This window comes from Schistocerca gregaria, chromosome 1, assembly GCF_023897955.1.
Source record: "Schistocerca gregaria isolate iqSchGreg1 chromosome 1, iqSchGreg1.2, whole genome shotgun sequence".
Lineage (NCBI taxonomy): Eukaryota > Metazoa > Arthropoda > Insecta > Orthoptera > Acrididae > Schistocerca > Schistocerca gregaria.
This window is the reverse complement of record NC_064920.1, coordinates 903,001,235-903,289,592: the sequence shown is the minus strand read 5'-3', so window position 1 is coordinate 903,289,592 and position 288,358 is coordinate 903,001,235. Positions and strand designations below refer to the sequence as shown.

The window sequence follows — 288,358 nt, the reverse complement described above, 5'->3', positions numbered from 1 at the left end:
TATTCGGCAGTGCATTTGAACGGGCAATATTCGCATTTTGAAAAGCAGAAAATGTGTCTTGATTTATTTGAGAAAACGGTGAGGACGCAAAACCTGAATCTACAGTATTTGCAAGATTGTGTCCTGTCATTTCGGAATCCTGAGGCGAGCTGTTGCCGACCGATCGGTCGATAATGTTTCCCTGTTCACTAATTGTTTCACTGCCTACACCATTATTTGCAGCCCGCTCCATTTCCCTATGCACAATTACCAAATTACTACTTTGAACATTAGTTAATTCATTACATGGTGGCGCTAACACACTGCTTTCGTCTTCACTGTCATTCCTCAGTTTACTTTGGAGCCTAGTATTACGTTTTTCACTCGCCATTATTGTCACAATATTTCACACGAGAACACATAAAAGCACAATTTGAAGAGCAAAAATAAGAGAGCACATTAACATAGCACTGAAAATAATATCTAGTTAATTGCAAGCGCAGCTGCGAAATACTTGGTACAAATCTCCATGCATGCCACAACTGTTTTACTGTACAACAATGAAAGACTGCAACTACAAAGGAGATTCTCTCTACAATTACATGCTAGCAATAAAAAATATCTACACTAATTACACAAACTACAAGAAAAAATCAGAAGATTCCAGTGAGGTATCCTCGGCTAAGGGTCGACATATGAAACGTCCCCTTAGAACAATTATACATGACTGTACTTAAACTAACACACAATATTTTTAGCGCAACGCAATCTGACTTTCAAAAATCCCTACAAAAGAATGGCCCTGACTAACATTAACCTATACGTTTCACAAATCACTTACCTCACAAAAATCTTCGTTACTCAAGCTACTGCAATACAGCGAGCGCCACTACTGCCAGCTAAATAAAAGATTCAAACTACGGAAGGCACTAACTACTGATAGGCATAGTTAGCGAAAGAAAGATTTTAATAGAGAACAAACAATGTATTTACCTTAATAGTCATAATATATAAATATCAGTTCATGATATCCATTCTTACAAATTTCAAAACTGCGCCATCTCTCTCCCCACATCCACCACTGCTGGCGGCTCACCTCCGACTGCGCAACGCTACGCGCTGTTTACAGCCGGCTGCCGCTACCCAACACTACAATGGCAGACAACAATGCAAACTAGCCACAGACTGCACACAGCACAGCCAGTGATTTTTATACAGAGCGCTACGTGGCGTTACCAATATAAAAACCTAAACAGCCTACTTACAACGCATACGGACACCAATGGTGACGGCGATGTCCCACTGTCAGACAGCCACTTGCCTGCTAAATGGAGTCACTCTTGTCTGGGACGCTTGTATCCCTTCGGTGCTTCCACTGGATAAGTATTTCGGCTTCTGGAATTGCCATCGATTAACATGCTGGATCAAAGTTCTTGTTGAGCTGTAGATACAACAAGAAGGAGAGTTCTCCTAGGTGAACCATGACACCTCTGCAGTTCCTACAACTCGCAGCCTGTGCGCTAAGTACACAACCTACTGACTACAGAGAACAACAGGTATTATTTAGTTGTCTTCGTTATGTTTCGTACTCCGGATAATCGCTGGCCTGCTCATCTTGTTGTCAACCTACGCACCCACGCATTTCGCCTGCAATATTGTTAGGGCTATTGTTGTGTTTTCTGGTTTCGGACTTTGGATTCCTCCATAGACTCAATGCAGTTCTCTTGAATAGGACCATAGTCCTCTCTCGACAAAAAAAAATGTTCAAATGTGTGTGAATTCCTAAGGGAACGAACTGCTTAGGTCATCGGTCCCTAGACTTACACACTACTTAAACTAACTTGTCCCTAGACTTACACACTACTAAAACTAACTTTAACTTTTGCTAAGAACAACACAAACAGTCTCACATCATATCTCAGATTTGGAGATGTGATGTTAATAACAACAGCACCACTGTCTGTATATTAATAAACGTCTGGGTACCATCGGAGAAATTTCATTGTTTGTCAAAAATCCGGCACCTTCCTCAAGCTTTCATTTGTCTATAACTTGGAATTTTCCATCTATTCTTGGACAGAAGGCGACTGTCTAGAACTTTTAAAAAATTTTTGATAAGTACAAACGTAGTGTGGAGGTTGTTTGTATGGTGGTCACTCTAAGATTGACAAATTTTGAGACTTTCCTGAGCTTTAGCACAGGGTTTAAAGTTCTAAAAGACAGCAGTATAAAATCTTTCAAGTTTATTGTACGAATGTAAAAAATTCCAAGTCTTAACACTTTGAAATAAAATCCATATATTACTCTTAACTATGACTGAGTTGTGTTACGCTAATCAGAAGACTTTTTTCTAGCTCTTGATTTATCTCCAACAATCGTAGTGCATTGGACGTATTTTCCATTTGATAAGCATGAATAAAGTTCTTCGTTCGCAGTGTCTATTTGCAGATATTTTTCTTAATGTATTGTTTTACTTAATTGAATAGCAGACGCTGCCGGCAGAGTTCAGCGGTTTCACTGAAACTGTTATAAATTACCGCAAGTATGACATGTACGAAGTTAATCTAATGCAAATTCCTACACTTTTATTTGTTTGTTTTGTGCTACAGAGCAACGAGCAGTACTTTAATTCAGGGCTCTTTAATCTGTAAATTATTAAAATGATAATATTTTTGCAGAATTTTGAACCATCTTGTTTTTCAGAGGAGTGTCATACTTAATGGACCGATTTTTTTCCGTGGATGTCGAGTTAGCAGCTCGTCGTCTTCACTTGGCATAGAACCAATAATGGGTCTCTGTAGTTTAAGTTTTTTGTCAGGGACAGCTGGCGTAAGATGCATGTACTAAGATATCATCCAAGACCTTGACATAGCCCGAACCGAATGTCAACAGCTGTCAAACAATCGCTTCGGGTAGCAGAACGAATTGTACTGGCCATAATACCTATATATGTCGTTCTAAACAGTTTTTCTCATATTAAATGGTCTTGCTTGAGACTAGATCACTACAGCACCTGCGATGTCACAGTAGTCATTTCTTTCCCTCAGCGTAAAAACTGCCTCAGTGAGCAACAGACCTGCCAACTAAGCTGTAATGAATATAGGCTGCCTATTAGAGAGAAGTCTTGGTCATGATATTATCGGAATGAAATACGTATCTCCAGAGTAATGTAGGAATGAAGTTTTTTCTAGTGTCTCTGAGGAAAGGATCTACTGTCAGTAGGTCGCTTCAGGTAAAAGTCGTAGTCGCCAGGGTCAACTACAATGATGAAAAGAGCGTGAAAGACAGGGGTCATTGTTATATAACGCGAATTGTAAGCTCGGGTATCTAGCACAATATATAATTCACAGTTGAGTCCTGGACCAAGTATGAAAGAATGTATCATCCACAACCATCCTATCACAGATGTTTTCGGCATTGTGTAGTTCCCGAACAAACAGTACTCATGTCCACATGCACTAAACAAAAGTCATCATTCTTATACTTACAAATTTCGGGTTTTTAAATACAGCAAATGGAAAAATAGTCACATCATGCGAAAGACTGATCTTTATGAAAAGTTCCAATTTCACAAAGCCGCCTGCTGTGGCCGAGCGGTTCTTCAGTCCCGAACCGCGCTGCTGCTCCGGTAGCAGGTTCGAATCCTGCCTCGGGCATGGATGTGTGTAATGTCCTTACGTTAGTTAGGTTTACGTGGTTCTAAGTCTAGGGGACTGACGACCTCAATTGTTAAGTCCCATAGTGCTTGGAGACATTTGAACCAAATTCACAAAATCTGAAGCATGACAAGACCTGTTACCTGAAATTTCCAGTGGATATGGCGCCCTGTGTGGGCAGTAATCTCAAGGTTGTCAAGCCTAAAACTTTCCCAGGAACCAATTGTGTGTAGAGCAATATTTAATGTTTGATACCGACTAATAACGCACAGCTCAACGTCTCTTTCTTCTAACTCGCAAACACATGTACATTTTGTTATAGTTTGACATACGGGAGAATTTTCCACACCAGTAGTCAAAGTGCCTGCAAGCCAACTTTCTCTTTCAGCAGAATGGTGCTCATGGGCTGTAACTGCTAACGTGTGCTTGCTCCTCCTGTGATACCGATAGCTACGATGCCACAACGTAGGTCCACTCTGCTAGGTTGGCACTACGAGAGTCACCGACGACAGCGCCCTCTAGCTGGCGCTGTCGAGGTCGACGAGCTCCGCGACTGCTTCAGCCCACTCCATCAGGTGCAGACAGCCAGGACACTTCGCTTCAACTTCGCACCACCTTGCAAGTTATGTAATGTGTTTGCATATGTTATCCACTAGTAAAGGTGTCTTAGCTGTATCTGCAGTTCCGAGAGGTTAGTACCGTTTCCTTACCCACGCGCCGCCTCCCAGGCGGGATACAAAACCTCCGGACAGGACAGTAAAGACGATGAAGTTCGTAAGTTGACAGGCCACATCAGACATCAAATATTTACAGTGACCCTGAGGATATTGGAAAACAGATAGCAATGTATTGAGCACAATACATGAGAAACAGTTAACAAGCATAGGTTTTCTAATAGTCGCAAAATACCGTGTTTGAGTTAACCTTGTACTTTGTATCCTTCCATTGTCATATTTGTTGCACTTCTGTTTCTATGATTGAAATTTAGATGATTTGAAAAGGCATCTTATGTTGACTGAAGATATTGTAAAAATAAATGCACGAAGCTAATTAACGAATCAACCTGTAAGAGGTCCATAATTAAAGAATTTGTTGCTAGCGCACTCGAGATGATGTAATTTCGATGTATTGCTCACGCGCTGCCTGCGATATGTAAGCTGTAAGAGAATCTGAGACCAAAGAGCAGTGTTGACTGCAGTAGGAACTGTGTAGCAGTAGGAGTAAGTTGTTGCTAGCGAGCAGTCGTGTCTGAGGTATCGTGTTGGCTGGGCCGGTTGTGTGCATCGATGGCGGAGCCTGAGCGTTGTAGGATAAGGTAAAAGCAGCCTCGCGCATATGTAGTATTGTTACATCAAGTCCCATGTAAATCTTTTAAAAAATCTGTTAATAATAATCTTTCTCATTAAAAGTAACTTTTGACATTCATCTCAATTTAAAGAATTCACTAATATCTCCAATCCTTGGCCATCCCGGTTATTGCAAAGAAAAATCAGTTCTTTCCTTTTATATAAAACAAATCTATCGGCCAGCATTGCACTTAGCCGCGCCAGGAAAATTTCTTACAGGAGCAGATATATACGCGTTATCCGGCCATCTAATTAAGGTAAGATTTTTCAGTTTATTCAGAATGATGTATCAGGGCCATGACGCAGCATTGCTGACGTCCAAAATTTACCAGGTTAAATTGACTGTCAATTATTGAAAGGTTATAAGTGACCCACATTTTTTATTAAGAGATTAGTCACATTTTATTATTCATATGTTACGCAATTTTCCTGTTGGTAGGTTATACTGAATGTGAACGACATAATCATATTTTTTATTGTTGAGAGGTTTAGCAATTTTTCTGTTTTGAGGTTACACTAAATAAGAATATTATTCATATTATTTTATTTTGTGGGGAGGTTACACTTGGTATCTTGTGGGAAGGTTACAAGCCTCGTATTTATTTATGTCTTTGTTTAGGAGTGACGGAGTACGACGCGACTGGTGAGGAATATTCTTGGTAACTCCTACGATATTAGACACCATCCATGGCGGCGTGTGAGGTAAGACCGCAGGCCTCCTGTAACTTGCTAAATTCTGGCCGCTTTGACAGCGGCGAGCAAACTTGGCCCGTTAACAGCGGGGCCCCGGTTACAACAACGCCACCAGCCTGCAGGGCTAAGCACTCCGGTCCTTCCGCTACCTTTACAGCCTTCTGGTCTATCGTAGTTTGGACGCCGCCCCAGCTCTTGTCTTACGCTTAGGTCAGTTTGCTAACACGCGACTATATGTACCCCAACTTCGGCAGACTTATCTCTACGTCAGATGTTTTCATTGATTTGGTGCTGAAATACGTGTACAATGTTTCGTTGCTTGGGTTTGTTCAAAGACTTTGCCGTCACGTCTCTATCATGTTGCAATGGCGATGTTAAAAGAGTAACTTACTAACCACGGGAACTCACATTGTATTGAAAAATAGGCATATTTCTGAATGCAGTCAAATCAGAGTTGTCTCTGCTGAATTCTTTCTCGGCCATGCCGCTATCCTACACCTGAGTGCATCCACACAGCCTTCATTCCACCAATCACCTTCGTTTCTCCAAAACTATCGTTTGATTTGCAACATCTTTGATTTTGCTTCGAATCTCGTCTTATTTTCCTTGCATGGAATTCTTTAGTTTTTCTTAGTATTTCTCTTGTACTTTCTCACCAAGCCTGTAAAGCGATATCCTGAAGAGTAAATAGAGGAATATGTAACATCTATATCTACACGAGTGCTCTATAATTCACACTTCAGTCTTTGACAGAGGATTCACAAGGGGTGGGGGGAGGGGGGGGCCTTCAATAAGTAATGCAACACTTTTTTTCTGAAAGCAGATTGGTTTATTCAGGATTCCAATACATCATATTCTTCACCGCTGTTTCGGCTACAAAACGCTATTTTTCAAGACAACCTCTCTTCAATGCTGTTATATTGGAGCCAAAGCAACCCCTGAGGGCTGGCAACCCATATTACACCACAGAGGACGAGGTTGTCTATGCCCAAGGCGTACCAGAAGCACAACGGTAAACACCAGCTATTTACATACAAGATAATCGAAACAGGCATTACGAGCACTACTTCCTGCAGAGGGAGCTCGAGCCACGGCGTGCAGGAAGAATCACTACGACAAAACCTAATTGGCTGGAGACAGCTATTTAGGGGCTAGAACCAGCCCCAAAGTTCAGTTCACGCTGGATGCCGACCTCGTGTACTGCGTCCGTTGAAGATTATATCTTCGTCTCGGATTTGGACTGTTACTTGAGTCTGAGTGTGTTACCGCGAACTTTTGTGCAAAATTCGAAGAGAACTTTTGTTTGCCTCAATTAGGAGAGTTTTACTTTCATCGTTATTGTTACCTTTTGTTTGCTCAGTCATCAACCTTGTGAACTTACATCAATAACAGTCTTGTTTTTGAAAACTTGCGAATTTTCAGTCAGAACAAATGCGACGGTCTTACGCCACCTTCCTGGGAGGCCCTCTATGCTCGCATGGTACCCATTTACCGGTCGACATCGGAGTCAACGTCTTGCTGCATCAATAGCCTCCCCATCATCCACGTAATGCTTCCCGTGGAATGCATCCTGCAGTGAGCCCAAAGGGTGTGCAGACTTGTGTGAGGCCTTGCGTTATCATGGAGAAGAAGAAATTTGTTCGCATTTTTGTGTCGACGAACACGCCGCAGTCTTCTCTTCACTTTGCTGAGGGTAGCACAATACGCATCATAGTTGATCATTACACCATGATGGAGGACTTGAAACAGATTATGATCCGTCGGTCACCTCCAGTTAAAATGTCTGCACGTTCCAACATTGCAAGCGTCACAACTGTTTGCGGCCGGTTAGCACGCAGAAGATCGGACAGGTTTGCGCGACCTTGTTGCCGAGCATGACACACATATCGCCCAACGACTCGCCATGTTTTTGTTCACTTCCGGGTCTCCGTACACATTGTGCAAGCGCCTATGAATATCTGCAATGCTTTGGTTTTCCGTCAAGAGGAACTCAGTTACAGCTCTCTGATTCGAATGCACCCCCGTTAAGATGCAATTTTGAATGCTACGTATAGGCACCGCCACCTATCAGAACTTCATGAAACCATAGGGGCTAAAGCGAGAATATTCCAAGTGTCCCACAACAACTTCCTCATTTTTTCAGCCGACATCGGCCTAGGAAAAGAATGTGTAGGATTACTTATTGAACGCCCCTCGCAGAACCACTTTCAGACTAAAGTTAAAGCAACTACAGCCCTCGATCGCAAAAATTAAGTCTTTGACCTGGTTCCGACACTTCTACGAGTGCCTTCATCAGAAAATTAATCATTCAAATCGGCATATTACGCGTAAAATAAAGTAGTGAGACCTGGCTGTCAACACTTTATATGCGAAGTTATTCTTTATGTCTTTGAATTTCAGGTTTCTAAATAGAAAGCTCTGGCTAACTAACTAGCCCAAGAACGCTCATTGCAGTTAACTTGGCTTTAAGTTGGTCTATTTACACGTTGTTGTGAGTACATTTATTTTCACGACTTAGTACGTTAATGGAATCAGTCAGTTCTTGGAATCTTGTTCCCTTCCTTTAAAAACGCTGCAATCAGATAACGTTATTATAAGATTTCATGGGTATGAACTTCCTATACAAGAGGGCATTTTCTTGAGGTCACGTTTCAGGATATACTGGATAAGTCACCAACTATTGCCACCTGGAATAACTCCGAGAGTATGATAGTAGCTGGAAAGTTTGTGGGACAAACGTTGCATGGGACAACGGGAGCCATAATATGACGTTGGTTTTTTGTTGCTACGAGGGATCGCGTCAGAGATATGAAGGCCAACTTTTTTTTTTGTTTTTTTAAATGGGATGCTATACATTGGTAATTATTTTCTGATAGCGGCTGTCAATATGAATCCAGTGATGAGCAACAGTAGATCTTTGAAGGGCAACGAAGATCACGAAAGTGGCATGAACGTCCATTTACTGGTGTTCGAAGTGATGACCATTGGTATCATTGCAGTGCTGCAATCTTAACATGGATTGAGTGGTATTCTTTATCACTTAGGCGCTTATCGAAACACATTATCTGACAATTCTCTCTAATATATCGCGCAAATAGCAAATATTCGAAGGATACGGCGTGCGATTGACATGTAAACACCATTCGACGGTTTCGCAATGCAACAATAATAGGAACGGTAAGACTAGTATCATCGAATCAAGCGAATGGGAATTACGTATCCCTTCGGCGAACAAGTCAATATGCTTCTCATTTACGGAGAATGTCAACGAGGTTCAGTGAGAGCTAGAGACTTGTACGCTGAAAGATATCCTCAACGTACTCACCCTACACGTCGTACATTTAAATATGAGTATGATAAATTGAAAACAACTGGATCTTTAACACTTCGGAAACATATCCGGCAAAGGAAAGTTACTAACGAGGAAACGGCAATTCTTAGTCTTGCCACTCCACATCATTGTACTGGTGCGCGTCAAATCGCAATGAGATCTGGCATTACTATCATCCTTACCATATCACTCTGCACCAAGAATTAAATGGTACCGATTGTATGCGTCCCATTGAATTCTGCCGATGGGCCCAACTTCAGATTCAGAGGGATGACACATTCATTTACTGACGAGGCTACATTCATGAACCATGGAAATGTTAATTAACGAAACATGCGTTATTGGGCAACTGAAAATCCATATTAGCTGCGTCAAGTTTCACACCAAAAACCGTTGTCGGTGAATGTATGGTGTGGGATTCTGGAGGACAGGAAATCTTAATGGTAGGAAGTACACCACATTCCTGCGAGAAACATTAGGTCTGTTATTGGAAGAAATACCTTTAGGAACAAGAAACAGAATGTGGTATCAACACGATGGGAGTTCGGCACATTTTTCGCTGATGGCTAGAAATGAGTTGCAGAGACAATTCCCTAATCGTGGGATTGGACGTGGAGGAGATGTGTCGTGACCGGCTCGTTCGCCAGACTACTCGCCCCTGGATTTTTTCTTGTGGGTGTTCGTAAAAGACATTGTTTATAAAGACGTTTCAACTACACCTGAAGATATGCAAGAGGGAATTGTCAGAGCATGTGTTTCGATAAGTGCCGATGCGACAAGGAATACCACTCAATCCATGATAAGAAGATTGCAGCACTGCAATGATACCAATGGTTATCAATGCGATGTTCATGTTACCTATGCGACCTTCGTTGGCCTTCAGATAGACGCTATCAGAAAATAAGTACCAAAAGTATAGCATCCCATTAAAAAAAATAAAAAAAACAAAAAAAACAAAGTTTACCTTCATATCTCTGAAGCGACCACACCTAACAACAAAAAACCAACGTCATATTATGGCGCCCAGTGTCCCACGCAACGTTTGTCCCGCAAACTTTTCAGCTCCTATCATACTTTCCGAGTTATTCTTGGTAGCAATAGTTAACAACTCACCCTGTATATCTGCATGTAATCCGAAGACGAAAGAAGACAGGAGAGTTACTGGGCCTCTCCGCGAGAAACGCCTTTGTTTTAATGACAGGATATCCAACTACCTTATCACATTCGTTACACTCTCTCCCCAATTCCGCAAATGTAGAAAACGAGCTGCCTTTCCTTGTAGATTTTCCGTCCACCGTCATTTCTATCTAGTAATAATCCCATACTACGCAGAAAAATTCCAGAAGAGAATCCACAAGACTAGTGTAGGCAGTCAAGTTAGTAGAATTACTGCTTCTTTTAAATGATCGCCAGTAAAACGCAGCCATTGTTTCCGTCTCTAATGAGCTCGATGTCTATGGGACTCTCAACCCAAATCTTCCTTCCTTCTCCCAGTCTTTGATTCGTCCTGCCCACAATATTTTCTACGTGATCCTTTCAGTTTAAATTGATCTTAACTGTAATCCTTAGGAATTTACTTGATTCGACAACCTTAAATTCATTTGGTTTATACAGTAACAGAAGTTTAAATGACTTTCTTAGTCTCACAAGGGGAACCTCACACTTTTTATTGTTTAGAGTCAATTGTTATTTTTCTCACCATGCAGATATCTCATCTTCTCATCGTGAAGATATCTCGTTTAAACCATTTTGCAGTCCGTTTTGATCTTATGATGAATTTACTAGACGGTTCATAACAGCATCACTTGCAAACAAACTAAGAGGGCTGCTCAGTTTGTCTCCAAATCCTTTTACATTAAGAACAGCAGATCGCCTATAACACTTTCATGGGAAACCCCAGATATCAGTTAGGTGGCACTAGATCACTTCTTGTCAGTTACTTATAACTGGGACGTTACTGTCAGGAAATGCCAAACCCAGAGGCACAACACAATCGATACTCCATAGGTACGCGATTTGATTAGAAAGCGCTTGTGAGGATTGGTGTAAAATGCGTAACTTTCCTCAATAACAATGTTTACTTATTGTAAGATAATTCTGGACTGATTTCTTACCTTTCACTTCGTGTATCTGTGTTTTGTCCTGATAAATGCAAGTGATGCAATTATGAAAACACTACCTGATAAAATAAGCCACCAGACTATCAAACTGTCTAATTGTAACCTGTACTGCACATAGCTACCACCAAATGAATGAGAATCCCAAAACTGTAAACTAAATGACCTGTTCTGTAAAACTCTGTATTGTGCACAATGCGTGACTTCACAATATGTGACTTGTAGTACTTTGGAATGATCTTACTGTCCAGACTGTAATGTAAGATTGGCCCTACATAATTTTCATGGTTTGCCTGTAATAACGATAACTCAGTACTGCTTAAAAAAGCGATAAACATAAAAATACAGCTCGGTAGTAAATTAACTGAAAGGAATTAAAGCCTTGCATAGTGCAATGTAAAGACTTTCTATTCTAAGTAGAGCATGCTTTGACTTAGGCAGTGTATTCTCCAGATCACAATTCGGCGACAAACATAGCCAGAAAAATGAAATTCTTTAGTGAGGAGATGTAGTGGAATCTGAACTTACTACACTTCTGGAAATGGAAAAAAGAACACATTGACACCGGTGTGTCAGACTCACCATACTTGCTCCGGACACTGCGAGAGGGCTGTACAAGCAATGATCACACGCACGCACAGCGGACACACCAGGAACCGCGGTGTTGGCCATCGAATGGCGCTAGCTGCGCAGCATTTGTGCACCGCCGCCGTCAGTGTCAGCCAGTTTGCCGTGGCATACGGAGCTCCATCGCAGTGTTTAACACTGGTAGCATGCCGCGACAGCGTGGACGTGAACCGTATGTGCAGTTAACGGACTTTGAGCTAGGGCGTATAGTGGGCATGCGGGAGGCCGGGTGGACGTACCGCCGAATTGCTCAACACGTGGGGCGTGAGGTCTCCACAGTACATCGATGTTGTCGCCAGTGGTCGGCGGAAGGTGCACGTGCCCGTCGACCTGGGACCGGACCGCAGCGACGCATGGATGCACGCCAAGACCGTAGGATCCTACGCAGTGCCGTAGGGGACTGCACCGCCACTTCCCAGCAAATTAGGGACACTGTTGCTCCTGGGGTATCGGCGAGGACCATTCGCAACCGTCTCCATGAAGCTGGGCTACGGTCCCGCACACCGTTAGGCCGTCTTCCGCTCACGCCCCAACATCGTGCAGCCCGCCTCCAGTGGTGTCGCGACCGGCGTGAATGGAGGGACGAATGGAGACGTGTCGTCTTCAGCGATGAGAGTCGCTTCTACCTTGGTGCCAATGCTGGTCGTATGCGTGTTTGGCGCCGTGCAGGTGAGCGCCACAATCAGGACTGCATACGACCGAGGCACACAGGGCCAACACCCGGCATCATGGTGTGGGGAGCGATCTCCTACACTGGCCGTACTCCTCTGGTGATCGTCGAGGGGACACTGAATAGTGCACGGTACATCCAAACCGTCATCGAACCCATCGTTCTACCATTCCTAGACCGGCAAGGGAACTTGCTGTTCCAACAGGACAATGCACGTCCGCATGTATCCCGTGCCACCCAACGTGTTCTAGAAGGTGTAAGTCAACTACCCTGGCCAGCAAGATCTCCGGATCTGTCCGCCATTGATCATGTTTGGGACTGGATGAAGCGTCGTCTCACGCGATCTGCACGTCCAGCACGAACGCTGGTCCAACTGAGGCGCCAGGTGGAAATGGCATGGCAAGCCGTTCTACAGGACTACATCCAGCATCTCTACGATCGTCTCCATGGGAGAATAGCAGCCTGCATTGCTGCGAAAGGTGGATATACACTGTATTAGTGCCGACATTGTGCATGCTCTGTTGCCTGTGTCTATGTGCCTGTGGTTCTGTCAGTGTGATCATGTGATGTATCTGACCCCAGGAATGTATCAATAAAGTTTCCCCTTCCCGGGACAATGAATTTACGGTGTTCTTATTTCAATTTCCAGGAGTGTAAATGATTGAAGAGACATTAATTTTTTTAAACTGTGTTGCCAAAACTAATAGTCTTTTGACAATTATAATGATCTTTACAAAAATTGCTTTTCATAACAGATATTACTCTGCCATCAAATTAATTATAGGACTGGTAAAGGAGTGCTAAATCTATAACCTCCGAGTCGAAGTCATGTGAACTGATAACTTTATTTAATCACGCTTCAACAATGAAATTAACTAACCCTAACCAAGAAAAAAAATCCAATAAAGCATTCCGTTATTCAAACACATCATAACTACAGGCAAGCAAGCAGTGCAGTAACAAAGTTACCTCAAATATTCACTTATCACATTAATCTTTATCAAATCATATCCCAAAATTCATCATCCTGTGTATCTTTGTCTCTGCTCTCTGCAAGCTATTTCAAGCCGCTCAGCAGAACACCAATATCCGACTCAGTGACTAGCTTCTCTTAGAATCTACAGCAACGACCATGCTACTAGAAACCAGAGATCACACTGCTTGTACCTCCGTGATGTAATATATCAACTACTGGAAATCTCCGTCTGAGAAATGTCCATTACAAAGATATGAAGTACGACACATTGAATGTAAATGGACCTTACAGCCGGCCGGTGTGGCCAAGCGGTTCTAGGCGCTGCAGTCTGGAACCGCCCGACCGCTACGATCGCAGGTTCGAATCCTGTCTCGGGCATGGATGTATGTGATGTACTTAGGTTAGTTAGGTTTAAATAGTTGTAAGTTAAAGGGGACTGATGACGTCAGATATTAAGTCCCATAGTGCTTAGAGCCATTTGAACCATTTTTTTGGAGCTTAGATCACTTTTCTTGATCACAGAAAATAAGTGATATATCTTACACAAGCCTAGAAAAATGGAATCAATTTGATGCTATCAGTCGGTAGCGCACATTAAAAATTGAAGACAAGAAACAATTACGAAAATGTGTTATTTATTAAATTCAAAATTCTGAATATTAGTTTTATGGATGAAATATTAAATACTAGTTTTATGGATGTTCTGCGGTTACCAGTTGTTCATGATAACGTAATAGTGTTCACCATGAATAGACGTATTGTCGCCAATTTTTAATAATTAATTATAAATTACTAATAAATAATAAATTAATAAAAAATAAAAAATATCCCCTATATATGGTTTTCCATTAAATCAGAATATTCCTTGAAAAGAATCCTACTTCACGCTCAGAAATACATGTTCAACGTGAAACTGGAGGCTAAAACGTCGTCAGCATCTGGCAAGCTTACTAGACATATTCTTTCAGAAATTGTTGCAGCAGACACGGTTCGGTAACTCAGTAAGACACAGAGCCACTCTGTTCATTGGGCTGTTTCTTCATGGACAGTTGCTCTTAAACAGGACCTAGGACGAACAGCTGCCTTAACGTTTTGAGTTGGATTTCGAAAGAACGACAGGCGCCGCGCGGGATTAGATGAGCGGTCTCGGGCGCTGAGTCATGGACTGTGCGACTGGTCCCGGCGGAGGTTCGAGTCCTCCCTCGGGCATGGGTGTGTGTGTTTGTCCTTAGGATAATTTAGGATAAGTAGTGTGTAAGCTTAGAGACTGATGACCTTAGCAGTTAAGTCCCATAAGATTTCACACACAGTTTTTAAACGACAGGCTTCCGCGATCCGTATACCATGCCAGCTGAAACGACATTTCAGCTGCCATATTTATAGAAGTTTACCTGTTCCCCGCAGACTCAAAAGCTTAGAGAATATTGCTGTTTTATAGGACTATCCTTTAAATCATATGATTACTCGTTTAGCGATAGCATGATCGTCACTGAGTCGCGAGACCATCCACACTGATGGCAACGCCGTTGTATCATTATTTAGTGATCTCTCATCTGCCGGATTTTCGGATCAGAAACCCGTGGGAGAAAATGTGTGGAGTGACTTAAATTTATCCGTCCAGCTTCTTTTTTTCTGGACATTCTGAGTACTATTATGATTACCCCGTTACAGGCTACCATCCAGTTACTAGGTGGTTGGGATGCCATCTTCAGGAATCCAGCACACCTGCTTTTCTTTTGCGGTTGTCTCCCTTAGATGGTTGCTTTCACTACAGCAGTGGATCCATATCTCCAGTCGGAGAGATGGGTGTCCTTTCCCGCTTTTCATCGAGGTTGTCTTCTCTAGGACAGTTGGCTTCTCTACGCCTAGGAGACCCACTCGCTTTCCCCTCTACGCTGTGGATGCTCTTTGTCTGACTTCTGACAAAGAAACCTGTCTGGCTTCGGTGGCCCTGCCAGAAGCTTAAGTTCCCGCCAGCATAGCTCTCTGGGTCGAAGCAGACATGAATGTCAGAACTACGGAGATACTAGCCTTCTGAATTCATGTTATAAAATCTATGCTAGAATTTTAACAAAATAACTATAGCCAATCGCTGAAATTGTACTATCCGATACCCAACATGGTTTCCGAAAAGGAAGATCATGCTCGACTACATCTTCACCGAGACGTAATTAATGGAAAAATGTCTGTAGTTCAGTTTTCCAACTTTTCTCCCCTTCATTCACTACGAAAAGGCCTTTTATAAAGTAAGTCGAAACGAATTGTGGGAAATTTTAAGACTCAGATGTGTTCCATTTGATCTTAAGAGATGTACAGGGTTTATCGATGAAAACGAATTACAAATAAAAGTAGCTGGCAGCAGACAAAATATCAGTAGATGAGGAATCCCTCCTCACCCACTCTTTTTAATATACATTTCAACGATGTAACTAGAACTTGGTTGCGGACAGTAAAACATTTTAGAGTGAACGATATGGATATTACTACACAACATTTTTGCTGACGACCAAATAAGCTGACTTACAAGAAGCCCTCTTTAGTTTAAGTAACATAGCCAGAGAATACGATCTGAAGATCTGCATCACAAAGACAAAATAAGTGTCATTTTTAGAACACCAGCCCGTGCGAGTCAAGATTGAAGTTGATAAGCAGATCATAGAGCAAGTTAATACAATTAAATACTTAGGATGTAGTATTACATACAGGGCAAACAATGAATTCAAAATAAGTTATACCTGTTTAACTGTTTCTGTGGAAATTCGCGCATAAAAGGAAGAACACAGAGTTTAGTAAATTTCTATAAAGTAATGGCTACACCAGCACTGCTCTATGGATGCGAAAACTGGACTCTTAAGAAGAGACATGAAAAGAGAATAGAAACATGTAAAATGGATTTCCTTAGATACGCGCTGGATATCCACTGATGGATAAAAAAGAGAAATGACGATATCCGAGTTGAACTGAATACTCATGCGATAATTGGCGTAATAAAACGATATCAGTTAAAATGGGAAGAGCATATAGACCGCATGCCACATACAAGAATCACTGAAGCCATAAAACAATACAAACCAAATGCAAAAGATCTTTGAGAGGACCAATAAAGAGACTGCTTGAGTAATTTTGAAGGAGATGTAATGGACCAAAAGGTCCAATCCTATATGTAGATGTAGAGGTAGATGAATGAAATAACTCTGGACTGTAGTTGTTGACACCAGTGGAGTCACCCTCCTTTTCAAGAGGCCTAACAATGGGATAGTTTAAAAAAATGTTCAGATGTGTGTGAATTCCTAAGGGACCAAACTGCTGGGGTCATCGGTCCCTAGACTTACAAACTACTTGTAAAATAACTTAAATTAACTTATACTAAGAACAACACACACACCCATGCCCGAGGGAGGACTCGTACCTCCGGCGGGAGAGGCTGTGTAACCCGTGGCATGGCGCCTCAAGCCACTCGCCACAGCGGCTAGCATAATTTAATCGGTCTAGGAATACACCCTTAATTAATTATGCTGTAAGTAAGTGACTGAAAGCATCACATACTACTATAATAGGACCAACACGTTTAAGTGTATTATTGGAGATATTATTCATCCCTTACGAACGTTTTACAGTCATGATAATATTCCTTATTTCAGATGGGATCATCATCCGTGTTCTGCCAAGAGGCAGATTTTCACATGGTAGTTCTCCAGGCTGTCCGGTCTTCTGCCATCCTCTTCAGGTCTGCATAATTTCCTCTTCCCTTTATCTCGTGAGATGAGAAAGAGAGATTAATTTCTATTTCAATAAATGGCTACTGTATTGCTTCTTCGATGACCTTTTTTTTTCGCTTTTGTGAGCTACTTGCGTGTTATTCATGTGGCTGTCATCTTCTTCGAAAATTTTAAATCCATACTCAATAACAGAAATCTGTTGCAATCCCACTGGATTAATAGACATTTCGTTCAATTTAAGAAATGTCCACAACCATCTATGCGCCATCTAGAACCACCAGCTGAAGGAAGTCCACGAACACAAGGAAATAAACGATAGAAATGTGGCCAGCTTAGTAGTTACTTATATTACTAAGAGTTAACAAATACAACGAATACAATTTGTGATGAAGGTAGACAATGAATGGGTGAAAAATACAGACTGGTACAAAAAGGTTCATCTGATTTCACCAGACTATATCAACCAGTCTCCGTTGCGGACGTCGTTAACGCACGCTTGTACAGTGCCATTTGAGCCGGTGGTAAACCAGTTGGAATCAGGAAGGCCTTTGCGGCCGAACAGAGAGGACGTGCTGTGTGTTTCTGCTAGCGGCGTGGGCACGTTCTTCTTGCTTACTTCCTTCGGCCGACACTAACATCATGTCATAGCGCCACAAGATCTCGGTAAATCAATATAGAAAATCAACATTGAAATTCGCTTTTAGAAACGACTTTGCTAGACCAAAAGGACTCGATGTCGAGGACTTTTTTAAGGAAGAGGCCAAGGACCCGGCCGAGGACATCCACTTTTCGGTTGTAAGTAATACAGTCTACGTGAAACCTATTAACGACGTTACATGTTCTTCGAGACATGAAATAAGGACCAAGCTTCTGCCACGCAGACAGAAATGTTGGCAACATCGAGGTTGCTCATGCCAGCCTGCGACTGTGAACGGTACGCATATTCGAACTACCTTTCGAACTACCAGCGGCAGGCGCCGTGGCGGCGCTCCGCCCCTACGGTGCAGTAAACGGGCACGTGGCAGAAAAGTGGACAAAGTATAAGACGTATCTAGTCCTCAACGGAGTACGCCAAGTGCACATTGAACTCTGACGGCATGTATCATCATATAATTTATGACGGCCAGCCTAAAGAGTGTTCCGGATGCCACGAGGAAGGTCACTTCATTTCCGAGTGCCTCCAACAACAGACCACACAGCTTCCACTGCAGGACGTGGCACTTACACCGACGCCGACAATCCTTCCGGTGACTTACGTGGTGGCTCTTACGACTTCTCCATCTTTCCAGACGCTATAGATCAACGTTGAACTACCGAAAACATTCTCCTCTGACCAACACCAGGCTGCACAGTCAGACTGGCCACTGGCAGAACTCCTCCCAATGTCATCGATACCACAGGTCACTGCAGGCATAGGCGACGACAGGATGGAAATCGATGCACTTGTCGAACCAACGGGAGCCTCTGTGGCAGTGAGGCGTGAGTCAATGCCATTGTCCGACACGGAAGCCCACACACGAAAACAGCGTTTTCCCACACGTCGAAAGCGAATCCATAGGACTACATCGGAACACTGCAGCTCCCTCTAGTACCATGCAAGCAGTTCCCTTATTCCTTAACAGTCGTCCTATCATCCTGTCCCTTCTCCTTATCAGTGTTTTCCACATATTACTTTCCTCTCCGATTCTGCTCAGAACCTCCCCAATCCTTACCTCTTCAGCCCAACCAGTTTTCAACATTTGTCTGTAGCACCAAGTCTCAAATGCTTCGATTCTTTTCTATTGCGGGTTTCCCACAGTCCATGTTTCATTGCAATAAAATGCTGTACTACAGTCGTACATTCTCAGAAATTTCTTCCTCACATTAAGGCCAATGTTTGATACTAGTAGACTTCTCTTGGCCAGGAAAGCCCTTTTTGCCATTGCTAGTCTGCTCTTGATGTCCTCTTTGCTCCATCTGTCCTTGGTTATTTTACTGCTTAGTTAGCAGAATTCCTTCACGTAATCCAATTCGTATCGATCGTGATGTTAAGTTTCTTGTTGTTCTCTTTTCTCCTACTTCTCATTACTTTCGTTTTTATTCGATTCACTCTCAGTCCATATTCTGTACTCATTAGATGGTTCATTCCTCATGACGTCGCCTTTCAGGCTTTGATTTTTTTAAATGTGACTTGTAAGTACTGCATCTCTTTCCAGTCAGCACACAGTTTAATTTATTAATGTCTTATATACCTATTATCTTTTAGAACAGTTAGTTTAATTCTGAAGACGACGCTCATAGTAGCGTCGAAACCTGGTCAATTTTTATTTAATATTTGTGAGCAACGGCTTATTTGTTCCAATATGAATTGCAACGTTTTTCTCCATAGAGATACTTCATCTAGATCATTCCGCACTTGGTTTTGACCTTACCATGACTTCACTAACTGATAGCCTCATCCGTAAACAATCTAAGACTGGTGCTTAGTTTGTCTCCTAATTGCTTAGACAGAGTCACCTTCCTGACAAGAAACTGTGAGGCCAGTAGCACAACTGAGACGTTACTCCATAGACGCTTGGGAGACATGATGTCAAACGCCTTCTGCATATCTAAAAATACGGAATCAATTTGAGATCCTCGTCTATAGCACTAATTATTTCGAGTGAATAAAGAACTTATCGTTCAAAAGAACGAAGTTCTGAATCCATGATGTTTGAATGCAGTATACAGGGTGATTCTTATTAACGTTTAGCAATCCTCGAAGTTACGTAGACGACGCTGAGGCAAATAATTTAATATAAGAGATATGGGGTGCAAATATCGGGAAATATGCCAAAAGTTTATGACAAATATTGAACACGTAACGCCACCAAATTAGGCACGTGCAGCGGTTAGGCCTATCGATCTGTCGCACCTGATCTTCCCAACCCAAGTCAAGTATTCAAGTCGGTGTGACACTGGGTCCACGTGAGCACCTGTAGTGCGTGGAGCTCTGGGTTCGAGCCTTGTGTCTGGCAGCTAGTATTTTTTTCACTTCATTAGACAATTTTGTTTTCGTATTAAGGTAAGATTTTTTATTTTATTTACCGAACTCGCCGTCTCCGCTGGTTAATTGCAAAGTGTGGTACAACAAAAACCTACCGTATTGCTCACAAGTTACAGAGTGTAAGCTTCCGAATTGCGTCGTTATCTGTAAGTGACCTCCGTTTTCTTTACAAAATAATGTCTGTAAAGAAAGGGGGGAGAACAAAAAGGAAAAAAAACAAAATAAGAACAGTTTCTACTTCGTTACAGCGAGAACAATAATTTTTCACTTCTGCGTTAATAACAGATCACATTTACAAAACATGTTAGAATTTTGCAGAAATTTCTCGAATACAGCTTTTGCATCGCTCAATCAACTGTTCACGCCAAGTCCCAACCGCTGCGCGGGGCCATTTTTCGACATCTGTGACCCCATGTATCTCACATTAAATTATTTATCTCAGTGTCATTTACATCGCCTTGGGGTTTTTAAACGACAATAAGAATCATTTTGTATATTCCAAACTCCTGCTGTAAATCGACGTCGGTGATATGAGTCTGTGTTTAAACGGATTACTCCCATTTCCTTTCTTGGGTATTGATGTGATCTGTGCAAACTTTTCAATTTTCAAGTACGGATATTTCGTCGAGCAAGCGGTTTACTGTAACTGATAACTATGGAGCTTGTATATACGCATACTTTGAAAGGAATTTAATTGGTACACGATCTTGACTGGAAGACTTGCCTTTATTAACTAATTTAAGTTGCTTCGCCACATCGGTAATATCTCCTTCTATGTTAAGTTAGGAATTGTTCTTGGTTATACTTTTGAAATATTTACTTCATCTTCTTTGGTGAAGAAATTTCAGAGAACGGTGAGTAATAACTCCATTTTAGTGACATGGTCATTGGTAACATTACCATTTCTATCGTGCAGTGAGGGTATTGACTGTGTCTCGCCGCTGGTCTACTTTATATACGACTAGAATGTCTTCGGAATTTCTGCTAGATTTCGAGACAGCATCTCACCCTGAAGTCGTGCCAAGTTTTGAGTTTTGCTAAAACATCGCCAACCTTGGAGATTCTGCATTCTTTTAAATTTGGCATGATTTTTTCGTGGCTGTTTTGTGTACCACGGGGATCAAATTCATCTCTTACTAATTTATTTGGTATAAGTTTTTCAAGTGTTCAAAAATGGTTCAAATGGCTCTGAGCACTATGGGACTTAACATCGACGGTCATCAGTCCACCAGAACTTAGAACTACTTAAACGTAGCTAACCTAAGGACATCACACAGCACCCAGCCATCGAGGGGCAGAGAAAATCCCTGACCCCGCCGGGAATCGAACCCGGAAACCCGGGCGTGGGAAGCGAGAACGCTACCGCACGACCACGAGATGCGGGTTTTCAAGTGTCATCGATACTCTTTCTTTGAGTGGAAGCCACATCTGGTGTATGAGTACATATTTACTTTGGGAAGAATGGAGACGGTTTCTTGAGATAGCGTCCAACGAATTTTTACCTGATTTTTTCAAAAAGGTATATTTTATCTTTATTTTTGATGGACTGGATGTTACAGCATTCAGTTTCGTTACACCGACCTTGTGGTGACTGGAGCGGTAGGGAGCTGCTTGGGAAGTGGAAAGGTAAAGGGTCACAAAATAAACTATACGACAACGGGAGTTTATTATCAGAAACAACTGCACATTTCATATTTATGAGACACACAATTTAGTAATGGTGTCATCGATGACTCATGGATAAGGCAGCTAAATTCAAGGCTCACCGCATCAATAAATAGAGTAACTGAAATTCAAGGATGCAAGATGATAATTTAAAAAGATAACAACGACCAGCCCAAGTTGGTGGACCAAAATAAAATTATCCAAATAAGTTAAAGTACTGGTCAGTTGCAGTAAATTTATTAATTGCTCGTTAATACCCAATTTCTGATCAAGCAAATAGCTATAACTGCGAAGCCAACGAAATTTAAGGTACTATGCAGTTGCAGCGAGGTTATAAACAGATAATTAGAGGCCAAGAACAGTGAGTAACGAACCGAATAACTACACTTAGATACTACACAAACTGCTTAAACCGCAATAATAAAAGCATACCATGGTGAAGCCGAAAATAATGCAACATGCTTAATTTTTACATACAGATTTCACTAAGTAACAGGATGCCTCAGCCATAAATACCAGTTTACGTCTACACTGACCAATATTAAGTGAAGAGAATTTCACGGCAATGAGCTTAAATAGTATTTAAGACAGATACAGGATAAGTGAATTAACGGATGGCTGCCATACAAACATGCTTCACAGTTGGTGAAGCTGCTTTAAGATTTACACGAAATTTGGTTAAAAGACAAGAAACACATTAGTATCTATTTGAAGTGATCTTAAGCTTATTTCTTAACACACCTCCGTAGATAGGTTTTCAGGCTTACAAACACCGCAGTGGCCAACCTAAACGAACCATTCGAGCTTACACTAAAGCCCACCTCTAGGCGGTGTTGCGTAGACTTATTTGAGCGGGAATGAGGAGAAATCACATGCATTAAAACGCAAGTGACATTAATTATAAAAACAATGGTTCCCTCAATATGTACAGAACACAAATGAGATATAGGACACCAATGTAAGGCGAACGCTTAATCATAGGGATTACAGTTATGCAGACAGTGACAGAAGCCGACCAGATACACGAAAGAATCAGCTAAACCTTGCGAACAGAAACGGCAAAGAAACAAGTCACAAGATAATTATTAAGTAGGTGAGTAGTTAGAAAAAAGCAGATAACAATTAATGCAGATTTACTATAATCAATTGTCTTAACAAAACAGATAACTTTTCCAGAGGTGTACGACTAATTTACGTTACAAAATGATTCGGCGAACGCGACAAGACCAACCAAAGCATACAGTGAGGCCTATTTCCGGCTTTACTCCTGAATTCAGTACAGAATGCATTAAATAATGGCTAATCAGTCCTGTGCAATACGCACACACACACACACACACACACACACACACACACACACACACACACACACACAAGCCGAATGTAACACAATTCTAGTACAATTCGAAACACCAATGAAGACAAGTTTGTCAAGCATTGAAAATGTTAAACACTATTCTAATAAAATACAAAACATCAATGAATAAAACAAGTTTGGCAAGCACTAAAGCGTTAAATGCTATTCAAATGAAATACAAAACGCCAATGAATAAAACAAGGATGTTAAACGCTGAATAGGTAATGTGCCACACAAGTGCTTTACAGCTAAGTTGGTAGAAAAAATTGGCACAAAGCGCAAACTAGAATGGAAAAAGTGTTCCGTCGTATCGACAAGCTCAGGTGCGAAGACGAAGATCGCAACAGCAAAGAAGGCGGTGAGACGATGTCAGCCAATAACCCACTGACGCGGACAGCACCACAAAAGTTGCGCCCTTTAGCTGAAGTGAACATAAGCGAAGCTCCTGCCAGCCTCGGCCGGACAGTATTAGCAGAGTACTAGGAGAGCAGTACGACAGCAGTGACGTGTGATCCATATCAATTGCTTACATGGACCTTGTATTCAGCAAAGGACTTTGATTGTTTGCATGTCGCCCATCGATTGCGACACCATTGTAAATTCAAAGTTAAGTACTGTCAATGTTCTTCATTGTAATAAAAACTATTAACGTGGTTTGCTTGCATTATTGTATTGCTATTCCAAGAAAACAGCATCCATTGCATCGCTTGCGTCGCAAGAATGTCCCCCTTTGTTTGGACAGATCAGTACCAAGTGTGTGTGAGTGTGATCTTCAATCCAGAGACTGGTTTGATGCAGATCTCCATGCTACTCTATTCTGTGCAAGTTTCTTCATCTCCCAGTACCTACTGAAACCTTCATCCTTCTGAATCTGCTTACTGTATTCATCTCTTGGTCTCCCTCTACGATTTGTACCCTCCACGCTGCCCTCCAATACTAAATTGGTGATCCCTTGATGCCTCAGAACATGTCCTACCAACCGATCCCTTCTTCTAGTCAAGTTGTGCCACAAACTTCTCTTCTCCCCAATCCTATTCACTACCTCCTCATTAGTTACGTGATCTATCCACCTAATCTTCAACATTATTCTGTAGCGCCACATCTCAAAAGCTTCTATTCTCCTCTTGTCCAAACTATTTATCGTCCAATTTTCACTTTCATACATTGCTACACAGAAACGACATCCTAAACTTAAATCTATACTCAATGTTAACAAATTTCTCTTCTTCAGAAACGCTTTCCTTGCCATTGCCAGTCCACATTTTATATCCTCTCTACTTCGACCATCATCAGTTATTTTACTCCCCAAATAGCAAAAATCATTTACTACTTTAAGCGTCCCATTTCCTAATCTAATTCCCGCAGCATCTCCCGACTTAAATCGACTACATTCCATTATCCTCTTTTTGCTTTTTTGATGTTCATCTTATACCCTCCTTTCAAGACACTGTCCACTCCGTTCAGCTGCTCTTCCACGTCCTTTGCTGTCTCTGACAAAATTACAATGTCATCGGCGAACCTCAACGTTTTTATTTCTTCTTCATGGATTTTAATTCCTACTCCAAAATTTTCTTTTGTTTCCTTCACTGCTTGCTCAATATATAGATTGAATACGACGGGGATAGGCTACAACCCTGTCTCACTCCCTTCCAAACCACTGCTTCCCTTTCATGCCCCTTGACTCTTATGACTGCCATGTGGTTTCTGTACAAATTGTAAATAGCCTTCCGCACCCTGTATTTTACCCCTGCCATCTTCAGAATTTGTAGGAGAGTATTCCAGACAACATTGTCAAAAGCTTTCTCTAAGTCTACAAATGCTAGAAACGTAGGTTTGCCTTTCCTTAATCTTTCCTCTAAGATAGGGTCAGTACTGCGTCACGTGTGCCAACATTTCTACGGAATCCAAACCGATCTTCCCCGAGGTCGGCTACTACCAGTTTTTCCATTCGTCTGTAAGGAATTCGTGTTAGTATTTTGCAGTCGTGGCTTATTAAACTGATAGATCAGTAATTTTCACATCTGTCAACATCTGCTTTCTTTGGAATTGGAATTGTTGTATTCTTCCTGAAGTCTGACGGTATTTCCCCTGTCTCATACATCTTGCTCACTAGATGGTAGAGTTTTGTTGGGCCTGGCTCTCCCAAGGCTATCAGTAGTTCTAATGGAATGTTGTCTACTCCCGGGGCCTTGTTTCGGCTTAGGTCTTTCAGTGCTCTGTCAAACTCTTCACCGAGTATCATATCCCCTATTTCATCTTCATCTACATTCTCTTCCATTTCTATAATACTGTCCTCAAGAACATCGCTCTTGTATAGACCCTCTATATGCTCCTTCCACCTTTCTGCTTTCCCTTCTTTGCTTAGAACTGGGATTCCATCTGAGCTCTTGATATTCATGCAAATGATTCTCTTTTCTCCAAAGGTCTCTTTAATTTTCCTGTAGGCAGTATCTATCTGACCCCTAGTGGGATAAGCCTCTACATCCTTACATTTGTCCTCTATCCATCCCTGCTTAGCCATTTTGCACTTCCTGACGATCCCATTTTTGAGAAGTTTGTATTCCTTTTTGTCTGCTTCATTTACTGCATTTGTATATTTTCTTCTTTCCTCAATTAAATTCAATATCTCTTCTGTTACCAAAGGATTTCTATTAGCCCTCGCCTTCTTACCTACTTGATCCTCTGCTACCTTCACTATTTCATCTCTCAAAGCTACCCATTTTTCTTCTACTGTATTTCTTTCCCCCATTCTTGTCAATCGTTCCCTAATGCTCTCCCTGAAGCTGTGTACAACCTCTGGTTCTTTCAATTTGTGCAGCTCCCATCTCCTTAAATTCCCACTTTTTTGCAGTTTCTTTTGTTTTAATCTACAGTACCAAGTCGCTTTTCAAAAACTTAAAATGGATGCTTAGTTCACTTTGACCCTGACAAAGCAGTGGTAATGCAACTTATTGCTTCCTCTTACGGCGTCGGTGCAGTACTTTCGCACAGAACCGGTGATAAACACAGGCCTATTGCTTTCGCAGCAAAAGTGTTATCCAAAGCTCAGTGTAACTTTTCACAAATTGAGAAACAGGCTTCGGCTATTGCGTTTGGTGTCACCAAATTAAACCACTACTCGTATCGCAGAAAATTCTACTTAGCAGCGGATCACAAGCCGTTGCAGCCCTCCTTTCATCCAACGAAACTGATTCCTGTCGAACGGCTCAAAAATTGCAAAGATGTGTTTTGTTGTTGTCTCAACACCATTACGAGGTTGTGTATCATTCGACAGCTCAAAATAGTAATGCGGACGCACTTTCACGTCTTGTGATTCGCCCTGATACAGACTTTGACGCTTGTGCTGCATCTTGTTGTCACATAAATCCACACGATTCTGAACTGCTTCAGCTTTTCAGCTGAACTATACGGAAATTGCACAAGCCACGGTAGCTGACCCAGATTTGAACACTTTGATCAAGTACATTTGCACAGCTTGGCTTCGTTCCTAGCACAGCATAAATAACTCTGTGGCACGCCGACTTTTTGCACGTCGGCATAGCCTCGTTGTACAGGAAGGTGTGATTCTTGTTCAGAACGGCAGTGGACAGTCACGTGTGTTGATCCCTACAGCCTTTTTAAAAAGAAGTGTTGCAGTTACTTCACCAAGGACACTCGGGGATTGTTCGTACGAAACGAAATTGATGACGTCCCAGTGTCACGCGTGTGCACAAAATCAGTCCGCTCCGCCACAAAAATTCTCTGCTTGCCTTAATCAACATAGCAACGTGTGCACATAGACTTTTCGGGCCCTTTTTGAAACTCTCGTTGGTTGATTGTCGTTGACTCGTATAACAAGTTTCCGTTTGCTGTGCCAATGAACTCGACACTGTCACGTAGCACAGTTCAGGTGTTGTCATCGATATCTTGCCTTGAAGGTTTATCTCAAGTCATAGTTTCAGACAATGGACCTCAGTTCACGTCAAATGAATTTGAAACATTCTGTGAACGCAACGGTGTACAGCATCTAACTAGTGCACCGTTCCATCCACAGTCAAACGGCGAAGCGGAACGTTTTGTCAGAACCTTCAAGCAGCAGATGGATGAACTTAGCTCCATATACACCAGGGATCAAGCATTGCAACTGTTCCTCGCCTCATATCGTTCGCAACCAAGAACTGGAACATCGCCGGCGGAATTGCTTCACGACCGCCGCCACCGGACACTGCTCCACCTGCTCCACCCTCCCCAGCATCCGGCACCCAAGGAAGGCCGCAAGCATCTCTTCGCGCCATATGATATTGTCTTTTACACGGTTTTCAGCGGCAGCAGACAGTGGCCGCGAGGCGAGATCGTCCGTCGACTTGGCGCTTGCACGTATCTTGTATCAGGTCCAAATGGCTTGCAGCGCCGCCATCAGAATCAACTTCGCCTCTGTCACGTGCACGATGATCTTGCATTGTCTCTTCCACCAGATTCAAGGGTCGAGAGGGCAGTGCGGCCACAGCACCCGCCAGAGGGTGGCCTCACGACACAGCGGGACGACCCCATGGAGACGGAGTCTTCGCCTCCTCCGCCTCCTCTCGTCCTACCGATGGAGCTGGACCCGCCCACACCGCAGCAGTCGCCGCCTTATTTATCTGGTTCATAGCATCAGAAGGTGGACGAGTACCCTTCTGGTAGCTTTCCGGGGAAGTTTCCGCCAGAGGGCAGGCCGGATGGCGGGGTACGACAGGAAGCGTCACGTCCTCTGCAGCCACAGCTTCCAGCCCGACGTTGCGCCCACACTCCTGCCTCCCCCGCCGTGATCGCACTCCTACAGGACGATGGTCTTTCATTTTGGAGGAGAGGAACGTTCAGGCGTTCGGGCAAGTACTGGCACGAAAACGAAGATCGCAAGAACAAAGAAGGCGTTGAGACGACGTCAGCCAGTAGCCCGCTGACAAGCACAGCACCACGACGGGAGCGCCCTCTAGCCGAAGAGAACATAAGCGCCATTCCTTCCAGCCTCGGCCGGAGAGCCTTAGCACAGTACTAGGAGAGCACTACGACAGAAGTGACATGTGATCCACATCAGTTGCTTACATGGACCTTGTATAGAGCAAAGAACTTTTATTGTTTGCATGTCGCCCATCGCTTGCGACACCGTTGTAAATTCAAAGTTAAGTATTTTCAATGTTCTTTTTGTAATAAAAACTATTAACGTGGTTTGCTTGCAGTATTTTATAGCTATTCCGAGAACGCAGCATCCTTTAGGCACCCTATACGAGACGAGTGGGCGGACCCTACACAAAGAGCCAAGCTATGCTACGTCGTAACTTGGGGAGTAGGCAAAAAAAATCAGATTATGATTCACATTCTCCAGAAATAGCGAGTACGTGTCCAGAAAGTCTGCTAAACACAGCCTGGTAGAAAAATATAAAGGAGCTCCTTCCCTCTCGATACAGAATCGTAGAAACGACCGCAAATGCTACCTAGACCAGAAAGGAACCAGGATGCAATGGCGCACACATCAGTTAAGAACAACAATACTGCCCGTTACAGAAGACTTCACCATAAGGTCTTCAATATGGGCATGCAAAGGTTCCCTGAAAAAGCTTGTTGTGCGCAACAATCGAGTAACTGACAATCAAAAAACTGCAACTGGCGTGAACATCACAACAAGGATTGCTCTTTACCCAAAAAGGACAACAACCTCTTCTGCGTCAACTGCAATGAATCTGGACATTTCCCCAGCTACAAGGGACGCGAAGCATGTAAACTAGTCACCTCCAGACTGAAGAACTGTTCATCGCATACAGCTGCAGAAAGACAAGGAGTCACGTATGCTCGAGATATATCCTTGAGACGAACACACCAGCCAAAACCCAGTTCGAACAACCAGAGCCACAACTGCTTCAGCACTGAAAGTAGGCGTAAATGTAAAAGTCGTCAAATACTACTGTTGCAGAAATGACCATCCCACGGCTGGGCATGGTGTGTCTTGTTACATGCGCCACACTGTACATCATCAGCTGCATCTACTAGCCCTGGCGACTCTTGATGCAACCGCTATCGGTGTTGTCACGTCTCGAGGACGGATTACCTACAGAACGGGTTACAAGCCCACTGAGGGGTACTCAGTGATTTGATATTATTATCACTTTCGGGTATAATTTTTATCGTATAGAATATCAATGCAAAATCGCTGCCTAGAACTGAACGCTCACGAACGCTAATAGCAGGAGATTACTACGTGTCGTCAAATGGTAACAAGCAACTAGTACTGACCTCAGTGAGGCAACACTCTACCTGATTCGTGGACATGTGCTCGTTGTATGCATAGTTAAAGAGCTCCAGCACGTCGTCAAAGCTCAAGTATATAACTCTCTCGAATCGAACAATCTAATGATAATTATTGATCTAGGTACTGAAGCCACCTTCATCCCAAGGAGTGTCATTAACAAAAAGATCACCAAGTGGAAAAAAATTCAAGAAAGTCTATCAACTGCTCTCTAAAAATTTCCTCTCCCATCATAGGAAGGAACTGGTGCTACACAGTAATGTTTTTCAACCAGTACGTTGAACGTGGTCAAGGCAGCTTTGCCACCGGAAGAGGCACATCAGCAACTATGTACTCGTTGCCTGCCACCCCAGTTGCGTACTGCAGTTGCAGACAAGATCATGATTTGTCGAGATTGGCGGTTCAACAGGAATCCGGCAACAAGGCGTCTGTTGAACAAAATGCTCCAAGAAATACACAAGGTGATCGACGACCACAAGAAAAAGTACGGGACAACTGTGTTTCCACCCCAAGACATAGCAACGGCTTTGCCTGTAGGAGGCACAATGCTTTCTGCACAAAACAACAAGATTTCTCCACTTCAAGTGGAAAATACGGTAGTCGCCGAGCCCAAAGCAAAGGCCAGTGCTTTGGCGGATCTATTTGCTAACAGTTTCCAGCCAATAGACAATCCAATGGATCGATCACTTGTCGATGTGGTTTGCGAGAGGCTGCCAGAACCCTTGCAGCCACACGAAGATGAAGACAACTACAGATGAAGAGACCTGCTGTCAGCTTCACTGCCTAGCACCAAGGAAGGCTGGAGGACAGACCTCGTATCCAGCAGCATGCTTCTACACCTGACTCCGAAGCTGTTCACCGCCCGGCGCCCCTAAGTAATGAAGAATGGCAAGTTCCCTACAGTATGAAGCCACGCGAGGTCGTGGCCAACCCCAAGCCAGCGAAAGACGTCCGATCTCCGCAAAGCTACCTATTGATATTCCTTCTCTCCAGAGGACCCAAGGCGTTCGAGTGAATCTTCCTGAAATGACTACTAGACCATATGGAAGCCTAAAACCTGCTATCTGATGTCCCGTTCCGATTCCAGAAAGAGCATTCCACAACCCAGCAAATGCTGTGTTTGATGGAGGAAGCAGTGGTGGCTCACGACTACCATAAGTTCTTTGGAGCCCTGCCGCTAATGTCACTAGAGCTTTCGATTCCCTACGGCATGAGGGACTGCTTATAAATTGCTAATACATGGAGTCCCAATAACCAAAGTCAGACTACTGCACTACTACTTGGATAACATCCCTTTTACGTACGTGCTGCTGGCAGAGATTCATAAAGTCACCCCATCGTCGCTGGTGTACCTCATGGGTTAGTACTTGGTCCGATGCTATATACACCACGGGTGAAGCTGGCCTTGTACTTTGACGCCACTGCCTTGAGCGCAAAGAGCCTCAAACCACAGAGAATGCAACAATGAATTCAGACGGCGGTAAATTAATTCGGCGTGTGGCCGACCCAAACAAGACACAGGCCATCACCAAGCAGAAGAGGATTGTACCAGCAGCACTGCACGCCGTCATCGTCAAGGGAACAGCCGTAAATTTGGCGCCATCTGAAGTTTAATGTGGCATCAGTACATGAAAGAAGCATATGGCAGGGCCCTTAATGATCAGGGAACTATATAACAGTGCTCAATCCACACTCTACGCTGCCCACCCAAGCCGGTCTTGTCGTCTACAAGTGACTAATACAAATCTCCTCGAGTATGCAGCAGTTTCATGGCGCATTGCTGCCGACATCCACAACCGACGGCTGTAAGGAGTCCAGAACAAGGATCTGTGACTGGCCCTAAACTGTCCAAGAGCCATCAATTTACGAGAACTACACCGACTGACTTAAGAAGGGCGATTGAAAGAGAAAGTGCTAGAAAGTTCTACCAACAGCCTGCTAGCTCTGCAATTATAGACATCAGAGACCTGGACGACAATGGAGAGTTATGGCTCGCTCTAAGATTACTAGAGTACTGTTATGAAATTCTAAATAAAACAAAATAAAAATCCGCTACTTTAATAGAAACATTACATTCTATCAAATCCATTAAAAGTAATGACAGCCACACGTAAGGAATAAACTTTATCCACAAACTAAGACGGGAGGTAAAGCACAAAATGTTAAAACTTCTTGTTAAACTAGAACTTATGAGTTTCCAGTATTGAAGATCGCTGCAGAATCTGTAGTAGGGTATCACTCTAGAAACGATATCAGCCTCAAATGGGGACAGCCATTGACATAAGCAGCTTTCATAAAGGACAGACTGTTATGTCACGTCTCTTGTAAACGATTATCACAGAAACGACGAAGTTAGTTCTCGTGAGCATCTTACCGGCAGTGACACCACAATGAGGCTACAAGGTGTTGTCCAGGGTCACCACAGAAGAGGTGTCTGGCATTTATAACGACAGAGTACAAAGCTGGTGCGTATAAGTGCACTGAGTATTCAATGAACTGTGGGTGAAGCCCGATCAACAGGGACTTAGATGCATCGAGAGAAAATAATAGTGCATTGAGAATGGCTAGCATCTAGCCGAAATCTAGATCTGCATAATAAAATTTAAAAAGGACGCCTGATTGCTGCAATCAATAATTTACAAAACACATAAGTCTTCTGAAAATGGAAATGAGCGTTTCGCGCCATTGGCCAGGTGGCCCCTTGCATGGCAGGCCCGGCCGCTTTGGTGCAGGCCTTATTACATTCGACGCCACATTGGGCGACCTGCGCGCCGGATGGGGATGAAGTGATGATGAAGACAGCACACCACCCAGTTCCTCAGCGGAGAAAATCCCCCATCCAACCGGGAATCGAACCCAGGCCCGTAGGACAGCAATCCGTCACACTGACCACTCAGCTATCGGGGCACAACGCTCAGTGCACATTGTTAAACAAAGGGCTCCGCAGCAGACGACTTCAACGTGCTCCCATAATGACTCATTGACGTCAATTACGACTGCAGTGGACTTCGGGTCATAGAGATTGGACAGTGTAGCAAACAATTCATCTCAGAATAGCACTTCCACTCTACGTCCTCAATTGCTTGTTGGATGTGTTCCAGTTTCTGGCTGCCCATAATTTTTATCCTCTACGGCTCCCTCTCGTACCACGGAAGTTATTCTCTGCTGTAGCAACAGATGTCTTGTCATCGCTGTACAGTTCCGTTTAGTAGACGGAAGTTATCTCCTTATGTCTTGACATATATCTTATCATCATGTCCCATACCATTGCTAGCTTTTTGCTTATGTTTCTTACTTTATCGATTCTGCAGAGAATCTCCTCTTTCCCTGTCTTGTCAAACCACACAATCTCCAATATCATTATAGAGCATTACATCTCAAACGGTTCGATTCTCTTCTGTTTTGATTTCCCAAGAGTCTGTGACTGTCTACTGAGCAATGCTGTGTTCCAGATGCACATTCTCGGAAATTTATTCCTCAGTTTAACAACTGCGTTTGACATTACTAAACTCCTTTTTTCTAGAAGTACCTTTTTGTCTGTGTTATTCCGTTTTTTATATCCTTACTTCGTCAACCAATTTTAATTTCTGCTTTCAAGGTAGCAGAATTTCTTTACTTCGTCCCCTTCGTAGTCTCTAATTTTGATGTTAAATTTATCGCTTATCCTGTTTTTGCTACACCTCCTTACTTCGCCTTCCTTCAGTTTACTTTCAACCCATAGTCTGCCTCACTCAACTGATCAACACACTCAGCAGGTTCTATAACTATGTCTCACTTTCAATGAGGACAACAATGCTATCAGCGAATCTTGTCATTGATATTTTATCAGCCCGAATTTTAATCCCACTCTTCAATCTTTCTTTTATGTCTGTCGTTGCTTCTATTTATAGGTCGAACAATAGTGGCCAAAGACCCCTATCTTGATCCTTTGTAACTCGAACACTTCCTCCTCGGTGTTATATTCTTGTTGTTCCCTTTTGGTTCTTGTAAATATTGTATATTAGCCACCTCTCCCTACCGCTTACACTTTTCTCAGAATATCGATCTGGCACCATATAATGTTGCCAAACGCTTTTTCTCGGTTTAAAAATCCCATGAACTGATTTTTCTTCAGTCTTGGTTCTATCATGAAGAGCAAAGTCGAAACTACCTCTCTAGTGTCTTTGCCTTTACCTTTCCCAAAGAGATACTGGTCATCTGACATCCTTTATTTTGCATTCTTCTACATGTTATTCTCTTCAGCAGCTTCGATGCTCAAGCTATTGATTGATTGTGCGATAGTTATCTCAAGTTGATGTCTCTGGGATTGCGTGAACGATAACTTGCCGACAGTCTGATGGTATGTCTCCACTCACCTAGATTCTAAACATCGACTTGAATAGTAGTTTGATTTCCACTTCCAGCACTGATTTACATGAATGCATGTCTTTCAACGCTCTATTGAACTCTGACTCTAATACTGTTACCCCTGAGACTTCCATTTCTTCTCCTATGACGTCATGAGACAAGTTCTCATCCTTGTGAAGGACTTCAATGTACTCTTTCCACCCATCCGCTCTCTCATCTGCGTTTAACAGTGTAATTACCGTTGCACTCTTAATATTGCCGTCCTTGCTTTTAATTTCAGTTATGATTGTTTTGACTTTTCTATACACTGAATCAGTCATCCAACGGCCATTGCTTCATCAATTTCTTCACATTTTTTCGTGCAGCTATTTCGTCTTGGGTTCCTCGCACTTCCAATTTATTTCATTCCTGAGATTTATATTTGCGTATTCTTGAATGTCCCTGAACATATTTTTACTTCGCTCTTCCGTCGATCAATTGAAATATTTCCTTTGTTAACGAAGGTTTCTTCGCAATTACTTTCGTTGTCTGTCCAGTATGTGTAAGGGCTCATTTTAGATATGTCCTTTCCTCTACAACTGAACTTTCTACTGTGGTGTTCATTATCACAGCCTTAGAGTATTTCAAACACATCTCATCATTCTCAAAACTTTAATGTCCTATTTTTTTCCCATATCGATTGTTCTCTTAATCTTAAGTCAACTCTTCATCATTACTAAATTATTATCTGAGTCTATACTTGCTCCTCGGTACGCTATACAATCCAATATCTGATTTCGGAATCTCTGTCTAACCATGCTGCAACCCAGGTGTAATATTCCCGTTCTCTGAGCGTTTTTCCAAATAAATGTCCTCTTTTTGTGTCTTTTTTATCTTATATTCCGTACCATTAACTGAAATTAATTGCAGACATCAGTTAGTCTTTATCCTTTGTCTTCCCTATTACCAAGCCCATTTTCTCATTCCTCTGCTGCTTCTGCTACTGTTGCGTACAACTGCCACACGATTATGAGATTATCATCTCCATTTACGCATTGAAATGCCTTTCCAGTATCATCATATTCTTCCTTTACCTCTCCGTCTCGTGGTGTCGTTATGTATACGTGAATTATAGTTATTGTGGTCTACTTGCTGTCGGTACTTGTGAGAACAACACGGTGACTCAACTTTTCATAGCAACTTAATCTCTGCCCTGCCTTTCCACTCATGACTAATCCTACTCTCGTCACACATTCTCTGCTGCTGTTGTTATTATTTTGTATTTATCTGACCAGAGATCCGTACCTTTTTTTTTCATTTCACTTCACTGACTCACGCTATATCTAGGTTGCGCCTTTTTATTTTTCTACTTTCCTTTTCGGATATTCTATCTTCCTTGTCACGTTCAAACGTCTGATATGCCACCGTCCTACTCGTAGAACGTTATCCTTTAATTTATATTCATTGTCGCTGTTACCTTCCCCTTGCCAATCAACTCGTGGAGATCCGAATGGGGACTAATCAGGAAACTTTTACCTGTGACACTTTTTCAATTACAGATCACATATCCTGCGGAACATATTGTGTGTGTATAATGTAATGGTTTCCATTGCCTTCTGCATCCTGGTGCCATTGATCATTGCTGATTCTTCCATTTTTAGCGTAGTTTCCCACGCGCAACAACTACCAGTGGGAACATTTCACCTGGTCGAATGAACCAGGTTCCTCGTTACATCTGGTCGATGGTCGATTCCAGGTACGCCGTCATCGAGGCGAATAGTTGCTCGAAACTTGCACCGTGCTGAGAACGCAGTTCGATGGTGTCAATGTTCTACTGTCGGGGACATTCGCATGAGCTACCAAGGAACCTATAGTGGTGATCTAAGGCAGTATGGGATCTGTAGTCTACGTGAGACCACTATTGTAGACCACGTGCAGGGCTTCAAGCTTGAAGTCTTCTCCGACGGACGACTCCTTCCATCAAGATAACTGTCCGTATCGCAGAGCCAGAATCTTCCTACAGTACTTTGAGGAGCATGACAGTGAACTACTGTTGATGTCATAGCACCACATTCGCCTGATTTTAAGCTAGTGGAACACATCTGAGACACTATCTGGCGCCAACTCCGCGCCCACAAACCAACGGCCCCTAAACACTGAGAATGGCGTGACAGATATGTAGGCGTCACATGGCTCCGGAAAACTTCCAGAGGACTTCTCGAAACTGAAACACAATGAACCACTTTCAATCCTTCGGAAGCCGCTGCCTCCTCAATGTTCCTTCTGTGATATGCGTCTCAGGAGCTTAAATATCGATACCGGCAAGATATGGTAACCAATATAGCCATCTCTACTACGAGTACTTTCAACGAGTTCATCAGAATGCCCATAGAGGGCAATCTATTAAAAAAAACGGTCGAATGATATCTGTTATTGCATTTCCTTATATATTTAAAGAAAGGATTTGTTGTGAGCCATTATCTATGTAATGTTTGGAGGCTTATCCATTTCTACCCTACCGTGGTACAGTTAATAGAAGGACCGTACTCCTACATATCTTTAAAGTCTTAATCGTACAATTCGAATTCATGTAAGTAATATAGTTGCAAATATACACTTGGTTTCTAATTCTCTGTGTTTATTATCAGTTAAAAGAAGAATCAGTGACCTACGTCACAAGACGCCCATTGCCTACGGAAAACGTCGGTATGTTTCCCGATAAAAGCAAAATGACTTTTTAAAGCAGGAGTTTACGTGACCATTTGCTACAGTGGTCCAAAATGAGCCTAATTTTATATTTGCCTTATTGATATGAATTAATGGAGTCGGTGAAACGTTCTTTTCATAACCTCAATCACGAATTTGTATTCTGTGCTAGAAAATGCTGTATTATATTGCAGGAGACGCGCATTAAAATCTTTAGTTGTCCTGACAAACAGGAATGGTAAGCGAGCTCCTTAGCAGTTCAATTAATTAAGTATTGTCAGAAGTGTGCAATAGGTTCTGGTCGGTGAATAAAAGAACAATGAAGATTTTAATACCGTTTGTCGTATATATAATTAATGTCCCATACGTTGACGTTGTGGTACAGTAAGCCATAAATATGGCTTCAATTATAAGATATACGTTACTAAAAACATACTATCAACAATAAATTGGTGATGTAGAACACATCGTATTGCAAAGAGAACAACACACGTTTCAGTTGTGGGCAGGAAAATTAAGATGTAATAGTCAGTTGCCCTTCTTAATCATGTGGAAATGTTTGGAGAACTATTTTCGTACAACTGGGATAGGGAAACACACGAAACAAAATGAATTGCACACAGGAGAATTACAAACCTTCGCTTTGTCTCATAACGAAGTCCAAAGTTAACTACAACCACGTGGTTCAATGTACAAAGAAATTGGCGTAAATTCTCAAATTAAAATCGGATTTAACGGAGACGCAACAAGCAAATCATTTTCTCGATGTATTAAACAGTGAAGGAGAGAAAAATTTACTAATATAACGACATGACTGTGTTGACTTACGACCACATCGTTCAGTGCACAAATAATGTGGCGTAAATTCCACAGTGAAACCGAAAATGATACTGAATCCACTGACAAAACACTTATGTGATGTTTTCAGCAGTTTATTGGCACCTAGAAATCTATACAGGGTGTCCCTCTTAAGAGTCGTCAAGCGTCTATTGTTGGTGTTTCGGCAGATATCTGCAATTTCTCATTTGGAATATGTGTCTGTAGTCAGACCAAACAAATACTGCTCATCACATGACGCCCATTGGCGACGGAAAGCGTCTGTTTGTTTCTCGATAAAAGCAAAATGACTTTTTAACTAGGAATTTACGTGTTCATTTGATACAGTGGTCCAAAATTAGCCTAATTGGATATTTGCTTTATTGGTATGAATTAAGGGAGTCAGTGAAACACGAAGAGTAACCTGTACTCCAACAGCGATTGAGCAGCGTTGCTGCATAGCGGCAGCAGTCGGCCTAGGCCAGGGCGGTATTGTCGAAGCTCGAGTTCAAATGGTTCAAATGGCTCTGAGCACTATGGGACTCAACTGCTGTGGTCATTAGTCCCCTAGAACTTAGAACTACTTAAACCTAACTAACCTAAGGACATCACACACATCCATGCCCTAGGCAGGATTCGAACCTGCGACCGTAGCAGTCGCACGGTTCCGGACTGCGCGCCTAGAACCGCTAGACCACCGCGGCCGGCGAAGCTCGAGTACCGGTACTGATTACTCTTCATGTTTTATAAAAGGAAATGCGGCTGATGACTCTCAGGAGGAACACTCTGTGTATGGGAGACGTTCCAGTCCCACACACTGCATCAAACTACACCTGGGCAGACCAACTGCATCCGCATCCACCGCCGTGCGCTACCAAAGAACAAGAGTCCCCTGACCGTTGGCGAGTCCGCTTTCTTTCAGATAGCAACTCCCTTCAAGGAAATTTTTTTCTTACCTTGTTACTGCCAACACCGGCAGAAAAGGACTTCTACAGTTTAGGCAACTTCTCTGGTCAGAGTCTGTGGGTTCTAACAATACCACCACTTGCAAAGTAGGTTAGAAATCAGATTAATAATGTTGCTCGCCCAGCATACGTTCGGTTTGTCGGGCAACAACTAAGTTATTGACTGTGGATGGCATCGTCAGAATGGAAATAATAAAGTCACTGTAAAAAACCATTAATTTTGGCACTTACCTTGAATAGATTCCCACGTAGATTTCGTCGAAGTTGTTATGGCTCATCATGTTGATTCTAGGGTTCTCCCCACTTTGACTACTAGAAGGTCCAGATCTGTATTTTAGCAATATTTTAAGACCTAACAAATGAGTTTTTCAGGAAATTCTTAATGATTAAACAATCCCAGATCAGAACAATGGTATGGTAGAAATAATTTTTGACTTGGTGTTCACGACCCACATTTTTATTAAACTTGTTGTAAATTCACATATACTTCTTCTTAATTGTCACATCATCAAGAAAACAGTTTTGTATCAATTTTCATATATTTAATTTCAACTTTAACCAAACACAAGACTTGACTGTTCTTTTACAAAGCGAAATAACAACTTAACTTCTGCAAAGTGAAACAAAGACTGCTCTGTGCGTATCCGCGCCAAAACGTTTACAAGTAAGTCAAAGATTATGACAGTCTCACAGAAATGAATACACACAAGAACCATATCACTGTAATATATTGATACATCGGAGTACCTATACATTAATAAAATCAAATGTGAATATTGTCACAAAAATATGTCTGTTACTTCGCAGAAAAGTAGTACGATGTTACTGGTGTCGAGAACTGGGGTTGGAGTGCCGTAATGGTCACGTAAATAAAGAACCATTACGGAGTCCAACCACAGAAACAAAGAGACGGTGCACATTTCCTTTTGGAAACTGACGTGTCCATTAAAATTCGCCAACAGAGGAAGTCAACAACTATTACCGGACCTACAGAGAAACAAAATGGAGAAACATGCCTGCAAGTATACCAAATGTTAGTCATTTCTCGCACTACATTGATCTTCTTCGTCTTTGAGTCTGGGGAAGCTTGATGTGGCTCGAATTCTGGAATTTGTTGGCCCATCAGTGACCAAAGCACTTCATTATTGCTGTGCAATTTCATTGCCAACTTAATCAGCTTGTTTGTAGCTAATGTTTAGCAGTTCTGTACGATAAATAATAGGTTCCACGAATTAAAAAAAATGTGCTTCTGACTTTCAACAACAATCGTCAACATGTTGTGATTACAACTGTAAATTACCTATTAAAGGTACATTTATTTTCATTGATTCTTTCGTACTTCTACTTTAATCTTTCGACAGTACTTAACTACTGTGTTCTGCTGTATTAAAGAGTTGGTGAAAACGATAGGGTGTACTAATGAGGTATAATGACCTTTTCAATTGGATCACTTCGACGTTTACCTTAACGATTTAGTAAAATCACAGAAAACCTAAACCAGTGAGTTTGGACGGGAATTTGAACGGCGCCTCTCCGTTGTGTTAATCTAAGATCTCAAACACTGCAGTTTCAAACACTGCACCATCTCGCTCACTAGTTACAAGTGATATTGCAGTGTCTGAATATTGTAATTCCTTCAGGCACGTAGTTTCTCAGGGGCATGTATTTGCGCAGTGCTAATCAATTTGTTACCCCTGGAATTGCAACAAATAAATGACGCCGTATATTGAGTCGTACTCACTTTCAGAGTGATCATAGTAGAATCAGAGTTTCGGGAAGTTTGTAAATACGTCGTTGCGCACAGTGTCTGAATGTAGCAAAAAATAAAGTTGTTAATTCAGATCAGCCGTGATGAGTTTTATCATTTTTTCAACTGATGTAAATTCATTCGAATATATAGGCTTCATGAAATTGTATTTTTATAGATCAGCCTTTCGTGGACAATTTTTCTTTCTTCTTTTCTGGGCAATGGCCGAAGACTTAAATCTCAAACCACTCTTGTTATTGCTGTTTCAGAGACACTTTTCGTTTACTATAATCCTATATGCAAGAGCCCCGTTGGTCTAAAACTTCGTTTCTTTTATGTAGAAATTTTTTCCACCCCAAGTTCTGCATTTAAATTAGCGTGGAGCCGCACGCCACTTGGGAATACCGTCTCCATATTATGCATACACGCTTATGTTCGCGGTTATTTAAATGCAAATAGTTGGACGCTGTGGTGAAGCAAGCCAAATGGGGCAGGGCTTCGAGGGTCTAGGATACGCCGTTGTCTTCCAGTAGTAGGCGTTCCTTCTAACATCTCTTTTGTTTTACTGCAAGATAGCATTGCTGTAATTGTGCCCTCACAGTGTACCTTCAAACTTTTCACTATCGTGAAAGATGTACTGCAACGAAAATATATCAGTTTCATTTAATCATGCTGTTTCTAAAGAATTACAAGTGGCCACTTTTGTTACTCAGATTATACTTAAATAAACGAAAAAATGAACATTCGAGTTTAGCGTTGTATCGATGATGAGGTTATTAGGTACTGTGAATCATACTTAAAATCTGAATAACTGAAATGTAAAGCTGTTCTTGTACCTCCTGGTGGTCACTCCATATCGTTCCCATGTGGTGGCACAGTATTTGCGGGCCGTTGTGGCCGAGCGGTTCTAGGCGCTCCAGTCCTGAACCGCGATGCTGCTACGGTCGCAGGTTCGAATCCTGCCTCTGGCATGGATGTGTGTGATGTCCTTAGGTTAGTTAGGTTTAAGTAGTTCTAAGTCTAGGGGACTGATGACCTCAGACGTAAGTCCCATAGTGCTTAGAGCCATTTGAACAAATTGAATCAAGCACCGTGTTTACCGCACTGGAGACGCATTCGGGACGAGTGGGATTCAAACCACGTTGGGTCATCCAGTTTTAGGTATTCCGTGGTTTCTCTAAATCTTTCAAGGCGAAAGCCGGCTCAGTCACTCAAAGAAGACTACGGAAAATTTAATTTCCCCATCCTTGCCAAATCCGAACTTGTGCTCAGTAACGCTTATGTCGCAGACGGAACATTAAACCATAATCTAACTCATTTTTTCCCTTTAATGTCTCATGACACGCTTTGTATTATAGACAGAATTGTGGTACCGTTTTGTTCCCGTGTACAACATAACGTTTCTCAGTATGACACAAGAAAATAACCGTTCTCATATTCCTATGTGCCGGCCAGTGTGGCCGAGCGGTTCTAGGCGCTAGAGTATGGAACTGCGCGACCGCTGTGGTCGCAGGTTCGAATCCTGCCTCGGGCATGGACGTGTGTGTTGTCCTTATGTTAGGTTTAAGTAGTTCTGCGTTCTAGGGGACTGATGACCTCAGAAGTTAAGTCCCATAGTGCTCAGAGGCATTTGAACCATTTGATTCCTATGTACTCATGTCCAAAACAGTTCTCAGAACCTGTGCCAACAGCGGTGGGGCGTGAGTTGATGGTGTGAGCAAAATGTAGGGAGCACCATAACACATGTTAGTTTCACGGTGAATGGCGAAATAGTTTCGATATATCAGTACGCTGCGTGCACTGGCTTCTAATTAATTTCCACTGAAGGTCCCGAGTTCGAGTCTCGGTCCGGCACACAGTTTTAATCTGCCAGGAAGCTTCATATCAGTGCACACTCCGGTGCAGAGTGAAAATCTCATCCTGGATATATTTCTTCTTCTTTAAGTGTGTATAACTCTAGGAAATTGATTATCTATAGCATCATCTGTTGTTCGTCCATAACTTTTCTGAGCCGTGATTTGTGATCAGCCGAAACCACTGGCTTAAGATCTTTAGCCAGGATAATTATCTAAGTTCTCGACCACGTCTACCATCAAACTTTTGTTAAATTATTGGTTATAAAAAGTTATATTTATTGTTGCACTTGTAATGGCCAAAGTTTCGAATTTTCTTTTCTTGATTATATTGATAATTTGTAAATATTTTTTCATACCCTTCTATACTGCAAACATGTGTGACTTCACTTGTACGTGGTATCCTCAATATCTTAATATACTTGGATACCCTCACATTTCAAATGCCTCCAATTTCTTATAACATTCCGGTAAGTGTCCGTGACTCAACTCCGTAAAGTGCTAGAGTACGAACAGCAATACCCCTACCTACTATAACAGCGCACCTTTCATATCCTACCTTCACACTGAAATCGCCCATCACAATGCTATGCTTGTTTGATTTGGTGAAAGAAAGTGTATCTCTTTATTTTCCGGTCCACTGAGGTTGTTAATCACACTAGTAACATTAAAATAAATAAAGCTATCAGCAGTGAGTAGCCGTTCAGTTGGCAGAGGAGTGCTGAGAACCTTGATATGGTTGAAAAAAGTTTCGATATTTTCATCTCTTGCATCATAAGTAGAGCCCGCATCTGCATAATATTTGATAAAATGGGTTTTACATTAAAATTGTAAGAAAATGGTCCTGTCGAACACAGGTATAAATTGCTTAACACATGTGTTAATGATTGGATGTACCATGAACCCTACTCCTTTGAAATGGTGTGTATCATCGTTGTCTCCATAATCTACTTGAGAACCGTAAACGTGGTTGCGAGCGTAGGAAGCGACATCACTTACGAATATAAGCAAGATATGAACAAGAAAGTAAACAAATTTACTTCCATACGTGGAAGGATCGTGAAACGTTCGCAGAGTAAAGCCAGGAAAGAAATGCAGCTAAAGTTGCACAAAGTACCAACCCTTACGTGCGGAAGTGAAGCATGGGGAACAACAAGGCGCCAAGAAAGTAGATTACAAGTTCAAGAAATGAGATTTCTAATAAGAGTGGAAGTATGTGCAGGGGAAGATAGAAAAGGAAAGATTCAGGCATGTATAACCTAAACGAGAGAGGGAAAGAAAGTAAGAGAAAATGGAAAGAACACGTAGACCTTATGGATGGGGATAGTTCCCGGTAAAGGCTCTAAATTATAAATGCACTGGAAGAGCAAATGTAGGAAGACCATGCAGTAGATGGATACCGTAAAAGCAATTTGCCTAATACCTGAAGTGAAGAAAATTAAAAGAAGAAGAAGACTATGAACGTTACATTTTTACGAATTAGGCCAGCTCATCTCACTGATTCCAAGGCTCAAAAATTTGAGTTTTTCCATCTTCCTGGTCGCATTTACACTTTGAAATAAACTGCGGACATCCCACTTCGCTATCCTTTTCATGAACGACGCGGAAATTCTTAGCACTTCCTTCTAACTGAAGGGCTACTCATTGTGAATAGCTTTACTTATTTTAATATTACTGGCGTGGTTCACAACCACGTTGGACCAGCAAATTATGAGATATTGTACTTGATGTTAGTCTTTCTTTGTTCACGATACAATCTACTATTGTTACGATTTCTTCTCTAAGGAATATGAATAGTCAAGGGGAAGCGAAGCGTAGCCTAGGAACTATAAGATGTATTCAACCACTATTTGAAGTGTGGTGTCCTCCTTTCTATGCTATGTTCTTCTTTTTTCCTGGACAACAGCTGAGTGTGAGATCGAAGTGATGCAGTTGTTGAGAGACGCTACTCGCAATCGGAGCGGTCATTCAAATTTAGGTTTTCGTGGATACTCTAAATCACTTAAGGGTAATGTCGTGGTGGTTCCAACCGGAAAAATGGTTCAAATGGCCCTAAGCACTAAGGGACTTAACATCTGAGGTCATCAGTGCCCTAGACTTCGAACTACTTAAACCTAACTAAACTAAGGACATCACACACATCCATGCCCGAGGCAGGATACGAACCTGCGACCGTAGCAGCAGCGCGGTTCCGGACTGAGGCGCCTAGAACCTCTCGGCCACAGCGGCCTGCTCCAACCAAAAGGAAGGGGCCGATTTCATTTCCTCATCCAGGTTGTGTTCCGTCTCCAATGATCTAGTCGTCGACGGAACGTAAAGTCCGGTTATTCATTCAGTATCTGAAGTTCCCTAACTGAAGAACATAAGTGATAAATCTTCTTTTGACCATGGGAAGAGTTGAGCGTTCGTTATTTCAGTGCGCTGTTCGTGTGTGGAACAGTAGAGAAGCAGCTTAGAGGTGTTTCGATGACTCTCTGCTAGGCACTTAATTGTGAATTCATAGTAACCATGTAGATTTAGACGTATATCTAATCTGTTGTCAGAGAGTTAAAGGGTGCCAATAAAATTTAACGAAACAAACAGTAGTACAAATGTTGCTGCAAACTTGAAACCGATGTGAATTTTTTAACACTCATGTCACACGAACAACAGCGAAAAATCCCTTTACCGTTGACAGAAAGTACAATTTATGACCGCCGAAAACATCGTTGTGGGAATTAACTCTGGCAGCCAGTAAATCAATACAGCGACTGTAAATGTTCGCCTACCGAATTCAAAGAGAGTAGACTGCAATTTGTTGGACAGCTGAATGTGACATGTCGTCAGATATTACAATACGGAACGTGGTATATTCGACCTTCGTTCGTACCGTATTTCGATCTGGGCAGAGAAAGAAAAGCCATGAAATTATTTATCATTTATTTCCTATCGGTATTTAATGAAGTATATCAAACATCCACGTCAAATGATATTAGCAAAAATCAATTGAGTAACGGTGTTTCTTGATTGCGGTCGATTTTTGATAAAGTTGTTAGCCCGTCAAGATTACACGACGCGATTTTTGTTAGCTCACTTTGGAAAATAAAACCGCAAAACAATTTTTACATACTTTCTACTCTTTTCTTATTAATGGCTGTAAAAAAAAAATTCTGTTATTCGAAGCTGTCTGACAAGGTGTGTTAAATTTCAGAACTCACACTCTGTGCGTGCTGCACTGCCCTTCCCCGTGAAGAGCGACTTTATCTTCATGCTTTCCGCGTAAATCTGCCTCGAGTTGTGGAGACCCTTAGTTACTTGACTCGCAGAGAAGTTGACTTATTTCGTTGCCAGAACACATTTGACCTTTTCGAGATGCCATGCAAGCAAACAAACGTCCTTACAGCAAAAGACGGAAATTGTGAACACGGGAAGGTGCTTTCTCTTGCACATGTTTCAAGTGGACCCCTGTGCTGCTTTGGTTAAACGGCTGCTTTCTTATTTGGTTTAAATTTTGTTTGTACTTGCAACCAAGATCTAAAGTTTAATAGAATCTGACCGAAAGTGTAGTATAATTGTCCATTGCGTTAATAAAATTTGTAAATAAATTGAACCTGGTAGCCGGCCGGGGTGACCGAACGGTTCGACGCACTACAGTCTGGAGCCGCGCGACCATTACGGTCACAGGTTCGAATCCTGCCTCGGGCATGGATGTGTGTGATGTCCTTAGGTTAGTTAGGTTTAAGTAGTTCTAAGTGCTAGGGGACTTATGACCTCAGACGTTAAGTCCCATAATGCTTAGAGCCATTTGAACCATTTTGAACCTGCTAAAAATGTAATCAGACTGGAAACCATTTTATAATTTGCAGTACTTTTACCCAACGTCTGATACAGTCTGATTCTATGCCGACGTCCATTTCACTAGAGTTGCAAACAAACTTCGGCGTCATAATACAAATACTTCTGTTCCCGTTGCAATGCGTTTCTTTTACTCATAAAAATGAGAAGGTTTTGCCATAAAAGGCCCTGTAAAGATAGAGACCATATTCCTTCATTTACACGAGGGGCAGTCAACCTTCTTTACCTGCCGCCCACTTTTGAATCTCTGTTAGTAGTAAAATTTTCTAACCGTCCACTGTTTCCATAGTAGTGCTGATTTATTAACTTTGGAAGTAACTTCATAAAATTTATAAAGCAGAGTTCCAGTAAGTTAAACATGTAATAATAATTACTTACGTCAAAATTTTGTGAAACAGAGTGAAGATGTTTTTAAAATCTCTACCGTCTGCCATCCAGCATGAAAGTTGGAACACCCACTAGAGGGCGATCGGGACCAGATTGACTACCACTGATTTCGCACTGACATTTACGTGTTTGGTGCGCTCTTATTACGCAGCTTACATAGCTTCATACCATAAAATTCGCGCATAATAAAAATATTAACCGAACATTGATTTCCGTTGCGTGGGTAAAATTATGGCCGAGTAGTAGATAACGCTGTAGGTATTTTCCACAAAGTCAAAATATTTACAGCAGCTTTTAATGAAAATTCCACTTATGCAATGAATTTAACACTTTCCACGATATGAATAAAGTACTCACATAACGTACTGGAGCATTTTGGCTATGATGCTCTCTTAATTTTGCAGTTGTGGCCATGTAATTCTTCCCTTGTTATTATGTGATGGTAGTTAGAAAGAATACTTACATGCGATTGCAGTCTTTCTCGGCGCATTCCACTGATGAACTCTTCTCGAGTTATCAGCCGACTGGTGGCGTCGTCTTGTCGTAACGTTTCAATGAGTTTCGTACCCATCATCTTTTGGCCACTTTGCTTGTGTATTTAAGTGGAGATCAAGAGCATTATGATTATGATCTATACGAATATTATGATTATGATTTTCCATAAGATATGAAACCTACACGGTGTCGAGGCATCCGAAGCTCTTCCTTGGGATGACTAAATAAATTGTACTATCTCGTGTTCCTATTTCCCTATAGCGAGTGTACATTATACAGAAATTTTGCGCCGTACTGCGATTTGGAACTGTCAAGTAGCAGTGCACCATACATTTTTAGTGTCGAGAGTTTTCAGTGTAAGAATTTCCGCGAGTCTCTTTCTGTAGAGAGTACATTGATTTTAGAAAGTACATTTGTTTACAACTCTTTTGTTTTCATAATCTTGCGGTTTGCTGATTGTGAATTACTTCCCCGTATTCCATAGAACGTGTCATCACATGTGTTAACGATTAAAGCGCCGTATCTATTAAGGCAATACGCTATCATGTAAAGGAACAGGATTCAGATCCTGTATTGTACTCTCAATTGCTTCTTAGTTAATTAAAGTGTGTATGAATGATGCAATATTTATTTTAATAAGATAGTCGTCGGTTTCATTTCAAACGTTATTGCCGTTTCGTCCCTTTTGCCCTCGATGCGGAAATTCTCATTAACAACGTTTTAGCCGGCGGGATTAGTCGAGCGGTCTCAGGCGCTGCACTCAGGCATGGGTGTGTGTGTTTGTCCTTAGGATAATTTAGGTTAAGTAGTGTGTAAGCTTCGGGACTGATGACCTTAGCAGTTCAGTCCCATAAGATTTCACACACATTTGAACATTTTCGAACGACGTTTTAAATTTACTTTTCCTTTGAATTTTCTCTGTTACAATTATACAAACAATTAAATAGTTTATTTTCCTAAAGTGCATACCAACTAACCACAGGCGTTCATCTTCAGTCGTGGATAGTTATGCTTCAGTAATTCCCACTAATAATTCTCACTCTTCACCTTGAAGTCTTTAGTTCAGTGAAATAAAAACTCATTTAGATTTATTTTTTTGCTACATTGTAATTATAATATAGCAAAACATTTTCATCTTGATAAAGGTAGACTCTTAATTACTCGGTGATTTTAGTAGTAAATTTTAGAAAATAATTTCAGTTTTGCAAAATATTATTTATCATTAAGTACTTATACATCCGACTTCAATAGCCTCTGAGTTGGATGTAACTGGGTCGAATCCTGGTGGTAAATAGACTTATATCTCCAAAATTTTACTGGTAAACGACAATCAGTATGGCTTTCGGAAAGATAAAGACATCAGAGCGTCAGATCTGAGGTAGCTTAGGACGATGGAAAAATGTCTTGAGAAATGTCAAGACATGTTCATACGACTCTTCGACCTATAAAAGGCGTTAGACAATGCAAAGTAGTGCATGATGTTCGAAATTCTCAAAAAAATGGCTCTGGGCACTATGCGACTTAACTTCTGAGGTCATCAGTCGCCTAGAACTTAGAACTAATTAAATCTAACTAACCTAAGGACATCAGACACATCTATGTCCGAGGCAGGATTTGAACCTGCGACCGCAGCGGTCGCTCGGCTCCAGACTGCAGCGTCTAGAACCGCACGGCCACTACGGCCGGCCTCGAAATTCTCAGAAAAAAATGTGTAAACTACGGGGAAAAATGGAGAATACAATATTACACAAACCAATTGGAAACAATAGAAATAGAAGACTATGTACGAAGGGTCCGAATTAAAAAGGTTTAAGAACGAATGCAGTACTTGGCCCCTGCTATTCAATCTGTATATCGAAGACAGGATAAATGAAATAAAAGGTTCAAGAGTGGGATAGAAATTCGTGGTACAAGGATATAAATAATGAGATTCCATGATAACATTGCTGCCCTCCGTGAGAATGAAAAAGAATTACAGAATGTGTTGAATAGAATGAAGAGTCCAACGAGTACAGAATATGGTCTGAGGGTAATACCAAAATTAGTGAATACGAACTAAATAAAGTGAAGGAATTTTACTAAGTTGGAAGCGAAGAAACACACAACTGCCGAGGTAAAGACCTAAAATTCCGACAAGCACGGGCAAACAGAGTATTCTTGGTCAAAGAAAGTCTACTCCTATCAAACATTGAGCTTAATTTGAGGAAGTAATTTCTGAGAATGTCCCTTGGAACATAACATTGTACAGCAGTAAATGATGGATTGTGGTACAACCGAAGAAGAAGAGACCCGAAGCGTTTGAGATGTAGCGCCTTAGAAGTGTTCTGAAAATTAGGTGAACAGATAAGCAATGATGATTAAAACTGTGTGCCGGACCGAGACCTTTGCCTTTCACAGGCAAGTGCTCTACCAACTGAGCTACCCGAGCATGACACACGCCCCCTCCTCACAGCTTTACCTCCGTCAGTACCTCGTCTTCTACTTTCCAAACTTCGCAGAAGCTCTCTTGCGAACCTTGCAGAACTAGCACTCCTGGAAGAAAGGATATAAGGACAGGTAGAGCACTTGACCGGGAAATGCAAAGGTCCCAAGTTCGAGTCTCGGTTCGACACACAGTTTTAATCTGCAAGGACGTTTCATATCAGCGTACACTCCGCTGCAGAGTGAAAATCTCATTTTGGAAGCAATGAGGAGTTTCTCCGCAGGATCGGCGTGAAGAGCAACACGTGGAAAGCACTGACTAAGGAAAGAGACTGGAGGATAGGAGAACGCCACATAACGCCTCAGTCTCTCTTTCAGTGAAGTCAAGCTATAACAGTAAATCCCTGCAGCTGCTATTCTGTTATTCCTTAGGAGGAAACTGCGTGTTGACATTGCACTTACGGTACAGTAGCAACATCGTTGACAACACAGACTCGGTCTAGTGTAAAGGAAGTTGTATTTGCATCGAGAAATTCACGCCCAACGAAGGGAAGGTGCCAAGCTGAGTACAGAGAGAAATGTAGACGGATAATTTTGCTGTCTACAGCTAACAGTGCCATTCGAGTTCAGTTAAGCGGGGTGTAATGGGTATAAGGGCAGACATTTTTATATGCGGTACCCTTAATATGTACACACAGTATGGTGACTGTTTTTCCCTGTGTCGAACAGTTTCCTCACAAACACGTCAAAAATTTTATGACCTGATGTTTCCTGCGCAGCGGTAACTACACCGAGCTGTGGATTACGCCTGCCAGTATAGATTAACATTTTTGCGCCCAGGCGTCCTCATTTCAATACCTTACCTGCTGCCAAGCGGAAAGCAAGCAGTAATGGCTTTCTCTTGCCACATGCTTTAATGGTTCTTTATTTACGTGACCATTACGGCACTCCAACCCCAGTTCTCGATACCAGTAATATCGTACTACTTTTCTGCGAAGTAACAGACATATTTTTGTGACTATATTCACATTTGGTTTTATTAATGTATAGGTACTCCGATGTATCGATATATTACAGTGATATGGTTCTTGTGTGTATTCATTTCTGTGAGACTGTCATAATCTTCTGCTTACTTGTAACCGTTTTGGCGCGAATGCGCACATGGCAGTCTTTGTATCACTTTGCAGAAGTTAAGTTGTTATTTCGCTTTGTAAAAGAACAGTCAAGTCTTGTGTTTGGTTGAAGTGGAAATTAAATATATGAAGATTGATCCAATTTTTTTCTCTTGATGATGTGACAATTAAGAAGAAGTATATGTGAATTTACAAGAAGTTTAATAAAAATGTGTATCGTGAACACCAAGTCAAAAATTATTTCTACCATACTATTGTTCTGATCTGGGATTGTTTGATCATTAAGAATTTCCTAAAAAATGCATTTGTTAAGTCTTCAAATATTGCTAAAATACACGTCTGGACCTTCTATCAGTCAAAGTGGAATCACCCTAGAATCAACAAGGTGAGCCATAACAATTTAGACAAAATCTACGTGGGAATCCATCCTATATAAGTGCCAAAATTAATGACTTTTTTACAGTGACTTCATTATTTCCATTCTGACGATACCATCCACAGTCAATAACTTAGTTGTTGCCCGATGAAGCGAACATATGCTGCGTGAGTAACATTATTAATCTGATTTCTAACCTACTTTGCAAAGTGGTGGTATTCTTAGAATGTACTAGGCGGTGCTAACGAATCTCATAATACACTTCTCCTAATAGCTATAACTGTTGATTTGCGAATGATGTAAATACTGATGTAAAGTTGTACAGTAGAACGTCCTCATACACCTGGAGAAATACCTGCACTTACAACCATTACAATTTGCTTCAAAATCATTCATCAAAAAATTAATCGTTTCTGAGTGAAAAATGAATACCTCTAAAGACCGTCTCCCTCTATAATTTCCGCCTCTCCATTTTAAAATTTATAATTTCTTGATGCCCAGAATGCGTCCAAGTAACGCAGCTTATCATTTAGTCAAGTTATGTTATAAATTGCTTTTCTCTCCAGCTCAGTTCAGTGTTTTTATTTCTTATCTGATCTATCCAGCTGACCTACAGCAGTCTTCTGTAGCATCACGTTTCAAAGGTTCTATTAAATTACTGTTTTCTTAACCGCAACTGTAGCACTATTCCAAAATACGGCGCTACTTATCTTTTCTCTGTTACTTCACGAATGGCAGTGTCGGCAGTGTTAGTTCTGGAGCGATGAGGTTCGGGAGCGGGTGCGGCGCGTTCTGAACGTCATTAATTTGCTGGTAATTTGGCGGTTGATGGGCGCGACGACAAGCCTCCGGGACGGGCAGCGGAGGCGATAGCGACTAATGCGCGTGAACAATGACCAATAAACTACGGCGCGGCCGGTGAATTACGGCCGCACCTGCCGTCGCTATTGGCCGCAGTTACAGTCGGCTCCGCCGTAATAACGGCCTGCGCCGACCCTGAATACACCAATCGAGCCATAAAGGAAGCCCGCGTGCCTTCATTCCGCCGCGTTAACTCATCTTGCCGCCGCGGTAATTCATTACGTTTCATGCTGTCGCCCACACGACATGTTCAGAACGAGTGACGAGTCAGACAATAGACGCCTGTGAAAACTGTTTGAAGAGGACTATAAGGAATGGGAAAAAAACTACAAGTTGATTTTGTTCATTGTTGTAACCGTGACAGTGGAATTACACTTTCAAAAGTTTATCTTGAGTCATAAAAATTCTGTGGTTTAGACACTGGTGTGCAAAACTTCAGGACGAAAGAAATTTTCGTAATATATGTAATTGTCAAGTAAGGCCGGTATTACACTGGTCATATTTCTTTGTCGAAGTAGATATGTCAAAGAAATTTAATGGTATATGCGAGTGCAGCCTTTCTCGGCGAATTTCGTATATGAAGTCTTCACGGGTTCTCAGCCGAGTAGCATCATCGTCTCGTAGCAACGTTTCGATGGAATGCATCTCCATCATCTTCAGGCGAAGTGTCGGGATATCGTCGGTCGCGGGCTTATATCTCTGCTGGACCCCACGGCCGGCCAATAACGCGCCCGCGGAATCGCCCGATGTGACTGGATCGGCCGGTGGTGGGGGGTGGGGGGTTGGGGGGGGGGGGGACGCGTGCGCGGGGTTCGAGTCCCGACGTCCGTCTCTGTCTGCTTCGTTCGTGACCCTTGGTGGAACAGAATGTTCATCTCTGATTTTCCTGATTGCAGTTTCCCAGGCTGTGCTGAGATGGTAGCCACTGTCGCAGTTGATTGGATTGTCGTGTAACCGTATTTCTAAGGACTCTTTGGTTACTGAGTCCCAAAATTCGTTTGTACTGCATATTTTCTTTGTGTCCTCGAAATCGAAGGTGCGTTTCTCTTCAATACTATGTTCCGCCACAGCAGATTTTATGGTGTAATGGGAACTTCATCAAATCTCGCCTGTCGTCAAATAAATATGGTGAAATCTAGGGCCTCCCCTAGCTTTTATCATGAAAGTCGTTCGTCTTCTGTTCACTACAATGCGAAATATAACCGCTTGGAGCGCTGGCGCTGCTACAGCTATTTGTCGTCTCTGTGGTGTGTTTGTAAGCATGTCTTCAAAGTTGGTTTGTTCCTTCGACTCAAACTTGCTTCGACTAGGATGGAGAAGTGAGCAAGAGGCACAGTAAGTGCTATTAATTGTGTGTTTATGGGAGGGTGGAATATGCTCCATTCGGCATGTTCACAATCACAGCTACAGCCCTCCAACTCTACATGTGGAAACATCCAGTCAGCTTTTGAGCAAGCCGGAGTGGAGGATGTGGTCACAATCTAAAATGAAAAATTCTTTCTTAGGTTTCGATTCCACTTTGTCTATTTTTGAAGTCTGGGAGGAGCCACAAGTTAAAAAGCGCTTCATCCGTTTCGTACTTTTTATTAATTTTGTAATTCTTGGAACACTAATCCCATTACTTAAATTATTCAAAAATAAAAATAGTTCTTAGTGCTCATATGGTTTACTAAACATTTATTTATCTTTACATAACCCCCCTTCAGTACTTTATAAATAGCTTCACTCGTTTCTGGAATTATTTTGGTTAATGCGCAATGTTATATTCGAGTGCTGTGTTGTAAACTAGAGTAGCTCTCTCCTGTATCAAGAAATCCCAGTGTCACAGTTTGCCTGTCTTCTGCAGGTATAACATTTCTTAAGAGAGTATCCTGTTTTGTAAGATGGGAAGCTACTTTACTGAGCAAATACTAAAATACACTCTCATCCATTTGTAAGTAATTTATACATAAGAGTTGACGTCCTCCACCTGCAGCCCTCGTATCAAATATTGCTGAATGCTTCTGTCATCTCGACGTGATGCCTACGTCTTCAGCCACGTATGTTTCCTTTTTTATCCGCCACTTTTCTTCCAAATACACACACACTATGCAATTGTGTTACTAGCAACTGCAGCGAATAATAACAAATTGTTATCCGTCATCTTGAAGTTTGACGAAAAATATGACGAAGTGTAATACCCCTTTTTAGCGGCACGTCAATATCTTTGTCAAAGAAATATGACGAATATTTGACCAAATTTCTTTCTCAAAGAAATTGATAGTTTAATGCCGACCTAACATAGCTGGATGAAATTTGTACCATAAGTAGGAAGAACTGCTACAGTATAGTACAGAAGGTAACTGAAAGAGACACGCAATGAGGGAAACAGAAGTGAAACTTTTATTCAGATGCAATAATTACGCCGGCCAGAGTGGCCGAGCGGTTGTAGGCGCCACAGTCTGGAGCCGCGCGACCGCTACGGACTCAGGTTCGAATCCTGCCTCGGGCATGGATGTGTGTGATGTCCTTAGGTTCGTTAGGTTTAAGTAGTTCTAAGTTCTAGGGGACTGATAACCTCTGAAGTTAAGTCCCAAAGTGCTCAGAGTTATTTGAACCATTTTTTCCCTCAATAATTACCCTGAAGTCACCGCGATTTATGATGGTCCCATGGACGCTAAGAAAAGGTGCAACATTCTTAATATGGTGTATTACGACGGACAGCAATGAATGCTCTGTTACACGCTCCCATGTTGATCACAGGGTGGGTAAGGAGTCCTTGTGGCAGGACGTTGCACTCCTCCAGCAGAGATATTGACAACTGCTAGATGGTTGATCGTCGGTTGGTCGTCTTACCAGACGACGTGTATTTGCTCGCCGATCGCTTATGGGTTGGCGGTGTGTGTCTCAATTAGTAGTTCGTCCTGGTGATGGCACAGTTACTGCTTTTAGCATTGGTCGCTTTCTTCGTCCAGGTGTTTGTGAAGTTGTGTGTAGCCTGTGATGCTCATCGCCCAGTTATTTTGGTTCTGTCTCCGTGCTGATGTGCAACAACTGGTCGGTTGGCGCAGTCGCGTCGTAGCACCAGTGGGTCATGCAGCGCCAGGGAGCTGCGGATTGCCTTCACTCGCCGATGATTGCCGACAAACACGATTTGAGTGTTGGGACAACTTTGGTTCATCGTAGGTCGGTCGTCTTGTCGGACGATGTGAATTTGGCCGGTGATCGCTTATGGGTTGGCTGTGTGTGCCGACTCGTGATTCGTCCTCGTTATTGCTCAGTCACTGCCGTTAGCATTGTCTACTTCGTCGTGCAAGTGTTCGTGGAACTGTGTGTAGTTTATGTAGTGTGACTGACATGTTATTCAAAGGTTGTCGGCGTACTGGGTCTGAATTGGTCGGTTGGCGTGGAGCAGCGAGGAAGGACAGGACAGCCATCAATCGCCCGACGACTGCCGGCACAAACGTTTGAGTGGCAACGACAATGCTCGGCCATTTGTTCGGTCGTCTGATTAGACGACATGTGTTTACGTCGTCCACCGCTTATGGGTTCTCTGGGATTCGTTCTGGTTGTTGTTCCAGTCTCCACTGTTAGCATCGTTTGAGTTTTGGTGCAAGTGTGGAGCGAAACCGATCTTGATCATTGGTCTGTTCACTGTCTGTCGGTTGGGTTTCCAGCGGACTGAAAATGGTTGGCCCGACTGCCTGTCTCACCTAAGCGAGCGTTAGTGTTTAAATTCCAGGCAGACCCTCGAACCTCTGAGCGCCCTTGGGTGTGCTGCCCTACTTTTTTGTACTTATATGGCTTCTAGCCGATTTTTTTAATTAGCGCTGTTTTGCTCTTAAGGCCTTCAGCCTAGTTTAAAGATCTGCTTCAAATAAGACCTTGGCTTTTTAAAAGTTTTGAATGGTGTTGAATTTTTTAAGTCCTGGGACTTCAGCCGATTTTGTGTTTGAGTTGTTTCTAAGGCCCTCACCCTAAATTAAAGAACTGTTTCACGTAAGGCCTTTGGTATTTAGCAAAATTAATGTTATGGAGTTTTAAGTGTTAGGCCTTCAGTCGATTTGAATTTAACTTGTTTACTTCAGCCTAAAAAAAGAACTGCTTTTAGATAAGGCTTGCATTTTAAATTTCTGATTATGCTTGCGTTTTAAGTTGTTGGCCTTCAGCCTTTTTTAAATTAAGTCCCAAAAATTAAAGCTGTGTGTTAAAAAAAATTTTTTTTTTGGACTCTTGTAATGATTGGTCAAATAATAAAGTTGTAAGTTCGAGTGTAACTGACATCTCCTTATTTTGGCCCGTTTCCACAAATTATACTATCTGTCCTGTCCTGCGGGTTAATCACGGTGTTTCAGTATGGAATAGAACAGGTGAAAGGAAATACGTAGTATAACTTTACTAGAAGTACTATCGGTTGACAGGACACATTCTGAGACGTCAAGGAATCACCAATTTAGTACTAAAGGAAAGTATGGGAGTTAAAATCGTAGAGGGAGACCAATAGAGGAATATAGTAAACTGATTCAGAAGGATGTAGGTTGCAGTAGTTAATTGGGATGAAGAGGCTTACACAGGCTAGGGCAGCATGGAGAGCTGCATTACACCGTACGTCTGACTGAGAACCACAACAACACCACACATTATCTCCAGATATAATTATCGAATTATTTAGTTTGCTTTTCTGAACTCTGAGTTTGTGCAAGTAGCCACCACTGTAATGAAAGAGGCGGTTAACCAAATAACGAGAAAAAGAAGCAGATAATGAGAAAACTTTCACAATAAATATTGGATAAATATTTCTTACATGTGTGAAGATGAACGAGTTGTGTAAGATGATCAAAATCGAGAGGAAAACAAGCACCTCTGAAGTTGAAAATTCCTAGAAATTAAAACTGTGCTAGACCGGGACTTAAACCCGGAGCCTTTAACTTACGCGGACAAATGCTCTACTTTCCAGAACTGGTGGAAGTAGCAACTAAAACTGTGAGGGTATGAATAGGGCGAAGGGGGGAGAGCGGAGTAGTGGATAGTCGTATTTGGATAGCGGTAAAGCTAATGAATCTGGGTTCGCTTCGTAGTCCGGCAGACAGTTTTAATACGCCAGGAAGTTTCAAATCAACGCACTCTCCGCTGCAGGGTTAAAATACATTCTGGAATTCTCCCTTTCTGTGGCTCAGTTTCGGGAAAGACTAACAGTTGCTGAAGAAATGTATGCCTGCTAAATCAGTCTTTCGACCTCTATCATAAAAGTTGGCAATCTTTTTGAGAGCTGTAATGGAGACGCAATTCGCCAGTGTACATAAAGCACCGTCCGAGCACGAAGATTATGACGTTGGACAAATAGTGTTCACTGCAGTGTGAGGCATCGCTTCGCCACATCGTCCCTATTGAGACGAGAGATCCGTGAACAAGCGTGCAATGTGTCACGCGGAAGAGAGGTGGCGTCAGGCGGCTTGAGTGTATGTAGTTTCTATCCGATATGGTAGAGGTAACTAGCTGATGGGCACTGTTGGAAATGCAGTCAAAATACTGTTAATTTTATTTCCGATTGTATTTGTCTAATTTTCTAATTGTTTATTAATTACTAATATTATTTTGTTTCGTTGTGCGAGTGAAAGAAGGTGTGCATGTGAAATACTGTTCATGTAAAATTTTTATACTATACATTGAAGTAACAGGTCACGTGAGTAATGCTCGAAAATGACGTTCATGTTAGTGACCCCTTCCAGGCAATTTATTATACGCTATTTCGTCAGTTTATGGTACTGGGAAAATGAGACTGAAATGGCTCTGAGCACTATGGGACTCAACTGCTGTGGTCATCAGTCCCCTAGAACTTAGAACTACTTAAACCTAACTAACCTAAGGACATCACACACATCCATGCCCGAGGCAGGATTCGAACCTGCGACCGTAGCAGTCGCACGGTTCCGGACTACGCGCTTATGACCGCGAGACCACCGCGGCCGGCCGAAAATGTCAGAAGTCAGAGAAATAGTTTTGTTAAAAGGGAATTAATTTTATATTTGTGTGTTTTGAGAATGTATTTATGGTAATCTACTGTTCTGATTCAGTGACGAATTTTTATTGGACCTGTATGTACGTGCAGGTTTGAGAGGGGTTGATGCTGCTTTCCGATTGGCTGCGATGTTTGCCTGCCAATCAGAAATTAGCATATTCGCACATATTTTGAAAAGTAGAAACTTCTTTTATATACGGGGAAGAGAAGAGTCTGGCTTAGATATCATAGTGATCAGACGTATTGATACGCGCTCCATTGAAAATTATTAATATTGTGGTATTTCGTTACTAAAATGTTTTAGAAGAGCCGTAAAGTGTGGAAGAGAATTGGAGTTAATGCATGGGGTGAAATTCAGAACTTTTAGTGTCGTTTAAGATATGTAAATACCGCGTGGCGTGTTGCTTACTTGTGAACTTGAACATTTGATTGTGTGAGACTGACGCTAGGAACATTTGAGCCAGCAAATTTAAATAAACAATCTGTTTGCAAACAGTCGGTGAAGGATTGTCATAAACTGGCAACGGTTATGAATGAGGTGTGCATGTGGACCTTTCAGACTATGTACAGTTTAGGGTAAGGCTTACTAGTGATTGGTGTATGCAAGCTTATCATAAAATTGAAATATTACGCACACATATATTTCCTTAATTTCATTAATTCCACCGCCAAAACAATTTTATTGCGACTTGAGATTATGGTGTGTACAATAATTTTTTTCTGCAGATTTTTTCAGCTGCGAAAAGCATGCCAGTATCTTCAAGGAGGTGTGCGTGTGTAAAATGAAATTCACCTCCAATCGCATGGGACTTTGCAAATCACGCTGCGCAGCCGCAAGTGTAGCTTCGGAACGGACACGAGGGGAACTGACCAACAGGTTTCGTAGTTGTGACGAAGCAGGAGATGCAGAAATAAAAAATAGTAACCTTAATGAAAACGTCAGTAGCCAGTATCCGAATAAAATAAAAAAGAATTGTATCAACACACATCATGGATTCGAGTCATGGCGAGTTTACAGCAGGTGCAACGAATGCAGAGAGGATCAATATGTTACAGAACAACATAAAGGACAGGCGACACGACGATGGTAGATTAGATACGTATTATCGGTGATGTCTGACGATATCCGGTGGGAAAATACGCCGGCATGCTTCCACTAAGTGGTCTACGTCTATATCGTCTGCAAATCACAAGTGCATGGCAGCGTACTTCCCATTGTGTTATACTATCTTCCTGTCCCATTCGCATACGGATCGCTGGAAGAATGTCTGCCTGAATGCTCCTAGTTGCGAGGTAATAACTGTAATAAAGAAAGTTCTAATAGTGAATATCACATGCAGCACTATTTATTTGTGGTGACCGGTTTCAACAATTAAGATTATCATCTTCTGGTCTTCAGAATACTTGTTGTTTCCATTCTGTTCTATTATGACTATCGTATATGGCCTGTTTACATTACAGTGGACAGTATGTAGCACATTCCACACAGGTTGGTTAAAAACAAGAAAAGAATTCTCATAAATAGTCAGTTATTTGTGTCAAACTTGTTTTTATTTTGAACAGACCCTTGTGGAATCTGCTACGTACTATCTACTATAATGTCAACATGGTATGTGTGATAGTCATAGTGGAACATAACGTAAAAGAACAAGTGTTTTGAAGATCAGAAGGTGATAGTCTTAACTGTTTAAACCGGTCCTGAGGAGTAATTACTGCAAGCGATGTTGCCTATTAAAAGTTTCTTCAAAGTAAATACGGATCGCTCCTTCCAGCCTCTACTTATGAGGAATTTCAATAATTGTAATCTTTCCAGAATGAGATTTTCACTCTGCAGCGGAGTGTGCGCTGATATGAAACTTCCTGGCAGATTAAAACTGTGTGCCCGACCGAGACTCGAACTCGGGACCTTTGCCTTTCGCGGGCAAGTGCTCTACCAACTGAGCTACCGAAGCACGACTCACGCCCGGTACTCACAGCTTCACTTCTGCCAGTATCCGTCTCCTACCTTCCAAACTTTACAGAAGCTCTTCTGCGAACCTTGCAGAACTAGCACTCCTGAAAGAAAGGATACTGCGGAGACATGGCTTAGCCACAGCCTGGGGGATGTTTCCAGAATGAGATTTTCACTCTGCAGCGGAGTGTGCGCTGATATGAAACTTCCTGGCAGATTAAAACTGTGTGCCCGACCGAGACTCGAACTCGGGACCTTTGCCTTTCGCGGGCAAGTGCTCTACCAACTGAGCTACCGAAGCACGACTCACGCCTGGTACTCACAGCTTCACTTCTTATGGAAAGTATACGCAAGAGGCTGTGATATATTCCTGTGTCTATTTCTCCATTAATGCTGGTTCTTGAAACTTCGCGCGATAGTTTGCGTCTATCATGGTCTACAGCTTCCGGTTTTCTCAACGTTTTCGTGACATTTTCCTGTGAGTCAAACATCTCTAAGCTCACTCGTGCTGGCCGGCCGCGGTGGTCTAGCGGTTCTCGGCGCTCAGTCCGGAGCCGCGCGACTGCTACGGTCGCAGGTTCGAATCCTGCCTCGGGCATGGATTAGTTCTACGTTCTAGGCGACTGATGACCTCAGAAGTTAAGTCGCATAGTGCTCAGAGCCATTTGAACCATTTCAGCGCTTGAGCAATATTCTGAGATAAACAGCACGAATGCTTTGCAAGCAACCTCCTTCGTAGACTGCATTTTCTCATTTTCCAACCAATGAACCGAAGGCTACTAACCAGGTTTACCAGTAAGGACAAACATAAACTTATAGAGAGATAAAGAAAATTTTATAAAACTGTAACTGATTATTAATTACAGTTGCAGCTGCGATTTAATACTGTCGATTGGGAACCATCATCAGATATTTTCAGCTTAGAGAATAACATGTCAAATTCCTTGGCGCATTATTTTTTTACCATTTTCATGTTTAATAACCATCGTGTTGAAAGTATTTTATAATTTAATATCTAGCCAAAGATTCAGGAGTACTGGACTAGAGCTCCGCAATACCTGGGCACTGCCGCTACCTCATGAGCAGAAATTAGCGTGTTTTTCTCCGTGAAGCGAGAGCATGCAAACAAACAAAAAAACTGTTTCCTTCACTAGATACCTTTAAAGAAATGATGTACAGTAAAATATAGGAATAAATTCCGAACAAGATTATTTCCTAAACAAATATTTCAAAAAATTTAATATTATAGGAATACTGTAATTTAATTCAAAGCAGAAAGCAGTCCTCGGGACACCTGATGAGGTGGAAGTGGAGTGAGGGTGTGGTTGAGACTAGTACAGAGAGTGTTGTACAAAGTGGCAGCCCTATGTTGCTCTCATGGCACAGTGGAAAGGATTGACTATCGTTGCCTACCGATATGTGGATGATGTTTCAGATGTAACGACCATATTGTCGTCACGCCAGAGTGGAATATCATGGAATAGAAAGCAAAGGAGATAACATCATGCTGCACGCTCTCTTGAAACGTACAAACGTCTGACATACTTTCTCCAACCGAAGGATGGGTCACCACCATTAGCAACCAATGGCTTCGGGATGTAGCATTTTGCCTAAGTGTTGTACCTACGGTATTAATTGTTCCCACGACCGCTCAAGAACCGTTAAGTTTATTTAACCACCAGAATTCGAATTTAGCTGAATTCGCAACTGCGAATAATGACTACCATGAGATGTAGAATGGAATGACGACAATGAATATTGTAGGTAGGCTGTTTAGGTAGCCACGTAGCGCTCTGTATGAAAAATCACTGGATGTGCTGTGTGCAGTCTGTGGCTAGTTTGCATTGTTGTCTGCCATTGTAGTGTTTGGCAGCTGGATGTTAACAGCGCTTAGCGTTGCGCAGTTGGAGGTGAGCCGCCAGCAGTGGTGGATGTGGGGAGAGAGATGGCGGACTTGTGAGAGAAGATGATCTGGAAAGAGACAGTAACTTTGTAAGACTGGATGTCATGAGCTGATATATATAATATGACTTTTGAACAATATTAAGGTAAATACATTGTTTTTTCTCTATCAAAATCTTTCATTTGCTAACTATGACTATCAGTAGTTAGTGCCTTCAGTAGTTTGAATCTTTTATTTAGCTGGCAGTAGTGGCGCTCTCTGTATTGCAGTAGCTTGAGTAATCAAGATTTTTGTGAGGTAAGTGATTTGTGAAAGGTATAGTTTAATGTTAGTCAGGGCCATTCTTTTGTAGGGATTATTGAAAGTCAGATTCCGTTGCGCTAAAAATATTGTGTGTCAGTTTAAGCACAGTCTTGTACAATTTTTCTAAGGGGACGTTTCATAATATTTGTGGCGTACCGGAACTCGAAACCGGATTTCCCGCTTATCGCGAGCGGTCTCCTTACCATTTGGCTATCCGTGCACGACACACGGCCAGACCCCAACTTCCACATGTCGTCAACCATGCATCTATGACCTGTACTCGCACATCCACTATGTGTCTTCCCGTACAGATCAGACGTTGTGCTATAAAGTTGCAGCCGGCCGCAGTGGCCGAGCGGTTCTAGGCGCTTCAGCCCGGAACCGCGCGACTGCTACGGTCGCAGGTTCGAATCCTTCCTCGGGCATGGATGTGTGTGATGTCCTTAGGTTAGTTAGGATTAAGTAGTTCTAAGCTCTAGGGGACTGATGACCTCATATGTTAAGTCCTATAGTGCTCAGAGCCATTTGAGCCAATATGAAGTCGCATGCTCAGTATCGGCAGATATAGACGACATTGCAGTGCCCGTGTTATTCTGGTGACGATGCGCTGCCGCGACAACAGCCGTTAATAAATATATCCCACTTATCGCGAGCGGTCGCGGGTTCGAGTCTCGAGCCAGCACGAATTTTCATCGTTTTCACTCCACTGTACAGCTGATGGTAGTCATTATGCACAATTTCGAATTCATCTGATGTGTTTAGTAAAGGCTGTTGTCGCGGCAGTGGATCGTCATCAGACTAACACCGGCATGCAATATCGTATCGTAGGATTCGAATTAGCCTCCTCTGGATCACCATGATGTCACTGCGATTTAGGGAACTCGCCACTGCAGTGAGAACTATAGTAAGTTACAACGAGACAGAGTAAATGTTTGTTATATGCTCGTCATGAATTGCAACAGGTCATAGCATCACTCATCACTCATTTTCTCTATGCCTGGAGGCTTTGCCCTCTAGATGTACATGCCTTCTTGTGCTTATGGCGAACAGTAAAAAAAATAATAATAATAACTGGAACTGTATGGCAACAATTTGTCAAGATACTACATCCTATGCCTCAGTCTTTGTTGAGATCACGGGATGCTATCTGTGTCGATTTACGGAGACTGCCATTTACGAAAAAAAAAGATCAGATGTCTCCACGTCTAAAATATATTTTGATGCATAGCGTTACTGTAGCAAAATCCCGTATAATCGTCTGACTGCATTCATGAATTTGTGTGCGCGTATGATCTGTCTAAACCCCAAATATCTGCGCTTGCAAGTGGGCCTCAAGCCCTGCAAGCCGAACTATATATGCTTAACAGCACAAAGGTCGGATCATGTCATAGAACCGCTGCCGCAGATCACGGAGTCGTGCTGGCATGTGTTACGACGATTGTACTGCAGAAGAGTATGTGCTCTTTGCTTATTTAGCAGTAACGTCCAAAATAAGCCTAATTTCAGTCCTTCTTCTTTGCTATTAAAGTTTATTTTTCGCTAGCGTATTAATGATTGACCTTCATAAAACTACAGTATCAGACAATCAAATTAGATGGTTCCGATGCCCCAGTGTATGATCGGCTACTGCCAATTTATCCGTGTTGCCCAGACGACAATTGCTTTCGAGTTATTTAAGGGCAGAATTGACACTTCTTTCGTAATTTCTATGTACAGTTTACAGCATGCGCAAAGAATTTTGTATGTTCTTGCCATGACAAGCAGAGTACTGAGATCCATCCCAGTATTCACATATTCAGACAACTTTCTTGCCAATTTAATCAATGAGTCAATCGCGAGTCTTAACGTTCTCTTGAAGTGATCTGTGACGGGTTTTACTAAGAACAACAGTTCGGCAGGCTAAGCTTGTTTGGACCGAAAATCAACTAACGAAGTCTTTATATCCTATAAGGATGTTTTCGGCAATAACAAACGGAATGTTAGGCACCGTAACATGCCTTAGACCCCAGCATAACGCCGGTCTAACTTAAGTCCGATTAGATTTGTTTATACGGCTGCCAATTCCCCTTTTTTGTTTCCTGAAAATTTAAAGTGGAAAGAGTCATTTAGAGGGATAACGTATATCTGCGCTAGAATTCTACCTTTAGCCATTGTTTTTATTTTTTTCATTGGGACTGTACTTCCATGTTAAAAAAGATTATCAGTTCAGACTACAAGCGCTCTATAACAATTAGTACAAGTACTTGTCACCTACTTGTAAATAGGTAGTATTAGCAGTAGTATTCACCCGTCGATAACTTTTACAATGATATTGGGCATACATACGTACTGAAAGGTCTAGTTCGACAAGCATGTCACTATAGTAGGAATTAATTACCCCTGCAGTTGCCCGAAGTAATTTTCGGAAACCACGGAAAACCTAAATCAGAATGACAAGATGAAGATTGGAGCCACAACCCTCTAGAATGTACGGCCTGTCTGTTTAAAAACAGTCCATCTCTTTCGGTTTGTCCCTAGCGTGGATTCTGTTTACAAATAACTTACTGAATAATGTAGCAGGTTGGCGCTACACTGTTCATTCATAACACACTCTCATCACTGGATACATTATACACACATTTTTCATACCGTAGCACTTCACACACAATCAGTTGATGCCAAGGCCATAGCAGCTACACATTTCCTCAGCTGAAAAACTATGTCATCATCCCTCTGTAATGAATGAGATATTGAACTCAGAGAGAAGGTTAGGTGTTAGTACTATACGCTGCATAACTTTGGGAGTGTCTCCAGAAAAAGTAAAAGGAGAGGAAAAGTACTGTGAAAGTGACATGTGCATGTTTCACTATCGTAATTGAAGTAATTATCCAATCTACAGAACGTATTACTTATTGAACAGTTTTATTCCTTGTTAAAAACTGCTGCTTCGATTTTCATGTTTATTCTTGCTTGTAAAATATATGTTCAGTCTAGCGCTTGTTCCATGGTCTCGGACAGAGTTGCTTGTGCACAAGTTATCGATGTTACTTTTTATGTGTACAACTGACTGCTATATGTACTCACATATAAAATCCTCAGTGTTTTGAACAGTCTTTACAGTGAACTCGACTACCGTTTTAGCTATTATTTCTATGGCTCTTTTCCGTAGTTTGAAAATTGCAGCGGCTGGTCCGGGTGGAGGTTCGGGTCCTCCCTCGGGCATGGGTGTGTGTGTTTGTCCTTAGGATAATATAGGTTAAGTAGTGTGTAAGCTTAGGGACTGATGACCTCAGCAGTTAAGTCCCATAAGATTTCACACACATTTGAACATTTTTTCTGAAAATTCCGAAATTGTTCCTCAGAAGAGAATTCCATACCTCAGAATTGACTGTACATATCAATAGTGTAGCCGCACTCGCTGTCAGCCTCTAATGCAAGGACCCTTAAGTGAATAACGTAGCAGTATACACGGCAATGATGTATTTCCCCTTCCAGATCAAAATATAATTTGTTATTGCAGTAGATCTACTCATATAAAGATTTGAACTGACCTGGAGTGGCGTTTTGAAGTGATACCTTCCACAGGGACCGACACAATGAATCAGCCGCGTCATGGCGAAGCACCACGCATCTGATGGATCCCAAGGAGCACCCCGTCCCTCCCCCTATCCTCCGTAATAGAGCGCTACTGGTGAACGTCTTGGAATGGAGGCCCTCTGGAACCGGTCTTCTGTGACGTGCTAGGCCGATGTTTGAGGAGCAGGACACGATATTTCGTGGATGATCAACGTGGGTGCTCAGCATTAATATTACGCAGCCACTGGCAGACAACAAAGCGATTAATTAAAAATTTGTCTCGTACTGCCAGTCTCTCAAAACAAACGTTCCTGGTCTCATAAGGTGTTAAGCAGACATTCAAAAAGCGTCTTCGGCGGTTACTGCCGGCCGCTGTGGCCGATCTGTTCTAGGCGCCTCAGTCCGGAACAGCGCAGCTGCTACGGTCGCAGGTTCGAATCCTGCCTCGGGCATAGATGTATGTGATGTCCTTAGGTTAGTTAGGTTTAAGTACTAAGGGACGGATTACCTCAGATATTAAGTCCGATAGTGCTTAGAGCCATTTGAACCATTTATTTCGTCGGTCACTCTTCAAGCGTATGGAAAAGAACCCTAATATCACGAGTGCTACTTGACTCGGCTTGGATAATACCTAGCTACCACGCGGCAACAGGTGAACACTGGAACCGTCGTTCGAGGTGTTTGGTCACTAGATCGTGTGGGATTTGTTAACTAACTATAGACAACTACCTAATCCTATGGCCGACGTGGATTGCACTTCGGGCGTTCTTCGGTGGAAACGAGAGGTGTGACAGAGTAATTTCAAAACCATCCTCGATAGTTACTCATCCGAGGTTCTGAGAAGAATCATGGCGAGACACGTACCGGGAAAGGCAGTGTCGGGTAGTTGCTGGGACGGTCGTTTGAAGCGTCGAGCCCCTCGTACCAATCTCTTTCATCCGAGTTACCTCCCAGGACACGAGTCAAATTACCAATTAAACTTCAGTAACTACCGAATCTTAGATTCTCAGGGTGACAGAGTGAAATGTGTGATAGAGGTAACGCACAAGCGTGCACCAGCGTCAAGAATACAATGTTCCAAGTCTTGACAAACTGCGGAAACTTGGGATCACGGCTAAGAACTCGGGTGAGCTTACGTACAACAGATCTGAGACCACGTAAGCATCTAGGCAGGTCTGTCCAACTATGTTCTGCTGCCATCTGCTGCTTGCAGCTGGACATGGTGCTCACTCTACAGACACCAGCACTGGGTTACCTCGACGCAAAATTCTATTTGACCTAGTTGAGGTGGCTCAGCCACCACGACATTGCATCTGGGCAATAGTGTGCTGGTGCAAGCATTGTGTTAGCAGTGATGTATAACACTCCAATTGGAGTGTCCGCCCTTATACTTCTGGCCATGGGTAACTCTATAAATCTCGGAAGACCCAAAGGAACCGACCTACCGCCGTGTCATCCTTGGCCGACAGATGTCAGTGACTGCGTTTATGTCTGGGCTTGAAGTCGGCACACCATTCTCCCAGCCGTTGTCAGTTTTCGTGGCAGAAGCCGCTACCTCCTAAACAAGTAGCTACTAATTGACCTCACTCACCGGCGGGGTGGCCGAGCAGTTCTAGGCGCTACAGTCTGGAACCACGCGACGCTACGGTCGCAGGTTCGAATCCTGCCTCGGACATGGATATGTGTGATGTCCTTAGGTTAGTTAGGTTTAAGTAGTTCTAAGTTCTAAGTGACTGATGACCTTAGCAGTTAAGTCCCATACTGCTCAAAGACATTTTTTTTTTCACCTCACTCACAAAGGCTGAGTGCACCACACGCAATTACCCGTCCAAGTACTAGCCAAGCCAGAAAGCAGTTAATTTCGGTGATCTGACGGGAACTGGTGGTACCACTGCGGCGAGGCCGTTGGTTTTGGCAGTGGGGAACGATGATGATAGATACAGCCTAGATCGACCGTTCGACAGTACTATCAATCTGTCACAGATGTGTCCCATCACTCTGAGCCAATGGGCTGGTAGAGTTCAGCCTCTTGTCATCAGCGAATAAACTTCGAAATGTAAAAATGTTTCATCTAGATCTTAAAACAGATTTTTGCTGCGAGTACGTTCATGTTCTGCGCCGTATGCCAGAATAATGGAAGTCTCGTAAGTGTATCAAATGAAATGAAACGACCGTGTTCAGTGGACTATTTGTGCGTGAATAATAGGTAACGACAACGACACAGTGAAAGACTTTACAGAATTAAAATAACCCTAGCTTCCGATGAAAGACGTATACGGACTTTTATCACTGTAGCTGCCAATTTCTGTAAACTTCCACTGAAATATACTACGACTATTTAATTTTGAGATCGGAAATTGAAACTGTTTAGTCCTGCATTTCAATTTTCACTCGTGTTTGTTTTTCGCGTCACAGTTTGTTTCCCGTCGCTACGGTATCGTGCGTTTACCGTATATATTCACTCGCGAACGCGGAAAACCCTTTTTCCTCGGGAATTAATTGTTTACTGCCGCACGTTAGTTGGCGAGCACAGCCTCACGGGTGGCTGGTCGTCGCTTCCCTCGCCCAGCCCACCAGAGTATTAACGCATGCGCGCGTGGGCGCTGGTAGGCGGGGGGTGGGGCGAGAGGGGGTGGCGGGAAGCGCAGCTTTCAGGAGCGAAGCGCCGTATTGTGTGAGACGGCGCGTCGCTAACGTAACGTACAGACGGCACAGCTCGAGTACGCACGCGAGTGTAAAGTTTTATGCGTCCGTGTACGAGCTTTGCCGAGCTTAATAGCAAGAGTTATGATATTTATGGAAATGCGCCGTTTCATCTGTCACTCCTCTCTCTCTCTCTCGCTCAGTTCCATTTTCCCATGTGGGCGTATGTATTTACGTACGAGAGTGTGGGTTTGCGCGTATCGCACATCTGAATACAGCAAAGCTTAATATAGTTGCCCTGTCCTGCAACCCGCAGACACTCATTACAACGCCATAGCCACAACCGTAGTGAACTTTGGCCGAATGAGAGAGTTGTAGACTCAGTTATTCATACTTAAACTTTGTAACTGTTTTATAAAGTTTGTTGCTGTCGTAAACTAAACTGGACTATTGTCCTATTATTAAATTTCGCGAGCGTCTACATTCTGCTCATGAACCATGCAAGTTCTGTGGTTACGTAAAAGTTATCTGATGAAATACGTCGCCAGAATCTATCTATTATTTTATAACTGTGTTACAATTAACTTTTACCAAAAATTATTACAACACGTAAGACTATGTACTTAAGAAACAATCCTGTGATATTCTACATTGTTCAGAGCAGTGAACATGCTGCAGTGCGTGAAGTTGCAGTTTACGACTTGCAGTTCCTACACAAAAAACTAACAGAATAAAACATGTACATAAAATCAGAAATTGAAATTTGAAATAATTTGTATTCAAAATGATTCTCTAAAAATGCCCTGCAAATTTGCGTATCTAAACAGTCTGTATAAAATTCCAAACATTAATTGGTAAACACGAGAATGTAAAACTTGAAACGTCCCCTTAGAAAAATTAAGCATGACTGTGCTGGAAAACCTCTTACGTTATTTGATTTTCAAACAGCTGAGCAAAACTGAACATACTCAGACATTTCTCTCTTTACTTATTCTGATCATCACTAAACCGACACACAATATTTTTAGCGCAACGCAATCTGACTTTCAATAATCCCTACAAAAGAATGGCCCTGACTAACAACCTATACCGTTCATGAATCACTTACCTCACAAAATTCTTCGTTACTCGAAGTACTGCAATACCATGAGCGCCAATACTGCCAGCTAAATAAATGATTCTAACTACTGAAGGCACTAACTACTGATAGGCATAGTTAGGAAAATGAAAGAATTTGATAGAGAACAAGGTATTTACCTTAATAATGTTCAATTCATGACATCCATTTTTACAAATTTCCTTTTTCTGATGGACACACGTCCAGATTTCCCGCTCATAGTAAACTCTCAAAACTCACGAATCTCTCTCTCCACATCCACCACTGCTGGCGGCTCACCTCCAACTGCCCAACGCTAGGCGCTGTTCACATCCAACTGCCCAACACTGCAATAGCGAATATTCCAACAATTCCAAGTAGCCATAGACTGAACTCAGCACAGCCAGTGATTTTCATACAGAGCGCTACGTGGCGTTACCAACATAAAAATCTAAACAGCCTACTTACAAACTGCACTATAAGAGTACGATTGTTCCATAAAGAAACGAAATCTGAAATGATATTTACCTAAGCTAAACCTGATAACAACTTTGAAACGCAGTGCTTAACTTGAATGATCTTACTATGCTCTGACTGATGTCATGGCAGACCTGTGGCAAAGGGAAATCGGTGCAGCTCGAAAGTGGTGGAAATAAAACGCAGTGCAGCAGCAAACCAGCTAAAGAAAAGAATGCCTTGCTAGTTCAGTGTGAGGAAGAACAACTACGCTAACCACCTCAAATATAAAATCTAAGTAACTGTGTTCCAATAAGTGCAATGCGACGATATGGTGGGAAAGATTCGACTTACTACATGATTGAAAAAACTGTAATACAAACCTCATTGCTTAGCAGTTACAATCATCTTCACTAAAATCACTTATAAAAATAAGACTGTACCATGAAATTAGTTAATAGATTGGTAAAGGATTGATGAAAGTGTGACCATGAGTGCAAGACACATGAACTGTTAATTTTACTTAATCACATCTTGGCAGTCAAACTAACTAACTCAACTCAAAAAAGAAAAATCACGGAAAATTTGTGTTTCATAAACTCATAATAAATTATGAGTGAGTAAACATTTCAGCGAGAATATTACCTGAAAAATCTTCACACTACTCAAAGCACCAAATAATGTTTCCAATTGCTTGTCTCTGAATGTTGATGACGGCGACAATGCTGCTGACAGTCAAAGATCACACTGCTTGTTCTCAGAAACTCTGTGACATAACATATTGACGACTGAAGACGTCTGTTTGAAAAATATCTTGTGGACAAATACGAAGTATGAGACATCAAACAAACCAGATCCTACATCACTCTCATTGAATACCAACAATAAGCTAGTAATCTTACAACTTCCTCTATAAGTACCAAGCACTCATCGGTTTACCTCCACTTGTAGCGTCGCAGCTATTACGCGACTGCAGATTTTTGCAGTAAATGTGTTACGATATGGCAAGCTGTTTTGGGAGCCTGCAGCATAGTAGCGTTCGGTGGCTGCCGTCATGTGGCCTGCCGAATGCACCATAGCTCCACCATCGCTAAAGCGGACCGTGAAATGCTCACTGTGGCGCGTACTAAAAACACTTATTCACCTCACCTAAGAAACTAAATAACTACGTTAAATATTAGCTGTTTTATTCGAAATTTGGTACATGACCTCTTGTTATTCAGATGAGTTTTGTGTCGAAATATGATACCGGTACCTATAATAGTTTCAGAAATATAAAACCTATTAAAAAGTACTTAACTGACACTTAAGAAAATAAATTCAGATAGTAACAGTAAGTTTACAGTCCTTTTATTATTTGAAAACAACAGTAGTAGCGAGCTGATTTATTTTATAAAGATTTTCAATTCTAAACTTTAGATCATTTTTCATTCGTAATGGAAATAACAGTTTAAAAGTTAATATTTATATTTTGTGTTAGGGTGAGAATAAATGAGAGTGAATGTGAGTGTGTATGTGGGACATACGTCAAATTTCAGTTCTGTATTGTATTACATCTTACGTAACTAGCAAGTGTTACGTCACCAAGATGTCATGAAACAATTGTGAATCCTCGTAACTGGAGGATGACGTATGTTTATTAGCGTCTGCTTTTGTAATAAGGCAGCCAGAAAGGTAGTAAGAGGATAATCAGTTCTAAAGTATATTTCAAGCATAGTTTTCTCTTAATTTTATCTTTGTTGGTTCGTTGAAATATTTTGTTGAAACTTGCAGCATGAAATGACGTAGATGCATCTGCGAATGCTGACTGGAGTAAACCAGTTTGAGCACGAATATGATCATGAAAGATTAATCTGATTGACTGTTCGTTTTGATCAACCAATCAGAGTAAAGTCTTTCCCGAGCATTGGAATGAGTTATTTGCCCTGAAAGGAAAGACATTCCGCCAGTCGTGTACTAGCTGCCGGACGAGGTCATGTTAGACGTGTCTGAAAAAATTATTTGTAAAATGAAAAAAAGACTTATATCACGTTCGGTTTGTATCGCCACGCAAGCAGATACATTACGGACAGTTCTATGAAGTTTGGGAGATTTTGGAGTGTTTGTAGTAGAGAATAACGCGTGTGAAACTATCGGCCTTTGTAAAGAATTCTGCGCGGCGTGTTCAGTACGCATTTACAGAACATTTTTGGTGAGCACCTTCATTTGAAGAATCCACTGAAAAAGACCGAGTGTGAAACTCATTTCGTAGCAGAATATTGACTGTATTCATCTCGTTATATTTCGGGTTGGACTTAGCACGTTTCTGGCTGTCTTGCGTGTGACATAATGTGCATGAACTAGTAATGGATGAGCTATCGATGTAAATGTGGGCTTGTTGACACCATAACTAAAACACAATAAGAAACATTACTTTCGATAAGCGGACATTTTCAATGAAGGAAAGAAGGAAGCATCCGCTTATGCCCGTTATTACTAGAGATTTTCAGGTTTATTTCTTATCTGAGTTACGCGAACTATGCAATCGTAAGTATGGACGCACCTTCTCACATCGTCTGCATAGAACCTACGAATGCTGAGTAACGCATGGTGAACGAACGCTATACTGAATACCAGCGAACGCAAAGAGCCCATAACCGCCACGTCGCACACTACAATCTAAGTGTGAGAATTAAGAATTTGTGCGTCCTATTCTTACGAGAGATGGACGACTATTGCTCTGTATTATGATTCAAAACGGGATTCGGTAAGATAAGAAAAGAGCCACCTGATGAATAGCCTAGAATACATTGTTCAGGTCGAATGTGTCTCTTTGCAGAAAAGTACACCGAAAGCTTTGCGTGCTAATTTGCAAGCGGTGCTAAGTGCAGAAAGCCACCGTTGGGGCAGAAACAGCGACAGTTAACCAAGCGTTCATCAGCAGGCACTGAGTTTGGAGGTCTGAATTCAATGTTCGGGCCGATGTGGACAATTAATGGACCAGATGTCGTCTGGCCAAATGTCCAAATGAAGGTCCGAGTAAGTAAAATATGCAATGCAGCACAGAAACTTCGTTTTGATATTATTCAGTGGAACTAGTTAACTTCCTTGCTCTCAAGACGATGAGAGATTAGATTAGGTTAGACTAGATCAGTTTTTCGTTCCATAGAACCGTGTTGGGGAGATCCTCGTGAATGTGCAACATGTCAATTTTTTTTAAGCTGAAGTAACAATTCTAATAGTATGAATATATACGATACGTCATTTGTTTCTATTAAAAAATTCGTCAATGAAGTAGAAGGAGTTGGCCACTAGTAAGTCTTTCAGGCTCCTTTTAAACTGATATTTATTTGTAACAAATTTTTTTTATGTTTGTTGGCAAATTATTGAGGATGAGTGTTCCTGAGTAGTGGACTCCTTTTTGAACTAAAGTACAGTAAGTGCTTTTAAGTCCTTGTACAGATCATTTTTGTTCCTGGTGTTGTATGTAAGAACTGAGCTGTTTGTTGGAAAAAGAGATTTATTATTTAGGACAAATTTCATTAAGGAGTAAATATACTTGTTAGTATACCCATTTCTTTGAAGAGGTTTCTACAGGATGTCCGTGAACTTACTCCACAAATAATACGTATTACACGCTTTTGGACTCTGAAAACTTTTGTTTGACTTGAAGAGTCGCCCCAAAATATTATACCATATTACATTATGGAATGAAAGTAGGCAAAGTATGCAAGCTTTTTCGTTTTCTTGTTGCCTATGTCTGCTAACACTCGAATTGCAAATACAGATTTGTTAAGGCGTTTCTGCAGTTCTGTGGTGTGCTCCTCCCAATTGAATTTATTATCAAGTTGTGTTCCCAGGAATTTAAGACTGTCAACCTCTTCTATCTGCTCTTCTTCACACTTTATGCGTATGCCGGGTGGAAACCTCTTACAGGTTCTGAACTGCATATAGTGAGTCTTTTCGAAGATTAATGTCAGTGAGTTGGCTTTAAACCATTTATTAATATCTGTGAAAATATCATTAGCAGATGTTTCTAGAACTACACTCGACATACTATTTATTGCAATACTTGTGTCATCTGCAAACAAAACGAACTCTGCTTCTGGCAGTGTAACTGATGAGAGATCATGAATGCACACAAGAAAAAGCAATGGCCATAAGATGGACCCTTGTGGGACACCACATGTAATTTCTTCCCTTACTGATTATGACTGATGACTTAATTCACTAGCCCCTTGCACTGACACCCTTTGTTTCCTGTTGGCAAGGTATGACTTGAACCATTTTGCAGCACTGCCTGTGACACCATAGAATTCTAATTTATTTATAAGGATGTTGTGGTTCACACAATCGAATGCCTTTGACAAATCACAGAAAATACCTGCTGCTTATAACTTGTCATTTAATGAATTAAGTACATTTTCACTGTAGGTGTAAACAGCCCTTTTGATATCAGAAACTTTCAGAATTCCAAACTGTGTTCTTGATAATATGATATATGTGGTCAGATGGTTGAGAATCTGCCTGTACATTACTTTTTCTAAAATTTTTGAGAATGATGGCAAAAGTGAAATCGGTCTGTAGTTTGATGGTATCTCTTTATCACCTTTCTTGAACAGAGGCTTAACATCTGCATATTTTAGCCAGTTAGGAAATGTCCCAGTTATAATTGACTGGTTACACAAGTAACTTAGAATTGTACTAAACTCACAAGAACATGCCTTAGTTAACTTTGTTGATATTTCATTGTAACCACTAGCATGCTTTGTTTTTAAAGATTTTATTCTGGTAGTTATTTCTTTTGGTGAAGTGAATGACATATTCATGTACCTGAAGCTATTTGTAAAAGCTAGTTTCAGGTATTCAAGGGCATTATTTACTGATCCTAATAATCCCGTTCTACCAGTAACAGATATAAAGTACGTGTTACATAGATTTGCCACATTATGCCCATCGGTTACTAATGTGTCATTTACCCTTAATGCTATTTGCTCCTGTTCCTTTCTGGTCCTACCAGTCTCCTCTTTCACTATATCCCATTTTGTTTTTATTTTGTTCCCTGACATTGCTATCTTCTTCTCGTAGTGCATTTGTTTAGATGTCTGAATTACTGTATTTAGCTAAATCATCAGCATTGGAGCTATTCTTGGTCGACAGATTCATTTTCGTTTTTGTCTTACAGGAAATCTTTGTTCCTTGTGTGATCCATGGTTTTATTAGACTTCTGTTTAATTTGAGTAAGTTTTAGAGGAAAACAGTTTTCAAACATGGTATTGACATTGTTCATGAATGTGTTATATTTTTCATTCGTGTTATGAGAACTATAAACATCTCTCCAGTTCATATCTTTGAGCAGTTTTCTAAAACACTCAATTTTTGGTTGATTGACTACTTTCCTGTACTCAGATTTAGCAGTCTTGATAATATGCTTAGAATTTACATCTATAGCAAGGAGCTGCATGTCATGATCTGATAGTCCATTTATTACAGGTTTTATGATACGATTTTGTTCCTTTGATTTGTCTATAAAATATTATCAGTGGCTGTCCTTGAGGATTTAGTGATCCTATTTGGAAAGTTTACAGTGTGAGTTAGATTGAAAGACAACATTACTAACTGCAGTAAATGTTTACTGGAAGATTGCATTAGAAAATCTGTATTAAGGTCACCAGCAACCAAAATTTCTGTGTTTCTTCCTAATAAATAACCCAAAGGAGCTTCTAGATGATTTATGAATAGATTATAATTTCCTGCAGGTGCTCGGTAAATAGTTACTATTATACAGGGTGTTACAAAAAGGTACGGCCAAACTTTCAGGAAACATTCCTCACACACAAATAAAGAAAAGATGTGATGTGGACATGTGTCCGGAAACGCTTAGTTTCCATGTTAGACCTCATTTGTAAATTTTCACAATCAACATGAGTGGGCTGACGAGAATCCGCACGCAATTTTGCAGTCACGTCATCAACTCAGATTTTCTGTGAACGTTTGGGCAGGCATTGTTGGTGATGTCTTGATTGGGCCCCACGTTCTTCCACCTACACTCAATGAAGCACGTTATCATAATTTCATACGGGATACTTTACTTGTGCTGGTAGAACATGTGCCTTTACAAGTACGACACAACATGTGGTTCATGCGCGATGGAGCTCCTGCACATTTCAGTATCAGTGTTCGTACGCTTCTGAACAACAGATTAGGTGACCGATGGATTGGTAGAGGCGGACCAATTCCATGGCCTCCACGCTCTCCTGACCTCAACCATCTTGATTTTCATGTATGGGGGCATTTGAAAGCTCTTGTCTACGCAACCCCGGTACCAAATGTAGAGACTCTTCGTGCTCGTATTGTGGACGGCTGTGATACAATACGCCATTCTCCAGGGCTGCATCAGCGCATCAGGGATTCCATGCGACGGATGGTGGATGCATGTATCCTCGCTCACGGAAGACATTTTGAACATTTCCTGTAACAAAGTGTTTGAAGTCACGCTGGAAAGTTCTGTTGCTGTGTGTTTCCATTCCATGATTAATGTGATTTGAAGAGAAGTAATAAAATGAGCTCTAACATGGAAAGTAAGCGTTTCCGGACACATGTCCACATAACATATTTTCTTTCTTTGTGTGTGAGGAATGTTTCCTGAAAGTTTGGCCGTACCTTTTTGTAACACCCTGTATAGGATCTGTTATGGAACTCTACTACTGTTGCACATGCTTCTAGATGCTGCTCTAAACATAGTTTATTAATGTCAATATTGTTGAATTTATGGCAGTTTTTAATAAATGTGGCAACTCCTCCTCCATCCATATCTACTATGCAGAAGTAGGAAGCTACCTTAGATCCTGAAATGTCTAACATAACTATACCAGTGGTCACATGATGTTCAGAGAGGCAGATTATGTCAATTTGGTTAGAAGAATTCATTTCATCGATACAAATGAATAGTTCATCAACTTCATTTCTGATTCCCGGAATGTTCTGGTGTAATAAAGATAACTGATACTGCATACTAATGGGATTATAACTGCTTTGGCGAAGATGAAGTGGCAGTTTCTGATTATTTTCTGTTAAAGATTGTTTAAATGGAGGCTGTATGCTAAAATCTGACTCCTGCTCATGTTTTCTCAAACTGAGTGTGTCTCTCTTAAAACTCGTTTTCTTTCCCCCTTCCCTTTCCTAAAAAAGGCATCCCTCTGACACCTGTGACCACTGGTATTTTACCACTTGTGACAGTCTCCCCCCTTAAGTTTTCTGCAATCAACCCAGACAGTTTTCCCTTCCGTTTCCTATTGAAGTGAAGGCCATGCCTAGTGCAGTCCCACCTATCGATAGCATCCATACGAATCAAACCAGTATGGGACCCTATATCCGTCCTAAGCAGCCACTCCAACTCCAAGTTCACCCTCCCTACATAAGAGTTCAAATGAGGCTGATCATGGCGTCTCAACACAGACACAAATCTCACACTCGTATGCTTCGTTGCTGATGCTATCTTCACCATGTCACTCTGTCAATGCTATTTCCCGCACCACCCACTATAACCACGGCATCCTCCTTTGTGAAATCCTTGCATAAAGAACCTACATCCTCTGTTACCTGACCCAGATCTGCACTAGGCTTGAAAAAGTTTGTGACCTGGTACTCTGGACTTAGATTTTCCTGCAGTAGTTGGCCAACACCTCTACCGTGGGAACTACCTAACAGAACTTTCTTTCTCTTTACAAATTTCCCTACTTTTTTCGAGTCCTTAAAAGCTTGTTGTGCCCTTTCTACAGCTTCAGCTACATGAGGCTCATTCGATTCTGACTGAGGCAACAGGTCAAATCTGTTTTCAAGATTTATGACAAAGCTGTCTGATGCTCTCCTTTGCCTGTTCCCCCTATTACCTGTTGCCACTTCCCACCTCTGTTCACCCTTCTCCCTCTTTAACCTGTCAAGATCCGCCCTTGCCTTGTCTAGGTCAGCTTGAAAAGCTGCAACTTTCCCTTCCTGTTCCAGTATTTTCCTATCTCTACTGCAGATCCTACAATGCCACTGGTGAGCCTCATTTATCTTCCCGCTTCCCACGCCACTACATTCGCCCCAATGAAAGGAACTACAGCACTCATCACACCATATCCCGGAACTAACGATCCTACGGCATGTCACACGCTTCTCACTCATGGTAAAAACAGAAATCGTATGAACTGATTTAAGTACTTATTAAAACGTAAACAAAGGACCCTAAAAACTATTCAGTCAGACATAAATAAATTGAAAGAGTACTGAAAAAAAACTGGTGATTACATATATGTTTAAGTCACTGTTTACTTACAATACCCGCGCGTGAAATTAAGCCTAAAAACCGTGCTATAGGCGCGAGAAGGAAAATAAACTTCTTACCTCGTTTAATCTTCTTTAACACTTCACTAACACTTCCACTATTGTAACAACACTTATATTATATTTATACCAAGTGGAAACGTTTACCTATAAGTTTAATTCATGCTTACATACGATCCGCGCGCGCGTGAAATTAGGCCTCGGATTCGTGCTACAGGCGCGAGAAGAAAAATACTCTTCTTACCCCGTTTAATCTTATTTTATACTTCACTAACACTTCCACTAATTTAGCAACACTTATATTATATTTATAACACCTGTAAACGTTTAAAAATAGCTTTAATAACAACGCTTTTTATAATTATTTAGTGCAGCAAATGCTCTAAGAGTACGCGTCGGCGCAGTGTTGCCAACCAGCTTTGAGTGGGAAGTAGTTTTTGACTAGAAGTACCGACGACTGTCACATAATGACATCTGCACGTAAAAAGAATGATAAGCATGATCACTTTAATGTAATACTGAAACATAATTTTTTTCCGAGCAGATGAAGCTGCTGTTTCCAGTTCTGAATATTTCAGAAACTATTGGTTTGTGTGGCTCCATATAATCTTCGTTAAGATTATTCCCGAGAGATTAGTGTTGTTTGCAAGGGAAATCATCTAAACTTTCACTAGAATCTGAGAAAGGCAGCAATATGGAAATATTTTGTTCCTGCGAAAGATAACAAAAAATAATGTGGGTGTGTGAAAGATTTTCTGCCAGTTACGAAGTTTTTCTTGACAGTAATTTCAAGATACTGTCTGAGGTAAACTGTTTCGGAGTTAGCTTACATCCTTGTACGTGACCTATACAATCGTTATTCTTTAACACAGTTGCTGAATACAATTATTCCATTAAAAAGTATTTACATTTAATAACGGAGGATATTGCTTATCCTCTGTAGCGATATCAAAAACTGAAAAGCTCAGTTGTTGGCAGAGTAACATTTTCACTCAATTACTATACCGTGTTTTCTTACAGAACGAATAAAACTGCTTAGTATAACTGAGTAAGCTTTTTTTCAACCTAGTAACTTGTCTGGTAGATTTACTACGGTCATTTTAAACTAGATAAGGCTAAATGGCATACAGCAAATTCAAGGCTGTTCTTGATTAATACTTTGTACCAAAAGACTATTCCACTCTTGCCTCTTTTTGTCAATGTTTTATATAAACCTTTGCAGTTGCCTAAAAATCAGACATTAGATTATTTTATTTATTCATTTATTTATTTATTCAGTCATCACCTAATAATTGCATAGAATTTATCATGGATATCTTACAGTTACAGATTTCAACCGCCAATCAACTAAGTAATATATATTAGTAAGGTGCCTTCTCATCTTGTAATTACGATGATTCAACAAAATCTAGGTACATAAACACTGGAGGACAGAAACTAGTGATTTGTATTATGACAGGCGTTCATGTTGCTCAGTGGCTGAACAGTTCTCGCTGTCGTAAAATTGGTGTCCCGTCATTACTATCTTAGAATACATGGTAGACAAGTAGGCTTGGTACTCGTATTTCAACAACGATCTCACTTTCGACAATGCAATGAAATCGAGAGAATATTCCTATCATGATACTAACTGATTTAATTCCGTTGTTAGTGTCTAATGGACCATTATATAAGTATGAGGAAGCACTATCACAGCGTGTGACTTGTTGTACTAGGTGTGGTAATCGGATGATGAGGTCTTCGGCGTTATCTTGTGGGTCGTCTTCGTCATTCAAAAGGATGTGCCCATTACAATAGCTGGCATAATTTTGTTGTTTAGGTATCAGTGAACCATTACACACGGATGTCGAAGAACTGAAGTGTCAGTTGCTATGTGCATGTGGTGCTCAGGTGGCGTTATCTTGTGGGAATTCCTCAGTCGAGGTGATATGTCCATTATCATGCCAGCTGGTATAATTCTGTTACTGGTGTACCCGTGAGCTATTAGATAAGCATGACGAAGCACAGTGCACCGAGTGCGAGTTGCTGTACTATTCGTGGTAACCGAGGCCTTTGGCATTAACTTGTGGGGCCCTGTTACTAGTCAAGAGGATATGTCCACTAGGATGACGTTGATGTGTGTCATTAGAGAAGGATGACGAAGCGCTGTGCACCGAGCGAAAGTTGCCGCGGTGGGCGTGCAGGTCAGGCGGCGAGCTCCTCGGCGTTGTCCTGCGAGGCTTCGTCTCCCTGCCCGTGGGGCTGGTGGGGGTGGGGGTGGGGGTGTCTGGGCTGGGCGGGCCGGCTGTAGGCGACGGTGCCGCAGATGGCGGCGGCTCCCGGCGGCTCCTTCCTCAGCAGCAGACCGCGGCCGGCGACGCCGTGCGGCCCCGTCAGGGAGATGACCGGCACGAGCAGGTTCACCGCCGCCGCGCCGCCGTCACCGGCCACCACCCCGCCCAGGTCGGCCAAAACGCCCGGTTCCGCAGACACCTGCGCAGACGCCGCAACACTGGAGCTCTCCCTAGATTATGTAAAAACAGAGTCTCGGTGAGACTACAGTCGAGCGGTAAGGGGCTCCGGGCAGCAACGTTTGCTTTCTCATAGCCTGTTGGGAATAGAAATCTGAAAAAGGATGTGACTTGTAGGCTACATACTGAGGCATAGAGCCTTCGAATCGCACCTATCACTTGTTAGGACGATATCGTTATAGGCATGAGTCATCGACAGATGTCACCAGCTGACATGGACCTGAGTTACAGAGCTGCACGTAGTTGGGGACAGTGCTAGCAGTCATAGTCAAAACAATGTTGTAAAGTTATGTTTGATTAATATTTAATGCATTTGCGTAGTTGTAATTGTTTTATATGTGTAGTAATTAGCAGTGTGAGTGTTGTATGAGTGAAGAAGAACAGAAGTAAATGAAAATTGTTTTGTTTATTCACGAAGTACCAGTTAAACTATACAGGGAATTTACTATAATTAAATGTGCAGTCAGTTTATGGTATTAATATATCGTGAGTAGAATACAAATTAATCGGTAATTTCAGAAGGAGTAATTTTATATTTGATACTTTTCTAAATTTATTTATTTAGCAATTGCCATAGAAAGAAATGTTTCACTATGATTGGTCATTGAAGTAAAGTGCGGGTTAGCATGGGATAATACTGCAACCTGATTTGATGTTTGTGATATCAGCCAATCAGAAAAATGCAGGCTCGCGCCAATCTATGTGTGATCTAGCGGGGTCGGGACTGAGGGCTCGAACTAGTAACATCTCATTGAAAGCAGCTCCGACGAAAGTACTGTAAAATCGCGGAAAAATGCTAATTACGAGTTCGCGAAGCAGTACAAAGTGTATTTATGTGAACGGTATAGTGGAAGTCGTGTGGAATTTCGGACGGAATATCAAAATTATTGCTTTTGACTGTTAGTTAAAACCGCGTGGAGTGTTGTGCGATCTAAGACTGGAACAAGTATTACGTGTAGAGCACAGAGCACAACATTTGAGTGAGCATTTTCATAACTAAACGTTCCGATGAACTCTATTAACTTCGGTAACGGGTGTAAATACCATAAACTGGCTACGTGTGTGATTGTGGTGTGCGTGGGAACTTTACATTGTGTAGCCACTTAGTACGGACTTAGCAGTATTAACTGTGATCTTTATCGTAAAAATACACCTGAAAATTTACATTGCCAAGTTAAAACTTTTATTTCAGTAGCTAGCCACATCCCGTTTACCGGACAATTCTATGTATGTTGCGACCTGCAATAGACAGTAGTGGTCTAGTACTTTCTACTACAGTTTTTAGCTAGACAAATTACATTGCTGCACACTGGCAGGGCAGTAAAAAGTGACGTACCGTGCCGCAACACGTCTAGCTACTTCAATGGAGGGATTTCTGGAAGTATTTACTAAAGATAATTATTATTTTTGTAAAAAAAAGTGCGCATGAAAATAAAACAGGGTCTACACCAGTTCCCCACAGTCGTTTAATGAACAAAGTATGAGCATATGCACTATAAGACCAATTGTGTGGTTGGATTGAAGAGTTCCTAGATGACAGAACGCAACATGTCATTCTCTATAGAGAGAAGTCTTCCGAAGTAAGAGTGATTTCAGGTGTGCTGCAGGGGAGTGTCGTAGGACTGTTGCTATTCACAATATATATAAATGACCTGATGGATGACATCGGAAGTTCACTGAGGATTTATGCGAATGATTCTGTGGTATATCGAGAGGCTGTAACAATGGAAAATTGTACTGAAATGCAGGAGGATCTGCAGCGAATTGACGCATGGTGCATGGAATGACAATTGAATCTCAATTTAGACAAGTGTAATGTGCTGCGAATACATAGAAAGAAAGATCCTTTATCATTTAGCTACAATATAGCAGGTCAGCAAGTGGAAGCAGTTAATTCCATAAATTATCTGGGATTACGCTTTAGGAGTGATTTAAAATGAAATGATCATATAAAGTTGATCGTCGGTAAAGCAGATGCCAGACTGAGATTCATCGGAAGAATCCTAAGGAAATGCAATCTGAAAACAAAGGAAGTAGGTTACAGTACGCTTGTTCGCCCACTGCTTGAATACTGCCCAGCAGTGTGGGATCCGTACCAGATAGGGTTGATAGAAGAGATAGAGAGGATCCAACGGAGAGCAGGAAGCTTCGGTACAGGATCATACCTTCGCCGAGAGTCAAGCAGTATATTGCTCCCTCCTACGTATATCTCGCGAAGAGACCATGAGGATAAAATCAGAGAGATTAGAGCCCACACAGAAGCATACCGCCAGTCCTTCTTTCCACGAACAATACGAGACTGGAATAGAAGGGAGAACCGATAGAGGTACTCAAGGTACCCTCCGCCATACACAGTCAGGTGGCTTGCGGAGTATGGATGTAGATGTAGATGTAGAATTCTCATCACCGGTAGAGCGTGTATTTCAAGCAAATCCCGTTTGCATCTTCATGTGCCACTACTGGCACACTCTTACATGACTACCTCGAAATTTGAAGAGACGTCATCTTTAATTGAATTAGGGAGAGGGGAGCAATCAGCGAGGTCATCTGTCCCATCAGAATAGGGAAGGCTGGGAAAGGAGGCGGCCGTACCCTTGCACAGGAACCATCCCGGCATTTGCCTGAAGCGATTTAGGGAAATCAAGGAATACCTAAACCAGGATGTCCAGACGAAAGATTGAACCGTCGTCCTCCCGAATGCGATTCCGCTGTCCTAAACATCATCTTTCAGATGTAGAAACACGCCTGCCAACTTGTGTTTATGTCTTTGTGTTGAGATTTATTTTCTCTCAGTGTATGTAAGGCTTTAACAATTTTGAGATTTATAAAATAAGGAAATTCCTATGTAAAGATATTCACAATACTCCAATGATCTTACCCTGCAATTTTCAGCCAATTCTGGCAAGTATAAGCTGGGAAAAAGTATATTTTATTCTTAAAACTACAGCTTACGTGAAACAGCCTTTCAAATTGTCTGTACAGCCCAGCTCCATATGATGGGGTGTATACAACCTCTTCCATCTCATCTTGCAGTTCTATTTTCCATGCTCGTCTGTGCCGTCTTGCCTTTGTTTCAAAGTCTCTAACAGCGCTCTCTTAAGCCTTAAGTCTTTCTCTAAATTTAACATTTGATTCAGTGTGAAATGACCAACAGTTTTTAGCAGTTTTTCAGGACTTCACATCCTACAACATTTCCTTATTGAACAACGCTGCTGCATCAAAGACACCACTAATTGACATACACAGTCTTGGCAGTTCTGGCCCAAGCTACGCTGGTGATGGATTCGTTAGGATTCTGGGTGCAGCCATGCAGACGTTCCTCAATGTATAACGCCTGATAAATCTCTGAACGTTTGTATCAAGACCTTCACTATGATAAAACGTGTAGCTAGTTTGTGAATAAATTTCTCGCCATTTTGCTGTGCTCTGTTGTACAGAGTCCGCCAATAAAAAACCCCGCATTTGCCGTAGCCGCAGTGCGAGTTGTTGTGAGGATACTGATGTGGAGTGTGTTTTGTTTAAGAGCGGTGTACGTGCGATTTTCAGTGTGCGCCATGGCGTGGCTTGGTGAGCCTCGTGCGTTTGTTGTGGAGGAATTTATTCGTAACGCTGGTTCTGTGATTAGTACTCTGCGATCGTTTCGGAGACGATTCGAATTTGGCCGACATGATCGTGTCCCGGATGGGAAAACTATTCAACTGTGGGAGACAGACTTTAGAAAGACAAGTTCATCACTGAAAAGGAAACCTACTGTCCGTCCTCGATCTGCAACAACGCTGGAAATGTGGCGCGTGTAAGAGTATCTGTGCAACAATCACCAACGCGTTCAGCACTTAAAACGTGAAGCTGCCCTGGGATTATCTGATAGGAATGTAAGAATAATTCTTCATAGAGAACATCATACGCACCCCTCAAAAGTGATGGTTACCCAGGAACTAAGTGAAAGAGACTGAAACTCCCAGAGGTTCGTGTGAGGAAATTCTTCATAACATTTCACCTGGCGCTTTGTTTATTTCTTCGGACGAGACGCATTTCCCCCTATCAGGAAGTGTAAACAAGCACAATTTGCACTACTTGGCTACAGAAAAACCTCGTGAAATTTATAAGCGGCCAGTATACACTCCTCACGTGACGGTTTGGTGCGCCGTTGCTGAATGTTTCGTGTGTGGACCGTATAATCTCGAATAATTCTAACCGTTATTGTCACACGCTAAAGACCTTGCTCTAACGTAGGCTAAACCAGTTTGTAGCAGATCAGGAAGATCAAGAAGTGTTGTTCCAACAAGACTGAGCAACATACCTCACCTCTCGGTGTTCTATAGAAATGTTGCGCGAGCTGGTTCCTGGTCATCTTGTCTCTTTGTGTGAGGAGACGTCGCCTGGCCCTCAAGGTCGCCTGTGTTATCGCTTTGTGATTTTTTTTCGTTGGGGACACTGAAAGGCTCTAGTGTACAAACATCGTCCCACAACACTGCAGGCACTGAAAGAGGACATTACCCAAGATGTGGGAGCCATTCCAAGAGAAATGACACAAAGATGTGTTGAGAACTTTCGGGATAGACTTCGTCAATGTGTCAACAATGGAGGACGTCATTTAGCAGATATAATTTTTAAAACCAAATAAACCAAAATGGTAAAATATACATATTTCACAAATAAAAGTAATTTTTCTCTATTATACTTATTTTTATAGGTTGTCACAGAAAAACTGAGGGAGGTTTTATAGCCGGACCCTGTATTTGCACCACGAATCACTACCTTGAGGGCACAGGTCATGGAAAGGTTTATCACCTGCTGAAAACAAGTGAAACAAAACTGTCCATACAGCTTTTCTCATATCTTCTACGCTACTTCTAACATTTTGGCTGATGGGAATGCCATTATAATTTTCAATTTTATCTATGGCAGATTCTGTAAGTCTATGTTACCATCTAATCATCTGACAATTTCCTTCCCTTTATGCAGTTTTGAGTCGTTGCAGCCTCTTACCGATCCGCTTTTGTACAAATGGCTCAACTGGCTCTGAGCACTATGGGACTTAACATCTCAGGTCATCAGTCCCCTAGAACTTCAGAACTATTTAAACGTAACTAACCTAAGGACATCACACACATCCATGCCCGAGGCAGGATTCGAACCTGCGACCGTAGCAGTCACGCGGTTCCGGACTGAAGCTCCTAGAACCGTTCGGCCACTGCGGCCAGCCGCTTTTGTACATGACCTGTGCATTCCAGTTTAGTGATAACTTACATTTTTTTTCCATATGGCTCCCCCAACTGTTTTGAAAGCTTTTAAATCTCTATCTCTTAAATAATCACCCTCAGACGCGGGTGCCCAAAAAATTTAAATTTCAGCGTGAGAAGTGACAAATGTACATGGTCACGCACAAACACTGTTTTGCTTCAGTGAATGAATTAACCAGAAAGAAGACAATAATATATATGCATTTAATGTTATTGGCTAGGAGAAATTCCGTAGGTTGAGGTCAATAAAAGAAAACAAAAATTCAAAATTTCAAGATTTCAAACCGCCCAGAGCCCCTTAAGCAAACCTCTGAGATACTAACGAGATAGTCATAGACTGTGCGGCTGGGCCCAGCGGAGGTTCGAGTCCTCCCTCGGGCATGGGTGTGTGTGTTTGTCCTTAGGATAATTTGGGTTATGTAGTGTGTATGCTTAGGGACTGATGACCTTAGCAGCTAAGTCTCATAAGATTTCACACACATTTGAACTTTTTTTTTTTGCACATTTCACGAAATTTCTATAAACAACTAGCGGTGGTTCTTGAACATTTTGAACAAACAAGATCTGAACCCAGTGATCTACACAGTGAACAGACTGCTCTCCATAGGATCGTTTGAGATAATAAGACAAAAGCGCCGGCAGTAGTTGCCGAGCGGTTCTAGGCGCTACAGTCGAACCGCGCGACCGCTACGGTCGCAGGTTCGAATCCTGCCACGGGCATGGATCTGTGTGATGTCCTTAGGTTAGTTAGGTTTAAGTAGTTCTAAGTTATAGGGGACTGATGACCACAGCAGTTAAGTCCCATAGTGCTCAGAGCCATTTGAACCACTTTGAAAAAATTTAACGTGATAATGCCTGCACCAGTAAGCGCAGTGACAGTGACTGATGGCCTCAGATGTTAAGCCCCATTTGAACCAATAAGACAAAATCACGCAATTGGAACTAGTGAATATCTGAATTTAAACAGGCGTGACCAATTAAACCTGAAATACGGATACTGTAGCTAATATAGATATTATGAGAAAGGGTTTCATCAAACTTTGAAATGAAGCTGAAGGCCACAATAAAATCCTGTTTATTACTAAGATGCATTAACTTAATTCAAACCACTGAAGAGGCAATACAAATAATAAAGTGCACAAAGTGTCAAATAAATCATCAAACATACACAATAATAACTTTAAACTGGTGAATGGAATTAGCCACCCCCTCGTAAATCGCCAATTAGTCAACAGATTAAAAGAAGGACACAGAAAAGAACTTACAAGCACCAGATCCCTTGCCTAAGCGCTTCTTTAGTTAAACTAGCTGACTACGTGAATTAACTCAGGAAAGTAAAACGGCAACTCGAAACAAATTGTAAGTAGGCTGTTTAGGATTTTTTTATTGGTAGCGCCACGTAGCGCTCTGTATGAAGATCACTGGCTGTGCTGTGTGTAGTCTGTGGCTGGTTGGCATTGTTATAATACTCGCCATTGTAGCGTTGGGCAGATGGAAGTGAACAACGCGTAGCGTTGCGCAGTTGAAGGTGAGTCGCCAGCAGTGGTGGATGTGGGGGGAGAGATGGTGGAGTTTTGAAATTCGTAAGACTGGATGTCATGAACTGCTATATACATTATGACTTTTGAACACTATTAAGGTAAATACGTTGTTTGTTCTCTGTTAAAATCTTTCATTTGCTAACTATGCCTATCAGTAGTTAGTGCCTTCAGTAGTTTGAATCTTTTATTTAGCTGGCAGTAGTGGCGCTCGCTGGATTGCAGTACTTCGAGTAACGAAGATTTTTGTGAGGTAAGTGATTTGTGAAAGGTATAGGTTAATGTTAGTCAGGGCCATTCTTTTGTAAGGATTATTGAAAGTCAGACTGCGTTGCGCTAAAAAATATTGTGTGTCAGTTTAAGCACAGTCTTGTATAATTTTTCTAAGGGGTCGTTTCAAAACGACTTCATAGTTCCCCTCGTCAGAGGATGTGCAAATGTGGGTCGTGTTTACCATGGTTCGAAAACTAAGGTGCATAGGATGTCTGCAGTGTTACCTGAGAGTTACATGTTCAGCCCTGATATCTATGATCAGCTCTAGGACCAAGTCCTCCTCCTCTGCAGTTATAGGTCAAAAACGTCTCTCCCTCTGCCGACCAAAGACGAAAAATGTTGTTCCTATATTCAGAATCTTGCTGGTTTTGCCAGCACCAGATTCTCTGTAGCCAATTGCAGCAGACATTCCAAGTTCGGACCAATGAAAAATTAATAAAATAGCAACAGTTTCCCTTCTCCTAAAGAATCTTCTGTGATTAACCACTAAGACATATTTCTCTCTTAGAGGGTGGCAGAAATCATAAATTCCCTAGCACTATGAGGGCAGTTCGCACCACTACAAAAATAATTTTCACGGACCAATCTGGGTCTCCGTCACAAAATTTGGACTGCTGTCCTTCTGTGGATCCAACAGATTCTTCTCTTTTTGAGTGCCTCGTCTTTTCCTATCTTTATGCAGTTCTCTATCTGTTTAGAAAGAATTCTGTACGCTGCTTCTCACAATGGAAGGTTACAGCCTGCCAAATACCAGTTTTGGGATTCTGTGACGCTTTTATTACAAGGTGAAACACCTTCTCTGACAGCGCCCGGCCATTCAGTGTCTGCCGGTCGAAGTGACCGAGCGGTTGCAGGCGCTTAAGTCTGGAACCGCGCTACCGCTACGGTCGCAGGTTCGAATCCTGCTTCGGGCATGGATGTGTGTGATGTCCTTAGGTTAGTTAGGTTTAAGTAGTTCTAAGTTCTAGGGGTCTGATGACCTCAGATGTTAAGTCCCACAGTGCTCGGAGCCATTTTCGTGCAGTGTCTACCTGGTCGCCTCTCTTTCAGCGAGGATTTTTTTCACGTTTCGCTTACAGTGCTGGTACTCCCACAGTCAGGCAGCGCTTCCAGCGTATGGAAAAAAAATAACACGTATCTATCATCATACAGAAATAAAATGAAGAGATACTAACTAAATTCACAACCCTTAGTGTTTGCTTCAGTTACATCAACTCTTTCATGCAACGCAAGGGGTTTGTATTGATGTGGCAGTCTAATTTGAATAGCGAGTTAGTTATTGGGCTACGGAGCAGTTTTGGAAAACAACTGTCCCGCAACAACCCATCTAAACTTTTCCTGTTGTTATTCTGTTTTGGTTTGTTACAAACGTGAAATGTGTAAGATGCATCAAGAATACTCGTGAATGTACTAATACACAAAGAGCAACAAGAGTTAAAAATGGGCGCATGTATACAGGTAGCGCCGAAGAAACAAGTAAGCATATTGTACAAAAAAATTATCCACCTCTCCCTTCCTCCTCCCAGAAAACATCACATTAATTGGGCGCAGCAGCGACTCAGATGAAGAAAACAGTCCCCAGTTCCTTCAGGTATGCCATTTCCATTTGTGGCCACTCATCTTTTATCAAGTGCCGAACAGTTACGGATTGTTAATATGATCACATTTCACCCGCAGTTCCAAATACTCGAACAAATATTCTATGGGATTAAAACGGGGTGATTTAGCGGACCATTCGAGTTGCTGTAGAGTGCCTGAGTGATCGTCAGACCAGGTATGTATACATAAAGCATTGTGAATACGACTTTTGCTACCTTCGAAAGATCGGAGTGTCTCCTTCATACTCATCATGACAATGCAGAAGAAAGGGCAACACGTTGTGAACGAGAATGCTGAAATCAACATCCAGTAATCAGTTTCTGTGTTGTTTGGCTCATTGTGGATATGAGCGTATTCCGTTGTAACCCGTCATTTATTTGGATATTTACCACCCTTCCAGTGCGTTCATGCATGACTTAATATGCAAAATTATTCTTTATGTTATTCCTTCCAACATGTTGTTGTTGTTGTTGTGGTCTCCAGTCCTGAGACTGGTTTAATGCAGCTCCCCACGCTACTCTATCCTGTGTAAGCTTCTTCATCTCCCAGTACCTACTGCAACCAAATTCCTTCTGAATCTGCTTAGTGTATTCATCTCTTGGTCTCCCTCTACGATTTTTACCCTCCACGCTGCCCTCCAATACTAAATTGGTGATCCCTTGATGCCTAAGAACATGTCCTACCAACCGATCTTTTCTTCTTGTCAAGTTGTGCCACAAACTCCTCTTCTCCCCAATCCTATTCAGTACCTCCTCATTCGTTATGTGATCTACCCATCTAATCTTCAGCATTCTTCTGTAGCACCACATTTCGAAAGCTTCTATTCTCTTCTTGTCCAAACTATTTATCGTCCATGTTTCACTTCCATACATGGCTACACTCCATACATATACTTTCAGAAACGACATGATACACCATAAATACATCTCTTTTACTAGATACCAGCTAGTTAGGCCTTTTGTAAACTATCTAGAGAAAAATTAGTTCTTGCCAGTTACTTGCAAAGCAACAGTTAGAAAATAAAGGTTGCAGCAGGTATAGATGCAGATATTTCTATTGGTGACTGAGTATACTGTACTGAACAACATTACATTAGTTTTTAATTGTAGCTTTTAGAGGTAGTATGTTTTTAGCGTGGTTAATATCTCCAAGTACACGTGGCAAGAGCAAGCCATTAATGCTTCTTTTCCCCTGAGAGCAGGCTAGTGGTTGAAGTGTGGACTCGTGGATGCAAAATGATTAGTCTACACTAACAGGAATAATAGACTTATTGGTGCCGTTACGACCATGCAGAAAACATCAGGTCAGTAAGTCTGTGAGGTGTTTGCGGTAAGACTCTTTGAAGAAGAGAAGAAACAATCAACACGCTGATGTGTGTACATTTTAAGGTACCATACACAAACCTATCTGCACCTACACTCATTACACCCTGTATATAACTCCAAACTTTGTCCTTTAACATTAATAATCTCTGTAAACAATGTTTCAATATTTATGTAATCATTATTGAAGTTGTTGAATTTGTCATTGTTCACAATGCCTAAAGATCAACTCCAAATAGATCTAAATGCATAGTACTTAAATAAGACTTTGCTAATCATCTATGTCACATTCTGACTGAAGACCAAAAGCGGGTCACAACAATATTTCGATCTATTACAAAGGAATTCTCGTAGACTGTCTCAGACAGCTTTATAACTGCTGCAGTAAGTGTAATGAGCCCAATCTGGAATACCTTGAGGGCGAATAAATACTCTGCATTTTTTACTGACTTTGTTTTTTTATCCCAATCACCGACTAGTTTAGACGCTCCTTGTGTATGATTTACTCAGATTTCTTGCCAAAAAAACCTAGACTTTCATTAATTCTAACTACTCATTATGGAGGGTGTGGCCCTTCATGAGGTGGTAAATTTTGCTCTCAGTTTGCCTGTGCACTCCAAGCGCTACAACTAAGGTACACTTTATACTTCGTTTTTGAAAAAAGTTCAAAAAATCATTGGCTCGTCTTGGAAGATTGCAAACTGAATGCAATACTGGCTCATACTTAGTTTTTGAAAAAAGTTCAAAAAATCATTGACTCGTCTTGGAAGATTGCAAACTGAATGCAATACTGGCTCATACTTAGTTTTTGAAAAAGTTCAAAAAATCATTGACTCGTCTTGGAAGATTGCAAACTGAATGCAATACTGGCTCATACTTAGTTTTTGAAAAAAGTTCAAAAAATCATTGACTCGTCTTGGAAGATTGCAAACTGAATGCAATACTGGCTCATACTTAGTTTTTGAAAAAAGTTCAAAAAATCATTGACTCGTCTTGGAAGATTGCAAACTGAATGCAATACTGGCTCATACTTAGTTTTTGAAAAAGTTCAAAAAATCATTGACTCGTCTTGGAAGATTGCAAACTGAATGCAATACTGGCTCATACTTAGTTTTTGAAAAAAGTTCAAAAAATCATTGACTCGTCTTGGAAGATTGCAAACTGAAAGCAATACTGGCTCATACTTAGTTTTTGAAAAAAGTTCAAAAAATCATTGACTCGTCTTGGAAGATTGCAAACTGAATGCAATACTGGCTCATACTTAGTTTTTGAAAAAGTTCAAAAAATAATTGACTCGTCTTGGAAGATTGCAAACTGAATGCAATACTGGCTCATACTTAGTTTTTGAAAAAAGTTCAAAAAATCATTGGCTCATCTTGGAAGATTGCAAACTGAATGCAATACTGGCTCCTACTTAGTTTTTGAAAAAAGTTCAAGAAATCATTGGCTCGTCTTGGAAGATTGCAAACTGAATCCAATGCTGGCTCATACTTAGTTTTTGAAAAAGTTCAAAAAATAATTGACTCGTCTTGGAAGATTGCAAACTGAATGCAATACTGGCTCATACTTAGTTTTTGAAAAAAGTTCAAAAAATCATTGGCTCATCTTGGAAGATTGCAAACTGAATGCAATACTGGCTCATACTTAGTTTTTGAAAAAAGTTCAAGAAATCATTGGCTCGTCTTGGAAGATTGCAAACTGAATCCAATGCTGGCTCATACTTAGTTTTTGAAAAAGTTCAAAAAATCATTGGCTCGTCTTGGAAGATTGCAAACTGAATGCAATACTGGCTCATACTTAGTTTTTGAAAAGAGTTCAAAAAATCATTGGCTCGTCTTGGAAGATTGCAAACTGAATGCAATACTGGCTCATACTTAGTTTTTGAAAAAAGTTCAAAAAATCATTGGCTCGTCTTGGAAGATTGCAAACTGAATGCAATACTGGCTCATACTTAGTTTTTGAAAAAGTTCAAAAAATCATTGACTCGTCTTGGAAGATTGCAAACTGAATGCAATACTGGCTCATACTTAGTTTTTGAAAAGAGTTCAAAAAATCATTGGCTCTTCTTGGAAGATTGCAAACTGAATGCAATACTGGCTCATACTTAGTTTTTGAAAAAAGTTCAACATATCATCGGCACGTCTTGGAAGATTGCAAACTGAATGCGATACTGGCTCATTTAGATTAATTAAAAAAAAAACATTGCCACCTGATGACGAAGCAAAATCTCCTAAACGTATTGTAGCAAGTAAATCATAAAGTAATTGGTAAAAATTATGTACTGCTGAGATACCTTTTTCAAAACTAATTTATTCATTTATATTGAGAGTGTCAGTGAGTTTAATTACCACCTAGTCTCCCAAAACATCTGCATGTAGAACGAGCATGAATTGTGCGTTACTTTTCAGGCCTAATTGTGGGACGCTTGCTAAGCGGTTCAGTATCTATTTCTATTTCAAGAGACATTGAAGCGGAAGAGTCACAATATATAAAATGCAAGTTATTGGAACTAGAGAACTATTACATCTGCTGTCCAAAATATATGAGACGGGGCACCTGCCACCAGTCATCTACGAGAGAATTACAATAACGTTGCAAGTTAAGGTACGTTAAAACAGGTGGATTGTCAGTCTTACATTTTGTAAGCTGTAAACAAGGAAATGAGTACGGAAGCACGAGACGACCAGACCGGTGTGAGTAGATATAAAGATGCCGGGGAAGCAGTCCTGACAAGGGGCTTGGTGATAGAGGGAACAGCAATGTAAAACCATGTCACTTTCACGACATTTGAGGGCCCAGAGAGAGGTTTCGAGGATGTAAATGGGACAAACATGTTCGGAATCTTCTGCAGGAAACTAAGAAAGACTTTAAACAGTCTTTTGATAACAACGTCCTGCTTAATACAGGATTTTTGTTAAAAGTGTCAAATCAAAGACTGTATAAAGAGGCTATTAGGCTAAACATACAAAGTGAGGACGTCGCTACACGAAGTCAAATACTTGTGTTAAGGGAACACCAAGTTTGCGCAAGACCACTCAAGCAAAGTAGCTAACAAAAGCTGAAAGTCGCAGGCGAAAAAAGGTTCTCTCAACAAAAGAGTTCTACTTGTACTAAATACAGACGTGTAAGTGAGAAACTGCGCTTCTGAAGCTCAGCGTTGTATGGAATTGGAATGTGGAAGTTCGGGAAATAGGACTGCTATGAAGTATAAAAGTTAGAAACGTAGAACTAGGATGGAGCTTAAAAAGTTTGTTGTCAAAGGATGAATACATCTACACCTACATCTATATCAATATTTCGCAAGTCACCGTACGGTGCATAGAGAGGGTACCCTGCATCACTACTAGATTTTTCCTTTCCTGTTCCACTCGCAAATAAAGCGTAGAAAAAAAAAGCTATCTATATGCCTCCGTATGAGCCCTAATATCTCTTATTTTATCTTCGTGGTCCTTACGCACAATATATGTAGGCGGAAGTAGAATCGTTTGGCAGTCAGCTGGAAATGATGGTCCTCTAAATTTTTTCAGTAGTGTTTCTCGAAAAGAACATCGCCTTCCTTCCAGGGCTTTCCATTTGAGTTCCCAAAGCATCTCCGTAAAATGTGTTGTTCTAACCTACCGGTAACAAATCTAGCCGCTCGCCTCTGAATCGCTTCGATGTCTCAGTTCAGTCCTTCCTAGTACGGATCCCGAACACTCGAGCATTACTGAAGAATAGGTCGCAACATAGTCCTATATGCGGTCTCCTTTACAGGTGGATCTCTCTTTCCTAAACTTCTCCCAATAATCCGAAACCTACAATTCGCCTTCTCTAACACAGTTCTCACGTACTCGTTCCATTTCATATCGCTTTGCAACATTACGCTCAGATATTTAATTTGACTGTGTCAAGCATGACGCTAGTAATACTATATCCGAACATTATAGATTTATTCTTCCTTATCATCCGCATTAACTTACATTTTTCTACATTTAGAACTAGCTGCCATTCATGACAGTATCTTCCTAGAGTCACTGAACTTCGACACTTTACGTACACCACAGCATCATCAGCAAACAATCGCAGATTGGTTCCCAGCCTGTCCCCCATATCATTTTTGTATAAAGACAATAACAGCGGTCCTATCACACTTCCCTGGGTCTCTCCTGACCATATTCGTGTCTCTGATGAACAGTCGCCGTCGACGACTACATACTGCGTTCTATTACGTAAGAAGTCTTCGGGCCCCTCACAGATTTCTGAACTTCTTCCATCTGCTCATACCTTCGTTAACAGCCTGCAATAAGGCACCGTGTCAAATGCTTTCCGAAAATCTAGAAATATGGAATCTGCCTGTTTTCCTTCGTCCATAGTTCGCAGTATATCACCTGAGAAAAGGGCAACTTGAGTTTAGCACGAGCAATGCTTTCTAAAACCATACTCATTCGTGGTCATTAACTTCTCAGTCTCAAAAAAATTTATTGTATCTCAACTGAGAATATGTTCAAGGATTCTGAAGCAAACCCAAGTTAGGGATATTGATCTGTAATTTTGTGGGTCCGTTCTTCTACCAAAAATGGTTCAAATGGCGCTGAGCACTATGGGATTTAACATCTAAGGTCATCAGTCCCCTAGAACTTAGAACTACTTAAATCTTACTAACCTAAGCACATCACACACATCCATGCCCGAGGCAGGATTCGAACCTGCGACCGTAGCGGTCGCGTGGTTCCAAACTGAAGAGCCTACAACTGCTCGGCCACACCGACAGGCTTTCTTCTACATTTCTATACTGGATTCACTAGCGCTTTGTTCCAATCGCTTAGGACACTGGGCTGGGCGAGAGATTTACGATAAATGCAGGCAAGGTAAGGGGCCAATGCCGTAGGACACTCTTTGTAAAATCGAAATGGGAATCCATCCGTACTTGGTGATTTATTTGGTTTCAGATCTTCTGCTTGTTTCTCTACACCATGGATTCTTATTACTATGCCGTCTATACGGGAGTCTTACCGATGGTCAAATGACGGTATGTTTGTACGATTCTCCTGTGTGAACGATTTGTTGATCATGAAATTTAAAACTTCGATTTTCATCCTGCTATATTGAACTGCTACGCCAAACTGGTCAAGAGGGACTGATTGAAAGCCTTAGACCAGAGTAGCGATTTTATATAAGACCAGAATTTCCTCGGATTCTCTGCCAGATCTTCTGCTGAGGTGGTAGTTGTATGCTTCGCGCATAGATCTATTCACTGACGTACTAATCTTCCCTTGCCGTCATTTGTGCGTTCCCTTTTGAACCGAGAGTCACGACAGCCTCTGCTTCCACAGCATTCTCCGACTTTCGTTACAAAACCACGTTGGGTCTTTTCCATCCTTTAGCCACTTACTAGGCAGAATCACTAAAAACAACTGCCACCGAAAGAATTCGATAAACCCATAAGAGAAAGAGTAGAAGAGTAATGGGCATCTCACAAGTTCTCCAGTAATATGTAATTGGTGGGACCATAAGAGGAAAAAAATGTAGGGGCAGGAGAAGATACCAACATAAACAATGCCGAGGATGTAAGATACAGCAAATATGCAGAGATTTTATTCAAGTGTATCCTTCTTAATGTTGCTCTTTCCAAAAACGTTTATTTATATAAGCTTCTCAAATTCAAGGATTAATCATGTGAAAAATGATGCCTTATATGCTTCTGTGCGAGTAGCTATTAGTCTGTTCTATCTTCAGAATAAGTGAAAAGTATTTACAGATTATACACAGAGTTTATGAGGGGTATTAAATTTCTTCCTTCGGCTGTTTGCCAGCTTGAAGTTACATTATCTCTCCAGCACTCTCTTCCAAGATTAACCAATCTCCCTATCAGGAAACCGCCGACGTAATGTCCATATCGAAACTATCATGTATCGCAGAACACAGACGTTTTCTACAAACTGTTTCTTTCATACACTCCTGGAAATTGAAATAAGAGCACTGTGAATTCATTGTCCCAGGAAAGGAAAACTTTATTGACACATTCCTGGGGTCAGATACATCACATGATCACACTGACAGAACCACAGGCACATAGACACAGGCAACAGAGCATGCACAATGTCGGCACTAGTACAGTGTATATCCACCTTTCGCAGCAATGCAGGCTGCTATTCTCCCATGGAGACGATGGTACAGATGCTGGATGTAGTCCTGTGGAACGGCTTGCCATGCCATTTCCACCTGGCGCCTCGGTTGGACCAGCGTTCGTGCTGGACGTGCAGACCGCGTGAGACGACGCTTCATCCAGTCCCAAACATGCTCAATGGGGGACAGATCCGGAGATCTTGCTGGCCAGGGTAGTTGACTTACACCTTCTAGAGCACGTTGGGTGGCACGGGATACATGCGGACGTGCATTGTCCTGTTGGAACAGCAAGTTCCCTTGCCGGTCTAGGAATGGTAGAACGATGGGTTCAATGACGGTTTGGATGTACCGTGCACTATTCAGTGTCCCCTCGACGATCACCAGAGGTGTACCGCCAGTGTAGGAGATCGCTCTCCGCACCATGATGCCGGGTGTTGGCCCTGTGTGCCTCGGTCGTATGCAGTCCTGCTTGTGGCGCTCACCTGCACGGCGCCAAACACGCATAAGACCATCATTGGCACCAAGGCAGAAGCGACTCTCATCGCTGAAGACGACACGTCTCCATTCGTCCCTCCATTCACGCCTGTCGCGACACCACTGGAGGCGGGCTGCACGATGTTGGGGCGTGAGCGGAAGACGGCCTAACGGTGTGTGGGACCGTAGCCCAGCTTCATGGAGACGGTTGCGAATGGTCCTCGCCGATACCCCAGGAGCAACAGTGTCCCTAATTTGCTGGGAAGTGGCGGTGCGGTCCCCTACGGCACTGCGCAGGATCCTACGGTCTTGGCGTGCATCCGTGCGTCGCTGCGGTCCGGTCCCAGGTCGACGTGCACGTGCACCTTCCGCCGACCACTGGCGACAACATCGATGTACTGTGGAGACCTCACGCCCCACGTGTTGAGCAATTCGGCGGTACGTCCACCCGGCCTCCCGCATGCCCACTATACGCCCTCGCTCAAAGTCCGTCAACTGCACATACGGTTCACGTCCACGCTGTCGCGGCATGCTACCAGTGTTAAAGACTGCGATGGAGCTCCGTATGCCACGGCAAACTGGCTGACACTGACGGCGGCGGTGCACAAATGCTGCGCAGGTAGCGCCATTCGACGGCCAACACCGCGGTTCCTGGTGTGTCCGCTGTGCCGTGCGTGTGATCATTGCTTGTACAGCCCTCTCGCAGTGTCCGGAGCAAGTATGGTGGGTCTGACACACCGGTGTCAATGTGTTCTTTTTTCCATTTCCAGGAGTGTAGATGAACTGCAGTTTCCTCGTACGCTGGTAATGAATCCAAGTAATTTACGTATCATGTGCTAGTTCAACTGTTGAATGACTGTTTTATGATGAAATAGGTCAAACTGAGTCTAACTGAATCGATTTATGAATTCAACTGACACCGATTTGTCAAAAACTAATGAACTGACAGAATGGGACAGCAAACGATTCTGCTGATAGCCTTGCTTGTTAAAGTTACCAGCAAAAGGTCGTCGTATCTGTCTGATGCAGCTAGGAGCGATCACATTTGGACACCAGTTTCACTGCGATGAATTCATTGTCTCTAGTACTCGCAAATCCGTTAGAGATTAATTAATTATAATCAGTTTTTAATGACTGCCCTCACTCATATCTCTTTGATCCCTGAAACCTGAGCGCAGTGCTTGTCTTGTTTTGTCTTGATTAAAAGAAATAGTTCAGGTATCGAAAAACTACTAAGTAGGAACTGGAAGCACGTTAAATGTACTGTTATCGAAGAACGTTAAAAATTAAGAGAGCGGGTAGAGTGCGAAATGACGAAATGCTAAAAAGAACAGGCGAGGAAAGTAATCTACGGAAGTCAGTGACGCATCTGTTATGGCATCCAGGAATAGTTAACTTGGGACTGGAAGGAGCAATGTAGAGGAAAAGTACACGGTGTCTACAACGAAATGCCTTATTTTCAATTTGTAATACAAGATTAAATGAAATAAATTTGTTTCCTTCTCAAGAATAAGTAGTATGTCAGGTCAAGTTTTCAACAAAAAAAGGATGCATCAAGAGAAAAAACTTCCTTGTGAGCCCTGCAGTGGCGCAAAGAATGTCTAGCCTGTCCTCAGTGTCCATCCATGCCGCTGCAACAAGTCCGGAGAAAAGGTACCGATGACTTCCACAAACCAAGTACGAAGGTCCCGCACTGCAGTGGCGAACACACTGACCTTCATATATCCTCAGAGAAAAAAATCCGGTGGTGTGATGTCATGAGAACGCGGAGGCCACTTCACAGGCCCGTCACGTCCATCGCAGCGTCCTGAAAATGTTTGTTTAAGAATTTTCCGAACATCCAACGACCATTGAGGTCGAGCACTATCTTGTTGAAGCCAATGGTTTGGTTGCTGGTCTTCACCTTCAGAAAAAGAGACATGCCTAGGTACGTAGTTCGTGTGATAGTCTCCTCAGCAAGCAAGAACGGTCCAATTATCTTGTCGCACATAAGACCATTACAAACGATCACTTTCGCGCTATCTCACACCTTTTCTCTGGTACAGTGGAGAGTCTGTAACCCCCAATATGTGAACATTGAGCTTATTTACAGATCAGAAGATACGGAATGTGGTTTCATCAGAAAATATTACACTTGGGAAGGAAGGGGGGATTCCAGTCGATTCGATTAAGCACTTTACATGCAAATCCACATCGCCTTTGCTTGTCATCGAGCTTTATGGCCTGCAGATAATGCACTTTGTATGAATAGAGACGCACCTGCTTTTTGAATAGTTACGCGTGGCATCTGTAGTTCCTGTGAAGCCTGACGAATTGATTTGCGCAGACTTCGTTGGAACACATGGCAAACATTCCCAGTTTGTCCTACACTGACACGCCGACCCATGCGTGCTGCTTCAGAATGCTGTCAGCGTCCAGAAACAGTTTGTGCCATACTTTTACCCATTCGCGTCTGGTGCTACTTGTAAATATAACGAAACCGCCTTTGCACCATAACGATGGATTTAAGTACTGCATACCAAAGTACGCTTTGTGCTTTCTCCTGAACTGCCGCAGTTTTCACTTGGACGGACAACAACGAAACAACGAAAACGCTCTAAGTGCTGACAAAAATTAAGCAACAACTTTGCACCCATTGCACATGTCACATCTGAAACAAAGAAAGACTTACTATTTTTAAACCGCCTCAAGAAATGTGGCATTTCGGTGTAGACACTATGTAGTACGGGTAGACGAAGAGTTGAATACATTTAAAAAAATATCACATAGGATGTTCTGTTTAGCAGTTACATAGATATGAAAATATTAGCATTAGTAAAGGACAACTTGAAATCAGTCGAAAGATATTAGAGAAACGATCAGACAGGAATTAGTTAGGGCCCTCGACTCTAAAATGAAGGATGTCACGGCATCGATTTGCTTCCAATGCCACTGGTACATCTTCTGTCTGTTCGATCAAGCTCACGTGATATTTCACCTCGAAAGCTGCTTGTCGCAGTGACAGCTTTCAAGACTGCTCTTTCTTCCGCGTATTCCGGGTCACAAGCAAAGACTTCTGTACCAAGTGATCGACTATCGTAATTGATATTACTGAAGGTACCACAATCTTCAACTAACTGAGAAGGGATGTCTGAAGTGAGGCAATTTGACGGGTTGAAACGGAAGCCAATGGTAAGCCAGACTTTCTGCGTACTATGCTCGTTTGAACCACACAGAGCGATTTAGCAGTTTCCTGTCGGCGTTCGCTGCTGGTCTGCTGTGAACGGTCTTTACTGCTGTGTCCACGCTTCTGCTATGGACGAGACATGTAGCAACTTTTTTAAAATCCTTTTCTGATGCTAATTCTCATGCAACGAGTTATACATAGCGAGACTGCGGTTATTATCGTGTAGCTACGCGTAATATTGCTTGTAGTATTTGCAGATCATTAACATGCTTTTACTTGTGATCGAACTTGATGTTCGTTCTTCAGTGGTATGGCTAATCTTCGATGCACATGGTACAGAATTGGGTTTGGATTAACCCATCTGAATAATAGGGTTGTTGAATACACTCCTGGAAATTGAAATAAGAACACTGTGAATTCATTGTCCCAGGAAGGGGAAACTTTATTGACAGATTCCTGGGGTCAGATACATCACATGATCACACTGACAGAACCACAGGCACATAGACACAGGCAACAGAGCATGCACAATGTCGGCACTAGTACAGTGTATATCCACCTTTCGCAGCAATGCAGGCTGCTATTCTCCCATGGAGACGATGGTACAGATGCTGGATGTAGTCCTGTGGAACGGCTTGCCATGCCATTTCCACCTGGCACCTCGGTTGGACCAGCGTTCGTGCTGGACGTGCAGACCGCGTGAGACGACGCTTCATCCAGTCCCAAACATGCTCAATGGGGGACAGATCCGGAGATCTTGCTGGCCAGGGTAGTTGACTTACACCTTCTAGAGCACGTTGGGTGGCACGGGATACATGCGGACGTGCATTGTCCTGTTGGAACAGCAAGTTCCTTTGCCGGTCTAGGAATGGCAGAACGATGGGTTCGATGACGGTTTGGATGTACCGTGCACTATTCAGTGTCCCCTCGACGATCACCAGAGGTGTACCGCCAGTGTAGGAGATCGCTCCCCACACCATGATGCCGGGTGTTGGCCCTGTATGCCTCGGTCGTATGCAGTCCTGCTTGTGGCGCTCACCTGCACGGCGCCAAACACGCATACGACCATCATTGGCACCAAGGCAGAAGCGACTCCCATCGCTGAAGACGACACGTCTCCATTCGTCCCTCCATTCACGCCTGTCGCGACACCACTGGAAGCGGGCTGCACGATGTTGGGGCGTGAGCGGTAGACGGCCTAACGGTGTGCGGGACCGTAGCCCAGCTTCATGGAGACGGTTGCGAATGGTCGTCGCCGATACCCCAGGAGCAACAGTGTCCCTAATTTGCTGGGAAGTGGCGGTGCGGTCCCCTACGGCACTGCGTAGGATCCTACGGTCTTGGCGTGCATCCGTGCGTCGCTGCGGTCCGGTCCCAGGTCGACGGGCACGTGCACCTTCCGCCGACCACTGGCGACAAAATCGATGTACTGTGGAGACCTCACGCTCCACGTGTTGAGCAATTCGGCGGTACGTCCACCCGGCCTCCCGCATGCCCACTATACGCCCTCGCTCAAAGTCCGTCAACTGCACATACGGTTCACGTCCACGCTGTCGCGGCATGCTACCAGTGTTAAAGACTGCGATGGAGCTCCGTATGCCACGGCAAACTGTCTGACACTGACGGCGGCGGTGCACAAATACTGCGCAGCTAGCGCCATTCGACGGCCAACACCGCGGTTCCTGGTGTGTCCGCTGTGCCGTGCGTGTGATCGTTGCTTGTACAGCCCTCTCGCAGTGTCCGGAGCAAGTATAGTGGGTCTGACACACCGGTGTCAATGTGTTCTTTTTTCCGTTTCCAGGAGTGTATATCACACTCTCGTTTACGGAAATGAATCCAGAGTTTTCCAGTTCCTCTAGAATTTTTCGATGTTCGGTTCTTTCTTATGTAGTGGTCCAGGATGCGGTAAGTGTCTCGTACGGAGAGTTGTATTCTTTCTTATATCAATAGTTACGTTTAGAGACGAAATAATTTATTACAAATTCAATTGAAACTTCTCTAATTTATTCAGGTTACCGTGCCACCGACGAATTCATGTTCAAAGATTTGTTTACTTAGATGGTGTTGAGTTCACCTTGTAGTCTGCATGAAACTTAAATCACACGTTCTCTGCGTTCAGCAGGAATGTTAGTCAAAGCAAGGCATAATAAACAATTACTGTAAACCTGCCTAAGAATTTCAATTAGCGGAAAGTCTTCAGTACTCTCCTCATACTTTTCGGGTTAGCAGGTAAGCGACGGTGTGAAGGTTCCGTGACTGTTCACTGTTGATCATTTCGCGTTCGACATGACTGTTATGCATGTATATTTGTTAGGTTTTTAGATTGAAAAGTGTTAGATAATCAGACTGAGAAATGTATGCTCATTTCACATAACTCACCTGTAAGATGGATTAACTACACAGTCTACAAATCACATTATAAACTTGTTACAAATGAGTGTTATCATAAAACCTACTTAAAATTGGTTTATGCCTTCAGTTCTTTCCGTTGCGCAAAGTAGACGTTAATTTCCCTCGAATATGTTTCCTGAAATTATTTTATCCGTTTTGTTTGGAGAACTTTGAAGGGAAGGGTGCATAACCGCTCCTTTACAAAAGATTTTACATTTGAGCAAATGTTTTCATAAATTACACTGTTGGAATTACTGCAACCAGCCACAAGTTTTCTTGATGTTCAGATGTTTGTGAATTCCTAAAGGATCAAACTGCTAAGGTCATCGGTGCCTAGACTTACACACTACTTAAACTAACTTACGCTAAGAACAACACACACACCCATGCCTGCGGGAGGACTCGAACTTCCGGCGAGAGGAGCCGCGAAATCTGTGCATGGCGCCTCAAACCGCGCGGCCACTCCGCCCGACAAAATGCTTTTATTATATCATTACTAAATTCAAGCCTGAGTCCATCGTTAGGAAATTGTAGGACGAGCTGGTACTTCAGAACCACTCATCAGCGCTGGAAACGTCCGTAAAGTGACAACGTGCTGCCGAAGTCATAAAACCGGGGCTATGGAGCTTTGTAAGAATGTCACTTCGTTGGATCACCCTTGTTTCCAACAGTTTCCCACTTATGGCCGAGTTTACGTCCGAAGAGTGAAACATGGTGGTGGTGGGGGGGGGGGGGGGTCTTTGCTGATTTGGACAGCCATACCGTGATATTCTATGGATCCCTTGCTTACTCTGCAAGGAAGTATTACTGCCAAGGACTATGTGGACCATTTTGGCTTCTCATGGCCATTCCATGTTACAATACTTCTTCCCTAATGGTGATTCTGTTTTCCAACACGACGGGGCCTCTGTTCACACAGCTCGCATAGTCAAGGACTGTTTTATTGAGGGCGAGGATGAACTGAAGCATCCCCCCGGCCAACGCAGTCACCAGATCTCACTATTATATTGTGATCTACTTTGAAGAGAAGGGTACGTGGTCGCTAGTTTACAAAAGATTTTACTTTTGCACAAATGTAAAACTGTTTGTACACTACGCATCACAAAAATTTCTTATACCTTAGGACACAAATGTAAAAGAAATCAGAGCTACCATCTGACGATGGGCTCAGGCCCAAAATTAGCAACGGCACAATAAAAGCGTTTCAATCAAACTTGTGGCAGGTCGAAGTGTCTCCTACGGTGTAATTTTCTTGAAATATTGTTATATGCATTAAAATCATTTCTTGAGTCTAAACTTTACGTAGAAAGGGTCACATACACAGGGCATTCTTTCTGACGCCAGATTTTTATGTGTACTCAGATAGAACGAGTGAGGGGGCTAGCTTACAACCAGTGTTCCGGGAATCATCTTCCCAGGATCCGCCAACTGAATGATGGACCTCCGTTTTCTCACAAAAGGCGTCTCGTGAAATGAATAAAATGACAGAGGAAGAATCAATTAAAATTTCACGAAACTGTAGTATTTCGACCTAAACGCCTCCGGTGTTTTTAACTGGGGAAGACTAGACGTCACACGCCACTTCTCAGCTTGGGTACTTATAAAACGACAGACACTCACGAAATACCCATTGTGTATTTAGTGCCTACTTTTCAAACTTGCGCGGATCACTATACTGTCTTCCTCCAAGACACAACAGGACTTCAGTAATCACAGTTCTGTGAATAATAACGTACTCTTCATCAAGTTTCTTTCCTCAATATGTGATAGCAATTACAGATCCTACATTGACCTTCTTCCTTGGAAAATTTCACTGGAAATTTGTGCTAATCTCATTCCCGTTTAATAATCCTGTGAAAATATGCAAGAATGTTGCCAAAATAAAAATGACCATGGTGGTCTTGGTAAGCACTGCTCGGAATCTTCTCCAGTCTTTCGTTCAATCATTGTTTATTGAAGGAAAAAATACACAGCTGCGATATGAATAGTACACTGGAAAGAACTGTAGAACAATAAAATTCATAGGACATCAAACTGATTATTATAGGCTAAATTATGTTCCTCCAACATATATTTCCTTTTTGTGCTTTTTCAATTGGAAATCCGTGCACGAGAGGTAGAGTGACCAGACATCAAGGTCCTTCCCAAAATACCAAAAGAGGAAATACCACTTCATCAGCGATATAGAAGGAGAAAATGAAGCCGATATAGAAGCAATAGGCCACACAGGGGTAGGACAAAAATATTGAAACATCGCAAGAAATGCACTCTGCATCTACATCTGCATCTTCGTGATTACTCTGCTATTCACAATAAAGTGCTTGGAACAGGATTCAATGAAATACTTCAAGCTGTCTCTCTACCGTTTTAGTCTCGAATGGCGCGCGGGAAGAACGAGCATTTAATTTTTTCTGTGCGAGCCCTGATTTCTTTTATTTTATAGCGATGATCGTTTCTCCCTATGTAGGTGGGTGCCATTAGAATGTTTTCGCAATCGGAGGAGAAAACTGATAATTGAAATTTCATGAGAAGATCCCGTCGCAACGAAAAACGCCTTTGTTTTAATGATTGCCACTCCAATTCACGTATCATGTCTGTGGCACCATCTCCCCTATTTCGCGATAATAGAAAACGAGCTGCCCTTCTTTGTACTTTTTCGATGTCATCCGTCAGTCCCACCTGATGCGGATCCGATATCGCACAGCAATACTCCAGAATAGGGCGGACTAGCGTGGTGTAAGCAGTCTCTTTAGTAGACCTGTTGCACTTTGTAAGTGTTCTGCCAATGAATCGCGCTCTTTGCTTTGCTCTACCCACAATATTATCTATGTGATCATACCAATTTATGTTATCTGCAATTGTAGTCCCTAAGTATTTAGCTGAATTTACAGCCTTCAGATTTGTGTGACTTATCGCGCAACCGAAATTTGGTTGATTTTAGTACTCATGTGAATAACTTCACACTTTTCTTTATTCAGGGTCAGTTGACACTTTTAGCACCCCACAGATATCTTATCAAAATAATTTTTCAAGTCGTTTTGACCACCTGATGACTTTACAAAACGGTAAATGACAGCATCATCTGCAAATAATCTAAGACGGCTACTCAGATTGTCTCATATGTCGTTAATATAGGAAAGGAACAGGCCCTATAACACTTCCTTGGGGAACGCCGGATATTACTTCTGTTTTACTCGATTACTTTCCGTCTATTACTATGAACTGTGACCTTTCTGACAGGAAATCACTAATACAGTAGCACAACTGAGGCGATAATCCGTAGGCACGCAGTCTGGTTAGAAGACACTTCTGAGGAACGATGTCGAAAATCTTCTGGAAATCTAAAAATATGGAATCAATTTGACATTCCCTGTCAACAGCACTCATTACTTCATGTGTATAAAGAGCTAGTTGTGTTTCACAAGAACGATATTTTCTGAATCCGTGCTGGCTATGTGTCAATAAATCGTTTTCTTCGATGTACTTCATAATGTTCGAATACAGTATATGTTCCAAAACCCTACTGCAAATCGACGTTAGTGGTATAGGCCTGCAATTCAGCGGATTACTCCTACTTCCCTTTTTGGGTATTGGAGTGACTTGAGCAATTTTCCAGTCTTTAAGTACAGATCTTTGTGTGATGTGAGTAGTTGTATATAATTGCTAAATATGGAGCTATTTTATCAGCACAATCTGAGAGGAACGTGACTGGTATACAATCTGGACCGGAGGCCTTGCCTTTATTAAGTGATTTAAGCTGCTTTGTTACACCGACGATATCTACTTCTATGTTTCTTATCTTGACAGTTGTTCCTGATTGGAATTCAGGAATATTTACTTCTTCTTTGGTGAAGGAGTTTCTTGAACAGAAATGCTGTAGGTTGCCAAGCCTGCAGACTGTGCTGTTGTATTTTAGCTCGAACAGCACCGGTGCAATGTCCTCAATGCGTTGCAAGTGTGAGCTGTGCTTATAACAGTGTCCTGTGTTGTTCCGAGTGTATTACGTCGGAGGTAAGTGAATTCGAACGTGGCCAAACTGTTGGTTCTCGTACAATGGGTGCTTCCGTAACTAAAGGAGCCGAAATGTTGGGTGTTTGTATCGAACATTTATACCGCCTACAGGAAAATCAGAAAAATATCATCCGCTAAGTCACATTGCTGAAGAAAGTGTGTGCTGAGTGATCGTTTCTGACAGACATTGAAGACGATTGTGAAGAAAAATGTGGACGACAGCTGCAAAAGTCACTACAGAGCCGAATGTCGCACAAGCGAACGCTGTTAGTACCAAAAAAACACGAAGGGCACTCCATAAGCATAGAACTGCAGGACGAGCTGGAATTTCAGAACCACTCAACAGTGCTGCAGATGCTTCCGAAATTATAAAACCTGTGCTATGGAGCAATGGAAGAAATTCACTTCATCGAATGTGTCTTGTTTCGTACTGTTTTGCTGGCCGAAGTGGCCGTGCGGTTCTAGGCGCTGCAGTTTAGAACCGCGAGACCGGTACGGTCGAAGGTTCGAACCCTGTCTCGGGCATGGAATTGTATGAGGTCCTTAGGTACGTTAGGTTTAACTAGTTCTAAGTTGTAGGGGACTAATGACCTCAGAAGTTGAGTCCCATAGTGCTCAGAGCCATTTGAACAATTTTTTTTTTCGTACTGTTTCTGGCCTTGTTTACGTACCAGGAGTGAAACATGGTGGGGGTTCGTTGATGGTTTGGGCAGCAGTATCGTGATGCAGTACGAGGCCCTTTGGTTACTCTGCAAGCACGTAATGTTGTCAAGGACTATATCACCATTTTGGCTGATCACATCCATCCCAGGGTACCATGTTTGTTCCTTAATGGTGACGCTGTATTCCAACACAACATCTCGCATCTTCCAGGCCTGATTTTGTGAGCACGAAGATGCACTGATGGATCTTCCCTGGCCACCGCAGTCACCAGATGTCAATATTACGTTTTGTGGTCTACTTTCCAGCGAAGGGTGCGTGATCCCTGCCCATCATCATCACCTGAACTGGAACTAATTTGCAGGAATAATGGTACAAGATACCCTTCAAAACCATACAGAGCCCATATTTATCCAGTCAGAGGCGACGAGAAGTCGTTTTGAATGCCAACAGTTTCCCTGAACCGTATTTGGCATGGTAGTATATTGTGTTTGTAATGTTTCCATAATATTGTCAACCTCCTGTAGACTGCATTTCATAGTTACTAAATTCACTCGGTGATGTGGAACTCGAGTTTTATGTATATCTAAGCACAAAAATCTCATTATCTAGCGAGGAAGGCATGTGTGAATACTGAAACGACCGAGTTTATGTCGTTCGTTTGTGACGTGATGCGAAATAATGATCAGCTTGGCTACATAAACGATAAGGTTTGAAAAAAAAGAAAGTGTGATTTCATATTTTGTTATAGAAGATGGACTTTTTATAAAAAGGCAATACACGTTAGAGGCATTTGTGTACGTCAGAGTCTTCATCGGTATGAATTCACGATTACTGTTCATTAGTGTGGGAGCAGTGTCAAGTTCGATTACCGGAAGTGATAAGAGTTGATTCGAAGACGTGCCTCATGAGTTGCTGAAGGGACGCAACAGGAAAGACGCAGTGAATCACGTAAATGCCCACGCTTAAAATTCCAAGAGCGCACCCTCCGAGACGAATAAAGAAACATATTTCTTCGTCCCACTTACATCTCACGTTGAGATCATGAAGATAAAATTAGAGGAATTCTGTCTTATACAAATACCCACGGACAATCGTTCTTTCTGTGTATCATCTGTGAGCTTGATAAGAAGAGAGCGAAATTACACTAGCACACTGTGTACTCTCTGCCGCTCTCGGAACAATAGCTTGTGGAATACTAATGTCGGTACAGAAACCACTGACAGGAAAAGTAATTTGCAATAACTGCATAAACCAAGCAGTTGTAGTAATAGATATGGGAAGGGAACAAAGAGGAAACAGAGCATGTCAAAGAGGCAGCGAATGAAATTAAGTAAATTATCGCAGTTTTGGAATACATGCTATGGTTGGCAAATTCTGTTACACTTCTTCCTACACGTGAGGGAAGTTACAACAACTCTCAAATAATTTGACATTAAACACAAACAAAACGAAACGAAACGAAATAAAAACTTGAAAATCAGAAGAAGCGGCTATAATGACATTTAACTTCTAGTCGATATTGAGTTTATAAGCGGTGGAGAACTAGAACAGTCGCAGAAGGAGGAAACAGCGAAAGCTTCTTCAAAAGTCCATTCCGGCACTGGCCTTCAGTGCATGAAGGGAAACAAGAAACCGGAGTCCAGACTGCACTTGGAGTTATGAACAAGAATTCAGTGACTTTTCCGAAATTGGTGTAAAAAAGCACTGCCAAATCGTGCATATTTAAACCAGTAAGCATAACCCAGCTTACTACAACAGTAATCAGTTGTAATTAGTGCCAATTAAGGAAATCGTAAGGGGGAGAGAGCTCTATTTAACTCAGGCAAGTTACAGTCAGTACTGAAAAATCCGACATCCGCAGTTAAAAAACGAAGCTCATGCACCAGGCACCTAAAAACAAGAAGTAAGCAAAAACAATTTGGAACATTATTAAACAAGACCCAAACAAAAATACTGATGAGAATGAAATTGCATTCTCAACAATCAGCTGTGACAAGAACGCACTACTTTCGAATCAATGGCCAATGAATTCACTGATTAGTTCCTCATGGTGGCAGCTGACGTTATACCTACTACTAAACAACGAATTGCAGATGTGTTAGATTTATTCTGTCAGATTAAGCATAAACTACTAACAAATAATTATTCCGCTTCTAAGGATTTTTGGAAAAGCATGTTTAGCTCACAGCTGTTTTGTCACTTTCTTTAATAAACCATGATTTGCAACAAATTTCTAGAAACTGTAAATCATTGCCTCTTCAAATTATTGTGGATTATACCTTAAGGATTATACAGAACCCATAGGTTCATTAAAGAGCTACTGGTTATGATGGTAGTCTCGTTATGATGGTTACTAGCAGAGCATTAAATTCTTTTTCTGACTCTGAGTACCTGCAAGCTATGTTGTAACAAGTCTATGATTCAAGACGTAACCCTAATATAAATTTTGTGATGTGTAATATATACATCCTATAGAAGGTTGGTCGCTGCACCTCCAGGACACTCACTTTCTGTCGCTCTCTTGGGGCGCGTGGTGAGTCATTTGCAGCTAATACTTTTCCTGTCAATAATTGTTAACACAACAATTTCAAATGAGTCTTACTAAAGATTGAACTTGTGATCTCGCACTCAAGAGGTACCTTGATAGAATCTCAAGGACTCCTACAATTTTAATTAGGGAAAAAAAGTTTTGGTAGTACCATTTCAGAGATTCCTGTTCTTATACTAAGTGTAGCATTGTGTGCAAAATCGGTTGGTATACATCTTGATGACAGATAAACAAGGAACTGGCACTAAGATAAACTAATAAATAATGTCAGTATGGTACGTTCTGCAGCTGGAAATATCTCTCTTTGTGTAGATCAAAAGACAAGGGTGTCAGCTTAGTTATCATATTTTGATTCCCTGTACTCTTATGGAATTATCTTCGGATGCACCGCACCTAAAGTAATTATTTATTCAGCAGAAAGAAGTAGTAAGAATATTTGTAAGAGAAGATATTTGCACTTTTTGCAGAACCTTGGAGTTCTCGCATTCGTTATTAGAACTTTTGTACCTTAACGCTATTACGAGGATACTGCAAACTAGTTTCTATTTTTAGATGCGTAGATAACCACTGTCTTTAAAAAATGCCATTGCAATATAAATGTTGAGCTACTAGTGGGACAAATAACTACCTCCGTTTTCAAAGTAGTTGTTTAATGTTAATTTACTAGGTTGCATTTACTTGGCATAATCACAAGTGATACTAAGCAATGTGATCATTGTGAACACAGTGAACACATTGAGTTTCTAAGAGTTTCTTTGCTCATTTTAATGTACAGGATGTTTCGAAACCTTTGCATCTAACGTCTGGGGGTGATAGAGGAAAAATGTTCGCTGATCTTTCCCACAAACGGTCGGCATCCTTCTGTAGTGGTTACGTCCTTGAGAGACGACAGGGTGCAGGTACTCTGTGACGCACGTATGAAGTTTGTGTTGGCTATATGAAAACACAGTCACCTGCTCTGTGTGAAAGAGGGTAGGCCGAGCCAATTAAACTTCCCGATTCGCTTCTAAAAATCTTTCTCCACTTAAAGTCACTAATTCTTAGGGTTTACTTGTTGAAAATCGCTGTCAGTTTACTGGGGTATATAGTATACAGAACAGCTAATTAATAGAACCTGCTAGTCCAGCGAAATCTAATCGTTCCAGACCCGACGGACACTAAAGAATGCGTAATGTGGCCGGTAAGTGTCAACGAACATCCTATCTCTAGCAAAAATTGTTCCGTATTATGTGATCTGCCACAGGTAGAGGTTTCATGCAACCTTGAACTGTATGTACAGCAACGATGAATGAATGAATGAGTCAACGCACTGTGTCTGCTCCTTTGCTGATCTTGGGTCTGTTTGGAAGATACACTTACTTTCAAAGATGTAACCAATGGAGGTAGTTGTGAAACACTATGAATATAATATAGCACAGTACACGAGTGAAATGATGGCTATCTAAAAATCAAGGAAAAAATAGTTCTAACATATGACTTTACTGCACGGCTTCTGGTAAAAGGCTTCTGTAAAAGGAATGGGGTTAAAACTGCTCTGGGAAAGAATAAGTTGTATTAGTAACTGAGTTTGTATATGTTGATATAGGCTGACAACACCTCACAGTCCTCAAATGTGGGGTATACGACAGGACGCTGGGAGTCAAGTTAACAGGTGGAAGTGTTCTTGATCACGGTTTGCCACAGTCTGCAAAACTACACAGGTGCTTGATGTGCCGTTGTTCGGCCTGAGTCAGCTTTGCTCTGTCCTTGAAACTTCCTGGCAGATTAAAACAGTGTGCCGGACCGAGACTCGCACTCGGGACCTTTGAATTTCGCGGGCAAGTGCTCTACCATCTGACTACCCAAGCACGACTCACGCACCGCCCTCACAGCTTTACTTCCGCCAGTACCTAGTCTCCTACTTTCATATCAGCGCACACTCCACTGCAGAGTGAAATTCTCTTTTTTTCTCTGTCCTTGGCTGAAATACTCGGTACAGTGGGACGTTTCACTTATCGTTGCGGTGGAGCATTTTTCGGTCAGCACGAAATTCTCCTGTTCGCAGTTTAGTGGTGTCAGGGCTGTTTATCCTTCAGTGTCTGTTCGTGGTATAAAAGGAGTTCACAGGTCCAGTGGCTGTTTGCGCAAAAAGACTCAGTCTAGCGACCTACCGTTCCAATCCTTTAAAAACGAATGAGAATCATAGAAGAGAAGGATGAGAACAATACCTATTTTACAGAATCAAAATTGGCGTGTAGCACATATTTGCTGTGAACCGACATTACAACAGCACGCATAAAGAATTTAAAGATTTAGTCGGTGATGAAAAAGCAAAAGATTACGACGATCGACACACTATTTGTAGTTGTTTAGCTGTTCAGTGCATCAAAAAGAGCATTTTGATAAATTTGAAGGCATGGAGCACGTACGTATTGAAAATGGTAGTGCGAATTGTAAATTTTATAAAGTCGCACGCATTATTACACTGTCGGTTACAATAGTTTAGGATATAAATTAACGAAGTATATAGAGGCTTTATATGTTAGTGTAAAGCAGGTTGGCTACATCAAGGGGCATGCTTGGGTCTATTTTTACATTTAAATCCACTACTGCTGAATTTCCAAAGGAAAAAAGAAAAACAGCAAGGAAAATAAGAACGTCCAGAAACGATTCCAGACCTCTCAGTTTAAGTGAACTGTACACTGCCCATATGTGCGGCCAAGGGAAGGTGAGAAATAACTTATTTCTGATTGATGGAGTTGCCCTTAAAAAGAAATTCGCAGAGTTGGAGGAACAAGTTATGAACAAAGAACACCGTGCCTTCCCCTAGGCTAAATGGCGTTAATGAAAACGCGAGTTTTGAAGAATTCTTTTTCGCCTTGAAAAATTTACAAGAATGGTTTCCTAAACGTGTCAAGGACACTGCCAATCTCACACCTGTTTTTGAGCTATTGTGTAGACCATTTTCATTTCATTTTAAACAGCCCCTATGTATGCGCAGACGAAACTGATCAATCTGCCACGCAATTACCATTTAAAGGACAATTATTTTACGTTAAAACTGTACAGGAGCGCTACGTTTTCCTCAGGACGAGTTGCCACGTCTCCATAACGAGGTTCATTCGACATATGCCCATGGCCGAGCGGTTGTAGGCGCTTCAGTCCGGAACCACGCGGCTGCTGCGGTCGCAGGTTCGAACCCTGCCTCGGGCATGGATGTGTGTGATGTCCCTAAGTTAGGTTTCAGTAGTTCTAAGTCTAGGGGACTGATGACCTCAGATGTTAAGTCCCATAGCGCTTAGAGCCATTTTTCGCCATATGTGCGTGATATGCTTTTTCCGATTACTAAACTAAGTAAGTCACGATTATGTGGCAACCTGAATATGAAAATTGTCTGCATCTCTCCATATGCCGACAGTTTTCAACAGATAATTTTATATTACGCCTTGATCGCGCCAAAATAATTAAACAATACCGAAAATTTGTTTTGTTTGTTATCAACGTTATTCATAAATACGAAACATGAAAGCATGTCGCCCGCTGCGCTATGCGATTGTATTGCCATCTGCACGCAGCGCTTCCACAGTTTGCTCCTCTTCCCCTCGTCCCAGTCAGACAGCGTTATGTGGCAATGGGGGTGGTGGGGGGAGTGGGTGGACGTGTGCGGCCAAGGGAAAAAGCTCTGTACGCGTGTGAGTGCACTGCACACGGGCGTAATCCTTCTTCCCTTGTTCGGATGGGGAAGTGGATGCCCTCATGTGGATGAATGGGTGGAATATGGGTGTAGGTCGATCTCACGGGTACATTTGTGTGGTTGAGCGCTACTGATGATACCTTGTACGAGGGTCGGTCAAAAAGTAATGCCTCCCATTTTTTTTCTACTTAAAAAAATTAAGTTAAGTGAAAAATTTGAATTTGGCGCCATTCCTCAAACCTTCTTCTGCAATCCACTGCAGTAGTAACTTTCTGTGTCAACAGGTGGCAGCACAGCAGAAGTTTGTAAGATGGCCGACATCGATGTTCGTTGGAGACAGCGTTGTGTGATTGAATTCTTGAATGCAGAAGGTGAAACGCCCATACGCATTCATGAAAGACTGAAGAAGGTGTATGGTGTTGTGACAGTGGATGTCAGCACTGTTAGACGATGGGTTCGTCGTTGTAAGGTAGCTGAAGGGCAAACACCGTTGACTGACGAAAAGCGGAGCGGCAGGCCGGTGAGTGCAGTGACTCCACACAACATTCAGCAAGTTGATGACATCATTCGTGGTGACCGTCGGGTGACTGCAGATGAAGTGTGTCGCATTATTTCTCTTAGTAAAGGCAGTGTGATCACGATTATTAAACAATTGGGGTACTCAAAAGTTTGTGCACGGTGGGTTCCAAGAATGTTAACCGATCAGAATAAAGAGGCAAGAAAAACAATAGCCTCCCAACACTTGCAGCGCTTCCGTTTGGAGGGAGATGAGTTTCTGAAAAAAATTGTGACCGGGGACGAAACATGGGTGCATTTTTTTGAACCCAAATCAAAGAGGCAGTCAATGGAGTGGCGTCACACAAGCTCGCCGAGGAAGAAAAAATTCAAAACTGTGCGATCGGCAGGGAAAGTTATGGCAACAGTTTTCTGGGATACAGAGGGTGTGATTCTGGTTGATTTTTTGGAGCAGGGATGTACGATAATTTCTGTTCAATACGTCACAACCCTCAAAAAACTTAAAGCACGTCTTCAGCGAGTTCGCCCAACAAAATCAATGGCAGATGTTCTTCTTTTGCATGACAATGCAAGACCACACACCAGTCGTCACACCTCTGACGAGATTGTCAAAATTGGATGGGAAGTTTTGCCTCATCCCCCATACAGCCCTGACCTGGCACCATCAGACTTCCATCTGTTCGGGCCACTAAAAGAAGATCATCGTGGGATTCATTTTGAAGATGAGGAGGCCGTCAAAACATCCGTGCGTCAATGGCTTAGGAAGCAGAGCTGTGATTTTTACCGTGCTGGGATACATGCCCTTGTTCAAAGATGGACCAAAACTGTAGAGATGGGCGGAGATTACATTGAAAAATGACAAAATGATCCTCAATGTTGTGGTTTTCAACCTATGTAATTGCATTTAAATTTCCTGACAATTAAACGTAGAAACAAAAATAGGATTCAATACTTTTTGACTGACCCTCGTATATTTATATTATCATCGTGGAACTGTGTCTTCTTGTTTGGTGGGTTAGTAATTGTTGAAACTTTAGGGTGTTGTGGAATTTTTTACGATTATTAGGTAGGATTTGAAATTATTAACTTAGCCAGTTTACCGTTTTGTTGAGGTGGATTAGACAGTTGCACATTATTGGGTAAAAGCTTCGTGCACAGAGTTTCCATAAATATTGACTGAGCTTTTTCAGGGTTAATAGAGAGATCACACTGGTAAACCTAGCGCGACCTAAATGCTCTTATGTGCTCTTATTGCTGAACGAAGGTTCATTCGTGTGACCATAGTTCGTTCGTTAGCAGGGTTGAGAAAATTCATTAACTTTTCTCAGAATATGAGACGGCGTCTTGGTATCAGATGCTGCAAGCACTCACTTTCATGAGAAAGGACGGTGACAGAGGTGAAGCAATCCGCTTATACTCACAAGATGTGCTACTTCCCACATCTACAATTCGCTCTCGAAGACGAGGCTCAGCGTATGCTCAGAGCCCCTCGACCGTAACTCCGAAAGCGCCGTTGCGCAAATGCTACCGACGTTAGCAAGCAATGAAGTTTTTCATGTTGAAAAGTCTTTACAGCGTACATTAGCTAATGGGTTCGCGCAGTCGTTACGCAGCAAATAAATTAATGCTTTCCCGCCCCGCGGTCTAGCAGGAGGGGAGCGGTAGTTGCTAAGAGTGAGTGGGTGGATGGGAGAGTAAAACGCGACGACGTCGCTGGCGCTGCCCTCGTATCTGCTCCACCTCGCCTGCGCGTCGAACACAGCAAACGAGGCGAGATTTCCTTTCCTTTTTTTCCCATGTCACGATATAATACATTCAGTAATCACGACTCTCATTTCATCCATTGTGAACGCGTTCACACAACGTATCGTAAATTCAGTTAAGAGTTTTTCTTTTAGTATATTTTTTCGATTTTTTACCACTACCAGACTCTCGACTCATTTGATGTTATCCTCCACTCCACTTCCTTCTACTCTCTGACAGTCTCTTCGTTAATGAAAAATTTTTGCAACTAACGTCTTCACTTATCTAGGCACTCCTCTTTTCTTCTTCTACTTCTTCATTTTCTTCGGTGCGTAATCTGTTGAGTCTTTACCTGTTTCGGCGTCCATATATTCCTCGGCCTTTTCAGACATCTTCACTGTACTACAGTTTCTTGATTAGTGAGGGAAACTGACACACTTCACCGTTTTCAGATGTTTACTCTATTTCCTCTCCCTGCTGACTGTAGGTGACCCATGCGTCACCTAGAATGACCTTTACTTAATGGATGACAGGAAGGCTATGCACATCCGCTCCTCATTCACAAGTCTCTTTTCTGCATTCTTCTTCTTCTTTTCCTTGCGCCTTTGTCCTGCAGTTTTCGCAAGGTTGGCGTGGTTACAATCGGATTTGGCGTGGTTAATTTGAAGGGGTGGTCGGATGCCCTTCCTGCCGCCACCCCGTAACCCCCCCCCCCCCCCCAGGATGGGATCGGTGTACCGCAGCTGTCTGCATCTAGTGTAAATCATGAAATAGTGCGAACATGTTACAAACGTCTGCGAGTCGTGTAACTGAGGCGGGACGGGGGGACCAGCTCGGTATTCACCTAGTGGGATGTGGAAAACCGTCTAAAAACCACATCCAGGCTGGCTGGCACACCGGCCCTCGTCGTTAATCCGCCGGGCGGATTCGATCCAGATCCGGCGCGTCTACCAGAGTCCAGGAAGCAGCGCATTAGCGCTCTTTTTTTTCTTTTTTTTCGTTGTATTTGATCATAGCGTACGTCACACAACATCCGTTGAAGTTCATTGTTGATCCCTTCACTCAGTCTTTTTATTACAGGGACCTGCCAGCTCTCTGACCGAACACGCTGAGCTACTGTGCCGGCTGTCTCGGCTATCCTGGCGCATCTAGTCCCATATTTTCATTCGCTGACGTTAAACTTTTGTATACCACCTTCATCTATTCGTACGCCGAAGTCTTGCGCTTGGCCTGAATTTTTGTCTGTCGATGTCGGACCTCGTAATTGAAAAAGAATTTAGCGGTCGATGATGACCACATTTTAGTGTAATATACGCTACCACATTGTTGTTACGTTCTGTAAGTTACGACTTCGTGTGGTGATTACTGACAACGATTTTGTGAACTTTTATACGGAAAATATCCGTAGCACTGGGAAGACGAATGAAGTCGCTCCAAGCTGTCGTCGCATACTTCATACTTTCAAATATTTATAATGCAGTTCCTTTGTCAAATACTAACTGAGTACCTAGCATAGCACAGTACGTATTTATTGCAGTATTCTACTACTCCACTGCCTCCTTCCCCCTCTCTCTGTCCATCCCCCGTCCATGTCTCTGTATGTCTGTTCCTCCCGCTCTCCCTGTTCATCTCCTCTTTCCTTTCTCTGTCTATCTCCTCCTCTCCCCTTTGTCTGTCCGTCTCCTCCTCTTCCCTTTCTCTGTCCATTTCCACCTCACCCTCTGTCCCTTCATCTGCTCCTCCCCCTCTCTCTCTGCCTGTCTCTTCCTCCCCCTGTCTCTGTCTTGTCCACCCCACCCTCTTTCCTTTCTCTGTCCATATCCTCCTCTCCCCTTTCCAGTTCCCCTCGCTCTGTCTGTCCTCTGCCCCCTGTCTGTGCCCCATCTCTTCATTTCAAATGTATTTGTACGCATATTTCACCTCTGTCTCTCGTCAGTTTCGCCCAGTAGTATCATTTTCACACAGCTCAATGCTTATGACGTATCTCCTGAACTAACTGCAATGATACAATTTCGAAGGTACATACAGCGAAATGTGTTGCACGTAAAATTAGCAGTAAAGAAATAATAAATTAAAACGTAATGCATAATAAGAGAGTTTCTCTCGCATCCCAGTATTTGTCGTCTTGTATCCTGAACTACGTCTCGTGCAACGAAATAATTTTGTAGGAACATTCAGCGGCAGTATTGCGCATAGAGAGAACAGCAACGAAGTAATAAATTTAAACGTCTGGCAAGATGCTGCAGTTTTTCACTCATCTCAGTGTTTATGACTTCAAATCTCCTGAACTGTGTGTTGTGCAATGATATAATTCTTGTACATTCAGTGTTAAATGTGAATACTGTCCGAAAAATGTGTCGTGAGTACACTTAATACATCTACATCATCATTCATACTCCGCAATCCACCATATGGTGCGTGGCGGAGGGTACCTCGTACCATAACTAGTATCTTCTCTCCCTGTTCCACTCCCAAACATGCGAGGGAAAAATGATTGCCTATATGCCTCTGTACGAGCCCTAATCTCTCTTCTCATTGTGGTCTTTCCGCGAAATATAAGTTGGCGGCAGTAAAATTGTACTGCAGTCAGGCTCAGATGCTGGTTCCCTAAATTTCGTCACTAGAGATTCACGAAAAGAAAGCCTCCCTTCCTCCAGAGAATCCCACCCGAGTTCCTGAAGCATTTCCGTATCACTCGCATGGTGATCAAACCTACCAGTAACAAATCTAGCAGCCCCCCTCTGAATTGCTTTTATGTCCTCCCTCAATCCGACCTGATATGGATCCCAAACGCACGAGCAGTACTCAAGAACAGGTCGTATTAATGTTTTATAAGCGGTCTCCTTTACAGATGAACCACATCTTCCCAAAATTCTACCAATGAACCGAAGACGACTATCCGTCTTCCCCACAACTGCCATTACATGCTTGTCCCACTTCATATCGCTGTTCAATATTACGCCCAAATATTTAATCGACGTGACTGTGTCAATCGCTACGCTACTAATGAAGTATTCAAACATTACGAGATTCTTTTTCCTATTCATCTGCATTAATTTACATTTATCTATATTTAGAGTTAGCTGCCATTCTTTGCACCAATCACAAATCCTGTCCAAGTTAAAGAATTAATAAATTGAAACGTCATGCTATGCGTGGTAGTTGTATTGCATCAACAGCGAAAGTGTAGCAAGCGATAAACTTTTTTCATCATTTTTTGGGGGTCATCAGCGAGAAAATGCTTCGTCAGGGTTTGAACTTATGTGTAAAGTTCTGTCTAAGGGCTGTCATTCTCAAATACTTGATGACTGAAGTATGGGTATTCACGTGTCGTGAGATACTCTGCCTTTTCAGTCCCACCCTCGTTTGAAAAGTAGTTGGTTTTTACCCCCACAGCGATGATTTCCAGACAATAAGTGATATATGTACCAAGTTTGGTTGAAATTGGTCCTGTGGTTTAGGAGGACATGTGAAACAAACATACGAAATACATATACACGTATATCCACGTTTATTATAGGTATGGATACGTTTTTTCACCATAATAATATGTCATGTTAGCGTACTACGGTTTTCAAAGTAATAAAAGTTTATTTGTAGTCGTAAATGTATTCATTTAAGGGAAATGTTGGGAGATTCACTGATTTTGTTCCGTACATTATGTATGTCGTATGTGGAAGACAAACAGGACCCTGTCGGAGGGGCCGAGCGGTTCTAGGCGCTACAGTCTGGAACCGCGAGACTGCTACGGTCGCAGGTTCGAATCCTGCCTCTGGCATGAATGCTTGAAATGTACTTAAGTTAGTTAGGTTTAAGTAGTTCTAAGTTCTAGGGGACTGATGACCTCAGAAGTTAAGTCCCATTGTGCTCAGAGCCATTTGAACCATTTGAACAAACAGGAGTCGTATCTGATGTGACATCCTAGATACTTAACTTACTGACCTGTTCTACTACAGCATTGTACACCACTATTTCCATCCTTACGGGTCCTTTTCTTTAAAACGTTTCTTTGCAGATACAGTACGATTTTAGTCTTCGGCTTTTTTGCTTAAAAGGGCATATTTCATTTCTAATCTCATAGTATCACTTCAGATGCATATAAATAATTCTTAGTAGTCTTGTTTTCCATTCCGATACATTCCTTAAACGTGACTTTTGATACATGTAGCAAATCATCTATACATTACTTGCGAGAACGAACTGCTCCTCTCTACCCAACCCAACACCCAATTTACATCTAAAGTTGTTGTGTTTTGATATAGACTTCTTGGGATGTTTATGAAAAGAAGTGAGTACCGCCTTTTGCTCATTACTCTCCTCATTTGTCTCTACTAATTTTATCAAATATATTTTCTAAAACTATGTATGGTTAATAGGTCTCTCGATCAGATTGTGTGTATTTCTCATAACTTGTTACATCACAAGTAAAGCGTCTGTTGCTGATCTCCATCAAAGAAACTCCTATTTCTCCTGGCTTAATCAACTATTTTGATATTATCATTAATCTCCTGTTCACGTTTCTATAGGTCTTGTATGGAGAATCCACTATGCTAATTCTGTAATTCTCGTAGATCGTTGTAATCCACTTTTCTGAATGGCAACATAAGTTTAACTTGACGCCTTGGTCTTAGTATTCTTCGCCAATACATATTTAATAATTTCACCTGTCGCCAGTATTGTAGCTTTCATGTCCTTCAAGGCCATCATAGCCCGTCAACTCCTCTATGCATAAACCATCCACTCATCGCTTGTCTTCGTATTCCATTTCCCTGTTTTCTGGCTTCATACCAAATGGCTTTGTAATCCTGTTTCTCTGTCTGCTTTCTTAAGTATTTTCATTGTTTTACAAGCTACCACTTCCGTAAAATTATCGTCGATTATACTTACATATCAGTCACTAGGTTGTTGATACATCTTTTCACGTCTCTTTGTATTGCAGGTAATTTTCGTCTGTAAATTTATTAAGACAATCGAGATATGATTCGCATTTGAGTTTTATAGCTGCTTCAAGCTCTGTTTCGGACATTTTCAGATACTCTTTTCATATTTTCTTTTGTCATTGTTTTACTTATATCGTTACTTCTGTTTAATTTGATGTGGATTGTCAAGTAAACCATCATTTACCCGAATGCCCTTGCTGACCACTTAAATATCGGAATATATATAATTTTTTTTTTCGAAGGAATGAGCTTCTTATCTTTAATCTGTTAAAAACAGCAAAATCTCTTAACCGCTTATTTTTTTCGTCCCCTTGTTCCTACTTCTACTAAGATTCGAACATTGCTAATTTTTAAGTCTGCTAGATGAATTGTTGAATGTTTATTATTATGATTATATAGCAACCCTTGAAAGGCACTATAAAAATCTGTGGGTTGTAACATTTTTCCTCTTCAGTTGCATAGATTGCATCGAAGGTTTCTTCTACCCTAGAGGATTCTTAAAACAATGATTCTGTTATCTACAGCTTGTATTTTTATATTTCTGTCCCTCTCTGTAACTGCAATTTTGTCTCCCCGCTGCCTCGAACAGTACTAAATTAAATACTGGCCCGAATTCGTCCTTTGCTCAACACTTTTATGAAGACAGTGTATTGATCTTTTATTATAAGAATTAAGGAATAATTAAAACAATGGATAATGACAGCTTTGTATGCTCAATTAATCACTTGAGCTGCGCGACGATGACGACAACTAGACCATATATTCTGTTAGATATAATGATTTGACCCAGATAAGAAACATGGAAATGACTTCTAAATCCTAACTGTAAATGTTAAATTAACAAATGTACTTGAAAGTCATGGCTCATTTTCAATTTAATCTCAACTTCTTTTTAAATGTTAAGATCTAGTCCCTTCAGCCAATAGCATATGGCATTTTTATTGAACTAAGCATGACCAGCACGTGGCAGCGTAGATCATCCCACATAAATGTTGTTGTTGTTGTCTTCAGTCCTGAGACTGGTTTGATGCAGCTCTCCATGCTACTGTATCCTGTGCAAGCTTCTTCATCTCCCAATATCTACTGCAACCTACATCCTTCTGAATCTGCTTATTGTATTCATCTCTTGGTCTCCCTCTACGATTTTTACCCTCCACGCTGCCCTCAAATGCTACATTTGTGATCCCTTGATGTCTCAGAACATGTCCTACCAACCGGTCCCTTCTTCTTGTCAGGTTGTGCTACAAACTCCTCTTCTCCCCAATTCCATTCAATACCTCATCATTAGCTATGTGATCTATCCATCTAATCTTCAGCATTCTTCTGTAGCACCACAACGTCATCGGCGAACCTCAAAGTTTTTATTTCTTCTCCATGGACTTTAATACCTTCTCCGAATTTTCCTTTTGTTTCCTTTACTGCTTGCTCAATATACAGATTGAATAACATCGGGGACAGGCTACAACCCTATCTCACTCCCTTCCCAACCGCTGCTTCTCTTTCATGGCCCTCGACTCTAATAACTGCCATCTGGTTTCTGTACAAATTGTAAATAGCCTTTCGCTCCCTGTATTTTACTCCTGCCACCTTTAGAATTTGAAAGAGAGTATTCCAGTCAACATTGTCAAAAGCTTTCTCCAAGTCCACAAGTGCTAGAAATGTAGGTTTGCCTTTCCTTAATCTATTTTCTAAGACAAGTCGTAGGGTCAGTATTGCCTCACGTGTTCCAACATTTCTGCTGAATCCAAACTGATCTTCCCCGAGGTCTACTAGTTTCTCCATTCGTCTGTGAAGAATTCGCGTTAGTATTTTGCAGCTGTGACTTATCAAACACCTATCAACACCTCCTTTCTTTGGAATTGGAATTATTGTATTCTTCTTGAAGTCTGAGGGTATTTCGCCTGTCTCATACATCTTGCTCACCAGATGGTCTGGCTCTCCCAAGGCCGTCAGTAGTGCCAATGGAATGTTGTCTACTCCCGACTCAGGTCTTTCAGTGCTCTGTCAAACTGTCCAAGCAGTATCGTATCTCCCATTTCATCTTCATCTACATCCTCTTCCATTTCCATAATATTGTCCTCGCCCTTGAATAGACCCTCTATATACTCCTTCCAACTTTCTGCTTTCCCTTCTTTGCTTAGAACTGGGTTTCCATCTGAGCTCTTGATATTCATATAAGTGGTTCTCTTATCTCCAAAGGTCTCTTTAATTTTCCTGTAGGCAGTATCTATCTTACCCCTAGTCAGATAAGCCTCTACATCCTTACATTTGTCCTCTAGCCATCCCTCCTTAGCCATTTTGTACTTCCTGTCGATCTCATTTTTGAGATGTTTGTATTCCCTTTTGCTTGCTTCATTTACTGCGTTTTTATATTTTCTCCTTTCATCAATTAAATTCAATATTTCTTCTGTTACCCAAGGATTTCTACTAGCCCTCGTCTTTTTACCTACCTGATCCTCTACTGTCTTCGCTACGTCATCCCCCAGAGCTACCCATTCTTCTTCCACTGTATTTCTTTCCCCCATTCCTGTCAATTATTCCCTTATGCTCTCCCTGAAACTCTGTACAATCTCTGGTTCCTTCAGTTTATCCAGGTCCCATCTCCTTAAATTCCCACCTTTTTGCAGTTCCTTCACTTTTAATCTACAGTTCATGACCAATAGATTGTGGTCAGAGTCCACATCTGCCCCTGGAAATGTCTTACATTTTAAAACCTCGTTCCTAAATCTCTGTCTTACCATTATATAATCTGTCTGATACCTTCTAGTATCTCCAGGATTCTTCCATGTATACAACCTTCTTTTATGATTCTTGAACCAAGTGTAAGCTATGATTAAGTTATGTTCTGTGCAAAATTCAACCAGATGGCTTCCTCTTTCATTTCTCTCCCCCAATCCATATTCACCCACTATGTTTCCTTCTCTCCCTTTTCCTACCAATAATAAATCCTGAAACATGCTCAATGCGGTTAGAGAAATTAAAGTTGCAAGTTACTACTGTCAAACCTCCATGCTTTCGTCTCCCATAATCTATAGTTCATGTACTTTTTGGTCAATTTGTTTGTTACTGTAAATAGCTTTTTACTTTCAGTTGCATCTTACACAGCACTGGATATTTAACTTTCACCAAACAAATTTCCCAATGCCAGATTTCAGATATGAAGATATGTTCGAAATAGTTCTGCTATACAGGTTTCCCAAAAAACGACCGTCGTGTACAGTCTCTTCACTTCCAAATCATATTTGCGATCAAATTTTGCTATAACATTTTGTTATGTATTGTCTTAGGATAATATTATAGCAATTACCACTGTGCAGTGGATTTGTACTGTTACGAAATATTCTGGTAAATGAAAACTGTGCTCTCTCCACGCTTCAAAGAACTACTGGCTGGTCACTAGTCGTCTGGATAGATCAGTCGCTAAGAGCGCTGCCCGCGAAGTCCACGGTCTCGGGTTCGTGTCCTATTCAGAGATGCATTTTTAATCTGCCAGGAAGTCATGACAAATAAAACCATTTCATCGCAGAATTCACAGCGGCAAGAAATAAGACTCTAATGGTATCATTAACAAGAAACTGATTTCATTAGCGTCACGTGCTTTGTGACGGCAGTGGCACTGAAGCGATGTATCCTGGTTTCTTGTGGCGTCGATATAAAAAGTTTTTTTTTTTTTTAATTTCTGTGCTCGCATCGTACTGCAATGCAATGGAAACAATTTTTTCAGTACGTTATGTGTCACAACATGCTTTCGAATAAGATTATGAAACCTACCCAAATAAATCGCGATGTGTAAAAGTGTCACAATGTTTTTATTTGAGTCTTAAAAATGCTGAAATACAAATGTAACTTGCTTGCAACTTAAGGTAAATATAATATCGGCAAAGAGCGCTTAAATCCTTCACATCTCAATCAAACGGTTATCATGCTAAAGAGTCTAATTAACAAAATGTACTTTCTAGGTTATACAGAATAAAATTTATTCGCATAATAAGAACAAAACATGCACTAACTCTACATTAACACATGCTCATTGACATAAAAAAAGGAAATATCATTTGGCATGATCCTAAAATAACAGATAAACGCTGACTTTTCGAAATGAATTGGGCCTGAAATGCTAAACTGGCTAAGTTCATCAAACAAGTTTTGTAATATTATTACCTCTAGTAATCATTTTACTGTTCAGTTTTGGCACAATTCACTGTAAAACTGTTTGTGCACCTCGGGTAGGTATTTCACCATACTGTTGACGTCTCTTTTCTTCTTTTCCTTTTGCACCGATGACCTTACTGAATTTGATGATTTCGACATCTTCACTTCGCCACCCTTTATTCAAAGATCTTGTCATATCCTGTCGCTCTATTTCACCAAATGTCTTTTTTACCTAAATTACCCTAGGCGTGTTGGTTTTAGTCCATGAGGCAGAACTTACCATTAAACTATGCTACGTTAATGACCATATCACCTGCTTGCTCAGAGTCCATAAAATAACAGCCGCCTTTAATTTGAACAACTTTTAATGGTTACTTATTGCGATCTGTTGCTATAGTGTTCATTACATCGTCAGGAACAAAACTCTTCTTCACATTTGATCACGCTTTCTGTTAGAGTTACTAATCTTTCTGTTATCGTACCTGCGTTTGCTGATTTATTCACATCATTTTCACTAGTCATTGCACCGATATTGAAGACACGCAAGAGATAGGGTACAAAACGGCAGTCACAAGCGGGCCACTGGACTTGCTTTCGGGAGGACGACGGTTCAATCTCGCGTCCGGCCATCCTGATTTAGGTTTTCCGAGATTTCCCTAAATCGCTCCAGGCAAATGCCGGGATGGTTCCTTCGAAAGGGCACGGCCAACTTCCTTCCCCAATCCGATGAGACCGATGACCTCGCTGTTTGGTCTCTTCCCCCAAACAACCCAACGCACAAGCGGAACAGTACCAGCTCTATGTCCAGTCTAGCCAACTCGTGTAACACCTTCTGCATTTACCCCGTTCATCACGAACAAGTCGTCGGACTATCGGAGTTACCTCTCGTCCCATTCAATGGCCTTCATAGCACGTACATCAGCCGGGACTGGACGTAAAAATTTTAGCATGTAAAATCCCCATGCACATACGACTTAACGACGTAGAAAAAACAATTTATCCAAAATTGGCGCTTAGCCCCTTTTACATGATAACCACTCAGTTATGAAATTTACTTTTTAACCCTGAATCCTAAAAAAAATTAAATGAACTTTATAAATATGATGCAGTTACTAATTATGCACAATCTAAAAATAGACTTATGTCATGGAAAAAGAGTAGATGTTGACTCCCCTGTAAAATACATTAAACTTCTCAAAACACCAAAGTTGCGGTGGCTTCCACAGGAGTGTACTACACTCACTCCAAATGTCAGCCGTCTTGTAGGGACGAGATCGAAATCACGCGGAGGCATACATTCGCATTACGCAGAGGCTTATTTCTGACATAAGTAGCGTGATAGACATTAATCAGAACGACACATCTACTTCTCTTTCTGTTGCGCCACTAAGGTTTCCCATTTCTGTAACACGACTTTTTTTTTTTTTACCATTGCTGTGATATTTCTAGCTGTCGAGGAAAGCTAAAATGTAATGATATTCAACACGCGACACAAAGAGGAACGTGCCGTAGGAAAGACGCCGCCTTGTGCTCTCCTCATTTCGCCTTGCACGAGTGTTAGTAATCAGTATACCATGGTTCACACATTACGATGTTTAGCTACTATGTATATTTAAAGTATACGAATCACTTCCATACGCTAAAGTATTGTTTCATTTTCAGATGTAATACGAAGTTACAACCATTTTTACGTTACGGAAATGGCAGACTGCAACAGAAAATTGAATCATCTGACCCTTTTTCTTTCCAACTAATAAGTTCTCTGATATTTGATGGACACTTTCTTTTATACTTTGCAACGTATTACACTGAACGACCTCAATCAACTATTTTTCGTAACACAATCTTCACCTGCTCCTAAATAAAATTCTCTTTACTCAGAAGTAGTGTTACGCACTCAAACAGTGGTTTGGTAGCTTTGATACAGTATGTAAATGGTGTAGTAAATGGTAAGATTTCCGCTAGTATTGGTAGCATCGGTATGGAAAGAAAAATAAAGGAATGTTTGAGGGAGAAACCGGGAGCCGACAACTTCTCTCCGTTTCTTGTTCGTTTTTTTTCGTTTGTTTTGCACGTAATTAGAAGCGCACATCATTCAGTGGCAGTCCACTGTGTATTTTATATTCATACGAAATATAAATGGCGTTTTATGAGCAATAAAAGTAAGCTGACCACGTTTTTATGTGGCCAGAGCAATTACTTCGGATGCAAGTATAGTTTACATACACAAACGGAAAAAGTCTTCTGTAATTATTGTTGTTATTGTGTATTCAATAAAACGCTCATCATAATCAAGGACTAGAATTTCCTGTTATTAATGATAAGTTGTTCATGAATAATAGAACCATGTTTTATATAAGCTCCACGAAGTACTGAAGCGATATTTGATACAATTTTGTTGTGCAATTTTTTTTAATTTTATCTCATTTTTGAGGAAATAACGGTTTCTCTGCTATTCGATAAATCTGCATTTTTTCCTGTTTTTACTGCAGCAACCCTCTGTTTCATGTTACAAATCAACAATTTTCGAAAAAAACTTAGATTAAACATCGACAGTTTCAATTTTGCTATAAATACTGTTTATTTTTAAGTGACAGACGGGAGGATAACTATGTAGAACAGATATGTTCCGTAGGTTATACGGCCTTTCCATATACCCTCACTTAGTGTCTAGACGGTTCATCACTTTCATCTACATCTTACTCCGCAAGCCTACCTAATGGTGTGTGGCGGACGGTAATTTCGGTACCACTATCTGATCCCTCCAACCCTGTTCGACTCGCAAATAGTGATTGGGAAGAATGATTGCCAATAGGTCTCTGTATTGCCTCTAATTTCTCGAATTTTCTCCTCGTGATCAATACGCGAGATGTATGTGGGGGGAAAGTGATATGTTGTCCGACTCCTCTTGAAGTGTGCTGTTCCGAAATTTCAATAGTAAATCCCTCCGTGATGCACTAAGCCTCTCTTGTAATTCTGTCAGCGGAGTTGTTTTATTGTCTCCATAGCGCTCTCTCGCCAGCTAAATGATCACGTCACGAAACGCGCCGCTCTTCGTTGGATCTCCTCTAACACTCCTCCCTGGTTGGGGTCTCAAATAGATGAACAATACTCAAGAATCGGGCGAACAAGAGCCTTATAAGCCATTTCTTTCGTGGATGAATTACATTTCCTGAAGATTCTTTCAATGAACCTGAGTCTGGTGTCTGCTTTTCCCAATATCTGTTTTATGTGGTCATTCTAGACAAGGTCTCTCTGGATAGATGTGCCTAGATATTTGACGGCAGAGGCTGTGTCCAGCTGTTTGTTATCAACAATATAGTTGTACAGTAGTGGATTTCTTTTCCTGTGTGTTAGCAACATGTTACATTTATTTACGTTCAGTGTCAACTGCCAGAGCCTCCACTATTCATTAATTTTCTGCAGGTCGTTCTGCAAATTCTTACAATCTTCTGGCGTTGCTGTTTTGGTATACACAACTGCATCATCTGCGAAAAACCTTAAAGAGCATCCGAAGCTCTCTACTAGATCATTTACATATATTGTGAACAGCAACTTCCCTGTGGTACTCCGGATATTACCTTTACATCTGTCGATTTAGTTCTGTTAAGAGTGATGTGTTGAGTTCTGTCTGCAAAAAAGTCTTGAATCCAATCGTAAGTCTGCTCCGATAGTCCGTAAGCTCGTATTTTTTTCATTAATCGGCAATGCGGGACAGTGTCAAATGCCCTACTGAAGTCAAGGAACAGAGCATCAGCCTGAGCGTCGTTGTCCACTGCGCTGTGGATCTCATGGAAGAACAGAGAGAGCTGAGTTTCGCAGGATCTCTGTTTGCGGAATCCGTGTTGATTTTTATACACGAGACTTCCATTTTCCAAAAAGTCATTATTCTTGAGCATAAAACATGTTCCATAATTCTACAACAGATTGACGTCAACGATATAGGTCTATAATTGTGTGGATCTGCCTTACGGCCTTTCTTAAAAATGGGAATGACTTGCGCCTTTTTGAGGTCGTTATGTATCTTTCGTTGCTCAAGCGATCTACGATAAATTACTGCTAGAAGGAGAGCAAGCTATTTCGCATAATCTTTATAGAATCTTGTAGATCTCTCATATGGGCCTGACGCCTTTCCACTACTAAGTAATGTAGCTGCTTTTCAGTTCCGCGATCGGTTATCTCAAAATCTGCCATTTCGACGTACGTACGACAATTGAAGCGAGGGACAGTGTTACGCTCTTCTGCGGTGAAACAACTTCGGAAGATCGAATTCAGTATTTCGGCCTTCTCTCTTACCTTCCGTTTAGATGTCGGTGTGGTCACTGAGAGAATGAATAGGTGATTTTGACCCACTTGCTGATTTTACGTAGTACCAAAATCTCTTAGGCTTTTTACTCAGGTCGGTTTACAGTGCCTTACTTTCAGAATCATTGAACGCGTCTCTCATTGCTCTCCTTACGCTCATTTTCGATTCGTTCAGCTTTTGTGTGTCAGCGAGGTTTTTACTTATCTTGCACCTGAGATGAAGTGCTCTTTGTTTACGTAGCGCTTTTCTAACACGGCTATTAAACCATGGTGAATCTTTCCCATCCCTTAAAACCTTACTCGGAACATACTTCGTCTAGAGCATATTGAACGATGCATTTGAATTTTTCCATTTTTTCTCCACATCTTCGTTCTCATCGCCGAATATCTTATGCTAACTGCTGAGATATTCTGAAATTTGTATCCTGTCACCGTTGCTGAGCAAATATATTTTCCTACCTTTCTTAACATTCCTTGTAGGATCCGTCATCATAGATGCTGTCACAGCCTTATGATCACTGATACTTTCCTCTACGTTAACCGATTCCACAAGTTCAACTATGTTTGCTACCAGGAGGTCTAAAACGTTTCCTCACGAGGTGGTTCTCTAACTATCTGCTCAAGGTAATTTTCGGACAAGACATCCAGAACAATGACACACGAATTCCTGTCCCTGGCACTAGTTTTGATGGCATAACAGTCCCAATCTAAACCTGGAAAGTTGAAGTCACCCCTATTACAACGGCATGAGCTGGAAAATTACTAATGACATTCCGCAAATTCTGTCTGAAACCCAGGTGGTCTACAAAAACATCCGATCGCCATTTTTGACTCATCTTTGATACTCAATTTCAACCATATTTATTCACATTCGGAATCCGTGATAACCTTGCTAGATTTTATCGATTTTTTTTCTGCAATAAACACTCCGCCATCATTGACGATTAATCCATTCTTACGATAAACATTCCAATCTGAACTTAGCATTTCTTTGTCATTGACGTCTGATTTCAACCAGATTTCTGTTCCCAATACTATCTGCGCATTATCATCTTCAGTAAGCGATACTAATTCTGGGACTTTTCCTTGGATACTCCTGCAGTTTACGAAAATCTTATAAATCTTTTCTATCTCTGATCTTCGAGGACCGAGATTCTCTGAGATCACTGTGGCCGATTTAATAGGCAAATCGTCTTTGATCCCAAGAGAGGGGTCCTCTAATATAAAAAAAAAGCCCAATGTGCACGCCACACGTATTCCACTACCCCAGTAGCCGCTTCTTCCTACGTGCAGTGCACGTCTGACCTATTAAGGGTCTAACAACCCTACCACAACAAAGGTCAAAATTTAATACTGATTGTGGTGTTGCTCACGTTGCTAAATACTGCATTTTCGGGCAACAACATAGTTATTATGTGGCAGGTGTCATTAGAGCACAGTTAATAAAGTCATTTCATGTAATAATGAATAAACTAGGCACTCATCTTTTCGTGTTTCCCACGCTGGTTTCGTTGTAAAATCATGGCTCAATCGCCGAAAATCTTGGTGGTGATGATTCCAAGCTCGGATGCAAGGAGGCCTAGGTTTTATTCTCCTATATTCAAAAGTTTTGTAGATTTGCTTCACAAACCATTCTTGAAGATTGAACCTTTCAAAGGTAGCACAATGGTGATGTAAAAAAATAATCAGCACCCCGAATTTAAGTTACACTTCTTTTTTATTGCTTTTGTTGCGATAGCACCTAACATTAAAACTTCACTTCACAATACAAAACATACTTGAAAACATCTTCCTCACTGTAAAATTTGACGTTTTATAAACTGACTACAATATGTATCTTTCCAACATGACGTCCAAGACTTGACTTTCTCAGGATCCGACTCTCTAACTACCAATCGCTTACGTGCCCAAAAATCAGAGTTACAAGTACGACAAAGATCGTAGTGGCAAAAGAAAGAATACATATAAGAATAATATCATTGCAATATAAACATATCGATGTATCAAAGTACCTCTACATTAATAAAATCAAATCTGAATGTTGTCTCAGAAATATGTTAACTACTTTACAGAAACACGGTAGAATATTGCTGGTTTCGAGAGGTTGAGTTGAGGTGCCGTAATGGTTGCATAATTCAAATACTATTACAAGGGGAACACTACAATTCTGCACCCGATAGCGGAGCTCGAGAAATTCGCATCCGATACCGCCGTAGAGTCGTCTGAGCCTCTGGTTTAGACCTCTACAAATAGACAGCTTAGCCCGCACCCCCCGTGCGCTGATATTTGCCGAGGACGGCCTCCGAACCCAGGCGGCACGCGTCATTCATGCCGACATGTGCCACTACATGCAGTCGGTTGCACCCAGTGCGCTCGTAGCCACCGGCAGCGCCTCCTCCACATCACGGATGAGACCTCCCAGCAAACATACTGTTGAGTGGTACTTAAGATAGGTAAGTAAATGAGTGAAATCAATGTGAAGTAGAAATTAGAATATAAATGAAAAACTTAGTTTAGTTTAGGAGAATTACACACTGGCAAACAGCGAGCAGAGTAGAAGAGGCAATGACCGTGAAGGAGAAGCCATCGCCCTCCTCACATAAGCGGACGCTGTCGATTCAGCCGTCAGGGCATCGCCCGACCGGCTCACGTGTTTCTCAGTTGTCACATGAGATCAAAGGCCCTCGCCTTCATTCCAAGAGCCAATGACCGGCATTAAGAAGATTCTTCGAGAAGGTTTTCAACGTGACGGAAGAGGCAAAGACCGTGAAGTCGTTCACCTCCAGTGAACTGAAGTAAATAAATACGCGAGACGCAGTGGGCCCGACAGAGTAGTTTTCAGTTCAGTTCCAGTACAGCTCAGTCGGTGCTGAAGACCGTCATGCAGGATGAGACTACATCGTACACAGGAGCACCAAGTCCGCCGCTGTAATGGAATAGCAAGCAGCAGCCTCGCCGCCAGAAGACAGAAGTCAGAAGGTACTAATAGCAAGCAGCAGCCTCGCCGCCAGAAGACAGAAGTCAGAAGGTACTTGAAGACGGATTTTTACGTACCCGGGTGACTCTTGAGGATGGGAAGGACACGGCCTCACATCAGCAGTCACCTGTGAGCTGGTGATGAAGATCTGACAGCCGAAGACTGGCAAGCTGGAGTCCGTTGTTCGAGTCCGGGACACCGGCCTTCCCCCGCCGCGACGCTCCACTGGCCAACACACGACTTTGTTCTCAATAATTAAACAGACCATCTCACAATGCGCATCTCCAGTCAACTGAGCGAATCAGCGATATGAGATACACACCGCCAGGCGTAATCAGACGCCGCCGCTCACACAGCAGAAGACTTCGCAAACGACACAGCTGCTGTTCTCCCAGCCAGAACAATCCAGCAAGGAAACGATTGTATAAATCTTTCAATAAAAGTTATCTTATGTAAAAATGCTGTTTCATACTACCTCATATCCGAACCAAGGAAGAACCCACCCTGCCCACATGTTGTTAAGAGAGAAAAAGTAATTTATTTAGTGTTTTTCACCCTGACATAATGCTTTAGAATCAAATGCCCTTTGCAGTAATGCTCATGCTGACAACTGACTAGCACCAAAAGAGGTTCCCCAGTTACAATACCGAATGCACCCTGGGATTCTTTCCCCTCCTTTTCTGCTATGTCCCTGAGGGGCTCCATCAAAATGGCTCAAATGGCCCTGAGTACTATGCGACTTAACTTCTGAGGTCATCAGACCCCTAGAAGTTAGAACTACTTAAACCTAACTAACCTAAGGACATCACACACATCCATGCCCGAGGCAGGATTCGAACTTACGACCGTAGCGGTCGCACGGCTCCAGACTAAAGCGCCTAGAACAGCTAGGCCACTCCTGCCGGCGGGGGCTTCATCACCCGCTTAACATTGGAGCTCCAATGAGAAGCATATCAGGCTCTGCACTTGTCCAGACTGGGCAGGAAAATCGACCGGTGGCCCAACAGGAAGGGTATCTCGTGCTAGCTCAGAGTTATCATCAACACTGGGTAGCACCTCGTACCTGTTGCTAAGACACAGGGAGCAAGCGCACGTCCTGCTCCCTCTTTCGCCTCCCGCCCCGTGACACGCCAACCCACCACTGTGTGCCACTCACTCTGGAGTGAGGACGAACCGGTCAGATGTTTCGTATCAGAAACCGCAGCGACGTCCGAGTCACCAGGGAAATCCAGCGGCACCAACGGTGTCTCAAGTCTCGTCACTGGCTCCCCGACGTCACCGTAACTTTGAGCATTAACTAGAAGCTTGTCAACGGTAGCCAACGCAGCTTCCAGATATTTACAGACAGGAGCCAACTCTCCTTGTGTCCGCTCACAAGCACAGTCGCTTGCCATATCGTACTGTGTAAAATAGATTGAAATGTATACAAAATATACTAAAGGAGAATAAAGTAACATTAAAAATTGCTGTGCAAGTTTCTCCCTGTACTCTGACACCGAAAGCCCTTAAACAGAAAAAAATTTCTCTATTGAAGTTGATGTATTTACAGATACCTGTTATTAGAAATGTTTACGGAAAAGTTGCTGCACGAGATAAATGTTCCAACTATAATGCGCTGATGTAAACTGTATGCTGTCTACTAGTACAAAATTAAAACATAGTGACGAGACGGGGATTCTGACGACAGGAAAATTTACGCTGGGTAACGGCCCTACACAAGGATATTCACAAGACTTACGCAGAAACAAAAACTACGATTAATTTTCTAACCACTGGTCAATACAGTAAAATACACACGTATAGTTCACTTCTTTGCAGAAGCGCGTGAAAAAAAGACTAAATTAATTTACTGTTTATCAGACAAGTGCTGCTGTTGCTACTACGGTATCTAGGGGAACCTAGTAAACAATGATAGAACATATAGACGACGGGATCGAAATCATGGAGCACCCTGTATGTATGCACCACATCAAAGTACAAATAATGCAGTTAAAGTCCGCAGCTCGTGGTCGAGCGCTAGCGTTCTCGCTTCCTAAGCCCGAATTCCCGGGTTCGATTCCAGGCGGGGTCAGGGATTTTTTCTGCTCGTGATGACTGGGTGTTGTGTGTACTTCTACGTTCTAGAGGACTGATGACCATAGATGTTCAGTCCCATAGTGCTCAGAGCCATTTGAACCAAGCAGTTACAATCACAAGTGATCAAGGCTACTAGAAGAACTACCGTAGTCTATGCTATCTTTCGGTAGCCTACAGTAGTTTTAAAACTCTGCTCAGAAGCCTAGCACATTTCTCACTGTCTACGTTCTTTCGAAATAGATTGCTGAACTTAACTTTTCTTCGTCTAGAGTAGAATAAATTGTTGTTTATGAAAAGCTGGGAGTCTTTTTCTGGAAGTAAAAGTCTACTTTTTGTAGTGAGTGTTCGACTGGTCAATCATTTATCGTTACTCCTGACATCGGTTTTTTGATTTGTAGCTTTATAATTCTCAGACTACTTTATACAGAGTGAACAATCCAGAAATTATAAACGAACAATCCACTTGATACACTCAAAAAAAAAGTGCACAACGAAGTAATTATCGGAATGATACGGAAATCGGTAAACGTCACGTACATGTACAAACAAATGATTACCATCTCCGAAAAATTGAATGATGTGTTCAAGAGAAAGAGCTTCACAAATAGAGGAAGTCAATGAAGCGTTGGTCCACCTCTGACCCTTAAACAAGCAGTTACTCGGCTTGGCATTGATTGATAGTGTTGCTGGATATCGCGCGAAATTCTGTCCAGCTGGCGCGTTAGGTCGTAAAAATCCCGAGTTTGTTGAAGGGCCCATTTACCGATTTCCATCCCTTTTGGATAATTCGTTCGTGATGCGCCATTTTTTTTTTTTTTTGTCTTAGAGTCTACGCATTTTCCTGCTAAAATTAGCGAGCCGATAATTCTTAGTCTTTATTTGAAGAACGGCTTTGAAAGTCAGGACATTAAACTCAGAAGTGCTAAAACTATGTTGCGGAAGTATAGGCTACGAAAAAAAATTGTCGTGTTTTTGCTCCACTGTCAAGGAAATGAATATAATGTTCTATTTAAGGAACAATGGTCTCCTCATTACTCATGTTGAATGAAACGTCCATTACAGTAATGGTATCATTTGCGCGGGACGCTTTGAGATGACAAATGTTGACGGGCCCTTCTTTAGGTGCACGCTTGATGTGCTATCTGTGATAAATGTGGTGTAACGCTATTAGACGTAATTTAATTTTAACGTGAGGCAGTAAAACACTGGACTTGGATTGCGGGGAATCGTCTTATGCGCATTGCGACCATCGTCTGTAGAGATTTCCGGCGGTTCCCACGAAATACAAAACGTTGAAGTTTTAAACAAGGCTGCGTTGTCAGCGACCGTTACAAAGTAGCACTCGGTCGAAAAAATGATGTATTTTTGACCTAGGTTTCGGCCACTACTAAGAGTGCCTTCATCAGAAATAAAACCTTTAAACTTCCATGTCACGTATGAAATAAACATCAAGCCACAACGCTTTAGTCAAAAAATTTTAAAATAGAAAACATAGAAGGCAAGCCACATAGAACGCAAGCTCACACATGTCAAGCTGCTGTAGTCTGATACTAAAACAGCTCGACATGTGTGAGCAGCCCATTGTGGTTTGCCTTCTATGTTTTTTATTTTAAAATTTTGTGACTAAAGCGTTATGGCTTGATACGTATTTTATACGTGAAATGCCAGTTTAAAGGTTTTATTTCTGAAGAAGGCACTCTTAGTACTGGCCGAAACCTAGGTCAAAAAGACTTCATTTTTGCAACCGAGGACGGTCATTGCTTTAATTTTAAATACAAAACGATGAAATCCTTCGTCAGTTCCTTTCCCTCTCCTTGGGAGGACGAAACGGTTACCCTGACTTTCAATGATATTGTTGTTTGCAGGGTACTAAAGCGTGTAAAATGAAAATAAACAAATCGACGTAATAAAAACGTAACATTAAAATATCTGATCTTGTTTTATACTACAAGTTATATTATATATTTCAGTATGGACGATGATGATTTTAAGTACACTATTTTAAATTTAAACACGAAGATGAATGTATGAGAATGTTTATTACCGTAAAATAAACGTATGAAACATTTCCGTGGCTATACCAGTTTCACCTAATCAGTCATTGTCAATAGCTAATAGAATGATTCTTGGCCTACTGGTACGTCAAAATATGTCAAGGGTCACCATAAATATGACATTCCTACCAGTAGACAAGAAGTTTATTTACTCACGTTTGCTTGAAACTAGCAACAGTCTCCGAACTCAAATTTCTGTTCATTTCTAGCAGGCCAGACATCTCAATACGAGCATTTAGGAACTGCTTTGGCTACTAATCATCATAATCATCATCTTCATCAACATTGGTAGTCATTCGGTGTTCATTGTTCAACAAAGCTTGCTATCAGACGCTTCCGCAAATTTCGGACTTCTGCTGGGCGCGTCCAGCTCCTGCATCTACCCAAATGCCCACCTGTCAAACAACCCTCACATTTTGAAAGATTTTAGCTTTGAAATTCGATGTCTCATTGTCATTAAGACAAAATTGGTAATGCGCCCTGTAAACTTTCCTTCACACAGACACAATCCATGCTTGGTTTTACAGTCCATCCTTGTTTAACCAACAACATTCTCTGTTAATTACACTTTCCTGTTTTGCACTATTACAACGTCGTATATTCAGAGAAGGACTCTATACCGAATTGTCGTAAAAAAAAACTGTAGTATGGCATTGTTGGCCGGGAGACACCATTCGGGGAAATTCGGCCACCGAGTTGCGAGTCTTATTTCAGTCGACGCCACATTGGGCGACTTACGTGTCGGTGACGATGATGAAAGATAATGAGGACAACACGACGCCCTGTCCACGAGCGGAGAAAATTCCCAACCAGTCCAGGAATCGAACCCGAGCCCGCTGCGTGGTAGGCAAACATGTTACCACTGAACTAAGTAGGCGCACGCCAAATTGTCGTTTAATAAAAGCGATAGTTATTTTCTTTCTTGATGAAACATGACGAGTAGTGTTAGCCGTATTTTTCAGTCGTGCTGACTGATACGCCACCGATGGTATAATATCCTCGAAGGTCTACGCCGGGATCCATATGGAAGCTTTGGGCAGCCCAGTCGAGAAAAAGCATCAGATCTTTTTCAAACGTCCATGGAAAGACACTTTCTTTGTTTACAAGTTATATACATTGTAGGAAAAAAAAGGAAAAAGACGCACCACGAAAGGGGCACAAATCGGCACACGTACGCAAAAATAAATGATTACAATTTCAGAAAAATTGGATGATTTATTCAAGCGAAATGGCAAATTAATAACGCGTTGGTCCACCTTTAACCCCTATTGTGAGCGTATGGTGCTATTCTGGCATTCTGCGCAACGGATTAATTTGAGATATACCCTTTACCCTGTGGCTCCTGCAAGATGCAATTTCCATCCCCACACGACTACAGAAGTTCTACGTTCTAAAGAGAAATGCCTGAAAAACTTTCAGCAATAAATATCTTCTGGAATCGTCTGCTGTAAGGAAATGACACAAAAATTCACAAAATTTCTTACGTAACTAGTGAGATACTTGGGTACTGGAGTAGTGCTAGTTAGTGTAAGAAAAACATGAAACTAACGAAAATTATTATTTATTTTGCAAAAATTCCGAGAAATTACAATGGCACTTTTAGTTATGAAGTGAATAAGTTATTTCCGGGTTCTTTTCGGAATGTGAAGTTACCTCTCAGGGATAGGATTCGCTAATGAAATTTCTATACAGAGTTTAAGATTGTTATTGACTTGGCAAAATGGCTGAGAGCCACACCACTCAACTTGAATAACTATCCGTTAGAATGTTGTTAGGTACGGTCGAGGCAGTCAAGTGTGAAATGCAGTGAAGTGTACTGTTGTGGAGGAAATATGGGGCTCGCAGGAGCTGTAGCACAGAATACCATAAGCTGCGATGACTGCGCCGTTCGCTGCTGACAAATAAGATAACTCTCGTTCTATCTGGACTGACCTTCGCCAATCAAACTCTCCCTACACCTTGATGAAGTCAAGGACTCCTATTCGCCCCTAGTCTAACTATGAGCGTGGTACACAGGTCAGATAACCAGTCCAATGCGATGCCACTCAAAAATTCGCTCGCAGGCGTTTAACTATAACTCTGTCCGTTCACACTGCACAATAAGTGTGGCGGCCAACACAGTGAACAAAGGTTATTCGCAAGGACTCAATATAGAGTCGCTCTCCGATTCACTCTCGACGTGCTCTCCCAGTGAAGTACTGAGGAGAGACTTGTTCCTCGCTCTTTGAGTACACGTACGAGCGCACACGCACTCGTTACGTGTTCTCGCTCCAAGAGCGACAACGGAACGGCCTCTCTCCACGCCAGACGTGAAGAGGTATATCTTTTGGACCCTTCCATTACGCCTTCAGTTCAAAGCGTCAGGAATATCGTCTGCCAATCAGCATTGCTCTTTTAAAACGGGAGTATGACGTTTCGTTTAAGGCGACCAATCCGGAAATTTGTAGGATTGGCGTTTGGCGTTTGCTGTCTCCCTGAGAAGACCTCTGAAACTGTGTGCTATGTTTGTAAAGAAAGCATAGGCTGGGTGCTCCTACACTATGTAGCGGAATTTGCTTTTAAGCCAACCATGGGGTCGTTCTTCCTTTCACTTGGGCAAACGCCGTCTGCTCTACAGGAGGTCGCCAGCCGATGTAGATAGGTTGTCTCGTTCTCTAAAGACACCGGTGCCCTGGCGTGTGGATTGCGTCTCCCAAACTAAATGCCCCTGCTACCGTCGTGTCTGGAATGTGTGTGTGTACGCCAGACTCTAGTATTTCAATCTCGGTGCGCATTTGTGATTTACTAGTTATTTGCATATCGTTTACATGAATTCATACAACATTGACTTTATCTTATCGAGTTTGGGTTTGAATGAAGCGTCCTGATGTGCGGAATGCGATTGTGAGGGCGGCATTTGTAAGCAATGAAGGAGACCATGATGTCTTACACTATGCAAACATTTATTCGGTCTGGCATTGATTGATAGAATTGTTGGGTGTCCTCCTGACGTATATAATGACAAATTCTGTCCAGTTGGCGCATTAGGTCGTCAATATCCCGAGCAGGTTGGGACACCTGTCCGTAGTGTTTCAACAGTGGACACTCTCGCCGTGTGTGGGTGGGCGTTATTTGGTTGGTTGGTTTGAGGAAGGTGAGTGGGCGTTATCTTGGTGAAAAGTAAACCCAGGATGGCTTGCATGAAGAGCAACAAAACTGGGCGTAGAACATCGTCTTTATACCGCAGTACTGTAAGAGTGCCACGGATGATACCAAAGGGGTCCCGCCATGAAAAGAAATGACACCCCAAATATCACTCCTAGCTGTCGGACCGCATAGTGGGTGAGAGTTAAGTTGCTATCTAACCAGTGTCCAGGTCGTCTCCAGACCACCTTCTCTGGTCATCGGGGCTCTGTTCGAGGGGGAGTATTTTACTCCAGTCAATGAGATTTCAGGCCGAATGCGCCCGACACCACTGCAAACGGGCTTGTTGACGTACAGAGGCCGGCCGCGGTGGTCTCGCGGTTCTAGGCGCGCAGTCCGGAACCGTGCGACTGCAACGGTCGCAGGTTCGAATCCTGCCTCGGGCATGGATGTGTGTGATGTCCTTAGGCTAGTTAGGTTAGTTAGGTTTAAGTAGTTCTAAGTTCTAGGGGACTAATGACCACAGCAGTTGAGTCCCATAGTGCTCAGATCCATTTTTGACGTACATAGGTCAATGCTACTCGCCGAGAGGGGCGCCTTGAGCTGAGTCCCCTTCCAGTGAGCCGCCTATTATTGGTCCTTGTCGTCACTGAAGCATTAGTTGCACGTCGGTTCGATGATATTGACGAATCCTGGGCTCTGAGTGCCTCTCTGACGATCGCTCGGTTCTCCCGTTTTGTCGTCTCTCTAGGTCGACGGCTTCATTCTTGATATTTTGTTCGGTCATGGTTCATCCATTCCTCCCAACATCGTCGGATAGCGGCATCGGGCCTGTTCTAATGTCGAGCGATTTCCCGATTACTCCCACCGGCTTCTTTGAGCCAAAGCACACATCCTCTGTCAAATGCGGACTTCTGCGTATATTATTCACGCGCCTGTCTGTAAGGCACAGTTGCTGTCCGCCTCAGTACACGGAATGAAATTCGCTAAGGCCTTATGCTCTGGAATCGAACTTTCCCCTGTTTCTATCCTTGACAGTTGCGCGGTGAAACTGCCTGCAGCGTTACACCTTTACCCATCGGCCGCCAAAGTTTACATCACGCATTTTCCGTCGATAGCTGTATGAATTTGCACAACTCCTTCGATGTCCGTCTCTTCTCTTGCCTTAGTGTGAATAAAAGGTCCAGTTATATGTAGGGTAAGTGATGCAGTTTCGTCGAAAAAGTTTTAATAAAGGTACGTCTTTTTTTACCACTGACAAGATGTAATGGCTCACCCGCAGACGAAAGAAAATATGATATCAGACATCCCACTTAACTTTCGCCACGTGGGATTAGCCGAGCGGTTTAAGGGGCTGCAGTCTTGGACTGTGCGGCTGGTCCCGGCGGAGGTTCGAGTCCTCCCTCGGGCGTGGGTGTGTGTGTTTGTCCTTAGGATAATTTAGGTTAAGTAGTGTGTAAGCTTAGGGACTGATGACCTTAGCAGTTCAGTGCCATAAGATTTCACACACATTTGAACATTTGAACTTAACTTTCGCCACAACATATTTACTTAAGTATGAGTAACATCCGCGACGCATATCGGCGGTGCCCTCACTTCCATTTTCGTATCAGATTAAGTATCCTGGCACATCACTCAACAACGCGTCCTTCCAAGACTCCGGTAAAGAATGACGAGCCGGCCGAAGTGGCCGTGCGGTTCTAGGCGCTACAGTCTGGAACAGCGTGACTGCAACGGTCGCAGGTTCGAATCCTGCGTCGGGCATGGATGTGTATGATGTCCATAGGTTAGTTAGGTTTAAGTAGTTCTAAGTCCCATACTGCTCAGAGCCATTTGAACCACTTTGAAAAGAATGACGACAAATGTTTACATGTCTCTAAGCGACGTTAATACATTCGTTCCGTTGATCATTGGCTTTTGAACAACAACTCAGGTTACCTATCGTTTCTGGGGTTACTGACTGCATAAGCTGAATTTTAAAGAAAATAGTGTTAAGACATCTTTCTTTAGTCAAAACAAAATAAGACTTTTTCCGACGGAAAACTGATGTACCTGATTACCTCCACAATGCAGGCGTTTATCAAGCTTCATGTGGCTGCGGCAAAGTGTATATAGGCGAAACGGGAAGAACAAGAACGCATTAAGGAACACGAATGGCACATGCACCTGTGTCAAAATGCAAAATCGGCAGTAGCGGAACATCACGAGAACTGTGGCTCTGACATCGATTTTAATGACGTACGTGTACTGGCTGAAGAAACAAACATTTATAGAAGAATGGTCCGAGAAGCGGTTCAAATTTCTAAGAATTCATCTAATTTCAATATAGGCTTCCGGCATCGTGGCTCCCCGCCATCAAGGAAGTAAATACGCGGCCGCGGTGCGTGAGCGGCATAAACAACGCGCTGCAAGTCACCTCGGGGGATAATAATATTTTGGGTAGACATTCCCCTCTCTTGATCATGCAATGTAAGCTTTCACGGCCGGTATTGTCTACACTTAAGACTTCCGGGCTGATACGCCATGGTCGAAGTATAAAACTCTCTCCTGACGTTTCGTCTCCAACTGCGGGAGACGTCCTTGGAGGTAAAGCGGTGAACTTGTTCTGTCCGTTTCGAATCTAGCCGCTGATGACGACCAACCAATAGCGGTAGCAGGCAATTCAACCAATAACCCTTCTCCAGCATAAGTTTGGAATGGTGCCTTTCTATCCAATGACGATGACCGCCAATGGTATCCACAGGAGATGAGCTACCAACGCCCCTTCTTCTGTATACCCTATGACTATGGCCCACCAATGGTAGCCACATGTATTTTAACCAATGCTATCACATCTCCAGCACGAACGCCTGAAAATTCCCCCTTTGTAAGTGGACGCGACATTCGTCTCTGACAGTGTTCTAGCAGTAGTGGACACCAAAAGATCCTGACGAAGATCCCAGCAGAGGGGTCGAAACGTCGAACATTTTAGAAGAAACATGGCGCGGCCTAATAACCCAGAAGATTTTGAGTTCAAGAACTCGACCATTGAATCAGTCACATGAGCTCAGACATACCAGTCCTATGCAACAGCCGAAAGCATGTCTTGTGGCTGTTTCATGTTTCACGCATTATAATTCTGTGGCCCCCACTCAAACAGCCTCTTAGGTCTACGAAAGCGCAACTGAGACGAGTGCTGCCTTCAGATGAGGTCATAGCGGAATCTGAGCACACGTAAATCGTGTGTAAATTGTTTAACGGGGTACCCTAACCAGTGGGTCCCAGTAGTAACACAACATTCTAGTTCACGAAGTCCTGTTCGTCTAACCACGCTGACAGAAAACACATGTGAGATGCTGACATATAATCTGTATTCTCCCTGTTATATTGCACTATGTCACACATTGCGTACCGTTGGGTGTCAACATTTTTCGGTAACAGTGTGTCTTTCACGCCGTAGAGTTCGCTTCTAATGTGGTGAATGAACTACTTGCTCAGCTAGCGATTCCAAAATCTGCAACCAGTGGTACAGCATACTGCGTTGCATGCGTAATAACGTGGCGGCTAGCGGCGGCCAGTCAGCGGCTCCGTCCCATTACGTAATGACTCGACCATTAAAGCAGCCTGCGTCGTTAAACTTGGCGGCCTCTAATTACACTTAGCCCCCACGTCGTCACCGCGCCTAAGGGTGGTGCGAGAAAAGAGGGGAGGGCAGACACTTGTCACGAGAGTTAGCCACGCTTAATTTGAGAAAACTCTCCTTTGCAGCCGTAGTGGGCTTTTACGCTGTCCAGAACGTGGCCAAGCTCTTGCGTAGCTATCTTCAGACCAAGGGTGCCCATATGATATTTTGCAGGGTGGGCGGGGCTAGGCCTGGAGGTATTTTTGGAAGTCGAATAGCGACTTGTAAACAGTCATAAAAATGTTCCAGTACCAATCCTGATAAAGGCCTGCATAATGCCGGCTTTTAAATTACTTTCTTGAAAGAAAGGCACGTAACTACACTATATTTTTTTCTTTCGATGACAGCCCCAGCTGGCTGCTGTGGGCGAGCGTTTCTAGGCGCTTCAGTCCGGAACCGCGCGACTGCTACGGTGGCAGGTTCGAATCCCTCCTCAGGCATGGATGTGTGTGATGTCCTTAGGTTAGTTAGTTTTAAGTAGTTCTAAGTTCTATGGGACTGATGACCTCCAGTGTTAAGACACATAGTGCGCAGTTAAACACTGCTTGGAGCCATTTGATTTGAGATTCCTCCCCCCCCCCCCCCCCCCTTGCCAGCCGGTATGGGCACCCTTGCCTCAGACGATACCAGTACACGAAGAAGACTATACATAATGTCTCAGGAGAAATTTGACATTCTCCTCTTTGGTTGTGTTGCTTGTGTGCTTACGGCTTGTGTTGTCTTTCCGCACACGCCTGGCGCAGTCCCGTCCGCCAAGGGTTTATTTCACATGCCCGGCGATCTCTGGTTTGATTCGCGCCTTGAAAATTACGGATTGTGTGACAGATCACTTCTTAGCAGCGCACGTCGTCTAGTGGTGATCGCTATTGTGAACTCCAGCGTCGGTGTCCCGGTTTCCGGGGGAAGGGGACGGTTCTCCAGCCTGGAGATAATGGACTGTCCTTCACTTCATCAATCTGAATGTTGGTGGTCTGGCCCAAAACTGGTGTTTCCAAAGACGAGCGATTTGCACAGGATGGCAAGTGTTTCATAACATCAAGAAATTTCTCAGAGAGTCGGCAGGAAGCAACACCACACTGCATGTGCTATAAGCGTCGGCGGGAAACTGCCAAATGAAATGCCTACATTTTGCTATGGAGAATGATTTGCCGAAATGTCTGCACGTTAAAATAATTTCGTGTTTCTGTTTTGATAGCTTAGGAAATGCATGTCAGCCGGCAGTCTTCGCAAGGATAGGACGAGAGTCTTGGACCGTGTGGCGCAAAACTGAGGTTTTAAAAGTGTTGCGTGCATGAAGTCGGGAGTGAATGAAACTCATAAGGGGACCGCGCCTGCTCGTCATCTCAGATTTCGTACAGATTTAAGGTGTATGCAGAGTCTGGCCAGAAATGAAAGTGACGGACGAGGCAACTCCAGATAGGGGCGGGAAAAACCGACCGACTAAAACCGACGCCGGTCTTTTAGTTTCAAATTTTGAGGTATTTTTTGCTCTCGGCTATAAAAGATCTTTCTCTTAACTTTTTACCATAACTGGACAAAAAAAACGAAAAAACGTTATATCGATTTGTCAAAGAAGTGGTACTCAAGATTTTTGTTTCTTCAAATTTAACTTTTAAAAAAATGAGTAATATTTGTTCGTAGTATTTCCACTGCTTTGAAATATTTGGATAGTACAGAAACAGGGAAAAGCGAAGAGTGCTATTTTAGTAACAACGGCGACAGCTCGAAGTGAGCAACAAATGCGAGACCTAAGAATCAATACAGCACTACTGAGACAATAATGGACCTGTTTCCGTGTCAAGTGACCCACTAGTGGATGCGCATGGACGTTCTAACAACCCTGCCACAACATAGGTCAAAAATTAATTATGATTGTAGTATTGCTCACGCTGCTAAATATTGCATTTTCGGGCAACAACAAAGTTATATTATGTGGCAGGTGTCATTAGAGCACAGTTAATAAAGTCATTTCATGTAATAATGAATAAACTAGGCACTCATCTTTTCGTGTTCCCAAGCTGGTCTCGTTGTGAACTCATGGCTCAATCGTCGAAAATCTAGGTAGTGATGATTCCAAGCTCGGATGCAAAGAGGCCTAGGTGTTATTCTGCGATATTCAGAAGTTTTATAGATTCGCTTCACAAACCATTCTTGAAGATTAAACTTTTGCAAGTTAGGGCAATGGTGATGTAAAAAAAGTAATCGGCACTCCGAATTTAAGTTACACATCTTTTTTGTTACTTTTGTTGCAACATCACTTCACAGTATAAAACATATTTGAAAATATCTTCCTCACAGTTAAAGTTCACATTTCATAAACTGACTACAATTTGCGTCTTTTCAACATGACGAACATAACTTGACTCTCTAATAATCGCTTACGCGCCCAAAAATCAGAGTTACAAGTACGTAAAAGATCATATGACAAAAGAAAGAACACACATAAGAGTAATATCATTGCAATATATTCATATCGATGTATCGAAGTACCTCTACATTAATGAAATGTAATCTGAATGTTGTCACAGAAATATGTTAACTATTTTACAGAAACACAGTAGAATATTGCTGCTATCGAGAGGTTGAGGTGAGGTTCCGTAATGGTTACGTAATTCAAGTACCATTACAACGTACAGTGTGCAGGACCTGCCACCACCTGGTCTATCATTATTGATACAATCATATACCTGTTGCCCTGTGGCGTGGCCTATTACACAGAACGCTTGTACGTACAGTGTGCAAAACTTTATCTCAAATGGTATGTACGGTATTTTCTTATTGTCGTCGATGAATGTTGTTTGTACTGCACAGTGGCACCATCGCTAGTCTGGACATACGAGGGTTAAGTCCTTGTGACTTTGATTTGATTCCGAAGATGAAGGAACCACGTCCTGGCATTCGCTTCAGAACTGTTCCAGAGATTCGACAGGTAGTAGGCCGCTCCATTCGCGCCATCAACAGATCAGGCTCTGCTAACAGTATACTACGACTTCCACATCGCTGGCAACGGATTCTACATAACTTTGGTGACTATTCTGAAGTACAGCAACAGGTGTGAAGAAATAGTTGGCACTATGTAAGTTCCTACCCTTGTATTTTACGAAGTGCGGTAGAAATGAAGCACAATGCTCCAATTGCTTTAAAAGATTAAACCAGGGAGGAGGCACGGCAGACTTGCGACATCACGTAAGGAGCAAACATACACAATGTTCCTTGGAAGGGAAGGTAATTTTAGCTGATACACATATAATTTTATTGATGTACTATAAATCGAGATAATAACTGAACCTTTCATTTTTGCCTTTATATATTCATCTTTATACGGATGGTTGCGGGACCTCAGCTGTGCAGTACCTCCTACACCGACTTATAGGAAGATTCCCACCTCTAATCCAGTGAAACCAGGGTCCAGCACTGATACAATTATCCCTCCGAAATCCCACCATGCTAAACGGTACAAGGAAGTCTATTTTCAGTTAGTGTTGTTTAGGATGATGCGAATTCCGTTAGCACAGGAGCAGATCGAAAAGAAAACTGCGATTCTGAAGCAGACTGCGGAAGCAAATAGGTATGAGAGCTCTATTATCACACGCGTTATATAACAGACTATGCGTAGACAACACGAACGAAAAGTAAACAAGAAGTGCAATTTTGTCAGCGTGATATACCGAGGCCCAACGTCTGACAAAATTGAAAGGTGAAATTTCCTGGTAGATTAAAACTGTATGGTGGAGCGAGAATCGAACTAGGGTGCCGATTTCGAGTATCGGTCCGCCACACACTGTAAATCTGCCAGCAAGTTTCATATCAGAGCATACTGCATTGCAAGTAGAAATTTCTTTCGAAAAATTGAAAGGTTTCTAACCAAATACAACTTACAAGTTGCCTTTAGAATCGAAAATACGTTAGGACAAAGGGTTCGTCAGTCCATCTCACAGGGGAAGGAAAATGTCAAGATTGACGAAGGAACTATATTGCACAGAAGGATCACACACTGAAAAGTTGCTTCAATGAACATACGCTTACACCAAATTAAAGTACACTAGGTACACGTGTATCAACACACACAACCGTAAAATCGTTGGTTTTGACAACAGCACGAAGATTTTACACAGGGTGAACAAGGGGCACTACCATAACGTGCATGAAATTAATACTGCCGAAAGAAAAGAACATGACAAGAACATTAGCAAACAGAATGAATTTTCCCAGAACGAGGAAGAACGTCAGGCGTGTTACCCTTACACTAGTGACAACTACTATCACTTAACACCTTCATTAATTTGTTTTAATTGTTTGTTAAAAGTAGCTATGGTTATTTCGTAACCAGGCTCCATTTTATTCGGATTTTCTGTGACTGTTTCGTAACCATTCTCCAAATTCTTGCCCGTTTTTGACTTACAGTAAGAGTGCTCAGTGTACTTCTATAATTATTCATTAAAATTAACGCACATTTCTTGAAGTCTCAGATCTATTCCGTAATTCAGCAATCGCTTTTAAAAATGTCTTTAAATATACAAACAGGAAAGAAAATGTACAATGCATAGCGTCCTGTCAGTATTTTTATGACACTTCTTTTTATGTTCCGTTGTGTAAACCTATCATTCATGTTCAGATGTACTATATTAATGTCTGCTCCAATTCTGAACTCTTTTTCATTTAATTACATATGGAGAAACAGTTTCGTACTGTTTTAATGTGCTCATCTAGGACCTACCCACAAGTAACGACACTACACAGAAAAATTTCTGCCCTACCTCATCCTTGTCTTTTGTGTTAGTTACACACAACGCTCATAAACTACGCTTTGCGGGGCCAGGTATGTAACAGTTCATAATATTTTGTTGTTTCTCCTACTGTCCATGAGACGAGCGTTTGTAATACCACACATATGTAGAATCATTATTGTTATCGCCTTTTTGTTCCAAACTGGACCTGGTGACGATATGAACCGCAGACTGAAACCGGTTGTCGGTAAATAAAATGTTGTGATCCAGACAGTGTTTGTTTATTTATTATGCTTGAGATATAACTTGCAGCGCAATCATGCCGATCTACCACACAGAATGTCCCTATGGAGTGATACTATCTTTCTCTTCCTTCACACTAAGCTACGGTTAATATACATTTTTTTTATTTCGTGTATAAGTAGTTAAATAATGTCCTTATTTTGAAATACATGACATAAATATCTGTTAGTTGGCAGTGTTTAGGCCTACATCGTGCGAAATATAGGACGGGAAGTTTGTTTTACCCTCTGATCACAAATTGTTTACTTAGTACCGTCTTTCACAAACAAAAGCAGTCATCTTCCAGATGCCTCAGACAGTTAGCAATAAGCACTCTCCAACTATCCAAATAGTTAGATCAACACTGGCTAATGTAACGTACTTTTCGCTATCTGCGGAGTGTTTTACCTTGTCCAATTTGTCAAAGGCACTTTTGGTTGTTACAACACGCTTTAAAGGTAAATAATTAGTTTTGGTGCTTACTTTCCTGAAAGATGTGTGTCGCATGCAGAGTCTGTAATAATCAATCATACTTTGTTGTTACAGTTCCTCATGAATAAAACAGCTAGTCAGACTCAGTAATGTTAGGATTTCGTCGTCTTAGAGACTATATTGCTGCAAAAGCAGATCACCTTCAAGTAGTCAGCATACCGAAATCCAAAATAGTTTGTATCTGCACAGCTGATGGGAGCAACATGATAGAAAAGGTAAGTGAGTTAAAGGAGAGGAGAAACCGTTTATTGCTTTGCTCATCTTCTACACTTAACAGTGAAAGATGGCCTAGAGGACGTTAGTAACGAAGTTTCAAAAAGCCTAGCAAGCGAAATAAAATCAATCGTCACATTTGCAAGCCAGAGTAATGTATTTAATGGAGAAGCTGATCCTTCCGTTTTTTGGGAGTAGAGATAAATGTCTATGCCGGGCTTGTCATTTGTAGCCCAAAAATATTTGTCTTCGACAGAAAGTTCTCTGGCTTCTGAAATATTTGTATGCTCTTTGAAAGATGTTGTTTCTCATGAAAGAAGTCGACTTACAGATCAAAAAATTACAGAAAGAGTATTTCTGAACAAATTGGATTATGAATATTGGCCAGTAGATTAATTAACTCTTGGAATTATGGCTTTTGCAGTGTAACTATTTTTATGAAATGGAATATTTTGTCTGCTATCTAAACTGCCCATTTCATTTTTTAAAAAAGAGTATTTTTAGTTTCTTCAGCATAAAATCAATTGTATTCAAACTGCTGTTAAATAAACCTATTTGTCCACAAAATAGGTTTTCAGACGATATAGTTAAAGAAAAATACTGCTACAAATTTTACACAAACAGTTATTACTTTTTTGAAATTTCTATGAAACAATAAAAGAGAAAAGAAGTTGTAGCAACAGTCACAAATTAAAAAGTTAACAGTTCATTCATAGTTTGCAATTAAAATAGAAAGTAGCTGATCTGCTACCTGTGCTTATATAGGACGAGACACTAACTATTGTCACCTAGAATAACTACGAAAGTATGGTAGTAGCTGAAACGTTTGACGGACAAATGTTGCGCGGAACACCGGGTGCCGTAATATGACGTTGGTTTTTGTTGCTAGGTGGGGTCGCGTCAGAGAGATGAAAGTAAAATTTGTTTTTTAAATGGGATGCTATAGTTTGGTACTTATTTTCTGATAGCGGCTCTCGAGACGAATGCAATGATGTGTAACAGTAAGGTCTTTGTAGGTCAACGAAGGTCACAAAGGCAGCATGAATGTCCATTTACAGAAGGTTCCTAAAAGACAATGTTTATAAAGACGTTCCAACTACACCTGAAGATATGCAAGATAGAATTATCAGAGTATGTGCTCCTATGAGTGCCGATGTTATAAGGAATACCACTCAATCCATGATAAGAAGATTGCAGTGCTCCATTGATACCAGTGGTCATCACTTCGAACACCTTCTATAAATGGACGATCATGCCACCTATGTGACCTTCGTTGAGGTTCAAAGACCTTCCTGTTACATATCATTGGATTCATCGCGATAGCCGCTATCAGAAAACAAGTACCTAACTATAGCATCCTATTTAAAAAAATAAAGTTGACCTTCATATCTCTGACGCTACTCCACCTAGCAACAAAAAACCAACGTCATATTATGGCCCCCGTTGTCCCATGCAACTTTTGTCCCACAAACATTACAGCTCCTATCATCTTTTGGAGTTATTCTTGGTGGCAATAGTTAGTGACTCACGCTGTCTAATGTGCCTTTATCTACTTGGAGGCCTTGTAAGTTGACAATTTGACACTAAAAATATTCTCTAACATCAGTTTTTGCCCTTTGGCACCGATCATTCGTAATGGCATCCTCGATTACAACATGGTTTCTGAACAGAGTCTCAAAAAATTATACTCAGTGGGAGAAGGTCGGTGATTTTTTTAGTACTCATGCACTCACGAGAAAAGCAGCTAACGGTTGACAGATATCCTTTTATTTGCCTATTTTATTTGATATTTTGATTCCGCATATCCTGAAAAGCTTAATACGGAATTCAGAGAGAGTTTTAGAATTTTTCAATCATTGTTTTACGTCTACGCTTATTACTGACAAGGGAACCCCCTCATCGCTGCTCCCTCAGATTTAGTGGTAAGAGGGCCCAGTGGACAGCCTGTCACAAAGTGAACGAAGGTCAGGCATGAAAACAGGAAGAAGGTGTACTGAACTGTGACAAAGCATAATAGGATCAGTGAACGGTCCACGAACAGGAAGTGCTATAAATATCAGTCCCACATAGCAATGGCGTCATGGGTTAAGTGGTCATGCTGTGGGACTTACCCGCGGGCAAGCCATGTTCTAAGCTCCCACATTTCTTCTTTTTTTCCACTGCATTATCAAGTGTCCGTCCGGTCACTGAAATGTTTGTTCTTTTTCTGTAGTCCTGGTGGTTGTCATACTACATATTTGTTATAGAATATGAGTCATGTGGTAAGAATACATTACCATCGCAAGTAAATACATAGACGTCTCCCAGAACTGAAAATAACAAATAAATGATTGTGAAATATTAAAACAAAGGAATTCATGATTCAAGACTTCCAAAACTGAACACAATTTCAAAAACGTTAAAAACATATGTTTTGATAGAGCACAGAGAAACGGTGTGATTGTGAAACTATTGCTTTCATTTGTCGCGGCTTATGTGACAGACTATTGTTTTCATCATTTCCTTGGGTGTGATTACATTCACATTCATACGAACACCTATATCGGGCAAGGAGGCACATCTCTCTCACTTACCAGTCCTACAACGTAGGTGCATCGGTAAGAGATTCCTGTCATATGACGCACATACTGTCACTAATGCCATGTATGACACAACAGGCCTCTTTTCCGGTGGAAGATTCGATTGACTTGCCTTCTTGTCATCAAACGTTTGCGGTTCCCATTCGAAAGCCACTTCCTTTCTGTTGCTAATAGAGTAGTTCTACAAAATCAACTACCATTATAGGTCTCTACCTTACACCTCGCTGTTACAAACTGACGTTACACCAAGACGCAGACTCACATTTGAATGAGGCGAACAGCGAAGAAAAGGAAAAAGAATTGCATGAGACAGTTCTAAAAACGGCTCTCCGGCTTGATGACGCAAGACCGTAACCGCTTAACCACGATGCCACTTCTGTTCCGAGATTCACTGTATTGCACTTCTTGTCCTTGGAGCGTTCACTGTTCCTATTCCGCTTTTTTTCATAGTCCAGTACATCTTCTTCCTTTTTTCATGCTTGATCTGTGCCTCAGCTTCTGACTGTTTGACTGGCTGTCCACTAGGTCCTCTTACCACTAAATATGAGGGGGGGGGGGGGTTGCGGTTGGGTGCTTCCCTTGTGAGGAAAATAGTAATAACAAAGAAAACGGGCTGTTTCAGAAACCCGTGATTATGAGCGGTTTTAATAGTCAGGGTTAAACTGGAGACGAAAAACCGGTTGTTTCATCTATAACCGCCACCCCGAGCCCAAGATAGCCAAGCGTTTAGAGAAAATAGCATTTTTGACGTGGCTCTGGCGAGGCATGAGCCATTTGTGTCAGCGTTGTTTCGAGGCAGGTTATGGCGCAGCGGAAAGAACACAGAACGGTAATCGGAGGGTCCTGTGTCCGAATCCTTCGCGAAAACTTTTTTATGTCAGCAAATGAAGTGAAATAATGCTTCATACATGCTTTTTTTTATTAATTTTTCGTAAAAGGTATGAGAAGGAAACGCAAAGCAAAATTAGGGACTAAAAAATTTTTTTACGAAGGTATGTAAGGCATACGCGGAACTTCACTTATAAAATTAGATGTATTTATAATTTTACAGTTGATGATTTACAAATGCTGGGGTGATATTCGTCGTAAAAGCAGGAGAAGCATCTTGCACTAGCAGAATAAGCAGAATTTTCACAATTACATGGTTGTTGTAAAGATTAAATGAAAAAAAATAGATTTACATTGATATAAGTCTGATATATATACACTGATATAAGTCTGATGGCACAGACCACTCGTAACGCATCTTTTCACCAAATATTGACAAGGATAATTGGTGACGTAGAGTGGAATGTATTTTGAAGGATGCTTCCTGGTATGTGATTTCTGTCTCTCTCTCTACGAGATAAGAGCAGTTCTGGGGCTTCTTGACTAAATTATTTACTTGTCGATTTAAACAGACATTTCAGGGTTGCACTGGCGGAGATCATTGGGGGAGGGGGTCACTGTAATACTTCACAGTGATAATCGTTCATCCTGAAAATTCTCGTCGTATAACTTTGTATTTATTTGTCCTCGCCACAAGACAATTAACGGAATAAATTTATTATACGGAACGTAGTGCTTCATCACAGTCAAAAAGTTTTTGTTTAAGGGTGTTGTAAGTATCCCAGATTTTGATGAAGTAATAACGATTTTCCTATATTTTGCCGTGTAGTCATCCACCGCATTCTGAATTCTCGATCCAAAATTTTTTGTTGCTTTTCCTTCTCATTTTCATGAAAATGTTAATAAATAAAATATACCGAGCGTTATTTCCAATTATTTGCTATGTAAATAACGTAAAAACCAAAAATAGTATTAAACTTGGTCCCAAGACCCTCAGATTACCCTTCTGGTCTCTTTCCGCTGCCTGGCAATTGCAGGCTCGTACCTCGCCCTACCCCGGCCAAAAATGCCATGTCTGCCAAACGCTTGGCCGTCTGGAGCTCCCACCTTGTCACTTTCATATCTGGCTGAGTCCTGCATGTACCACAAATGTGGAGGAAATCGGTGACGACAAGTAGGCACAGCGCCGTGTCAGTGATCAGTACATTTGTTTCTGGTTTTTGTGAGAAAGGGAGCAATTTAATGAACGATTATTATTTTCTAAGACGACATAGGTGTAATAGACCGTGGAGACATCAGCTAGCTGGAGGTGCTGTTTGATAACAATGGGGCGGACTTGGTGACGTCTTATAGAGGACAATAAATACTGTTTGTTTCAGTGGAAACGTCTAGTGTTTTCGCGTATCACCTATTCTCTTTTAATTGTAGTTTGTTATGTAGTTTTGTTTACTGAGGACATACTAAAAATCGGTTGAAAACGGTGTAGCGATTGTTTACAGTGCTCGTTTACCCATCTAGTGATTTTCTTTTGAAAGTCTTTTGAAATAACCTAGATTGCACGGGTAATGGATTAGTGATATAAAATAAGTGAATGTTTGTATAACTAGTTGTGCGATTCAGTTATAGGAATTACTTCACAGTTTATCTTCAATTAATGAAAGAAGGTAATGAAACTGGTAGGGTATGAATCTTAAAAACTCCTTAACTTGTCCGCATTGTTGACCAAATGTTACTAATCTGTTATACTCTCCTTTTCTTCACGACGTAACTGCAGTACCCACCGAATTCCAACAAAATGCAACAATAAATTCACACATTTGCGAAACGTCTTCTCGATTTCACGTCCATCCTCCCCCCCCCCCCTCCCCCAAAAAATGTAAAGGGAAAACCTTTGTTGCTTACTACATTTCGAATATTTGTTTAGTACACTGACGGAAAACTTATTACATAGCCATTGTAACAGCCAGAATGTCGAATGCAAGAATGCAAACGTGCATGCATTGTGTTGTACAGGTGCCGGACGTCAGTTTGTGGGGCGGAGTTCCATGCCTGTTGGACATGATTGGTCAATACAGGGACGGTTAAAGCTGTTTATGGATGAAGTTGGAGTTGTCGTCCAATGACGTGCCGTACGTGCTCAGTTTCGACAGACCTGGTGCTCGAGCAGGACACGGCTACATGTCGACATTCTGTAGAGCATGTTGAGACACGACAGCGGCATGCGAGCGAGCTTTATTCTGTTGAGAAACACTTCCTGGAATGCTGTTGATGAATGGCAGGACAACAGGTTGAATCACAAGTTCGACGTACAAGTTTGCAGTCTGGGTGTGTGAGATAACTAAGCCAGTGCTCCTGCTGTCATACGATGTCGCACCCCGGCCGTAGTTCCATGTGTTGGTCCAGTGTGTGTAGCACACAGACAGTTGATTCGGCAGCTTCCTTCTAACCAATACACGTCCGTCTCTGGCATCAACGCACAATTAGCTTTCAGCAGAAAACAAAACTAGACCTCCACCCTGCCCTCCAGTGAGCTCTCACTTGTTACCATTTGAAACGCCCGCGAAATCAAGCAGGGCTAATAGGTAATTAGCGTTGTGGAAAGGTCCAAGGGAGTTCCGGTCAGATTCATTTCACAATTGTAATTTATTATAATTTAGTTCACAAATACACTTTGAAAGAATTAAATCTGCTTTGCGGCTGAAGGCCTCCAAACAGATGCTTTAGAATAAGTGGAATTTGAAAAGACATGACACACAGTTAAATTTACGAATAAGATAAATCATATAAAAATATGAGATCAGCATCTGAGTGGCTGAAGGCAGGCGGATTAAGTCTCCAAAATTCCAAATACACTATGATGATAACAGAAGGCAGAAGGCCACAATGTTTTAAGATGCTAAAAGGGCTGATGGTCCACAAGGTGCACAAAAAGAGACAAACAAACGCAATAAGTTGGCTGAAGGCCGCATAGTTAAATTCTGACAATTAACGAAATATATATTGCAACAATCGGTAAAACAATACATTAAGGTTTAAAAATTTCCATTAGCAATACCAACGGCGAAAGGCCCACAATAACTTGTAAAATCTTTCAGAGGAAATTACAATGACCTTTCAAGAGAAGAAGGTGATAATGTTTGGACTTGAAGGGAACTCTCAGAACGTGTTTGCATGGCTAAAGGCCCACAACCAACCTTGCCAATTTAAAAATATAAAAAACAGTTAAATTACAACAACATTAACACTGCCAAAAGAATAATTAAGAGAACGGCACTCAGGAGTCTCCAGTGGATCGGTCTGCCCTCGTTCACTCAGGCGAGACAGGTAGTGAGTCCAACTACACGTAATTCGTGCGAACCCAACCACGGGCAGTCACGCACCGACCAAGCAACCGCTTGCTTGCCACGACGGAGTACACGAGAATTTAAGGCCCCAAAAAGTTACAAGTATCACTATCCCCAAACAACTCCCTGGTAGGGCCCAGTTCACGACCCGAGCTACCGTCGTGAACTCTCCGCCTCGCTCGTTCCGACTCTCTCCACAACAGATGAAACCGGGAAGTCATAGCAGCCGAGCAAAGATCCTATCAGAAGGGATATATCGATACCCGCTACTAGCGCCAATGACGGTCAGGCAAAACAGCAACTCAGTAACGCCAGTAACTTAAACCCACGTGGTGAGATGGAAATACGTTTAAACAGGGTGTAAAACACCAAATGGTGGGGCGGCGAGCCTTGTACGGCTCACCACTGAAGTCGCAAAAGTCGGTGGCTTGGGGTTAGTGGAATGCACACTTCAGGGCGTCTGGCTCGGTACCGTCCTTGAAGTAATCGACTGGTAACTTCATTGTGTCACTGTGGCGACAACTACTTGCTCAAATTGCTACTGCAGATGCAGTACGATGCGCCAGAGCAATACGCCGAATATGATGGTCTTCCCTGTCGGTAGCGAACCGTGGCTATCCGGAGCCCGGTTTTCTTGCGACCATATACGCTTGTGACCAGTCAATTAGGGTGACTTCATTCCTACCACGTCATTCAGCAGTATGGCACAAGAAACATCCAGCTTGTCGTACCGTATTAAAAGATCTCGTTCAAACTCAGTGAGGTGTCGATAATGGTGTCTTCGTCGTCTAAAGGCATTCTTCACTAACATCAAGTCACGACGTCCGGTCTGAAAGGTAACCAACGCTCACAACCGCTACAGTGTTTATTTAAAGCAAACCTAATTTGCTCCCTCATAGCGGCGTTTTTAGCGCCACTCTCGGGCGATTGGCGCGAAATTTGAGTAGACAATATTTTTCAGTTGTTCCAACTTTCGTTTACGTCGCACAATTCTTTATTGGTGTCGTGATTTTTTGCGTCAGTGTGTAAGTTGCGCATCAGAAATGAGAATTTCATTTATTACTTTGCTATTACTGTCTCTGACGCTCAGAAACTTTGCAAACATTATGGAAATATACTTCTGAAGGCAATCATAAATTTACCTTGTTTTACGACTCATAGATTAGCAGATGTGATAAATATTGAGTCGAGGGAAAAGTCAGCTTTTCTTAAGACTTCAAGTATTTCTCTATTTCAGCTGCATAAAATCTTCACTGAATTGAAAAAAAAGATGGCACAAGGTAGTTCTCGTATCAATCTATCAGTATAGCTGCCAAGTCATAAAAAACAGCGCTTTCATTTTGTACGTTCTGACGCACTGCTCGTAAGGAAACGTTACGTGCAGCGTCCTGCGATCCGTCTCGGACGACGGAAGGCGCAAGAGTATTCGGCAGCACTCTGCGATAAGTTCCCGCATCTAGGAAAACGTAGCTTAAGGAACGTTTCAGGTGTTCACCTGTTTAAGCATCGGCAGATGTCGAGGACGTTACCAGATATTATTCCTGTAAGTTACTTATACACGCCCGCCCGGTAGGCCGTGCGGTCTAACGCACGGGTTTCCGAACGGGAAGGAGCGCCTGATCCCCGGCACGAATCCGCCCGGCGGATTTGTGTCGAGATCCGGTGAACCGGCCAGTCTGTGGATGCTTTTTAGGTCGTTTTCCATCTGCCTCGGCGAATGATGGCTGGTTCCCCTTATTCCGCCTCAGTTACACTATGTCGGTGATTGCTGCGCAAACAAGTTCTCCACGTACTCGTACATCACCGTTATTCTACCACGCAATCATAGGGGTTACACTCGTCTGGTGTGAGACGTTCCCTGGGGGGTCCACCGGGTGCCGAACCGCACAGTAACCCTGGGTTCGGTGTGGGGCGGCGGAGGGGTAAAGTGGAGTACGGTAGTCGTCGTGGGGTTGTGGACCGCTGCGGCTGCGGCGGGGACGGAGCCTCTCCGTCGTTTCTAGATCCCCGGTTAACATACAATACAAGTTAGTTGTACCTGTCGTCTGCTCCGCGGCTTACCTGGTAAGGACTGTAGGCGGGCTGGAGGCTGTCGCAGCCGTCGCGCAGGTCTCCCAGTATGGTGACGAAGAGGCGGTAGAGGCCCGGCGGCAGGCCCGTGGCGTTGCCGCGGACCGCCACGGGACCGTAGGGCGGCGCCGCCTGCTCCAGCCTCAGCTCGCCCACCGCCTCCGTGTTGGAGCCGCTCAGCGAGGCGCGCGCCGTTACCACGGGGCCGTCCTGCCGCACACGAGCAGCAGCTGGTTTAGTCATCCATCGCCCACCAGCCACACTGGATCGAGACTTTGACTAAAGCAGAGCAGCTTGAATCTCTATACGTACACTGAAGCGCCAAAGAAACTGGTACAGGCATGCGTATTCAAATACAGAGGTATGTAAACAGGCAGAAGACGGCGCTGCCGTCGGCAAAGCCTATGTGAGACAACAAGTGAAACTTCCTGACAGATTAAAACTGTGTGCCGGACCGAGACTCAAACTCGGGACCTTTGCCTTTCCCGGGCAAGTGCTCTACCAACTGAGCTACCTAAGCACAACTCACGCACCGTCCTCACAGGCAAACGTCCCGAGTTCGAGTCTCTGTCCGGCACACAGTTTTAATCTGTCGGGAAGTTTCACATCAGCGCACACTCCGCTGCAGAGTGAAAATCTCATTCTAGCCAACAAGTGTCTGGCGCAGTTGTTACTGCTGCTACAATGGCAGGTCATAAAGATTTAAGTGAGTTTGAACGTAGTGCTACTGTCGGAGCACGATCCGTGGGACACTGCGAGGTAGCGATGAAGTGAGGATTATCCCATACGACCATTTCATGAGTGTACCGTGAATATCAGGAATCCAGTAGAATCAAATCTCCGACATCCCTGCCGCCGGAGAAAGATCCTGCGACGACTGAAAAGGATCGTTCAGCGTGACAGAAGTACAGCCCTTCCACAAATTGCTGCAGACGTCAATGCTGGGCCATCAACAAGTGTCAGCGTGTGAACCATTCAACGAAACATCGTCAATATGAGCTTTCGGAGCCAAAGGTCCACTCGTGTACCCTTGATAACTTCATGACACATAGCTTTACGCCTCGCCTGGGACCATCAACACCGACATTGGGCTGTTGATGACTGCAAACATGTTGCCTGATCGGACGCGTCTCGTTTCAGGTTGTATCGAGCGGATGGACGTGTACGGCTATGGAGACAACATCATGAATCCATGGACCCTGCAAGTTAGCAAGGGGCTGTTAAAGCTGATGGAGGCTCTGTAATAGTGTGGGGCGCGTGCAGTTGGAGTGATGTGGGATCCCTCATGCGTCTACACTCCTGGAAATGGAAAAAAGAACACATTGACACCGGTATGTCAGACCCACCATACTTGCTCCGGACACTGCGAGAGGGCTGTACAAGCAATGATCACACGCACGGCACAGCGGACACACCAGGAACCGCGGTGTTGGCCGTCGAATGGCGCTAGCTGCGCAGCATTTGTGCACCGCCGCCGTCAGTGTCAGCCAGTTTGCCGTGGCATACGGAGCTCCATCGCAGTCTTTAACACTGGTAGCATGCCGCGACAGCGTGGACGTGAACTGTATGTGCAGTTGACGGACTTTGAGCGAGGGCGTATAGTGGTCATGCGGGAGGCTGGGTGGACGTACCGCCGAATTGCTCAACACGTGGGGCGTGAGGTCTCCACAGTACATCGATGTTGTCGCCAGTGGTCGGCGGAAGGTGCACGTGCCCGTCGACCTGGGACCGGACCGCAGCGACGCACGGATGCACGCCAATACCGTAGGATCCTACACAGTGCCGTAGGGGACCGCACCGCCACTTCCCAGCAAATTAGGGACACTGTTGCTCCTGGGGTATCGGAGAGGACCATTCGCAACCGTCACCATGAAGCTGGGCTACGGTCCCGCACACCGTTAGGCCGTCTTCCGCTCACGCCACAACATCGTGCAGCCCGCCTCCAGTGGTGTCGCGACAGGCGTGAATGGAGGGACGAATGGAGACGTGTCGTCTTCAGCGATGAGAGTCGCTTCTGCCTTGGTGCCAATGATGGTCGTATGCGTGTTTGGCGCCGTGCAGGTGAGCGCCACAATCAGGACTGCATACGACCGAGGCACACAGGGCCAACACCCGGCATCATGGTGTGGGGAGCGATCTCCTACACTGGCCGTACACCTCTGGTGATCGTCGAGGGGACACTGAATAGTGCACGGTACATCCAAACCGTCATCGAACCCATCGTTCTACCATTCCTAGACCGGCAAGGGAACTTGCTGTTCCAACGGGACAATGCACGTCCGCATGTATCCCGTGCCACCCAACGTGCTCTAGAAGGTGTAAGTCAACTACCCTGGCCATCAAGATCTCCGGATCTGTCCCCCATTGAGCATGTTTGGGACTGGATGAAGCGTCGTCTCACGCGGTCTGCACGTCGAGCACGAACGCTGGTCCAACTGAGGCGCCACGTGGAAACGGCATGGCATGCCGTTCCACAGGACTACATCCAGCATCTCTACGATCGTCTCCATGGGAGAATAGCAGCCTGCATTGCTGCGAAAGGTGGATATACACTGTACTAGTGTCGACATTGTGCATGCTCTGTTGCCTGTGTCTATGTGCCTGTGGTTCTGTCAGTGTGATCATGTGATGTATCTGACCCCAGGAATGTGTCAATAAAGTTTCCCCTTCCTGGGACAATGAATTCACGGTGTTCTTATTTCAATTTCCAGGAGTGTAGATACGACTCTGACAGGTGACATGTACGTAAGCATCCTGTCTGATCATTTGTGTCCATTCATGTCCACTGTGCATTCCGGCGGACTTCAGACAGCCCACAGGACCAGAATTGCTACAGAGTGGCTCCAGGAACACTCTTCTGAGTTTAAACACTTCCGCTGGCGACCAAACTCCCCAGGCACGAACTTCATTCAGCGTATTTGGCACGCATTGCAACTAGCTGTTCAGAAGAGACCTCCTTACGGATATATGGACAGCCCTGCAGGATTTACGGTGTCATTTCCCTCCAGGATTACTTCGCGTCGTGATCCGGCACTTATGCGTGCTCGTGGAGGCCTACACGATATTAGGAAGGTGTACCAGTTGCTTTGGCTCTTCAGTGTATATAAAAGGCAACGTTGAGACTGACTGACTGCCTCATCATCGCCCAAACTCAAACCGCCAAGGATAGAAACTTGAAGTTTACCGAGAGTGTGGACCTTATAATACAGGAATCATTTAACAAGGGGTTTTCCGAAATACAAAAAAAATGGCTCTGAGCACTATGGGACTCAGCATCTTAGGTCATAAGTCCCCTAGAACTTAGAACTACTTAAACCTAACTAATCTAAGGACATCACACACACCCAAGCCCGAGGCAGGATTCGAACCTGCGACCGTAGCAGCCTCGCGGTTCCGGATTGCACCGCCAGAACCGCACGGCCACCGCGGCCGGCGCCGAAATACCAGTCCTAAGGGAGTGAAATAGGGAATTAAAAGCTTTTTGAATGTATGTCGGTAATAAGGCAATTTTGAATCTAGCCCTACGAAATAATACAGTTTACTTGGTTCCTCATACAGAAAACAAAACAAAACAAAATGTGTTTCAGCGTTTTGGAAATCCAACCATAAGTCGGGGAAATTTTTCCGAAAATAAATAATTACTAAAGAACTACTGAAGGATTTTTACTACATTTATTACAACTGGTATTGACTACTCGATTAGAAACTAAAAAAAAAGGTTTAAGTGTTTCTGGGAATACTACCGTTATGATGTTGTAATAGGGAATGAAAATTTTAAGAAAATATTTCGTTACTTTAAAAATATTTGAAAACTAAATTTGTAAATTTGTGAAAATCAGTATTTCACTTCTCGGTTAGATATAAAGAAACATTTTTTAGAGGATGAAAATTGCTATGGAAATATCTCCACAGGAATGCAAAAGGTATGATTAACAAAAACTTTGGACTACAGTACCAGAACCGCTCTTTGATCAGAAGTAAATTCGGAAAAACTATGATTGCGTGGCCTCACTTAGCCTAAAAAGCGTATAAAGTGTTGCAGTTTATGAACAACATAAAAATTCAATTAAATAAAAAAAAATATCTATACAGGCCATAGAGTCTACGCGAGCGAAACAGCGGGTGCTAAGCTAATCACTTAACAAGGGCGAGGCTTCCGGTCCTGATTGTATAACAGCCAGGTCCCCCTCAGAGCCTGCTGATACAATAGCTCCATACTTGCAATGATATGCAACCGCTCCTGCGTAAAAAGATCCGTTCCTAAAGAAACAAGTCACACCAATACTCAAGAAAGGAAGTAGGAGTAATCCACTGAATTATAGACCCACATCGCTAATGTCGGTTTGCAACAGAATTTTGGAACATATACTGTCTGTGAACATTATAAATTACTTCGAAGAAAACTATTTAATGACGAATAGCCAACACGGATTCAAAAAATATCGTTCTTGTGAACCACAGCAACATCTTTATTCTCACGAAGCAATAAGTGTTATCGACAGAGGATTCAAGCTGATTCCATATTTTTACAGTAGATTTCCAGAAGGTTTTTGACATCGTTCCTCACAAGCGACTTCAAATTGCATGCCTATCGACTATCGTCTCAATTGTGCGACTAGATTCGTGCTTTCCTGTCAGAAAGGTCACTCTTCGTAGAAACTGACGGAAAGTCTTCGATTAAAGCAGAATTAATATCTGGCGCTATAGCCCTCTGCTGTTCCTGATCTGCAAAAACGGTTTAGGAGAAGATCTACGTATCACTCTTAGATAGTTTGCAAATGATGCTGTCATTTACCAACTTAAACAAATCATCAGTTATCGAAACAATTTCCAAAACTCTAAATAACGGGAAATGTGAAGCCATCAACATGAGTTCTAAAACGAATCCGATGTATTTCCATTGCACGATAAAGCGCACAAATCTAAAGGCTGAAGATTCAGCTAAATACACTCCTGGAAATGGAAAAAAGAACAAATTGACACCGGTGTGTCAGACCCACCATACTTGCTCCGGACACTGCGACAGGGCTGTACAAGCAATGATCACACGCACGGCACAGCGGACACACCAGGAACCGCGGAGTTGGCCGTCGAATGGCGCTAGCTGCGCAGCATTTGTGCACCGCCGCCGTCAGTGTCAGCCAGTTTGCCGTGGCATACGGAGCTCCATCGCAGTCTTTAACACTGGTAGCATGCCGCGACAGCGTGGACGTGAACCGTATGTGCAGTTGACGGACTTTGAGCGAGGGCGTATAGTGGGCATGCGGGAGGCCGGGTGGACGTACCGCCGAATTGCTCAACACGTGGGGCGTGAGGTCTCCACAGTTCATTGATGTTGTCGCCAGTGGTCGGCGGAAGGTGCACGTACACGTCGAACTGGGATCGGACCGCAGCGACGCACGGATGCACGCCAAGACCGTAGGATCCTACGCAGTGCCGTAGGGGACCGCACCGCCACTTCCCAGCAAATTAGGGACACTGTTGCTCCTGGGGTATCGCCGAGGACCATTCGCAACCGTCTCCATGAAGCTGGGCTACGGTCCCGCACACCGTTAGGCCGTCTTCCGCTCACGCCACAACATCGTGCAGCCCGCCTCCAGTGGTGTCGCGACAGGCGTGAATGGAGGGACGAATGGAGACGTGTCGTCTTCAGCGATGAGAGTCGCTTCTGCCTTGGTGCCAATGATGGTCGTATGCGTGTTTGGCGCCGTGCAGGTGAGCGCCACAATCAGGACTGCATACGACCGAGGCACACAGGGCCAACACCCGGCATCATGGTGTGGGGAGCGATCTCCTACACTGGCCGTACACCTCTGGTGATCGTCGAGGGGACACTGAATAGTGCACGGTACATCCAAACCGTCATCGAACCCATCGTTCTACCATTCCTAGACCGGCAAGGGAACTTGCTGTTCCAACGGGACAATGCACGTCCGCATGTATCCCGTGCCACCCAACGTGCTCTAGAAGGTGTAAGTCAACTACCCTGGCCATCAAGATCTCCGGATCTGTCCCCCATTGAGCATGTTTGGGACTGGATGAAGCGTCGTCTCACGCGGTCTGCACGTCGAGCACGAACGCTGGTCCAACTGAGGCGCCACGTGGAAACGGCATGGCATGCCGTTCCACAGGACTACATCCAGCATCTCTACGATCGTCTCCATGGGAGAATAGCAGCCTGCATTGCTGCGAAAGGTGGATATACACTGTACTAGTGTCGACATTGTGCATGCTCTGTTGCCTGTGTCTATGTGCCTGTGGTTCTGTCAGTGTGATCATGTGATGTATCTGACCCCAGGAATGTGTCAATAAAGTTTCCCCTTCCTGGGACAATGAATTCACGGTGTTCTTATTTCAATTTCCAGGAGTGTAGATACGACTCTGACAGGTGACATGTACGTAAGCATCCTGTCTGATCATTTGTGTCCATTCATGTCCACTGTGCATTCCGGCGGACTTCAGACAGCCCACAGGACCAGAATTGCTACAGAGTGGCTCCAGGAACACTCTTCTGAGTTTAAACACTTCCGCTGGCGACCAAACTCCCCAGGCACGAACTTCATTCAGCGTATTTGGCACGCATTGCAACTAGCTGTTCAGAAGAGACCTCCTTACGGATATATGGACAGCCCTGCAGGATTTACGGTGTCATTTCCCTCCAGGATTACTTCGCGTCGTGATCCGGCACTTATGCGTGCTCGTGGAGGCCTACACGATATTAGGAAGGTGTACCAGTTGCTTTGGCTCTTCAGTGTATATAAAAGGCAACGTTGAGACTGACTGACTGCCTCATCATCGCCCAAACTCAAACCGCCAAGGATAGAAACTTGAAGTTTACCGAGAGTGTGGACCTTATAATACAGGAATCATTTAACAAGGGGTTTTCCGAAATACAAAAAAAAATGGCTCTGAGCACTATGGGACTCAGCATCTTAGGTCATAAGTCCCCTAGAACTTAGAACTACTTAAACCTAACTAATCTAAGGACATCACACACACCCAAGCCCGAGGCAGGATTCGAACCTGCGACCGTAGCAGCCTCGCGGTTCCGGATTGCACCGCCAGAACCGCACGGCCACCGCGGCCGGCGCCGAAATACCAGTCCTAAGGGAGTGAAATAGGGAATTAAAAGCTTTTTGAATGTATGTCGGTAATAAGGCAATTTTGAATCTAGCCCTACGAAATAATACAGTTTACTTGGTTCCTCATACAGAAAACAAAACAAAACAAAATGTGTTTCAGCGTTTTGGAAATCCAACCATAAGTCGGGGAAATTTTTCCGAAAATAAATAATTACTAAAGAACTACTGAAGGATTTTTACTACATTTATTACAACTGGTATTGACTACTCGATTAGAAACTAAAAAAAAAGGTTTAAGTGTTTCTGGGAATACTACCGTTATGATGTTGTAATAGGGAATGAAAATTTTAAGAAAATATTTCGTTACTTTAAAAATATTTGAAAACTAAATTTGTAAATTTGTGAAAATCAGTATTTCACTTCTCGGTTAGATATAAAGAAACATTTTTTAGAGGATGAAAATTGCTATGGAAATATCTCCACAGGAATGCAAAAGGTATGATTAACAAAAACTTTGGACTACAGTACCAGAACCGCTCTTTGATCAGAAGTAAATTCGGAAAAACTATGATTGCGTGGCCTCACTTAGCCTAAAAAGCGTATAAAGTGTTGCAGTTTATGAACAACATAAAAATTCAATTAAATAAAAAAAAAATATCTATACAGGCCATAGAGTCTACGCGAGCGAAACAGCGGGTGCTAAGCTAATCACTTAACAAGGGCGAGGCTTCCGGTCCTGATTGTATAACAGCCAGGTCCCCCTCAGAGCCTGCTGATACAATAGCTCCATACTTGCAATGATATGCAACCGCTCCTGCGTAAAAAGATCCGTTCCTAAAGAAACAAGTCACACCAATACTCAAGAAAGGAAGTAGGAGTAATCCACTGAATTATAGACCCACATCGCTAATGTCGGTTTGCAACAGAATTTTGGAACATATACTGTCTGTGAACATTATAAATTACTTCGAAGAAAACTATTTAATGACGAATAGCCAACACGGATTCAAAAAATATCGTTCTTGTGAACCACAGCAACATCTTTATTCTCACGAAGCAATAAGTGTTATCGACAGAGGATTCAAGCTGATTCCATATTTTTACAGTAGATTTCCAGAAGGTTTTTGACATCGTTCCTCACAAGCGACTTCAAATTGCATGCCTATCGACTATCGTCTCAATTGTGCGACTAGATTCGTGCTTTCCTGTCAGAAAGGTCACTCTTCGTAGAAACTGACGGAAAGTCTTCGATTAAAGCAGAATTAATATCTGGCGCTATAGCCCTCTGCTGTTCCTGATCTGCAAAAACGGTTTAGGAGAAGATCTACGTATCACTCTTAGATAGTTTGCAAATGATGCTGTCATTTACCAACTTAAACAAATCATCAGTTATCGAAACAATTTCCAAAACTCTAAATAACGGGAAATGTGAAGCCATCAACATGAGTTCTAAAACGAATCCGATGTATTTCCATTGCACGATAAAGCGCACAAATCTAAAGGCTGAAGATTCAGCTAAATACACTCCTGGAAATGGAAAAAAGAACAAATTGACACCGGTGTGTCAGACCCACCATACTTGCTCCGGACACTGCGACAGGGCTGTACAAGCAATGATCACACGCACGGCACAGCGGACACACCAGGAACCGCGGAGTTGGCCGTCGAATGGCGCTAGCTGCGCAGCATTTGTGCACCGCCGCCGTCAGTGTCAGCCAGTTTGCCGTGGCATACGGAGCTCCATCGCAGTCTTTAACACTGGTAGCATGCCGCGACAGCGTGGACGTGAACCGTATGTGCAGTTGACGGACTTTGAGCGAGGGCGTATAGTGGGCATGCGGGAGGCCGGGTGGACGTACCGCCGAATTGCTCAACACGTGGGGCGTGAGGTCTCCACAGTTCATTGATGTTGTCGCCAGTGGTCGGCGGAAGGTGCACGTACACGTCGAACTGGGATCGGACCGCAGCGACGCACGGATGCACGCCAAGACCGTAGGATCCTACGCAGTGCCGTAGGGGACCGCACCGCCACTTCCCAGCAAATTAGGGACACTGTTGCTCCTGGGGTATCGCCGAGGACCATTCGCAACCGTCTCCATGAAGCTGGGCTACGGTCCCGCACACCGTTAGGCCGTCTTCCGCTCACGCCACAACATCGTGCAGCCCGCCTCCAGTGGTGTCGCGACAGGCGTGAATGGAGGGACGAATGGAGACGTGTCGTCTTCAGCGATGAGAGTCGCTTCTGCCTTGGTGCCAATGATGGTCGCATGCGTGTTTGGCGGCTTGCAGGTGAGCGCCACAATCAGGACTGCATACGACCGAGGCACACAGGGCCAACACCCGGCATCATGGTGTGGGGAGCGATCTCCTACACTGGCCGTACACCTCTGGTGATCGTCGAGGGGACACTGAATAGTGCACGGTACATCCAAACCGTCATCGAACCCATCGTTCTACCATTCCTAGACCGGCAAGGGAACTTGCTGTTCCAACAGGACAATGCACCTCCGCATGTATCCCGTGCCACCCAACGTGCTCTAGAAGGTGTAAGTCCACTACCCTGGCCAGCAAGATCTCCGGATCTGTCCCCCATTGAGCATGTTTGGGACTGGATGAAGCGTCGTCTCACGCGGTCTGCACGTCCAGCACGAACGCTGGTCCAACTGAGGCGCCAGGTGGAAATGGCATGGCAAGCCGTTCCACTGGACTACATCCAGCATCTCTACGATCGTCTCCATGGGAGAATAGCAGCCTGCATTGCTGCGAAAAGTGGATATACACTGTACTAGTGCCGACATTGTGAATGCTCTGTTGCCTGTGTCTATGTGCCTGTGGTTCTGTCAGTGTGATCATGTGATGTATCTGAGCCCAGGAATGTGTCAATAAAGTTTCCCCTTCCTGGGACAATGAATTCACGGTGTTCTTATTTAAATTTCCAGGAGTGTACTTAGGGACTACAACTACGAAGAACTTAAATTGGAACCATCATATATGTAATGTTGTGACGAAAGCTAACGAAACACCACGGTTTATTTGGCAGAAAAATGAGAAAATCCAACGTGTCTACTAAAGAGACTGCCTATACCACACTTCTACGTCCTCTTCTGAAGTTTTGTTCTGCGGTATGAGACACGTACCAGATAGGATCGACGGAGGACATCGAAAAAGTTCGAAGAAGAACAGATCGTTTTGTACCATCGAGAAACAGAGGAGACTGCGCTATGGATATGTTACGTGAATTGGAGAGGTAATCATCAAAATCAAGGCGTTTTTCATTGCGGCACGATCTTCTCATGAAATTATGATCACCAACTTTCTCCTCAGTGAGCGAAAATATATATACTGGTGCCCGCCTACAGAGAAAGGAATGATCACCATAATAAAATAACAGAAATCAGTGCTCGCGTGGGTGGATTTTAGTGTTGGTTTTCCCCGTGCGCTGTTCGAGAGTAACTTGAATTTGGTTCGATGAATCCTCTGGTAGCTAATTGAGAGTTGCAGAGACGTATATGTAGATGAAGGTTAGTAAATCGAGTGAGCGACGGAGGGATACGGCAGTTCAAGTCCCCCTCTGAACACCCAGATTTAGCAAGCTCACTCGAAAAAACTACATCACCCGCTAAAGGGAGACACTACCGAAAATCGCGGTATGAGAAACGATTTATTGAAAAATAGCCAAACGGATTCAGAAAATGTCGTTCTTGTGAACCAGAACTAGATCTTTATTCTCACGAAGCATAGTCACAGTTAGCAAGGGAGATATGTGAACCACTACTTGTGCACCTCGCGGGATTAGCCGAGCGGTCTAGGGCGCTGCAGTCATGGACTGTGCGGCTGGTCCCGGCGGAGGTTCGAGTCCTCCCTCGGGCATGGTTGTGTGTGTTTGTCCTTAGGATAATTTAGGTTAAATAGTGTGTAAGCTTAGGACTGATGACCTTAGCAATTAAGTCCCATAAGATTTCACACATATTTGTACATTTGTCTACTTTTGCAAAGCAAAATGAGCTGTATTTGAATGAAAAAATATAGCACTAGTCTCTGCATTATCATCTTGCAGCAAATACTAATTTTTAAACGTTTTCCATTGTATTTTTATAAAGAAACCATTTCTAATCATGCAATGAATTTGGAAATTTTTGTTTAAGATCGGAAGGAAGTCATAAGATCAGTGAACTACGTGTGGTGTGCGTACTGTAAGACCTTCGGTACACACACCATGAGATTATTTGATTTGTCGCTCTAACGAAGTAGGCGAGTGTCAGCAATATGTCTCGTGGTCTTATCGTGGCGTGTTTATCTTCTGCCGTTAGGTCAGACGATAGAAATGCCACTTGCACGCTTAGAGTAGCAGATTGACGGTGACCAACTTTAAACAGAACTTGATTAATTTTCACACACATTTATTAAAATAATAAAAAGGCGTAGATATTACGTAACTTGATTCTGGATGCTGTTTACAACTGACAATCTGAAGTTCCTTTAGTCTTGGTACGTTAATCTTATTCTCAGCCGGCCGCGGTGGTCTAGCGGTTCTAGGTGCGCAGTCCGGAACCGCGCGACTGCTACGGTCGCAGGTTCGAATCCTGCCTCGGGTATGGATGTGTGTGATGTCCTTAGGTTAGTTAGGTTTAAGTAGTTCTAAGTTCTAGGCGACTGATGACCAAATAAGTTAAGTCCCATAGTGCTCAGAGCTATTTGAACCATTTTTTTTTATTCTCACATCTCTGGTACTTGACAAAGCGTCTAGTCATTTAACTTCATGGCAATGTACAGGAATATGGTAGGCGCCTACAGGAATATGGTAGGCGCAGACTGAAACTTGACTACAGGCTGGTACAGACTAATGCAGACTGACTAATCGGAGGTCTGTACACTCATTATAATACCTCGAGCGTTCAGGTATCACTGCGCGAGTGTGATCCGCGAGGAGAAAAGGTTTTACGTTAGCAGCAATCTCATTGGCTGCGTGACATATTAATACGCGGATCGGCGGAAGCGGAATTCGGTCCGTCTCTAACACAGCGCCATCTCGTAGTGCGGAAACGGACGAGCGCTGCACCTGCGCTGTTGTGCTTAGCGGGTCGCGCTCTATTGGGAAAGTTGTGTACGCGCTGACTACGCGGAACTATGTACACAACACTACGAGACTCATTTCATAAGTCATGGCAACTAAGGTATACCGTGCGAACATGTGGCGTCTCTGTAATCGCAGTAAATTCATTCGAATGCGCGTGGCAAACAGTATCGAAATCGACCGACAGATTGTTACCGCGTTCGAGGATGGCTCGGTACCAGCGCCTTAAACATTTTGTGTGAGCTCGGCCTTGCTACAAAATGGATGTAAGCATATTGGAACGGCTAGCATACGTAAAAATTGCCTTTCTTGCTGGCAGGAATGCTACTCAGTGTCATGCGAAATTACGAGGAGCTGTGGGTGACGGCGGAAACGTCCGGCAATGCTAGATAATGCAGTCATACTCCATGGCAACGCTGAAGGCCACTTTGCAGAATCAAGAATTGTGTACAGCGTTGGGGGTGGGAAATCCTCCCGCACCCCTCCTACTCACCAGCGACATCGACCTCGTTTCACAAATGGAGAAACCGCACTAGGGAACTGTTCTGAGGCAGAGTAGTTGATTTTCATTCATTTTTTTCCATTTTTACTCGTTCACAATAAATTTACTGACTTTAGTAGGTGTATTTCATTTCAAACTTTAACGTGACCTCATGTATTGGAACCCTGTTTTGTGTTGGCATTCAGATATACACTGCCGTACCAGTTCAATGCACATAGTGGAATTCTAATCTTGTCGTATTATTGGAAGAAAAAACATAGCTGCCATGACTTATGAAATTACTCTCGTACTAAAATCTCCAGGATTATTATTTTGTAACAAATAATAACTTTTAAATTTTTCTCATTGACTTTTTACAAACAGCCGTAACTAAATTTGTAATCATGCAATAAATTTGAAAATTTTAGTGTAGGGTCCCAAGAGCATTGTAAGATCACAGAACTGCAGTCACCAATTTATGTTTAAAACTTTATTATTCACAAAGTTTTTGAGTTTTGCACAACCAAATTAAGGTATTTTTATGCTAAAATGAATGCCTAGAAATCAGAATTAAATGTTATTATATTCTTTAGTTCTAATCAGACAGTGACACGTTTTGAACAGCTCTCGAAAATTTCATAACGTTGCTTTTTAAGAAAATACTTCTAATAATACAGAAAATGTAAAACGTAGAAAATGCAGTTTAATGACTTAGTTCGTATATTTCATTATGTAATAACCTATCTTTATTTTAAAATCCTCCAGATTTCTCTTCCCCTCTTATCCGTCTGCTCGGTATTTAGAGATGAGTCAGTGCCCTGTCAGCTTCGTTCATCCTGCTTCGATCTCTGGTATAAAATATTTTTGCAGTAAACACGCTTGGATTTGCACCAACTGTACGCAGCATTGAAAATCTCCACTACTTCCCTTACTAAAATACAAAACTGCATTGTAGACACCTATTTTTAGTACTTCTAGTCCAGGGAACGTCCTCTATGAGCAGCTAAAAAAATAAGTTATCTCGGCTTTCATTCACATTCTGTGCTTTCCCTTGAAGGCACTTTCTTGGTAAATCAGGTTTTACAAGAGACCTGGGGAGGGCTTTTTTATATTAACAGGTTCCGGTTCTGAATGCTTATGTGAATAGCTTTTATTTCTTTCGTTGTGCTTTCACCAGTCATCTTTTGGGCATAGATTATGTGTTGGCTTTCGGTCGCTGGATAGTTTGTGAAAACAAACTGCCGACACATCATGCCTAATTGCTTCTATTTGTTTCCATGAAGCCTACAATACTTAAACAATGTTCTGCAGATTCACTCGCCACATACCGGGTGATTCAAAAAGAAATAACAGATTTCACTTGTGTATTACAGACAAACCATAAAACGTAGAAATACCGGGTGATCAAAAAGTCAGTATAAATTTGAAAACTGAATAAATCACGGAATAATGTAGATAGAGAGGTACAAATTGACACACATGTTTGGAATGACATGGGGTTTTATTACAACCACAAAATTACAAAAGTTTAAGAAATGTCCGACAGATGGCGCTTTATCTGATCAGAATAGCAATAATTAGCATAACAAATTAAGACAAAGCAAAGATGATGTTCTTTACAGGAAATGCTCAATATGTCCACCATCATTCCTCAACAATAGCTCTAGTCAAGGAATAATGTTGTGAACAGCACTGTAATGCATGTCCGGAGTTATGGTGAGGCATTCGCGTCGGATGTTGTCTTTCAGCATCCCTAGAGATGTCGGTAGATCACGATACACTTGCGACTTCAGGTAACCCCAAAGTCAATAATCACACATACTGAGGTCTGGGGACCTGGGAGGCCAAGCATGACGAAAGTGGCAGCTGAGCACACGATCATCACCAAACGACGCGCGCAAGTGATCTTCACGCGTCTAGCAATACTTTTTTTTCTTCTAATAAAACCTCATGTCATTCCAAGCATGAGTGTCAATTTTTACCCCCTATCTACATTATTCCGTGGTTTATTAAGTTTTCAAATTTATATTGACTTTTTGATCACCCGGTACATTGCGTACGTCACTGGTTACCGGAAGCTTTAGGGTTTTAGCACAACTGCTCTGTTGTTTGTTTGTAGCAACATTCCTACTGCACCGCAAGAGAAATAATTTTATGTGTTGGACGTTGCACGAAGTCAAACCACTGTTCATGTCCAATTTGCATTCCGCCGTCGATTGAGCAAGAAGCCGCTTCTGCACAAGCAGATTTGTGACTGGCAGACAAAATTCTTGGAAACCGCTTGCATATGCAAAGGGAAGAGCACTAGTCGGCCACGCACGTCTGATGAAAATCCCGAGTGTATCCGAGATGCGTTCACACGGAACCCTCAGAAGTCCACGAGACGGGAAGGACAGGAATTTCAGTTTCCTCAAACGACGGTGCAACGTGTTCTGAAACGGCGCCTGCATATGAAGCCTTGCAAGTTGCAGTTATTCCAGCAATTTCATTCCGGAGACCATAACAGAAGGTACGAATTTTTCATTTGAGTTCTCCAGAATATGGAAGAGGACACTTTTTTCGAACGACTCACCTTTTCGGAGGGAAAACCGAGGCGAAGAGCGGACTGGCATAAGTCTCTGTAGGGGTTTTCCGTTCCCAGCTTGCCTAGAGTGCGGACTTGGTATTCTTTACTCAGCTTGCCTGAGAGAGAGTGAGCATCTCTGCAGTTTAGGACTTAGTAAACAGAACGATTGAGCTTGGAGATAGAAAGTTTTCGTTCAGCTACGTACTTGCGCCTAGAACCGTTCGGCCACCCCGGCCGGCCGCACTAAATCAATCGACATTATGTGCATAGAAAAAGTCTCAGACTATCTGGAAGTGAAACATCGGAATCAACATCCCTCACTTTCGTAGATCGAGGAGATATAATCATTATGAGTGAATTCAGCTGGTCATGACATACCTGAAGAAGCTTGTGGAGTCTTTTCTCCATTATCAAGGCTAGAGGCAGTGCCACGTGGTATTACTGAATTACCGCCTAGAGCTGACATACCTTTTTTCCTATCTGCTTACAAGAATTTTCTCGGTGTTCAAGCCGCGTCATTTCTGAAAATGGATGCACGTGCCTAATAAGATACCGATTTTGCTCATCTTTCGTACGACTGCAGTACATATTTAGATTAACAATGTTGTTCTATTACGATATCTTACTTCTTAGGCTTTGCCACCTGTAATATTTCTGGTTTATTCAGCCATCACATTAGGCTCCAGGAAGCTGTTCCCAGAGCAGTGGAGATGCAAGATGTATATAGATGACGAAATGTGGTGTGAGGTACCTGTTACAGATGTTAGATTCGGTACCATTCCCGTGAGAAGACCGCCTGCATAATGCTACTGCACTGTGATTGGCTGCTGTGTTCGGAGCAAGGGCGCCAAAACGTTAAAGTATAGTTCAAAAATGGTTCAAATGGCTCTGAGCACCATGGGACTTAACATCTTAGGTCATCAGTCCCCTAGAACTAAGAACTACTTAAACCTAACTAACCTAAGGACGCCACACACATCCAAGACCGAGGCAGGATTCGAACCTGCGACCGTAGCAGTCCCGCGGTTCCGAGCTGTAGCGCCTAGAACCGCACGCCGGCAAAGTATAGTTATTATTATTAGTTAAACTACACATTGTAATGACTTCACTTTTTAACATAAATATCTTTCAACAGCTGACTATCAATCAGTCATTTTAGAATTATTAAAAACAATTTAAATCAAAAACAAAAGACTGACGAAATAGCAGACGAAGCACTGCGGAAGCGTTCGGGTCACGCCTTTTGCGGTATGGCGCGCGAAGTGTTTCGAGCTGTTCGTCACTCTGGATGAGGCAGTCGAGAAGAACAGACATGTTGTTTGTCGTAAGATGTGTTTCCAATTTTTATTTAAGTTCCTGTTCGTCACTCTGGATTAGGCAGTCGAGATGTACAGTCATGTTGTCTGTGGCAGGATGTGTTTGCCAGTATTCAGTATTAAAAGATTCACTCCGGTAGTCATGAGGCACAGACACGTGCCACAAATGGTGTAAAGACACATTTTCGTAAACATTGTGTTTGATCATGTACTTTGATGTATCAGAAGATGTTGTATCAAGATCATGTAGTCTTCTCGTGCGGCTATATTAAAACACGCTAGTGCATCCCAAAGAAGTGATACATTATTTCAGAACAGAACCTCGCTAAAAGTCAGTTTCAGCCTCAAGATACACAACCTACGACCTGCGTGCTGTTTTCTGCGCTGGGGACATCAACTTGAAGACAGCAGGTTAGTGAACTATAACAGAACCTTCGTATTCCACACAGTGCAGTGGAAACAACTAGGCACATAACGTGTCCCGCATGCACAGAACAAATGTGCGCAGTGACACGTCATCTGCAGTAATGCAGAGGAGGTAAAGGAGGATGATCGTTATTAACAGCAACAGTCCATTCATTCTTCTTTTCTTGCCGTTCACCTTAAGCCGATATCCCAATGTCTCTTAACATCGGTGATTATTTGGCAACGGTTTTCAGCAAATTCTTCCATTAAGCGTCTCGAAGCCAGCGATTATTAATGGCACGTCCGAATACGCGTCAATACGCAAATAGAATAACAGAGAATTTAATCACTAGCTATAATACTACCTGTCCTGAGTGACGTCATAGAGCAAATACAGTGCTGCTTCTGTCATTAACTGTAGAATATTCCGGTGTATTGGTGTATTCAATCAGTCTTCATTTAGGACCATCAATAAGCATCGCGACCGCTTGAATCGCTGAATATGACTTGTGTGACCATGCGGCCAGTAAACCTGTCGCACAGTGATATATTCTGCCGTGGCGCTGTGCGAACACTGATTTATGTGACGTAGGTAAAACGTCCTCCATACAGGTATTAAGCTCATAAATCCACAGTTGCTTCTGACTCGCGCGCGCACACACACTCATACACACATACGTATCCACACGCGCTGTTGTCTCCCTTCCATTACGTGTCACAACTGCGAAACAAAATATCAGATTAAAGTATGTTACGAGCTTCACACCTGTCACTACCTGCGTTCAAAATATTGTCTATAGAAACTCGTTTTTCCTCGCTGGAAAAAGGTCACTGAAACTATAAATTCCCTTTCACGATATGTGCGCTCCACATCGCGACTCTTTATGACCCAGTAAAAGAAAAGTGACAGAATCTTTTGATACGCTCGCAAACCTGACGCCGTGTGTCCTAAAATGTAGGGTGTTTCGAAATCTACAGTAACGATGTAAAATGTTTCAAACGTTCTACTGTACTGTACGGTTTTCTTTCTGCAGTTGAGAAGCCGTGAACAAAGAAGCGGCACATTAATTGATTTAATAAAATTAATTAGTTAAGAAATTGACTGTTTATTTGCATACTGTTTTATTCCAATGTAATTCAGTGGTATCACACTGTAACTCTTTCGAAGCAGTAAATCTGTATTTGGTTGTTATACTTAATTATTGCATGTGCCACAGTCGTTCTAAGGAGCTATGGAGGTTTAATGTGCTTACGAAAAATCGTTACCCGCGAATAGAAATATCGACAGATATCGATTTTAGCGAACTTTATCACCAAATAATCCGTTTAAGCTATCTTAATGAAGGAAAAATCTGAATATGGAGTTTGAATAGTTGTTTTGTTTATTTATTTATTGAAGCGAGAAGTATCACATTTGAAGTTTAAGATTCCCATAAAATAACTTCAGTATTCTCCAAACATATCCAATACACACAACTTGCAATCAAAGTTTCTAAATGCAATAAATATGTTATATCAGATACATAAAACGTAGTAAAAAATGTATGCCTAAAAATGTATAAAGTGCAGAAAAACGACAGCGCTGCCGCTATATTTTTCACGATCCAGATCGTAATACAGCAATGGTCAGTACATTCTGTCATTTTTGTTCCAAAATTGTGTGGCTTCCTAAGAAGGACGTGATTTTATCTTCTCAACAGCTCTGTGAGGTCAATAAAGACGTAAAATCCCTCTTTTGTCATAGGCGTTTCAGCATTTCCTGTCTCACTTTTCATTGTATCCAGATTGGAGATATTCTGATGCTGCCACTCATTGGACGAGATGGGTACGTCGCATTAACCAGTCTTCAGTCTCCATGGGCAATCCAGTGAGGTTCGGATTCTGAGTGTTGCCAAGAATTTATCTGCGCACAAAGTAGCTCCTCATATGGAGCCCATTAATTTTCTTTCTATATTGCTACATGTGCTCACTTCCGCAAAAAAAGTTATGCGTGATTGCTAGTGGTCCAATCTGATGAAGCTCCAGCTCTCTTAAAGCTCGTGCAGAAGATGTTTTAATTTAAGTTTAAAACTTCGATGCTTGTCTATGATGAGTTGTCCTGTATGATTTCTCTGACGTAGATTCGATTACCTATTCGTGCCTTTTTTGCTACTCTCTCGAAGTTCGAATTGTTCGGTAATTAGGTATAGTAATAAACGATACTGGATGCGCATTTCAGCTTCTCTTTCACTTGCGTACACCAATTAAAACAAAAGTAACTGAGAGTACTGGGGACCAATTACTAAATTAAGATAAGGAATTGTGCTGAAAAAGAAAAACACATGACGAACGATAGAAGAAGAAAGGAATAAGGAAGCTAAAAACAGGCCTAAAGAGTGTTGATGGCTAAAGAAATCTACTTGTACCTCAGGTAGAGCTTATTTGAGGAACATATTTCTGAGGTGTACGTCTCAATTACGGACTGTGAGAAAGCAAGAAAAGATTCGAAGCGTTTGATATACACCGAGATGACAAAATTCATGGGATAGCGATGTGCACATATACATATGGCCGTAGTATCGTGTACATAAGGCACGAAAGGGTAAGGCACTGGTGGAGCTGACATTTGTACCCAGATGACTCATGGGAAAAGGTTTCCGACATGATTATGGCCGCGCGACGGAATTAAAACTCTGAACGCCGAATGGTAGTTGGAGTTAGACGCATTTGACATTTCATTTCGGAAATCGTTAGGGAATTCAATATTCCGAGATCCACAGTGCCAAGAGTGAGGCGAGAATACCAAATATCAGCCGTTACCTCTCACCACGGGCAACATAGTGGTCGATGGCCTTCACTTAACGACCGAGAGCAGCGACGTCTGCGCAGAGTTGTCAGTGCTAACAGGTAAGCAGCATTGTGTGAAATAACCGCAGAAATCAATGTGGGACGTACGACGAACGTATCCCTTAGGACAGTGCTGCAAAATGTGACGTAATGGGCTGGTCAGATGAGTCCCGATTTCAGTTGCTAAGAGCTGATGGTAGAGTTCGATTGTGGCGCAGTTTCCACGAAGCTATGGACCAAGATTGTCAGAAAGGCAGTATCAAAGCTGCTGGTGGCTCCATAACGGTGTGGGCTGTGTTTACATGGAAGGAACTGAGTCCTCTGGTCCACCTGAACCGATCACTGACTGGAAATGGCTACCGTATATTTCGGCAGTTGAAGCATAAAGAAATCACCCAAAATCGATGTCGTCTTATAGAACAGATATAAAACGTAGATGGAAATTTATACAAATTAAAATCATTCTAAAATAAAATTAGTCACTAATGCAATTAAGACGCTGCAAAAGCCTCACAATCATCATCTAAGGAAAGCAGCTCCTCAATTCATCCTCACTTTCGTTGTTGAGCACCTCATATGGGTCCCATTATGCACCCTGTCAATCGATTTCGGCTTCGTCATCGGTATCCCGTAAAACATCGTCCTCATTGCCATCCACAGCACTGTAAATCCTACACATCTTGAATGATCACTGTTACCCGTTTACTTTTCTCACGATTCGATCACGAAATCACACAAAACATCAAGTGATGCAGCCCGCATTGCTCCACCTTCCTTATAGGACTTCTCGCCACTCATCATCCAATTGTTCCATTGTTCACGCATGTGGTCTTTGGACGGTTTATTCAGAGAGACGCCTAAAGGTTGTACCATCGAAGTAAAACCACCCGGTATTCAACAATCCTGATATAGATGGAGTTGGGACAGCAACCAGCCACAAATTTACTTTCAGTTCCTTTGTTCAGAGGGTACCGTTACCGGTTTTTAATCGTTGTGATTCATCTTCAGACGGTGTAAGTAGGCTGTTTAGGTTTTTTTATTGGTAACGCCGCCTCCACGTAGCGCCCTGTATGAAAATCACTGGCTGTGCCGTGTGCAGTCTGTGGCTGCTTTGCACTGTTGTCTGCCATTGTAGTGTTGAGCAGCGGCAGCTGGATGCTAACAGCGCGTAGCATTGCGCAGTTGGAGGTGAGCCGCCAGCAGTGGTGGATGTGGGGAGAGAGATGGCGGAGTTCTGAAATTTGTAAGACTGAATGTCATGAGCTGCTATATATATTATGACTATTAAGGTAAATACATTCTTCGTTCTCTATTAAAATCTTTCATTCGCTAACTATGCCTATCAGTAGCTAGTGCCTTCTGTAGTTTGAATCTTTTATTTAGCTGGCAGTAGTGGCGCTCGCTGTATTGCAGTAGTTTGAGTAACGAAGATTTTTGCGAGGTAAGTGATTTGTGAAACTTGTAGGTTAATGTTAGTCCGGGCCATTCTCTTGTAGGGATTACTGAAAGTCAGATTGCGTTGCGCTAAAAAAATGTTGTGTGTCAGTTTAAGCACAGTTATGTACAATTGTTCTAAGGGGACGTTTCATAACGGTTCACACGCTTTCCTTATGACATGTGGTCATATTCCTTCGTGTTACGTGATTTTTGGTATTCTCACTTACGTGACTGCGAACGTCTCCCATCCGAACAAATTTGGTTAATTTCGTAGAGCACGTGATCGCCTCTGCCACACATTTTCCATCCCCAATTTTACACCGTTCCTATCCATCCAGTGCTTTTCGTTAAAATATACAAAAATGCCTGGTGGAAATTTTTGTTTTAGAAATGGTTTTCCGCTTGAACATGGCCACTGGTTTTAACTTCGTTCCACCTGCCATGCATGTTAACACTACTCTAAACCTGGTCTTTTCATGGTCTCTACTTCGGAATCGAACCGTTTTATGCCTATCGTTTCCACAGTCCTATTGCTTAACATGTCGAACGTTCATCGGTGTTTCATCCACATTTCCAATATGAGATAGTGGAAAGCTGTATTTTCGCTTCACACAAATAACAAACTTATGAAAACTCGTAACTTTATGGTCAGTATCTTTCGGTAATTTCTGCGCAGTTTTTGATTTCTGCAGTATTGCCAGATTTTTATTCTGTTCAAGATACGATTGCACCAACTTACGGTTTCTTTAAATTTTTACCGTGATCTGGATTTGCTGGTGCCGACTTCAGTGCATAAGCCCTGATCATATTCCTGTAACAACATAACAATTCTGCCTCTGTTCTTGTACCTATTTTGCAACGCTATTTTCTAAATCTGCCCAGCAATCTGTTCCCCTTCTCGTAGAACACTTTTTAATTTGACATTTTTTAAAATAGTATCTTCATTATTTCGCTAATCTCTTGCCATCATCTGTGCTGGATCGTAAGCCGCGGCTGCAGCATTGTTGTTCGATTCTGTAGCCTGTTTCACGACCTTTAACTTGAATCTTGCTTCGTATTTCCTTCTTTTTTTTGGTTCCATCATTAGGCATACACTTTAAAGATTTTACGCCGATTACACTTACAGTACAAACTGAACACACAACACAATCTACAACCATACTTGTTATCTGTACATATGAGTTCGTTGTTCGGCACGTGCTTCTATAGGCAAATCCGTAGCAATCCTGAAGGAGACTTTTGCTTTATGACGTGTACAACAGTACCAATTGCTTAGTAGTACAGAGCGGATATGTCTGCAAGATTGAATAGCCAGTGTGATGCTTTTATAAATATCGATGGTCATTATCCGAATCACTGCGCATATTATTATTCAAACGATCTCTGTGTTAAATTGAATTTACAGGCCGTTAATGGTTTGGGGATCGTCTTATAGGATGGTCGTGCGGCAAAACTATATAGCTTTGACGAAAATTTATACCTCATCTTATCCGGAGGTCGTGTTATCCGCCGAAATATACGGTATGTTCTGTTACTTGGAGACCATTTGCAGCCATTCATGGACTTCATGTCGCCGAACAACGATGTCATGTCACCGGACCACAATTATTTGTGATTGTGTTGAAGAACATTCTGGGCAATTCGAGCGAATGATTTGCCCACCCGGAATGCCCTACATGATTCCCATCAAACATTTATGGGACATAATCAAGAGATGGGTTCTTGTACAACATCGCGCATCCACAACACTTTCGCAGTTACGGACAGCCATAGAGGCAGCATGGCTCAATATTTCTGCATGGGACTTCCAACGACTTGGTGAGTCGATGCCGCGTCAAGTCACTGCAGTACGCCTGGGAAAACGAAGCCAGACACGATATGACTTTTGTTACCTCTGTGTATCGTGTTCCAGTAAGATACTGAAAATTAAATGGCTGATAGCAAAAAAATGAAGAGATTGTCTAAGAACGGGCAAGGAATGTAATCTGTGGAAAACACTGAAGGGAAGAAGGAGTGTGAGAATAGGACAGTTTTAAGACATTAAGGAATAACGTCTGTGGTACTAGAGGGAGCCGCAGAGTGCTAAATATGCAGTGGAAGACAGAGACTGGAACACATAAAAAGTTGAGAATCTCATGTGTACACGCTACGCTGAGCTGAAGTGGTCACAGGAGTGTAAGTCGTGGAGGGCAGCATGTAACTAGTTAGAAGACTGTTGGCAGAAAAACTATCTTGTTCAAGTGATGAATTGTATGTCTCAAGGGCGTAATATCATCTTCAGGACGGTCAAGTTCTTTGTCTTTTGCGTACCCTTCTACAGCATACAGATTGAACAAAAGTCTTTTTCGAATCAGATTTGTAAGAATATTATTTTATTTTATAAATCTATTTAGCAGCGGTTAATGTCATACGATGTCACATACTGTCAAATGAAGTACTAAAGCTGCAGTGATCTTCCATTTGGAACTACAGGAAAGATAATCTTCAGAATTCAGATTTCGAACTCACTCGTGTTTTTCACGATTCTGTAAATACACCTGTTCCTGAGATGTATTTTTCGCGGTGCAGTGACTACGGTGTATGAGAATGTAGTGTGCTCGTCATTTGATCTGCGGCGTCTTCATGAAGCGGTAGGAACATTTCGCTCAGGTAAAGGTGGGCAAGTGTGACGTTTATAAGCGTCCCTGCTCCAGGCATTGTGCAGTGTTTGGTATAGACTAAGGAAGCTCACACAAAGATGGATAACAGGTGAAAACACAAGGACTGACGTTAATGCTATGTCTGTTTAGCCCTGTATTTCTCCATACAATCGGCAGCGCTTGTCTTATCTCTACTCAGCATACAGTGTCCATGTGTATGGAGTTATATCTTAAAATAGAAGCACAGAATTTCTTTTCCATGTAAAAAGGTAACTGCGTATATTTACACACGCGATCTACTCGGTGAGTACACATAACCTCATATCGGTACGTTTTGTCCTACAAGAAAACAACGGTCAGCTACACAGTGGTCGTCTCGTTGTCGAATATCAGGAACGGTAAACTATCCAGCGCTTGGAGGGATCAGAGCCATTTTCCAATTTGCTTCTTGTAGGGCGTATTCACGGTAAGGGCGCTGCTGCTCGCAGGAAAGTACTCCGGGCAAGGTGGAGAGGTGGTGGACACTGAACTCGCATTCGAGAACATGGGAATTCAAATCCCCCCTTCAGCCATTCAGAGTTAGCTGAGCCGTGGCTAGCTCATGCTATGCGTTGGATTAAACCTTGGTTGCTATTCTCTGTTTAGCCTCCCGCGTTCTCGCGATTATGCTGTTCTCCTCTCTTTCCGCGGGTGGCAACAGCGGAGTGTATCGATATTCACACCTTGGACTATCTTTGGCGTGGCGGTTATAGTTCCTGGCTGGGCTGTGTGCGGAAATTGGTCGATTGGCGTGGAGCAGCGAGGAAAATTTTCGCGACGCGTAGTTTGGCCGGGCCCATTGGCGGCCTCTATGTGGTGTCCGACTGTGTGGTGCTGTTCCCATTGCTACGAGGTTCGTGGCTCACCGATCCTGGACATGAAAGTTGAGTTTTAACGTATTCTACCAGCAGGTCACGACTGTTCACATTGTGTCGTTTGGAGTTAGTTGTCAGCTGTTGAGATATTCCAGCGAGCAACAACGTGTGTTTTCAAGTTGGCAAATTTTAGCCACCCTCCGGTGGAGTTTAACTGTACTTCATTATTTGAACTGAAGTGCAGCAGCGCAATCTTCTGCCTTGCGTTTGTACTTGTATATCTTCTAGCCGAATTTTAGATTAAGGTTGTTTTCCCCTTAAGGAGTCAGATGATTTGGGCCTTCAGCCTAGTTTAAGGACTGTCTTACGTAAGGCCGGCCGGAGTGGCCGTGCGGTTCTAGGCGCTCCAGTCTGGAACCGAGTGACCGCTACGGTCGCAGGTTCGAATCCTGCCTCGGGCATGGATGTGTGTGATGTCCTTAGGTTAGTTAGGTTTAATTAGTTCTAAGTTCTAGGCGACTGATGACCTCAGAAGTTAAGTCGCATAGTGCTCAGAGCCATTCGAACCATTTTGTTTTACGTAAAGCCTTCGGCATTTTTAAAATTAATGTTATTGAGTGTTAAGTGTTGGGCCTTCAACCGATTTTGAATTTAAGTTGTTTGCTCTTAAAGTGTCAGATACTTTGGGCCTTCAGCCTAATTAAGGAACTGGTTTTAAGATAAGGCTTTGCCTTTTAGATTTCTGATTTTTGTTGAGCTTTAAGTTACTGGCTTTCAGCCTTTTTTTATATTAAAGTAGTCTTGCCCTTAAGGCATGAGATTGTACGGCGCATTCAGCCGCCAATTATGTTCCAAAACTAAAGCTGTGGTTTTTTAAAATATTTCTTGGCTTTTGTAATGTTTGCTCAATGAAAAGGTTGTATGTTCGAGTGTAACTAACAGCCGCTTATTTTGGCCCCTTTCCACAACTTAAACTACCTGTCCTGTCCTGCGGGTTTAGCAGGGTGTCTCATTAGTTGTCCACAATTCATTTAGCACAAATACCACTAGGGTTTTATCCTTGTGCTCTGTCTTTATGTGACCCAGTACTTCATCTTTCTTTGTTTTCCAACTCATAATGCTCTGAGAGTAGGACTGTAAAAAAAAGTTCATTCACTTCCTATGTAGCTGAAAAACTTCATCACTAATATAATAATACTGTGCTGCTTTTTGCTGTATTACCGTAATGACACACCATAGTGACAATGGTTGTATTATGCTAAAATTACACACAGGTTGTTTTGCCTTTTATAGGTGTTCCAAATACGAACGTAAAAATTTTGTTTGTAAACCCCTTTACGGAAAGTGTTCATGTTGATTTTTGTTCTACATCTTGCATGCCTTTCGCCTCATTCGGTAGATTTTTGTTGATTTATTATTATTTTTGCGGTATTTCCTACATACCACCGTGTTGATGGCAAACAATCTTTAAGCTGACCATGATCGATGGTATGTTTCCTGATTTCCAGCTGGCTTGAGAACTGTACAATATTTTACGTGTAATACTTCACAGTTTCGTTCCAGTCCAGGCAGCGGTCACAAGTAACAGGAAGAGGAACAGAACTGTCAGCGAAATACTGTGAGTGAAATTGTAGTCGTTGGCTCGGCTGGAATCCGCAAAACATGCCATCATTTACTTCGAAAAATTGTAAGATCCATCCTACTTGAAGATAGTTCACGACCTTCTTCTGGGTTCACGTGCAGATCCTCAAAAACAGTTTACACATAATCATACAGAAAACGAGGGACAGATAATAAATAGTTTACATGAAGTCCGTAAAACAGTATCGTTTAGTTTCTTAAAGATATTTATTTTTGGAATTTGAGATAGTAATTATTATTCTTTAACTAGTAATAATGATGCAGCACCTACATCTACATCTGTACTCTGCAAATCACCGTGCATGGCAGAGGCTAAGTCCCATTGCACCAGTTATAAGGGTTTCTTCCTCTTCCATTCACGTACAGAGCGCTGGAAGAACGATTGTTTGAATGCCTCTGTGCAGGCAGTAATTATTCTAACCCTATACTCACGATCCCTATGTGAGCGATCCGTAGGGAATTGTAGTATATCCCTAGAGTAGTCATTTAAAACCGGTTCTTGAAACTTTGTTAACATACTTTATCGGGATAGTTTACGTCTGTCTTCAAAAGTCTGACACTTCAGTTCCTTCAGTATATCTGTGACCATTCGTTCTGCCCTTCTCTGTATACGTTCAATATCTCCTTTTAGTGCTATCTGGTACGGTTCCCACACGCTTGAGCAATATTCTAGAGCCGGTCGCACGAGTGATTTGTTAACAATCTCTTTTGTAGAGTGATTGCGTTACCCCACCGTTCTACCAATCAACTGAAGCCTACCACCTACTTTACCCACGACTGAACCTATTTGATCATTCCATTTCGTATCCTTACAAAGCGATACACCCAGGAATTTATATGAATTGGCCGATTTCAACAGTGACTCATTGATGTTATAGGATGATACATTTTTTCGTTTTGTGAAGTGCAAAATTTTATATTTCTGAATATTTAGAGCAACTTGCCAACCTCTGCACCACCTCAAAATCTTATCAAGATCAGACTAAATGTTTATGCAGCTTCTCTCAGATAGTACTTCATTATAGATAACTGCATCATCTGCAAAAAGCCTGATTTTACTATTAATATTGTCTGCAAGGTCACTAATATACAACATGAACAGCAAGGGACCCAACACAGTTCCTTGGGGCATACCGAAAGTTACTTCTACATCTAACGATGACTATCCATCCAAGATAACGGGCTGCGCCCTCCCTATCGAAAAGTCCTCAATCTAGTGACAAATTTCACTTGATACCCCATATGATCGTACTTTTGACAATAAGCATAGGTGCAGTACTGAGTCAAATGCTTTTCGGAAATCAAGAAATACAGAATTTACCTTGTTGCCTTGATTCAAAGCTTTCAGTATGTCATGTGAGAAAAGTGCGAGCTGGGTTTCCCACTGTCGATGTTTTCGAATTCCGTTCTGGTTGGCATTGAGGAAGTCATTCTGTTCAAGATACCTCGTTATGTTTGAGCTCAGCATATGTTCTAAGGTTCTACAACAAATCGATGTCAAGGATACTGAACGATAGTTTTGGGGATCACTTCTATTACCCTTCTTGTGGACTGGTGTAACCTGTACTGGAAACAGTGTAAAATATCCTTCATCATAGATAACAAGGCGTTTAAACAGTCAAATCAATCACCATCATGATTGCGGCACTTGTATCTCACCATTAAACATCTCTATTGCGATCTGTGTGTATGCTACACTCCGACGCATATCGTTATTTAATGCAGTCATGTGTCTACAACCAGATGGTTGTAGCGTGTGCTCTTGAAACGCACTGTTGTCTATGACGAATGGTATTTTGGGTGAATGTTACATCATTGGCCAGAAAGCCTAACAAGCAGGAAGGACAGTAGAGTCTGGCTGGAAAGAGCACAGTATTAGGTGAATAACATGACTTACAGACTTCTACGTATCTGTCACATAAAGCGGCGCGATGGAGATGAGATTATGTACAGTTCTCACGAGAACATGAAGTAACGGAAACTGTCTTCTGTTAGTGAAGCGCGCTTGTGAATAACTTTGTATCGCAGAATTGTTGGAAGTTGGGTTTATGAAGACCTCGGTGCAAAATGCATATAACTCACATTTTACGAATGCGACGTTATATACAGACGGTGGTCTCACTAATGTGACAGGACTCCGGATGTTCAGTGCGAAATAGGTATATCTCCAGTATTTATTCCTTTCTCCCACCGAAGTGTTAGTGGGATAAGATTGCAAAGCTTATAGGGTCTGGTATATATTGCGGGAGAACGTGGAGGTATCCCCTTTTTGCACCGATGTCTTGAATTCTCCTGACATTTGTCAGCGTGTAGCACAACAAACGATCGCAGTCAGATATTTTCCATGCTCTCCGCCGCTAAAAGAGTTGTATGCCGCAAACGTGGTTGATAGCAACAACATGCGTCCTATTCTGGTAGCATAACGTACGAAAACGAAAATAAACTTTGACCAGGTGAAAGACATCAGAAGGAACACACTCTGGGATTGTAGTCTGGAGCATGCAACAAAAATGGAAAGCGAGCCCGGAAACAATAATCTCCAACGAAGGTAAGTGGAATATGAGCATTTTGCATAATGCAGTACACTGATCCTATAGGTCAGATCATCTGTAAATATATACATGTAGGCTAGAAAATCAACCATAAGCGTAATAGAGAAATTTGTACACTAGTACCAATGACGTAAATGTTTTATGGTAATGAAGCAATACAAAGGACCGCCTGCACTCTCCTATATGCGTGAAAACAAATTGAGCCGTGTCGACTTGTACGGATTGCAGTCCGTAGATCGAATCTCTGGTTCTCTTTCTCTCTGGCCGCCGGGTGGCGATGTTGAGATGGTGGTTTATAGTTAAACTATGTTTGTAATTTGCTTATCTTAATATGTTTATTCTTGGTTCTTGCCAGTGTTTAAATTATACTATTCTTGAAATTCTTAATTTAATCTGTTAATGGCGTTTGCCGGAGATTTTGTCTTTTATTCTGGTTCAAATGGCTCTGAGCACCATGGGACTTAACATCTACGGTCATCAGTCCCCTAGAACTTAGAACTACTTAAACCTAACTAACCTAAGGACATCACACACATCCATGCCCCAGGCAGGATTCGAACCTGCGACAGTAGCGGTCGCGCTGTTCCAAACTGAAGCGCCTAGAACCGCTCGGCCACAGCGGGCGGCTTTTATTCTGGATTGCTTGTTTAGCCAGCTATTTTCTGGAAGTGTGTTATCGTACTAACTGACCTTTTGGTGTTTCTAGGCTTCTTCTTGTCGCATGACGGTTACTTTACGAGCGCCCTGCTGTTGCCTGATGAGTCAGCTACTGTTTCTGGAGCCTATGCGTGCAAAAGGCCCGGTATGACAAGGGGGAGCGCACCGGAGGCACGATATTACTGGACAGCATTCGGGATTCGCCGCTGCCGCTACCCTGTGTGAAGCAGCTCTACGGCACCGTGACTGCTGTTAAAGTTTTCTCTTTTCTGCTTCGCGTGGGCCTAAATCTATTCAGAGTTTGCATACTTTGTCTTTTGGCTTGGACCCCTTTTGTGTCGTGCGCTTTCTGCATCGTTTTCCCTAGTCCGACAGGCCTTTTTCTGGCCCTTGTGTCTCTCAAAAGACCTTGTTAAATTTTGATTTGTAATTTAAAACCATTGTGTCAGTTTGAACATTTTAATTTGTTTAATCATTTTTACGTGTCACTAGATTTGTTTATGTTGTTGTCATTTGACCTTCAAAAGTTTTGGTCTCTAAATTAAAATCTTTCTGTAAGCTCGAGACATTTAAATTGTTTAATCGTTCTGCCTGTTATTAAATTTGTGCTATTCGCTGTTACAATTAACCTTCAAAAAAATCTTGTCGGTAATTAAAGCGATTCCTTGGCTTGGGAAATTAAAATTTGTTTAAACATTTTACCTTTCGCTATATCTGTACTAGTTGTTGTTACAGCTGATCTTCAAAAATTTTGCTTTAAATTTCGCAGGACCGCTCTAAATCTTAGGTCTGTAATTTAAAACCATTGTGTTAGACTGGTACCGTTTTTTTATTTCTAAAATATCAGTTCATCGTTTTACTATTATTGCTCTTTTAAAAAAAGAAAGTTGTTAATAAATGTGAATCACTTGGCAAATAATGAATGCTGTCATAACCTGACGCCTAGTCCTTCCATGAATTTCTATTAACTGGATTGCTGGAGCAGACGAAAGAAATAAGTTACATCTGTTAAAAACTTAGTGAAAATTTTATTCAGTTTCTGTTTTCAAGACCGAGTCTGTAATCCTAGAGACTCCGTGGAAGTTATTTTAAATACGTGAACAGTATTACACAAATTTCATGTTAGTTTAATAAAGTCGTAATGAGGAACCTTCCGACTATTGACACTATAAAGTCGAGTGAAAGAACCTCGTGACATTAGTAACGATGTGTTTCTAACGCTGTACAGCGATATTCCATCATAAGAAACAAAAATATGGGAAAAGAACATCCTTGGGAACCACCATTAATTCCATTTCTACCATTTATACGAGGGTGTACAACAGTCACAAACAACTTGCCAATCAGTTGCTTCGTCAATTGCCGCGTTTAAAAATTTGAAGAAATATGCCATGTAGCGTCATTCACACGTACGTTTCAATTATCTGCTCAGTTCCCCGTGTATCTTAAAATGTTGATGCACAGTTAGAAGTTTTTATAAAAGTGCTTACCGATACAGACGTGTTCAGCTTTTCCTTCCAATATCAGTGTTTTGTGAATTATTTGTTGCAGCATGTTTGTCAATAGCAATATATATATATATATATATATATATATATATATATATATATATATATATATATATATATATATATGGGAATGTCCTGAAAACAGAAATTGCCAGATGTAAAACATGTAAAACGCAGTAATAGCAATTATGTGATGTGGCTGCATTAAGTTCGGTGGTAATGAGCCTCTTTGCAGCACGTAACACAAACCTCACAACCACGCAATTTTCTCAGAAAAATTTGTTTCACAGTAAATTACTGTAGCTGTTTACAAATAATCATCTGCATCCTTTGTCGCTAGTACACTCCGGAAAGCCTTTCTGCGGTGGGGAAAAATACAGCGTTTTTCTGCTGAAGCGTTCAACCAATGGAAAGTGCTGCTCACACCTACTGTTTGCGCAGTTGGTAATTGTCGTACCGCATTTCCTCATACCGTCAACAGAAAGCGCCACTGAAGCCATTTCTTTACTCCACAACATAGCTCGAGAAAAGAAGAAATTTTAGTGGGATCTTGAGTCCTACAGAAATTTGTGTCGAAAATTAATACTAATTACTTATTATTAGGTGATTTGAAATCTGAGTAACACAGAAGGAATTTAAGAACTAAAGTGTACATATTGAATGGCTGCAGTAAATGAACTCCGACACCACCATTTGAATGGACAATTAAGATGTTTTTCTGTGATGGGTGTGTACGATTGCCGGCCGTGGTGGTCTCACGGTTCTAGGCGCGCAGTCCGGAACCGTGCGACTGCTACGATCGCAGGTTCGAATCCTGCCTCGGGCATGGATGTGTGTGATGTCCTTAGGTTAGTTAGGTTTAAGTAGTTCTAAGTTCTAGGGGGCTAATGACCACAGCAGTTGAGTCCCATAGTGCTCAGGGCCATTTTTGTGTACGATTAGAGAGCGTATGTGCAGCATTACATTTGTATTGCTGATCATGGACAAACACTAGAGCGTGAAACGGTGTTACACGTCGACGTAACAAAGAAATCTATTCGATTTCAGCCGATTGACAAATCAGAGAATGCAGGCTTTCACGGCTGATATTAGAGTTATTGCTGACATTTGTTTTATGACCAATAGGCGGTGGTCCAAGGAATAATTCTGTGTCTAACGTTTCGTTTTCCAATGCTGGAGACATCATCAGAGGCTTTAACGACTCAGAAAGCTGTTACAAACTCAAACAAGTTGGGCAAGACGAATTGTTTATGTGTTTATGTGTCTCCTCGCAAATGTCTAACCGTGGCGCGTGGTGTCATCAGACCACTGTTCAATATCGTGAATTTGCGCCGACGTATGTAATGATGCCTGTAAAGGGAAACATTGGCGCTGTTTGTTTTATTTAGCACTGAGGCACAAACTTGTCTAACTTATAACCTTCATTTCTGTTAAAATTTTTTCCGTGCTTTTGAGTTTCTATGGCATTTCTGTACAGCTTAACATAGTAATGATTAGGTCCTGATAAAACCGCAGTACCAGACAAACGAATTTGATGGTTCCCTGGTTCTAGTACAGAATCTTCTACTGTCGTTTTATCCGCCTTTCCCAGGCGACAATTGCTCCTATCTTACTTGCTGCTTCTTTTTATAGTTGCTATGTGACCTTAGGAGAAAGTGCAAGGGATTTAACGAAGGCTTCCTGAAAAGTAATTGTCTCCGAATTTTCTATGTGCTAAAACTCTTAAAGCTTCTTAAATAAAACAACCATTATTAACATTCTACATCTTTGTTCTTCATGTGTAAATATTTATATCTCAATATAATCACCCTGCCGACGAACACATTTCTCCCAAATTGAGACCAGTTTGTTGATATCATCACTGTAGATTGTTTGAGTCTGTTCACGGAGTCACAACCTCACCTCTACTTGCACCGCTTCATCACTATCAATGTGAAGACCTCGAGCTCGTATAAGGTTCAAATGGCTCTGAGCACTATGGGGCTTAACTTCTGAGGTCATCAGTCCTCTAGAACTTAGAGCTACTTAAACCTAACCAACCTAAGGACATCACACACATCCATGCCCGAGGCAGGATTCGAACCTGCGACCGTAGCGGTCGCGCGGTTCCAGACTGTAGCGCCTAGAACCGCTCGGGCCACTCCAGCCGGCTCAAGCTTGCACTTTAAGTTTTGGAAACAGATGAAAATCGAATGGCGCCATTTTGGGACTGTGTGAAGAATGATCGATGACAGGGAACCCAAGGCGTCGGATTTTTGCAGATGCATCGCTCGTGTGTGGTCCGGCATTGGTATGCTGAAAGAGAGTGTGCTCCATTTGTGGACGAACTTTTCTAATTAGTGATTTCAGAAACTCGATTACAGTAAGCTGTGTCTCTCGCACGGACACCGTCATATTACACAACGTCATGTTACATGCAACTATTCGGGGCCCTCTAGCAGCACATGGTAATAACTTACGTCAGCGAAGCAGGGCAGTAGACTGAATAATATGCATGACATGTAATACTTCAGCCAATACTGAGAACAGAATAAAAAGTTCCGAGGCATTACTTTTCATCAAGCACTCGTATAAGCGGCGGGCGTACGTCCACTGAAATTTTGAAATATTCGTACTTCATTCTTATCGGTTTAAACACTGTAGCAATACCGTGTTTTCTGAATACTCTTGTGATGTGATCTGTTACTTCTTACAAATGGATGGAAAACTTTCCCTTTAGTTGGTTCTTTTCCATTAAATACTCTAGATCTTTTAGGATGTAATGACCTCCTGAAGGCAATTCTTAAATGATCAAGCTCGTTCCCTAATAGTGTGGTTCATAGACTCTTTTAGCCCGGTCCATCAATGCTTTGATAACTCCTCTGTTCTGCTTGAGATGGTGATGGGAATTTCTGTGAAGGCCTCTATTAATGTGAGTGGGCTTCCTGTACACTTTTCTCCCAAAGTTCCGTTAGGTTCTCTGTAAATACTTGAACATCCAAAAAAGATATTTGACCTTCTTTCTCTTTTTCTATAGTGAACTTTGCATCATAATTTATATTAGCCAGAAATCGCACATCCGTAGCAGAGGTCGTTAACGCAGGCCTGTGTGGTAGCACTCAAGTAGGAGGTAAGCCGGTCGAATTCTGGTTGTCGAAAACTTTCACGGCCCATATTTGGCCGGCAGGTAAGTGTGGAGCGTTGGCGTAAAGTTCCTGGTCACCAGTTTTCAGCCCATCTCCCGAGGTAAATTCCCTCGTGACGTGAGAGCATGTGACACTCTTGATGTTGATCCGTCTGTCGGATGGGAACGTTAAGCTCGGCCCCTTCGTTGGTGCTATTCGAGAGGTGTAGACCATATTGCGACCCTTGGTTTCACCTTCCCTTCATACTGAACAGTTGAACTAGGACTATACTATACAAGTACTCTTTACAGTCTTCCATATTGTTTTGATCAAGACAGAGTGAGAATGTCATTTAACTGTCTCTTTAATAAAAATGTTGCCAACATCGCTTGTTTCTGACGATCGTTGTAGATTCTCATTGATATATGTGGCACAGAAGTCCAAGTCGGTGATTCCTTACTGCAGCCGGCCGGAATGGCCGAGCTGTTCTAGGCGCTGCAGTCTGGAACCGCGCGACTGCTGCGGTCGCAGGTTTGTATCCTGCCTTGGGCAAGGATGTGTGTGATGGCCTTAGGTTAGTTAGGTTTAAGTAGTTCTAAGTTCTAGGGGACTGATGACCTCAGAAGTTAAGTCCCATGGTGCTCAGAGCCATTTGAACCATTTTTTTTTTACCTTACTGCAATGGTTACAAAAGAAAGTCTCCAGGTTTTCTTCTGCATACATTACTTGAATATGTGGTCGTTCTTTCTTTTTAAAACACCTTTATTGCCATATGCGCGTTCAACATGACACAATCCTTCCAATTCGCTACTAAAACTGACGATTTACAAACTACGAGTGCAACTACATTAGAGCTTTAACTGCCTCGCACCAAAATATAACACACACTGTAAGTGGACAAAAATAAAGATAACGAAGTAATACTCGCAACGGAGAAGAAATCCAGAGGCGTAAAGTCGGGCGAACGAGTCGGACACGACACATCTCCTCTACGTCCAATACAACGATATGGGAATTGTCTCTCCAACTCATTTCTAGCCATCAGTGAAAACTGTGCCGGACACCCATCGTCTTGATACTACATTCTGTTCCTTGTTGCTAAAGGAATTTCTTCCAATAACCTAATGTTTCTTGCAGGAATGTGGTGTACTACCAACCATTAAGATTTCCTTTGATGAAATAGGGGCCTATAATTCTGTCCTCCAGAATTCCACACCATACATTCCCCGACCGTTGTTTTTGGTGTGCAACTTTCCGCAGCCATAATGGATTTTCAGTTGCCCAATAATGCATGTTATGCAAATTAACATTTCCATGGTTCGTGAATGTACGCTCGTCAGTAAATAAAATCAGATTAATAAATGTGCCATCCCTCTAAATCTGAAGTTGAACCCATCGGCCGAATTTAGTGCGACGCATACAATCCGTACCAGTTAATTCTTGGTGGAGACTGATAAGGTAAGGATGATATTTATGGTGATGCAGAACACGTACAACATTACTCCGGTTCATGTCAGATTCCCTTGCAATTTGACGCGAACTAACAGAATGATCTCGAACCACAGTGGTAAAAATACCAATTTCGGTTTCCTCGTTAGTAACTTTCCTTTGCCGGATATGTTTCCGATGCGTTAAAGATCCAGTTGTTCTCAATTTATGGTACACATATTTAAATGTACGACGTGTAGGGTGAGCACGTTGAGGATATCATTCATCGTATAGGTCTCTAGCTCTCACTGAATTTCGTCCACATTCTCCGTAAATTAGAAGCATATCGACTTGTTCTTCGAAGGAATACATCATTTACATTCGCTTGATTCGACGATAGTAATCTTACCGTTCCTATTACTGTTGTATTGCGAAACCGTCGAATGGTGGTTACATGTCAATGGCACGTTAGATGGATGCGCCGTATTCGGCGAATATTTACTATTTGCACGATATACGAGAGAGAAAGTACTTCGATAAGTGCGGAAGTGATAAGGAATACAACTCAATCCATGATAAGAAGATTGCAGCACTGAATTGATAGTAATGGTCATCACTTCGAACACCTTCACGAAATGGATGTTCATGCCACCTTTGTGACCTCCGTTGACCTTCAAAGACCTTATTGTTACACGTCACTGGATTCGTCTCGATAGCCTCTATCGGAAAGTAAGTATCAAACTATAGAATGGCCTTTAAAAAAACAAAGTTGACCTTCACATCTCTGAAGTGACCTCACCTAGCAACAAAAAACCAACGTCATACTACGGCCCCCGTTGTCCCATGCAACATTCGTCCCACAAACTTTTCCGCTCCTATCATATTTTCGGAGTTATTCTTGGTGGCAATAGTTAGTGACTCACCCTGTATACACCGAAGAAGCAATAACGGAAATAAAAGGAAGGTTCAGGAGTCAGTGTAGAAGAAAACCATTTATAAGATTCGCTGATGACATTGCTATATTCAGCGAAAGTGAAGAAGAATTATAGGATTGAATGTAATGACTAGTCTTGAGTATAGAATATGGATTGAGAGTAAACCACAAAAAAAGACAAAAGTAATGAAATAGCATAAATGAGATAAGCGAGAAACTTAACGCCAAAATTGGTGATCAGAAAGTGGGTGAAGCTAAGGAATTCTGATATCTTGGAGGCAAACTTACCCATGACGGGCAAATTAAGGACATAGCACAGGTGAAGAGGTGATTTCTAGCCAAGAGAAATACACTCGTGTCAAACACAGGCTTTAATTTGAGGCAGAAATTTCTGAGAATGTGTCGGGTGATCAAAAAGTCAGTATAAATTTGAAAACTTAATAAACCACGGAATAATGTTGATAAGGAGGTAAAAATTGGCACACATGCTTGGAATGACATGGGGTTTTATTAGAACCACCCATATTGCTAGACGTATGAAAGATCTTTTGCGCGCGGCGTTTGGTGGTGATCGTGTGCTCAGCCGCCACTTTCGTCATGCTTGGCCTCCCAGGTCCTCAGACCTCAGTCCGTGCGATTATTGGCTTTGGGGTTACCTGAAGTCGCAAGTGTATCGTGATCGACCGACATCTCTAGGGATGCTGAAAGACAACATCCGACGCTAATGCCTCACCATAACTCAGGACGTGCTTTACAGTGCTGTTCACAACATTATTCCTCGACTACAACTATTATTGAGGAATGATGGTTCACATATTGAGCATTTCCTGTAAAGATCATAATCTTTGCTTTGTCTTACTTCGTTATGCTAATTATTGCTATTCTGACCTGATGAAGCGCCATCTGTCGGACATTTTTCGAACTTTTGTATATATATATATATATATATATATATATATATTGTTCTAATAAAACTCCATGTCATTCCAAGCATGTGTGTCAATTTGTACCACTCTATCTACAGTATTCCGTGATTTATTCAGTTTTCAAATTTATACTGACTTTTTGATCACCCGGTACTTTTGGAGCACAGTACTGTATGGTAGCGAATCATGGACACTGGGAAAACCGGAACAGTAAAGAATCGAAACGTTTGAGATGTGGTCTTACAGGAATGAGCAAGTTCTCTGCAGAATCGACGAAGAAGGGAATACATGGAAAACACTGACAAGAAGAAAGGATAAGATAATAGGACATGTGTTACGATATCAGGGATTAACCTCCACGGTACTAGAGGGAGTTGCAGAGTGCAAAAACTGCAGACAGTCTAACATTCATGGTGGTGTCTGTTTGTTCTATATCGTGTCTCCCTACCGCTTTCGCGCAACGGCGCTCTGAGCGTGTTTTTTAGGGAATTGACTAGTTTGAACCTGGGACCTATTGCTGGTAAGGAGACGCCAGACCACACATGACATGTAGAATTCAAAAGAGTTCAGTGAGACTAGCGATGATACAACCAAATACTTAATGATTTCAGAGTCAGTTCCACTACACTCCCTGTAAAGGAATCTTAATACTAACTAAATTTAGTGGGAGGGGTTAAAGGCTTTACTATTTTTAGTTCGCTGGTAAAATAACATCGAAAAAGCAGTTAAGTTTACCATTGGAAATTTTATTCTGCTCACAAAACATTGTTTATGAATTGCACTATTGATAAAAGGAAGCGTTTCAATACAGGATGGTAAAAAACCAACTGCGTTCAATAAAAATGTGAAAGAATATTCCCTGAGTGGGTTTCCAAGCTCTACAATGGATCGAAGGATGACCTATGCCATATCTCATCTATAATCTAGGTTTAAATTAAGTTTCACAAGTGAGAAAACTATCAAAATGGTCCACAGTGACCTTCAATTATCTTTAATTACTTATCTAACTTGTCGTAAATTACAGTGGCTGATGCAGCTTCTCAATAATTACATAACAGAGAAATCATCACGTTTAAGATTTTTACTTCAAGTGGCAAATGTGAACACCATGAGCCTTAATTTACGATCGACACTAGTATTACGCAAAAAGGGGGTGTAACAGATGATACTTCTGCTGTTCTGAGTGAAGCTTTAGGCGCAGTTATGCGGCATCGCATGCGTTCATTACCTTGTCGGTGTTTAGGCAGCGTCAGGGCGGCGGCCGGCGCACAGCTCCGCTCACCTCACCAACTCGGAAGCAACTAACTTCCTAACTTCTCCTTACTACAATTTACCAAAGTTGGTTTAAAAAAAAAACTATCTGGCTGTGTCTTCATCTGACGAATCAGGGTCACAATGTTAACCTTAAGCTCCACCTACAAAAATTCTGTCCATCCAATGAGAAACGTTATACTTTTCGTGGTGGGGCAATGTTTTTAAAGTTTGCAACGTAACAGAGACGCGAAAAAGTCTCACGCTAAAACTTGCGGGTGGTGTGCCCTAGTGGTTAGCTGGCGACGTGGGTGTCCAGTCCGTCTCTTATCGTAGGTCCTTCTAGCTTAACACGGTTCTGCTCTCGGCTTCTGTTCTCGTTTCTCCCCTCGGAACTGCGTCTGTCTCACAGTGGGAAGGTATGACATGCATTTAGGCATTCTTGTGTTAGTCTGTGGTATTCCATTTGCTCACTCGTTACTCGTATTCCTTTGGTTAATTTAATGTCACGATTTATTCGGAGCTATGTGACATACTACTGGATTTGCTTATCATGTCAGGGTTTTCATGGAAGGTGTTGGATTTGCCTGACACCTTACAAGACATTGGAAAACATCTAACAAATAATTGAGGATGTAGGGTGCAAGTACTACTAAGAGATGAACAGGGTGGCATAGCAGAGGACTAAAATTAAATTGAAGAGAGAGAGAGAGAGAGAGAGGAAAAATTTTTTTGTATTGGTTCTTCCCCGTATACTACGAAATAAGATTCCTTTTATTTGATGATTTGTGCTCGACGTGAGCTGAGTCGTGGCGCACCCCACGCAGCAGCAGTAGCTTCGGCAGGTTCGCTCACTGGTGGAGCCGCGGTTCGACCGGCGTTTCCGGGCCGGGCTGATCTTATTCCAGCGCACGCGCCGTTAATTGAGAAGCCTTCATTAGGGCCTATCCGCAGTCGTTCTCCCGGCTTACGTGACCGGCGACAAAGGCTCGGCTCGTCCCGCCGCTGCAGGCGCGGCCGGCTGACTGGTTCGCTCGCTCGCCGGCGCCTCCCAAGTTGGCGAGGAACTCGGCTTGGCGCGGAATCCAATTCAGCGGCTGCGCGCAGCCGGCCGGTTTCTTCTGGCTCGTCAAAAGGCTGGCGCGCGGAGCCTCCAGCCGGCAGCTGGGCGGCATGGAGGCGCCGAGCGTGCTAACCTCGCTCCAGGGAACTGGGCTGCACAGAGACTGCCGTTCGCACTGCCTGCCTCACCTGCCAGATAACCCAAGTGGAATTCGTGCAAGTTAATCTCGTTATTGGAAAAGATTCTCGGACCGCCTGAAAAATTCATCTCCGTGTGCTTCTCGCTGAATTTCCCCGTTTTCAGCCTTCGAAGCGATGAACAGCATATCTCTTTTTCAAACAAACAGCTCACTTCACGGAAATCGTCCTAAAAATAAGAATAACCTACGTAAATATCTAACCCTAGCAATACCAACGCATTTTCCTTATTGCGCATTACCCAGGGGTACAAGAGTGGGGGATATTCTATGCCCATCCTAAAAAATCAAAGAAAATGTAATTCGTTATTTGTTGTTTACTTACATCAACAACAAAGTTTCTAAAGACCTACTCATGTGTAAGATGGCTCCAGAACCAGAAAATATCTTGTAGCACAATCTTGACAACATCTACACACTTTCAGTGATACGTAATACCCAGACGAGGGGGGGGGGGGGGGATTTACGCCCACCGCAATAAAATTAAAAACTTCAGATATCGTTAACTATTGTTGACTTTTAAGGACAGTATACCGTTTAAAGAGATAATGATCTGTAAGTGAGGTGCTGAACCTGAACATACCGAATACGAAAAACGAAAATCATCAGCTACGTGAAATCTATTCCCAATACTCAAATTTTTGGGTTAAAATTTACGGGGAAATTTAAAAAAATAATGCGATCTGTTAAAAGAATTCATTCAAAACGATAAATATTTTTTTCAGAATTTAAAAATATAAAGTAACTGACTGCATTACAACAGTTTCAGAAGATGGACATAAGTATCCCCCGCCCTCTTTTCCTGAGTATTACGAGGGTCAAACTCATTTACTTTGAATCAAAAGGATGACGTACATCCAAGAACTTAATTTTTCATAGCTTCCTAGTAACCAAAAAGTGTTCAGTTTCTAATAAAGCGAAATTTAAGAGGATCCTAATGGATTTAGGGTAAGATTCCTATCGATGGACCGGCTCCATCGATGGGCTGGCTCGATTTTGTTCCTGGATATCCATAATAGGCGTATTCCAGCGACCATTAACTGTACAGCGTGATGCCAAAGATCCACCATCTTAGTTTAAGTCTGAACACAAAAGGCAACACTGAAGAAGATAAGATTTGCACAAAGTTCCTGTAACTGACAAGCATTAATGACTGCAACGTCGTACCGACATGGTAATAGTGATTAAATTTCGATGGAAAGTAGGAAAAATTCACGCATTTTTCTCTTATTCAAAACAGAAAGTTACGTTCCTTGTTGTTAAACGATGCAGTGTGAGTTGCGTTGAATGAGCTACCTCGAATTGTCTACCTGAAGCGTACGTAAGCCACTATGAACAAAATTAAAATAAATTTCAATATTTTTACACTATGTGTTTTGATAACACAGACCACAAAAAAATTTGTTTTGAAAAGCTTTTTTTTGCTTTAATAGCTGACCTTTATAGATTTTTATGAGCTGAATCAAAATCTAGCCTTAGTTTTTTTGTATCATTTCGAGCAATATGCTTTTTATTGTGTAGTATAAAAATCCTATCCTATACGGTAAGTGGGAAAAATAATGAAACGCCTTGTTACAACATAAGCATGGTTTGTATTTACAGTAAGCTGCTTAAAACAATGATATGTGTTAATAGAGGCTTCACTTGTCAGGTGGAACTGATTTGTATTTTCTTTCTCTATTTTGTTTGCAGCTTCTTCTGTAGCTTTTTCTACGATGAGTCGCTTGCTGAGCTTCTCGGTGAAGGAACCAACAGTAGTAGTCCCCTATCATGTAGATGTTCCAGTGATCTTGGTAGCGTTTTTCAATCACTTTAATGTCATGGTGAAAACACTCTCCTTGCTCCTCACTAACATCTCCCACATTGTCCGGAAAGTAATCAAGGTGACTGTTCAAAAAGTGAACTTTCAGGCTCATTAAACATCCTAAAGTTTTTAATTTCTTTAACATTGTAGCTATAATAGAAACATATTCTGGGACTTTTCATGTCCTAAGAACTTTGTAACGACTTGCTTGAATGATACCCATGCTTCTTTCTCATTTAAGGTCATTGTGGATTCAAAACGTTAAACATCAATTTTCTAATGTCAGGTCCGACAAAGACGCCTACAAGGTTTTTTTTTGCGTAGAATCTTCTTCTCAGCAGGTTTTAAAGACTCCCTCAAAGGCCAGTTCTTTCTGTGCCAGTGTTGATCCCTAGCCCTACTGTCCCATTCACACAAGAGACATGTTTCTTCAATGTTTTTTAATCACAAATTCACCAAAAATATAACAAAAACTGTCAGCAGAGTTTTTACAACCAAAATTAAGACATTGTACTAAGCACATGTACAGGAAATGGAAAAGTGAGGTTAGGTCGAGAGTAAATAAACACCTTCTGTTAACACAAAAATAGAATCGACCTTTTTTTGCCAGTAAATATTTTTCAGCAGTGCTACCAACGTCATCTACATTCATTACACGTCTTTTTGAAATTATTTTAACTATATAAAAGCTGTTAAATTCTTTAAAAATTGCTTAGTTTAATAAATTTAACTGTAAAATGTGAATAAATAGTGGGTGATACAGTTTTTTTAAGTATCATATTAGGACTTCCCACCCTAAAAAACGTAAGAATAAGGTATTTTAGCAAAGAAAGTTTTTCCATCTTTGGCCTATAACCAGAATGGCAGCAAAATCCGTAAACTAAACAGTCATCAAAGATACACGAAAACTAAGTCCATTTCGGGATCACAATATACGAAAGATACACCAGCTAAACATAGTTCAAAGTTCAACATGATGATTAAAAAATTAACTGACATGATTTGAAGAATAGTAATTCATGCTTTGTCCAGTCTCAGTTCTGTAAATGAAGCATCAGAAGTTAGAGTACTACTCTGGAGGACCTTGAGACCTCTCGAATTAAGAAAACCATTCAAAAACTAGACTAAATTTAGTGTGTTTCTCTAGACAGATCTGCCTCCTTCCATAACTCGCCACAAAATGTACATAATCGTCCCCTGAGCTCTTCACTCGAGAAGTCCCAGTGTCCACTTGACTCCCGCAATGTTCTGTTACTACCTACTTTTCCATTGGCGGAAGGCCATCCCCACAGAATACAGCGTCCTTAAAGCTCACAGACATTATCTGATTTAAGCTGACCACTTCCCAGATAAAATAATATTTTACGGCGATATTTCAATAAGGAAATGTTATAAACATTTTTCAACTCTCAGATAATTTACGATAATTATGAATAAATGCTTGTCCTTAAGTAAGTATGACAGTACTCTTTCTCAAGAGTGCTCATACTGAATAACAACGAATCTTCGTTAAATATTAACCATTTATTGACGCCTTCGTGCCAGAAGTGTTCTTGGCTATCTTTTGAATGGTGGTGTTCGCAAACACTTTTAAATTAGTATAGTTCTTTAATAGCACTCAGAATCAACATTTAAACAAAGTTACTGGCAAGATAGTGAATTGTCCATTAAATAAAAACACAAGTATTACAAAATATGAGTATTTATGCCATGTTCATTTGCTGTGTAAATGTGGAGAATACGATGCTCTGACAAAGATTTGCATAACAAAAAAGTTATAAAAGACGTCATATGTCAATATAAAAACTAGAGCCAGATGAGTGGCTCTCAGGGAATATAGCTATTGTGCAATGCTATCATCTGAGATAACGTTTGTTGAAACAGCATGAAATGATTAAAAGTGGTTAATTCAGAGGTTCATTGTGAAATATTAGCTTCTGTAGTTTGGAGGATATTGAAATTCTGTTGTGTTATTGTACATGTCTGATTTTTCTAGGATCAAAGATGTATTCAGATTTGCTCTGATATTTGACTGTGAGTTATCATCGAATCTCAAAGAGCTATAACTTAACCATCTTTAAGATTCTCTGACACTACGCCATTTCTTAGAGCACCCCTGAACAAAGGCCAAGCGAGTAAAAGCCGGTCCAAAATCCCTGCTCCGGGGTTTTCCCCATTTAGGGCGATGCTGCTAGTCTTTGCACCTGGACTCGCTCGTATCTGTCATCCAACCGCAAGCTGGCACTGCCGCGGTGGATCTTGAGGCCTGTGCCCGCTAGCTTTCAGTTGTGCAACAAATTCAGCTCTTTTTGTACCAGATCTAGGCTGCCGATTAACTCGCAAATATACACTTAACGTTACAAGGTTAGGATGGACCTTCATTCACTAACTGCAGCAACTCGCGTCGGATTTGGGAGTAACTTTTATTATTCACAAATCATAAAACGCCTCTCCCATCTCTGACTCTCACGATTTTTTTGTATGTGGGAGGGAGGGGGGGAGGTTCACAATTCCCACGTGACGTCGTGTTTCGTGGCTACATGCGTTACACCACTTCTTGTAGACAGTTCAACAGTCCCACCTCACACGAAACACCAACAAATCCTGAAACTTCAAACACCGTACCGCCACGGACATGGCCAAAGACGTTTGCCCCTTTTGACCTCTCCGTTGCGTCCTTTCGTTTACCTTTGTTAGGGTTCAAATGGCTCTGAGCACTATGGGACTCAACTGCTGTGGTCATCAGTCCCCTAGAACTTAGAACTACTTAAACCGAAGTAACCTAAGGACATCACACACATCCATGCCCGAGGCAGGATTCGAACCTGCGACCGTAGCAGTCGCACGGTTCCGGACTGCGCGCCTAGAACCGCGAGACCACCGCGGCCGGCCCTTGTTAAGGTAAAATGTCCGTTTGAAACATAAATGTCTCACTGGTCGCTACTTCCTCATCCTCACGTAGAGGCAATGCACGCGTGAGCACTTGACTCGATCGTTGTGCCAGCTGTAAAGGCTTAACGACCCATCTGTATGTGTGTACTGAGGTGACTATTTTTTTTTGTCCAACTTCGTAACTGGTTACTCTTGTTCCCCAACGTTCAACTGATGTAGCCTGATTGTACACTTTTCAACCACGCGCCCGTGGAAGAGGGATTGAAATGCCTCGTTCTTCAAGTCTCGTGAAAACACACAGAGATCAGGCCTTATGCAAGAGTTACTCTGACGTGAAGTAGAATGCAGTGAGAACATCACAAGCATGTGTCATAACGATATATTCGAGTCACGAAAGCGTCATTAGCAGTATGTCCCCTAAACCCGTTTTAAGTTCATATCAAGCATCATCTAGAATATTCTGAGAAGTCTCCTGAAATGTATGGGCCACTGATGGAGCTGGATACCTGTTGGAGACTCACCAGGAAGATCACTATGGTAGAAGGTTTCGTACCAAAGTTGGGTACACACTTAGACTTATTAACCGTCGTCTTGCAACAACTTTGCCGGCCGCGGGGTCTCGCGGTTCTAGGCGCGCAGTCCGGAACCGTGCGACTGCTACGGTCGCAGTTTCGAATCCTGCCTCGGGCATGGATGTGTGTGATGTCCTTAGGTTAGTTAGGTTTAAGTAGTTCTAAGTTCTAGGTGACTGATGACCACAGCAGTTGAGTCCCATTGTGCTCAGAGCCATTTGAACCATTTTTTTTAACAACTTTGGATCATTCTAGCAATGTGATATGGCGTTCTATAATCCCTGTCGTCTTCTGGGAAGGTGTACTTGCAGGAAATGGCACATAAAGACACTGGTCCAGGGAACTTTCTTCGGGGATAGGTGTTTACCAAACACTAGTGCGGACCGCCCAGAATATTGTTTAAGAGTGTGGACTCTGTTCCAAATAGGACTGGAGACGGATAATGGACGTATGCAAATAATACCAACACGGATTATCAGGGATTTGTTTGTCCTGTGGGAGAGAGTCATGGACATGGTGAAAAAACTAAACTGGCATGTGCCAACTACCCCATGAAACATACTAAGTTTCAAAAAAGAATCTAGGAATATGCCATAGCCCCCCATGTATCTGTCCCACAGAGATCGAGAAAACAAGTTTGAATTAATTATACTGTCCGAAAAGGTGTTTGAGCAGTCATTCTTTCCATAGTCCATACGTGAATGGAACGGAAAGAAGCCCTAATAACTGGTACCATAAGAAGTGCCCTCTACCATGCACTTTACAGTTGTTTTCGGAGTTTGAATGTAGATGGTCGCGCAATGTGTCTCGAAAATCATTCTTCATATCGTAACTATGTACCAGATGGTTATAATTAAACTGTCGATGTTGTGAGTGCTTCAGCTTGGGCTGTATACGTCACAGGAGACTGAAACATGTAGGTACGTTCATTAATTGTTGTGCTCACGGAGCATGTTAAAAAAAATAATAGTTCCACTTTCTGCCACCAGGTAACAATATGGCGCTGTAGCAGTCAGAATGTGAAATGTTTCCTGTTTTGACATCAGTTGCTGTCTGTTGCTTTGTGACGTGCGTTGATTTCTTTTGTGAAATAATCGTTGGTGTAAAGGGCTCACATGTATGAAGCTTTCCATACAAAACACAATGGCTATTGAGAAGAGAAACCGGGCGGTGCTGGTAAAGTTCTTATCAGAACAGAAACGGTAGCTGCAACGATCCCCATGTCAAGAAATTGGCTGAAGAGTATGATTAAAAAGTCTGAAGAAACAGGGGAATTATGTGGTGCAGCAGGGCGAGGGAGGCGGCCCATTTTCATGGTAGTTGTCGATGAAGTTGTAGCTAAAGCCAAACAGGCAGCACATCTCTGAAATTCTGCAGCCAGGGCTCTAGCTGTGTCTCCTTCCCGATAAACAGCTCAAAAGTTTTTGTGGCACATTTTACGCTGGTTTGCTTATAAGATTCAGAATTTGCACCACATGAAGCTCCAAGAATGGCTACAATACCATGACTTTGCCATTCGTTTTTTGGCATGCATAGAAATGGGTGGCCGGCCGTTGTGGCCTAGCGGTTCTAGGCGCTTCAGTCTGGAACCGCGCTGCCGCTACGGTCGCAGGTTTGAATCCTACCTCGGGCATGGATGTGTGTGACGTCCTTAGGTTAGTTAGGTTTAAGTAGTTCTAAGTTCTAGGGAACTGGTGACCTCAGAAGTTAAGTCCCATAGTGCTTAGAGCCATTTGAACCACTTGAACCAAGAAATGGGTGACATGTAGCCCGGGAATGTTCTTTGGACGGACAAGGTACATTTTACTCTGTACGGTGCCGTGAATTCACAGAACTGTCGCATATGCGATTCTATTCCGCCACATGTTGTGTAGGAATATCCACAGCACTCAGCTTATGTGACTGTGTTGTGTGGTTCCACAATCTTCGTCATTCTCGGTCCGTTTTTCTTAAAGGCGATGACACCTCGAAGGCATGTTAGGTTAAAAGTCAGATCTCCTTGTGCAACATATGATTCCGTTTTCAAAAAAATGGTTCAAATGGCTCTGAGCACTATGGGACTTAACATCTCAGGTCATTAGTCCCCTAGAACTTAGAACTACTTAAACCTATTTAACCTACGGACTGAAGCGCTTAGAACCGCTCGATTCCGTTTTCGCAAGAACGCACCCCACTATAATAATGCAAGATGGGGTGACACTACATGTCGCTTGCCAGATGAAAGATTGCTTCGAGAAACCTCCCGTGACGACTGCACCATCTGTAGGCAATTACCAAATGTGTGACCTTCGAGGTCCCACGACCTAAATCCATATTACTTCTGGTTGTGGTAATCTTTGAAATATAATGTTTATCAGGCAAATATAGAGATTCGTCCTGGTGTGGAAGGATAGCATACGATGACATATATCTCTGATTAGTAGGCTGCAAGCAACTGTCGACCATGCTATGTTACGGTTGTATCGCGCTGCTGATTCTGGAGACCACACTGAACACATGTTATAACTTATAACCATATGCCAGTGAACAAGCCAGAATCCCCATTATCATACGTTTGATCGTGCGTCCCATTTTCCTGCAATCACGTCACATTCTGACTTCTTTAAGCGCCATTTTATCAAGCGTTGCCAGAAATTGGAACTATTCTTCTTCCTGCGCACTGCGCTAGAGCAACGATTAACGAACATACCAACGATGTTTCAGCGTCCTGCAATGTATGCAGCCCGCACTGCAGCTCTAGGAACACCGTCGGTTTAGTTATAACCACACGGTACCATCACATACCCTAGAGCAGGGCAAAGATTTTAGTCTGTTGCTATAATGGGCGTCCTTTTGATGAATATGGAGTACAATTAGAGGAATATATTGTTTTTTAAACGACATCTTGCTGTACACTAAGAGATGTATGTAAGATGATTTAACTACCAGACCAATGTTTGTGTAGAGCCGATCAAGAGTGACATCTGATATAGAGGACTTACAAATAAATGTATTCATATTAACGTTTGTAACATAAGAACATTTTGCATACATTACAGTACAAGACGTGTGGGTAAAGTATGAGATCTTTATGATATTGAAATTGTTGTAGATATAGAAAACACACAACCCTATAGGTATTTAAATCTAATTATAAACATGTCACTGTGATCACGATAGGGTTCATTATCTGTGGTACACAGATTGTCGTATGTACAAGCTAAAGCTGTCGAAAACTAAACGGCAACACATCATGGTCGTATTGGACATAACTATCACAAGGTGGAAACATAGAACTGGTGGTTGGAACAAAGAGTCTTATATTACAGGTCTCTTGTGATCTATGATATCATATCTACATCTGTGAGATGCAGTCACTGTATATTCTGAATGCTTCACTTGGACAAATAGAATGTAGGGGTAGAACGTATAAAATATCAAAGGGTAGAATACACAAAAAGATAAAACTGATGTTAACTGTGATGAACAATACACTGAAAAAGATGGACGTAATGCAGCAGAATCTGTGTACACCAAACAACGAGGATCTTAGGTGAGACTTGGATCTCAGCAACATATGTAGTCAATTTTACATTCAGGATCACTCAGAGAGCTCTAATCCGAACCTATTCGGTTTTAAACAATGTTAAAATCCTATATTTACATCGTATTTCGTAACTCTGTTTATTAAGGACATTTTCTCTGTTTGTTTAGGATAAAACTTACCACGACCACTGCTTATTATTTTATATACTTCGGACATGTTACATCCCTGTTTCTTAGCTACCTTTCGTGTAATGCGAATGCCATTACGTCAGCCATAGGAGATCCCAAGCGTAAAGTTAAAGTTTCGTCGTAGATAGAAAGAACATCAATGAGTTTCGTGATAACATTTTTTCATAATGCAATGTTGTTATAGGCGTTCATCAGCTACTCCCTGCTCATATAATATCGATTGACTCTGACGTTCTGGCACTTGGTGATCAGCACTTTTCAAGTCTATTAATCACAATGGTCTTACTTTCTCACTAACATAATGCACAGTGTCCTCAATATCAAACAAGCTGTTCCTTAAATACTCTGTATCAAAGCGACTGTGAACCATAAGCGAAAGGCCGATAGTTGCTTCTCTCTGTAGTTCCCAGTCACTGCATTGTGCGTTGTGGAAATGTGCAACACACGCTAGCTCTTGACTAGTTACACTTTGCACACGTTATGCTTTGGACTCGTTGTAAAAACTAAGTATGAAGCGGATATTGGGATATTTAATGTCTTCTTTGACCAATGACGTACTAAAAATGCAATGAAAGTATAATGAGAGGGGGTGGCGCCACAGATTAAGCTGTGCGTTGCTTTGAAGCCTGCGCCGCCACGTTATACGCCCCAGAAATTACCAGACTGTTGTTTACGATTGCTTCTGGTTCTTAATTTCTGTCCTGTACACGCAACGGTTGTTTTAAACAGAAAATGTTGCAGTGCTTTCGTGAATAACACAGCGCCGGGAAAACATTTTTAGACGTTTTACTGGTTTTAATGCAATTTTATCCAGTAATACGACGCATTTCGTTAGAACGTAACTTTCTTTTTGTTACAAATTTCGAATAAACGGAAGAAAAGTATGTTATGTAAAAAGACTGCTTTCGGAATCCAGAATTTTCCTGAAAACGGTCTGACGAAACTGATGTTCTGCCTATGCCATCTTTCAAAAAAACGTCTTGCTACGGTTGGTCAGTTTCCAACTTTTCTTTCTCTCAGTCTCCACTCAGAGAGCTTTCCGAGTTGGACAGATGGTAAATCTAAAGTCTAGTGGCAGAAATAAAACCAATAGAGTCAAAGCAAACTGCGTAACAAAACTTCATGTATATAAAAAAAAATATCGATTGAACGAGTTGAGTTACGAGTGAGATATGATTGTTTTACATCTTAGACTACAATGAGAATGATTAGTATACCAGTAAATCTGTCATTTATGACCACAACGCGTCCACCAGACGTTAATATTTGGGTTAACTAACGAGGCGAAAGTCGACATCAAATTTGTGACGACATGACAACTCCACTTATTATATCTTCAAAGAAAATGTCTGCAATCGTTCAATGGCGACTACAACGTTATATCTTTGGCCTCATTGTGAACTGTAAATGAAGTAGACAGTTTTGATTATGAGGATTTGTTCATCACAAAAAAGTAATTCGACAACAAATACCAATCTCAGTCACAGATTAAACAAGAAAGAGTTATCAGAAGGAATATGTACGAGGAGGAACAAGACTTCTGGTCAGGTGACTATAGGATTATAAACACAAAATCAAATAGGGGTAATGCAGGCGTAGGTTTAATAATGAATAGGAAAATAGGAATGCGGGTAAGCAACTACAAACAGCATCGTGAACGCATTATTGTGGCCAAGATAGATACGAAGCGCACACCTACTACAGTAGTACAAGTTTATATGCCAACTAGCTCTGCAGATGACGAAAAAATTGAAGAAATGTATGATCAAATAAAAGAAATAATTCCGATAGTGAAGGGTGACGAAAATTTAATAGTCATGGGTGACTGGAATTCGGTAGTAGGAAAAGGGAGAGAAGGAAACGTAGTAGGTGAATATGAACTGGGGCAAAGAAATGAAAGAGGAAGCCGCCTGGTAGAATTTTGCACAGAGCACATCTTAATCATAACTAACACTTGGTTCGAAAATCATAAAAGAAGGCTGTATACATGGAAGAAGCCTGGAGATACTGACAGGTTTCAGATAGATTATATAATGGTAAGACAGAGATTTAGGAACCAGGTTTTAAATTGTAAGACATTTCCAGGGGCAGATGTGGACTCTGGCCACAATCTATTGGTTACCTGTAGATTAAAACTCAAGAAACTGCAAAAAGGTGGGAATTTAAGGAGATGGGACCTGGATAAACTAAAAGAACCAGAGATTGTACATAGTTTCAGGGAGAGCATAAGGGAGCAATTGACAGGAATGGGGGAAAGAAATACAATAGAAGAAGAATGGGTAGCTTTGAGGGATGAAGTAGTGAAGGCAGCAGAGGATCAAGTATGTAAAAAGACGAGGGCTAGTAGAAATCCTTGGGTAACAGAAGAATATAGAATTTAATTGATGAAAGGAGAAAACATAAAAATGCAGCAAATAAAGCAGACAAAAAGGAATACAGACGTCTCAAAAATGAGATCGTCAGGAAGTGCAAAACGGCTGAGCAGGGATGGCTAGAGGACAAATGTAAGGATGTAGAGGCTTATCTCACTAGGGGTAAGATAGATACTGCCTACAGGAAAATTAAAGGGACCTTTGGAGATAAGAGAACCACTTGTATGAACATCAAGTGCTCAGATAGAAACCCATTTCTAAGTAAAGAAGGGAAAGCAGAAAGGTGGAAGGAGTATATAGAGGGTGTATACGAGGGCGATATACTTGAGGACAATATTATGGAAATGGAAGAGGATGTAGATGAAGATGAAATGGGAGATATGATACTGAGTGAAGAGTTTGACAGAGCACTGAAAGACCTGAGTCGAAACAAGGCCCCCGGAGTAGACAACATTCCACTGGAACTACTGACGGCCTTGGGAGAGCCAGTCCTGACAAAACTCTACCTACCATCTGGTGAGCAAAATGTATGAGACTGGCGAAATACCCTCAGACTTCAAGAAGAATATAATAATTCCAATCCCAAAGAAAGCAGGTGTTGACAGATGTGAAATTACCGAACTATCAGTTTAATAAGTCACAGCTGCAAAATACTAACGCGAATTCTTTACAGACGACTGGAAAAACTAGTAGAAGCCGACCTGGGGGAAGATCAGTTTGAATTCCGTAGAAATGTTGGAACACGTGACTTATCTTAGAAGCTAGATTAAGGAAGGACAGACCTACGTTTCTAGCATTTGTAGACTTAGAGAAAGCTTTTGACAATGTTGACTGGAATACTCTCTTTCAAATTCTGAAGGTGGCAAGGGTAAAATACAGGGAGCGAAAGGCTATTTACAATTTGTACAGAAACCAGATGGCAGTTATAAGAGTCGAGAGACATGAAAGGGAAGCAGTGGTTCGGAAGGGAGTGAGACAGGGTTGTAGTCTCTCCCCGATGTTATTCCATCTGTATATTGAGCAAGCAGTAAAGGAAACAAAAGAAAAATTCGGAGTAGGTATTAAAATCCTTGGAGAAGAAATAAAAACTTTGAGGTTCGTCGATGACATTGTAATTCTGTCAGAGACAGCAAAGGACTAGGAAGAGCAGTTGAATGGAATGGACTGTGTCATGAAAGGAGGATATAAGATGAACATCAACAAAAGCAAAACGAGGATAATGGAATGTAGTCGAATTAAGTCGGGTGAGGCTGAGGGAATTAGATTAGGAAATGATACAGTTATAGTAGTAAACAAGTTTTTCTATTTGGGGAGCAAAATAACTGATGACGGTTAAAGTAGAGGGGATATCAAATGTAGACTGGCAATGGCAAGGAAAGTGTTTCTGAAGAAGAGAAATTTGTTAACATCGAGTATAGATTTAAGTGTCAGGAAGTCATTTCTGAAAGTATTTGTATGGAGTGTAGCCATGTATGAAAGTGAAACATGGACGATAAATAGTTTGGACAAGAAGAGAATAGAAGCTTTTGAAATGTAGTGCTACAAAAGAATGCTGAAGATTAAATGGGTAGATCATATAACTAATGAGGAAGTATTGAATACGATTGGGGAGAAGAGAAGTTTGTGGCACAACTTAACCAGAAGAAGGGATCGGTTGGTAGGACATGTTCTGAGGCATCAAGGGATCACCAATTTAGTATTGGAGGGCAGCGTGGAGGGTAAAAATCGTAAAGGGAGACCAAGAGATGACTACACTAAGCAGATTCAGAAGGATGTGGGTTGCCGTAGGTACTGGGAGATGAAGAAGCTTGCACTGGATAGAGTAGCATGGAGAGCTGCATCAGACCAGTCTCAGGACTGAAGACCACAACAACAGCAACAACATGTACGTGTAATAAGTACTGAAAAAAAACCTCCGCAGCTGGACTGGAGACGACGGTACACACTACACAGTACGAAATAAAAAGGAAGGAACAAACGAATGTATCACATATATCGTGAGGAAATCGAAGATAGTACCGCTAAATAAAGAATTAACTATTTATCTCAAGTGAAGATTACGAAACGCAATTATGAAAATATGTATGCATCAGGACTAACTCAAAGCCATTATCACAAAAATAGCTTTAGTTTATTATTGGCGAGAAAAGGAATCTAGTATTAGCACTGTTGAGAATTCTAAAAATAGCGGCCCTATATATATATATATATATATATATATATATATATATATATCGAAAAAGTGTCTCGATATATCGAAGGAAAACATATCGACGTACCTGCTGATAAAAATATCAGCTCCACATTGTAAATATACTGTCGGTTTTAGAGCGGTATATTTAACTACTGATTTATTATTACTACTGTAACATCAACAAGCTAGCAGCCTGCCTATCTCCCCTAGTGCAAGAACAGAATCGAAAACAGTGCACGTACACACTTGACGATAACCACTTTGCTAGTAATGATAACTGGCTGGAAATGGCACAGTAAAAGGTGTCCGATTGGTTCGTCGTTAGATTTCGTCACATATCGGATTTGTCTGGAACACTTCATGTCGACTTTCCTATTTTTTTCGTTTCTGCTAACGCCAATGACCTAGCAGTTGTACTGTCAAAATAGTGTACAGAAGCTGATTGTTGCAGTTTCTGTTGGTAGCGCCAAGCGCCGATTACGTCAGCATTTCCCCTCACATGTCTCCACCGACCGCAGAGAACAGTCTTGTCTTTAGAGTTTTGTTCACCATTTTCAGCAACTATTTTCGAAGAATGCCGACGTGAAGAAACAAACCACTGGTTGTGGTAAAAATGGTTTTTAACGCAATTGTTGTGCTATTTCTTCACCGCCAACCCCCAGTGAAATTGGACTCCTTCTTTTGTGCCACATATACTTGCTTCACACAGTCAAAAGGGAATGATTGGACATTTTGAAAGTTCGAAAAGTTTCAAGACTCCTTCACACAGTGAAAGTAAAATTATCTTTTACTACAACTTAAAAACTTAAGTAACTTTGTGTTCTGCCTTACGGCAGGTCTTGTCACGGGAGAAGCTTCGTCAGAGAGGTCCACCACATGAGCGTCTAGGGAAGTGATTCCAGTGGGGGTTTCCCGTTGGCTTCCACTGATGATGGTGACGAAATGATAATGAGGACAACACAACACCCAGTCCCTGAGAAGAGAAAATCTGCGACCCAGCAGGGAATCGAACCCGGGCCCCTTAGCGTGACAGACCGCCGGGCTGACCACTCAACTATCGGGGCGGACACAACAGAACAACTTCAAATATTTACCAAATATTGTGGGAAAAATATAATATAAAATAAAAATATTGGCACTCGATATTGCAATTTTGAATTCCTTATATCGATGCACTGGTGGAAAAATATTGCCGATTTATATCGATACCATTTTGGAAAAATGTTTGTCCATGTATCGGTATTTAATCAACAACCCTGTCTAGTATCGTGAGCACCACAGCAGGGGTGCACACAAAGATAATAAGTACCAACGAAAAAATATAAACGAACAACGTTATAGAGAAACACAAATTAAAATATCCACCAATAAGTACAGTCACAGCAGATATTATCTTTACGCCACTGGTCAAATCTGACGATTAGCGACACAGATTCATCTTTAATATAATTACACATGACTATTTATTTTCATTTTTATTAAATAAGAAAAATCCATCAAGTAATGTAATTATCTAGCAATTTAACGCACCATTATTTGCGCCCCAACCGTTGCGAAGCAAAGAGAAAACTATAGCGGTCAACAGTTTGTGTCAACAGTGGAGAATTTCCGCGGAAACATTGGCTAATTACCATCTACGAACTCGTGAGAGGCTCCGTCAGCTTCAGAAAGAAGTAATCTGATTCCTAATCTCGCGGGATTCAACCACCACGGTCAATTTATGTCAAGTCACATAAGTGTTTAAACATATACAGACAGACATTTTCAAGTGTTCCATTTTATGTTAATTAGCAAGCAAAATATATCGAATACTGCTTACAAAATACTTGTCCCTGCTAACAGAATATAACAACCTATCGTATGTATCAGTGTGGGATGAAATTCCTCCCGGCCGTTGGTGATAATGGAGATTAACCTTTATTCAGTCTAGCACATCAGTAGCATTTGAGTTTCCGGAAGGATAGATTTCTGAATTAAATGTGGGAAGAGAAGGTTATCTGACACATCTCTTTGAAAGAAGCTGAAAGTGTGCTCAGCTGGGTACACTGTCAGACAACAATATAAAATATAATAACTTGAGAAGTAATTGAAATATTTATCGACAATGTATTCCGACAAGTATGGTAACTCAAAATGTTTTTACACACCCAATGCATCTCGATATGCGCACCATTAGTGGTGCATATAAACATCTAATTTGTATTCCACTTCTCCCCAAGTGTTTCGCAGCCTTTCAGGCGTAGCATTTGTGATAGCTGCACGAACGGGATGGCGTAGAAAAAGTAGATCGCGAATTGGTGGCTAGTACACTTGATTCTAGATAAACACCCACAGAAAAAAGCAAGTGGCGCAATGTCTGAGCTTCTAGGAGTCCAAGCAATCGATGGACTACCACTCTCAATTCAGCGATATGGGAACTCAGTATCCAAGAAATCCCTCACAATGTTCGAAAAATATCGTGGTGCGCCATCTTGTTAAAAATCATGTCACGAGGAAGTTGTGACACAGCATCCAGCTCCGACTGTAGGCTTTGCTGAGAAGAATGGGCCTATAACCCTTCTGCGAAGAAGGCTGTTCATTTTTGAAACACAACCAACGACCAGCTTAGAGACAGAAGTGACGACACTTTCTGCAGGACATGACCATCATTTTGCAGGACAATGCTCAAGCACGTACAGTGCAAGCTGTAACTGATTTGTTTGACTGATGGGGCTGCTAAGTGCTATACCACCTACTGCACCCCCCTGACTTAAGCCCTCCTGAGTTCAGCTCGATTTCTAAACTGAAGGAAATCATTCACGGCATTCGCTTCAGAACTGCTACAAATTCGTCGAGCAGTAGACTGCGCCGCTCGAACTGTAGACACAACTGGCACTGCTTAGAGTATCCTACGACTTCCACATCACTGGCAACGGGTTATACACAATTCTGGTGACTACTTTGAACGTCAGTATAACTTTTAAACACGTACGTATTTTCTACGAGCTGTAAATAAATAGTTGCCACTATTAAAGTTCCAACCTTGTATATGTGTCATCACTTGCTAATCTAGAGAATAATGAAATAGTCGCATCACCTGGAGATATTTGTTTGTGCTACAACAACATTAAGTATATGTGTAGTTTACCCATAACTGGATGCAGTTTAACTCCGTGGCTGTTCCTTTATAGGGTGTAGAATAATAACCGCTACCAGTCACAATAGAAGGTGATTGTATTTAACGCACAACCGGCTTCGGGTTTGTGCCCGTCATCTGGTGTTTTACATTCATGATGTTTCCATGCCCAGAGTTGGAGATTACTGTTTAAATAAAAATCTAATAATATGATGATGACTAAAATGAAACATCTGGTTCAAAGTGGCTCTAAGCACTATGGAACTTAACATGTGAGGTTATCAGTCCCCTAGACTTAGAACTACTTAAACCTAACTAGCCTAAGGAGATCACACACATCCATGCCCGAGGCAGGATTCGAACCTGCGACCGTAGCAGCAGCTCAGTTCCGGACTGAAGCGCCTAGAACCGCTCGGCCACAGCGGCCGGCCAAACATCTGGAAGTGGTTAAGCGACATGTGTGGTAAAATATTATAGTACTTATATGTAGGTGGTGTATCCGTATAATTTTCACATTACGTATATCGTATTCTTTACAAAAATATTTCGTTTTTTAATTTTTAATATTAGTCACCATGCTAATTAAATCGATTATTTCGAAAGAGGGCTGTCACTAAATGAGCTAAATAGTTATGCGATTTCATGTGATAAAAATTTCTGAATACAGGATTTTGAGTGAAAATGACTTGAATCTAGGAAGCCTCTACCAATTTTATCACTGCATTAAATTTTAAGTTCAGTTTGCAAGTCACTGACTTGTATCCTCCTGAAAATAAACGCTAATATATCCCTTCTGGTTGGAGATTCACGAACTATGAAGCGCAAGGCGCCGCCATCTGCTATATTTCATGGGCCCAGATGACAGCACTTCACATGGTAATCAAGAACAGGTGACTGTTTATTGTTTTGAGGTTATTTTCAGTCTTAAGTTCCAAGTGTATTGAAGTAATGTCTTCAAGTATTAGTAATACTGTGTCTAATAATTTGTTAATAAAAGTAGGATAGGGATAAGAAGACTAGAGTCGTCTGAAAAGTTTAGAATTAAAAGGTCTATTCAGATAAAACAGTTTGTGCTAGGAGTTCAATCTGCCATTGCGGATGCCACCATAATATGTCATGAGAACGCCTTTATACTAATTCACACTAAATAAACAATTTCTAAGTAGGGACCTTCAAGTCGTTTACCTCCAAGGTTTGACGTAACTAGAACCATTGAAAACACACAGGCCAAGAAATGGAGAAGAATCAGCATCTAGAACATACTCAGCGATTTATTGTGCTGGGAGAGATGGTACAAAAGTTCAACTCTGTAAAAAAACTTTTCTTATCATTCATGATGCAACATCAGAACGAATACAAAGATTAATATATGCAATTAAAATCTGCAAAGTCACCTAACGACGAAGAGGAAAAAATGTAAATAGCAGAGCTACAGCTAAGCTTCCAGAAGTATGGGTACAAGTTTCTCAGCATATCGCTTATCCACTTTCAAATGCTTCATTTTAGTCATCATCACATTATTCGTTTTTTATTTGGACAGTGACCACCAACAGTGAGTATGGAAACACATACATTATTGTAAACCACTTGAAGATGGGTCAACTCGAAACCGATCGTGTGTTAAATATAATCGCCTTCTGTTGTGTCTGGTAATTATTACTCAACACCCTCTTAAGTAGATATATTCAATATGCAAGGAAGGAAAGGAGAGAGGGGAGATGCACCATGTAGCTCTCCTTTCCTGTTTCTTATGGACACAGTTCAGTGACTTCTTGCTGGGAACAAGGATTATGTGCAACTTGATTGTCACTTAGTCTGTTTGGGGCGTACTGACGAGTGAATTACCACTGGAGTGTCTGAGAACCTCTTGTCAGTCTAATCTTGTACAGTCGTACTTCTAGATCAACAGCATCAGATATGGTTCTCATCCCCAGTGATTGCTCGTAATACCAAAAAAACCTATGTAGCTGTCTACCTCATGCTGCTTACTCACTATATATTGTTCACGGCTAATATGCATGGCAGTATACGAGCACGAAGGGCAGATAGTCTTTTCAAATCGACAGCACTGTGTGTTGCATTTACTAAACTACTTACACTTTACTGTCAGGTCACGTCACAAAGGGATACGAAAAAGAAAATCATTCACAGATAATGCATTAAGTGTCCAACAAACGAATATTGTTTTCATGCTTCTAAAAGAATCAATGTCTGAGCACCAATGTCTAGATCATCAGTATGTAGTGTGTGGTGTGTAATGTCTAGATTTCGTACTTACCTTGAACATGATCCACTTGATGAACTTCGCAAGTCCACGTCCACAGTGTCACACTGGCTACACGGATATAGGAAAGTGCATTAAATAGATGACGCCGTAGGCTTATCATAAGAAAGAGTACATAGATTTCACATGAAGAATGAAATGTAGAAAACTTTGTTTAAGATGGGCGCGGTATTTGTTGAATGCTGCCAGAAAACAAATGCAAAATTTTAATGTAAAGCGTTTTGAAAAGAATCCAAATGATATTACATTAATTACTTACTGTAATTAAACCTGGGCCAAGCATTCCGTACACACAGATCAAATATCTCATAAAGCAGTCGATGAAACTGGTAGAACTGTACCCAACAAAGCAAACACAGTTTCACTCGCCGGAGAACTTCGGTCAGTGTTGTATGAAACGTAAGACGGCTTCTTCTTACTCATTACCTTGTAAACAGTAAAACGATAACTGACAGGAACCACACTAGTCTTCTAAACTGGGTGGTAAAATACACGGAAGTGATCTGGATTTAAAAATTTTAAAAAAATAGTTTAATGCACCTGTTCAAGAAAGGTGATTTGGAAAAAGAAAGACAGAGGGACCTGAAGAACGTAGTAATAGAATACCTATGTTATACACCACATTTCGTATGTCTGACCACCATTTGTTACCGACTCTAAAGAAATTTGGAGCTGGAAATGAAAAAGGTATGTTCATCGTCGAGAATTTCATTTCTGAATGGACTGTACCCAGTGGAAGAAACTTTCGATAAAGTAATTGACCTGTAAAGAAATTTCTTCAAAGAATACATCCATAGATTATCCAAACGAACAGAATCGTTTACTGCCACGTCGAGAAAATCTCACCTTGATGTCACGTCGTCACAAGGGCGTCTCTCATCATGAGGAATCCACTAAAGAATTCCTCAGTACGTTTACTACCAACCTCCATTTCAGTTTCGTAACAGTCATCATGCTTTGTGGTGTTCGCGCCGCTATGCAGTTGTGTCGTTGGAAGAGTGAGGTGGCTCATTGTGATTCAGATGTGTGTGCGATGTGTTACAGTATCTGATCATCTGAGTGACCTTACGTAAGGCCTGTTAAGTCATTATGGAATATCGTAGAATCGTGTACTCTTGAAAATGCACAATCATGAGAAGTAATTATTTGTTGCTACATAATAATAAAAACCGATACAAGAAAATGGTTTCGTTCGACAAATTCATCAGAGCTGTGCGCGCTAGTATAAAAAAAAAGATCGCTATTTGTCTCACATACTGTGGTTCTGTTATGTAGCCAGTGCGGCTGGGCAATGACTGTAGCATGCTGATGAGACTGGCTTTTGCAGCTGACGGCTGTACAGTAAGCGTGCCAGAGCTACTAATGGGTATGACGCTGTCCAAGATGATATCAGATCCGCCCTCCCGTCTCTCTCTCCACGATGCTGGGAAGTTCCTTCTTGGAACCACTACCTCCGTATTCGACAGTGAATGAGTCACGTAGCTTTTTTTGTCGTCACACAGTGCAAGGTAGCAATCGATGGTTCGAAGTAGCTTTAGCACAATTTGACGAAACAGCAACACAACGACATAAGCTCCACACGCCGATAAGGCAACAGAGTTATACTGTAACAAATCAACACTCGCGTCGTTTCGACATACACATTCGAACATTCATCGTCGTGTTACGTCCAAGCGCTATCTATGTGTCGATGATTATGAAAATAACTTCTGGATGCCTAATGTTATTATGGTGTGGGATCAACTCTGTCCAGTCTCTGTTGATCCATTACGGATACGGTATAGCGGTCGGTCAAATATTTACCAAGGAAAATTGCCAAATAGCCGTATGTTTTCAGAAGTTATTTTATTTAGACAACGCTTCATCTATAGACAATCAGATATATCGGTACTGGAGCACTCCATGGACAAATTCATGGTATCCAAATATTCATCGCTCCAAGATGCAAGTATCGTTATATCTGACTGTCAATACATGAGGTGCATAGGGGCCTGAAGATGGCATTATTGAGGTGTCGAGACTGATTGTCTAAATAAAATAATTTCTCAAAACATATTACTGTTTGGGGCTTTTCCTTGATAAACAGCTCTGTCAAGTCCTACAGCTGCGATCCATAGCCGATAGCAATTTTGCCCCTTTCCACTTGTAGTTCAGCATTCAGTTCTGCATCGATCCCGGGAAGGGATCCACAAGATCGATCACAAATCTTCACTAAAAAGCGAGTCAGGTGATTGGGCAGATCATGGTATGTTTTGAGGCTTATCTTCACGAATGGAGATAGCTATGTGAATTCGGGTTTAATCGTAATGGCATTTATCGTTTACAGAGAACACCCGTTCGATAGAGTAGATCCAGTTTCTCAAACTAGTCACATCTGTCATGAACTCTTGCTAGAAGACACAAAACAGGATTAACTAGTGCTTGTGAACTGATACCTACAACGTCACAAAGGCCAAATAAAAGTTCAGCAATGGAAAGTATACAGTCGGAAACCCTTTTTAGCGTGAGCTGCAAGACGCATCATTTCATAATTCGTGATCTTAGGATAGCACCGGTGACTAGTATTCAGAACTTTCTGTAAGCGAGTTCGAATCCTCATGCGGATTAATTTTTGAACAAAAATCATCAGCAATGGCAGCCGTTGACTCCCTGTATAAGAAGTCACGCTCGTTCTGTCAACGGCCTTATCAAGGGGGACAGAGGAGCAGAAAGAGTTTCTGCCCTTGCAGTGGTAAACTGCCCCTAAAAGGGAGTCGAATGGGCAATGTTTAACGGCATGTGGCTGCAGAAGAAAATGGAAATGATTGCATTAAAGACACACCATGTGTATCCACAGGACTTGCAGCCTGTAAATGAAAAGTGTCATGATGATACCTCCATTTCAAAAGATTCAGATTAGTTCCCATTTAGGATTTTCAGAAAGGACTGCCAGTAGGGAGCTAACCAAGAGAAAAAGAACGAATAACAAACGGAAGTGTGAATGTCAGATATTTGAACGGGATTATGGAGCCAGAAAACCTGAAAAGGGAAATTCAAAGGCTCAGTCTAGATATAGTGCACGGCGATGAAGTGAAATGGAAAACAAGTAAGAATTTCCGGTAAAACGAATATAGAACAATATCAACAGCAGCAGAAAGTGTTGTGAATGGAATAGGAGTCTTTATTAACATGGAAGTAGGTCGGAGATAAGAGTTACTGCGAACAGTTGAGTGATAGGGTTGTCCTCATCAGAATCGATGGAAAACCGACGACAACAACAATAGTTCAGACATACATGTCTACTACAAACACAGATGAAGAGACAGAGAAAGTATGTGAGGATATTGAACGAGTAATCAGTATGTGAAACAAAATTATTTCCTAGTTACCTGGGGACTGGAACGCTATAGTAGAGGAATAGATAGAAGAAAGAGTTACGAGATAATATAGGGTTTGTAGCAGGAATGAGAGAGGAGAAAGACTTATTGAGCTATGCACTAAATTTCAGCAACTAACACCGAACATGCTATTCAAAAAATCACAAGAAAATCCTTGAAAAAGGCGTGGAGACACGGTAATATCCGAGGTGCATTAGGATGTGGTTCCGAGAGAATATAGGGTTTGTAGCAGGAATGAGAGAGGAGAAAGACTTCTTGAGCCATGCACTAAATTTCAGCAACTAACACCGAACATGTTATTCAAAAAATCACAAGCAAATACTTGAAAAAGGCGTGGAGACACAGTAATATCCGAGGTGGAGTAGGATATGGTGAGGCAGAGATTTCGAAATATTCGTCTTTACTACTAACTCTATTTGCATGATATTTTCTATACAGTATTCGCTCATATTACTAAATGAGCCTGCAAAATTACATCAATGTACGACGCATAATTCAGGATACGTCATAAACTTTAATACACGTGAAAAACAATATCATAATGCCTGGTTTTTTAACTTATTACTCCTTCTTTACTTTATTTGCAACGTATTTCACAGACTCTACCCACTTCTACGAATGAATGTACGTGCAAAAATAGAGCATTGTAAACCACATACACTGTGTGATCAACGTAATCAGATGATTGGTTGTCAGTTGTGTAATACGTCTGTACGCGAGATTTCTACACCCCTAAACATCCCTAGGTCCACTGTTTCCCATGCGATAGTGAAGCGAAAAAGTGATGGGGACACGTACAGCACAAAAGCGTGCTCGCCGACCTCGTCTGTTGACTGAAAGAGACTGCCGACAGTTGAAGGGGGTCGTAACGCATAACCATCACACAGGAATTCCTAACTGCATCAAGTTCCACTGCAGGTTTATGATAGTTAGGCGAGAGGTCAGAAAACCTGGATATCATGGTTGAGCGGCTGTTCATAGGCCACACATCACGCTGGTAAATGCCAAACGACGCCGCGCTTGGTGTAAGAAGCGTAAACACCGGACGACTGAACAGCGGGAAAACGTTATGTATAGTGACGAATCACGGTCCACAATATGGCGATCCGATGGCAGGGTTTGGGCATTGCGAATGCCCGGTGAACGACATCTGCCAGCGTGTGTAGTGCCAACAGTAAAATTTGGATGCGGTGGTGTTATGGTGTGGTCGTATTTTCCATGGAGGGTGCTTTCACCCCTTGTTGTTTTGCGTGACACTATCACAGCACAGGCTTACATTGATGTTTTAAGAACATTCTTGCTTCCACTGTTGAGAGCGATTCTGGGATGGTGATTGCATCTTTCAACACGATTGAGCACCTGTTCACAACGCACGGCCTACCGAGGAGTGGTTGCACAACAGTAACATCCCTGTAATGGACAGGCCTGCTCAGACTCCTGACCTGAATCATATAGAACATCTTTGGAATGTTTTGGAACGCCGACTTCGTGCCAGGCCTCGCCGACCGACATCGATACCTCTCCTCAGTGCAGCACTCCGTGAACAATGGACTACCATTCCGCAAGAATCCTTCCAGCACCTGATTGAACGTGCGACTGCAAGAGTGGTCAAATTCCACTATTACTGATGGAGGGCGCCTCGAACTTGGGTTGCTTGGGGGAAGACGCCAAACTGCACGGTCATCGATCTCATCGGATTAGGGAAGGACGGGGAAGGAAGTCGGCCATGCCCTTTTAAAGGAACCATCCCGGAATTTGCCTGGAGCGATTTAGGGAAACCACGGAAAACCTAAATCAGGATGGCCGGACGCAGGGTGAACCGTCGTCCTACCGAATGCGAGTCCAGTGTGCTAACCACTGCGTCACCTCGCTCGGTCCACGAACGTGTTAGTCGTTTTCAGTCAGATGTCCGGATACTTTTGATCGCATAGTGCAAGTCTGCCCAAAGTCATCGTGGATGTGTCACACGATGGGAAGGTCGTGGCACCCCTCTTACTCACATTTCATCCCTTCTTTCGACGCCTCTGCGGTGAAGGTCAGAACCGTGATGCCACCTGGTATTCTTATGGACAGCCTAGGAAAACGTTTCACACATACCGCCACTTATAATCGGCACAAAAATGCGTCAGGGTGTGGGGTAAATGGCGTCAATGAAACCACCCCTCTCGTTGAGTCGTTAATTCCCACACATTTTCTGTCGAAAACGACAGTTTTCATTGCGATGAGCAATATCACGATGGTACTGACAACTTCTGGCGCGGCTGACACCTTCGAAAGTTTCAACCCCTTCTCTGAGGCCAGCTGCCACAACGAAAGTGCTCACCTCTCTGGAGTGCAGTGCGAGCGCCATTTTTGTTCTAGTGTACAGGGTGGAACCACTTGGCACAGTTCAAAACCATCCGAAGAGTTCTTACGCTTCTTTAGCCATCCTGTTTCGCGCTTGCCTGTCACATGGTTACGTGGGAAGGGGTTCGAAATCGACACATGCGTGTATAAGATGGCAAAGAGCCCCTCTGAGAACACCCCCCGCCCCTCCACCGTCTCAGTTCGGTAACCCCCTCGGTGCCATACGCCTGCTTTCGTCGAACACCTTAAAAATGTTCGTGTACGGAGACAGCACATGACGAGAGTGCTAGGTGATTCCAGGCTGCGCACGCTGCAGCTCTTGCGCCTGCTAGTAGGCATCCGGAATCGGAGGGCTGTCAAAGGTGTTTCCTGCTTGGAAGTGTCTAGCCCTTAGTCATATGCTGTCTCTGGACAGGTAAATGTTTGTAGCGCTCAACGACGACGGGCCTATGGCACCGAGGTTGTTGCCGAATTGGGAGGGGAGGAAGGTCTCAAAGGGGCATTTTGCCGTTTTATTCGCACGTGTGTCAATATCTTCCGTGATCACGCCACAGGAGGCCGCGAAACAAAAGGACTGAAAAAGAATAAACACCTTTTGCTACTTCGCATCACGTTCAGATCCCTTCGAATGCTCTTGAACGGTCCCTTGTGGTTCCACCTTGTACACCTGCGATTTTCATCTGTTTCCAAAACCAAAAGGACATCTTCTAGGACTTCACTTTGATAGTGATGAAGCGGTGCAAGTAGAGGTGAGTTTGTGTCTCCGTCAACAAAGTCAAACATTCTACAGTGACGGTGTCAACAAAGTGGTCTTTCGTCGGGAGAAATATGTTCTTCGGCAGGGTAACTACCCCGAGAAATAAATATGCAGAGGAACTATGTACAATTTCACATAAAAAACTGGAGGCATTACTTTTCAGCACACCCTCGTTCTAGGACGAACTGAGGAAATAACACGGTTCCCAAAAAGTTATGGAACGATACTGCACGTCATGTCACCAGGAAAGAGGAATATGGATGGAATAACCATTAAAGAGTTCCTTATTTCTAGTTATCTGCTGGATAACAGTTAAGTAACTTAACAGTGAATCATTGAGCTTTTGCACCCATGAAGTCCAGGTTTTCAAATCATGTACATTATACTGAGACACTGAAATGGTTGTGTGTGGAATACAGAAAGATATGAACGAGTATCGAGCATCAGCTTTAAGTATTCATTTTGTCTAAGCTGCGTATCTATTAACAATTAAATCACAAAGATTATCTCTGATGTCAGGTCCGATTATGGTTTAAGTAACCCAGAAGATAATTTTCTACCCTACATATTTTCCTTGTGAAATACAATAGTGTGTGTAGTTTCATCTGCACTGTAGTTGCAAGGGCGTCACTAAAACGCTTTTAAAACTACGTTTAGCTAACAAACAAAAGAAAATGAAAATAGGAACGCAATGGAGAATGTGAAAATCAGATGTTAAAGACGTATGTCGTAGCATGATAACATAGGAGTCAAAACGTGGCATTTGCTTTCGGTAATGGCTGGAGACGTAGACAACGCTAGGATTGCCGACGGCTCGAGTCCAATTCATCCGACCCCATTTGGTAGCAGAACAGTAATTTTCTGGGAATTGTGTGGTACAAAGGCTGAAATATGGCAGACGTTCCTCTTTGTCATTGATCTTGCTAACGTCGTGGCTCTTCGCCCTTTGTAACCAAAATTCGTACTTACAGGGAGATACCAGTTCATTTTCCTACTCACTACGAAATTATAAAAGAAATTACAGGCATGTAGTAGAATCCTATATAAATATCAACAAAACACGCTATTGTTAGCATCTGCTGCGTTGCCGGCTCTTATTTCAAAATTGCTTGTCTGTAATTGGTGACTGTTCAACAGTATTCGCAACGTTTCCATCGTATATGCAGACAGATGACAGTCTAATTTTATACTGCACCAGACATATAGATGTAAATGAAAATTATGTGATCGCATTCGCCAGCATTCCAGACATTTCTGTTAAGGCACCACTCCAAACAATGTCCATACAGTTTACGGTTATTCAAGAGTCTTTATTTCAGTAGCTCTTAAGTTGTATAGGACTGTAAAGTTTTGTGAAGTTTAGTACTGACGTCCAAATTATAGAAGCAGGAGTAACGCATATTGTATTTTTCACATGAAAACAATCCCCCTTCTCCGACGTCAGAATTGGAACACTGGAGACTTCAAAACGCACATGCGGGCTCCTCAGTTATACACCTACTCCAATATTGAGTTCTTGTCCCACTGAAATTTCGTACGTGCAAGGAAATTACATAATTCGACCTTATCGCCTCATGCAGACCACCAACGCTTTCTCTCCTAAAAACTACTACTATAATGTAATTAGATAAATTTTGTGCTTACTAGCTGCCGTCCACCAAGTTTCCAAGGCATTTACCGCGTTTTTGCACATCGTTGGGCAACCGCTAGACTTGTCTCTACCTTTTATTCAATCTTGAGTCATGCTTCACCGGGGGCAAAATAGCAGGGATTACCATCCGCTGTTCAACAACGGAAAAAAAAGAGGAAAGTCCCTCGGTTTCAGACATGGAACGATAGAGATCAGTTGGAAAATAATCTGGGAAGAAATCGCTATTAGCTTTTTAAAGTAATCATTTCCCATTTCTTCAGAAATACCCGATGAAACGGATAGAAAACACAACAAGAATGACTGGACCTGAAAGTGAACCAGGGTGTTCCGGAATGTGGGTGTAGGTCGAAATTCAGCTTTACTTTATTTCGTCAGCCTGGCAGTTAACAAGATGATGTTACACATACGTAAAATAAGTTGGAAGTAGATATTTTGTGCCCAATGCAAGGTGCGCCTCATCAACTACTTTTAGACTGAAACGTCCTGTGTGCCAGACCGAGAGTCGAACTCAGGACCTTTGCCTATCGCGGGCAAGTGCTCCACCACCTGAGCTACCTAATTACGACTCAGGACCCGTCCTCACAGCTTTACTTCTGCAAGTACCTCGTCTCCTAACGTCCAAACTTTACGGAAGCTCTCCTGGGAACCTTGCAAGACTAGCACTGCTATAAGGAAGGATGTTTGGAAGATAGGAGACGAGTTACTGGCGGAACTAAAGCTGTAAGGACTGGTTGTGAGTAGTTCTTGGGTAGCTCAGTTGGTAGAGCACATGCGCGCGAAAGGCAAAGGTACCAATATTGAGTCTCGATCCAGCAGACAGTTTTAATTTGCCAGGACGTTTCATATCAGCGCACACTTCATTGCAGAGTGAAACTTTCGTTATGAAAACATTCCCCAGGCTGTGGTTATTCCATGTCTCCGCAAAATCCTTTCTTCCAGTAGTGCTAGTCTTTCAATGTCCACAGGAGAGCTTCTGTGCAGTTTGGAAGGTAGGAGACGAAGTACTGGCGGAGCTAAAGCTGTGAGGACTGGCCGTGAGTCACGTTTGGGTATCTTAGTTGGTAGCGCACTTGCCTGCGAAAGGAAAGGTACTGAGCTTGAGCTGCCTCCCATGCAGCGGGCCCGGGTTCGATTCCCGGCCGTGTTGGGGATTTTCTCCGCTCGTGGACTGGGTGTTGTGTTGTCCTAATCATCATTTCATCCTCATTACGCAAGTCGCCCAGTGCAGCGTCGACTGAACTCAAACTTGCACTCGGCGGCCGAACTTCCCCGGATGGAGCCTGATGGCCAATAATACCATACGCTCATCTCCATTTTTAATTACGAGAGGCTATGTTCCGTGGTGCTCCCAACAAAAAGCCCGGCCCTGACGGACTCCCTCTTGAGTTTTACAAAAGGTATTTTGATCTTATAGGCCCAATGTAGGTCAGGATGTACAGAGAATTCCTGAAACACGATTTTCAAGTACCATCTGACTTCACTGAGGGCCTCTTGATTGCAGTGCCCAAACCCGAAAGAGCCTGTCGCCCACTTAATTTTCGACCTCTGACAATGCTAAATACCCATTACAAACTGTTGACACGCATCCTCCGTGTGAGGCTCAAATCTACGGCAATGGCAGCCGTTCACACTGATCAAACCTACCTCGGAGACAATACTAATGTGTTGACTATTTGGATCACCTATAGAGACGTTGTGTGCGCTGACGCAACTTGCCATCTCCGCAGCGCTCTTGTTACGCTGTATTTAGACCATGCTTTCGATAGCGTCGAAAATGGTCTCCAGCAGTTTCGGAACACACCACAACGGTATCCCGCGCATGACGACATCTGTTGTGCTTAGTTTAATCCATAGGGCTGTCACGAGGTTTATGGTAAACGGCTGTCGGTCCGTCCCCCGTCCGTGTCAACAGGTCCGTCAGACAGGGTTGTCCTCTTTCTGCCATGTTATTCCTTATTGCCCTCGAATCAGCTCTTCCCGGACTGCAGAGATGCTTGGGTGGTCTTAGCCTCTGCTCTGTGACCTTTCAATGTGGCGCACACGCCGATGATGTAATGTTCTTAGCATGGACTGCTCACGAAATACGAAAGGTCCTTTCCTGGCTCCAAGAGTATGGGATGGTGGCAGGCAGTGTGATCAATCTCCGGAAATCAAGCTACTTGGAGGTGGGACGAGGCATGCCTGCAGAACTGGATGTACCCGTGACAAAGATCCCGATACTCAAATGTTTAGGGATATCGCTCAATCGACAAATATAACGTACGGCGGCCTTTACGTATCGTTTACGTATCGTTTACGTCGACTCCGCATACATGCTCGTCTCAACAAATTTAGATTGCTGGACATTTTGCAACGCACTCAGTACGTCAATGTGTAGATGGCTTCTCAACTTAACCATGATGTCCATGTGTTACCGATGACAGACACGATGGCTTCAAGGATACAGGCAGTGTTTGGACACGTGGTGAACGCTGGTGCCGTTTTTAAGATCCGTTTTGTTTCCCATACCTTGCCCTTTCACAACGGAAGTGTTGTGCTCACACAAGTCAAGCACAGATCGTTGGCGCTGTACTTTCGCTCAATGCGGCGACTCCGGCTTTCACCAATAGACAATCTTCCTGGCATCCTGATAGCAGAGGTGGCCCCACACATGCTGTGCGCACCGGTACCTGTTGGACATTTATCACCCTCGCTATCACATGTTAGGACATTTTTCGTGGAGCATAGCCTTGTATTGGGAGTTTTACCGGAGATACGGAATCCGGCAGCAAAGATTTATTATAGTGTCATCCAACGCTGGAATCCGGCTAACGACATTGCAAGACGCCACGCCAGGTGGACTGGATGCAGGTTTGGCGAGCCATCCACGCGCCCTTCCTGTCCACTTTATTTCGTGAGATATTTGGCCCGGTCGCTATCAACGGACCACCCTGTATATACCACATGCTTCAGTGACAAAGATCCTGATCATATGTGCTCTTGTTCGTGGGTTCGTGGGTTAGCGAAACGATGTCCGAATTGCATGGAATGATGTATTGGGGAACGAGTGATAATACGGACCCCACAAGCATCATGTATGTTTTTATTTTCGAGAGGCTATTTCTTCTAGCGCACTGCACTTTACTCTTAACCTCTGGATTTATTCCATTTTTCAATGAGAGCATCAAGAGCGAAACAGAATTGCTGCAGTACTGTTACGAAGACAAATCTGATAATCGCCATAGCGGATGAGCCCTCACACAGTGTCCGTCAATCCCACCAGCAGAGACTGGCTGTTGAATTTGATTTTTGCACGACTATGCAAATTCAAAAGAAATTCAACATTGGTATACAATTCCCATTTTAAACATTTATGAGTAAGGGAGAAACTATAGATTTATCGCATCTAGTTTCTTTGAAACTGGTACGGACAAATGATTGGTTGCTTCTTGCACCCAGACTTAATCCAAGCCTCTCAGAGTTGGTGATATTCCTTTCAGAGTGAGAAATCCCCAGCGCCGATCCTCTCTATCGAAGATACAACACTTAATAGGAAGAAAGAGGGTTTGTGTTTAAGTCCTTCGTCGTTATCTTTTCATTCTTTATTTACATTGTTGACGACTCGTGAGCGGTGCAGATGGGGCTACTAGTAAGTGGTTTAGTGTTGCCAGGATCGCAATAAATCAACGGAAGCAACGACAGAGAGCTACAGTGCTATGTACTATTATTGTCTTTGCTCACAAGGGAACCTCCCCATCGCACCCCCCTCAGATTTAGTTGTAAGTTGGCACAGTGGATAGGCCTTGAAAAACTGAACACAGATCAATCGAGAAAATAGGGAGGAGTTGTGTGGAACTACGAAAAAATTTAGTAAAATATACAAACTGAGTAGTCTATGTGCAAGATAGGCAACATCAAGGAGAATCTGAGCTCAGGAGCGCCGTGGTCCCGTGGTTAGCGAGAGCAGCTACGGAACGAGAGGTCCTAGGTTTAAGTCTTCCCTCGAGTGAAAAGTTTAATTTTTTATTTTCAGTTTATGTGACAAACTCTTATGTTTTCGTCACTTTTTTGGGAGTGATTATCACATCCACAAGAAAACCTAAATCGGGCAAGGTAGAAGAATCTCTTTACCCATTCGCTACGTGTACAAGTTAGGTGGCTCGACAACATATTCCTGTCATGTGACGCACATACCGTCACCAGTGTCATATAGAGAATATCAGATGTGTTTTCCTGTGGAGGAATCGGTTGACCTATGACCTTGCGATCAAATGTTTTCGGTTCCCATTGGTGAGGCACGTCCTTTCGTCTACTAATCGCACTGTTTTGCAGTGCGGTCGCAAAACACAGACACTAAACTTATTACAGTGAACAGAGACGTCAATGAACGAACGGACAGATCATAACTTTGCGAAAATAAAGCAAGTAAAATTTTCAGTCGAGGGAAGACTTGACCTAAGGACCTCTCGTTCCGCAACGACTCACGCTAACTACGGGACCACGACGCTCCTGAGCTTAGGTTCTCCTTAATGTGGCATATCTTAGACATGGACTACTCAGTTTGTATATTTTACTAATTTTTTTCATAATTCCACACAACTTCTTTCTGTTTTCTCGATTGATCTGGGTTCAGTTTTTCAAGACCTATCCACTGTGCCAACTTATAACTAAATCTGAGGGGGGTGCGATGGGGAGGTTCTCTTTTCAGTATTGCGTTTGCATTGGCTCCCTTAGTGGAATAATCATCTGGCATAAATATATCAGTGAAATACTACAGAGATGTGATGAACACGACACATTTAATTAGTGACATCTCGTGACAGTATTACAGATAAAGTGTCGCACAGTCGTTAGCGCTCCCTCCGACAAGATTCTGATGGAAGTACTCACAAAGAAGTACGGTGGCACGTACACCTCGTACAGACTGCTGCTGATACCGTCGACGGAGGGAACACTCCTGACGTGTAAATTCCTGTTGGCAGTACCCTCCACTGCCGACAGATAGCAGCACACGAAGATGAGCAGCACGGCGGCCGTTGTATTGTGGTGCCGCACTGTGGCGAGGGCCTGAACTGGATTGCGGCTCCGTTCTGGATTCATCGCTACGTAAATCCGCCAGCACCGTCTGAAACAGGAACGCCGTATTACGTGACCATTACTTCAAATTACATGAAAGGCGCGAGGAGAAAATGCAGTTCTCTTCCAGACTGAGGAACGTGCTTTACATTTTGAAGTGGGCTATTATTTCTCATTTCCGTTTTATGAAAGGAGGTTGGAACACACAGAACGAGTTCAACTCCAGCATATCTCAACCGTTAAAATATCATAACGCATGCTTCATCCGCAAATGCCTCAAGCGCTCGAGGACCTTCGTTTAATCCGAAAATAAATGGAGATACTAAAAAGTCGCTTGTGTAATTAATGCGATTTTTTTTTTTCAGTATGTTTCGTTTTAGCTAGGGAGACCGCATGACACTAAGGTATAGGACGTAAGAACAGTGTGACACGAAAACATTTCTGTAATCGGAAGACTGCGAGACACTACAGTACCTAAGCAGCGCTCACTTGTTGTACCAACACTGAAGACGCAACTGCGCTACTGGTCACTCTCAAGTGAGTGTATCCTCTCATAAGATCTCTGTGGTTCATTCCTGGAATGTGTATTAGCGAAACAAATGAAGGTATGCAAACGAGCAAGTATTTTACAGTGTAGTTTAGATGCGTTACTCTGTGTTCTATAACGTTAGAGTGGTACATACAGACTTTTAGAGGTTTCTGCAGTCGAATGTCATTAACGGCCTGAGGATGAGCGTTATAGCGTTTGATAACGTTTGCTGTGACATCTTTCGGGAAAAGAGGAAGCAGTTAAAAGCGTGAAACGACTTGCGCCGTCACATTCATTGTTCTGTAACGTTAGAGGAGTACGTACAGACTTTTAAAGGTTTCTGCAGACGAATGTCATTAAAGACCTAAAGATGAGTAGTAGCATTATAGCGTTTGATAACGTTTGCTGTGACATCTTTCGGGAAAAGAGGAAGCAGTTAAAAGCGTAAAACGACTTGCACCGTCACATTCATTGCCTCGTAAACACCTCAGCACACAGTTTGAGCTGTCGTAGCGTCTTCAGGCTGTACTTCAAAGTGGCTCTGAGCACTGTGGGACTTAACAACATCTGAGGTCATCAGTCTCCTAGACTTTGAACAACTTAAACCTAACTAACTTAAGGACATCACACAAATCCATGCCCGAGGCAGGATTCGAACCTGCGACCGTAGCAATCGCACGGTTCCGGACTGAAGCACCTAGAACCGCTTGGCCACAGCGGCCGGCCAGCCTGTACTCACAGGATTTTTTTTCTCAATATGTTTGCGAACATTAACAAGCATTATAACACTGTATTCTGCTTTACAATGGCTCTCGCATTCTGTCAAAAGATAATCATTGCATTTAAAAAATTGTTGCAAATATGTAAAAAATTCAGCCTCATTCCTCATCTTCATTCATAAGTGTTTTTGTGCGCTTACAGCAGCATCAGCGAATTTATTTTCATGTTACTATTATATGGGACAAGCAAATACATACAGATTATATAATGGACATCGAATTAACTGATATGAACGTTAGGTTGGTACAGTGACAGCAAAACATATTGCTCATGTTACCATCCGCCATGATAGTTGGAGATGACAAACTCTAAATACATATAGACATCAACGAGAACAACCAAGCTTGCACTACAAACTGTCGATACAGTTGATGACCTTCACTTCAGCCGTACACTTTTTTCTCGTCCATTATGACTTTCACAGTAAAATAAAAAGAAATCTACTTATGATTGCTTTTGACCTAATATTACCACAGTAAGAATCGTTAAGAATAAGATGGAGAAGGTTTCATCTTTTCTCAAGGCATCCAAGGAATTAAGTTAACAAGATCGCAAATGGTGGGTTCTTTTCAGATGCATAAACAACTCATCAGTCACTCGATAGCCGAAGAAGTGACCACTCACCATCATCAGCAGCACCATCCGTCCATTACGCCTCCATGTTGGCCAGGCATATTTTCTAATGTCATGTACCTACTTTCCATTGCGTCATCTCTGGGTCTCTTCTTATCTGTTAGAAGCAAGCAAAATTCTTCGGCCAAACAACTATCCATTCACCGGGATACATGTTCCGCCGATCTTACCTTCATTTTCACTACAATCGAAACTACGTCTTCCACTTTCACCTAACACCTGATCCATTTGTATGTCTCTCCTTGCGCTGCTAATTGCTCGCTAAGCAACCATCTGGTTTTGAATCGTTTTTCTATGAGAAGTCCAGGTTTTCCTGCCATAAATCATAGGTATTGGTACGAACATCTGTAAACGTTCCGTTTCAGATAATGTTTTGAAAACTGATTCATTTATTAAGTACACCCCAAGTAATTTTTCTTCTTCTGTTTATTTCTTTCTCTGTTTGCTCAGTCGTCTTCAACTTTAGTAAATACAAAAGAATAAAATTAAAAAGAAATGATTCTCTTATTTTCCTGAAATTTGTACTATAGTATTTACAGTGAAAATACCACTTTCGTGTACATATATGTTTTACGATAACTTGGATTAAAATTTTAATTTTTTTATTTGTTTACACATGTTTGTGCTGAAACCAGTATCATGAATGTTTGTAGCCAGTAGGCGACTTCGATATGACAAATATATGATTATATGTGACTTTGCCAACGGTCTTGCCATATTGGCAACAGCGGTACCCGTCAGAACACCGAAGTTAAGCGCTTTCAAGCTTGGCGAACACTCGGGTGGGTAACCGTCTGGGTCTGCCGAGCACTTTTCACAAGTGTGGTGTTAACAGCCATTGCGAGATCACCTAAGGAGCTACGTGAATAAGAAGTAACGGCTCTGGTAACGAAAAGTGACAACAGTGGGGAGATTGGTGTACTGACCACATGCCCCTCCATATCCACAGCCAGTGACGCCTATCGGCTGAGAATGACACGACGAGCGGTTGGTAAAGTTGGATCTTCTGAGGTCCTCTAAGACAGAGATACGTTACTTTAATATTACCACACCTGATGTTTAAACGTTGCTTGTAGCACACGTAAGTGACTATTATAAATTGCTTTGTTGTTTGCCATTCTTCACCAATGTTATTGGCTCCCCCCCATCCCCCCTAATCACGTTCCCCATGGCCTTCTCTTCCATAAGTCCTACTACATGTATGACAAAATACTGTCTTATAACTTTTTTTTTATTTACAGCCTGTTTTGGTCACTGACCATCCTCACGACAGAAAAACTATTACGATGACAACATCACTAGACATAGACTGTATGTCTTGAAGTGTGAAGAACAACTTGGTCATACTTGAAGACATGTGGTGTTGATGCTACAATTTTTTTTCTTCCGTGAGGATGGTCAATGACCGAAACCAGTGGCAAACAAATAATTTTATGAGACAGCGTTGTGTCACGATTTTCACCAAGTATATATTTATGCTGTTAATGGTCGTCCTGAAAAAATGTGTTACATCATACTCATAGTTCAGTTCTATAATTATTTCGCAAACTTCAAGTGTTTCATTGTACTATACACCCTTGTATAACGCCTGGGGCTTACTTACCTGATTAAAACCCACCGTTTTTGAGGACTTGCTGATTCTATCATGAAGATTTGTATACTATTGTGATGTGTCTGATAAGTTTATTCTTTCTAATGTCATGTTGTTTCCTTCCTTTTTAAGCACCAAAATTGCTGCACTGTTCCTCTTATGGGCGATGTCTTTCTGTGGAGACGTTCTGTACATATTTTTGCAATTTCGAAGTATATTACTTCTCCTCTAGTTCTGGTGATATTTACTCCAGCCCAACTATCACCAGCTGCCGCGAATTACGGCATATTGACTTCCCACCCAGTAAGTGGAGCGTCCCAACGTTTGCTTGTCGTGTGGTCACTCAGGGGATGTGTCAAGCGTAAGTCATCAGCTGGAGCATTGAGTCAGTCTGTAGAGATCCAAAGGGGAAGAACATTATAAATGAGCAACAGAAATGAGAATATATGGACAGAACTGCGATTTCCCTTGCCCAGCAGTGGGACCACCTGGTGCAAGATCCAGTCTGAAATAGCAGCTAGCAACAGCAACTAGTTACCAACATGAGTCATCGGTACCTGATCAGAGTGGGCAGACAATGCCTGCCACCTTGGCTCCAGTAAGACAGTACTGGCTGTACAGAATTTAGTTGTACCTGTAGTGTGTGCTCTTGAACGGCAGGCACGAGAAGGGTGTCATGACGGTGGTGATCGACAAGAACATTGGTTTTGCAGTCACCTGTCGTCTGACTGTGACTCACCTTTAAGCGGTTCTAGGAGCTGTAGGTTTCAGGGTTTTTCCGGTTTACTATTGTCTTAATGACGGTGTTATTGATTAAATTATGTTAGTGAAACCAGTGCCATGGGCTCCACATGAGAGTAAAATATAAGAAATCTGTGGGCAGTTTTCCAACGCCGTCTGGAGAAGAGCCTTCACTGCAGACTGGAAAAATTTACTCAAAGATGTATTTTGAGACTAAGCAAAGATGGCCTAATCCCTACAGACGAAGAAGCCAAAGCCATCGTTAATATGCCTGCACCCAAGGGCCTAAATGAGCTTCAGTTCTTTCTGGACAGGAAAGCGCCAGACTATCGCGGCCCCGCAAAATTTTCCTCACAGGGTTGCCATTTGGGCCCAGTCCTTCAGCCAGCAGCAGGGGTGGCTGTCGGATGTAATGGTGGGCTACAGACGATGGCATTTGTTTTTCACAGATTTCGGTCAGGAGCAGCTGACTGTTGTTCCAATCAGTTGCATCTGAGACCTGCTGGACCTTCAACACAGCCCACTCAAAGCCAGCAAGGCGACGGCGTCAGTCACTGCGTTGTTCGTATAGGAATCAGCCAGTTGTGGCAGCGTGCTGACTTGCTGCTGCCCTTGCCGCACCCTCCGCCATCTTACCTGCAGCTGCTGAGCAGTGCGCCGGTGGGACTAGCCCATGCAATTTGAACCACAACCCTCCTTCCCCCGCTCACCAGTGGACGAGTTCTCTCCTCCACTGATGTCGGCAGACCAACTGTTACCGCAGCCCCTGCAATCTTCCACATCTCCTGCGGAGCCTTCCTTAAATTTTAGACACTGGCGTACTCTCCCACTGAAGAACTGTTCTTTAATAACATTCCATTGTTTGCAGCACACTGTCTATGCTCATTTACTTTCAATGAATTTAAGTCAGTGGGTATATTCATCCCTGCCACTGGGTAATCCTTGTTACAATCTCCGAGTGGTGTAATTCCCACATATCATGTGAGAGAACTTTCAGTATTTCGAAATAATAGGACAAAATATTAGCAGCAGTGAAAATTTGTGTCAGGTCTGGAGGTGTGTTCTGACTTTATAATGGTTACAGTGAATGCACGCCATAAAGCAGGGCTTGAATCTCAGTTTGGCCTGAATGTTCATTTGTCTCAGCATGTTTACCCACTATTGTCTTTGAGTGATATTTACTGTCGCTTATCAGTTTCTGTAACTCTTAACTCTTTGTAGGGATCTTTTAGCTATTCATTAGAATACAAGCACTCTGATCAATATGAACTATTTCGTTGCAATTATCTTTTATTTCTTTTTCAAACAAATCTTAGTATTTTGCCCAATGTCCACATAGTGTCTTTCTCTGCAATGAAAATTATACTGATTTAAGGTGTAGATGTCATTTGTTTTTCTGACCACTTTTAACGACCATCATTTGATGATGTTTAGCTTTTCTTCCAACTTCACTAAGCTTGCTTTAGATCTTAGAGTTATGGAATTTGTCTTTAAATAATTGTGATACACCCAGCTGAGTTTATGTCACTATAATTTTGCCTCACCCATCAATGTTAATACGAAAGAATATTGATTGACACTTTGTGGACTGGATCTATCACATTTATAGTGCTTTGATTTGAGTTCTTCGATAATTTGTGTAATGTTAGGAGCATCCACATTACAATGAGACATCAGCCAAGTCATACTTTGTGATGAAAAGAGCAAATACATATGGTCAATAAAAGTGGAATTTAAATATATACTACGACTACAGTTCTGAAATGTGAAGTTGTTACCACAATTTGTGTATAATCAATTAAATACATCTCTTTTGATATTTTAGTATGTAGTATAACAACTGCTTATTAATGTTTGTGATCCTGCACATCCATTTTTTTATTTTTACTTTTTACTTGCACAAGGTTTTATTTTTTGTATGATCTAACCTGACTGCAGAAGGAAAAGTTAGTGAAAGAATGTGCAAAATGCAGTACCTTCTTCTTGAGCACTGAATCCCATAGTCTTTATGTTAAAGTGTGTCTGGATCTGTCTTCTGCAGTTGAACTGTTGATTCCCAGAGCATGCCAATAATGTCCTGTTTCACCTACATCATGGTAGCAAATCTCATGATGGCAAATCTTGACTGACTGCATCACTCCTTTCATGCTGACATTACTGTAAAAACTCGTTGCAATATCTTTTCTGGGAAGATGGTTCAAGAAAGGAAGACCCCCGCAGTGAGACTGTTATTATTAGTTGTTAATTATTACTGCTCTCTTTGCTTTTCTGAACCAACTGTTCAAATGGTTAAAATGGCTCTGAGCACTATGGGACTTAACTTCGAGGTCATCAGTCCCCTAGAACTTACAACTACTTTAACCTAACTAACCTAAGGGCATCACACACATCCATGCCCGAGGTAGGATTCGAACCTGCGACAGTAGCGGTCGCGCTGTTCCAGAGTGCAGCGCCTAGAACCGCTCGGCCACCGCGGCCGGCCTGAACCAACTGTTAAGAGACAGAAGAAGTACAGGTTGTACAATCTTGATCAACCATGTTGGGCACTTTCAAGTACTGAAATAACTTTAGTGCTTGTTTTAGTATTTTACTTGTAATATTTGCTTCTTTCTTCCACCCTCGACATCCTATCCCGAATGTTAATTTTATCAATTCTTCTCACACAGTCCCAAGACATCCATATCCAACTGTGTCCTCTGAATGCTACTATCCGACTCACAGTAACGTGACATCCTGTTAACCGAGTGCCTCTGTCTACTTTCCACACTGTAATCACGAGAAGAGCACATAAAGGTTGACAGCAACAAATCATGAGCCATTCATGTTATCAACAGAGAAGTTTCTTTTCTTTGCAGTACTTTTATAATCAACCAGCTACATCAAAGAGGCACGGAGTTCAGATGCATGTCCAGATATTTATCTGTATAAAGAATTTTAATCATCTGTCCATTAATAAAAGTATGAATTAACATCTGCGGTGTCCGAGGCTGCAGCCGCTTTCCAGTACATCCTTCACCCCATGCATGCGTCATAATATCGTAACATCCATTTCAGCCCACTTTAAGTCCTGTGCTGCGGTATAAGAACACAAAACTAGGGATTTAGTCACGGTACATGCATTCACTAATCATATAACAAAGACCCTCAGCTATTGTGGAAAACTGTGTTAAGAGCAAAACAAGTTGACTTTACAAGAACTCTGAAGTACATCATGGTTTAGGCTTGGGGACAATGTTATATCACCATCTTCCTAATTGTGTAAGATAGAAAATTTATTTAATTAATACCTCTGCTCAAAGAGCGTAAAATTAAACATCCATGCACATAAACCTAATTTGGGAATACTTGAGTATACATAATTATGGAATGTATTTTACTACAAGGGTGCGTATTACGTGTGTACAAATCTCCTCGCATGCAACTTTTCACACACCACTGCTCTCCAGCGTCATGCAATCGCATGCGCACCCTTAATTTAACCCTACTGTTTGCTACTATAATGCAAATGAAGTTATGTATCTGGTACATTTCCGCGACCACGTGTAATGATACTTATAAATCCTACGTCACACAGTGTAGGACGCTACATAATGTCACCTAAATTATAAACAAGAAGTGTTTCTTTCCTTGTACATTGCAAAGTAAATCACTCATAGAATCTGACTGCTGATATAATTAAGAAATTTTAGGCAGCTTCTTTATAACTTCCATCTTCCGTTTATTTCTTCTTTTCATAGCTCCACTGAGGTAATCTCTATTCTCCCACTCATTTCTTTCACTATTAAATTTATTATCGAACAAACAATCACTAGATTTAGCATATAGATTGTTCTCATTAAACTGAAAACGAGAAATACAGTAATCGTTGTTGTCTGCTGACGTGCGCCGCGGGAAATCTGAGACATTCAGTGCTGACAATTTCTGGCTGTCCGGTTAATTAAGCGTTTAGAGTATGACCTAAGACCTAAGCGTTCACCTTGAGTGGGACTGTGAAAAACATTTTACGAAGTTTTGTTAGCAAATGTCCGTACCCCTTTAGCCCGGGAGCCCTGTATCATTGATACGACTGATACGGCGGTAGCTACGCCACTGATAATGGTACCAAGTACACCAAGGCGCTGTTTTGCCTCCTTTGATTACTTTAATTATTATTTTTTTAGTTACAGCGCATTTTATGATGTGTTAGTGCCTTATTGCCGGATTTGAATTAAGTGTTCTCAGTTCGTCTTTTTAGGATGATCTTAATTGGCTGTTTTAGTTATTCCAAAGACAAATACTCTTCAATCCTTTCTTCAACATTTTCCGTTTTTTGATTATTGTTGCTATGATAACATTATGATATGGTATATTGTTCAGTTCATCTTACAGTGTGTGGCAGAAAGTACTTCCAGTAGCACTATTATTTCTCCCTTTGTTTTTCTATTCTAAACATGCGTATGATACTACTTATATTTTCCACTTTATTTTACTACTATCGAAGGGAAGCATTTGCATGAAGTCGAATTTTCTGAGTTCACCGTTATGATCATTTCGTGAGATATATGTGGAGGAAGGAAGTAAATTGTTTGATTATTTCTGAAAGATAATGTCTTGAATGTATTACAGTAAACCCCTCCATGATGCACAACTCCTATCACGTAATTTCTGCTACTGAAGTTCAATGAGCATTATGGTAGTGTTCTCACGCTTACGAAAAAATTCAGTACGAAAGGCAGTAACATTCTTTGGATCATCTCTTTCTGCTCTATGAATCGTACCTGGCAATGGAGCAGATCTCTTCCAGGACGTTACGAAACAAAAAAAATCGTGTTTGTTTGTAACCATTATGTTTGTTATCTCTCGAAGGTAATTTCAGACTAGTGGTACGAGGCATTTATGTCTACCGGTGGTAAGGAACGTTTATAATTTCCCAGTCAATACTATGGTGTGGGTTCCTGTAGTCATGTCCTAGTTCATGAACCACGGGCAACGTATGAGTGGCCAAGTAAGTGGTCCCGACAGTCGGGATACCAGTTACTTTGGATTAAGGCTGGGCATCTCGGAAATATTCTGAGTCGTGGTCACCTTTGTGCTCATACGGCAAAGACTACCAAATCTACCGGTTAGTCCCTCAACCGTTACGGGTAAAACTCAATGGAACTCGGAGGAAGTAAGGCTAGCAACCTGCTTCCCCGATATTTTAAATATGTTTCTGGCAACAATCAGAGCAAAATGCCTCGAACCTTTGGAGGTGACGGAGTCCCACCTCTAACTGATAAACCAGGGACTCCTAAGATACGACTTGGCAAACAAATGGTAATGAGATGGGGATCTATTAATATCAATGGGGGCTACCCTGGGAAGACGGTAGAGCTGGCAGAGGCTGCGAGTAAGATGGGGCTGGACGTTTTAGCTGTTAGTGACATTCGGGTAAGGGGTGAGAAAGAAGAGGAAGTGGGAGAATACAAGGTCTACCTGTCAGGAGTCAAAGCAGGAATAGCACAATGGGGTGTAGGGCTTTACATCGGGAAAGAAATGGAACCCAGCGTAGTTGCAGTAAGGTATGTAAACGAACGACTGATGTGAATAGATTTGACAGTGTCTAGCAAGATAATTAGGATTGTGTCAGTATATTCGCATTGTGAAGGGACAGATCAAGATAAGATTGATAGTTTTTATGAGGCACTCAGTGATGTAGTTGTTAGAGTAAAGTACAAGGACAGTGTTCTGCTCATGGGTGATTTTAATGCCAGGATTGGAAATCGAACAGAAGGGTATGAAAAGGTTATGGGTAAATTTGGAGAGGATATGGAGGCCAACAGAAACGGGAAACAACTCTTTGATTTCTGTGCAAGTATGGGCTTAGTAATCACAAACTCCTTTTTTAAACATAAGAACATTCAGCGGTATACTTGGGAAGGCAGGGGAACCAGATCTGTCATTGACTATATAATAACAGACCAGGAATTCAGGAAGGCTGTGAGGGACACTCGTGTGTTCAGGGAATTCTTTGATGACACGGATCATTATTTAATCTGCAGTGAAATTGGGATTGTGAGGCCGAAAGTGTAGGAGGTCAGGTCCATATGTAGGAGGATAAGAGTGGAGAAACTTCAGGATAAGGAAATCAGGCACAAGTACATAACAGCAATCTCAGAAAGGTACTAGTTAGTTGATGAAGATTAGCATCTCCAAAACGAAAGTAATGTCAGTGGGAAAGAAATATAAACGAATTGAGTGTCAAATAGGAGGAACAAAGTTAGAACAGGTGGACAGTTTCAAGTACTTAGGATGTATAGTCTCACAGGATGGCAACATAGTGAAAGAACTGGAAGCGAGGTGTAGCAAAGCCAATGTAGAGAGCGCTCAGCTACGATCTACTCTCTTCTGCAAGAAGGATGTCAGTACCAAGACTAAGTTATCTGTGCACCGTTCAATCTTTCGACCAACTTTGTTGTATGGGAGCGAAAGCTGGGTGGATTCAGGTTACCTTATTAACAAGGCTGAGGTTACGGATATGAAAGTAGCTACGATGATTGCAGGTACTAGCAGATGGGAACAATGGCAGGAGGGTGTCCACAATGAGGAAATCAAAGAAAAACTGGGAATGAACTCTATAGATGTAGCAGTCAGGATGAACAGGCTTAGATGGTGGGGTCATGTTACACGCATGGGAGAAGCAAGGTTACCCAAGAGACTCATGGGTTCAGCAGTAGGGGGTAGGAGGAGTTGGGGCAGACCAAGGAGAAGGTACCTGGATTCGGTTAAGAATGATTTTGAAGTAATAGGTTTAACATCAGAAGAGGCACCAATGTTAGCACTGAATAGGGGATCATGGAGGAATTTTATAAGGGGGCTATGCTCCAGACTGAACGCTGAAAGGCATAATCAGTCTTATATGATGATGATGATACTAGTGAAAATGAAACTGTCACGAAGTTTCGGTTTACAGAAGAATGTGAATGGTCGTCGTCAATTGAGGTTATTTAGTACTGAGTTATCAACAGTTTATGAGAGAAACCAACAAGGAAAACTATTTAAACCCTCCTTCTCTGTCAGACATCACTTAAAGTGTATGATATTGCGCAAATCACGATAAACTAGAATGTTGTTAATTAAAGGTATTTCACATATTTGACTCTCTGCAGCATTGTTAGAGCAATAGGCTATGCTGGGTACGTTGGGTATGAGAAAAGTTTGTTAATTTAGTGACGAATTAAACGAAAGAGAGAGAGAGAGATTTTTAAACCACTCATAATTGTTTCACGTGGGACACCGAGAGAGTAGATTTTATGAATAAAACTTCCTCAAGTCTCTATTTTGGTTTTTTATTTTCATACAGATGTTTGGGAGTGAAATTTCCGTCTTCAAGGTCTACGTGTTTTAATCAGGCCGTTCCTCATGAATTCAGCGATATGTGTGTGACATAGTTCAAACAACATCGGCGTCTTACGGAGTAGACTAACAGTGAAGAGACTTCCACAAAGAGCTGGAGCGGCAGGTCCACCAGACCCTGAAAAAAAGTGTAAACCATAAGATGCTTTCACTTCGAACTACGTATAGGTATACAAAAAAGTGAAGTATAGATAGAAGATGAAGCTTATCCATAGCATAACGGATAATGAACTTCCGGAGAACGTTAAATCATGTAAGTCTTTCGGGGTAATACTAAGAAACGATGTGAAATGGGCTGATCACGTAAAATCAGTACTAAGGAAGGCGAATGGTAGACTGATATTAGTTGGAAGAGTTCTGGGAAAACACACTGCATCCAGCATTTGGAGACCTTATTAAGTATGACCACAGACAACGGAAGTCCTTAGAGATGCCCATATGAAAGTGTAACAAAAGGTCTGGGGGTATTAAATGAGGACCACTGGAACGAAGAGAACGTATTTCTGGCGAGCCCTGTTGGGTAAATTTAGGCAATGTTTATATGAAGAAAACTGTGCGATCATTATGCCACCGCCTACGTATAACTCGCGAAGGGATATGAGAAGAAGAGAAGGGATATTAGGTCACGTACAGAGACATAATGATAGAACTCTTCCCTCAGTCAGTACTCGAATGGAATAGGAAAGAAAATCGGAAATATTGTTTCATTGTATTCTCCACCATGCACTATACATTGGTTTGCGAAGCGCCTGGAACTTAGAACTACTTAAACCTAATTAAGGACATCACACACATCCATGCCCGAGGCAGGAGTCGAACCTGCGACCGTAGCAGTCGCACGGTTCCGGACTGCGCGCCTAGAACCGCGAGACCACCGCGGCCGGCGCGTATATGCGTATAGCTAGATACGTAGATACGGATAAGACATGCATAGAGAGAATATCTGCTTTTTGAGAAGCGTTTGGGCATACAGCATGAAAGTGACGAATAGAATGCATCAGTTTAGCGTTTCTAGCAAGTCAGTATCTGTTCAAAGGTTTTCAATGGCATTAGACGCATTTGGGCAACGAAACGGATCAGTGAAATACAGCTGAGAATTTGTACCGGACCGGGACTGGCATTGGATCTGCCATCTCCCGCTTAATGTGAGTGGGTCGCTTTAACAGCCTCCAATATCCAACCCAGATTCCCAACCTCTAGCACACTACTAGCGTAGCGTCACTTACCCACGAAGTGAACACCTCACTCGTCGTTTCCGATTCCCTCAATACGTCAGGCATGATGTGCACCCGCACCAAAAGAATGGGTCTTCGTTCGCCGCAACTTATACACATCCAAAAGAATAGGCATGTCCGAAAGAACAGACACCACAAACACGGTTCAACGGGTGTAAGTACAGTATTTCTTTTTTTGACTGAGGACGGTGTACTGAATAATATTACATTAGTTTTTACGTCATTTGCAGACTAATAATTATATCTATTACAAGTTGTCTACTTTTAGGATAGGTACTACTACCAAGCACATGTGCCAAGAGCAAACCACTAATGCTTCTTTTCCCCTCAGCAGCAGGTCAATTGTGTAAGTGTGGACGCACAGTTGCAAACGGCTAGTCTATACTGCCAGGCGTCGTTCACTTCACTGCTGAGATACGACCATGCATAAAACATCAGGTCGTAATATTTGTGACTCGTTTGTGGGAAGACTGTTCAGCACAGACAAAAAGCAATATACACACGTATGTGTGTAGATACAGAGTGACAATTATTGAATTACATTTAAAAAACGTAAATTAGTTACAATCTACGGCGTGCACACACTTTATTCAACATATAAATGTCACTACAGATATTCAGATTTAGGGTGTGACTTGTTCGAAATGCCTGCCGTCATTGGCGATGACGTGGCGCAGACGAATAGCGAAATTCTGCATGACCCGTTGATGTGTAGGAACATCGATGCTGTCGATGATTTCCTGAATGCCTGTTTTCAGCTCAGTAATGGTTTTTGAGTTATTGCTGTGCATATTGTTTTCAATGCAGCCCCACAAAAAGGAATCGCATATGTTCAGATCCGGAGAACATGGAGGCCAATCGAAGCCCGTGCCAGTGGCCTCTGGGTACCTCAGAGCCATAATGCGGTCCCCAAAGTGCTCCTCCAAGACATCAAACACTTCACCTGCTTCGATTTGGTCGTGCTCCGTCTTGCATGAACCCCATCTTGTCGAAATCAGGGTCAATCTGGATAATGGGGATGAAATCACCACCGTGCCATCAAGGAATATCGCACACATTATTCAGTGACTGGATGTTGCACACTACAGAGCCAACCGTTGAGAGCGAAGAGACTTCTCGATCGCGAAATGCGGATTCTCAGTCCCCCAAATGCGCCAGTTTTGCTTATTGACGAACCCAACCAAATTAAAGTGGGCTTCGTATCTAAACCAAACCATCCATGCGCACACTAATTCCTATCATGCCCCGGGTCAGCCGTGCAGTTAGAACGTCCTAACCCAAAGGGTTCAGAAGTTAAGACGATTTTATTTCATGTAGTTCAATAATTGGCACCCTGTATATAGTTACCACATTAAAAAAATCTGCGTTTATACCCATTACTCCCATTATATGTGTGTAAATCAAAACCGTATGCGAAGTGGATGCTAACGAAGAGAAATGAACATTTAATGCCTCTACAAAACGATCTGGAACTAACCCTTTTACCATCTGTGACACGAATCCCATACTCTTGTATTCTTGGTGTTCTTGGAATTTTTCTAACGGTATTACAGAAATTGACAATATGGACTGAAGCTTTCGCTACAAAAGTACCACATTAAGGAATATGTACAGCTGGAGGATTTAGCACACTTCTATTCTTCTTGAGAAGGAAGATTGCGGCACATTTCTGCTTATGGAAACGGCGCTTACGGGAATTGTTCGCCAGCTGGGGGATGTGCCATATATAGATTCTCCTTGGGACAGAAGACTGCGGCACACTTCTGCTTACGCAAATGATGCTCTTCGAAAATTTTCAGTAACATTAGCTAGCTGGACCGAAGGGTTGTAGCTTTTCTCACTGAGCAGCCTGATCAGAACTGAAAATATAGTGTTGCCTTTTGACGCTACAAGAGGTAGAATCCTATACATGTGTGCATCACATAACTCCATGACTTCACACCAAGGCCCGATATCGAAGTATTGGAACAAGGGGACAGATACCGAATGTTTTTGTGGTCAGCTAGCCTTATCTAACAGGCAATTTAAGATTTTTTACTCAGCCGAAGCTCGTTCCATCAAGTACCGTCTCAAGTCAAGATCAGTACTGATTTCTTCAGTTACAAATACACAAATGTGACTCTGGCTGTGGAAACAGTGAGCTGAATATTTTACGTTTTATAGTACAGGGTGTCATATGGACGTTTTTCCAATCTATTGGGGAATTTTAGTAAAGAGTGTTTCATAATTAATAGTGTAAACACATTCAATTGAAAGTATCCGGTACTAGGAGCAAAAAAGTCATAGAAAACATAGACTGTAAAACGTATACCTTAATAGTTCTGAATACTTCTACATCTTCGATACTGTGGAACGTATTTTTTCTACTGTTAGCTATCTGCTTTCCTTATTTTGAGAGGCTGTAGTATGGACCAAAGCAAGAAACAAATGTCTAATAGAAATGGACTCTAAAGTACATATCTCAAGATCAATGAGCACTTCTTTATCTTCGCTACTGTGACACACCTCTTCTACTGATCAAATGATCATAGCCCTTAGGGAATGAATTTCAGAGCTCATGTTTATGTACTTTCTCTTCTTTTTGTGATCTATTGTACCTCTTCAAAAAATATGCAAAGCAATGAGTTTACAGTAGAAGATTGTTTCACAGCATCGAAAATAAATAAGTGCCCATAGATGTGTTATACAGCCAAGTTTTAGTGAGATCTTTTTGTTTGTAGTGTTTGTGTTTCACTTGTTTACGTCTTCTACGTTAATTATGATACATTCTGTATATGACAAAGTAACTGACTAATTGATCTTATCAGTGAAGAAACACAAATTTGTGTCGACTAGCCAGAACTTCTGAATAAAATTGCCAACATCTGCTCCTGGGAATCGTCACAGCAATTTCACTTGTGAGAACGGGCGTCGTTGAGCCGGTGAGACGTGTATGTTCATATCCAGTAAGGGGACTGATGACCATGTTACTGAGCGCCCTATATTCAATACCATCATAACTATCTTCATCAGACACTAAATACTGAGAGGGTTCTTCGAACGCAGATCCTGCAACGTCTTCGTGACATACCTGAACATCTCATGGTGGAGACTACCTATAGACCAAATCAGACGCCTACCATATTAGCAAATGTTTTACCTCGTGGATCACATATGTCGGTTATCACGTTGACTTCCTGCTAGAATTGTGACATTTACAATCTCATCTTAAAATCAGGACGTTTCACCGTCGCTCACTGCACATGAAACAGGCTCAAGGGCATGAGGTAAGATGTAGTTACAATATTCAGGGTTCGGCGTTGTTTTCAGGGTTATGGCGCATCATAGTACCCATGATAAAGTGGAACACTTCTGGCCGGGATCACTCAAGGACATTACTACAGTGAGCGCATTGCCCGTTGGAATCCGATTCGAAAACAACAAGTAAAGGGCCGCAAGGGGAACTGTGGTTTCTGACAAACTCGGTTAGATTTCATACCTCTCCACAGTTTCTTAAGGTGATGTCCTTAGGTTTGTTAAAAACCACTCCGCCTACAGGCCACAAGTGACCCATCGGGACCATCCGACCGCCGTGTCATCCTCAAAGTACGATGCGGAGAGGAGGGGCGTGGAGTCAGCACACCGCTCTCCTGGTCGTTAAGATGGTATTCTTGACCGAAGCCGCTACTGTTCAGTCCAGTAGCTCCTCAATTGGCATCACGAGGCTGAGTGCACCCCGAAAAACGGCAACAGCGCATGGTGGCCAGGATGGTTACCCATCCAAGTGCCGACCACGCCCGACAGCGCTTATCTTCGGTGATCTCACGGGAACCGGTGTATCCACTGTGCCAAGGTCGTTGCCTTAGGTTAGTTAGGTTTAAGTAGCTCTAAGTTCTAGGGGACTGATGACCTCAGATGTTAAGTCCCATAGTGTTCAGAGCCATTTGAACCATTTTTTATGTGAAGCCACTCACGGAAGTCCAAGTGGGCAGTAATTATCGTGCTGCAGCGAAAGTTGGTAGATACGCTAATGCGTTAATGCGAGAACAGGCTTATGCTGCAAAAAATTTAGTTACAATTTTGGCCACCAGATACAAATGTGGCACTGCAATACTCAATTGAACAATTTATGTAAGTGGCGTTTAATAATAAAATTAACACTATGCCTTTCGCATTTATTTGATTTTTTCTGCCCACGTCCCGTTCCTGAAACATTACACGTGGAAACATTCAGCGTAAACCAGTTCCTCATTAACCCATTAGAATATGTATCAAGTTTAGCTATCACACGATAATTACTGCCCAAACTGTACCTCTGTAACTATCTGTACTTTAATTACAACCACCTGGTACATTCAAAGGAAAATTCCTAACATTTAAATTTATATTCGATGTTAATACATTTCTCTTGTTCAGATTTCTTTTCTATCGACTGTCTTCATTTCATAGGTTCTTTACAGCGGCCATCGCCAGTTATTTTGATGCCCAAACAATAAAACTCATCCACTGCTTTTTGTGTCACATTTCTTAATTCGTTTTCCTCAGCACCACCTGATAAAATTCGTCTGATAAGCCCTCTTCAAGATTGTCCATTTCTTTAAAATGTTCTTCCAAGCTGGCGGGGTGGCCGTGCGGTTCTAGGCTCTTCAGACTGGAACCGCGCGAGCGCTACGCAGGTTCGAATCCTGCCTCCGGCATGGATGTGTGTGATGTCGCTAGGTTAGTTAGGTTGAAGTAGTTCTAAGTTCTAGGGGACTGATGACCTTAGAAGCTAAGTCCCATAGTGCTCAGAGCTTTTCTTTTCCTTCCAGTCGTTTTGCCGTGTCTAACAGAATCATAACTTCAAAGTTTATATTTCCTGTCTGTGAACTTTAATTCCCTTTCCCAGTTTCTCCTTGGTTTCCTTTCCTGCTTAGTCAATGTAGAGATTGAATATGCTACAACTTTGTCTCATTCCCTTCTCAAACACTACTGCCTTATCCAAAGAGTGTAGCCCACTCAACATCGTCACAATCTCAAAATCTCTCAATCTATAAATGCTATAAGAACGTAGATTTGCCATTCTTGAGTATCTTCTAAGAAGTTTCATATAGTCAGTATTGTCTGGCGTGTACAACATTTCCGTAAAATCCAAACTGAACGTCCGTGATGTCGGTTTCTACCAGCTTTTCCATTCTTCTGTAAATAATTCGTGCAATATTTTGTAACCATGACTTATGAAAATGCTAGTTCGGTAGTACTGACATCTGTCAGATATACATTCTTTGGAACTGGAACTACTACATTCTTCTTGAAGTTTGAGGGTGTATTTCGTATACTAGATTTAGTAGTTTCGTCATGTATGGCTTTCCCAATGTTTGTATGAGTCTGAGAGAGCGTCGTCTATTCCAGTGGCCTTGTTTCGACTTAGTTCTTCCAGTGCTCTGTCGAAGTCTCGTGGTATTGTATATCCCTGCTCACCTTCAGCGTCTTCCTTTTCTGTAATATTGTCTTCACATTCGTTCCCCTTCTGTAGCCTTTCTGCGTACTTCTTCCACCAATCAGCCTTCTTTTGTTTGCTTAGTACTTGCTTGCCATCTGAGCTCAGTCAACTACGAATACAGTAAATCACAGCATTTTTACAAAACGACGGACAGGTGCAGTAGCACAATATGTGAACGAAGAAATTCTCACCAGTTTGGCAGCCGGCTACTCAGGAGCTTTCAGCCAAAAGTGTCACGTGATCCCGTCTTTGTTGTTGCCCATTTTGAACAAGTCGTTACAAGACTAGTATTTTGGGAGAGTTTAGATTCATGGTGGTATGCGTCATTAATGATACAAGCTTAAGGCCACAGTACCGTTGGTCACCACTCTACTTGCAACAAACTGTCCTGACTTTCGCACTTCCATTTCTACGTCCCTAAAAATGCTTGTTGAACATTTTTATGCCTCGATTATTTTAACAGAAGTCTTCAAAGGCATCAAAACGTGTTTTGGTACTTTAAAACTTCTGCTACACACAACCAACCAAGAGCAACATCCCACAATGTGTATTCTCTTACCAATCGGTAATGTTACCCTTGGATGATGTAGTAAGTTGAATCTGTAACGGACAGAGAATATTTGGGAATGAAGTAGTTCTCTCTGACACGTAACAACTGGTTTGCAAAGTCGTTTTACTAAATTAACAATTTGTAGCTTAAGAGGTTATATAATTATTTACTTTTATTCAATTTTTCCCTCTGTCCCAATGACACAAGGTCTAAAATATGGTTCCAACATATCTATAAAGATAAAAAATTTAAAAATATAAAGTTACACTACAAAGTTCTTGGATGACAACAACTACTTAAACAATAATAATAAACATATCTCTTAGAATTTATTTCAGTTTACAAATTTTTGAGGTGAGTAAAGGAAGAGGAAATAGTTGTCAATGGCTTATAAATAGGACACATTCCAGGATTCACTGGGAGTAATTGGAGAAAACTATGGAAAACCTTAATCCAAAAGTGTGTGTATAGTGGATAATTCGCGTTGAGGAATTAATATACAGTGTAACACTAGCTTACTACATTACGAAATAATGTCTTTGCAAAATTTGTCATTGACTTGTTCCTGGATACGCTACTGCAAAAAGTAATTTGAAAACATTGTTTCCCTTCTGAACAGTACTGAAAGACGTGCTCACTGCACGAAGATCATTCTTATATTCGTCGAACGATTACAACTGCTCCTTTTGAGTGATTTAATGTTCTCAGTTACAAATTTCTGAATCCAGGTGTGTATCGCAAAGTCAGTATAAGAACCTCCACCTTATGAGCTTCCTGAATGAACACCATATGTGGTCTGGATGACTCACCTTTGAACTAAAAGTTTTCTTTCTGCATGACTTGCATGTCCGTAAAATGTCATCCCATATGACATCAAGGTAAAAGAATTTCCAAAGTAATCAATTTTCAGTACAGTACTAGTGCTCACAACACAATATTTTTGTCATACGTTGAGATTCTGCAAAAATATTCTTTCAGACTGAACTAAGTTGCTCTCAAATTACATCCCACTTAACGCCAAGGAATGAAAGAATGCAAAGAAACAAGTTTCAGTGTATCACTGATAATGACTGTACTGCTCGTTCCATTCAACTTCAGCGGGAGATCTTACCAGCCGCCTTCAATTCCTGAAGATCTGTATTTGTGTTTCACTAATGTTGCTACCCTTGCAGGAGAGTTGAAAATGAGAGAGAGAAATTTTGCATGTAAGAAACTGGATGTGCGATGTTTTATTGCACTTTAAATACTCTGATATATATTGTGAACCTAGAGTTCTTTCTTTCCAGACCGTCGTATTTTATATTATTTAGATCCTAGACTGATGTGTGACAGTCATAATTGTATCATAACAGGCAAACAAATGAACTATAAAATCCCGTACTACAGCTGAAGTAATGTATGCCAAGAAAGGCAGCGATCTAGAACCGTATTCCGAGGAACACCATATGTTCTAGTAACCCAGGCTAGATGCTAATTGCCCCCCCCCCCCCACCCCTATTCCCTGTTGTTCTAACGTACTTAGCAATATACTGTAGAAAATGTCTCATAAGTCTTTGTTAAACCACAGTAAATATCCTACAACGCAGTTCTTAAATGATACAATACACTATCTTGTCAAAGAGGGATTTATTTTCTGGTCAGCTTAAACATTCTATCTTAAGAACGAATTACGAATGAGTAAGTCGAAGGCACAGAAGTATGAAACGTCTCTGTTCACTTTTCGAAATATTGGAACACACTGTGACTATTAAACTGATCTGCAGTTACTAACACTATATTTTTTCCATTACTTGTGTGGTGACTTCGTCACTGAATAGCCGAGTCTCTCAGAAAAGTCGTGCCTGAAAATATGTATTGCACTTGCAATTATACAAATTACTAATGTGAAGTATACAGATCTTGACTACTCTACTACGTGTATAGTAATAATTGCATGGTCCATTCACTTTAGTGTTCTAATAACTGCCTCAAATTTTTAGATTGATTGCTCTAAATCCTTGTGATCCTTTAAAAAGGTGTACGCGAATGATAAAGTCAGATCATGTTGCCACTTACCGTTTACTACAAGAACCTTCGTTGTTACGTTGTTGCCTTCTACTTCTCAGTTGTACACAGAATCACAATAATAATTAAGGTTTTATATTTGAACAGAGTGTTTCGGAAACCAACGAAACTGCTAACAGCTGTCCCAGCTACAAAATACCCTCATTCTGATCCATCTCATTCCGACTGTCCATCGAATATTTTTATGCTGGGATTGCGAAGTAAAGCGAGTTGCTTGCAATGGAATCACTAGCTATGTTTAACATGCACGGTAACATGTCCCTTTAAATCAAGCATGGGCAGCCTCTGGTGAGCCGCGGGCCTGGTTCACAGACTTACATAAGCTCGTGGGTCGCATAGTCACGTAACAAGAGCGCAGCGCTCCTACTGATCAAGTCAAAACTATCGTGTCTGTGACGTCAATATTTATGGATTAACGCGGCGATATGAATAGCACCCCTTTCTCGACACGTCACGTCAACAAATTATGCCTCAAAACACGTGTTCACCCCATCATCTGATGTTTACATTTTATTAACGCTTCGTGAACATTGTTTCTTTACTTCGACGTTTTATGATAGATGTCTCAAAAACGTCTGTTGCAAAATTCTGCGACGCTGTTAGGAAGCAAACAATGTTCACGATATGTAAGTAAATGTAAACATCTCAAGATGGACCGCTAGGCCGCGCGGGGCATCCCGCTGTCTCAGGCGCCTTGTCTGCCAGCGCGGCTTCCCCCGTCGGAGGTTCGAGTCCTCCCTCGTGCTTGGGTGTGCGTGTGGCCCTCAGCGTAAGTTAGTTTCAGTTAGATTAAATAGTGCGTAAGCTTAGGGACCGATGAACTCAGCAGTTTGGTCCCATAAGACCCTACCACAAATTTCCAATTTCCCATGGGATGCTACCCATTTTGAAACGTCGTCATGAAAAGATAAATGCCTATAAGAGCAGTTGTTTAAGCTAATTCATTATAACTTACCTTCAGTGAGAACGGTTTCAGTGTTCTAATACGTCCAAAGCGGACAAGAATTACTTACTAATTTGTTAATTTTAAAAAGCTTAAAAGTCTAAATCACTTGAACTCAACATATATCTGCTGTATTATACAGAAGTCAGACTAGAACCATGCAAGCAACACAATGGCGAATGTCAAGTCAACAATACTCACTCTCGTACGCTCAGTATGCATTGGTAATACTGAGAATGCTTTGCTCGGCATCAATACTGTTTGTAAATATTTCTAATACTGACGATACAACAAGACTCTCAATATGGTCGTCATTATATTGATTTATTGTCAATAATATTCAACGTCTGAGTGACTCTTAACTCCCGCGTTGCAGATGATTTGTACGAATCGCGTGTTGTTTATATTGCACAAAAATGGCCGAAACTGCTCAAACAGATGACGTCAGAGTTCACTAAAACGTTTGCAGACTCTACTGCCAGTGATGAGGTCCCATACACCGAGGAGCGTAGGGGACGATGAGGCGGACCAGCACCGCCGAACTAGGCAAGGTCCTAGCGGAGGTGGTGCGCCATTGCCTTCCTCCGACCGTAATGTGGATAAATGATGATAATGAAGACGACACAACCACAGCCAGTCATGTCGAGGCAGGAAAAATCCCTAACCCCGAAGGGAATCGAACCCGAGACCCCCGTGCGCGGGAAGCGAGAATGGTACAGCAAGACCTACCGCCACCAATAGAGCACTAATACGACGCACTTAGCAGTGCCCCTAGTGCATAAGTTCGAATGTATAAAATCCATGATTTTAGTGTTTTAGGTAATATATTTTAACTTTGTGCTAAGTATTACCTCATACCATTGCAATAAATTATACCTCAAAATGCCCCTTTTCAGAACAACATGAAAATTATCATTCATAGGAACTCCTAAAATAAAACGTAATAATACACAACAGTAAAATGTGTGAAACACGACGTCTTTGTTAAAATCAAATATATCGACCATACAGCCAAAAAGGAAACAAACTTCAGTGACATGACAGCACTGCCCCTGGTGCACACGCCGATACTATGTCGTCTGTGACTCTTTGTGATTGGATAACGTATTGCAACTAGGCGCCTTGCTTCCTAATGTCATTTTAATGACTTATACCTCAAGACACTACTCTTCAAGAACACGTGAGTATTAGCGTGTATGAAAATTCTTGCGCGAACACCCAAATTTGGCCATCAGCCATTAGGTAAGCAGGAAAGTCACATTTAATGCATACACAGACAAATGTCTTAAAGTGGTTTATTAATTTTACAAAAGATAATCAGTATTAGGTTAACGCGAGCTCTGAGCTTGAATTTTTAAAGCCGGCCGCTATGGCCGAGGGGTTCTATGCGCTTCAGTCCGGAACCGCGCTGCTGCTACGATCGTAGGTTCGAATCCCACCTCGCGCATGGATGTGTGTGATGTCCTTAAGTTAGTTAGGTTTAATTAGTTCTAAGTCTAGGGTACTCATGACCTCAGATGTTAAGTCGCATGGTGCTCAGAGCCATCTGAATTTTTAACACAAGGCTGTTCATATCTGTATTTATATCACTGACTCAGAGTCTTAATGTATTATCCAGCTTGACGTCTATTAACTTCGTAAGTATATTGCATTTATATATGAGAAAAAAATTATATATGAGAAAAAAATTTTTCATTCTTGTATATGCTTCTGAAAAGACAAATTTACTTTCTTGCCGATGATCTTACTCGTGGATATTTTTCTACAGTCAAATAAATAGTGGGAAAAACAGATGCCACAGAGATTCACAGGAAGAATCTTAAGAAAATGTAATTCATCCAATAAAGAAGTGGCTTACAAGAAGCTTGTTTGTCCTATTTTTGAGTACTGTTCATCAATCTGGAACCTTTACCCGCTAGGAATAATAGACGAATAGAGAAGATCCAACGAAGAGCGGCGCATTTCGTCATGCGTGAGTGTTACAGAGATGCTCAACAGTGACAAACGCTAAAAGAGAGGCATTGTGCGCTACGGTGCAGTTTGCTATTGAAATTTTGAGGAAATACTTTCCGGGAGGAGTCGGACAACATATTACTTCCTCCCACATACGTCTCGCGAAATGACCACAACGAGAAACTTCGAGAAATTAGAGCTAGTACAATGGCTTACAGACATTCATTCATTCCATACGCCATTCGCAAATGGAACACAGACGGGGGATCACTCAGTGGTACTCTCACCCACAAGCCGTCAGGGTCCTTGCGGAGTATTGATGTAGATGTAGAAGTATTATAAAATTCGACCAGGTCTGTTTCTTTCAATTTATATTTTAACCGAAAATCTTCCTGTAGTTCAAAAGTTCAATTTGACGATTTTGTTAGGCCTTTTCAACTTCACATTTTATTGCAAATACAACGAAAGTGCTGTCTGCAATCCTGAAATCGCAAGACCTTGTGGCAAATTGCACCAACAATGGTTTCAATTCATTAGTATAAATTCTGTAACATCATCAACATTTTTTTTTTTTTTTTTTTTTTTGAGCTGACACTGTCGGACAATTTCCATGTCTCATATGCATTTCCCGCAAGTCCATCTAAATCTGCAAAGCTTTCAGCTGTCTGTTGAATTGGTGAACTAACTGGCTTTGTTTCTGGATTACGTAATTTCACTCACAAACATGTTCTATGGGGACAGGTCTGGGGTCTTGCTGGTCTAGGGAGTACCTTAGCTTCATAAAGATAGTTCATAGACACGCGTCCCTTGGGTGCTCGAGCGTTCTCCTGTTGGAACAGGGCACCACTATACTGTTACATGAGAGGTAAAACATGAGGACACAGGTTGTCCACGACGCACCAATTGTGCCGTCAAAGTTCTCTCAATCACTACCACCTGTAACCTGAAGTCATATCCGATGGCTCCAAACACCATGAAACTAGAATTAACACCGCTGTGCCCATCCAAAAAATTGAAGGAACGGTAGCCACCTTACTTGTCGATAACACTCACTTGGATTAATGCACAACAGCGGTTCATCATTGAACTCAGTGCGACGCCATTCGTCAGCTGTACATGCTTTCCTGTCACGACACCACTCAAGCAGCAGCCATTTGTGTTCTGGTGTTAATGCATTGGTGGTAAACCTCTAGACAGGCTGGTGATTGTCTCTGGCCAATAGTTCGGTATGACACATAGTGTTGTAGGGGTCCACTACTTGTTCTAGGATAGCACGCCCAGATGTGAAGGGGCTACAATGTGCTTGGTGCACAACAATACGGCGATCCTACTTTGAGACAGCGTGACGTGTTCGACCGGAACCTTCACTGTGAGTACACTTGCCCTCGCTTTCCCATCCGGACCAACACTAGGCCAGTGTCACATCTGGATGCCCGACAAATGTGGATACTGCACAATTCGACGAACCAACCAAATCAAGGCCCACAATGATGCCCCTTTCGAACTCTATTAATTGCCGAAACAGTGTCTCACCCGAGTACACAGCATCTCTGTGTCCTTCCCAGTGATCACTCAAATCTGAAGCTTCACACGAACTTCGTGCACTGACGGAAAACAATTGCAACACCAAGAAGGAGTTGAGTGAAGTAAACAAAATTGGTAGGCGTGTTTCTATGTCGTGAGTGTTAGTTACCTTTCATATTGGACGTGGTGAGTTGATATTAATCAAGAATGCATTTAAGGCGACAAAGACGCCATTATCAGACCTTACTGAGCTTTAACGAGGTCGTGTAATACGGTTACGAGAACTTGGATATTTATTCTATGTCACTACAGACAGACTTGACAGGAATGTAGCCACTGTACATGATTTCTGGCAGCGGTGGTCACGAGAATGTACGATCGCCAGGATTCGAGGCTCCGGGCGGCCACTTGCCGCTACTGACTGAGAAGGAAGAACGTCATCTTGGCAGCATGGCTTTGGCGCACCCTACTGCATATGTAGCGGCAATTTGAGGAGTAGTCGGCACCACAGTGATACAATTATTACTTCAAGGAGAGTTCCGAGCCAGACGCCCTGTAGCGTGCATCCCACTGACCCCAAACCACCACCATCTGCGGCTTCAGTGGTGTCAAGCAAGAGCTCACTGAAGATTAGGGTGGAGGTCTGCTGTGTTATCTGGTGAAAGACGATTCTGCCTCGGGCCAGTGATGGCCGTGTGTTGGTCTTAAGATGGCCAGTTGAGGCCCTGCAACGAACCTGTCTGCGTGCTACACAAGCTGGACCGACAACTGGCGTATAGTTTGGGGTGCGATTTCGTGTAACAGCAGGAGCAACATCGTGGTTATCCAGTGCATCCTGACTGCAAATCTGTGTGTCAGGCTGGTGACGTGCTGCCATTTATGAACACTTATATTAATGGACTGAGATCCGCCTCGATTGCGAAAAAACACCTAGTGTTTACCTAGGTTTCGGTGTAGATAACTACACCTTCTTCAGAACAATAAACTCAAAAGTGTCTATAAAGACCTTTGTCAATAATTAAAAGCTCAGCATAGCTATATATTTATAAAAGAAAAAGATGACACATAAAAGTACATGTGAACAAAGTCAAAACAATAACTTAACTTAATGGTGTACACTCCACCTCACATCAGCATGTGTTCGATGGGCCGTGTCCCGTCGCAAACTGCGGCAACCAAGCGGTAGCTCGCTTACCAGCTAGACACGCTATCTATGCACATGCGCAAGAAATAGGAAGTTACTTAATGCGCATGCGCATAAAAATACGAGAAAGCCCGTATATTCCCAAACGTGAATCAACGTAGACCAAAATTAAAATGGACATAACCCGAGACGAGCTAAATACAAGATAAAACCTAAAGATCAGCACACAGGGTTACTGTATCTCGGAAGAGTAACATACATGATTGTTGATTATGACAAATTTTTTTTTATATTTTTTATTTTTTTATTTTTATTTTTTATTTTTAGAAGCTGTATGAAAAGTCAGTAGTTAGTCAAATGAGGGGGGGGGGGGGGGGGGGGTTGAGGGGCCGTAGTCTAAAGACGTCGTGGAGATAAGGATATAGGGATAAACCGTGAGATGTTCGCCGGGCTAAAACCACCTACATCGTAAAAAGAAAAAAAAGATAAGAAGTAGATGAACAGCTTGACCAACCGCGCTCGCCATATCATCAAAACTACGAGTGAAAAGAACGAAGTAACGGCGCAAAACCATCAAAAAAAAAATCCTTTAAACGACAGCATCCTCTGCCGAAGGCCTCAAGGGACTTCCGACGTTATTTGTACAGGGTGATTCTTATGAACGATTAAAAAATTCCGAAGCGACGTAGATGAAGCTGAGACAAATAACTTTATATAAGATACATGGAGTCACAAAAGCCAGGAAACACCCCAAAAGTGGATGAGAAATGTCGAACATATCACGCCATCAGATGACGTACCTAACCATACTTCCAATGGTTGGACTTGGGAGTGAAGGGGTGATTCAGCGATCCAATACTTACATTCGAGGAATCGGTGCAAATTTCGAACACCTTTTGTAAATGTAATTTGTTGTTAGCGGAGAGGTTACAAAATTATTGTCCTCGCTGTAACCAAGTAGAAAGTATTCTTATTTTGTGTTTCTTTCGCTTTGTCCTTCTTTTTTTTTTACAGACATTATTTTGTGAAGAAAACATAGATCATTTACTGGTAACGACGCAGTTCGGAAGCTCATACTCATTTACGTCTGACGCAATACAATAGGTATTGGTTATAAGGTACTTTGCAATAAACCAGTGGAGACTATGAGACCGTTGAATAAAAAAATAAATCTTACCTCAATGGAAACACATAACTGTCTAACGTAATGAAAAAATACTGCTTGCGAAACGCAAAACTCGAATCCGGAAACCCACCCGCTTAATGTCACGTAAGTGGGCCTAGAGTCACACCAACGTGTATTCTTGACTTGTGTTGGAATAAGTGAGTGCTATAGACCGGCAGTCTCAAGGCGGCACGTGCGCCAAGATACGTCATCTGATGACGTCATATATCGAACATACGTCATCCATTTTTGGGCTACTTTGCTATATTTGTGACCCCATGTGTCTCATATCAAATTACTTGACTCAGCCTTATCTCCGTCGCTACAGAGGTTTGTAAACGTTAATAAGAATCACCCTGTATACAGGATGGTCAGAATCAGTCTCAGAATCTTGTAAGGGTGTTACAGTTTAGGTTGTGGTGAGTAATAACTGTTAAGAAAACAATTCGATACGTTGCGCCGTTTCCGAGTTGTCCCGCGGTATTAGTCGAGCGGTCTTAAGCGTTGCAGTCATGGACTGTGCCGCTTGTCCCGGCGGAGATTCGAGTCCTCCTTCGGGCATGGGTGTGTGTGTTTGTCTTTAGGATAATTTAGATTAAGTAGTGTGTAAGCTTAGGGACTGATGATCTTAGCAGTTAAGTCCCATAAAATTTCACATACATTTGAACGTTTTTCGTTTCCGAGTTAATTAGCATTGATGTTAACCGGTCAGGCCATTTCGCGGGTAATTTCAACTTTTTTCGTAGCCTGGATGATAGCGGAGAGACTGCTCAACTTTTTTCACGGTTTCGATCCTTACTACCGCCCCAAGCCAAATTTGTATTGAACGAAGAACACGCTTGGCGAGACCGTTCCCTGGCAGGCCGCTTGAATTTGCGCGAGGTACGGCTTGAGTGACTAATTTCAATCCTAATCAACTTTGAAATAGCTCGACGTATCGAATTTTATTTCTTAACAATTTTTCTCACCATAATCTTGCGTGCAACTCGCTTAGAAGTTACTGACACTGTTTCTGGGCACCTTGTGTATTGTAAATGACCGAGTAACATCCCCTCGGGTTACCCTATAAATTACCATCGCATCTGTCCATTTCATTCCATTAAGAACTGAATAGAGTCACAGATGTGCTTTTGTACGCGCAGAGCGTGATAAGGAATGTGTTTAGCGGCAGGCAGGTGCACTCACCGAGAGAAGCTTTCAGCGGCGGCGCCTAGGCGGAGACTGAGGCTACGCTGACTTGCGCCCGCACTAAGAAGTAGTCGCACATCGTGGCTGTCCTCTCTACCGACAGCGGCGGGCGATCTGATGTGCCGGATGCCCACTGTGCGTGCTACGACACACCTCCGAGGACCTTGTATATATAAGCAATTACCGCTGCCACCGGGCCCCCACCCAAGGTAGTCCCTGGTGCCGTTCTCCGGCAATTATTGTTGGAAAGACGACTGCTCGAGGCTGATGAGTCATCTCCGGGCGATAGTCGGAAAGGCGCTGCTGTTGCTGGCCGCTGGCTGGAGACTGCGCGTCTGCGTCCAGGCGGTGAGGCGGAGGTGCCTGTCGAAACGTGACTGTGGAGTTATCACGACTCTGGTACATGGCAGACCATTACTATTCATTAGCGTGCGAGATAAAATCACTACTTCAGTGTAATATACACATCTACGAAAACACACCAATTAACCTCTTTTTCCTATTCTTTCATTACTCATCATCACGCATACCACGTATGGGGTGATTTCCTGATGATGCTACAAATTTTCACGAATCATGGAGCAGGATAAATCTATCAGTTTGAGTTAAGGGACTTTCGTGCGAAACCGACCGAGTCGAAAGAATCAAGCGAAAACCTCTTGACAATGTAATTCATGTACTGTTATTGCTGTTGCTGAGATTAGAGGGGACTTCCCGAGGTTTTAGTATGGACCAAAAGAAGAAAAGAATCTAATAAACATGTGCTCCAAAATGCATACCTTAAGAGCTATGAGCAGTACTACATCTTCGCCACTGTAAAACACACAGAGCCCATATTTACCAGATATTTTTGTTTTCTTCCATAGTACCTCCTCCACAAATTTAGAAACCAGAGAGCCTGCAGTAGAAGGGTTGTTTTTCGTAGTATCCAAGATGAACAAGTGCTTGTAGCTCCTAAGGTACGCATTTCACACTGAGTTGACAAGTCATTGGATAGTGGTATGCATATACACAGATGGCAGTAGTATCGCACACGCAGGCTATATAAGAATGGTGGTGCATTGGCGGGAGCAGGTTAAAATGGATATAGGTTGCAGTAGTTACGCAGATACTTAGAGTCTTGCACAGTATAGACTGCTGTAGATAGCTGCTTCAAACTAGTATTCGGACTGAATACGAGAACGAGTGGCTTCTGAATATTGCAGGTGACATACTTCATAAATAGAACGCCTCTACCAAACTAAGTGTAAATATTTCATTCCTCTGTCGCAATTCCAGTGTATTATTACGTGACGAACTTGCAAGCAGTATATAGTTTTACACTAATGCTTTGTTGCGCTCGTTGTATTACTGAATTTGATATTATGGGAACTGAACTGTCTCACTGCACACAACTTGTTGGTAAAATGCAAATATGATAACATGAAGCAGAGAGAAACATTGATTTAAAAAAAGGAAATATCATCATCCTTTTGAGGTTTGAGTACAGCATGTTCATGAAAAATATAGGACAATATTTCTGCTATCCTTAGCAAAATCCCCATCATGATGAACGCATTAATCGAAGAATGTTGTTCATTTGCACCTGCTTCCTGCAGTGAAGTCTTGATCTTCCTCTAAAATTTTTACTCCCTACAGCTCCATCCATTACCAAATTGACGATTCCTTGCTGCCTTAGGATGTGTCCTGTCAGCGGATAGTACTTTTGGTCCAGTTGCGCCATCAGTTTTTTTCTCCAATTTGTAACCAAAATCTCCTCATTAGTTATCCGGTATACCCGTCGAATCTTCAGCATTCGCGTGTAGTACTACATTTCAAAAGCTCCTCTTCTCTTTTAAGTTGAACTGTTTGTCATCCACGTTTCACTGCCGTATAAGGTTACACTCTAATAAATACCTTCAGAAAAGTTTACCAAACATTTAAATGTATATTCGATATTAACAAACTGCTCTTTTTCAGTAACGTTTTTTTATTGCCAGTCTGTATTTTGTATCCTCTCTGCTTCGTACATCGCTCCTCATTTTGCTGCCCAAGTAAGGGAACTGATGTACTGTTTTTAGTTCCTCATTTCCCAGTCATATTTTCCCAGTATCGCCTGATTTAATTCGATTACATTCCGTTGCCCTAGTTTTACTTTTCTTGCTGTCCATCTTCAAGACACTATCCATTCTGTTCAATTGATCTTCGAATACATTTGCGATCTCTGAGAGAATTACAGTCTCATCGCTAAACCTTAAAGTTCTAATTTCTTCTCCTGATCGGTTATCGAAAATTATAATCTTAGTCAATTCACTTCTTTATTTTGAGTTTAGTTGCCGCAACATATCGATCATCCAACTAGAATTGTTCATTATCATCGTACGATAATATATGCTATAATAATAATAATAATAATTATTATTATTATCATTTCTTTCTTATCTCAGACGTTATGTCTGGTCAAAAGTAGAAAGTGATGCGGACCTTGATCAAGCGTGACTTCCCTTTAACTGTACGGTATATGTTATATTGCATTTAGGAACTTTTGGGTAATTGAACATGTATCAATAATCACGGATTTCTGTAGTTGTATATAATTTTGGATGTAGCTGTATTGCATTGATGTACTGGTGGATATTGTGTGGTATGACTCCTGTAGTTGATAGTATAATTGGTATAATGTCAACTTTATCCTGATGCCACATATCCTTGACTTCCTCAGCCAGTTGGATGTATTTTTCAAGTTTTCTCCTGTTTTCTTTTGTATATTTGTTGTATTGGGTATGGATATTTCGATTAGTTGTGTTAATTTCTTCTTTTTATTGGTGAGTATGATGTCAGGTTTGTTATGTGGTGTTGTTTTATCTGTTATAATGGTTCTGTTCCAGTATAATTTGTATTCATCATTCTCCAGTACATTTTGTGGTCCATACTTGTATGTGGGAACGTGTTGTTTTATAAGTTTATGTTGTAAGGCAAGCTGTTGATGTATTATTTTTGCTACATTGTCATGTCTTCTGGGGTATTCTGTATTTGCTAGTATTGTACATCCGCTTGTGATGTGATCTACTGTTTCTATTTGTTGTTTGCAAAGTCTGCATTTATCTGTTGTGGTATTGGGATCTTTAATAATATCTGGTGTTTATTGTTTGATCCTGTATTGCAATCATGAATCCTTCCGTCTCACTGTATATATTGCCTTTTCTTAGCCATGTGTTGGATGCGTCTTGATCGATGTGTGGGTGTGTTAGATGATATGGGTGCTTGCCATGCAGTGTTTTCTTTTTCCAATTTACTTTCTTCGTATCTGTTGATGTTATGTGATCTAAAGGGTTGTAGAAGTGGTTATGAAATTTCAGTGGTGTAGCCGATGTATTTATATGAGTGATTGCTTTGTGTATTTTGCTAGTTTCTGCTCGTTCTAGAAAGAATTTTCTTAAATCTGTCCATAATGTAGGTTTTTATGTCGGTAAATCCCCTTCCTCCTTCCTTTCTGCTTAATATGAATCTTTCTGTTGATGAATGTATGTGATGTATTCTACATTTGTGGCATTGTGATCGTGTAAGTGTATTGAGTGCTTCTAGGTCTGTGTTACTCCATTTCACTACTCCAAATGAGTAGGTCAATATTGGTATAGCATAAGTATTTATAGCTTTTCTTTTGTTTCTTGCTCTCAATTCTGTTTTCAGTATTTTTGTTAGTCTTTGTCTATATTTTTCTTTTAGTTCTTCTTTAATATTTGTATTATCTATTCCTATTTTGTGTCTGTATCCTAGATATTTATAGGCATCTGTTTTTTCCATCGCTTCTATGCAGTCGTTGTCGTTATCCAATATGTAATCTTCTTGTTTAGTGTGTTTTCCCTTGACTATGCTCTTTTTCTTACATTTGTCTGTTCCAGAAGCCATATTTATATCATTGCTGAATACTCCTGTTATCTTTAGTAATTGGTTGAGTTGTTGATTTCTTTCTGCCAGTAGTTTTAGATAATCCATGTAAAGCAAATGTGTGATTTTGTGTGGGTATGTTCCAGTAATATTGTATCCATAATTTGTATTATTTAGCATGTTGGATAGTGGGTTCAGAAAGGACTTAATGAGTCTCCTTGGTATATTCCACGCTTAATCTGTATTGGCTGTGATGTGATATTATTTGAATTTGTTTGGATATTAAGTGTGGTTTTCCAATTTTTCATTACTATGTTTAGGAACTGTATCAATTTAGAATCTACCTTGTATATTTCTAATATTTGTAGTAACCATGAGAGGGGTACACTATCAAAAGCTTTTCGGTAATCAATGTATGTGTAGTGTACCGACCTTTCTTTAGTTTTTACCATTATTATTATTATTATTATTATTATTATTATTATAATTAACACCTCAACAGTGCTGAATAATATCGTGTGCAGTTTTCATATTTCAATTCTTTTGTTTTTAATGTTGAATAACAAGAACACTGTTTTTGTCCTACTGATTTTTGTTAATTTAAGACTAGTCTTCAACTCACTGGGACATCTTCAGGAAACACCTGACTAATGTCTGGAATGGACACTCTTAGGTAAGCAAACATCATGAGCAAAGATACAATCCACTTCCATATAGTTTTGTGCATAAAACTTGTTTCTTAACGTTGCACAGCAGTTTGCATAGTTTTTCTACATAGAACCAATTCTGATTTTTTCTTATATTCCAAATTTCTTACTGAAGTAGTAAATATTTTCTTAATTCTGAGCATAATAATACAGTCTCCGACAGTTGTTTCACTAACTGTTTTACCAGAAGCTGTGAATTCTGTAATATATATTACAGTAACCATAGCTGGAAAATTGAGAAAATGAGCTGTGCTCACAATTTTAAAAGACCTCTTGAACTACAAATTTTGCTGAAAATGTTTCTAGCATCTCTCGTTCTTAAGTAGGAAGACAGTTCAAAGTCAGTTTGATGCTATTATGCTGTATTCGAGACACCACAGAAATCTTTGGGAAGGCGTTAATGGGTGTTCTGTATCACTGCGTTCGTGTGACTTGGACTGAAGTGTGTATCTGCCATGTGGGATGTCTTTGATGACCGCTGGCGAATTATAATATAGTGTCCGTGGTTAAGCGTGAGTATTGAAATGAAGGATGTTAAAGGGAGATATTCCACTTGAATATTACTAAGGGGACAACCGAATTATCATCTCTATCAAAGATACAAACAACTTCCAATAGCGCCACAGTCTACAACTGCGTGAGGTACTGAGACGCTATGGAAAGATTTTAGAATTTAAGCTCAGAGGAAGTTTCCCCATACAGCACTTGTATGACATTTTAGGGGCCTTGCTCTATTAAGGGCTCCGCAACGTACCGTCCATTTTTTCGGGAGGAAATTAATCATTAGTTGTTTTGAACTGAAAATAATTACATTGTTTAGGATTATTAGACCATGATTATACGATTTTTCAAGCCTCTAAATAGGACATTATTAACATGACATTGTGTACAGTGTATATTCGAGCGCTTGAAATATCCACTCGACGCGATTCTTTTTCATTGAGGCACATTATACGTATTACACATTGCCGTGCTATTTATAGTCCTGTTTTGCCATGGTTTGTGGAGCATTATTAGTAACATTCACCACAAAAATGTTAACAACACAGATTGTTTGCTTTATGTAGTTACCAACATTCGCCCTAAAGGTGATTTATTGGTACATCCTCCCATCAAACGACGTAGTCCCAAATAATCTGCTAACTACAGTACTCCTAACAGGAATTCAGAGAATTGTCCGTTTGTATTAAGATACTTGACGATCCAGCACACTTGGGTGCTGGTTTTGAGATTTTATTCTATATTAACATACGCGAATGTTTTTTATTTTTTTATTTTCTCCTATTAAATGTTGCAGTGTTACGTTTTCAATTTCCATCACTAAGCATAATGTAGAATAGGCTTTTTTAATCGATGTATCGCGACGTCTTACTGTGTAGCACAAAAATACAGAGTGTTACGCGAAATTTCTTTCTACCCACAGACGTGAACTGTATAATACGACACGTTAACGCGAGCTGTAATTATTTGAAATCAATTTCGAGACATTCTGCACAAGACAGCGCTTTGCTTGTTGGTAACATGAGTTACGGTAAAAATACATAACCCTGATTACGTTTCACTAATAGTTCAACCACTGTTGGAAGGAGAGAAAATTTTAGTGACACGGGAAGGGAATACTACAGAGCTCAATTTTGGGTCCACTCCTATTCCTCATGCATTTGAATGACCTATCACTTAATTTTTATCCGACAGAATTAGTACTTTTTGCAGACGAACTGATGTTATGAAAAAAAACAGTAGAGAAAAACAGCAGCAGAAATTGTTAATTAGATTTATAAAGAAATAGTAAATGGTTCTCTGAAAATGTAAATTTTGTGAAACACATTTTATCCAGTTCTGCATTGCAAATAGTCATACCAGTAGCTGTTGTAACACATTAACAGGAGTCAGTAAAAGGGTTCAGTGCCCCAAATTTTTGGACATACTGATGGAAAATTGATCTGGGAAGAATCTTATGACTGAGCTGCTCAAACAATTAAGTTAAACTGTTTTTACGTTTCATATAATTGCTATTCTTAGAAATGAAACTGTCTCTCCCTCTTCTTCACCCCTCGATTTGCCATTTCCTCCACCCCTCTCTCTGACCACATCTTCCCTTCTCCATCTCAATCTACCCTACTTCCCTTTCCACCTGCCCACCACCCTCTACATCCTCCAGCTGCCTCAAGCATCTCCCCCTCCTCCCCTCTATGCCATTTCCTGCTCCTCCCTCGCTCTGTCCATTCCCTCCTATAACCATCTCAATCTGTCCCCAGCCAGGCTCATCACCACATGTAGCCACTGCAATACAGTTCAATGAAGCAGGCCATTACTACACCCACAACATGCCTGTCATGCAAGGCAGACTACACATCAGGGGCTTGAACATAATTTATTTGTCCCTGATACACAGGCCACCATGCAAAGTAGGTATATAAAGTAGGCTAATACAACTAAACTCATCTGTCATGCAGACCAACTTACTTGTAAGGGCCTGGAAAACAGTTAATTGTCCCTAACATGTATGTTGTCCTGAAAAGCAGGTTGATTTGGAAGGGCGATAATGTTCTAACACAATATATCTGTCGTGCAGGCAGCCTGTGTGTCGAGGGATGGAAAAGACACGTTTTTGCCTTTATCTCTGCTCCTGTTGGAGCTAGGAGGCTATAAACACCACATTGCTGATACTTGTGAAACATGCTGTTCCTGTGCCAAACTTGACTGAAATCGATCCATAGCTTTGGGGGTGGGAGGCGGGACTCTGGACATACACAGATACACTCTGCTCTATATGTAGGGGGTGGTAAGAAACAGACTGAAAAGCTTATAAGGACGATGCAGGGAAGATTGTCCTCAGAAGCAATTGTTAAAAGAGTCGATACATTGTACAATTTCTGAGTTCATTAGAACTGAAGTTAGCCAGTATGCTATCTGCATGTAAAAATTCAAGTAGCTCCCAAAAAACGCTTTCACCGAACGAGTTCTTCATTTGGTTTCTTAAAACTGAACAAGAGAGCGATATAAAAATTGGACATAGGGTGGTAGCAAGCATGGAACCCAAGCCAAAAGTTGAGCAGTCTCGTTCATTGTTATCTATGCTATGAGAACAACTGATGCTAATTGAATCTGGCCAGCCACTTGAATTTGCGTGAGCAATAGCCTGATTGGCTAATTTCAATGTTAATTATCTCGGTAATGGTTCAATGTATGGATTTTTTTTCATAAAGCTTCTCCAGACAACCTACCCTGCGACACTCTAACAAGCTCTTCACACTGTTTCTGGACACCCTGTATAATAGCTAACAGACATATCCATGCATAAATTATAAAACTTATGCGTTTTTGTATGTTGCACATCTCCTCCTAAACCACTGGCTCGATTTGAACTTAATTTGGCACGCATATCACTAAGTCTCAGGAAAGAATCGTTGTGGCGCTAAGAGGCACCTACATATCAAGGGAGTGGGTGTGGGGGTTAAAAAGAAGCCCATGATGAGCGAATGCATAGATTTTATTCATCCAGTATTTGAGAAAAAGAGCACTTAGTGACTTGCAACTAGCTTAACACATAATTTCGAACTTTTACAAAACAACCCCTACAAAATGAAGAAAGAAAAAAGGTTATTGTTCACTATATTTTTGCTGTTCATGCGTTAAAACTGCGAGTCAGTCACGTTTTAATTTATTACTTCATTACTACTAACTGTGGTCGCGACACATATTACAGATAACATTCACGTTTACAACTGAACATACCTCAAAATTATATCATTGCATGACAAATAGTTCAAGATGTATGACGTTATAAACATTGAGATGGGGGAAAAACTACTGCATCATTCATGACATTTAAATTTATTACTTATTTTTACTAAATATATTCGCAATTCATTTTTCTGGCAGTACAAAACTCATTGCAGATATAGCTGAACTGCGTTTACAAATATATATGAAATATGTCAAATATGTGCGAAATACATATGGCAGGTGTGTCACAGGTAAATAGCCCTTCTAAACTCATGGCTCGATTTCAACCAAACTTAGTACAAATACTACTTACTATCTGCAAAACTGATGATAAGAACCAGTAACGCCCTACTGGGGTAGGAATGATGACAGGGAGAGAGAGTATGGGGTAGGTGGTTTTGGAAATAGATATGGGAGAAGGAAGTTATTGACAGAGAGAAGATGATGGGGAAATGGACAGAAATGGAAGAGGAGAAGATGGAGAGAGAGTGGGGTGGGGAGAGTAGGAGATGGACAGAGAAAGGAAAGAAAAGATGGACAGTGGGAGGAGGAGGAGGAAATGGACAGCGACAGGGGTAAGGACCAGATGGACAAAGAGTGGAGAGAAGAAGAGATGGACAGTGAGAGCGGGAGGAGGAGATGGATAGAGAGATGAGGTAGGAGGAGACTGACAAGAAGTGGGGGAGGCAGAGATGGACAGAGGGGAAAGGAAGAAGATGAACAGAGGGGGAGGAACAGATGGACAGAGAAAGGAAAGAAGAGGCATAGATTGAGAGAAGAGAGGGAGGGATATGGAACAGGAAAGCAGGATATGGATTTAGAGGGGGAGGAGGAGACCGACAGAGGGTAGAGGAGGAGATGGACAGAGGGGGGAGGAGGAGATGGACAGACAGAGTGGAAGGAGGATATGGATAGAGAGGGGAGAGGTGGAGATGGACAGAAAGAGGGAGAAGGAGGAGATGAACTAATAGGAGAGTGGAATAACTGCATACCTGGGCACTCACCTAGTTAGCTAATGAAAATCATCGTAAGTAGTCTACCACAGTTCGAGAAGAATAGCAATGTCCTCATATACTACAATAGATGAAAAAGTAACTTTAATTAACCAGTATTAAATCTGTCAGTGCCTCAGAAAGTAAGTCAGTACGTATCAACAGTTTTTTAGCATTTATGCAAATAGCATAGAATGTCTGATAAGTAGTAAAGCACGTTTTAAGTGTGGTGTAGAGTCATTTCTTTTGGATGAGTCCTATTTAATAGACGACTTTCTTTTAAAAAAAACTGGTAACGTGAAGGAACTCTAGTTATAAGTGTGTGTAGTTCCATTAATAGGACTGAAAAATTTGTTGATTAACGTTTAGTTTGGTGTTCCATTTATAATTTGTGGATGGCCAGAGTGTATCCATCTACTTGAACTAATCATGTGAGCGTATCCGGTAAACTGTCTCGTTCCACTGCGGCGGGGTGGGGTCGATCGTCTGTGTTGTTGTTAACGCTATCGTTCAGTCCACCTACCTCGATAGGATTCTTGCCGATGTCCCTTCTATCTGTGGTAGCAGATACGTGCTAGGCAGTGTAAAGCAGCGTTGATGAAACCATTACCTAATACCTACCACACAGAGGCTGCGTAACTCTAGTTGAAAGTAAGTTCCTGAAAGTTCATGGTTAAAAATCGGGCGTTCGCGATATTGAGTCTACTTGCAGAAAAGTGTTTAAGATTAGATTGATTCTGTTTTTTTTTTTATTTATACTGAAACACATGATACGGCTGTCAAGTCTGTATTTAATATGGCGAAACGTTATCATTGAAAGTTCACTGTCTGTATAACAAATATTCACTCAAAAAGCAGCCAGAATTTTGGCAAGTCCCACCCGACTAATTTTCACATTCTACCAGTCACAGACTCACAACTATTCGTAAATCAAACATTCGGCCGTTTCATGGGTCTTCTTCGTAAGAAGTACTCGCCAAAATATTCTGTACAGAGCACGAAACACGCCATGCGGAGTTGTTCCTACGACCAAAACGTTCACACGCTCATATCTCTCAAACTATTTAACTTAGAAACACCTAACGTTCATTAAAATGTTCGTAACTCCAGTCGCTTCAGTTACGGTATGTTCGAACCGAAATTAGCTCACTATTTCCTCATCTTACAGGATATTTTTAAGGAGCGATCTGACACCGTGTTATCCGTAGGTCGGCTAGCAAGCAACTCTCTCGTTGTACTCTCCTCTCTCCCCACTTCTCTATTCGCGCGGAAACAGCTTAATTCTGATTGGCTGTTGACCTAAACGACCAATCACATCGTTCCTTCCTGATCATTCTCGCAGCAAATCTTGCCTTATCAAATCACTAATTTGATAGTAATTAATGTCAGCAAAACTTCAATTTCTTGTGTTATGTTTAGTCAAAATAATCAAAGTGCGAAATATTCTTCAAATTGATAAATACGCTTATTCCGCCTCTAACATCCATTCTGGCTGCTTTTATACGAAGGCATGCTCACACAGACATACGTCACCGGACTCGTGGTTGGAACATAACTTTCGCACGGTTTGTTTGTACTAGGTTTTACGTAAAATTAAATATTGGATTTTAACGTATGTCCCACACACACTCTCTCAATCATTCTCACGGGCACAACAAAATGTGATCAAATAATAATTCTGACCGATTTTTTTATTAAGTAATGCAAAGTGACTAAAGTTTTAAAAAGAAAATTTTAATTAATTGATTTTTATGCACTGTCAACTTTGTAATGGCTTCAAATGATGGTGAAAGTCAATCTGTTATTGTTCCTAACTTGTTTCTAAAAACCAAACGTAGGTTTCAGGACTTTTACGTAATTTTATTTATCTCCGGAACTATTATAAATAAAAATGTGAAATTTTGACAGCATGATTCCATTAACGCCAAAACGCTGTATACTAAATTTGAACAAAATCGGATAATAACTAATATGGATAATTTAGATTCGTAAAGCGTATGAATCTTCGTATCGACTGAACGTTACGCTATGCAGTTCTCACGGCAGGCAGCGTCATCGGGAAAAAATAAAAAAATAAAAACAAACATCGCCGTCCTGTAGCCACGGTACTAGACGGCTGCGTGGCTTACTGCAACAAATGCTATGTCGTAATAACTTGCTGCGTTACAGCACATCCTTTCGACAAAAAAATAAAAGTTTGAATGATATATGATACCTGTTTAGTGAAAAACAGATTAAGAGCTTCCAAGTCACTTGACCAGTTTCAGTTTATACGTGGCCTAGGTTGTGCTCAAAACATTTCAATCAAATCCCCTCGATATTTTCTTGCTATCTAAATGGAGGCAATATGAGTCATTTTGTGATTGATAATTGATTATGCTACTGTGAGGGAATTCAAAAATCAAGCTTCTTAAATTAGTGAAATAAAATTTTAGTAGACGTTGCCTTCATATATCATACGAATTAAAACAATACGTTTAAAAATATAAGTATGTATTGCCAAACAGGGGCCCCGCCCCAAGTTCATCTGTGCTACGCCCCGCTCAATCTTAAACCGTCGCTGCCTCAAACTTTGCAGCATGATGTGGTGATCATGACTTCGCCATGCCAGTGCCCTCCCATAGAAGTGCAAATTCTATTGAAGCATTTACCACGTCGGCCTCGGAGGTGGAAGCCCAGAGCGTACGGTGCAATTAGCCCGACGCTCGAAGTCTCTTCCGTCGTCTCGCAACAGCACTAGTAGGGTATCGATCGCCAGTTTCCCTCCGCGTCGAATCGAAAACAGATCTCAGCTTAACATTGGGAAGTGTAAGATGTAATTGAACAATAGCCTGTCAAAATATGGATTGCTAGAAAAGAACTGCCAATAGCTACTTAATCAAACCACTTTCTCAGTTTATGGAAAGGAGCAACGTAGTCCATAGGAGGTGAGAAAGAAGGAAGGAAAATGGGATTTAACGTCCCGTAGACATCGAGGTAGACATCGAGGTCATTAGAGATGGAGCACAAGCTTGGATTGTTTCAAGAATGCGGAATGAAACCAGCCGTGCCCATCCGAAAGAACCTTCCCAGCATTTGTGTGGAGCGATTTATGGAAATCACAGAAAGCCTAAATCTGGATGCCTGGATGCGGATTTGGGCCGTCGTCTCCCGTGTGCGAGTCCAGTGTGCTAACCCCTGCATCACTTCACTCGTAAGGAGATGAGGTGCTATTAATCTGATACTTCATATGAAACAGACAGAAAAGAATTTGTTTTTATTATTTATTAATAAAAAGGTATATTTCATTCATGTCAAGATGAAATACTCGTGCACACCGTCTGCCTTTAATCGCGTTTGTCTCAAAGTACTTCACCAAGAAAGCAAATGCTCCCGATGTTGAGCACTTGGGAGCTATGCGAACGCAAACACGCGCACGCATACCTACAAATACCAATAATTATTGCAAGGAAAAAAATACTTTTATAGCACAACAATCAACAGGACCAATTGTGCCATGCACTGCTCTTTTTTGAGCGCACGCGGAGTAACAAAGAGACTATACTGAAGAATTTATTAATGAATACAATTGAAGGAAGTATGTATGTAAGTTAATAGTAATTTTTTGATGTCTTAGGACGCGTATTTAATACTTGTGTCGTTTAGTTGTACACGAGCATCCTCGTCAGAGATGTTGCACTGACCGGAGCTAGGTCATCTTTGCTCTGCAAAGACGCTCAGGTGTTAAGTGTTGATCGCGAGGAGAGGAGATAGGGAGTTGTAGCAGGGTGTCGTGGCAGTGAGCTTGTACAGGAAGGACGCTGAACATGGGCTCTTGCGAATTATTTTACAGATATGATGGAAGATATTATTCGAGGCACCCACACTTGCTCACTGTGCGCTCAGATTGAAAAGAACGACTTGACGCTCATAATGCTTTTGTAGCCAGGCACAACACCATCCCTTACATTTATAGAGAAAATATTAACCAGGAAACTGAATATACGCTCCAGTAAGGAATCACTGACATAGCAGCTAGTCCTTACAACGTTGAATGAAAAGAGATATCTCTCTCAGACTTGTTCTTAATGCGAGACAAATTGAAGAGGTTATTGTACCGGCAACAGGAAGACCTCTAACGTTGAGTCAGTTACTTAAGAAATTTCGTGGTGTTACCATATTTTTCGCTCTTGACTTTAAATCAAGTTTACGTCCAAGTTGTCGTAAATTAACAGGCTCTTTATGTTATGGAATTTATTACCAATTTTGCAAACTTCTTGTTGGTTTCAATATTCTACCAGCAGCTTTTAACACAGGTCTGAATTCCATTCTCCTGGTAGATTTAAGGAACAGAATTATGACCTAAGCAGAGAAAACTTGATACCACCACAACAGGACTTTGAACTCTTTGTTAGAAACCTTTTCGAATCATGGAATCCCTGTCGACTTAAATAACTCCGAATTTGGTAAATATTCTATTAATTTTTTAGGATACATTATTTCAGCTTCTGGCACCCAACCCAATCCAGATAAACTTTAGGCAATTCGTGATGTTACAGTTCCAGCCACAAAACACCAAGTCAGAAATTTGTTAGGTTTCATAAATGGCTTTCGTCGCTTCATTTATTTCGAGGCTCTTGACACTCAGTGATTATATCACTTAAGTGGCGAAAACACAAATTGGTCTTGGGACGAACAGGCACGGAGAGAATTTGATACAATGAAACAGGTTTTACTGTATGCCCCTTTTACTTTCTCATCCTGACTTTTCTTGTGTCTCCTGTATAACTGCTGACACTTCTAGGACACCTCTTGATACATACCTATTTTAGGAAAATGAGTAAAATGGTGTAATAGTTCCAAAAAAATATTGCGTTTGCTAGTCATGTCCTATCCCCTTCAGAGTATAACTATTCGATCATTGAACTAGAGACATTAGCAGCTGTTTGGGCATTTATTAAGTTTCGATATTTTTTGATTTGAAAAACACACCAAACTTTGCACAGACCACCGTGTTGATGACTGCTAAACTTCCCCAATATTGTGTGGCGAAATAGATACTGAATTTGCAAGAATTTATCTTTACTATTGTAGACATTCCTGGAGCAGATACCATTGTAGCTGGCGCCTTTTGACGATCTCTTGCAGAAACACAAACTGAATCATCCATAGATTTTTGTCATCTAACTTCAGTTTAGTGCATAAAGACCAAGTAGCATTTGAAAATTACTTTTCTTCAGCTTGAGGTGACATTGTCAAAGAAGTAGAAAAACAAGGCCAAGATCTGATATGGGAAAACATCAAGCAGCAATAGCATGACAGGAACAACTATACAGTTAGTCACTGTTACCTAGTAAGGAATGATATTGTATTTAAAAGTTTGACACCTGACGGCACTGCATGGCTTGACTGCATTCTTGAGTACTGAATCAACAAACTTTTATGGTAGATTCATCCACGTTATGCACGCTGCAAATCAAGGAAATATTTTTACATACCTCGCCAGACTTCACACACCTTCCATATGGAAAAACGAATTCATCGTGTTCCGGCTAAATGTAAACTTTGTCAAAAGGCTGAAACAACAACTACTTCACATTTTGCTCAACTACTTTCAATCAGTCCTGTAAAATTACATCATTTAGCAGCTGTGGATTTCTGCAGACCCACCAGTAAACAGAGATTTTCGTACGTGTTTGTCGCTGTAGAGCTTACATCAAAATTTGTTTCATCCACACCATTACTTAAAGCAACTGGCAGAACTGTTCCAGCAGCATTTGTCTAGAATTTCTTCAGAGAAGTGGGACATGTTGAAAAGGTGATCCTTGATAATGGGCCACAATTTCGATCTTGTCATTGGATTCGTACTCTGAATAATGTAAAACTTAATCCCATCTTTATTTCTCGGTATCGCGCATGTTCTAGCTTGGCTGAAGGAATTATGAAGGAAATAGATTAATTATACAGTCCTTACTGTTACAGAAAACACTGTGAATGGAGTAAGTATACTCACATCTTTCAGGATATTATAAATTCTTTACCAAACGACACTATTTACTTTCTATATATTTGGTATTTAAAAACAAACAACTTCCAGACATAATTAGAGAAACTGCATCCTTTTCCAGATCACAGTGTTTAAGACACCATCAAATTATTGACATCTCTGTTGCAAATATTAAACAGATAGCAGAGAAGAGTAAATAACTTCAGAAAACAAAATGCAATAACAAAAATATCAAGACAGATTAAAAAGTGTTAGTCTGGTCACACTGACTATCACACAAAGCTAAAAGTCAGTATCAGTAATTCTTTTGATTTACCATTGGCCCACTATACTATCATCGGATTGTCCATCACAACATTACTAAAGCTCAAACGTTGTGGACCAGACAACCTCGTGGTTTACAATATATTTTCAATATTAAGAACTTTATTGAATAGTTTTCTTGCCACTTTTTATTGTGCGGTGAACACTTGTTAGGAAAGTTTTGATGTGACTATCATGAGGGTTTTTTATGTTAATTTGGTTCTTGTTAATATGCAGAAGTTGAGTCACACATTATTGCATCCTAGGTATGTGTATTTCATTGTCCGCTTGTATGGAGAAAGTGAATATTTTTTATCACATGTTAGATTATGCAGTTTATTTAAATATGTATCATTGGTACCACCCCATGTCATTTTGTTTTGTTAGGTGTAAGGTAGAACTTAAATGTATACATTGGTTTTATATAGTGAAGAGGATATAAACCATTTTGTATTCCTTTTATCTCGTGTGCTTAGGTTAATATAAGTTGTTCTACTGTTACAGGTAATCATTCATATGTCACTGATCATAAAATATTTTTAGCTGTGTAAGTCACACAGAGTCCGGAAAAACAATAAAGTAGTGAGGAAGCAACAAATTTTCGAAAACATAGTAATATAAAACAGACTAAGAGCTTGATAGATAGAGGGTAACATCAAAATCGGGATGGGGGTCAGGCAGTTATTCTTTTGAGGAGTTTGACATGTTATGTAACTGGTTGAAGGATATTCCATAATTCCATCAGAGATTACTGAGACAGAATAACACAATGAAAATTCTATGAAAAGAGAGACATAAGAAACCTTAGGCATGTATTTAGTATGAAATGGATCCTACTGAGATTATTGATGAATTTTCTTTTCTTTGGTAGTGGTAATGATTGCTTTGTGATTAATGGATGATATACTGATTTATTAATTATGTGGACGTATGCGATTTTTTTGAGGTATTATGTTTTATGTATCATGGAGTTAGGAATTGTTAGGGACATGTAATGATTTACCTGTGGTGCACGGTTTGAGTTACTGTGGTTCAGTGACATTTGTCTGATGTAGGCAGTTTCTTATGAACTGAGATAAATGGTGTTGAGATTGTATGCTGTTTGATTTGCTATACTGTGGTGAGAGATTTTTTTTATCTGTAAGAGCTTTTCAATACACTCTAGTTATTGAGATTTATGGTAGAAAACAACTATGTTTATGTTCATTATTTTACAATTGTTTTGTTCTTTCTTATTCTAACAACTATTTTTCCAGTCAACAGGTCTGTGATACTTTACTTAGCTATCATCAATGTACGTAAGCTTAACAGGTTAAACGCATTTAGTAGTAATTTGCTATAACAATTCTTTATTTTTTGTGTATATCTGTAAGCAATTTTTTGTTACAACTTTACCTTTCTTGTATGTGAGATATATTATGTATGTTGTTCTTAGATGGTAATTGTTAGCTGGAATGTGCACAGAATAAGCAGTTTCACCCACATTTTCGCCTTCTTGCGTATGACAGGCTGATAACTAATGTTTCAAGACAATTTGTTTCTTTTTCGAAGTGCAACGGCTGTTTCATGCACAAACCATTTGTGCACTCCTTTCATTCACTTTTCTTTTCCTTATTAGTAGTTCCTTGAGCTTTAAAATTCTGTACGAAGTAGCATTCTAAATTATAACTGTTGTGGATACATTTCATTTTACGTCAGTCAGTCTTACACACACAAACATTGATTTAATATATCATCATGATGATGGATTTCTTCTTGTAATTGAATTTTGAAACATATTTGTTTACAGGTACTATAATTCTTCCATTCTATGTTCATGTCTAGAAGGAACCAATATTTTGTTCATGTTTTCTTCCACTGATATGAATAATTTCATTTATATTTTACTATGCAGTGCTTGTGGTATTCTGTCTTGATTAGCATTAGGTTTTCAACTTTAGCTCTGTACTGTGGACTGGTCTTGACTGACTCCACCAAACTGATTCGTTCCTGCAAATTTTCCTTAGCTGTTTGTGTATTACAATACGGTAACACCTATCTTTCAATATTTATATTAGCTTTTATAACAATATTTATCTCCTACATAATATTCTGATTGAATACATTTTTGGGATTCTTTATACTTGGACATCTGCACTGTGATTTTATTATGAAAGGAGTGCACATTTTCACATGAATTTGATTTAAGACACGATTGCTATCAAGTACCAGATATTTTATGAACTGAAACTACATTTTCGTCTTAATATGGAACTTTGCACCTAGCAAGACACATTGGCTTCTGGAGGATTTATGGACTGGTACTGCATCCTATGAGTCTGCTCTTAGCCTATTCACACCTGAACTCGTTTACTTATGCAACATCTGTCGATTTCAGTGGAATTTAACACAATGAATATCTTGCATTGAGTTTGCGACAAAATATTAGCTTCTAAATACTCCTCTATGAGATTTTAATGTCGCACTATGTACCCTCATGTTATCATCAATTTTCCTTGGATATATATATCATCAACAGCAACAGTTTTTTCGTAATGCTATACAAATTTGACATTTGAGAGAAGTGCGATTTTGATCTTTGTGATGAAACGAACTTATTTCAGCAGTCTCATAGAGTATGTACAGTGAGTACCCATCAACTATTTTGCATATATAGAAAACAGTAACACAGAAAAAAGGGACGATTATCATGAATAATACTGTTATATCATCTGAATATTCTACTGTATTATATGTCTTCCCTTACTGTATTTCCGCTTCTCTGGATGACGACTTAATGCATTTGCGATTACTGCAAAACAAGTCATTTTTTATTTTCAGTGTTTGTTATTCCATTGTTTCAATTTATGCGCTTTTCTCTTCTATTTTTTAACTTATTTAGAAATGTTTGCAGATTAATCTTAGTCACTTACAAATCTAACTCTGCAAAATTCTGATTCTCGAGGCCGAGAGGTAATGAAAGGTGTGTGTACATAATTTTATTATTTATTATGTGTTACGATGCGCACGTAATATTTGTATCTTTTAGTTATGAGCGCACATCCTCATCAGAGACGCTGAGCTACCCGGAGGCTAATTACGTCATCTTTGCTGTGCAAAGATGTGCAGTTTTTAAGTGCTGACCGCGAGGAGATGAGGTAAGAAGTTGTAGCAGGGTGTTGTGACAGTATAGGAAGGACACTAAACAAGATGATCTTGGGAATTATTTTATTGATCTGATGGAAGACATTATTATTAAGCTGTTACAATAAATTTTCATGTTGTGTTACATTTTTGTGTTTTCCAGTTTTCGTCATATGTAACTGTAATTTATCATGGAGTATTTTCTTATTGCTTGCTAAGCCTTCAATGGTGAATTTTGTAAATGGAACGATGTCAAGAAATTTTTTGTGATGAATTTTTCTTATACTGTTTCTTCAGAAAAATGTTAGTTCAGAGAGTAACTCAGATCATCCTGCGTCATTATCCTGTTACCGTTACCTGATGAACATTCTTTTTTATGAGAGATAAATTTTATTAGAATTAAATTTGCATTGCATGTATTTAAGAGGTCGCATCGCACTACCGTGATTCTCTGTAGTCAGCAGCAGCTGAGAAACTGAGATGCACCTTCTCCTCTTTTTCTACGAGAGCAGTTGCACGCCATTTTCCGTTGCGACACAAGTAAGGCAAATACAGGAGACACGAGATTTCAGTTTCACAAGGTCAGTTAACAGAGTTGAGTGTAATTATTCTCTTGAAAGTACAAACCTAATTTTTTTTGCAGACTTTTGGGTTCAGACAGGACATACTTCATTTAAATTCTCACAGTCGGATTTGATTCTCATTCTAGCAGGCACAGTTAGTTCTTAACTGTAAACGTGAATTTAGCTCACGCTCATATTTCTATCCATGAACGGAGTTTTTTGCTATGCAACAGCTTACATTCATAAAGAGACTGTAGATACAGAAAGAGACAATCCAGAAATAAGGGAAACTTGTTCACATACACATAATCTTCTTTATCTTTTTCATTTATTAAGATAACTTTCACACTGACACAGATAAACAGAAATTCAATTCACCAGTCATCAAATCTTGTCTGTCAGCTTTCATTATATCTTTATCTAGATATCTATGAATCGTAATGTTCCACAAAATGTTCTGTAAGAAAACTCAATTATAACTCTGCGTCCGAGTTTTTGAAGATGAAAGAAGTAATAGGAAATTATTTCAATTTTTCCGGTAGTTAATGATGGAAGAAATACATATGTATCTTTTTCCTTTTTATTTTACTCTTTTCCCCATCTTGTGGACGTAATGGAGATTGCGGCATGATCCACTTAGAAAATTCCTCCCAATTCTATCTTGTATGTGGTCTCCCACACTGCTCTGCAGAAGGTGACTGTCCTACGATTTGAGGTGGGGGCGATAGGAGGGGAAAAACCACTAATCAATTCCGAGTGTGGATTAAGCAGACCAGAGCTGATACCAATGCGAAACCACATGTTCCTTATGTGAACCTGTTAAGATCCCATAAGGCAATCCTCCTAATGGATCGCTTTGCGGGCAATATAATGTGGGTGTGCTGTTTAACAATGGAGATGGCGAGAGCAGTAAAAGTCCGTTAGTCTCTAGAATATTGTCCTTAAAACTCCGTTGGCACGTCATCAGTATGCACTAGCCGTACAGCTAACAGGCGCCAGGAACCAGAAGCACTCAGAACTGGGCTGCTTTTTATTAGATCGTAGTTCAGCTGAGATGTCGCACTGTTCACATCTGTTACCAAGTTCTTTGGGACCAAACAGGCTTGTACTTTTGTGTTTGGAGTACATATACTTACCACGCTACGTTGTGCAGGTAGTATTGTAGCCTGTAACATACAACTTCCCGATTGCTCCTATTCGCTCATTCGATTAGCTAATCTGACTGCGAAAGCCAGTTTCCCGTATCTGGGGGAAGTTTGGGCTCTATTTACTTTTTTGCGGGGGAGGGGGGGGGGGGGGGGGAGATTTCAAGGGTTACAAGGCTGATTTCAGGGCTTGCTACCTTCCCATGATGGCATATGTTTTAAAGCTTCTGTTGGAAATAACTTACTTAAATCCTAGCGGAAAGTACCACTTCAAAGAGTTTGTCCTAGCAGTGAGATCAGGAAGCAGCCGATGAGAATGCCTACATTCTGCTTCTGAGGTCGATTGACTGAAGGGCCTAAAAGTTAGATCAGGTTTCTGTGGAGTCACTTGGAGCTAACAAAATGGTAGACTGGCGTCCCTCTAGTGGGAGTGGGAGAGTGTCTCGTGCGCTCTGTGGTGGATGTGGTGTTTTGGAAGTGTTTTTATGAAGTTGTTATCCGGTGATTCTCGAAGATCAGCCAGATTATTTTTCTAATACGGGATGCCTGCAAGAATTCAAGCGTGTGTCCCCGTCTGCGGATGTCGAAATCTGATTTAGGAGTTTCCGGTACTCTGGGCAAGTGGTGTAATTTAGTGAGCGAGAACGTACTCTGCGGAAAGAAGCTTAACATTAGGTAGAGGGTCCGGTGTCTGGCTGGTGCCGGTGCTCGATGAACGAAGCGCCATGACGAGGATTATTTGAAGCCATAAAAACCAAACTTATTTATGTGCAAATTTGAGCATAGTATTTTTGCATGTTTTTTCCCTATTGTGTTTAGACGGTTTTCTTGTTTTACTACCGTGGAGGTTATTAACGGAAGTTGCTAAGAGGCGATGTATGAACTGTTAGCGGTTTACATGTTTCAGTCCAGGATTTTCACTATTGACTTTGAAGTAGTGACAATATTAATCCTATGCGCGGCTCAAAGCGAGGGTGGAAACCCTTACTTACAATTACACTGATTTAACTGTGAAGCAGTGAAGAGGATTCTTTTGCTTCCGCCAACAAATCTTTCCGTTTAAATCGCCAGAGCAGTACATCAGGTAATTTGTCTCGCGCCCCACATCGTATACCGAGCATTCTCAACGCACCGGTGACTGGGATTTACGAAATCTCCGAGTACGGTTGAAAAAAACATTTCGGTACATCGGATGATTAAAAAAGTACGCAAGAGCATACAGCATAATAGCTAATAACAGACCTTGGTAATAAACAAATTATGGTAATCTTCTAATTACACAATGGCAGTTTTTTCGTTATTCGGTGGCTTCCATAACACGAAGATGAAACAATACGTAGGTAAATAATAAACAGGTATGACATTATTGACTGACAGGTGGTCTGTCCTCTTCAGTCCCTAGTGGATTTTAGAAGTACAAGAGGGCTACTGTTGTGTCAATTGCCTTGTGTTAATGCTAGGTAACAATGAATGACGCTCAAAAAATTTTTTGAAAGCATAGTGATTTTTTTTATAGATGGTATGATATATGACACCACACGACTTGAGCAAGCGAAATAGATACACACCTTTGCACCATCTTGTTGCTTTATTACAAACGTTGTACATATTCCTCATACTTGCTGTAGATTTCACGATAGATCAAAACACGCACTTAGTATCAAAAGATTCAACAATTTTAAGTAAACAATTCGAAATACTTAAACGAAATTATCATAGCAAAATTTTTCAAAGTATTTTTATTTTTCTTGGTATTACAACATGAATCAGTATCACGTTAACATTACTTTTCCTAATTTAATTTAATTTTTTGTGGAATTTGTAAAGCAATTGCTGTAAGCAGTGAAGCAAAAGAACATTACCAAATGAACATTTTGCACTGCTCACACTGTACGAAGGTGATGTCTCTGCAGCCTTTTGCCAGACATTTTGATCCATTCTTCTGAACATGAGAGTCATGCCTTGGTAATCAAGCTAAAAACAATAATAATCCCACTGTCACTGAAGTAAAAAGAGTTAGCATTGAGTCCAGCGATATCATATATAATACGCAAAAGGTTAAAGCTTATCAATCCATTATAACATTAATTTTTAGTTAGCTATTCACTGAGGAATGTCTGTACAGATTTAATTCGTTATTGATTAAAAAAAAGATTTACCCGTATCATTATTTCTCTGAAACATGCTGTGCAGACGCAGAATCCGAAGTTTGCCATCAGTGCTGACGACTCACGGTGCTCGGCAGAATGATGAAGAGGTGAGGTGTGCTACTGCGATGTGCATCGTGCATGATACCACAGGCCAGAAAACTTTCAGCTGCATTCGTGCCCGACCAAAAAATAAGTAAAACCTGAGGTATCATGTATGACACCTTGGGACTGAAGAGGCTATAGGATGCTATAGTCATTCTCTGAGAGAATGGTTACATATTGGTTACAACACTTGGTTACATATGCAGTTTACACTCGCTTTAAAAGTTCATGATAAATGTGAAGCTGTATTTCATGACGCGGAGATAATAGTGATATTAGTGAAAAATTGGTATTTCAATGTGTTCAGTCTCAGCTCAAAGTGACTAGCTACTCACAAAATTGCTCACACTAAAAGAACAGCCGCGCGGGATTAGCCGAACGGTCTCGGGCGCTGCAGTCATGTACTGTGCGGCTGGTCCCGGCGGAGGTTCGAGTCCTCCCTCGGGCATGTGTGTGTGTGTCTGTCCTTAGGATAATTTAGGTTAAGTAGTGTGTAAGCTTAGGGACTGATGACCTTAGCAGCTAAGTCCCATATAATTTCACACACATTTCAACATTATTCTAAAAAAACAGGCGATTTAAATCATCTTCTGATGTTGAGTAGCGCTAGCAAATTGTTGAGTCTCTTATGACTACATTGTGTAGGTCTCTGGGAAAGTAGACGTTATGGAAAAACATCCTTATGATGGGCATTAGATGGAGTGTACCACATGACCTTTTTGCCGAGAGAAAGAATTTTTAGACTGTAGTGGCACTGGCGTCTGTGCCGTTATATTCCCTCTCACTCTTCTTCTTATCCGTTTCATGCCTTCGCTTTAAAATTAAAGATGTGAACGGATACTTCGAATCCGGGGTTAACCACGTGCCCGTTGTGTATTGCGTCTTGTGCGAGAAGGTTAAAGTAGGCCTACTCATTTTGTTGAAAGCAGTGGTCACTGGTATACAGATAAAGTTCATCTTCTGTCTTACGTTTATGACTTGCGCACTGTCGTCGCTCCGTTTCGCTGCAGTGCCGCAAGTACACTTAGTACACGAGGGGGAGGGGCACATAAATGTATGCGTCAGGTACCGGTGCGGAATACAGACAGGCACTTCCGCTTCTTACGAGAGCAGAGCGTTGGTCGGTATTGAAGGCATGAATGAGATGTAGATTCTAACAAAACCCTAAAGTGTTTTTTCCAGTTTCGAGAGTGTTAACTTATTGCGTCGTAACGTAATTGAGGTCGCACCAGCGATCGATGCCGCGTAAGCACCGTGGCGTGACGTGCGCCTGAACAAGGATGGGCCGGCACAACGTGGTCGCTGATCGCTTATTTTATAGTCGAAGGTGTGCCTAGAGCTAAGTGTCATAGACCAGTCCGAGGAAACGTGCAGGCAGGATGGCTATACCACTACATCTATGGCACAAGCTTCCTACATGTAAGCACCACTACTTTTGTTTTCCTGGGTGATATTGCTAGCCCGTTTACTATCGGACACCTGTCCAGGACTTTTGCAGCACGATCCAGTCTACTGTAGGTATCCTGGAGAGAGAAGTACCTTGTTTCAAAAACTGTTGTACACTGTCGTCGATCTTGTTTGTATTTGACGTAAATTTCCCATGTGGTCTCTGGTCAAAATTCTCACGTTGTTCTTTTTAAAACAATGGCCAGAGAGCTATCTAGGATTCTGTCGTAGGTTGTTTTTTTTTAGGAGTGGGGGTGGGGAGGGGGGGGGGTAAATGACAGGTTCTCCTGAAGTAATTGTAGAAGCTGCTCACTCCATGACCAAGGGCATTAAGGGTGGGGACAAAAAAAAATCATTTCTCCTTTTACCCGTGCCGAATAACTTCCCCAGTCAGCTTTCTCGCATTTTCATCTATCTGGTCCAGCTGTTTCGTGCGGAGAAAGTGAATTAATTGACAGTCGAGACAACTGGGAGTCCTATAGGATCTTTCAAGTTTTCCCACTCACATACCAGAGTTAGAGACGGAAATACAAGCAGCTAAGATTGTTATATAAAGTGAAGGTAGCATCAGCGGGAAATTTCGTTTAACAATTCTTGCCTTCCGTGACGAGTGCAAGAAATTTTAACACGTCTCCTCGATATTTGCGGCGGAACTATATTATTCCTGCTCTTGTCTCCAATTCCGTTTCCCGAATATTCTACCCATTTGCCCGGTCGAAGTTAGTAGGTTTAATTAATCAGATGATTTAGGCCAGCAATGTTTTGCGAGTTCCTTAAAAACCAAATTATGAAACGCGCAATAAAGTTTTAATTTACAACATGAAATTAAAGGTATGGAAAGTAAATGTTTTAGTCTACAGGTGAAATTTATTTATTTTGCCTACTGGCCACCGGTTTCGATACACAGTACCGTTGCACAGATGATGCAAGAGCAATTTAGAAAATATTATTCTCTATGACAACAAACGTATGATATACATGTATAATCTTAAAATGTATATGTAGCCCTTACCCCTAGACGGCAGTCGTCGTGCAGGGGTAAGGGCTACATATACATTTTAAGGTTATACTATGTATATCATACGTTTGTTGTCATAGAGGATAATATTTTCTAAATCTCTCTTGCGTTATTCTTTTCGCTGTGTAATGGAATTTTTTTATCATACGGTGGCCGAAAGCGGTAGCCAATAGGCAAGAGAAATAAACAGCGACTATACGGTAGAACATATTCTTTTTCAGTATTGTATTCGTCGTTGTTTCACAGACAGTATATCGGAAATATGTACGAGTAATTGCAGATCATAAGGGCAGTGTTTAAAGTTCCTGTTTTCCTGTTAAAAAAAAATCAAGTGACCCTTTGATTCAAAAAGTACCGTACCCCACAACATCCAAAGATTTGTTGCACACTGAAAGTTCAGGCATACCGTTAACGTTTACACAGAATATCATCTCGAGAGGACTGTAATTTTGTTCCCGATACACTGAAACCCACACCTTCACTCACCTGTATCTCATCAACGCTTCCGACCATTTACTTTTATTCAAATATTACTCCCAGCGTAAAGATTAACGATAATTCTTACGAAATTGGGGGCAAGTTAATATGATTTTTTCTGTTGTATATAGTGTAGGCAGCTGTTGCTGCCTGACTATCGGTAAATCACCTCTCGATACGCATCAACAGGAGACAAAAAAATGGCTCTAAGCACTATGGGTCTTAACAATCTGAAATCATCAGTCCCCTAGACTTAGAACTACTTAAACCTAACTAACTTAAGGACATCACACACGTCCACGCCCGAGGCAGGATTCGAACCTGCGACCGCAGCAGCAGCGAGATTCCCGACTGAAGCGTTCCGGACTGAAGCGCCTAGAACCAGTCGGTCACAGCGGCCGGCTCAACAGGGAAGATTAAGTAAATGTAAGTGCCAAAAACATAATAAATAACTGACGTTTGAGGATATAAAATCTTCACAAACTGCCTCGTCTCTTGTCTGCCCAATCCTATTCTTTAGCTTGAGGACTAGCATCACCATACATTAACTTTGCTAGATCTGTGAAACAACTTTCTGCTGTATATCAATTGATATGACCGATCGAGCTGGATAGTTAACTTGCAAGTCTAAATGTGTCAAATAGTAGCTTTACGCATGTTGCCACGAGATGAAATGATGAACCTACCGCATATGGTGCTGAATTCCTGTAGTTTAATGCGATAGTGTCTATTTCCTCTTCTCAAATTATCTTTTCCCTGGATAATCTGAGCTGGGGGTGAAAGTAATGTATTCAGCGAATCTTATCGTTCATGTCCTTTCATCCTGAATTTTAATCCCACACCTGGCTCTTTCTTTTATTTCCGTCATTGGTTCTTCCATGTATAGATTGAACAGCAAGGGGCCAAAGACTACATCCCTGTCTTACACCCTTTATAATCCGGGCAGTTCGTTCTTCGTCTTTCACCGTTATTGTTCCTTTTTGGTTCTTCTACAGTTTATGTATTATATCTTTGCCTAAAGCTTTCAACATCTTGCACCATTCTGCACTATCGAACGCTTTTCCCAGATCGATAAATACTATGAACGTGTCTTGATTTGTCTTGAGCGTTGCTTCTGTTATCAAGCACAACCTATGGTGATCTTGCTTTTTCTAAAGCCGAACTAATCGTCATCTAACAATTTTCCTTCCCATTCTCCTCTATATTATTCTTGTGAGCAACTTGGATGCATGAGCTGATTGTGCGATAGTTCTCACAGTTTTCGTCTCTTGCTATCTTCGGAATTGTATGGATGATGTTTTTCCGTAAATGTAATGATATATTGCCAGAGTGCCGGGATAAATGGCTTAAATCCATTTGCTGATTTACGTAAGACGAAAACTTCTTAAGATTTTCTATCAAGTCGATAGACAGAACTTTACTTTCGAATTCGCTGAAGGCTTTAAGCACGGCTCTTATTACGCTAGTTCGTTTAAATTCTATTTTTCTGTGAGGTTTGACTACGTTTACATTTGTAGTGAAGCCATGTATCTACATCTGCATCATTACTCTACAACTTACAATTAAGTGCCTGGTAGAGAGTTGATCGAACCGCCTTTAAGCTGCTTCCACTCTCGAATAGAGCGCGGGAAAAACAAACAAATCTTTCAGTGCGAGCTCTGATTGCCCTTAGTTTATTGTGATGATCAATCCTCCCTATGTAGATGGGCGCAAACAAAGTATTGTTCCAAATAATTTTCTGAGAAGGCATTCAATAGGGGTTTGGGCAACGTTTTATGCCTATCACCGACTTTATGCATTTATTTTGGCCAACATATCGAGGGTAGATTTAAGTCACTACCACCTTTAATTGTATGAGTGGGGTGCTTGTTTGAAATGACACTCTCTTTGCTTTAGTAGCAGTTTTCTAATATGGCTGCTGAACCACGGTGGGCATTTTCCATCCCTTACAGCTTTGCTTCACACATACCCATCTAAAGCATACTGTAGAAAGTTCATGAACTTCAGACATTGATACTCCTTGTTGTTGGTGCTGGAGACGAAATTTTCGTGCTGACCACTCAGGTAATCTTATATCTATTTATGGTTGCCCCTACCCTTCTGTGTGTTCCTGTTTCACGTCTGATCTAGTTGTGCCCGTACCAATCATGGTTTTGTGGAACTCTTATTCGGGACGCCAGTATACTTTGGCTTTCTCCCGCACATTGAGGTGGGAAGCATAACATGATGTAAGCAAAGCACTTTTATTGTGATGTAGCCTGCTAATGACCAAGGGGGTGAAATTAGGTATTTGACAAGCAATGAAACAGAGTGTTTATTTTTAAATAAAAGAAGATTGTACGCAGGAAAAGACTTCCTTTAAGACAAATCAAATATATTAGCCGTTATCCACTTCATGATAAAATATACGTCATCCATTGGATTGTAGATAGAATAATCAGGTTCAAATACATATTCAGGTAAAGTATTCAACATAATGCTTTTTCAACACCGCCGTCAGAAATAACATATCCTGATTGTTATGCTGGTTCTACGGACATTTTTGACACTACTAGCCAATGAAAACGTAGGGGATAGTGAATTCTAACGCCACTTCGACAGCGATGCCATTAGAGAAGGAACACAAATTTAGTAACACAGTAAATGTAGCGGAAAGTCAGTCGTAGACATTTGGTGGAACGACCGCTAAAGAAACTAAGATAAATTTATACCGGAATAGCCAATCGGAGATTTCACTTCTGTTCCTCGTGAATAAGAGTATTATGTCTTAACCACTGCGATGATTCTGTCGGTATAAGAAAAATCTTTTGTAGCTATTCACGAAAGCACAAGCAAAATAACGGTGCCTAAGAGAACCGTTGCTTGCTAAAACCTCCAAGGGAACAATTGAGCGCACTCACTGCGGACTTCCGGAGAGTAGCGTGACTGGATGTTGTTACTTACAGTTGCACTGGGCGGAACGGAGATTCACACCGCAAGGCCGACGTTATTGTAGTGGTGGGAGGCACGACAGAAACGTATATAAGGCACAGTAGCCGGGTGAGACCCAGTTCAGCCACCCTCGTTTTTGTTTTGCGCAAATCACCTTAGATCTAACCACAACAGCCGATTTCCTATCCGATTCTTGACCTAGTGGGCGAGTGCTCTGTCCTATATGACCTCGATGTTCTCAGGCCATTTTACAGTGTTTGAACCTTGAGAGCCAAAGGCCTTGCCGTAGTGGTAAAACCGGTTCCCGTCAGATCACCGAAGTTAAGCGCTGTCGGGCTAGGATGGATGGGTGACCATCCGGTCTTCCGAGCGCTGTTGGCAAGCAGGGTGTACTCAGCTCTTTTGAGACAAACTGAGGAGCTACTTGCTTGAGAGATAGCGGCTCCGGTCTCTGAAACTGACATACAGAATAATTAACGAAAGTTGGCAGGGCAGCTAGAAAATCTGAAAAGGGAAATGCTAATGCTCTTTCTAGATATAGTGGCAGTCAGTGAAATGAAATGGAAGGAAGTCAAGGATTTATATACGGCAATAACAACAACAGCAGGAAGTGGTTTAACGGAAGTAGGATTCCTTATAAATATTAAAGTAGGGCAGGTAGTGAGCTACTGTAAACAGTTCAGTATGATTCCCATTAGAATCGCCAGCAAACCAACACCGACAACGGTAGTTTAGATGCACATGCTGACGTCACAAGCAGAAGATGAAGAGAGAGAGAGAAAGCATTTGAGGATATTGGAAGGGTAACTCAATACATAGAGGGAGATGAAAAGTTAGAAGTCATGGGGGACTGGAATGCAATCATAGGGGAAGGAATACAAGAAAAAGTTACGGGAAAATATGGGTTTCGTAGTGGGAATGAGAGAGGAGTTGAGGTCTACAATAAATTTCAGCTAGGAATAGCGGATACTCTGTTCAAGAAACACAAGATGAAGATACAGGAAGATTCCAGTTTGGTTACATCAGGAAGAGATTTGGAAAGTAGATATTGGATTGCAAGACGCACCCAGGATCATATATAGACTCACATCACAATTTAGTAATGATGAAGAGTAGGCTGAAGTTTAAGAGACTAATGAGGAAAAATTAATGTCTAAAGAAGTGGAACGCGGAATTATTAATGAATGGAGAGACACGCTTGAAGTTCCCTAAGGCTACAGATATTGCAATAATGAATAGTTCAGTAGGCAGCTCATTTGAAGAGGAATGGACATGTCTAAAAAGGGTAATCGCAGAGGATGGAAAGGACTACAAGCTACAAGGGAAGTGACTGCTGAGAAACCATGGGTAACAGAAGAATTACTTCAGTTGATCGACTAAAGGAAGAAGTATAAAAATGTTCAGGGAAATTAAGGAATAGAGAAATACGAGTAATTTAGAAAATAAATAAATAAGAAATGTAGGGAAGATAAGATGAACAACTGAATGAAAAATGTGAAGAAATCGAAAAAAATGACTGTCGGAAGGACTGATTTAGCATACAGAAAAGTCATAATAAACTTCGGAGAAATTCAAAGCAAGAGCGGTAACATTAAGAGTGCAGGAGGAAAGAGTACATTGAAGGCCTGTACGAGGAGTAGGATTGTCTGATGACGTAATAGAACAAGAAACAAGAGTCGACAGGCAAGTTTCGTTGTTGTTATTGGGGAAGGGTACAA

At 41.8% G+C, this 288,358-nt stretch overlaps 1 protein-coding gene across 1 annotated transcript; it reads right to left on the bottom strand.

Annotated features, from left to right (window-relative positions):
- Window positions 1-78,800: 78,800 nt before the first annotated feature.
- LOC126274609 (superoxide dismutase [Cu-Zn]-like) lies at window positions 78,801-258,272 on the bottom strand. The gene is made up of 4 exons (XM_049977128.1): window positions 258,099-258,272; window positions 229,041-229,275; window positions 157,145-157,363; window positions 78,801-80,027 (listed from the first exon to the last, which is right to left on the bottom strand). The coding sequence occupies exons 2-4, from the start codon at window positions 229,248-229,250 to the stop codon at window positions 79,740-79,742; spliced, it is 717 nt and encodes a 238-aa protein (XP_049833085.1). The 5' UTR covers window positions 229,251-229,275; window positions 258,099-258,272; the 3' UTR covers window positions 78,801-79,739.
- Window positions 258,273-288,358: the final 30,086 nt, after the last annotated feature.

Excerpts from the sequence above, each read along its gene's own strand:
- LOC126274609 (XM_049977128.1), bottom strand. The coding sequence starts at position 229,250 with ATGAATCCAGAACGGAGCCGCAATCCAGTTCAGGCCCTCGCCACAGTG. Across the intron at positions 157,364-229,040 it reads ACGTGCCACCGTACTTCTTT|GACGGCCCCGTGGTAACGGC; the intron begins GTGAGTACTTCC and ends CGTGTGCGGCAG. Across the intron at positions 80,028-157,144 it reads CCGCCTACAGTCCTTACCAG|GTGTCTGCGGAACCGGGCGT; the intron begins GTAAGCCGCGGA and ends GCGTCTGCGCAG.